This window comes from Hetaerina americana, unplaced genomic scaffold (assembly GCF_022747635.1).
Source record: "Hetaerina americana unplaced genomic scaffold, ioHetAmer1.1.p SCAF_3, whole genome shotgun sequence".
In the NCBI taxonomy this organism is placed as follows: domain Eukaryota; kingdom Metazoa; phylum Arthropoda; class Insecta; order Odonata; family Calopterygidae; genus Hetaerina; species Hetaerina americana.
In genome coordinates this window covers 64,832,366-65,120,723 of record NW_027286874.1, presented here as the reverse complement: position 1 = coordinate 65,120,723, position 288,358 = coordinate 64,832,366, and the positions used below count along the sequence as shown (strand labels likewise).

At 37.6% G+C, this 288,358-nt stretch overlaps 9 protein-coding genes across 11 annotated transcripts; 3 read left to right on the top strand and 6 right to left on the bottom strand.

Annotated features, from left to right (window-relative positions):
• Positions 1-65,041: 65,041 nt before the first annotated feature.
• On the bottom strand, positions 65,042-83,236 carry LOC139690416 (uncharacterized). Its single transcript, XM_071587865.1, has 7 exons — positions 83,002-83,236; positions 82,291-82,707; positions 81,382-81,675; positions 79,130-79,169; positions 78,882-79,036; positions 71,093-71,227; positions 65,042-65,557 (listed from the first exon to the last, which is right to left on the bottom strand). Exons 2-7 carry the CDS (start codon positions 82,480-82,482, stop codon positions 65,042-65,044), a joined length of 1,332 nt encoding a protein of 443 aa, XP_071443966.1. The 5' UTR covers positions 82,483-82,707; positions 83,002-83,236.
• Positions 83,237-83,364: 128 nt separating this feature from the next.
• Positions 83,365-91,689, top strand: Trmt61 (tRNA methyltransferase 61). Its single transcript, XM_071587987.1, has 5 exons — positions 83,365-83,734; positions 84,173-84,443; positions 85,098-85,379; positions 85,591-85,748; positions 91,326-91,689. Exons 1-5 carry the CDS (start codon positions 83,648-83,650, stop codon positions 91,539-91,541), a joined length of 1,014 nt encoding a protein of 337 aa, XP_071444088.1. The 5' UTR covers positions 83,365-83,647; the 3' UTR covers positions 91,542-91,689.
• Positions 91,690-97,008: 5,319 nt separating this feature from the next.
• Positions 97,009-103,084, bottom strand: LOC139690167 (guanylate kinase). Of its 2 annotated transcripts, none has more exons than XM_071587440.1 (4): positions 102,977-103,084; positions 102,107-102,523; positions 101,432-101,661; positions 97,009-97,521 (listed from the first exon to the last, which is right to left on the bottom strand). In XM_071587440.1, exons 2-4 carry the CDS (start codon positions 102,403-102,405, stop codon positions 97,379-97,381), a joined length of 672 nt encoding a protein of 223 aa, XP_071443541.1. In that variant the 5' UTR covers positions 102,406-102,523; positions 102,977-103,084; the 3' UTR covers positions 97,009-97,378. The 2 variants fall into 2 exon arrangements, with proteins under 2 accessions (XP_071443541.1, XP_071443540.1); XM_071587439.1 differs by lacking the exon at positions 102,977-103,084 and adding an exon at positions 102,611-102,741.
• Vps25 (vacuolar protein sorting 25) lies at positions 102,850-112,337 on the bottom strand. The gene is made up of 5 exons (XM_071587441.1): positions 112,129-112,337; positions 111,563-111,708; positions 111,382-111,469; positions 103,543-103,673; positions 102,850-103,302 (listed from the first exon to the last, which is right to left on the bottom strand). Exons 1-5 carry the CDS (start codon positions 112,176-112,178, stop codon positions 103,190-103,192), a joined length of 528 nt encoding a protein of 175 aa, XP_071443542.1. The 5' UTR covers positions 112,179-112,337; the 3' UTR covers positions 102,850-103,189.
• Positions 112,338-113,435: 1,098 nt separating this feature from the next.
• Positions 113,436-118,050, top strand: LOC139690141 (NEDD8-conjugating enzyme UBE2F-like). Its single transcript, XM_071587399.1, has 5 exons — positions 113,436-113,561; positions 113,656-113,777; positions 114,763-114,924; positions 116,222-116,383; positions 117,078-118,050. The coding sequence occupies exons 2-5, from the start codon at positions 113,664-113,666 to the stop codon at positions 117,192-117,194; spliced, it is 555 nt and encodes a 184-aa protein (XP_071443500.1). The 5' UTR covers positions 113,436-113,561; positions 113,656-113,663; the 3' UTR covers positions 117,195-118,050.
• Positions 118,051-121,202: 3,152 nt separating this feature from the next.
• Positions 121,203-221,356, bottom strand: LOC139690794 (uncharacterized). 2 transcript variants are annotated; one of them, XM_071588364.1, is made up of 10 exons: positions 221,212-221,356; positions 214,544-214,730; positions 172,990-173,066; positions 132,061-132,180; positions 128,977-129,185; positions 128,554-128,741; positions 127,070-127,333; positions 126,468-126,775; positions 124,437-124,825; positions 121,203-123,904 (listed from the first exon to the last, which is right to left on the bottom strand). In XM_071588364.1, the coding sequence occupies exons 4-10, from the start codon at positions 132,154-132,156 to the stop codon at positions 122,110-122,112; spliced, it is 3,249 nt and encodes a 1,082-aa protein (XP_071444465.1). In that variant the 5' UTR covers positions 132,157-132,180; positions 172,990-173,066; positions 214,544-214,730; positions 221,212-221,356; the 3' UTR covers positions 121,203-122,109. The 2 variants fall into 2 exon arrangements, with proteins under 2 accessions (XP_071444465.1, XP_071444464.1); XM_071588363.1 differs by lacking the exon at positions 214,544-214,730.
• A 905-nt stretch (positions 221,357-222,261) lies between these two features.
• On the top strand, positions 222,262-244,181 carry gudu (Armadillo repeat-containing protein gudu). The gene is made up of 11 exons (XM_071588100.1): positions 222,262-222,365; positions 223,664-223,850; positions 229,297-229,443; positions 229,607-229,816; positions 230,091-230,345; positions 230,691-230,801; positions 231,518-231,745; positions 233,195-233,494; positions 235,366-235,554; positions 241,668-241,889; positions 243,842-244,181. Exons 1-11 carry the CDS (start codon positions 222,271-222,273, stop codon positions 243,956-243,958), a joined length of 2,061 nt encoding a protein of 686 aa, XP_071444201.1. The 5' UTR covers positions 222,262-222,270; the 3' UTR covers positions 243,959-244,181.
• A 1,341-nt stretch (positions 244,182-245,522) lies between these two features.
• Positions 245,523-268,722, bottom strand: wech (tripartite motif containing 71 protein wech). The gene is made up of 8 exons (XM_071588144.1): positions 268,526-268,722; positions 260,208-260,761; positions 259,639-259,982; positions 258,080-258,644; positions 255,581-255,885; positions 253,310-253,450; positions 250,416-251,027; positions 245,523-249,744 (listed from the first exon to the last, which is right to left on the bottom strand). The coding sequence occupies exons 2-8, from the start codon at positions 260,758-260,760 to the stop codon at positions 249,532-249,534; spliced, it is 2,733 nt and encodes a 910-aa protein (XP_071444245.1). The 5' UTR covers position 260,761; positions 268,526-268,722; the 3' UTR covers positions 245,523-249,531.
• A 5,333-nt stretch (positions 268,723-274,055) lies between these two features.
• LOC139690352 (uncharacterized) lies at positions 274,056-282,476 on the bottom strand. The gene is made up of 6 exons (XM_071587758.1): positions 282,000-282,476; positions 281,475-281,693; positions 280,860-281,184; positions 277,494-277,672; positions 275,378-275,466; positions 274,056-275,276 (listed from the first exon to the last, which is right to left on the bottom strand). The coding sequence occupies exons 1-6, from the start codon at positions 282,309-282,311 to the stop codon at positions 275,075-275,077; spliced, it is 1,326 nt and encodes a 441-aa protein (XP_071443859.1). The 5' UTR covers positions 282,312-282,476; the 3' UTR covers positions 274,056-275,074.
• Between the last annotated feature and the right edge of the window lie 5,882 nt (positions 282,477-288,358).

Below are 288,358 nucleotides of genomic sequence, written 5' to 3'. Positions count from 1 at the left end.
TAACTCTTTCCCTCTCCACTCGCCATCGGAATGAGAATGAGAAGAAAGGGAGGATCGGGTTGTGGCGGTTGTAGGCAGTTCGGCAAATACGGTATAGCGAGGGGGGTTGGTGAGGGGGAGAGAAAGAGGTCCAAACGGTCCCGGTTTCGTTTCCTCCTCGCTAGAAGGGATTCGAGATGGAGGCGCTCTGAAGGGGGGGGGATGACGAATTCGGAAGCAAAAGGAGTTTTTTTTTATTTTTCCGGTCGTTTCCGCGATACGGTTGGAATGCCTTAGATGATGATGACTTTTTTACTCCGATGTTCCAGTTATTCGAGGTCACTCTGCGACACATACTCATTTGAATTCTGATCAGACGCAGGAGCTGAGATAAAATTTAAAGAAATAGATTTATTCAGTGATATTTTTAGCGGTTAATGAGGCGCCAAGGATTTCCTCCCAAGTAAAACTCATCTCTTTTCCCATTCCATCCCATACAATTCCGGAAGAGTATATTTTTTCAGTAAAAACTCCACATTCCAAACATTCAATTGAAAGCAGTCTCCTGATTTTTTGCCCAAATTCCGGTTGGATTTCCAGCCAAGTGTCTCTCGAGAAACCATGCTTACGGAAAGCTAAAAACCTTAGTTTTCATTTCATAATAAAAATACCTCTTTAGTCTAATGGAGTAGATTCGATTATACTGAATGATGGCTGAATGATAAATTCATTTTTTTCTTCTAGATAGGAAAAGAACGTTGTGCATGTATAATGAATAATAAGTTACTAGTTTTTGTCAGAGATCAATAAATTGCAGTATTACCTTTGGTATACCTAAAACAAACTATAATTCTCTTATAATAACATCTTGGTCGTTGATTTTTGCTGTGTAGCATTATTTGAGAACCCTTAGAATAAAAATAAGCACAAATGACAACTTTTGTGGATTTGATTGCGCCTCTTCCATAAAATTATATCTACTAATACAATATCGAGATGATTTATATGTAGCATCACTTTTTACGAAGGTGCTATCTCCTTAAGATTGCATGAATATAAAGCAAATTTTCCTGCTTTTTCATGATATCTAATTGCAAAACAGAAAAGCAATATGCAATCAAAACTATTTGACAAATAAGCAATATACAGCTTCAGTCAAATTTTTTCAGAAATTTTATGGTTTGAGGCTCTAATTTGTACAAATTAATGATCACTGAATAAATAAACTTGCTATTTTTTCACAAAAAAACCGTTTTTTTGTGTGAAAAAAATACGAAGTTTATTTATTCAGTAAAATTTCAATAATTTGCTCTCCGGACACCTTTGGTGGTCCATGCACCCCTTGGGATGCCGATAAATCTTTGACTCGTCATCAGGTTTAACAGTTCCATCAGAAGTTACCAGACCCATGCCCAAGATAGGATTTGGAATCGGGACCTTTAGATTAGCAGGTAAACGCGTTACCAACCTGACTAACTCTCCCGGCGTTATTCAGTTTTATATTTCCAAATTTGACGGACTCTGTTCCTAATACCACATCATATCTTCCATTATCGTCTTCCATTTTTAAACTAATGCCAAAATATTCAGCATGTACCTAAGGTGGTTATCCATGGAAACTAAATATATATATATATATATATATATATATATATATATATATATTTGCCGACAGGTATGTGTAATTCACGTTCCAATGCCATACTAGTGCTGCATACAAAGCATGAAGATGCAAGGAAACTCCATATGTAACCAGTCAGGTGGGTAAGGCGAAGATTTTCTACGCCGCCCAGTGTCCCTACGCCATAATCACTCGGGGCCCCGTTCTCATAGGTACAAGTTGATTTAAAAGTCCTCTGAATACAATGTTAAATGCAACATCAAATTTGCATATTCTGTGTTGTAGGCAGACTCCGTGTATGCAAATTACAAGTAAACTGATATGTTGTTTTGAGAAGTCTGCCCCAGAAGTATATCTTGCACAGAACCCGCTTAAAGTTTAGCGAAGAAGGCGTTTCACAATTTCCATGTCCCGCAGGCGGTCGAAGCTTATGCTGAAGAGAGTCCCACTCCTCGCAGAGCCTTGGAAGGACGGAGTCAATCGAGAGGGTGAAAGCCGCAATCGATGGGCGCTCTCCCCCACCTCAGGGCGCGAGGTGTATTTTCGGGGATGCAAATGGACCCCGTGGACACGGAATCGGCGAGACGCAGCACACCTCGAGAGTTTGCCTCCTACCTTTCCGCCCCCTTCCCTCCCTGTAACACCTTACCTTATTTCCTTGGAGTTTACCTTCAGCCGGCACTCGGGTGCAGTGCAATCGTGGCCGTCCATCTCACACGAGTTAACTCTCGCTCAACCCCGCCCACCAGCCATCTCTCGCTTCGATCAAACGCCCGGTCTCCCCCCAGCCCGCCATACCTCCCTCCCCCCCCCCCCAAAGAGTCGTTTTAACACCCGCATCGCGTTGGCCTGCTTATTTATTTATTTTTATTTATTTATTTATTTATTTGCCTGAGGATCTGGGTACATTCATGTTCCAAGATATACGGCACGTCAAAGATCTTAACATAAAATACAATACATTGTTACATATTCAGAAACTCATCAATAGTGTAGAATAAGTGTCGCATGAAAAATTCCCTCACTTTGAATTTAAAGGTTGACATTTTTTCTATGCTCTTTATAACCAGAGGAAGGTTATTATATAATAAGAGTCCCATGTTATGGGGGGAAAAAGTAGACTTGCAAGTTCTGATGAAGTTCACATGTAGATGACTGCAGGTCCTGGTGTAATGATTGTGAATACTATTGTTAGTGGTATATAATGAGATATGGCGTTTAGCATAAACAATAGCACTTAGCATGTACACACAGGGAAGAGGGAGAATACAAAGTTTTTTGAAAAGGGGGCGACATGGAGCTCTGAGGGGTTCATTGCACATTATTCTTAGTATCCTCTTTTGGATTTTAAATACAACATGAGCACAGGGTAATGGGCCCCAAAAAAGAATACTAAAAATTACGTGGGCATAAAACTCACCATAATAGATAGACATAAGCACTTCATTATTTACAGTTTGCCTGATAGAACGTACCAAATAGCACGCTGAACAGAGTTTTCGGCGTAATCTAGAAATATGGCTTTCCCAGTTTAGTCTACTATCCAGGGTAACACCAAGGAAGGAGGCATTATCACTCCTTGGAATAATCACATTGTCAAAAGAGACGGAAATATCTGTCAGAGGCTTATTTTTATTTACAAAGTATATTAAATTTGTTTTTTCCTTATTAATATGAAGAAAATTACGATCACACCACTCTTGCAAAAGGTGGATAATATTGTTAGCACTTGATACGAGGTCGTTGATTGAAGAGGCAGACACTAAGACATTTGTGTCATCGGCATACAGGATGGGAAGTGTATTAGGTACAGAATTAAGCATCCTTGGGAGGTCATTTATGTATATGAGAAAAAACACTGGGCCAAGAACAGATCCCTGGGGAACCCCGCAGGATATTGTTTTTGCAGGCGATACATGAGATAATCCATCTTTCGTAACACTTACACTCTGTTGTCTGTTGTTTAGATAAGATTTAATCCAATTATATGGAGTACCTCTTATGCCAGATTCTTGAAGTTTCAGCAATAACATATGGTGATTGACACAATCAAAGGCCTTGGAGAAATCAAATAATAAAACAAGAGATTCCAGTTTATTGTCTAGGTCAGACAATATTTTGTTTATACAATGGTAGGTAGCAGTGGTAGTAGACATGGATTTTCTAAATCCATGCTGGTAGGTTGATAACAGTTTGTGCGATTCCAGGTACGATATTAATTGAGAATAAAACACTAATTCAAAAATTTTACTGAATTGATTGAGTATAGATATTGGATGATAAGAACTCATGTGCTGTTTATTTCCTTTACCTTTATAAAGGGGGATGACTTTGGTGCTTTTAAGAGATGATGGAAACTGACCAAGCCTAAGAGATTCATTGACTAAGAATAATAGAGGGGGTTTAATGACATCAAAGGATTTTTTAATGATGATAAAAGGAATGCCATCTGGACCAGAGGTGTACTTATTTCCCATTTTGTTTAAGATATTAGTTAATTCAATGTCAGAGCATGAGCGGAGAAATAGGGAATTACATTGGCTTGATGTTTGTCTATGAAAGCTTTGTTTAGTCACGTTGGGTGACTGGTGAGAAGTGAAAAAGTCATTAAGAGCCATGGCAATAGCAGAACTGTCCTCAAGTTCGTTACCTTGAGAGTCCAGTAACCTGAGATTGGGGGTTAATGATATACGAAATTTTGACTCCTTGATAATTTTCCATATTTCTTTTGATCTATTTCCAGCATTAAATATTCTACGATCATTAAAAGTTCTTTTTGCATTACGGAGAAGACATTTGTAATTCTTTCTCATTGCCTTATATTCGAGAGGTTCTATAGGCATCGATCTGTTTTTGTAATGGAGAGCCATGTTTTTCATGACTCTGGATGCATACTGGATTTCATCAGTGACCCATGACTTTCTGCCCTTAGACAAAGACGAATTTTTAATTTTAACGGGTAATACAGGAAAACAAAAATCAAAATAGGATAAATATGTTGAGTAAAAACAATTAAAACCATCTTCAAAGGAGCTCATGGAGTAAACATTGGTCCAATCATGACACATAAGCAAATTGCAGAAAGCATTTACATTCTCATCAGAGAACTTTCTCCTGTAGCTTGTTATAACCTTGTCAGAGGCATTAATGCAGAATGTGGAGAGTAATGGATAGTGGTCAGAGATATGGGATATTATAACCTCGGTTTTCACGAATCGATAATCAATATTTGTAAAAATATTATCAATGGCCGATGCAGAAGTAGAGCTGACCCTGGTGGGTTTGTCAGTAGTAACATTTAAGTTATACAGGGAAAGAACATCTAATAGTTCAGATTTTTCTTTGGTGCCACGAAGGAGGTCACAATTAAAGTCACCAGTGACAACCAGGAGGGGTTTATCAACTGAGTTATAAACATTGTTCAGCATGCTGGAAAATTTATCAATAAACACATCGAAATTACCACAGGGAGAGCGATATATAGTTAAGATAAAAAAACTGATATCACAGAAGTGGACAATAGTCACACTGGATTCGAAAACCTGTTCAACATTGAGACAATTATATGGAAAGGTTACAGAGCTAAAGGTTAAGTTCACAGAAACAAGAATTAGGACTCCACCATTTTTGAGTGTGGACCGGCAGAAAGCGTCGGCCACAACATAGCCAGATAACTGGAAAGAAGCAAGTTCATTAGCCGTGAACCAATGCTCATTAATGCAAATTACATCAGGCTGGTGTTGAGAGATAAGCACTTCCATGTCTAGTTGTTTGTTCCGCAGACACTGAATGTTAACATGAAGGACATACAAAATTCGTGCTAACTCACTTGTAATTTTGGGCGAAGTTTGGGAAAAAAAAAGTTTCCCCAGTAAACATATTTAGGCCAGAAACCAGGCGTGAGTAGTTTAGCACCCAGATCATCACTTACGGTAATGCGAAACGAGGCATACTCCCCTCGTGTAACCACAAGTTGTTCAATATCGGGAGTAACATTTGCGGAGTCGGGCAATTCGTCTTTAATATACTGAAGTACACTTTCCTTCGTGGTATTTTTGGGAAGGTTCCAGATATGCACATGAGAGAGTTTGGAAATGCCCTTAAGCGAGGACTCCTTGATAGATGTGCCCATGCTCGGGGCTGGGCGACGTTTGCGTTTAGCTTTGACGATAGTGAAAGCGTCGTTGCTAGCTGATGCTGGAATCACATTATCACTATCACCACACAATTCATCACGTAAATGATTCGCACTTTGACTAGAAGGATCGGTGGTATAGGTGTTAGAAGCCTCAACGGAGGAATCAATTGACAATTCAGGAGGTTGTCGTTCACTTTTTCTACTTACTTGTCGAGTCACGGGTCGTTCGTAGGAAGTTGCTACAGGTAATGGTGTTTTAGACGACGGAAATGCCGATTTAGCGGCATCCGAGAATGAGACATTTTTACGTTGCTTCAGAATGGTGGGCTCATGAGAAGATATGAGGTTATTTAGTCCATCTTTCAGCATTTTAATATCGGCGGCCATGTTGCCAATATTAAAAGCCGATGCCCGGCAAGAAAAACATTTCCAGAAAATGTCACGGCACTCGGATAACGCTTTCAGAGCGAGGTCAGTGAGCCCTGAGCATTTAGAATGAAAATTGCGAGGGCAATAGATGCATTGAACGGATTTACTCGTAACATCGATCAAGCTATTACACACGCCACAAAGCGGAACACAACCAACGGCCGCCATATTGAGCTTGCTGTCCCTTTCCCTACCTCCGCCTTATTACCTGGCCTTTTGTCAAGGGGGATGAACGGGAGGAAACTTACTTCCACCCTCGCTTTGTTCCAGATAGAGTCTTTCCTTTTCCTTGAGGATTGTTTTCACAATTTCGCCTTGCGAAGAGAAATTTTATCTACTATCTACGACTATAATTTCCTAAATGGGAGGAAAGGAAATGGCTGAACAGTCACTGCTATCTTTAATATCGTCGTATGATATTTTTCTTGATGCATTCCTCATTCATTTAGCCTGCTTGAATGATAATCTTTTCCTCCGTCATTTTCGCACACCCTTCTTCATTGTGACGCATAAAGAATGTTGCTACTCCTCGTTGTTTATCCTGCAATGCTGTATTCTCTGTCAACTACCAACCATCTCTCTACCCCTATCAAATCCAACACTTTTTTATATGTTTGTTCTTTCCTAAAGCTCTCATTTTCCCCTACAATTCCACCAACAAAAATTCAGTAGAGGAGTATTCATCGGTTCACGTTTCCGAGCAGTGTTACTCGTCACTATAGTTCTGATTGATATATTCTGGACCTTATAACTCAGGTACTTGTGAATCTATTTTTACAAGAGAAATAACAAAGATTTTGGGTGAAAATAGCGGTTTTTTTATAAAATACGTTTAAAATAAGTAAGTAATTACGTACAGGACTTTTTATTTCTGCAACTTTTTTCTTATATTTGTTTCTCAAAGTTGCATATGAATCTTTATCATGGCTATAATGGATATTTACGCATGTGGAAAGAGGAAATTTACATACCCGAAGATGCGGTCACATATACGGTTCATAATGAATAGGTAATGTAACATCCATATCGTATGCCCTTCACATAAAACAAAGTGAGATATCTATGCTACTTCAAAAATCATAAAAATAGACTTTTTAAATGTCAAAGGCTTCAATTTTTTGGATCTCTTGGGTTTTGTGGATGCCGAGGCCTCGGCTTTATGACTGTTGTCCACCTTATCTGCCTCTATCCTCACCCAAAACATAAACTACTGATGGAGCCCAATATTAGATATAAAAAAATATACACTTCCAAAATGTGAAGGCTGGATACTTTGCCGATCGAGTCTTGAGCATTGCTTCGGGTTCCCACGATGGCAATCAGCTCTCTCACTCCTCACGTTTCTGAGGCCTTGCACGGTCACTACACGACCTCGAAACAGCGAAAAACCCGGAATGATGAAGTTAACGTCATATTTAGCGTTAATGATGCGTCATCATGCATTGATTCAAGTGGCGGAAAGAGTGTTTATGCATTAAATACAGTGCAGATACATACATTACCAAAACTCATTATGTACTTTTGGAGGTTTGAAAAACTTTGTTGAAGTATTTTCTAGAAACCGCGAGAGATAGAAAAATTCGTTAAGTTTTCCCATGATCTGCAAGATACGAGGTGCGTTCAAAAAGTTGCGGGAGTTTTGTAATTTCGCAAAGCCCACGGCATAGTGCACCACGAGTTCTTGTCACAAGGTCAAACCATCAATACGAGAGGGTGCTACTTATAAGTTAAACCCCGTTTGCGTGAAGTAATGCGTAAAAAAACGTCCGTTTTCGTGGAAAAATAATTCATGGCTTTTGCACTACGATAATGCACCGGCTCTCACTTCTCGTTCGTAAGACTTTGGTCAAAAACAGCTCTGTAATGATGTCCCAGCCTCCGTATTTTCCAGACATGGCGCCGTGTGACTTTTTTCTGCTTCCAAAAATAAAGAAAACCTTAAAGGGCCGTCATTTAACAAGGATAAATGAGATTAAAAACCCATTGTTGAGCCAGCTTAAGCTCTAGCATAGCTGTTTCAAACGTTTTTCGAGGATTGGAAAAAGCGCTGGCATAAGTGGTATAATATCTAATGGGAACTGCTTCGAAGGGGATAACATTGATATAGGCAAATAAATAAAATCCTATCCAAGCGACTCAAATTTTCGCTATTTATTGAACAAACCTCGTTTTTCAAAAACATTTCATAGACTCGTAAGAACTATGATCTAAGCTCAAAAGACTTCCCCGATGACACAGTGCGGATAGGTCCTCCAAACCTTATTACGCCTGTCCTTGGGAAAACCGTTCTACCCGTGTAAGTCCCCTTGTTTCTCTTCATTCGTCTACTAGAGTGTTACCTTCCTTGATAGCCACCAGACTATTTTATCTAAACGCATATCACTTCACGCATCCATTGAATTATTCCCCACTATTTTCGTTTTTCGTTTTACACCCAGACGTCTTAGTCAGACTCGTACTGTATTTGCTTCAATGAGACGGAATTTCATTAAAGTGCGCAGTAAAAGCTATATAGTTCCTCAAAACGTTTCACTTGCATGGCAGTGTGATCCGATATCAATAGAAACTTGGCCATCACGTTTGATGTGTGTAGATTACAACTGCGAAGGCTTCGGATGAAAAAGCCGGGACGATAAAAATAAACTATTGCAAGAAAAACACTTCTGCGGATGGAGTGAATTTTTCCAGACTTTTCCCTCGTGAGACCTCACATTTAGTTCGTTCCCAACTCCCCCTGAGTCCTCTTTCCACCATTGCGCCTCTCGGGTACAAGAAGTCGGGTGAAAGGAAGGGGAGAACAACTATCAGATTCTAACGAGGCTGCCGAACTACACTTCTGAATAAGGCGACCTCCTTAACTCTATGTGTAGCGAGGTCCGCAAAATTGCGTGTTACTAAGATAATAATGAATTAAGTAGACAACATTTGTGTGTAGTGTCATCGAATAATATTATTTATCTGTAATCTTTCAATGGCCTATACTACATCTTACATTGACTCTTTTTTTCGATGTTAATACCTTACTTATTCTCTTCATTGAATTGCATCACCTGATTCTAAATATCTGAAAATTTGAATTGCTATTTTGGTCTAGTTCCATTACTTATGCGACCATTTTGAGATTTTGAGATAAACTCGTGTATCCTGTCAAGAAAAATCTTTATCCCGATACTGCAAGATGCTATTACAACGTATGGGAAACAATATTCTTTCTCGGGTCATAACTAATAATCAAGGGCTGGCTCCATCTTCAATTCTAAATTATATCATGCATGAAATAAATATAGTTTCACGTAATTCTCGCAATTTTCTTCGAGAGTTACCTGTAAAGAAGGAATTGTGAATTGTTTTCGTAACATACCTCTTTTCTAATTATGAAAAGAGGTATCTTTCGAAAGAAATAGTTATGAATAGGGGTGTCTGGGCGACACTTCATTTCGTAAGATATTCCAAAGGCAATTCTGAAAGGCCCATGAAGCAAGAAGAAACATATGTATCAAACTTTTACTCTTCGCTGACGAGGATACCTTTCATGGAGCTCCGCGTCAATATTGAATTTATTATTAACATTTCCTTGGCCGCAGACTGTTGCAGCCTGATTCAAATGTTTCACTGAACGGAATATCAGTTGTCACATGACGTGAATTATCGGTCTCGATTGAAACTATTTGAATTTCCCTCAGTCCTACCCTATCTCCTCTTCTTATGAATTACGCTTGGCAGTGTTTCATCCTCATGACCCCCCTTCATAGGGGCGGTTGTGACCTGCGACATGCTCAGTAGCAGCTGACCACTCAAAATATCCTCATTGAACGGTTTTCACAGAAGTTACTGAGTTTAATATTAGGACCCGTCTCTCCAAGACATCGCTTTTTGCGTAGTTTTGCATTTAATTTCATACATTCCTCTTCCCAAATTCTCTCATTCCTTGACGCCAAGTCTTATATTTTGATCTGATTTTTTTGTTGACAGATCGTTTTCATACGGTGTTTCCTTAGCATTCGAGAGATTCGGTTCGTCGTCCCTTTTACGAATGGTAAGGAAGGTTTTTTATTGCGTCTCGCGCCAATTTCTTCCAATGGTAACTTCTTTAGTTTGTCTTTTTATGGTTCCGTCGATTTCCCTTGGCTGGTAGCCGTTATCTCGCAGGATTCTCCTTAAATTTCTCAGTTTTTTTTACTCAAAGCCCGTCATCGTCATAAAGGCCGTATATTTTTTTTTGAAAGATGAATCGTTGAAATTGGTTCCACCACGGAAGAGAATTTATTTTCGAATCTGAAGAGATTTGGGCACTGGAATTTGGATTTGTAACTGAAAATTCGATGAAAATAACCGGTTTTGACGCATTTTTTTTCTTCCTGGAGCCAAATATTCTCTGTGCGTGTTGTTTTTTGCGCGGTTGGCCATTTATGACAAACCACGAATTCTTTCGACCATATTTGTCCCCTTAAAATAGATTGATTATATAAATTCGTTTAAGGTTGGTGGGCGGTAGAGTCTCTCCGATCGCACTCCAAGCCTTGCGTGACTGACATAGAAAACCGAGACCCAACAATTAGATTCATCTTCTTTCCCGTGAGCTGAGACTTAACGGAGAGCGTTCGTGAGAGGGTAACGACACTGCTTAACACGGTTTACGAGTCGCGGTAAGAGAAGCAGTGTGGCCCACCTAGTCACTTGGGTTTGACTTTGTTGTTATAGCGTATCGTACAAGGGAAAAACAAGTAGTATAAACTGCCCGTGACGGCGTCTATCTCTATTATCATGTATCGGTGTTCGAATACCTCAACATTATTTGGGACCATAATGATTCTGTGTGACATGAAAACTCAGGTGTCCTTTACCTTTCTGAAAGTCTAAACTCAGGTGGCCTGCCCTATTCGCTAATCAAGGAACTCTCAACCTAATTCCTTTAGCATACCCATCACGCTAGCTCTCCTCTTGTGGCAATTTTGAACAAATCCGGCGGATTTTCTCCGGAGCTTTTCCAATTCCTTGAATATTATTTTCTTCCATTGATCCCAAATCCCAAATACTTACCGCGCAAACCGAATGTGGCCTTCTAAAGCGGAATTCACATGTTTCTTACCTATGCATTGCATTTCCCCACATCTCTCCGAGTGAATCCTTGCTCATATAAGGTTGACTCTTATATTTTTCTGAAATTTTGTATGCCTTGAAAGGTTTGACTTAACACCGTAAATTTGACGTGAGCGTAACACCGAAATTTGAGCCCAATTTGGAAAGTGCGGACCGAAAAATTCCTTAAAATTCAATCTAAGCGTGGAGCGGAAATTAATAATTCTTCCGAGTCAATACATTATTATTATCTAAACATATTCATAGGTGTAGCTGGTATCTGTACTGACCATAGTAATTTGACTGACACGCCTAAAAAAACAATAATGAGTTAAAAATTTGCAAGAATTGGGTAAAAATCAAAATGCAATCCAAATTACCTACATAAATTATTTTACCTTCAATGAAATAAAAATGTAAAAGATGTAATAAAAAAAATGTTTTATCAAAATATATGTATTTATTCACGTATTCGTGAAATAAACGTAATCCACTGCTCACCTGTTGTTCGTGCCTTTCAACTGAATATATAATTAGAAAGTGAAGAAATCACTGAAATTTTGAGGATGTCGTTGGATTAAAACCAGATAAATCCATAATAGTCAACCCAATCATTGGTTAGGTAGGTTAAGATAAGAATCATCCAATACTAAGTGAAATGTATGCATCGGGATTCCTTTCCATGCCCGTCTGCGTTTATCCTAGATAGATCTAGTATCCGAAAACCTGATAATAAACCGATATCCATGAATGCATTCTGAATGCCACCGTCGGCATTTTGTTGATTCAACCATCAATTTGCTGACGGAAGAAAGGTAGTGTAAAGATGAGACTCTGAATGCCTGACTTCACTTACCGCAAAACTTGAGGCAAGGCTTGACCTTTCAAACCCATGTCCAGCAAAGCAGAACTATGTAATTTTACATTTTAATATGATTTGTTAAAGAAGAAGAAACATTTACCCGTCAATTTAGATATAATAGTGAAGTTCGTCCTAGTAAAATATTTGTTATTTTTTCCGTTCTTGTGGTTCTTTCTTTGGCGCTTCACCAGGAAGTGCTTTGCTGTTGAAATGCATGCTCACTTTTTTGTGAAAGGTGTTTGTAATGAATTCACTATTAGCCTTATTTTTCTCTGTACCCATTTATTGATGCTTCATTATACTAAATATTATACCAACCCTTACTGTTATACATTTATTTGAATAGAACCAGTCTTCAGCATAGTTTACTTAATCAAGAGTGTGCTGTATTTATTAAAAACCATACGCGGAGTAATCAACCGGTCGGTATGGTAGGTGATGGTAGAGTTCAGCCAGTACTAGGCCCTATACGGCGTGTGAATATTCACACATCAGGGTAGGGGGGCCAGTTCCTTTCCCTGTGCCGGTTATGGTTTCCCAGGAAGATCTCATACCCGAGAAATCAAATAGCTTGGGTGGAGCTGCAGGTGCCCAGAGAGGCTTGCCCCAGAATCGAACCCGAGCCCTCCGATCCAACGCTCTACCTCTGGACTACCGCGACTCATACGAGCATATGAGCATAATTATAGTGCTTGATATTATTCACATATAAATAGTGTTCCGGTAAGTTATTGATAACACCAAACAACAGAAACCAAAAATCTTGCCAATTGGATGTGGAACTTCCCAAGACATGCTATTTTCGGGAAAGTCACGACTGTTTTTTATCTGGAGAGGGCCCCTTGATAACCTGTAGCTTTGACTATATGTTGACATTTTACTGGAATTAAGATGATAATTCTTTCAAATCAAACGTCTTTCCGTTAACTGAAGGAAAACGGTCGAATATCTATGGAATGCCTAAATTCTCGACGACTCAAATTTAAAGGTAATGGCCTGAAATTTCAAGGTTAATAGCCGGCATAGTGAATGCATTCAGGTATCATTGCAGCCTTCTCCGTTTACTGGCATTCTATTCACTTTCTGAGAAGTTGGTTGAATAAACTGGAAAATGCACCTAGTATTAAATTAGCACTGAATTTAATTGGAGACAAAGAATGATTTTCATTCCTCATCCCGACCAGAACCCCATCCATCTAGGTATCACGTGCATTTCCGTTAGGGTCATAATATGTATCAATCATGTCGTGGTTGATTTCATTCTTTTTCACCCCTGAGTCAAACCACAAGAGCTGTTACTGTCTCACATTTCACCCCTTCCTTTTCTTTTTACTCTCAACAAATCCTTCACCTACCTTCAACATGATTTCTTGAAAATGATACTTCCGTAACGATGTCATCTGCGAAAGACGAGTTTTCCACATTATATATGATATCAGAGGGATCGAAGAGATAGTCTCTGTACTCATTCGTAGTTATTTTATGAAAAACAATCACTCAAATGTCCTCCTATTACTCTAAAAATATGTAGTGTGACTGTGTGACTCCTTCCACAAGTTTTTTTCGAGGTTTTATTAAGAAATAGCTTCGACACAAAATATCTCCAAACTTTTCCGATCCATTTCAACCTTCTCTTGCCTGGCGTAGTCTTCATTGGGGAAACGATAATATCAGAAACAAAATAACGTGACATAATGCGTTTTGTATTGCCACGTGCATATCTGTACAAGGATAGATGAAAATAGCTCCCCTTAGCATAATTGAAGGAACATTCTCCAGATAGTTTAGAATGATAAAAAAGATTTCAAATCTAGTGCAATACCTTAACTATTCACATGACTAAATTTATAGGTTAAATCAGATTTAATATCAAGATACGATTCCATTATTAGTTACGTATAACGTTCATTATTTTTTCCTCTCTTTTTTTGCATATCTTCATTCGTTTCTTCTCAAATTGGCTTCCGCTTGTAACATCTGGAAATAAATTGCTCAGAAATATTTTTCCCCTCCGACTTAGTTGTCATATACTCCTTTTTGACTCCAAGATGTGTATACTCACACAACACTTTCAAAATTTCCACACAAATAAAATGATAACTATCATTGTAGTTCCACAGACTTAGTGAGACTACCCTGAGTCAAGATCTGAAGAGACTACCCGAGTATTGAAAGATAAGTGGGGTTACTCAATAAATAGGTCGCAAGACAAACGTAGGAGTTTTTTACGAGTATTTCATTGGAAACGTTTGGTACACCTACCGTACAGTTTTGCCTTAGCCTCCACTGATTTTTATCTGTTCAGGATCCTAAAACATCATTTGGGAGTAGTAGTAGTTTTGAGGGGAGGCGACCGACAGCTGAGGTCATTTGCGCCATAGGGGATGGATAGGAAAGGATGAAGAGTGGAGAGAAACCCGGCGTCGGCATTAGCCTACTCTTTACGAAAGGCGCCAAGGGGTCCGCAGCTTAACGTCCCATCCGACGGACGGCGTACTCACTCAAAGTGCCCTCCACAAAGCACCTCAAGTAGGGATCGAGATACCTCTGAAAAATATTCAACACCGCCGGGATTTGAACCCGGGCCCTCCGGGTGGGAAGCCAGTACGCTAGCCCCCGCACCATCTCGATCCCCAACATCATTTGGGTGGCTGACGTTTTGAAAATGATGATGCTGTAGTCCTAGAGGTTACTCTTAGGCTACGACCGCAAGCGAAATATTTCTTTGCTGTTGACTATCGAGGACTTGTAAAGAGACAGGATGAATGAATAAATACAGTACAGGGTAAATATGTACAAAAGTGAAATATATTTCAGGAAGTTAGATTGATTATTATTGCCTCTATTCAGTTTTGCGAGTTATTCATTGACTAACCTTAGTTTACACTAAATGTAACAGTTCTCGAAATACATTATTGCACCAAAAAGAGCAGGTTTCGTACATTTCAATAAAAAGGCACCTGTAGATTAAATATAAAAACAAAAGCGCACCCGTAGAGTAAGCGATTGAAATTTGCTTAAGTAGCCTTGCCTAGGCATAAAGAAACAATTTCCGCACTCGATGCTGTAATACTGGATCTTCAGTTGATATTTCTTCATTCGAAAAATGAATGTGTTCACTAATCCCTGAATATTATCAAAACGATCACTCATCCAAGAGAATAAAAAAGTTGGAATACATTGAAAGGTGCAGTAGCTCTACTATGCACCTAATATGCTTCGACTCCTGAATATAGGAACGTTCCCGCTCTTCATATTATAATGCTGCCTTCAAAGAAAACTTAATCAGCCCACCTCTCTTAATTTATTGAGAACATGAGCACAAAAATAATAAATTAGATGGGATCAATTGAAGTAAGAAAACGCCTCGAAGTGCAGCTGACTTACCTTCACTACGCCCTGGTGTGTATCTGACTTGCTAGACTTATGTCTTTAGGTTCCCACTTTGCATATTACAATGTTTCTTTGAAGACGACGATATAAACACCTCCTTTCGAGGCTTAATGAGGATTTGAACACTATGCGATGCGAGCAGAGGTGATCCTCAATCCTTGGTCTAATTGCATTCAATCGAATATCCATTATCTTAAGACACAGCCTCCACTTAAACCCCACCGCAGGAATATGTCATTACAGCCGTAGATCTTAAAAGAATATCTTTTTCGAGGCTTGTAAGGCTTGTAAATGATAACGCGTTACTTAAGGCATTTTTTAAGGGGCTCTAAAAGCTCATTTTAATCAGCCATTGGCCCCGGGGCAAAACGTTGAGCCGATTTATTGACGCGAGAGAGCCCCGAGGTTATGCCAACAGTGTGAGTGTACTACAAAGAGGGTTGCATACTTATCAACCGTCTAAGGAGCCAGAGAATGGCTTAATAAAAAAGAGCCGTCGGTCGTTAGGTAAACTACCTCGCGTAAATTGTCTTCCTTATGCTACACTATTGTTATCTCCTGTTCCAAGTATAATATACATACTACGCACACGATACCACAGTTCTCGATACTTCTAATGAAACGTCTACATGTGAACCAGATGGCATTACTTTTACTTACTTTGCATTAGTTCGAAAACAGCACTTCGAACTTTACATCGGACTTTGAACATTGATATAACAATTTGACAATTGCATGCACCCAAGCTCTAGGTGTGGAGGAAAAACCACCTAGGCGGGAATCGAACCCGTGACCTCTGGGTTTGGGTTGGCAGACCATCGGGGCCGTTACCGCCGCCACCGGGGCCGACAAGGGTACTTAGGTAGGGTAGGAACTCAATTGTACGTATGTGGAGACGGGGTGGTAAATTCTAAGCAGCACTTCGTGGAACAAACATTTAAGTTGATATTCTGGAAAATATGATTATTGATTGATGGGGTGAAATTATTTCTGAAGGCGTAGAGTAGAGGTGTCATGAAGTAGCCTTATTTTATTCTTTATACACCAAAAGTGTAGGCTGAGAAACGTTTTTATTTTTACTGTCTGCTTGCGTCAGTTATAATTGAGGTGAATTAGTATTTTTTTCCTTTCTCATATTTAATTAGAATTGGTTCAGAAAAATGTCATCATATTAAATTTTCAAGAAAAATATTGCTCATTTGTGATCCTTAAAATCTAGTTCCTCTTTATGAATAGTCCAATTTTCTTCAGCTCAATCAAAATGGCCAATAATCAAACCATCAAGCAACCAATTATTATGCCCTATGTGAAACTTTTGGGTGTTATTTTTTTATCTCCCTGAAGAAAAAGATGGATTATCGTAAAATAGTAAAAGAAAGGAAAAGAAAAGGACATTCTCACATCTCTGAGATCAGAGTTATTAGATAATATACCACGCAGTCGTTAAGAAAAATTTTATTTTGCAGTAACCTTGTTAAGTCACTTTTTTTTCTTCGATATTCAAATTTTGTGGATGGTTAATCATATAAATTAATGCTGTTGTCGTAGTATAAATTTCATAGTATGGCTCCGCGTTCGTTTCCTGGGAAAGTCTCTGGGCACCCCAGGCTATGTGATTTTTCGGGTACCAGATCTTCCAGGGAAACCATAACCGGCACAGGGAAAGGACCGGGCACCCCTACCCTTAATTGTGTGAATTTCACACGCCGTCGGGCTTGATACTGGATGAACTCTACCATCACCTATCAAACCGACCTCCGGGTTGATTACTGGGTTTATGGTTTTATTTATCGTGTAAGGCAAAACCGTGTCCGTCTGTCAGCCAGTACTTTACTCATAAACTATTCACCAGCCTTGCAAAATTTTCAGTTCCTTCGTTGATGAAAAATTGTATAATACGTATATGATTTTTTATTTGATTATTGAAAGAATCTTAAAAATGAAAATGTTAGTAGCAATTTCTTATTGAATAGCTTCTTTCTCCCTGTTACATATGACTCTTTAGAGTAGTCAAGAGTATATATATATATATATATATATATATATATATATATATATATATATATATATATATATATATATATATATATATATATATATACATATACATATATATATATATATATATATTATTACAAGGTAATCTACCGGTTAAGGTAGGTTTTTGGATAGACACAGCATATACAGGGTTCGTCCGGAAAATAAGTGTACTGATTTTTTCCCGCCGCTCCAGGCGCGCCCAGCACCGCTCTGACGGACTGCGATTGGAGGGGGGTATGTTGGCAAGCGACGCTGAAAAAGGCAGTCGGCTCTGAGCTGTGGTGTAGTGAGGAGCTCTGTTAACGCGAACCTCCACGCTCGACCCACGTCACGGAACGCGATGCCGAAGTTTTTGGAGCAGCGTTATTCCATCAAATTTGCGGTAAAGCTTGGGAAACCGTCTACCAAAACTGTCGGTATGATTAACCAGGCTTACGGGGAGTCAGTCATGTCCAGAAACATGATCTTTCGGTGGCACAAGATGTTCGTGGAGGGCAGAGAACAGGTCGACGACGAACCACGGCCTGGACGCCCATCAACGACACTCACCGACGAAAATGTGCGAAAAGTTCGCGATGTACTGAACTCTGATCGTCGTCTTAGTGTTCGGATGATAGCAGAGCAGTGTAATGTGCCAAAAACAATAGTGCACGAGATTATTAGGGAGCAATTACAGATGCGAAAAATTTGTGCAAAGTTGGTGCCGAAAGTGCTCAGTGATGATCAAAGACTCAATCGTATAGAAATCGCGACACAACTTGCGGATCACTGCAAAAATGATCCACATTTTTTAGAGAACGTTGTTTCGGGTGCGAGACGTGGATCTTTGAGTACGACCCGGAGTCGAAGAGACAAAGTGCTGAGTGGCACACCCCATCATCACCCCGTCAAAAGAAAGCTCGCATGAGCAAATCTCGGATCAAGGCGATGCTCATTGTCTTTTTTGACAAAAGGGGAGTCGTCCACTACGAATTTGTACCTGAACGGCAAACTGTAAATGCTGCATTTTACGTCCAAGTGCTCGACAGGCTTCGAAAACGAGTCGCCCGCGTCCGGCCAGCGATCAAAAACATCTGGCGGCTGCATCACGACACTGCGCCGTCTCACACCGCGCTTGTCGTGTCGGACTTCTTGGCCAAGCACGGCGTGGCAACGCTGCCGCACCCGCCCTACAGCCCGGACTTGGCACCACCAGACTTCTTTCTGTTCCCGAAGATAAAGAGGAGTTTGAAAGGAACGCTATACGGGACTTTGGACGCCGTCAAAGAGGCCGTGACGACGTGTCTTCGAGAGGTTCCCGATGATGCCTTCGCGGGAGCGTTCCAGGAATGGGAACGCCGCTGGAACAAGTGTATCGACTCACAAGGGTCCTATTTTGAGGAATATTAGCTTAATATATGTAAAAGTGTAATAAATTTTTTTTCCTGAGCTCAGTACACTTATTTTCCGGACGAACCCTGTATATATATATATATAAAACCATAAACACAGTAATCAACCCGAAGGTCGGTTTCGTAGGTGATGGTAGAGTTCACCCAGTACTAAGCCCTATACGGCGTGTGAAATTCACACATCAGGGTAGGGGGGCCAGTTCCTTTCCCTATGCCGGTTATGGTTTCCCAGGAAGATCTGGTACCCGAAATATCACTTAGCTTGGGTTGAGCTGCAGGTGCTTAGAGTGCTTCCCCCGAGAATCGAACCTGGGACCCTCCGGTCAGCAGTCCAACGCTCTACCTCCTGGACAACCGCGACCCACATATATATATATATATATATATATATATATATATATATATATATATATATATTGGAGCAAACGACAAGGTTTAACAACTTAATACCCCCAAAGCTTATTTCTCGGCAAGCATCGAAGTTCAAACTGTGAGCATGGGAGTTGCCCAAAGCCGCATGGTAGACAATCGGTGCTGTATAACTTGAAAATCTAGCACATTAACTCTGAATTATGAAGCGCCTGAAAGATCCTTTGAGTACAAAATGGCTCAAAATAATCATGAACGAGGAGCATATGGAATTAAAATACCGAAGGGAGGACAAATTTAGGGATTTATGTCAAGGCTAAGGTTATAGCGACAGAAAAATTAAAAGCGACAATTGAGTTACATATGTCAATTGACATTTTCTCAATCAATTCTTTCGAATTTGGTCGTAAATGTTGGCAACATGGGTAAAAATTCATCAGCATATTTCCTTTAGACAAAATTTAGACATGAGATAAAGTTGTAAGATAAACTGTGAAAAATGAAAACTTTGTAAGGTCAACTGAATTTTATTTAAAACGACCGGTTTCGTCGAACAGTCGACATCATCAGGCGCCCTGATTATGTTTTTATTGATTTTTATGCTTCGCCTTCATCGTGTAGTCCCATAAAATTGAGCCGAGTAGCAGAGAACTCAAGTTAAATGCTTAACTGTTAGTCACTGTCAGGCGGACTATGAGGCTGGAAAATTATATTGAGACCATTGAGAGATCCGCCCAACGAAAAATAAATTATCGTCCAAGAGGAAAGAATAGAGGATGAAAACCTTCGTCTGATATGAAAATTTACTGGCGGCTCACAGTCTTAAAGTTAAACGCCAGCTTACGGCATTGCTGCTGTGCATTGAAATGGAAGATATCATTTGCACACTTCCACCGCAAGCCTTCCGGGGGGGGGGGGGGCGTCGCCATCTCACCAAACCTAAATATTCCATGCTCAGTTGCAAGCCGAGTAAGAGTGATAAGGTTTCCAGAGCGAGCGGGGGATGGCAGAGGCGATGACGGTACCCGGTGCATAATGGCGGGGAGAGGCAAAAGTGGTGATGAGAAGACGTCGACTTCTCCCGCTCGGTGCGGGAGGTGTGGACGGAGATTTGAGCGAAGAGATACGACGGTGTGAGTGGTTGATTGATGGCGGATTGAGAGGGGGTCTTCCAAATGAGTGGAACGCTTCGAGTAGTATCGAGTGGCGTGCGACCGTGGCATTGGCGCCGTCTGATCTCGAAGGAGGTCACGTGATGGGATCTCACTAGCTGCCAATCAAGCTATAAATAGCCTAACGAAACGGTCCGTGGTGGTTAAAATGCGTCAATATTCGCGATGAAAAGGGGAAGGAAAATCGTCCCTATTTATAGCTTTCATTCCTTCCAATTCCATTTTGTGTTTTTTTTATTTTATTTTATGATCTTCGTCCTGAGTTTTAATTCATAATTTTATTTCTTAACATATACGGTAACGGTGATTTCTTTCGCTATAATCACCTAGTACTTAAGTAAATTGTATATATTATTTATTATATTTTTATATATGTGTGTGTGTCGCGGTAGTCCAGGGGGTAGAGCTTTGGACTGCTTACCAGAGGGGCCCGGGTTCGATTCCCGGACAAGACACTCTGGGCACCTGCAGCTCCACCGAGATTTTCCGGGTACCAGATCTTCCTGGGAAACCATAACCGGCACAGGGAAAGGAACTGGCCCCCCTACCCTGATGTGTAAATTTCACACGCCATCAAGCTTAGTACTGGGTGAACTCTACCATCACCTACCAAACCGACCTTCGGTTACTGTATTATGGTTCATATATATACATATATATTTATACATATATATACATAAACATATATACACACACACACACACACACATATATATATATATATATATATATATATATATATATATATATATATATATATATATATATATATATATATATAGAAGATTTAGTCGACGTAACACGGAAGTGTTGAATAACAAATTAGACAGCAACAAACAATCATTACTTCTATTTCTTCCGATGAAGACGGAGCAGAATTCCGTCTAAATGATCAAGAAACAACGTGTGAGTGATCTTTTTTATTTGTTCTTTTATTGTTTGAAAATTCCTCGTAGGTTTTCCAAGATCTTAATAAATGGTACTGAAAATATTTTTCACAACTAAATTGTCTAATTACGTAAAGACGCATTTTCAATGCATTTTGAATCCAACCCGTGTGTGATCTCTATGCTCAAACTTAAGTAAAACATTTTCGGTTTATTCATATCGATATTATTCCTAATATCTAAGTAATATTGGTTAATATTCACAAAGGTATTCGATGGTTTCTCGCTCAACTTTGTAGAAGCTCATGTTCATTAAATGATACACACTATGTATTTTTCCATTGTCCTTTATTTTGGTACAACTAGTTTAAACGCTTAGGCGTCATCATCGGGTACAAATTAATCAATTTGCTGTCCATTTATATACCATTCTTGTAAGGAAAGGGGTGGGCGAGAGAGGGGAAATGGGAGGGGAGAAGAGGGGGGAAAGAGGAGGTGTTGTCATCGGCATTGATGGGAAGGAGGAGAGGATTGTTAAGCGTCAGGAAAAGGGATTAGTGGGGTTAACAGTGGTGGGGGGGGAGGTAGTTAGATCTTTCTGTGAAGGAAAGGGATGCTTCCAGGATTTGGGAGAGGTGTTCTAACAAAAACTTGTGATAATTTTACAATGTGAGCAACTGATTTTACAATATATATTAAGCAACTAATTTTAAAATAACTTTGCAATGAGAACAACCTAAAATCATTCATGAATGCTACGAAAGACAAAGTGGAAAAACAAAATAAAAGTGGCATTTATAAGTTTGGTTCTCAATTAAAAGTCCTAAATCCAAAAGAATGTATGTGTACGCATTTAATAGACCGCCAGTCGACAAAGACAATACAATACTAGAATTTGATCTGCAAATCAAAGGTTTTTTTATCTCGACACAATGATCGCGACGTTGTAATCGGTGGAGATTTCCCATCTATTGACTGGTGCACATATAGTTTTAAAACGGGTGGTAAAGACAAAGATATCTGCGAATCGCTGGCGAATTCTTTTACGTCGAACTCATTGAATCAACGTGTCACTTCACCAACTAGCGGCGATAATATTCTTGATTTGTTAGCAACGAATATTCCCGAAAAATTCTTTCACTATTAAAAGGAATTAGTGATCACAGGGCAGTAAATGCTAAGTTTTCTCTTCCTGGGGTCCGAAATAAGAAGCCTAAAAGGAAAATTTACTTTTTCATAGAAGGGGACTACAATGGCCTAAAGTGTGTGCACCAGAATCAATTTGCTAGTTTTAAGAATGATAGTAATCACTGAAATACTGAGGATACGTGGAATCACTTCCTTGAGATCACGCGCTCAGCAGTCAACAAGTTCATTCCCAGTAAATTTATAAAAGATAATATACGGAATCTAGATGACAACGAGGATGTTACAAAGGCATTACGACATCAAAGGCTATGTCATGCCAAGATGAAAAATATCAGGGATGATATCTCTAGTGACATCTAGATATCTCCATAATAATTCAACGACAATAACTCTTCCCGAAATTAAAGTAACATATTTTAATAACTTTTTTAATGAAGAATATTTATCGGGCTGACTGACAAACTAAATCTCGTGCATTCAAATTATTTCACCCAATTCACTCTATCATACGCTCTCTCGAAATCTGCGTTCCGACAAATTCATCCTGAATATACCTGTATTCTGTGTCCCTCTTTATTAGTTACCTCTATACTTCTATGGCATCACGCGTGCTTCTTCAGTTCCTGAACCCAAACTGACATTCCTCTAAGTATTCATTTTCCCTACTCTCCATCCTCTAATTGATGATCCTAACACAATTTTCATTAAAATATTTGAGGTATATTTATATTTATATGCACATATATGTGCTCAAAAACCTTCGAAGTAGCTCCCTTGTACGTCCATGCAACGCTGTCAGCGTGTTTTCCACGCCTCGTACGCCTTCTGGAAGGCGGCGCCCAGAATGCTGCCAAGCTCCCTCGTCATGACCTGTTGTAACACTTCCACCGCGGTGACGTCCTTTCAACATGAATTTGAGGCAGGGGAAGAGGAAGAAGTCTGGTAGGACGTTGTCTAAAACATTTGGATCCTCATTCAGAAGGCCGAGAAGCTCTTGGCAGATCCGCTTGCGAGTTTCCTTTTGTTCGTCCGAGACATGACGAGATATTGTCATTCAATTATTGGATTATTTGAATGCTAATGACATTTTTTCTGAACCGTAATGTCATTAATAGTCGTAGCAAATTTTTAATTAGTAGATGTTCATCTAAATTTACTTACCATGATATAATAAACACAAGTTACCTCAATTAGCTCAATAGCCACCACAGTTACCAGAGTTTCTTGTACAGTACGTGATCGCAACTCTTTGCATATTGATTTAAATCCCCCTGCCACACACCATACCATTGGCTTGCTGGGTATCATGTAGCTGGTCTAAAATATGAAAACTCGCGGTACCAACTTCACCCACACATTTTCATGCCCATGTTTTCGCTCACAAGTCGACAAACATTACTTTTAGGGGTACCAAGTTCATCGGAAACCAATCAAACACTAAATCTGCGATTCCTATCCAACAAACCTTTCAGTCTAGCAAGATTTTTGTCACTTTTTGAGGTCCAAGGGCGTCCTGAACATACGGCGTTTTTAACATCTTTATTCTCCCGAAACAACTTATTCCATTTCATAAACACCCGATCTACCCATAACGCTATCACTATCAGTTACCTTGGGCATTTCATGACTCTCTATCCCAGTTTTGCCCAGTTTCACGCAAAATTTGATGGCGTAGCGCTGTTCCAATAACTGGATCATGACGGAGCATAACGAGGTCACGAAATAGAGGTTTCGCAAACGAACGATCCGCACTCCAAAAAGACTCGGAGGCAACTTCCACCGGCCTCCAGCTTTTCCTGAGACTGCCCTCCCTCGAACGCAGCTAAAGAAATCGCCGCCCGTCCGTCAGTCTATCTGGAAAAAAATAAGTCATACTAATTCTGGGATAGACCTTGTGTTTACAAATGTAAACACACGTCAGTATTCACGGGAAGAGCTGAAGAGAAAAATTAAAGAAGTGTGAGCGTAAAATCGCTTTCTGTAATGGCGTAAATTATTTCCCAATGGCGGGAAAGGAATCCGTCTTTGGCATGGTTTCAAGCCTTTTGGTGACCATTCGGAATTTCCAAAGTTATTTTTTCTCATGGAAGAAAAGCCAATTTATTCGAAAACCGTGCGAAAAACTTTATCTTTCAGGAAAATCTTATCTATTTAGGGAGAAAACATAGCAAAGGAAATCAATACGGCAAAGAAGACGTGCCAAGGTACAAGAACTACCTATGTAAATTTAAAAAAAACTAGTGATAAATAGAACTTTTTCGCTACTAGCCGCTTGCTTTTTAAGTTCTTTCCCTTTTTAGCAATCAACATTTTGTTTGTGGAAATAAATAATGTCGCGGAAAAGTCAGCGGAAAATTTTTCAAATACTTTGCATAGTTATTTGAAGGCCAAGTGTAAGTTATTTAAGCCACAATTCGCGGATCCTGGCAGTATGTGAAATATTAATAATATTTCATATTTGATATAATTATTTCACTCTGCCAGTGTTAAAAAAGAAATAAAAATCTACTAATCTTATTGGAAGTGCATTTTAAATTTAACTACCTCAGAGCTGTGTCAAATACTCCTCCTAGAGCTATGTATAGCCTCTGAAGAGCTATGTATAGAAATAAATAAACTCTACTCGAGACTAAATTATGAATTCAGAAAACTACTGCAAGTCAAATATGTAATTACCCTCCTTTATAAAATACCCTTGAATAAGTAACTTCTACCAGTCTTGATTTTGACTGCAAAATAATCCCTGTGTACCTGTCAATGCGGGGTCTTCAACTTCAATAACTGTTTGAAGAATAAATTACGAGTGAAAAAATCAGAAATTCGTTTCTGAGAGACCACCGTGCACATTGGTATTTTTGTTTGGCTAAAATCTAACAATATATTCTCCTTTTGGTTCAAGATGGATCGGACTTTATGAAAATACTTTTCGATTGTTTTACAGATCGTTACCTTAGAGAAATATTAATTTACCTATCTTAACTCACACCAGAATATTTAACCACCTTTGACTGTTGTAAATGGTGTTTTAGCCCAATCAGATCCTGTCAAAATCGTAACATGAGGATCTATAGTATCTATTGTCAGGTTATTCTCGAGGTCTTTCATAACTCACTGATCGCAGTGCCATATCTTTCCCAAAGCAGACCAATAAAGATACGGAAGCGGACCTGTCTGCCAGAAATGGAATCCGATTTTTATTTTTATTTCTTTTTTGATTCGCGGTACTAAAACTTGGTTAGTTTTTTGCATTCACGCGAATATCCCCTTCTTTCCCCGAAGCCTCTGCCATCCCGCGAAGTCACGCGACCTCCCGAGAGCGAACTCACGCGGAACCACCTTGAGGGGTAATGGGCAGGAGGGGGGCACACAGGGAAGGCGTCCCCCTGAACCCCCTTCCTCCCAACACTACCTCCGAAAAGATAGTAAAAATAAAAAGAAAACTGAATTGCAACGTCCCCAACCAAATCCGGAGACCAATTGAATAAATAACGGAAAAAAGGAATAACTCCCAGGAGGAACGGGACGCAGACCTGGCCCCTGACGTGCCTCGTAATGGGTTTGCACGGAGGGGAATGATGAGGTGGAGCGGGGAGGGAGGTAGGAGTAGGAGAAAGAGAGAGGAAACATGGTAATTAAGGAGGGCGATGGCGCCTCAAAAGATTTTCCCGGCACCATCTCCTCTTTCCCGCCGTCCCGAATGGAAAGGATGGGAAGGCTGCAAGGCGCGTGGGGTGGGAAGCGGATGTCACTCTGAGGAAGGGGGGGTAAGTTTTGGTAGGTTCCCGGAATCCATGCGTCCGCAAACGTTTCCGAACACTTCGGAGGAGCCTCTCCTAAACACTCAGGCCGTTGGTATGCTCGAATGGCGCGAAAGTGGTATGGACTGGCTTAAAATGATTTGCTTTCGTGAAACTGAGACATCCGGGTTTCCTCTTCCTTTGAACCCATAGCCTTCATTGCATTTTTTTCATGATTCTCATGCGACCGCATAAAGAAATAGATATTAATTTTATGATAATATTAAAAAATAATGGTTTTCATTGAGTTGGGCAATACCGGTGGTTATATAATGACAACGCTATCATCACTATTCAAAATAGCAAACGCATATTATTAAAGTTTCCGCGACGTTCTAACCCAAAAAAATAATTAATTAAAAAATTAAAAAAAAAACAAAAAATGAAATTTTGATACATTCGGTAATTGTTGATAAAATCATACTTATAATGCGACGTAGCTAATTTTTATATTGATCCATCACTCAGGCAAAGGAATACTTGAAAGATTTTTTTAAAAAGAATGCATAGACCACAACTTCTCAAGTTGCATGAAAAAGAATTCAAAATGGTTTGAAAGGCGGAAAAAATTTTGGATCTGAAATATGGAGGTTTTTCGTGACCATTAGCTGATATAGTCAAGATTTTTCTATCTATCACCATTTAACTTTATCCAGAGACAAAGCATTTTTTGGAAAATATATCAGTAGTACCATAGTGAAATGTGTATTAAAATAATAAAATATTAAGTTTCCAGTTTTAAGTCCAGCTCATTAACTGGGTATGATACAATATGTATCCCATTCACTTAATGATCGCAGGTCGGTGAAAATATTGCACCTAGTACGTGTGATAAATCAGGAAAATCCAGACTCATTATCTCAGCCCACGTACAAAATTCTCCAATATGAGTGTCATAAAAAAAGAACGTTAACCCTTACAGACGGATCAATCGAAATGTATTGCATCGAACCAAATTATTATTTTAGTGCGGTTTGTTTTAGCGTTGAGTGAATTTAATGGGTGGTATTTACTGGCAGAGAAAACTAAAGCGCAATCAACTGGAGAAGGAACTATATAATAATAAAACGAAATACAAAAGAAAGACGCAAAAACTATCAATAGTTATGTGAAGTAAATGTAGCAAAGAAGTTAAGATAAAAGGAGAAGCAAAAAGGGGTGATCAGACTTGTGATGCTTTAAGTTATCGATGAAATAGAGTTCTTTTCAGTAACTCGAAAAACAATTTTGGGAGAAGCATTCTCATCCTGTGGCGACTTTCTGGGGTATTTTTTCTTGAAGTCGGCGGGAGGAGTACAGGGTTCGTACAATAAGTATCGGGACTGGTTCCAAAAATCAAAATTTATCGCAGTTATCGTTACAATTACTTAATAATCTTCAAAATACATTTCTCCTGCATCGATACACTTATTCCGGCGCGTCCGCACGCCTGTAAGTGCTCGCATTCGGGGAGCGGAGTGACATAGGGGGGGAATGCCGGGGAAAGGAGGTGTACACAGTTTTGGATAACGGAAGGTGGAAGGGGAGGAGAGAGTTGGTGAGACGCTACCTTTTGGGCGCGATGTGGGCGGGGAAGATGGATTGAGGGCTGGGAAAGAAACAAGCGAAGGGGATAGCGGGGGAATAAGAAGAGAGCGAGGAAATCCATAGGTCAGAGTTTCGATATAGCCTCGGCCATCGGTCAATTCGTATGCGGGACTGCCGTCCGTTTAGATGGGGCGTTGATGGTACTTTTGCGGACTTGGAGGGAATGAATGAAGGGATGATGCCATTGCCGTACCCCGTGGGCCATCCGCCTCACTCCACCCACTTCTCTCCATCGCTCACTTTCTCACTACCGCTCCCCCCCCCCCCCGCTATCTCCTTTGCCTCCACACTCCTCTCTCGCTCTTCCAACCCCGTTCCACCGATCCCTCGCCTTCACAACATCCAAGGTATCCTCAGAGCTAGCCTTTCTTTCCCTCCCCACAGATGCCGGGCGTGACCAGAGTTCATCGTTCTGGTAAGTTGGAGCGTTGCGGGGTGGCGTGGGATCCTGACTCCGCAGGCTTCGATATATATTACGTATATGATTCCCCCGCCAGGATTTTTCAGTGAGGGTAGGGGAATGTGGAAGAGGGAAGTCTTTAAAATTTGTACTTATTTAATTTAGTTCCGATTGTTTGATTACGAAGGAGAAAACGATGGTCAATGTCTGTTCGAATGTACGAGTAGTAGATACCAGGTGGTAAGATTTATCCAGGGGAACCGGCGGCTTACCTCGCGGTTTCCTTTCGCAGTCGCACACATTTCCTGGAACGATAAGTAAGTCCATTCAAGAGAAGACGCATGCTTTTCGATGATAACGTGGAATCCCACAACTTTGGCATTTACTTTTAGATGAGAGAGAAAGAGATCCTACGGTGGAAAAATGATTAGATGCGAGCGGAATACGAGCACGTATCCTTCGATTTCCGGCCGAGGGGTTTAAACATTTAAGCTACGGAGATTCCCCTCGTCCTTTGTGAATTATTGATTCTTGGAAGGTTGGCTTTCCTCACGGGTTCGAATCGCGATCTAGGAGAATGATGTGTCTATTGCAAAATTTCCGAATTTGTGTGCACAGCTGCGAGCTACGAAATCTAAATACTTGGCAGCCAATGGCTGGATATAACAAACGTAGTAAAATACCTTCGGGTCAACTTCAAATAAAAAAGTTTCCCATCACAATGATTTCTGAGCAAAAAAATTTTTTTCGTTGAAACTTTGTTGCCAAATGGTTTTTTGTGCATATTGATTCAAAGCTGATTTTGGTCAAAAATGTTGCGGCATTTCCCACATTTCTTTGAATATTTATTTATATAGAACTAATATTTATCTTGTTTCCAAAGTGAGGCAAGTGAGTCAATATATTATGGGGTAAAAGTGATAGCAAAAATAAGAGGATTGATTAAAGATCTGCCCATGTTAACCTACACTATTTCATATTAATTAAATATTTTCTTTTTAACATATGTATTTCATATAATAAATTCACAATAATCGAATAGATAACGATAAAAATTAATATATATATATATATATAATTGAACAATAAATTGAGGCGGGCAACAAATAAAGCAAAAGAAGCATGGTGGAAGACGCAGTGCGAGGATATGGAAAGTCTGCAGAGGAAGGGTGAAATCGATGCGCTGTACAACAAAGTTAAATCTTTATCGGGAGGTAAGAAAGGGAGAGCTATGCTAACAGTTAGAGATAAGGCGGGTAAGGTAATAGTTGTCGCAGGAAAGATCCAAGAGAGATGGAAGGAGTATATAGAAGAACTGTATAGTAAAGAACTCAGACCAACAAAGTTAGACATTGAAAAAGAAAATGACGTAGAGGAAGACAGCTTAGGTCCAGGCATACTAGACAATGAGATAGAAAGGGCTTTAAGGGATATGAAACTAAATAAGGCCGTGGGGGTGGATAATATTCCCGCGGAACTTTTAAAATGCTTAGGAAAATGTGGGAGGAAGAGGCTATATGGGCTGATTCATAGTATTTATGAGGAAGGTATCTGGCCGGAAGACTTTGTGAGATCAGTTTTAGTTCCTATTCCGAAAAAGGTAAAGGCCACGTCATGTGAGGACTATAGGACAATTAGTTTGATATCCCACGCAGCTAAAGTTGTTCTCAGGATCATAAACAAAAGGATAGAGAGTAGGGCAAATGATTACTTAGGGGATGATCAGTTTGGGTTTAGGAAGGGGAGAGGTACGCGTGATGCCATTGCAGTAATGAGATTATTAATCGAGAGGAATATAGAACACAACCAGGAGGTATTTGCCTGTTTCGTAGATTTCGAAAAAGCGTTTGATAGAGTGAATTGGGAAAAACTAATGAGTATATTGCAGAAAATAGGAATAGATTGGAGGGAAAGGAGGCTAATCCGCAACCTGTACATGTCTCAGACTGCTCAGATGCGGGTGGGAAACGGGCGCGGAAACGTGGTCATTGAAGCAGGAGGATGGACGTAGATTGGAGGCTTTTGAAATGTGGGTCTGGAGAAGAATGAAGAAGGTGAAATGGACAGAGAAGAAAACAAATGAAGAAGTACTTGGCATGGTGGGCGAAGAGAAGGATTTTTTGGGAGCAATCCTATGGGGCCGGAAAAGTGGATGAAGGGGGTGTTGACCGGCAGTGGGATGTTGAAGACTGTGATAGAGGGGAGAATATTGGGCAAAAGAGGAAAGGGAAGGAACAGGATGGGGATGTTGGACGGGATGAAGGGAGGATGAAAGTACTCAGAGATGAAGAGGGACCTGATATAGAGTAGGATGATGTATTTTGTGTTTTGTTAGGAGTAATAAAATGTTGCTTTGGTAGTTGTATCCATCCAAAAACCTACCTTAAACGGTAGATTACCTTAAAAAAAAATATATATATATATATATATACTTTAATGTTATTTTTATATATTAAAGGTTATATTTTATTAGCAGAGGGTAGTGATTTTTTTGGTAGCTTGCGTCCATCCAAAACCTGCTTTACCCGTTAGATTACATATTATAATAATTATATATATATATATATATATATATATATATGTGTGTGTGTGTGTGTGTGTGTGTGTGGGTCGCGGTAGTCCAGTGGGTAGAGCGTTGAACTGCTGACCGTTGAACCGGAGGGTCCCGGGTTCGATTCCCGGGCAAGGCACTCTGGGCACAGCCAAGCTAAAGTGGTTTTTCGGGTACCAAGTCTTCCTGGGAAACCATAACCGGCACAGGGAAAGGAACTATATATATATATATATATTCAATTATTCAATTATTCAATTATTCAATTATTTATATATATTATATTCTATTCATTGGGCCTCCCACCCCTTCTTGTAGATCAACATGCCAAACTGGTTCATTGCGTCCCCCTATGACAGAAAAAGTTCATATTCAAGACCCATATATATATATATATATATATATATATATATATATATATATATATATATATATATATATATGGGTCTTGAATATGAACTTTTTCTGTCATAGGGGGACGCAATGAACCAGTTTGGCATGTTGATCTACAAGAAGGGGTGGGAGGCCCAATGAATAGACCGCTAGGCGACTGGCCCTAAAACCACGATTCAATTATCTGAGGATTCTCGGCTTTATACAAGCTGATACTCCTCATTGTGCAATTCTTTCGAGAACCAGATGTTCCTGGTAATCTACAGGTGGCACTGGTATAGGAACCTGAAACTCTCTGACTCAGTCAATTGCACACAAAGTAGAATTCAGTGCAAGATAAACCTCACCGTCACACATCACCAAACCAAGTATCCATTACTCGGTGGTTCTTCATTTATAAAGTAAAAAACGTTATCGAGTTTGAAAAAAGAACAAAAGTTGAAGTTTACCGTGCTTATGAATGTAGATCATCAAGCTTCATAACTCAAGGTAAAATACTAATCAATATCCACGTTATCGGAGGAAGCAGAATTTTTCCTTTTCCACAGAATTAATTCTTATATGCAAATAATTAAATAATATATACAATTCCCACGAATAGAAGCCTGAAATCATTGAGCTGACTAGTTTATGGTTAAAGAATGAGATACCTAATCGTATCGCGTGTTTTTCGGAATCTATCAGATAATTAATTCATAGTGAAAACACAACTTTTGACAAAATCAAAATCCTCGAAATATTCTTTCCAATGGAAAATTGTGGTAAGACTAACACTTATTTCAAGACAAAATTTTATATTTGTCCAGTAAACTCATTTCCTTGCAACGACACTAATAATCGATAGCATGTCGCGTAGAGTGATGAGAAGTCTTCAGATTGATCCGAAGACTTCTCACCAGCCTACAGAGATGGTACAACACCAATAGATATAGCACTCGTCATAATGACGAACATTGGACGGATATGAAAAAAGAGCCGACATCAAAGTATTCCATATTTTATTGAGTAATTTATTTATGCGTTTCGCCTTAGTCGAAGGAACCGAGTTTCACCGATCTGGGATTCCCACGCAGTGACAGCGAGGCATTACAGGCATCAGTGCCTCAGCGCCGGGACGTAAAGGCGGCGAGAGGTGAGGGATAACAGGTGATGGTAGCGGAGGAAAGGTTTAAGAAAGGGTATGAGGGAGACAAAACGTTTGGAATTAACAAATAGGCTGTGGGAACGGGACAGCGAGGAAGAGGAAGGCACTTGGTGTGAGTGTTTGTGAAGGAGGAGGGGAGGCGAATTTTGCGGGCACTGAAAAACATTTGGAATTCCTTTCTATCTCCTTAAGGATCAAGCAAAGGAGAAAAAAAATAAGGCTCAAGGTCAAACGCGCCTCGGAGTGGGGGACGCGTGGGCGGCCGAGATGACGCACTGAGGAATCGACAAGTAATGCCGATGGAAAAATTCGATTCCGTCAATCGCGGCCTCCAGGACTTCGAGCCGACAAATGACAGGAGAGGAGTATATAAGAACCAGGAGTCCTTGGCATGTGCCAAGAATGGATGACTAAATGCTGCAGCATATATGCATGTATGTGTGTGTGTGTTTATAAATAGTTCAAATAATAAATAATTGTACATATTTTCCCAGCATATTTAATCGACTTGTATTTAGCGTTTATAGTTTTTAAAGGAGATATTTACCTTTTTCCATAATAATTGGGAAGTAAACCAGCACAACATATTTCACCTGAAACCAAGCATTGACAAAATGTTTGCTTTCTGATACCCCATTGAGACAAATTTTATTAGACAGTTGGTGCCATGGATCATGAACTTTAATTCCTTAATGTTTCATCCGATTCATTTCTCGCTGTATGCTTGATTATGGGTGGGTTGTTTGCTCATTAATTCCTTTCCTACGTTCTATTGTTAATTCCACTCTTCTGAGGATAACCGACCGTTATATATATATATATATATATATATATATATATATATATATATATACTCATTTATATAGAAACATATAAGGAAAAGGGATAGGATTCCTTATATCTGTTTCTATATAAATGAGTATTTGTTCGCCGTTTGGCGGGATTTCGTGTTTGAATGTGTGTGTGTGTGTATATATATATATATATATATATATATATATATATATATATATATATATATATATGTATATATATACACACACATTAAGTAGCACACGTACTTAAATTTGTAAATAATGCAACAACTTCAGAGTGTAAAAATTATTCGCCTTGAACGGGAAAAAATCGAATGATTTCAGAGCATAAAAATCATTCGATTGCATTGAAATGTATATTAGCGGATAACTCTGTTAAAAGTTAATGCTACGGTTAAGTACCGTTTCACGTTTGTGACTGACAACAATTATAATTGTATTTACGAATTCCTTGGATATTACCTTAACTGAATTTATAATGACATTCATTTTCATCCAATTTTCATCAACCGACACTCCTAATACCTCACCCATTTATTAAAACGACCATATAATTAAATTCAAAATGACAATGCAATAATTAATCACAAAGTAAAACTTAGTTGTAAAATGCTGATTATGAATCCAGTACCGATCGAAATCCCTCGCTTGAAAAGCAAAAAACCTTGACCGTCATCATTTCATTTGTGTCATCAATTCATGTAAATTAAAATAGCCGATCAAACAAGTTAGAAACGGAGGTTTAAATATGTGAAAGATTATTTTTTTAACAATCAAAGTAAAACAACATATCGGTCGTTACCTGGTAGTAACTGTTTAGAACATAAGTAACTAACTACATAATAACTTTGGAATATTCCTCAACTTTAAACCTCACAAGTTAATCACATTGCAACGATTATGAGTAAATAGTACGAGCCGGTGCTGAAAGTAGATTTTCTTCTCACGAGGGAAATAAATTACTCGAGGAAAAGGAATCGTGGGAGCATAAAGGAATGACGAAATCCGCATGTAGCCTTGAGAGAGGAGTGGGCAAGGTCGCATGCGAGGACATCCTTAGCCTTTCCTAAGAGGTGAGCCAAGTTCACCGAGGAGATCTCGATATTCCCACGCCTCTCTCTCGTGGCGGCATACCTTTCCAAACCGGCACCGCTCCTGCCAATTCTTCATGTTCACCGCGCCCTGCAGACTATGAAAAATAAAGGACCGCGCGGAAGAATTCGAGATTGATTGAGTGATCATTACGACGAACCGTGGTATTAAGTTGGTGACCAGGGCCGCAGCTACCACAGGTGTGTTCGGGGACAAAGAACCCGTGACCCCACGATAGGGGGCCCCCAGTGAGTTTTCCAAAAAATCCAATGTTAATATTTGTTCAAAAAATTCAATAATTTCTGAGTGGTATCTGTTCAGAAAAGTTGCTGTAGAAGCTGCTACTCCATCTCATCTGACTCTCCAAACGGCTGTAAATCTGAACTGCCATTTCCCGTCCCTGTGATCTCTTTATGTGCGAAAATTTTCAGCACCTTGAGGTGAAATTCATATTGATCAGTTCGTGATTGATGGGTCCCTCTTCTATGATGGATGAACCAGAGTAGGGCTGCCACCCTTTTCGCTCCTCATGATTTTAAACCGGTGGACTCAGCGTACTTCTCTGGGATCCTTTGTATGTCGTGGGAGAGTTTATCTTTACCTTCATTAAAATTCGAGGCAGTAAATTGACTTTTTTCGCTCTAAATAAAGCCATACATTCATTTTCAGGGCTGGAGTTACTGGCGGTAGATAATTTCCATTCAATTGTCTCCCGTGGAGCTTGGTAATTTTAATGATATTTGACGTATTTTAAGATTTTTCACCTGTTTACAGCATGATAGGGTCGATTGCGACAGTGCATGTATTCCTGATGACGGTCTAACGTGCTCTTTTGGCACGATTCTTGCTTGACTTTCTTCATTAGTACGTAAGTACTCATGTAAGTAAAGTTTTCTTGACGAGCCGAGAGGTACGCAGAAGTTAATAAGAATAAATTCAATATTTTTTAATGTAATTTCTTTGTTCATCCCATCTCCTTCGATGGGGCGGCCGCCTCATTCCTTTGGAGTAGTTTTATAAACTATTTCATTACTCAGGAAAACATTCTCACGTGAACAGCCTTGGAGTTTCTCTGCATTAATATATTTTTCCACGGAGTATCCGTACACAATTTTCGATAGGAGTAGAATAGACTAGATAGGATAGACTTAACACGAATTAAGTTTTTATTTTGCTGTTTACCGATAAATTATGGGCCAAAAAGCATTTAGAGGAGATTTAAGCACTGTGTCTCTCTTCAAGTTACTCCTGCGCCCTTTGTCCCCTGATGACCCGTATACTTAGCAAATCCCTGATGGTACAGGTACCTGTTTTATCCGAGAAAATCATGCCTTGGGCTTCGAAAAAGACAACAGGAAATACGGAATTAGGGAGTGTCGAACAATTGTATGGAAAAAAAAAAGGTTTTTCCAAGCTCTTTTTCTCAGTCAAACATTTTAATCAAATCTTAGCGGAAGAAAATGAAATAGCGCATCGTTATATTATGGTAACATTTTGTGATGTATGGTCCCTTATAGTCTGAACATAAATCATGTAACACCAAAGAGAAATATTTTTCCTGAGAAAATGTTGTATACACTTATGCTATTTTAGTGCACTTTAGTTTTCGCAATTGATTAATCGCAGATGCTTATTTTTCTTACTCACTCATTCGTTTTCCAAATTGTCGGGGCCGGCGTGAAAGCAGCAGGATTCGGACTCTGAGTTTATAAACACGATTAAAATGAGTTTTCTGAACATTCTTCATCGCGAAACACATTACATCACTTTCCGCCGTTTACGTTGCTGCCTAGTAATCGATCGAGCCTCAGTATTCACATTTATTTTCATTCTGTTTAGTCACCTAACGGTTGATTTTTGCAGAAAGTTTAGATCGGTAATTCTCACACCAGCAGTAAAAATAATATTGTTAATAAATACCTATCATGGTAAATTAATTTTCCGAGCAAAAACTCTTTCATGCTGTTCCACAAACATAAGCTTGTGCAGAAATGAGGACTTAATAAATTCGGTGATTAATGTCATGTAACACAGTGAAGCGGTGTAATTATCATTCCAGATGTCATCTAAATCTAAGGCATTTTAGTTGAGTGATTGTTTTCCGCATCTAGAAAGACGTCGAGTTTCCACTGCAAGTTGCTTTCACTGAGCCATTTCATATTTTGAATAGATCTCTATCACGGACTGACATTAAAAAACTGCATTTTCTATTCTCTTTTTTTCTAAATATATATTTACTTTAACCTTTCGCCATTATGTTTCGCAATGTGGCCAATAAGTGTCCCTCTTTTTCTTCTGAGAATAGCTGCAGCATTCCTCATCGTTATTAAGGCGATATGCAAAGTATTCATTTGGGCTTATTAGAAAAGAGTAAATATTAGAGAAGGCCCAAAGAGGAAGGCCAAGGGATGATAACTGTAGGCCAAGTAAACAGGTATTTAGGATGGAAAAGCTATCTGAGTACTCGTGTTGGGAAAGGTCGTAAGGCTGCAGTCAGCCAGTCTTCTAATTGTAATACCGAAGATGATTGGGATTTTGATTCAAGGAATAACTGATTATCTGGCTTCCATTAGCGTGGAGAAATATTATCCAAATATGATCCAGTCTTCGTTTGAGTATAACATGGTCCCACACGAGTTGTGGAGGGCAGCGCCTGATGTAGGGAGAGGAATTGAGGGAGAGGAGTGGAGAGAAAAATTATGATGGCACATTTTTTAGCAAACTTTAAATTGAACTCACCAATGTCCGCTTAATGTCCCACTCGACGAACGAAACACCTTACTTGGGAGATACTGCCATGGTACTCAATAACGAACTGTAAAATAATTAAAAACTCCTGGCCTGTTTTTTCCTTGGTAATTGAAATCGGGAGCAAATCGTAATCTTAGCCGTTCGAATCCAGAAGGTCGGCCTCATCAACCAATTCTCCTTGCACAAGTCACAATTACCAAACCGAATCTGCATTGCATCTATTCCTTGCTCAGATAAATCAGTTCCTTTTCAGCTCGATAATCTAATATGAAAACCCTTAATTCCCTGTTGTGTCTTTTATTGCTTTGTGTACGGTCAGCATGTGCTTTTATTCGCAGGATGTCACAGCGGCAACGTGACGAGCACATTTGGGAGCAGTGTAATTTAAAAAAAACTTCCATGGCTTTTACTCATTCACCGAGCAGGTTTGACTCCCATGATCTGCACGCTCGATCGTTTTCTCATTTATTATCTTCTCCATAACTGAAGACAAAGGATTAGAGTCATGACCTTACCGCTTTCACTATTCTTGCATTTTCTTGCAGTCTGTGTATAACACTTTTATCATTACAAGACATTCCTTCCTTTAGAGTAAGAGAATGTTAAATCAGTGTTCAGTGTAAAAGAATTTAATTCTAGTGGGCATTGAAGTTTGCATATCATGGGTTTTGCTTTTGGGGTAAAGTGAGCCCTCAGTTAGGAATCAACCAACCTCACGCAGAACAGAAGCAAACCAACAAGTTCATGAAACGACGCACGCTGCATGGCTGTTTTTCGAAACAAATAAAAATAATTTATGTCCCGGGACCGCCATAATATTCAAGCCCATATCTTTGAGTGAGTGATAGCTATCGGGGTTATTTGAGGAACCCTTAAAAACAACTGCAATAAAAGGTGACAAGCACGCGAAGTGGTTCGCAGAGAACTTAATCCGCACCAGACTAACTTCCTCAACTCAACACAGGCACTCAAAAGTTTCCACGAAGTGGTTTATGATATGGCTATTTCAAAGCCCAGGGACAAGCTACCGGGAAACCAATCATATTAATGACGCTTAGGAAACCCAGAGGGAATCCAAACTGGTAGACAGTCTGAGTTCTTGAGTTGCGAAGGGAAAAAACACCGAAAATGAGGCAGGAATAAGTAGTAGGTAAGAGGTGATCTGAAAACGGGAGGCATAACATAACTAAAACAAAACCATATAATCAAGTACGAATGGAATGAAAGTCTGTGTGTACTTTCCCATTCCCTTCTATCGAAGTAGGTGTATAGAATCCCTCGTGTCCCTACGTTTTACCTCAATCCAAACTGGTCTTAGTGCATGAACTTCTATATTTAAGGTTACATCCCTCTGCAGAAGACTTTTCATTTCGAGTCGTGTGCTGTCAGAGCTGTTGCTCGAAAATTTTCACCCATGTCTTCCCTTTCCTTACGAGAAGAGGAAAAATTATATCCTTCTGGGAGTCATCGACACTTTTCCAGCTGAGTATACGTCACTGATGATATTGTAACGCTCCTTTAAAGTCTTCTCTCCCTCGTGTTTGATAAGATCAAAAGCTACATCATCAATTCTGTAGATTTTGTTTTTGTGCTGGTCATTAACTACTCCATTGTATTGCCACCTGAGGACAATCTCTCTCTTAAATCCATTAGCATCTTCTTCCTCTTAAAATATTCTTTGCATCTCTTCGCTCTAAAACGTTCCTCTTAATTCCAGATTTCCTCGCTCGTCTTTCGAATCTAATATAAATAAGGAACTTAATGTAATTAAAACGATAGCAGTCAACAATGGCTATCTAGAATATCTAATTAATATACTTTACCAAAAGAAACTTACGAAAATAACCTTAAGAAACAATTGCTACCCCGAATATTTAAAATATCCCACTGGCAAATGGCGACATATACTTTTATCTAGGGAATATTGCTCAAAAAACAATCAAACTTTTACCTAAATAAAAAATTAAATGTGTCTTTTTACAGTGGTTCATGCCACTTATGGACGTAAATCCGCCGACCACTCAATTGCTTGGGTATGCGTAAACGCCTTAACCCTTGCAAATCTCACTAACCCAAACATGCCTTCCGTGAAATCTCTTCCGACGTTAGTCCTGTAACTCGCACTTTGGGAAAGGTAAGGGAGATGCCCAGAAACTGACACAGTGTTTCGACTGCCAAGCAATCCTCTTCAGAGGAGGAATGATGAAGAAGGAGAGAAGGAATGATTTACTTTATTACGTGCGATTGGTAGGCCGCTGGCGCAGGGAGAAATCTCTCTAAAGTCATGAGTGTGCGGGTGCTTGATAAGGGCGAGGGTCAATACTATCTAGTACACCTTAGTAAGAGCGCTTTTGCTATCGTATTTTGTTTTAATCGTTTGTTCTGTTATAACCCCTCATATGATTTTATTTTTTAATTTGTTTTTATTTACTTCTTTATTTTTCCTCTCAAATATCCCTCACCATTTCACTCATCACTCACTATTAAGAGTACGGCTGGGATTGATTCTTCCCATAATATTCATAAGACCATGGTTACCGTTCCTTTAAATTTTATTAAGTCATTATCTATGTCAACATCTTCTCCTGCTCAGCGTTTGCAGTATGTAACCTTGTTGGAATTAGAATAGTTGGGTATTACATCTGCCATTAATTAGTACTCAATGTTCTATAAATATTATTTATTGTACAATCATTCAATTTCCGATATATGGTCCAATACATTGAATGTGGATTTGGGGCTTACCTATCATTACTATGTACCTTCCAGTCCGCCATTTCTTTCATTATAATATAAGAGGAATATATATCTATAGTACGAGTACTCTTATTTCAGTTACAAAAATATAAATTTCGACTTATTCTTAGAGAAAGCCATAGTTAAATACTTAATATGATAAGCTACCAACGAAAAGAATTTTAAACCTAAGTCTACATCTAACTCATCTTAGCGGGATACATGTAAAAATCCAATCTTGATATGATCAGTAGTTTCACTTTCAAAATTAGATGCAATATTTAATTGAATGTATTATAAACTTCTGATATGCGATTCTCTCACTAGTAATGCCAAATTTGAGGGTTATAATAATCGATGAACAATTGAGAGTAAGTAATACTGAATATTTGAGCGAATGGTGATGGTTGGAATCACTCGGTATTTATTAATATACCCTGGAAGCCACCGCCAGGGTGTGTTGCACGGGGTGAATACACACCAGAATAGTTTTACCCGCACATGGCCCTACTACGGTCGAACAATGTTATCATGATCCCCTATCGTTCGTGGAAAAAATGGCATCTTAAATCTATCCGTTCTAGACTTAATCTCTCTAATTTTACTAGCATGATCTCTCCTATTGAAGTACGATGGGGGTAATAATACATTTTCAACATCACTGCTACAGAGACCTCCATCCAATTTATGCAACAGCTTCAATCTGTAATTTAACCTTCGCTCCGTGAGTGATTCCCAGCCTAGCTGCTCTGATATTTTGGATACGATACTAAGGTTTATCATAACAATGTTTTACAAATCTAGCTCCTCTAAGCTGCAGGTAATTCAATTCGGCAATTAATCCCAAGTCGCGAGGATCCCATATACTTGCAGCATATTCTAAATGAGGCTTAACTAACGACAGATAACATTTCTTTTTGACCTTTTCATCGCATTTACCAAGTACTCTTATAATAAATCGTAATTTTTGTTATCTTGTCCACATATTCCCCGTATGTGTTTCACCCAGGAGATATCGTGAGTGAGGGTGATGCCTAGGTATGTAATTGAGTCTACCCATTCCATTTCTTGGTTTCCTATGCAGTAGGCGTTCGGGTGGGAATTGCTCTTTTTCCAAAAATTTATGACAGCGCACTTTTCAAGTTTAATTCTAATATGCCAAGTGTCGCATCAGCGTTGTATAGTATTAAGGTCATCTGACAAAGCTGCTGTGTCATCAGGATCACGGATAAACTGTGTTGGTTTTCTTCAGATCTATAATGTGTGAAGCTGAATTTCAATCATATTAATGAATTCTTGAAAGCCTTTAGTATAGATCATTTCTAGAGTAAAACCAATTAATTTTTTATACTATTAAAAATAGATTCAACGGTGGTTGAAAATGCTTGTCTAGAGCAATAAAATAACATCGATATGATATCGTTTTAGAGAAATCAGTGATTGACAAATTTATCGAAGCAGGGTTTACCACTCAATAGTTTTTAATTAGGCCCGGAGTATGAATTGTTCCTTCGATTTTATCGGTTAATTTTTCATTAATTTTTTATGAATTTACAGTTAAATTACCATTTACTTGTTTAATGCATTAAATTAAATTTGCAATGTAGTAAATTACTATTTTTCCTTTATTCTAATCACGTGCAAACACTCTTGCTTTCAGTTGATTAATTTTTAAGGTGGCCAACTTAAATATGTAAACCAGGGTATAGATCTGCATTCTCGTCTTTTCAACAAAATTCAGTCTTGGAGCTTCTCTTTTGAGGGCACCCTAGCCATGGGGGTTCCATGGGTGTACTAGTTTCACGCCAATCTCATTTGTGAGAGTATCTACTGATATTTTCACAAGGACTCTAAGGTACACATAAGGACTTGAAAAGAGCCTGTATGATGTGGTGGTGATGTAAAATAAGATAATTAAATAGTCAAGCCATTTATGATTCTCTCCCACGTCAGGAGTACAATTCGTCATTATTACTTCAATTATCGTCAGTTCACGCTTATTCTATTTTTTTCACTTGCTGCCAATTTTTTAATGCAGTGCGCAAAATATTTTTCAGGAACGACAATTTTTGTATCGCATGTAGACACGATGTAATGGCCACAAATGGTTCTGAATATCAGGGTATTTTTAGACGTTATTTTATCACACGGAACTAGTTAATGATTTCAAGTTTAAAAATGTCTAACACATTGAAAATAAATGGCAATACGGAAATACACTGTGGCATGCTAATAAGGAATTACTTCTGAGAAGCACTTTTAAAAATATTTTATTTTTTTGGTGATAGCCTCCTGCTAAAATGTCTTATATAATTCCTCTCCAAAATTAATACATTGGCTTTTCAAGATAAAGATATGCATTATTTTTCCGCATGGTTTACACATTATCTGCGTAATAAAGTCGCAATTCCATCCGCATCTTGGTCTTAAAACGTGACTGTTTTCCTGTTGGCATCCCACGTCACGGCCGTGTTGTGCTGTTCCCATATCAGCACTCTCCTCTTCTCATCGAACAAGTAAATCCTTATTTTTGGCACAAGAATACTGCTTCTCTATGTTCCACCCACCAGGTGTCCAGACCAGACCATTGGCCAACGTTTGGGCTGGAACAGGAGGGAGAGAGACAAAAACGCCTTATGCATTCAGATTGACGCTCAGGAAATGCTGCATTGTGATTGGGTATTAAAAAGCCAATGAAAAAGCATACTTTGCTTCCCAAAACGCATGTACATACCTTAACTGTACCCTACAAGAATCCGTAATGGTGTTTTCATCAAGATTATCGTTGAAATTCTAAAATCGCTCCCAACAAAAGCGTCGATGGGAGATATGGGTGATTACGGACAAAATGGGTCCGAAATTCTGCAGGGCGTTTTTTTTTATTTCTGTTCTTCCCCCAGTCGAACATAAATAAACGGACAGACTGACTAACTATGTACGGATAGAATTGAAAGACTGTCAGTTAACACTTCGAAGCATTGGATTGGGAAAACGCGACTTGATACGGGACGCACTTGTATTTAGTAGCGCTGATGTTGTTGGCTGACACTCGCCTTTTTTTATTTTTAGTTCAAAATAGCTACCTGCGAGTCACCACCAAGGTATGTGGCAGGGGAAATGCAAATCTTTCTTCTCCTCGCTACTTAGGGATTTTAGTACAAATCGTAATTATGTACCTCTCAACTCGTATGAGATAAACGGATTCTTAAGTATTAAGAGCAGTACGAGTTGGATAATTCAAAATGAAGGAAAATAAAACTTATCATTTTAAGAATCTATCCATACGCGAACTGAAAGATCTCATTGCCAAATAAATGAAAGGATTCACAATAACCTAATGAACCATATTTTGAGCTGATGTTTTTTCCGTCCTCATTTGTTCACACCTCAATTCAATTCAAAGTATTCTACCCATTAAAGGTAAGCTTTGGACGGCCCCAAGCGACTATTTACTTCTAATCGTCACGAACACTTCCTCTCGTATGACTTACATCATTTCTTCATTTCTTGTAACTTCTACTGCTGCTTCCTTTTGTCTAAAAACCTCACTCCCTTCCTTCCTCTACGCCGCTTACTCAGCCTTCTCCCTTCTATCATGATCTTTTACTTATTGTTCACTACCTTTCAATAAGTCCTGCATCCTCTTTCTGTATCATTTTAGATTTTCCCTGGAAAATACTTATTAACAACATGGCTAAATTAATGATGCTTAATCGTCCACAAACCTGACTTAATCATCTCACCGCCCCATGCTACTATTAACATTTCCTCAGCATATATGTTGAAAAGCACCGGCTTTAATGGGCAACCCTGCCTATCTCCTTCCCTACCGATTATTTCCCAAACCTATTGTCCCTCTGCTACCCTTTCCTTTGCCCATTGATTTATATACAAACTTTTAAGAAGTAGTCTCTCCCTCCAGTTTACTATGCCGCAATATTTCCATTAACTTTTCCCACTCGACACCATGAAACGCCTTCTCAAATCCACGAAGCACATCAAGACATCCTGATTACATACAATTCTATTTTCTACTAACCATCACTGCAATGGCTGTACGTGTTCCTCGACCCTTTTTAAACCCAATCTGATCTTTGCTTAGGTAATTATTTGCATCAGTTTTTAAAATTCTTTAGATGATTCTTGGAACTTCCTTCGCTGCATGTTAAATTGATCGTATCATCCTATAGTACTTATATGCAGCTCCTTTCCTAATAAGACTTTTTTATTTCCATAATTGACGATGAGGTCTGATCTCATTTCTCAATGTTCTATTTTAAGGCAATCGTGATCCTCATGAACACCGAATAAGAACGTCAAAAAGGCTCAGAATGGCTAATCTCCAAATGGACAAGTAAGGCAGGGACTGCAAGACAGAGGCAATGGTTTCCACATCGTAAGGATGAAAAGAATGCGTTTGATCTTACTTTTTCGCCATTCTTCGATCGATATGTCGATACGAACGAGAATCATTGCTGCGAACGCCATCACAGGCCATCAATTTTCAGATTTTCTTATCGTAGCTCTCCGCTCAGCTTCCATATCCGTCAATCTCTCTAATTCTACATATTTACTCACTTTGTAGTCGGTAATTATTTTTTTTCACTTTCCTCATCTCTGTCTTCCTCGATGGTTATTCCCGTTCGATCACCCCTCGACCACCCTCAGGTCATCCAACGTGTCTTATGAGGCCACCGATGAGATTGTCCCTCTTCCCATTCAGAGTTATCGTCAGTCTTCTTCCTCCTCAGACTCCTGTAGAGCTTCCTTAGGCGCTCGATCTGGCAATTCGATCTTCGTGATGGCACCACATGATGTATGCCATGATGATACCAAAGATTACAGTCGTCTCTTTTCAGCTGCTGTTGTTGTCCAGCCAGCTTTATTGCAGAGTAGCACGCTCTGGATATATGTTTCAATGGACTACCCTTCATTCCTTTTTCCTGCGTCCTTATGATCTCTCTCAACAATCCCCTCTCCCCCCAACATACTTACCACTTCCTTATTTGTATACCTCTCCATCCCTTTCACCTACTTCATAACAACATTTCAAAAGCCTTCTTTCTATGTCTACTGGAGTTGCTATTTATATTTTGAGCCTAATAATGAAAAGACTAATTTATTGTTGAAAATGGCTTTATTGTTTTTCGAAGTATTCTCCATAATAATCAATACACTTTTGCATGCGCTCGAATCAATTTTCGTAACTGTTTTTCCACTCCGATTGAAGTACCTCCAAAAATTGGTTTTTTGAATGCATCAACGGCTTCTTCAAAAACATTGGCCACCCAATTTTTTCTTGATGAACGGGAATAAAAAGAAGTCATTTGGTGCTAAATCAGGGCTTTACGGAGGATGACCCATCAACTCGACGTTTTGGCCAGTCGAATAGGTACTAGTTGTTTCAGCCGATCTGTGAGAGATTTCATCGTCATGATGAAGAATGATCCTTCGTTGCCGCTTCTTTTTCCGTATTTCACCAAGCACTTCTGGCAAACAAATGCTCATGTACCATTCAGAATTCACGTTTCTACGTTGCTCTAACGGTATGGTTGCCACATGTCCAGTTACTACGAATAAATAGGGGATCGTTTGCTTCGATGTGCTTCGTGTACGAATTACTTTTGTCGAATATGACTCGTCTTGGAAGACCCATACAGTGGGTTGCTGTTTTGTTTCGTACTCATACGCATAGATCCAAGATTCCACACATTTGTAGATGTTATACACAGCTTTTGATGCACCGCGATTTTATTTGTTGAGCATTTCTTAGCACCAATTGACACGAGTATATTTTTGAGCTTCAGTCAAATTATGCGGGATCCAACGCGAACAAATTTTTTTCACAGCTAAATGTTCATTCAATATCTTATTTATGCTCGTCCTACTAATCCCCAATAATGCAATACTTCAATCTCACGATAATTCACATGACGATCTTCCTTCACTAGCTCACTTAGACCATCAATGTTATCTGGCACAACTGATTTTGAACGACCTTCACGACTTTCGTCGCTGAGCAAACGGCGGCCATGATGGAATTTGTTATAACAGCGTTTCACAGCGGCAAAGGATGGAGCTTCATCGCCAAAAGTGGAAGTAACTTGATCAATGCACTCCTGTCTTGATAATCCACGTCAAAAGTCGTAAAAAAAATCATCGCACGAAAGTGTTCTCGAGTTAACTCCTTTTTTCGCTGAGACAAAATTTTCGAGTCACCGTAAACAACATAAGTTATGATCAAATGTCAAATTGTTTTGAAGAAACTTGGCATTAAAAGGGACAAACTTTTGGATGGAAACGTCAGATGGCACCTCAAGCACTTAGTATTGTCAAGGCTCAACATATAAGTAATAACTCTCGTACCATCCTACTTAAGTGACCAGGTCTCCATAACTACGATCCATATCAGAGTTTTGACGAGCCTTTTCTGACATCCCTACTGTTCCCTTCATCAATTCCCTCATCAAAATTAATGGCTTCTGGCGTAACTTTATGGAACCGATTCATTATAAATAAATGAAAGGACTAACTTTGTAGTTCCACACGAAATTTTCGTGTGGAACTACAAAGTTAGTCTTTTCATTTATTTATAATTCCCTCATCCTTGACCATCTTGTAAGTAATCATTTGCTATGCTTTCCATCCTTTTGTTGACGATCCTTAGAACCAATTCAGCTGCTTGGGAAATCAAAAATTGTTCTGTAGTCGTCACATCATATGGCCTTTACCTCTTTTCGAATAGGAACTAACACTGATCTCACTCAGTCTTAAGGCCAGATTCCTTCCTCTTAGACGCTACGAATTGATAAATATACATGTAGACTCTACCTCCCATATTTTCTCAACCTTTTAGTATTTCCGCAAGAATGTTGTGCACCCCCACAGCCTTATTTGATTTCACCTACCTTAATGCCCTTTCTCTCTCATCGGCGAGTATGCCTGGACCTAAGCTATCTTTCTCTTCATCATGTTCTTTTTCTGTGCCTGAACTTGATGGCCTAAGTTCATTACCATACAGTTCTTCTACGTACTCATTCCACCTCTCGTGGGTCGTTTTAACTATTATCTAGCCATACTTATCTCTAACTCTATCTAACACAGATCTTCCGTTCTTACTTCCCAATAGTGTTTTAACCGACTTGTATAGCGCACTAATTTCACCCTTCCTCTGCAAACTTTCCATATCCTGCACTGCGTCTTTCACCACGCTTATTTTGCTCTATTTCTTACCCATCTCAATTTCACTCTTCCTTTTGCCTCACTGTTTATATTGTTCCATTTCCTTCTCTCATTTATATTTCTAATCCTCATCCGCGATCCATAGTTACCTTCTTCTTTTGACATTAACGGCTCTTATAGTTTCTTTTGCAGCTTTCGATATCCCTTTCTTGATATATTTTCATTTTTCCTTGATGGTACTCAGCTCTTTTCCCTCACTCACGACTTTCTCTACAGCCTGCTGACACTCCTTCTTTGTCATTGCAGTTAATGCTTCTAAATTCCATTTTCTAACCCACAACCCCTGCCTTATCCTTTTGTAGCGAACGCTGCACTCCATAAAACTAAATTGCGGTCAGAGTCCGTTTCCGGTCCCGGAAGCTGTGAGAATTGATCACACTATTCTTTAAACTGTACCTAACCATAATATAATTTAACTGATACCTTTCTGAGGTACCTGGCTATTTCCATGCGTACCTACACCTTTTGTGGTGTATAACCCAAGGGTCAGCGATGACTATCCCCAGGTCCTTCAAATTCAATTGCTTTTTCCCTTCGTTCATTCCTCGTACCTTAACCGTAGTTCCCCACCTCATCACCATCTCTTCCTTCGCCTACCGACGCATTCCAATCCCCATCACTATCAAATGTTTTCCAGCAGGAACACACGCGATTATGTCCTCGTACTGATCGTATACCCTATCGAATTCTTCCTCCTTATATTTTCATGAACAATGGCAAAGTTCGTCGGTTCTGCTTTTATCTCTACTAGTTATATTCTATCCCTTGCCTGTTCTATGTTGACTAAGCTTTTTCCTGCCTTTTTTATTATTATGGCAACCCCTCGTTGGCTCTCTTCCCCTCCGCTGTTTATTACTCTATAAATCCAGTAATCCCCGCTAACCTTATATTTTACCTCGCATCGAACTAAAATAACTTTTCCCTCTTTCCATCTCTCGCTTTACATTCTCTAATTTTCTTGTCTTCGGCATTGTCCTGACATTTCAGGTTCCTCTTCCAACTAATTTGATCTTCTTCTTCTGCATATTCTGTCCTGCTGCTGTCGATTTTGCTTTGCAAGATTTTAGTGAGATGACGACCGCGGAACTCTCGCCTCACAGTGAGCCAAAGTCACAGGGAGCCAAATCAGGTGAATTCGGTGGCTGTTGGATGGTATTTGTTGCATTTTTCGTCAAAAAATTACGAATAATGATAGCACTGTGCGACGGTGCGTTATCATGGTGCAAAATCCACGAGTTTTCTGCCCACATTTCTGGTCTCTTTCGGCGAATTGCTTCACGCAAACGTCTCATAACGCCCAAATAATACTCTTTGTTTACTGTCTGGCCTTCTGGCAAAAATTCATGATGCACTACACCGTTGTAATCCATGAAAACCGTCAGCATTGCCTTCTTTTTTGACTGAAAACGACGTGGTTTTCTTGGTCTCGGCTCATTTGGTGAACGCCATTCACTTGCCTGATGTCTAGATTGCGTGTCGTACTCATAAACCCACGTCTCGTCTCCAGTAATGATCCTTTTGATGAATGTGGGATCGGATTCAGCCTCGCAAATCATGTCTTTTGCGACGTCAACACGGTCTCTTTTTTGCATGAAATTGAGGTCTTTTGGCACCAACTTTGCTGCTACACGACGGAAACCCAAATCATTAACCACAATGTCTTGGGCGGATTCATAGGCAATGTTCAAGTCCTCCGCTATTTCTCTGATGGTTAATTTGCGGTTATTGACCAACATTTCTTTTACTTTATCAATTTTTTCACCGACTTTCGATGTCGATGGTCTGCCACTGCGTTCATCATCTTCGATTGACTCACGACCACTTCTGAACCGCTCGTGCCACTGGTAAACGACCGTTTTTTTTAGAGAATCGTTGCCGAAACACTTTTCCAACATTTCCAACGTCCGTGCGCCACTAAATCCGTTTTTTACGCAAAATTTAATACAAGTTCGTTGTTGCAAATTTAAATCCATTTCTGCAATTGCAAAAAATCGCCAACACACACAGAGATAGATGTACTCTTGGCTACGTAACTTTTGCAAATGTCAAGTTATGACACTAAGATTTAAAGGGAATATCAACAACAGATGTACCAATTTAACAAAAAAACAGAACTCAAATCGGAACGATGGGAGCGCCACACGGTGGTTATTCCGGGAACTTTTTGATCAAGGTAGTATAACGTAGATAATGATAGCTTGTATCCAGATCTATTTCATGTTGACATAAAACGGCCATTACGGGAATATTAATTACTTGAAGGTTTATAAGAATGTGGGAAGAAGAGTTTTTATGGAGTAATTCGTAGCATTTAAGAGGGAGGATTTTGGCCGGAAGATTTTGTCTGATCAGTGTTACTTCCTATTCCAATTAAGGGAAAGGCAGCCAAATGCGAGTACTGGAGAGCAAGTTTTGATTTCGCACGCAGCTAAAGTGATACTCATTATCATTAATAAGAGGATGGACAGAAGGGCAAATGATTACTTAGGGGATGATCATAATGGGTTCAGAAAGGGTAGAGGCACGCTTGATGCCATAGTAGTAATTAGGTCATTAATACAGGAGGACATATACTGCATTTTACTCTATGCCTCTCCATCCGGAACATTAATCATTATAAAACGAAGGCATTGAGAATCTCACGATGCAGAAAGACTAGACAAACATTTAGGTTGCTAGTAGGAGTAGTTTTAGGGAAGGCGACTGACAGCTAAGGTAACTTGCACCATTAGGAATGGATGGGAAAGGAGGAAGGGTGGAGGGAAACCCGACGTCGGAATTAGATTACTCTTAACGAAAGGAGTCTAGGGGTCAGTTTAACGCCCCATCCGACGGACGGCGTACTCATCTTAAGTACTCTCCACAAAGCACCTCTCGTAGGGATCGGGATACCACTGAAAAATATCTACCGTCCCCAGGATTCGAACTGGGCCCTCTCGGTGGAAAGCCAGTGCGTTACCACTGCACCATCTCGATCCCCATTTCAGTTGGGGACATTAACTAGAAGAGTCTTTTGCCTATTTGCGAAGCGTTTTAGAACGCGGGAAACGTAGAAAGGTTTTCAAAGAAGAAATTGCTTAAGGAAAAAAGGTTTCACAAAGAAGCGGCGGTTGATGTCAGACATCTTAAGTGAAAATATAAAGAAAAGACTAGTGAAAACTTTACCATGGAACGTAGTTTGGAATGACTTTCGTCAATATGAATTTCGTTAGGTAAAACAGCATTTACTAAAAGATGGGCGATCATGACGGGCACCTAAAGTGAAGACGTAAGGAAAAATAGCAGCGAAAACCTAATAAAGAGCCTCCTGTGTAGCGCTAGGATCCACCAAAAACCTACCCTGCTCCGGTAAACTACTTAAACAAATAATGAAATTGTTCTCGAGCCCGCGCCAGGGTTAGTGCGAGTGTCAGGTCAGATCCACTTCTTCGCGGGAGCTCCACCACAAGATACCTATCTCTCTGAAGAGATACCGTACGAAGAAATCTGTTCAAACAGTAAAGGCTACGATCGCAATTTTAGGCGCTCTCAGCAATGGGAATTGATAAATTTGTCGGGGCATTTTAAAAATTGAAAACTAACGACATGGCATCGTGAATTCTCCGACAGATGGGATCTTCCACCTAACGGTCTACTAAAAGTATTATCTGCGTACGAGACAAGAGATTAACTTAGAAATGACTGGCAAAAGGTTATTTGGCCATTCAAGAGAGAAAATTTGCGTTTATTTCAGGGCAACTATAATTTCCTGTGCCATTTTAAATATTGCCTGTTTTCTCTAGTTTTTGCACGGTTCAATATTATTAAGACTTCTTTGTTTTCAGAACAACCAGCAATAAAATAGGATTGAAGATGACGATCTCATCACAGCGTTTAATTAATTACTATATAAAATGAGCTTATGATCTTAACATTACCCAAAACGGACAATTTTCAAGGAAAGTATACTAAAATATAGCCTGGAAACTTTACCTATGCTAAATAATTAGAACTCGTGTAGAAGATAATGCATGCACATGTACTATCAGGAACATGGTAAGTAGATAATACACAAATTTTTAGTTGTAATACATTAAATTTTATCTAATAATGATCAATTTTAATTGTTCTTATACCTTTGAAAAAATTAGGTCAAATGTTTGTAGAAGGAATCTTACACTGTACTTAAGACATGAAATTGTTTAAATGTGAATGGACACATCAAGAATGAAAAGAAAAAGTCAATATTTGCCAATTTTGAAAAACGTTAGTTTCTTCTCCAGGACACGAAATCGCCCATATATTTCAACTGTCTCTTACCAACATTTTCACCTATCCAAATTAACTTATGGACCAAAACTCGGGGGTCAAAAGTTTGCACTAACACCTTATTAATAAAGTCCCCTTAATGGGAAATTTTTTAAGTTGGCCACAAACACCTGAATTAGGAAGAACTAAGGACAACCGTGCAACTATAATTATCACGTAATTTTTGTTCTAGTTCACCACAAGACTGAATAAAAATGTTAGACAATTATTGGTAGGCAGGATTTGAATATTTAAGAAGCAAGAGGCAAATGCCTTGCAATTCATAAGAAATTTCATGATGAAAAATTTTGTCAGATCAAAAAGTATCAACAATCAAACCTGAAGGTACTTAAGTGTCACTGTACAGGGAAGAGTAATTCAAAGCTAAGTTCTTCTTAGTTTTCTACTTGGCCATACTTCCATAAATTAGAACACCTGCTCAAATTCTAAATGGGGATCCATAGTTACAGAGTAGCTCTAATACTAAGTTAAAAAAGCTACTTTTTGAATGGCAAACAAGACATACTTCTCTAAATACCACCTAAATAAATATTTGAAGCATTTAAATGTTATGTTACAAACAGATGGCCTAGGATAGGCTTTCCCTAACCCTAGGATACCCATCCTAGGATATTACATTTCCTTATACCTCTCCTGGAAACAATACCATGCATAAATACAAATTGATATTTATAACCCTTTTACATAATATATTCGGCCATTGTTTCTTTGGAGCAAATAAGAAATATTTTTGAAAATTAAGTGTAGTTAGCATGGCATGCAAGAATTACTTCAGCAAGAAACAAGATTAACCGCCACCATCAGCCTTGGTTGACTTTGCAGCTTGCGTGCAAATGATGCATAATGAGGTTCTAAGAAATGACATGAGTAGTTAAAATTTAAGTTGAATTGCTAAAATTAGAACAGGAGAAACATTACACTAATTGAAGAAATGTTTTAGATGAAATGGACATAATAGTAAGAAGAATTGCATTAGGTAATGAAGGTTTAACAGAGTGGGTTTATGACAGGGGTCTCAAGTCAAAATGTAATGAATAAAATATTTTAAAAAACAATAATAAGGGACATAGTTTTTCACAGCTACAATACTCAGTTGTAGAAGGAAGAGAAAAAGCAGACTAGCTTTCAAGGTATGGGAAGAATGTAAAATAAAATGGGTAGGAATAAATATAACTGAAGTTCCATGCACATTAAGAGAGGGAAAGATGAGATGCTAAACATGGTGTCCTGGGCCCATCAAATTATTAATAGTAAGTTGCTGCTGCTAGGCCTTGAAAAATTAATTATCTTCAATAGCTATACCTGCTTTGTCACTTAGCAAAAAATTCATATTGAGCGGTATATTCTTGCTTTGTACCATACAATGAGGTGATGTGATATACAAGGGGTGAAGGATACAAAAAGCTCCCATTTATTTTTAGAGGTGATTTCATTAAGTCACAAGATATATTTGTTGTCTCAGGCGTAACTTTGTGGAATTTGCATAACATATTGAAATGTAATGAAATAATTGACTTTGTAATTCCATAAATATCGCGGTTAAACAAGTTGTTTCCCAGGAGCTCCTTAAATTCTCACAACTTGGAGTAAAAAAGATGAAGTATTCTACCGAGTACGAGGCCTTAAAGTCCATTAAACATTCAGTGACAGAGAAAATTTTGATCATCCAGAAAGCAGACAAAGGCAGCGCAGTGGTTGTATTAGAACGAAATACCTACATCACGAAATGCGAAGACTTCATCAGGGACAATAACATTGAAGTACTTCGTTCAGACCCAACCCCCAAGTTTCAACAAGAAATTAAGAAAGTGATTAAATCTTGTAACACGTTATTCAAAAGTTGTGAAATGTTGAAACTAGTGCAAATGAATCCCTCAGCACCACGGTTTTTCGGGCTACCTAAAGTTCATAAAAATGGGATTCCGATCAGGCCTGTAGTATCAAATATGTCAGCTCCCAACCACATACTAGCGAAAAGGCTTAATGTACTCTTCAGGGAGGTTTCCAAATTTTCCACGGAATATGGTGTAGTGAATTCCTTGGACCTTGTGAACAAACTTATGAAAAAGGTCATCCCGAAAAAGTGCATGCTTGTTTCCTTTGATGTACGCAACCTTTTCACCAACGTGCCACCCATGGAAGCGGTGAACCTTGCCGAAGACATCCTCATCCGGAAATCCATCCCAGTGCCAGTTATAAGTGAACTTTGTGCATTACTTAAGACGTGTGTTTCCCAAAATTATTTCATTTTTAATGGTACCTATTTCCAACAACCCAATGGTTTAGCCATGGGCTCGCCCTTGTCCCCACTCCTGGCCGATATGTATATGGACAATTTTGAAAAAGTTTTGTTCTCCTCAGCCTACCCTCTCCTTAATAATGTATTTTGTTGGTTAAGATATGTAGACGATGTCTTCTGTGTGTGGACAGGTTCTGATAGGCAACTAGATAAGTTTCTAGCACATCTAAATTCTATCAATTCTAATGTACAATTCATGTGTGAAAAAGAGGAAAAAGGTTCCCTGAATTTCCTCGACCTATCCATTTCTAAAGACAAAGATGGGTTACAGTATTCCATTTTTAGGAAAGAAATGTATACAGACCAATTAATTAATTCCTCTTCAAGGCATTGCTTCACCCAAAAGCTTTCGGCATTTCATGCAATGATCCACCGTTTGACCGCTATCCCTATGTCAAAATTCAATGTAAATAAGGAACTTAATGTAATTAAAACGTTAGCAGTAAACAATGGGTATTCAGAAGATCTAATAAATAAACTTTACCGGAATAAACTTACAAAAATAGCCTTAAGCCACATTTACAACCCCGAACATGTAAAAGATCCCACTGCCAAATGGTGGAGAATACTATATCTTGGGACTATTTCTCAAAAAGTAATTAAAAGTTTACCTAAAGAAAAAATTAAATGTGCCTTTTACAGTCGTTCATGCCTTAAGAACCTGATCTCTCACACTAAAGACAAAGTCCCCGAAAACGAGAGGAGTGGAGTGTATGAGTTAAAGTGCTCGGATTGTAGCACAAAGTATATTGGACAAACAGGACGGAAATTTAAAGAAATGATTAAAGAACACCAAACATGTGTAAAAAATAAGAACATAACATCCCTCTTTGCAAAACACCTCATCGAAAGTGATCACAAAAGTGACTTTGTGACAAAAATTATTCATTTTGAAGAAAAAGGTCAAAGGCTCGATGCTTTGGAGCAGTTAGAAATTTTGAAATGTGTCCGTTGGAAAGATGATCTTGCCAACGAAATTTTGTATCCCTCCCACTCCCCACTCCTAGACCTACCACTCTTCTAAATCAAAAATGTAATTCTCTTTTCTTCCCAGCTACATTGTAACCTTTTTACCCCTCCGACCTCCCTCTCTGACCAACCCCCCCCCCTCCTATGATCAGAAGGTATATATAGCCAGCGTGCTTCTATGAGGACCACCTGATGATGACGTTCAACGTCGAAACCTGGGTCGTGTTTTTAAATAAAGTGTGTGGAATTACAAAGTCAATTATTTCATTACATTTCAACACAAGATATACGAGATATATCGTATGTTGGCAGGAATGGCATGTTTTTCTGTTATCAGACCTGGAAAAATAAGTTGTCGGGGAGCTGTTCAATCCAGCAATTTTTTGGTGAAAAAGTGAGGTAAAGTTGGTCTGTTGTTCATGCTAGGAAATCGAACTTACTACCTTGATCAAAAAGTTCCCGGAATAACCACCGTGTGGCGCTCCCATCGTTCCGATTTGAGTTCTGTTTTTTTTGTTAAATTGGTACATCTGTTGTTGATATTCCCTTTAAATCTTAGTGTCATAACTTGACATTTGCAAAAGTTACGTAGCCAAGAGTACATCTATCTCTGTGTGTGTTGGCGATTTTTTACAATTGCAGAAATGGATTTAAATTTGCAACAACGAACTTGTATTAAATTTTGCGTAAAAAACGGATTTAGTGGCGCACGGACGTTGGAAATGTTGGAAAACTGTTTCGGCAACGATTCTCTAAAAAAAACGGTCGTTTACCAGTGGCACGAGCGGTTCAGAAGTGGTCGTGAGTCAATCGAAGATGATGAACGCAGTGGCAGACCATCGACATCGAAAGTCGGTGAAAAAATTGATAAAGTAAAAGAAATGTTGGTCAATAACCGCAAATTAACCATCAGAGAAATAGCGGAGGACTTGAACATTGCCTATGAATCCGCCCAAGACATTGTGGTTAATGATTTGGGTTTCCGTCGTGTAGCAGCAAAGTTGGTGCCAAAAGACCTCAATTTCATGCAAAAAAGAGACCGTGTTGACGTCGCAAAAGACATGATTTGCGAGGCTGAATCCGATCCCACATTCATCAAAAGGATCATTACTGGAGACGAGACGTGGGTTTATGAGTACGACACGCAATCCAGACATCAGGCAAGTGAATGGCGTTCACCAAATGAGCCGAGACCAAGAAAACCACGTCGTTTTCAGTCAAAAAAGAAGGCAATGCTGACGGTTTTCATGGATTACAACGGTGTAGTGCATCATGAATTTTTGCCAGAAGGCCAGACAGTAAACAAAGAGTATTATTTGGGCGTTATGAGACGTTTGCGTGAAGCAATTCGCCGAAAGAGACCAGAAATGTGGGCAGAAAACTCGTGGATTTTGCACCATGATAACGCACCGTCGCACAGTGCTATCATTATTCGTAATTTTTTGACGAAAAATGCAACAAATACCATCCAACAGCCACCGAATTCACCTGATTTGGCTCCCTGTGACTTCTTTCTGTTCAATCGAGTTAAAAAACCATTACGGGGAACGCGTTTTAGCAGCCGAGAGGAAGTAATGGAAAAATCGCAGGAAGCACTGATGGACATACCGAAAATGACCGTAACTTTTGCAAATGTCAAGTTATGACACTAAGATTTAAAGGGAATATCAACAACAGATGTACCAATTTAACAAAAAAAACAGAACTCAAATCGGAACGATGGGAGCGGCACACGGTGGTTATTCCGGGAACTTTTTGATCAAGGTAGTATTGCTCTGCAGCCCTCATATGATGTAGCCTTTATCTTTTTCAGAATAAGAACTAGCACCCATCTCACCAAGTCTTCCGGCCAGATACCTTCCTCATAGATGCTACGAGTTGGTCCATCTACTTGTAGACTCTTCCTCCCAAATTTTCCTAAACCTTTTAGTATTTCCACAAGAATGTTTTCCACCCCCACGGCCTTATTTGAGTGCATCTCTCTTAATACCCTCTCTCATAGTGGAGTATGCCTGGACCTAAGCTATCTTCCTCTACATCACGTTCTTTTTCTATATCTAGGTTTGATGGCCTAAGTTCTTTACCATACAGTTCTTCTACATACTCATTCCACCTCTCGTGGGTCGTTTTAACTATTATCTAGCCATACTTATCTCTAACTCTATCTAACACAGATCTTCCGTTCTTACTTCCCAAGTGTTTTAACCGACTTGTATAGCACACAAATTTCACCCTTCCTCTGCAAACTTTCCATATCCTGCACTGCGTCTTTCACCACGCTTATTTTGCTCTATTTCTTGCCCATATCAATTTCACTCTTCCTTTTGCCTCACTGTGTTTATATTATTCCATTTCCTTCTCTCATTTATCTTTCTAATTCTCATCAGTGATCCATAGTTTCCTTCTTCTTTTGACATTAACGGCTCTTATAGTTTCTTTTGCAGCTTTCGATGTCCCTTTCTTGATATATTTTCATTTTTCCTTGATGGTACTCAGCTCTTTTCCCTCACTCACGACTTTCTCTACAGCCTGCTGACACTCCTTCCTTGCCATTGCAGTTAATGCTTCTAAATCCCAATTTCTAACCTGCCTTATCCTTTTGAAACAAACGCTACACTCCATAACAACTAAATTGTGTTCAGAGTCCATATATGCTCCAGGAAGTTGGGAGAATTGATCACACTATTCTTAAAACTGCACCTAACAATAATATAATCTAAATGATACCTTTATGAGCTACCTGGCATTTTCCATGCGTACCTACACCTTTTGAGGTGTCTAAATCCAATTTTTGGTGATGACTAACCCCAGTTCCTTCAGAATTCAATTGCTTTTTCCCTACGTTCATTCCTCGTACCTGAACCATAGTCCCCCACCTCATCTCCTTCTCTTCTTTCACCTATCATTGCATTCCAAACCCCATCACTACAAAATGTTTTCCTGCAGGAACACCTGTGATTATTTCCTCTAACTGAACAATGACCAAGTTCAGTTGGTTCTACTTTTTGTTTATTCTTTTATCATATGAATATTGGTAATTTGTTTTGCCAACCATGTTTTGGTGTTAGCCTACTAATCAATTTCCCACTACATAAGGGGTTTCATTTCACCCCATTATGCATTTAGAGTCAATATTAACCAAAATATTAACACTATTGCAAAAAATAAAAAACTCATTAATGATACTAAAACCACGACCTGAGATCAAATTAACGTCGACAAAAAAATTCTACCAAATAGCATTTTTTGATAGGATTATCCTCTTTTGAACTCTAAAACTATGACATCATCCCATTTTGAACATTAGAAATGTCATCTTTTTCTAGAGCTACACTATTTCTTCTCACCTTTTATTGTTTTCACATGAACCATAATCAGCATTTGCTAAAAATTACCTACTTTGATTCTTTTGCCTACGCAATCCTAGCTGATATCATAGTGTCATGTACCATAAAATACTGTAATAAAGTAAGCATTCCCCAATTAAAATATCACAGGAAGATTTTATCATAACAATTTCTTGAAAAGGATTCTTTCCAATGCTTGAATAAATTCAGGCCTTTGATGGTAATAACTGCCTGACTGCCACTAATTAAGATAAATAGTAATTTAAAAAAGAGCCTTTTAAGCTTTATATTTGGTTATTTGAAAAGTAAAACATTTATTCATGGGGAATAAAAATCCATACCTAATCATGATTACAAAATAACGGAATTTTGATTCTGTTAGCAGGATTCATAAAATGTTATGTGTATAAACCTTAATACACTTCATACATTCAACAGAATTGAAATAATCTAGAGAGGGGATCACAAAACGTCAAAATAATTTCAATAATGACTCAAAACAATTATTATGTAATAACTATCTTCACAATTGTGCAATCATTCATCTACATCAAAGTATCAAAATAACCTACAAGTCACAATAGTATATTATATACACTTGTGGAAGAAACCGAATCAGTCACAGTCACAAAATGGCATCTTTTTTTCAATCTGTTATTTGGTATTTGACATGCAATTTCAGTGTAATAATGGTTGAGGCTTGAACTAAACAAAATCTTCATCGTGTTGCAACTTCTGTAACCAAAATATAAACCCATGCTGAAGGCATATGGCCAAGGAACCAACTTTTAAGATTGAAAAAAGATGCCAAACTTCTCCCTAGAGATATCTTCCTATCAGATTTGAACTAATCCCTCCCATTCCCTCAAACACATTTCAACAAGACCTTACAGCTAAGTTGTTTATTTCAAGGATTGTCTGTTGTAAAAAGGTTTCTGCACTTAAAATTATGCTACATTAATAAATATCCTTTTCTTTCACAAGAATATCAAAAGGATTTTATATACAACCACCCCTCTCTACATTGGTAAAAATTGAAATCTGTTATCTTTGAAAAGACTTTGTTTTTCTATATTTTTTTTACATTTCAAGGAAAAGGAAAACATTGCCTTTTCAAAGAGCTCCTGAAAAAGGCAAAAATATATTTTTATAAACCTTAAAAATTAAAACAGTGGCTCTCAATGCAGTATACTTGTGCATAGAATAAGGAAATCCAACAATTCTCAACCTTGATTGCATCCACTCCAGGCTAACATGCAATTTTACAAACACACATACTTTGCATCACTGTTTGAGAGGTAAATATTGAAAGTTAGAAATGACAGAAGAAAGAAGAAACACTAGAATTGGGAAAGCAGTAGTAGTGTCTAAACAGAGGTTTTTTTGGATTGTTTGGTTCATTAAAGCCTCCAAAAATTACAGGTCAATACAAACACATTTACTGCATTTAAGTTAAATTTGAATCCCACAAAGAGAGCTGGCAGTGCAATGTTATAAAATTATTAGGCCTAATCAAAATTTTTCCAACATGTTACGGATTACACTATCTTTTTTGATGTATCATTTCTGCTTCGCTGATTGATGAAAGCATAAATGCCACTATTGACAGAATTTTCCCAATTTAAGTTTATCAAAAATGCCAAAATGAGTAATTGATCATTTGAAATATTCCTGATTAATCCAATCTGATATCACTATTAACATGTTTTCTTAAGTTAAAGCTTATTCATGGATTCACAAAGATAGCTGGCAGTGTAATTTTTATCAAATCATGTGGGTTAATTAAATTCGTCAACATTAAAAGTACAACCTCCACACTTACATTTTCTACACTTAAAACATCAACAAATACAAAACTGGTTTCATCACAATTTTTCACTGAAATATTTTTCACTTTTTGTGGGTAAGGAAGGAAGGCAATGGAGAAAACAGTTACATCAAAATAGAACGTTTCGAAACAATAAAAATGTTTTGGAAGTCAAACTTGTTCACATAATTCTCTCTCCCCCGCATCAGATGAATCCAGATAATATAGCACACACAAATAGGCATACTGTTCATGAGCTAAAATAATAGTGTTCTCAAACTCACACCCAAATAGAGGCACTCGTGCAAACTGTGCTTGACATTCACAAATATATATTAACATTCACAGGCTTTTCCCACACTGATTACATCAGTGCAGAACAGGAATTTATGTAACAGTAAAATAGCTATCCACAACTACAACCCACACCAATCACTCAAAAAAATATGTTCACACAAATAAAATATTATTTGTCACATATAACATACACCCTTATCATGCACTTTCTAAATGATCAACAGATTACTGCAGAGAGAGTCACAAGTTTCAGTGTTGACAGGAAGAGATTTCAGTGTTTGTGAGCTACTAAGTGGAAGGCTAACTTTAATGGCCTGAGATGGAGAAAGTTACAAAGGTCTATCATACCCCTGGACCGGGCAAAATAAGCAGATGAGCATTTAATCACAAAAACTTGCACTGCTATCAGCATCATTAATACAACTCTGTATCTCCCTTTTTTTGCAAAGGACTAAAACTCACTTGAATAATACATTTTTAAAATAATGGAATAATCAAAAATTGATTTCCCTCTAATACAAGTTGATCCTGTATTAATATTAACTGATTTCATTAAATTTTAAGCAAATAAGAATGCATAGAACTGGTACCAAAGAAAAATACTCCATAAGCAATAAATGTAGGAGAAATTTCAAATCCCCATTTCCTCAATTCTACAGATTATGAACTTCTATAACCTAAAACCAAGAGCATTGTATAATCAAATCACATATTTCCAAACTAACAATTTTAAAGCTGGCACAGTCCTTAAAACTTTTGACACATTTACACAGGTACATTAAGCAATAACAAACACATTTCATTATTATGAAATTCACCTGGCCTTCAAGCAAAATAAATTACACCAATCCTCACACTTCAATGAGACAAGGCACAAGAGCTAAACTAGCTTATAGTAAAAACTATGGTTAGGAAAAATGCCACTGATCCAAATGAAATCACTTTCAAAACTGGATAAGAGTGTGCAAAATGATTCAATGTCAATTATGCATTTCGTATGACTTCCTGATGAAATGTGATTCATGTGAGTGATTATTAAGGCAATATTTAAATTCAATATCAGTTCCAGAATAGTTAATTTCTCTATTACTACCTAAAAAGCCTTTTAGCCAGTCACAAACTTTTGATCACAGTCTCTAAAAATTTGCAAAAAATTTCAGTTCCCTAAAACTGAACCTATTATGTTTTGGCATTCAAAAAATGTTTTATGAAACCTACTACAAAGCACTCCAAAATGAAAACAGAAGCATTTCCCAACCATTTCCAAACAACCCCATGCCATTTTAAATTAGTCAAAACAACATTCAACATTTTCAACAACAGCCCACCTAAGTACAAGACCAGTATGCTGTTCATGTTCTAAGTTTGTAATGCTATTCTCTCCAAAATAATTCTCACAATTAAGCAACAGAAAGCATATGTGTGTATGTGTGTGTATATATACACACACATATTACTACAGGGTGGGGCAACATAGCTTCCTTTTTTGAAAGCATTTTGCATTTGAAAAAAAGGAAGTTACGTTGCCGCACCCTATACATACTCACACATACATACATACACACATACAACTAATTTCAATATATAGTGTATTAATTCTTTAAACAATAATATATATTCATCTTGGTTCTAGGTTATGTTCATCTTATAAGAGGAAAAATCAGGAATATGCAAAAAAAATTATCACTTACTGTGTCTATCTTGAAAGTACAGTGCTCCATCTGCAAGGCATGTGTCATGAGTCAGGAAATTTGAAGAGCTTCAGATCAAATACAGATTAATTTTAGAGAAATTTAAGGAAGACAACAATTTGAACAGATGAATTAACCCACAATACAGCAAGAGAAATATGAGTCCGGTGCCCTTGCCAACAACTCCAATGAACGTAAGAATAATATGCAGACATACATTATTTTGAGAACCAACACTTCACCATGTGCACTATCTGATAAGACAATTTCTCCCTCTTTCACACTGATTTTGTAACATTTAGTATGAGATATCTTAATTCTTCTCATTTGTACAACTTTAAAATGTACATTATGAAGGTAGTTATGGCTTTAACAACAACAGCAAGTTTTACTTTGGGGAGAGGACATACTACTAAAAAATATTTAAATCGGTTGAAGTCACATGGCCAAAATTAATAAAAAATAAATATAAATCACTTCAATTAAATTTCAATTTCTGGTCAAAAATGTTATTGCACCTTCATTAACACTACGAAAGTTGAGTTTAATTCATCCCATGTCCTTCTTTGTACTTGCACATCAGCGATTTTAATAGCTGAAAACACCAGGAAATGATAATGCAAAATTAAAGAGCCCAGCATTTGATTATAAAGTTAAGCAGTTTCAAGCCTTGAATTGTTACTTTTCAATAATAATAACCCTACAGTCTTGATGCTAATTATTTTTTAAGAATGAAAAGCAAATATTAATTTAGTTAAAAGCTGAAAGCAGCTTCCCAAAGTCTCCAAAATCTAATTGCAATAGCTTCACTAAAATTTAGGCAAGAATCCATATAAATTACTAGCTACTTGCAATGGCAAAAACCAAAATTATAACGGCATATAATGGATAAGACTGGAAGTTCTCTCACACCCACACACACTGTGTGTCACAAAAACAGTATTTCACTTTGAATGGAACGCTCATGTTTTTGGCAAGTTGGTAAAAATGTTCCACAATTCAAGCATCTAGAAAGCTATCATCCAAATCATGAAAATAAAATGGGAGAAAAAGAATTCATTTGAAATGAACCCACTACAAATGAAAATGACTAGCTCCACATAACTTCTTTTAAAAAAAATGTAACATTCGTAATTCAATAATGCCGGAGATGCATTGAACAAAAAAAATCGATCAAGTTCCATATGAGTATAGAGCCTGAACATTGCAAGATCCAAGTTGAATTATGCAGCAATAAAAATTCAAGATGACAAAGAAATGCGTATAGCAAATTGCTCCCTAGATGAAAATCCACACATGAAAATCCACACAATCTTTCAAGGGAATAAAATGAATAATTTCATAGCAATTTTTTTTACCAACATTAACTTTATCTCAAATGCTGAAATAAGTCCAGATTGAAAAAATCATTTGCACTAACGATGGCATGGGATATGTGAATGTAATTTCCACCACTGTATTACATATACAACACACTAATGTCTGAAGACTAGAAGAAGTAACATCTTCGGCTTATTTAGAAACAAAACTAAAGACATGCATGACATCCTTTTCATTTTAACTCTTTCAACTTGGATCATGAGGATCATTTATTGTAAAAAGTATGTGATCTATTTCTTTCAATATCTTTAATATTATTGTCAAGTTATTTTTTTACTAGGGCCATTGAAATACCTTCCAAATTAAAAAAATTATATAGATAAATTCTTTTTCTTTGAATACAAAAATAAATGATCCTCAACTTGCAATGCAAGCAAATTTTGATTTTTCCCCTCAGAAAGGCTGAGCCAGATTGACTAAGTACCTGAGATAAGGCCATCACTATTACAAGGTTAATATTAGAGATGGATTTTAAGCATTGTTAAAAGAATATCATGGTAACCTTTCAAGCATGGCTTTAAAATTGGCATGTTTCAACAAAGTCAAATCTTTTAAGGGGAAAACTAATAATAAAATGCAATTTTAGATAAACTTCCTCAGTAATTACACTGGTAAACTTGTTTCAGCTAATGATTCAAAAAATTGACCCATATTGTTGTACATTCATCAGATAAACCTATGCAAATTCTGCATAAATCACGTTAGAGGGGTTAATTTGATTTGCTTCCAAATTGAATGTTTATTTTTCAAAAGATTCAATTAGTTAAAACTCACATTTCAGCATACCTAATGAGTTAGACATACCATTAAGATCTGATTTCCATCCCTACTCATGTTTAAATACATAACACCATGCATTTAGTACCCTCAAGGATTGGGCTATTAATAAACATCAGTGAGCAAATAGTATCTCAATCCTATGAGATGGGCAGTAATGAAAGTACCATTGCTGATAACAATAGAGATCAAAATGGCTGAATAATGGGAGTCACAATTCATGCTGAACATGAAAAATATGAGTTAATCATGAAATAAAGTACAGATCCAAATGATTCATGAAAATATACAGTTCCTTACACAGTACATCAAATAATATATGATATTTTTTCAAATGATTAATTGTTAAGGAAACACTTTATAGTAAGTACAAAAATCCTAATGTTAAGTAATAAATTAGGTTTAAATAACCTCAAACATTTTAAAAATAATGCAGAGTATTCATAAACTCATTATGAGTATTGAGCAAATATAAAACATGGAATACAAAGCGAGGCTAAAATTATCAGTTCTTCAACTTAAAAAGAGTTGATGATTAAATAAATAAATAAAAATTTATAAAAGGCAAAATAATACTGATTGGTTGCATAATACACAAAAGGAATGTCAACATGACAAACATACATGAAAAAATTACAAAAAGCACCCTTTCGACTGAGACATTGCTGCCAGCTATTTAACCACAGACGGAGCAACACACAGACAACATAGCCATTAGTGTCCCAAGTTACATTACCGACATATGTTGACGACGCACATTTCCAACATAGTTAGCAGGTGGCCAGTATGATTCTTACCAACCAACTGCCATCACTACGTTCTGAAAATACAAGATTACTTTTATACCTCCAAAATTTTCCTTTAGAGCCAACACCACTGATATCATATCATCACGACAAATGCTGACCGCTTAACCGCCACTAAAGAGCAGCAGTGACACGGCCCAGTTACAGAAACATCATCAGTGGCCCTGATGCACTCTTAATTATTGCATAAGAGCCACAGGGCAAACCAATGACCCAAGACACCAATACAAAAGAACATCAGATGGAAATGACTTTTTATTTAATTCAATTTTTTTCCACAGTCCCACCAGAGACCTAGACACGATAAACTTGATCCTCCCCACAAGGCACCTCTCTCTCATTCTCACCGGTCTGTAGTCCCAACCTCATAGAGGGCTGCCTCGTCCGAGTGCTTGGACGACCCCGCCCTGGGCTCCCTGTCTGTCCAACGTGAGTGGGAGGGACCTGCCACGGGGGATTCCACTGAAACTGGTGTCTGAGAGGTCCTTCCACTCATCCCGCTCGAGTCCTCTTTCCGCCGCTTCCCTTTCCTGATGCCACCTCCCCCTCCGACTCCTCCACCTTGTCCAACACTGCCACCTCCACCCACACTCTCCTCGCCACCCACCATCCCCCCTCGTGGGCTCTTACCCCCCCTCTGCCCACCCACTCCCCCGACAATGCCCTCCACCTCTTTGTCGGCAGCTGCCTCCTCATCCTCCACGCCCACCACCACCTCCATCTCCTCCTCCTCTTCCTCCTCATGGCTGATCCCACGCAGTGCCGTCCTCTCCTCCTCGACTGGCGCATACCTCGGTTGATCACAACGAGAGAGCACGGCCAGTAACAGGGCTTCCAGTGCACAAACATAACCCAGAGCCTAAAAACGAAAATCATTCCGTTATGAAACCTATAAAGCTGCTTGTGAACTCACCCCACACCCGTGCAGTAACCGATGCAATGATCAAGTATGGTTTACAATATGTGATGTTAGTGCTAAACTCAAGCTTAACACTTAGTTGGGTAAAATTCTCACAGCCAGTGCATACGGTCAGGTCAGGTGGTCTGTACCCAAATGGTCCACCCAATAGGCCACCATGCAGCTTAGTGAGCAAATAAAATGATTTTTTTCTCGCGATGATAAACACTTTTATGTTGAGGAAATTACTTATCGTATATTTTTGGGTAGGGAAAGACAATGAAGTAAAAAATGCCATGCAAAATAAGACAATGTTGGCTATTACATCCAGAGTTCCAAAATCCATGCCACCTAATAACACTGGATGCATGATGACCAATTGCCGATGGACTGCAACAGCACCCCATTTCAATTTTGTTGAAATTTGATAGTTTATCATAGTTTAAAACAAGAGACATGGATGAGACAAGATATCATTCTGGTTGCTTCTAAGCATGAGTGATTTTCTGATCATAGCAAACTTCTACACACTGAAGTTAGGTGGTGGTCATGTGTAAAAATAACACAATTGCTTGATCTGAAATATGAAGGTGGGATATTTTTTCAGGATCACAATGACTGTCGAAATATTTCTTGAACAAATATGGTTAGCTAATATCAGTTATCCTGCAAATATTTTCAGAAAACCAGATGATCTACATAGTTTGAATTAAAAGTATTGGAAAAAGTATCTTCTTTGCACAAGCAAGCTTCTTTGATGGCATGTAGGGTCCATTGGTGGTGTCCTTGGAGAGAGGATTTCACTTTTGGGAATAGGAAATAGTTTGCTGGTGCCAAGTCTGGACTGTAAGGGAGTTGGGGAATCGTCACAATGCCGCTGCAGAAGGTCTTCACAAACAGACACTCGATTCTTCTTTTGGTTGTCTGTCAAGACCTTCAGGAGGAGTTTAGCCCAGAACTTTCATGTTGTCAAATTTTCAGTGATAATAATGTGCGCTGTCATTTTATCAATGCCAATACAATCTGCAATAATGCTCACACTTACCGACGGTCTGAATTCAGCACTTCACGCAAATGTCAGGAAAAAATTTTTACCGATACTTTTTATAAAAACATAATCAAACACCTGTCTCTGCATGAAAAGCTTGAGGCTACCTGATTATGCACCTACAGGTTTAGAGTGTTTAATTTACTAAATTTTAATGCTGCCTAATTTACTGCATGATTGGACGTTCAAGGTACATAGACATGATATACAATTCTTCACTTTCTTGCAGTATACTACCTTGATCAAAAAGTTCCCGGAATAACCACCGTGTGGCGCTCCCATCGTTCCGATTTGAGTTCTGTTTTTTTTGTTAAATTGGTACATCTGTTGTTGATATTCCCTTTAAATCTCAGTGTCATAACTTGACATTTGCAAAAGTTACGGTCGGTTTTCGGTATGTCCATCAGTGCTTCCTGCGATTTTTCCATTACTTCCTCTCGGCTGCTAAAACGCGTTCCCCGTAATGGTTTTTTAACTCGATTGAACAGAAAGAAGTCACAGGGAGCCAAATCAGGTGAATTCGGTGGCTGTTGGATGGTATTTGTTGCATTTTTCGTCAAAAAATTACGAATAATGATAGCACTGTGCGACGGTGCGTTATCATGGTGCAAAATCCACGAGTTTTCTGCCCACATTTCTGGTCTCTTTCGGCGAATTGCTTCACGCAAACGTCTCATAACGCCCAAATAATACTCTTTGTTTACTATCTGGCCTTCTGGCAAAAATTCATGATGCACTACACCGTTGTAATCCATGAAAACCGTCAGCATTGCCTTCTTTTTTGACTGAAAATGACGTGGTTTTTTTGGTCTCGGCTCATTTGGTGAACGCCATTCACTTGCCTGATGTCTGGATTGCGTGTCGTACTCATAAACCCACGTCTCGTCTCCAGTAATGATCCTTTTGATGAATGTGGGATCGGATTCAGCCTCGCAAATCATGTCTTTTGCGACGTCAACACGGTCTCTTTTTTGCATGAAATTGAGGTCTTTTGGAACCAACTTTGCTGCTACACGACGGAAACCCAAATCATTAACCACAATGTCTTGGGAGGATCCATAGGCAATGTTCAAGTCCTCCGCTATTTCTCTGATGGTTAATTTGCGGTTATTGACCAACATTTCTTTTACTTTATCAATTTTTTCACCGACTTTCGATGTCGATGGTCTGCCACTGCGTTCATCATCTTCGATTGACTCACGACCACTTCTGAACCGCTCGTGCCACTGGTAAACGACCGTTTTTTTTAGAGAATCGTTGCCGAAACACTTTTCCAACATTTCTAACGTCCGTGCGCCACTAAATCCGTTTTTTACGCAAAATTTAATACAAGTTCGTTGTTGCAAATTTAAATCCATTTCTGCAATTGTAAAAAATCGCCAACACACACAGAGATAGATGTACTCTTGGCTACGTAACGTTTGCAAATGTCAAGTTATGACACTAAGATTTAAAGGGAATATCAACAACAGATGTACCAATTTAACAAAAAAAACAGAACTCAAATCGGAACGATGGGAGCGCCACACGGTGGTTATTCCGGGAACTTTTTGATCAAGGTAGTACATAATACAGTGGAATCTCTTAATACGAGCTAAATCCATTCTGCGATCTTCCCCGTTAAGTGAAACACTCATTTAGTAACACAATTTTTCGCACATAAATTAATGTAAAATATGATAATGCATTCCATGACGAAAAAAATTAAATAATATATGAGGTTAATTTTCAAAAAAATTATACATACATTGTTTAGGATGGTGGATAACATTCACCTTTTCTTCCATCGCAACCCGGAATGAAAACTCAATTTGTAAAAATAAAAAAGGATTGAAATAAATTCATAATTACTTATGATATGTACCTCATTCCTTTTTACAAGAAAGCTGTCTAGAGGAATTTGATTTCGCTGATGCTTCAAAATTTGGTAAAAATGTGACTCAGAATGATCGTTAACTAAATTTATGGCACACATCGCCACTGCCTTATTAGGGAGATGCCTCACACGCATTGTACAATGCAAAAGTTTCCCGTGACCTCCACATCTCATTTCGCTTGCTGTTTTGGACTTAACACTTCTTGGAGGTACCAGGAGTTTCTGAATGGTAAACAAGCAGGGTTTGATTTTCAAATCGCCGCTCGAATGTGTGCATCGTTTGAGATGGCCTTTCATTGCCTTTTGGTCGGGCAATGCTTTCTCTTACCGTTACTTGCACAAATATAGGTTTGCTTTGGCATCTTCTTCCCAAAGAGAACAGTCTTGTCACAATTAAAAACATTTTGTGGATGGCAACCCTCAAAATCTACGAGCTTTTTTCTAAGTCACTGATGAAGTTCTCTGCTCCCTTTGACACTAAGATTGCTGCTTCACCACGCCTCATAATGCCATGGAGGACAGTTCTTCTCATTAACTTCTCAAGCCAAGCACGACTGCCCTTAAATACTTGTTTGGCCGTTGATAATCCTGACATCTCATAAAAAAGGTCGGCATAAATCACTTTCCCCTTCTCACACATTATATTCTCATTAATAGTGTCACATTGCAATTTTCTTTGTTTGTGCATATGTGAGACAAAACCTTTCGACGTTGTTGAAAATACGTAACCTTTGCATAGATCCTCTAGTCACTTTATTTGAAGCATAAATCTCATTAGTCTTGTCTGTGTTCGTCAAAAAAAGGCCAATCGTTGATGTTGCCCGACTGTTGATGTGTGCACTAGGTCAGCCACCCTCACCCCTTGCTCCCAGTTTTCAATAATTTTACTTTTCACATCTGCTATTTTTTATCTTTACTGTCTTATGGCTTTCTTCTTACGGATTTTTCTTTGAGGTCAATTTTAAAACTATACACAAAATATTATTAAACTTTGAACAAAAAAATCACTAATAATATGTTTGAACGCAAGTTTGGAAAAATGTGTGATCATAAGCAACACTAAGAAGATAGTGGAATGAGTGCTAGAGACAAACCACAGCCACAGGTAGGCAATGAATCTGGGAATTTCTCTCTCCTCTAAACTCTTCATGCAAAAATGTTCTCATTAAGCGAATCATTTTCGGCACCAATATTCTTGCTTGTCATGCAAAATACTCGCTGTGCTAGGTGCTCGTTAAGGGAGGTTCCACTGCACATTGAATGCTACTACCACAAAAAAATCACCAGGTCACTATTTATACAAAATTCAAAAGAAGAGAATACACAAGTTATTTTTCCTCTACTGTCCACCCCATGCATTTTCCCGATGAAATAACTAAAATTCTTCAAAATTCCAGGCTCTACAGCTCAATTTCAGGTTCTTTCCAGGATTTATACTAGCTTATTCCCATTCTCTGTTTTCAAGGATTTCTTTCCACTCTTGTTTTCCCACCTCTAACAAACCAGGCATTTTTACACACCCAGAAAAATGCTCACATACCTAATAATACTGACCATGCACTCTGTTTGGGGGATAATCCCTCCCCTCCTCCCATTCTTCCACCCAAGCCATTTAAGAGACAGATTTACACAACAATGGGAGAAGGAACTGCAGAGGAAATTAACTTGTAGCGATATACGAAGGCAGCTATCAAGCTCTCATTTTGGGTCAACTGATTCGATTAATAAGTACAAGATGAATACTGGGGCATGAAATGAAACTTTTCTCATCAGATTTTGCATCAATGCAGTATGCATTGAAATATGATATTTACAAAGCCTAACATGTGCTATCCCAACTTCTAAGATACTGATGAAGAATTTCCTTTTGTGCCCCAAGTTTCAATATTTTTTCCCAAATTATTGAAAAAAATAGATCTGGTGTAGCCTAATATGGAGAAGTTGCAATTGGAGTAACGAACAGAGCCTCCAGCAATGTCTTTTAGCAAGACACCTAATCTCCTTAATAATTTATACATATTTACTTTCACTATCTTGTTAAAAAATTGGCATTAATGATTAGCAATCATCTTCCTTCTTTTCAATCACTGAAGAATTACCTCAATATGACATTTGCATGATAATATGGATAAAATTAGGTTGTGATCATACAGAAATTTGAAGAGCATCAATACAATGACATAAATAGAAGGGAAAACTCCAGGGGTGCAAAAAGTTAAGTACTACTGACGTAGTGTGAGCAAAGCTCTTCCTTCCAAAGTTCTTTATTTTTCAATTTTCAATCAAAGTTAAGGATAAAATTTAATGGAATGATGGCCATAAATTAAACTATGCCCAAAATTAGTGATTTTTCATCAGCAAAAGAACAAATGAAATCACAGGGTTACGAATACAATTTAGTTCATTGTTTAACCACAGAGTCATTCACTTAATTCCATCACACCATTTAAGTTCAATTGATGATAAAAATTTAACCATAACACAGTTAACCAGAGTAAAAAAGGAATGATTTTGAAAATGCTTCTGTTCAGCAGTTCAAACTTAATTCATGCGTGAAACAACTAAAACTTACCCCAGTAACGATGAGTTGGTCGCGAGTATGTTTGGACACCCAACCATATGACACTAAGTAAATGTGAACCAGGTGTAGTAGCAAAGATGAGCTCACCAGGTATGCAACACTAACCAAGACGAAGAACCACCCATTCTGGAATCATCAAAAAGACAATACAATGAAATAACAATACAAATAGAAGGCCTATGCAAATCATTCCAATAGAACAATTGCAGAGAAAAATGGTTACCAGTATGGCATCCATTTCAATTATACTTAAAAACTATCCTCATATATTCTAGGGTTTCCCAAGGACAAAAGTCAATTTACAAGGCCCGTAAGAGATTTGGAATCATAAAACAAAACATTTTACATAAAATCCCGCGGAATGTAAACAAGTGGTTTGGGCTGTAGGAGGTCCACTGTAATTTCAAGGATCAAACAAAAATTGACTAATGTAGGGTTTAATACACTGAAATTTAGCTTTGATAAACATGCCCATGTTTTCCACCACCTGGGATGTTCAGAATTACAGCGATTTAAATTTAGCATTTCCATATTAAAACCATCTAGTTCCTAGGATGTAGGTGTTTTGTACCTAGCTTCAATGTGCAAAGAGGTGAGGCATTTAAGTTTATACCGGCAACTGGCTTTCCAAAAATCATTTTTTTCCATTTTCATAAAGTATATGATTTAAGGAATATTTCCTTTTAATTTCATGACAAAATCCATATAACTTCAGGAGGTGAAAGCGCATCAATCAGCTGCTTTCGAAGTTGGGTGCAGCACTACCTTTGTGTCAATATGATATGGCTCATCTCTTATTTTTGTATGAGGAGCTGGTTTTTATATTTATCAATGGTTCTTCTGCGCATTCTATTCATTGCACTGCAAGAGGATACCTGGAGTTAAACATTTGACACATCTCAACAAGTAGAACATTATCATTTTTAAGATTTTGAAGGAACAACACCATTTGAGTTTACGAACAATTTTTATAAAATGGGTAAAAAGTTTAAGCGAAAATCGAGTAGATAGCACAAAAAACAAAGTAGTAGAGGGCAGATGGGAGTAAACAAGGAAATTTCATGGATATCGTTTAACAGATGAAATAGGCAGAGAAAACGGCAGCAGCATGTACATCAACAAAAGAGTGGAGATAATAACTTTGATACACGTTGCGATCTGAGTTCAAGTTGTTGTTTTATACAATTTACTCCAATATTCAGCACATTGAAATGTTATTTGAAGCGCAAAACATGTGGCAGTGATGTTGTTTAGCCAATAGCAACTCATAGACTTGAGTTTAGACTCTGTGTTTCTTGTGCTTGTGGAGAAATATACATACTCATACCCAAAAATCAGCAATTCCTATGAAATAAATTGCCAATTAGTCATGACATGCATTTGATTGGTGTTGGTTACCATAGGTTACAAATGTTTTGTGCGCTTATGGAATAAGGGCAAGGATTATATTAGTGCTCATATTACACCATCATTGATAGTATTAACACTGCAGCAGCAGAATCTGTGTGGGCTATTGCCTAGGGCAAGGCTATAAATGAAGAAAAAATAATGACTGCACTAAAAGATATGCACAGTGTACTGGGCAACATTATTTCATAAAATGAAACAGACAACTCAACATTTGTATTGCCCTAAAAGCATACTCTCTTGGTGCCATTACCACCAAAATGAGGCTAGTGGTATGCTTGCTTCGTTTAAGCATCCACCAGGCTCCCAATCAGGAGGTGGCAGGAGTTTTAAAACCAATTTTGGAAGGTTTGTCATCTGAAGATTTACATCTAGATACTTTGGCTCCAATAACGAAAATTTTAATGCATATGTTTCGAATATGGTACCAAAACATGTTTTCATAGGATAAGCATTGGAAACAGCAATGTGACTTGCTACATGGTGTATTCAGTGAAGATTTTACTCCTATTTTAAAAATTACGGATATAAGGGGAGTAAATATAAGCACAGATACATTAAGCTTCATCCAGATGCACAACCATGATAGCCATGGCTGACAGACAAGCTACAACATTGTTGAAAGAGGCCAGAACATCTGAGCTGGTGAAGTTAGAGGTATCACAGGGTCTAGTGTATGATCATGAATGCCTGATTAGGTTTAAGTAAGTTTTTCTTTTGAATTTTTATTCAAAAAACTAAACAATTAATTCTCTAAATGCTATTTCTTCACATTGCAGGGAAGATTTTTCAACATATATCGGACCAATCGTTCTAAAATTATGCTGGAATTTCTGTACCTATGGCCCTAAATAGGACCAAGTAAAAAGTCTTAATTTAAAATTATTTTACACATGAAAAAATGATTTTAAAAATGTTTACATAAATTTGCACTATTTTCTTATTTTTCAACAAAAAGTTATAGTTGTATCATGGACCATAGCAATACTCACTCTTAAGAATTTTCTTGATTTTCATTATTTCAGAGCATCCTGAGAGCTAAAAGTGCCTGCTCAGCAAACCTACCTCTTTTTTTTCTGTGATGCCATATTGCATCTGATTTTTTATTTAGAAAAAACTGTAAAAACTCAAATGAAAAAAATTTTTTGTACACTTCCTGAATATATTAATACGGCATAAAAATGTTATACCTCCATTGATCACATTTCAATCATAAAAGAAGCTGAGAATTTTGCCCTATTTTCCTGAGGAGTTACTAGTATAGCCCCTTAAACCCCTTAATATTTTGAAAACAAAGGGAGATATATAAACAATTTTCAGACAAAGTTATAAAGGTTCTGGGGGAGAATGAATGTGGCTCCATGATATTTACAGTATTGCAATCAACAAATGTCAATTTATTTCCCCCCCTCCTTGTACCACACATGCACTCACTGATATTCCAGGTCCAATGCCAGTATGTTAATGCCACATTTCCTCCTCTAATAGGTCATATCAACTATGGCACCAAGCGGCAAGTATTTATTATCATAATTCTGTAATCATTAAACTTTGAGCATTGGTTCCTTGGTATTTTTTTACTCTTGACAAAATTTACCATTTTACCTTAACGGGTAGATTACCTAATAATAATAATAATATTAAAATGCAATATGCCACTGAAAAATTTCTTGACCTTCAACTGCCACTTGGTGACAAATATTCCGATAATACATTCCTTCCAATACCAACTTTTTTGTGGATCAATTTTCTACATCTTCCTTTGATTTCAAGATATTCATGTCATTCATATCCAGGCTGAATACTATGAATTAGTAACACTTAAAAATATTCTAAAACAATGATCAAATGAAAAAAAAATTGAATGATACTGAAAAATTTTGTAGTAATATCTAAGAATGTAAACGTAATTACTTTTTTGAGAACTTAGCAAATGCTACGGAAGTCAAATAATGAAAGAATTCATGGGATTTTACACAACAGTTAATTTTGTCTGTCCAATCATAAGTAGGCACAACGATGTATTTTTGTAAAAGATGGTATAGAATCAAAATAAGCTGAAGAACTTAAAAATTTTTAATGGGAACATTCATAATTATGAGGCAAGAATAAAATCCAACATGAAGAAGGGGCAGTCAAATGAAAACCAAACACCTGTCATAACACACTGTCCGTGCTAAAGGTGGCAACATTGTTGGTACATATTGATATTGCCATCGCTGTGGTAGAAGACCTGCATAGTGACAACTAACAGGCACACACAAGTGTTGGGTAATGTACTTGTTGGTATGTGGACTCACTGTTGCAGCGGGTGTTTGATTTTCATTTGACTGCTTTGTGAAAATTATACAACATGCCCTTTAAAAAACCATAGCATTTGATATAGGTAAAATGAAACAACTTTTCATTTGCTCTTTGTTTTGAAAAATTTAATTTAAAAAGTACCCATGCAAGCTTTCAATTACTAGGACTTTCACCTCAGGAGGGTTACTTTGTATTTCCAAATTTGAGGATGGTCATCATCAATCGGTCCTTATAAAAGGTATCATTGACATGGATATTAGAATACCTGGAGCTTACCCTATAAGGTAACAGGCAGTTCAATGTCATTCATAAATTCATGTTTCAGCATCCTCTGCACAACAGTTTCTCTCTAGTGCTAACATTGCAGCCGAAAAAACATAGTTTAGTTGGTATTTGAAAAATAACGACTTTTCAATGGTTTATACAAATTATACATTACTCGTTAAAAATGCCTGCACACAAGAGATTGCTTCAATTCTTATGATATGGGTTCAATTTCATCACATTGGTTGGATTGAATGAATCTCCTCACTGTGGTATTTGGTAACCGAGTGTAAGTGACTGAGATGAAGGACCTTGTTTATTAGTAGGCATTGTTTCAGAGTTTACTAATCATAAGTGAATCACTATAAGGATGATTAATAACAAAGTTATAAATGTGGTCATATTTCCTCTTCGTGCATTGAATTTATTTTTCACCTAAATTCAACCTCAGTTGATGTTGTCATTAATGCCTGTGAAAGTCATTTCCAGAGCAATTGGAGCTGTTGTGTAGCTTAAAGTTTTTATGAATTTGGTACCAAAATTTTATCGCTAGGTTCTGTTTTTAAATACTCATTTCACATGGCATGAAATGCAACACAAGGGATAATGCAGGATTCAATTGTGATATTTAACCAAATGTGATGCTACCAAAGGTACCAAAACATATTTTTTTCCTTTTAAGTCATTGACTTCATCCTTTGATCAACGTAGAAGTATACATTAATGACAATAAGTGCAGTTACAGAAAATTGTGAATTGATCATTACATGTGAAACCACCTACTTTGGCAATACGTATTTCTTACCACAACTTTGAATTACTTCCAACTTTTTCCACTGCAGGCATATATCCTTTATGATGAGTAAATTGACCCACTCCATCACATGCAACGCTACTGTGGCTTTAAGCAAAGAAATTCCACTCAAATGTCATGCATTGATCTTATTATAGCACTAATTGATAAAATATTGTCCTGCACTGTCAATGATGAAAAAAATTGCATGTTTCACTTAAGGTAGATCCTTTAATGCATCATGAATTGCTTCCCACTATAGAGTTTAAGTGATAGTAATCGTTAAATAAATACTAATGAGTTTAAATCAATAAATGGTGAAAGCCTCTGAATCGTTGAAAGAAACAGTATATTCTGTTTAACTCTTTATTTAGATTTGGCCCTAAAATTCACTGACTGAATACATATTATCATCTGACCTCAATAACAAACACACATGATTACGTGTAATATGATAGAGGGATGTAATTATCTTTATCCATGCTCATTATAGTGAGTCATTTTAATGGATGCAAACAATAATCAACAGGGATGCTTGAGTACTACAGAAAATTTAAAGCTAAGTGATTTAATGACCTCTTCCAGGTTTCTGGAGAAGATTGATGAAACAAAGGTCTTGACTTTGGCATTTTTATTTTTTTGCTGAATTGTGTCGGCAATTATCACATTTACTAATTATGAATGCACCATTTAATTTATTTTAACATATTTCTTTTCTGGGTTTTGTTTGACTTGCATAAGTTTGTGAAGGGTTCCTACCTGTATTTCCAAATCTTAAGTGCCTTTAACATACTTTGACTTCTAATGGTTTAAGTTACTGTCTTTGACAAGGGTTTTCCTACTTAAGTTTGAGTAAATTTATGTGTAGAAATGAAGAAAAACTATTTCCAAAATAATCATTGCAAAGCTTGAATATCATTGAATCTCTAATCAACTGATTAAGAGTAATTGGTTTGTACACAACTAGCATCAGTCGAAGCCTGATAAGTCTCTTTCTTTCCGAAATATCTCCGCATTGAAAAAGTGAATTGACACTGAATTATTTGATTGTATTACCCAAGTATAACTTATGAATAACACGTGCACAGAAAATGACTCGCGAAATAAATGACATGATTAAGCCATCCATAATTAAATGCTTGATCAAGGTCCCAATTCAGAGCAGAGAACTGAAGCCTAGTTGGTGTTACGATTGTGTTGTATTCAAAATATTAATTTTGTATTACCAAACTGTAGTGTTATAATCAAATTTCAGATGATTCTGGCTATTCTAGGTACATCACTTGATAGGATTGCATTACTTTCCTCCTTAATTCAAAGGTTTCTCTCATATAATCAAGACTGGTAGATTAAACTTAACAAAGTCTGTGTTTATATATTAAATTTAATTTAAGATTCAACTCAAATTTCATTATTTCATTTTTACTTACTTTTTGATTCAATGATCATAAAGTTTTTAAAAATTTGTCATCTCCAGCATAACTTTAGGGAATTTACATAACACATTGTATGAAATTACTGACTTTTAATTCCACACTTTTATATACACACATAAATGTATCATATTTCCCAGCCCATAAGAGGTACCCTTTTTTGCTCCTAAATGTGCTTTAAGTTCAGCCTGCATTTTATGGGCCAAGGGTATATGGGCATAACTTCAACCTCTAGGATGCAAGCAGATTAAGCAAAAAAAATGCTAAAAAGGATTTCTTCTTGCATCATGTATAGAAAATTACAAATTATGATAAAATAATAATACAAATTTTGATAGAACAACTGTTTTGAACCAGCAATAAGTAATAATTTTAATATTTCTTTGAAAGTACTTCCTAAAATAATTCCCAAATAATTCCTGGGAATGTCCGCTTCTCTGCTAATAAATTGTACCTCTCCAAATGAACTCAAGAGTAAAAAAATTTACGTTCATGTTCTCCTAAATGCTCAAAACTTGAGGAACATGTTAAGAACTGGATAATATACCACACTAAGAAGGAGTTACAGAAACAGAAGTTTCAACAGAAATTATTTTAACTGAAGCAAGAAAATTAGCAATAGATATTTTTACCGCCAATTTCTCTGGGAAAAGTTCAATGAGCAAATGGTTCACTATTAGCATTTTAACATTGCACTTAGCCATCTTCCAAGCTGGATTAGATTTCCATTATACGGCCATGTTATAAAGAAAATGTTCAATTGGTGGAACTATAGTGAATCAAACATTTAACTAGAGATATATGTAATCTTTATGTACATTATGAGTTTGAAATTATTATCGCAGCATCTAATAAAAAAATCAGTTGAACCTCAAATCCCTTTATTATTCCTGTGTTACTGATGATGCTTGAGATTTTAGTCATTAAACCATCACCATTGTGTCTACTCTTCCTTCATCTGGCGGCTAGAGGGGATGTAGAACATTATAAGGAAAGAGTAGATAGTATTTTTCATTTTCAAAAAGTGTGGCTGATAGTAGTTCGAGAAATATAGTAGTGAATTACGTGGAAAGATTATGGGACTGAGAAGATTTAAGCTGGCAGAGATAGGTAAGGAAAGGGATAGCTATGTAAGGTCCAATAAAGGATATAGTCTTACATTAAACAGTATGTATATGATATAAGCCATAAACTGTTAGCAGTCTTAAATATACTCGAGGAAAGTTCCATAAATTCATATATTCTCATGATGAAATTAAATCCTCAATTGTAAATTTTTTTCCTCGCCCAATATCATCAATGTCATACTCACATGAAAATAAGGAGTTAACTGTTCATTTTATCAGCGGATGGCTCTCTGTATAAATCAATAAACTTTTGACAACACAAAGTAACCTTCCTTGTTCACATCAACATAGTTTCTATAACCGTAGCTGCTGTTCACAGAAAATAAAGCAGCCATTTACTTAAGTATTAACATGCAATGACCAAGGCCATTAAGATTTCCTTTAAATTGAAAGGAGGAGACATTAAAGCTCAATTATCACTAATCAATTAAATTGATAAATTTTATACTCACGAGTCTTGACCAATTGAAAGGAAATAAGTAGACTAGATGGGAGATATCAAGGAAGAGCAGAAGGCATGTGGCAAGTATGCTGAACACAGTGACAAATAGCATGAGGCGTAATCTTCCAGGGAGAGGAAGTAGGAAGAGCCCCCCTGCTGCCGCGGCTGCGGCTCCCCCTCTTCCACCAGCAGCAGCTCCTGGCCCACCCCCACTAGCACCGGCAGCACCAGAAGCACCCCCTCCACCGCCCCCACCACCAGAGGAGCAGAGACATGCTAGGCATGCAACAGATGAGATCTGCAAAACAAATGTGAGGTTAAATCGGAAATAAGCATGGTTTTCAAAACACTCAAACATTATGAATAACTGCATACACATTAAATTCCCGACCAAAGATGCATGCAGTGCATTCAATCTTGTAAGCTGTCATTATCATCAGAGGGATTTTGTCAAGCTAGAGTAGATTTTGGACACAAATTGGAAAATACTACATATCAGTGCCAACTCTAGCTCAACAGGAAAACTGAAAACCCAAGACAATTTTCTTCATCCATTTACCTTTGAATTAACATTTGGAAAAATACTGGAGATATTACTTACATGGAGGTAACCCTAAGGGCAAGGAGTAATTAAATTTTTGCAAGGAAAAATGTCTCTGTGAACAGGTAAATGGATAAAAGTAAAAGTTGTGCGGTGATTCAAAAACTGCAAGAAATTTATAACAATATTTGGGAAAAATGATATTCATAGTAATAATTTTAATTTGCAAGCTCATTGAAACTGATTATCGATTAATCAATTTTAAATTGATTTTCAACACTTCTAATTTGCAATTCCTAAACTGCATACTGTCACACTGATGATTGATTAAGTGTAATAAAAGATTATTTTGATAAGAAGGCTCTGCAGGAGAAATCTTCAAAGACAGTTATTTTAAATATTGCTCATTTAGAGACATTAAGGGAAGGGGAGGTATTAAAATAGTAATATAATCTACCATCAGACCTAATCCACCAAAACAATATATTTTTAAGTATTTCAAATGCCTATTTTAAGGTAGAAATTTTTCATTTAACTTATTTACCTGACCACCTGTCATGTATTTACTGCACTTACATACATATTTCAATTGCTTTAATTTGGAGTTTTGTATGAATATTTTGGCTACTGCCGACAAACAGAAATGCCTTAACTTTTCAAGCAAATACTCCAGGACTTTTCCCAGTTTGTACACCCAATTGCTACATTGTCAATTTATGATGTTTTGTCAATGTCTTTTCATTCAAAATATTACCAAACTAAGTTTTTGTTCCTTTCATTCTTCAATCTCCAGGAGTGTTACCATTGCCTCAACAAAACAACTCAACACAAAAAACAAGTTGTCAGCAATACTCTCGTGTGCAATGAAATAGAATCAAATTCTCTTCCAGCAAGTAGTTTCATCTCATGCTAAACACTTTTGCTGATAAAGAGAATAGAAAGAGCCACACAAATTACCTAAACAGCAATTTTTAAAAGGGGTCTCTCCAGAATGCTCACAATTAAGACTATTCTTTAGTTGGTAGAAATTCCCAAACACCACAAACATTTGGTCCAAAAAGATTTATGAGCTCATGAGAAATAGTGCTTTCACCAAGTGGCCATTCTCACTCTCAACCCCTTTCATTTCCAGAGTGAACCATTTGGGGACATGAAGAAAATTGTTTAAACAATCAAATTTAGCAGACAAGAGATAAAGTAAAATATGTTTATATTTCCTGATATCACTGTACACTAAATATGCATTGTATTGTGACAATGAAAGCAAAAGGGTAAGTGATTGCTAAATATTTTCGGTCGAAACTTCATATTGAATGTGTATGGTTTTTACTAGTTATATATTTCTAGAGGTTTGTGGGCAAAAAGTTTAATGATAACAGTTGTAATTCAATTTGGTGAAGGACAAATTACAAATAAAACGGCTGGCTAAGAATACAGATGAATCGAAGCACCACCCTCCAATGGAATTTGGTTTAATACAATGGTCAAAAAAATGAAGGACAACTTATGTGGTGGCAAGACTACATGAAGATTTACAAATTTGCTCCATTAAAATATGTATTATATTAACTTTAGAGGTCTTCTGGTAACTCTGTCCATTTCGCATGATGAATGCCCATCAAAGCCAATTATCACATGAAAATACAAGACTCTCACTTTACGCTGGGTTTGAAGCTAGCCTTTGGAATACCCCAAAAACACAATTGTGAATATTTTCCAAAGTTAGCCGATTAACTACTGCATGCATGGCTGCATCAACTTCCTAATGGAGTTGAGAGGCTATCAGTGAACCTTAATGAACCCCAAATATCAATCCAAGTAATTTATAATTATGGAGCTGGTTCTTGTAACTATTCCTCAAAAATCACCTTTAACTCCTCAAAACAAATTACAGGCAATAAGAGTATCCTAAATCACAATTCATCCATTAGTTTGTACTCAAAATTTAAAGCACAGAATGAATACATACCACTAGCAAGACCCGTACGATTCCTGTTGGAGACTTGAGGTGGGATTCATCACAAAAGAGCACAACTCCAGGGAATGGGGCACCTCCACCATCCGATCCATCTTCTAAACCATAGACTTGCTGATAGTTTGTGTGTGAATCCCAAGAACCAATGGTACCAAGTGACTCACACCTATCCCCAGTATTTGCACCCATATCTCCATCTTCAACCCCTTGGTTAACACCGGATATCCCCTGCCCTCCTGTCCCAGCCTTCTCCACACCTCCACTGCGACTTCCATCAATCTCAAAATCCTGCAGGTATAAAGACAAAACTGGTATGTATGAATCTGACCTAGAAATAAAATTCTTTTGGCCTTACATTGCATTCATACCAAGGGTTGATTCCAAGCAGTTGCATCTTTTTAATATTGCCAGCAATGGCTAAGGAGCAGAGCAATTAAAATAACAGTATACAATAAGCAACTTTCTATGCATCTTAGCAGATTTCTAATTTGGTTTCAACATTTGGATTAAAACTAATCTATGAAATGATGCTCAGCATTTTATCTAGCCATAATATTTTAGGGATGAGGGTATTTAAATAGTTGTAAAATTATTTTTCTAACTTGAACACTGGTTATAGTAGCAAATAAAAAAACACAGTCCTACAAAGTGCAATGCATACTTTGACTAGTCCAAACCATAAAACGACTATCACGGTTGGGGTAACATAAAATGATTCCATTGATTATTGGGGTAAAACTGACAATGCAAAAAGTATGATGAAATTGATAAATGCATATATATTACAGGCTTTAACTGCTTTGGCTAACATTAAGAAAACAAAGGAGTGATTGAGCTTCCATTCTATTGCAAAGGAATAAAAAGCAAGGTTGAAAGTTGCCAGTTTTCTGTATGCATTTTCACCTGGAAGTCCTCAGCTGTGGAGGGGGGTTCCAGGTCTCGAATCTCTTCCAATAATACCTCTATCTCATCAGCGCCGTAGAGGTCAGATACTGAGTGGACGTATCTCCCAGCATTGGCCCTTGGAAGAGTGGCCCCACGCTCTCTGTTTCCCCCTCCGCCACCAATTCCAGCAACCCCTCCACTCCCCTGCATGGTCAACCGATCACCAAACTTTCAGCCCCCACACTCCAGCTCCTCTCAGCAAGATTTATTCCGAAAAAACAAATGGTAGAGGAAGAGCCACAATGAAACGGCTGACCACTCCAAGGTTAGAGAGTTTGAGGAATTAAAGGTTCTGTAGGGCAACAGAAGATAGGGATGGGGAATGGATGCCATAAATACTCCCGAACTCAACCAGTTCATTGTGGTAGCCGTGTCCTGATAACAAAAAGAAAACAAATTGTACACTTGTTGTAAAATTAATAAGTAACTTATGTTAATGGCTAACAATAGAGCTAATTTTTCATCTTCTATTTCCTACTATGGCAATAACATTGTGTTTAATACATCATTTCAAAGTTATAATAACTCTTAAAATGCCTCTGACAATAACGAAAAATTACTATTTTACGAGCAAATTAATTCAATAATAACTATATTTCCATCAATCCTAACGTCAGACTCGAAATAAATCCAACCATTACATGCACCGCACTCACACTAAGTACTTACAGTACGTAAGGCGTTGTTACAGGAACAAACCATCTTTGAAGACCTAGCCCATTTTTTTGAAGATGTGAGCTACGCCGAACAAGATGTGTTGAAAAAGTCACGAAGAAATGTCAAATTCATCTAAACTTATCTATTAAAAATCATTAAAAATATAGTATTACAAAAAATATAGATGTTTTCTTGACCTCCCGCCCTACTCAGTTCCCGAGCAGCTCATTTAGCGTTACACCGAGCGTTTGAGCATGACCGTTCGCCATGTTTACTAAATAACTGACTATTCTACTGGAGAATCGAAATCCCTTTTTTGAACAGTATAAAAAGACAAAATCGGTTTTAAGCATAAAAGCGAATTTATATTGATTCTCAATGAATTTAATTCAATAAAAATGCTTATTTGTATTATCGGTGCTGAGAAGTCGATAACACGTCCGATATTATTGAATTATTGCTAATATTACTACGGTAGTAAGTACACATGTGTTTAAGATTGAGGCGTCGTGTATATGGTTCCCATTACTCGTTACGGTCGATGAAAGGGGAAAGTTCATTCACATAATAAATATAAACGACAAGTACTGGGAAAACTCATACTATGCATTATTTTTAAAACTTGATATCACGTGTCGGCGTACTCAGTAACGACAGAATGAGTTTCTCAGGGTATAAAGAATTCATCGAGGAGGGAGACACAGTTATTCTCTTTCTCAGTGTCAACAATATGTATGCCATCAAGGTAATTAAATTTCAAACCACTGCTCATGACACGCAGGGTATAATATGTAAGTCCTGCGGAAACCCTATCTTGCGATATATGAACTGTCAAACATTAAAAAAAACATGAATGGTTTTAAATGCAATGGTTTTGATAACTTTGTCGTACTTGGTCTACGTCCGATTTCTCAATGGGGCAGAAATAACTTAAATATTATGAAAACCGATTACAATCTGAAGCTTGTTACGTCTAGTGAAGATGGTCGGCCCACTTAGCCAGAGAAGGCATAATATTAACTAATCATGTTACATGAGATTTTATCCTTTTGAAAACATGTAGCCTTACAGTCGGCAATGTAATCTCTTGCTTCTCTCTGTACAGTGCAGTCAACATATGTATGGTACTGGCAGGGCTCTGCAATCTTCATGTTTTGTGACTGACCCTCATTTAAATTTTCAGGCAGTGCCACTCATTGTTTCTCGAAAAGGAAATACAGTGGAAAATGTTATGCAGACTACTTGTGGAGCTTTGAATGTACGTTCATTAATTGGCCGCCGTTATGGCTGTCGAGCTCCTCTTTCCCGTGGGGGTTGGGCGATTCCTCTTCATCCAACTTCAGAGCTTTGGACTCGTACATTACCTCATCGTACACAAATAATATATACTCCAGATATCAGCCTCATATTGCTAAGTTTGGACTTGAAACCTGGGAGTGTGGTAATTGAGTCAGGTTAGTGCCTTACAGAATTACCATTAGAATAAAATTCTCATTCTCCGTCGTCAAAAAACAGAGAAATATAAGAAATTACGGCTTTGTATTCTATTTACATATCAATAAGAATATACTAACTCAAAATTTACCAATTATGGAATTAAATATTTTAGTAACATCAAATAGGTAAAATGTAAGAAATTGAGCTCTACGGCCTGGTAAATTAATAAAATAAAAACCTCTACAGCTGTAATAAGTTACTTACTTATTAGGGCTATAGGAGTTTTTATTTTATTAATCAAATAGGTACACATAATATAACAGGACTCCTGGTTTTTGTTCAAATTATGCCTGTAGTAAGTACTTCAGACAAACTTTAAATTGGGCAGCAACACTTAAATTACCACTTATTTCCTTTATCATGCTCACCAGCTCCTGGGTTCAAAATGAAATATTCCTTTTCATTACACCAGCTGACGGCTGCGGGGTAATACCTATTTATAAATACACCTTATTTTTTAATTTATTCAGTATTCTGTACCTTATCTGAAAAATTAGTTTCTTTCATAGAAAATCATAAACAATAGATACTTTCCTAATTATTCAAATTGCATATTCCATTGAGTATGTAATCAAAGCCTCTTGTAGATTTATTTGAATTCATTTTTCTAGGAACTGGAAGTGGATCACTAACTCATGCACTAGACCGCTGTGTATCTCCTGGTGGACGCATTTTTTCTTTTGATTTTCACTCATTGCGAGTTGAAACAGCCAGGAAAGAGTTCAGTGATCATGGTATACTTTACAATGGAAAAGAAGGTACTATAAGTGTGGATGTAAGGGATGTGTGTAAGGAAGGCTTTGGTCTAGAGAATATGGCAGATGCAGTTTTCTTAGATCTTCCCTGCCCATGGGATGCTATTTCACATGCTGTAACTTCATTGAAAGATTCAGGTATTTATTCAAATGGGAACTTTAAATTTGGTTATGCTTCTTGGGCTTTCAGTAATGCAATCTGCTAAACTATTTTTTTGCATTGTAACTGAAATTAATGGAGACACTGAGTTTTCTCATGGATGTTGAATGCCCATCATGTTTCTACCATATAGGTAATATTGAGCAGCCCACAAGTTCATTATCATATTTGCATCTTTATTTTATTCAGGCGGACGAGTATGTTCTTTTTCCCCATGTGTGGAGCAAGTGCAGAGGACAGCTAGTACCATGATGAGTGAAGGTTTGGTTGATATTTCTACTCAGGAGTGTATTCAAACAGAACTTCATGTAACCAGTAAAATGATGCCTGACATTATGACTGCGCCGGTAAGTGTTAATGCTGTATAATTTAGCTCATATTAATAATTACATGATTTTTAAGTTTCAGATTGTATTCTTTTTATTCCATGTATCAAGTATTACTTTATTTACGACTTAACGTTAGGCTATGGCTCACATCATATGTCAAGACGTGGATTCTTCAAGATAGTACAACCCTGATTTTCAAGTCACTTTCGTTCACTCTGAAGCAGTTTGATCAAAAAAATGATGTAAAACCTATTTGCATTTCATGTAACATGGTTAAAATGAGTGCCCACAATTAGTTTTTAATCTTATTTTTATTAGATTTAAATGATTTCTCAATAGTAATTGATCAGTGCTTGCAGTAGTATTAAATAATGCATAACAGACTCCTAACAATTCAATTTCTCTGTAAACTTAACAGGAAATACACTAACTTCCTGTCCCAAACAAAAGTTAGTAGAAATAGTTTTAAAAATTGTACTGTATGAGCCTGCAGATATCAGTATTTAATTGTCAGACCTGCCTATACAAGTAACCATAGAGTAATTGTGCCTAGTTTTGTGTTTTAAAACCTCTTTTTCATCTATGCTATTATTCATATCTACATATTATTCATCCACGCAAGCTCAAAATTACATATCCTTGATCCTTCAATTACATTATCATCATCATCAAATTTTTGTTTTATATTTGATTTCATGGGGAAGTTTATTGAATAACCTCAAGCCAATTGCTTTCAGCCCATGAGCAGCATTGTGTGTTCTGACAAATCCCTGGTGGAGGTCTTGCAGGTCCTTGTATAGTGACTATGGTAATCGCGGTTCGAACAGTACTGAGAAAAATTGCTCTTTGCATACAAGATGACATTAGAGATATATATATATATATATATATATATATATATATATATATATATATATATATATATATATATATATATATATATATATATATATATTTGTGTATGTGTATATATATGTATGTATATATAAATATACATGTATACATATTTTATATATATATATATATATATATATATATATATATATATATACATAAAACATAAACACAGTAATCAACCGGAAGGTCGGTTTAGTAGGTGATGGCAGAGTTCACCCAGTACCAAGCCCGACGGGAGTGTGAAATTCACACATCAGGGTAGGGGGGCCAGTTCCTTTCCCTGGGCCGGTTATGGTTTCCCAGGAAGACCTGGTACCCGAAAAACCACATAGCTTGGGTTATATATATATATATATATATATATATATATATATATATATATATATATATATATATATATATATATATATATATATATATATATATACTATCTGAATACCCGGCTTTGCACGGGTTAGGGAGAAACAATAATATAAATATACTACATAAATAAAAACAACAAATTATAAAGTACAATAATACACTACTTCATACAAAGTTAAGAATCTTTTTTATTTAACACCTGTCTATAAACTACATTTTTTGTTTCATATCCAGGAGAAAGAATATATAAATTTTTAGGCGAACCTACTCTGGAGCAAGCAACATAAAGTTGCCCGTGGCTAAAACATGGCGATCTTAGATCAACACCACAAAACTTTAAAGACTGTCCCTGTGATTTATTAATGGTAATTGAAAAAGCTAGCTGGACTGGAAACTGTAATCTTTTAAAGTTGAAGGGAAGATCAGTTGGGATTAGAGGTGTCCGTGGAATAAAAATTATTTCACCTTTTCCTTGTCCATTTAAAATGACTGCCTGGATTATATTTTTCATTAATTTTGTCACACACAATCGTGTCCCATTGCAGAGTTTTGGTGGATCTAAATTTCGCAATAAAATGATTGGAGATCCTACTTTAAGTATAAGGCATTGTTGTGGCAATCCAGCTGCATCAAGTGAATTTAGGAATTCCGTTGGATAATTGACGGCTTCGTCAGCATCCACTACGGTATCAACCGATTTATATTCAATCACGTCTCCTGGCAGCATGGCTAGTATCTCCTTGCTAATTTCATTAACATCATCGTTCTTAGGAGCAAGAATGGCTCTTCCTCGCAACCATTCTAAATTTTTATAATTTTGATTAACGTTAGGATAGACTGCTTGTATCATATCGCGGACAGTTTTCACCGATACACATAAATCTGATGACAATTTTATCATACCAGATGCTTCAATAACTTATCTATCTTCTCCAATCTCCAAAAGTTTATTTGCAAAATTTTGAACATTCCCATCTCTTGAGAGGATTCGCATGTTTTGTTTAAGGCTAATTTCTTGGACATGATTCCATAGAGCAGAATGTTTTAAACAGGCACAAATTTCTTCGGCTGGAGTCGATTTTGGAATGACAGGCAGAGTTTGACGGAAGTCTCCACACAGGAGTACCAGAGCTCCTCCCATTAAACTGCAGTTTCCTCTCTTCCTCCTTCCATTAATGTCGCTGCAATACCTGAAGATGCAACGGCTAGAGCAATTTCTCCATGAACCCTGATTTCAGCGAGAACTAAATTAATTAAAAATGTTTTTCCCGTGCCACCAGCAGCATCAAGAAAAATGATACCTCCTTCTTGTTTATCTACTTGATCCATTATTGTTTCGTACGCGAATTTCTGATCTTCATTTAGAAGTGGCTTTTTATCCGCGATGTATGCTTCTAAGTCTTAGACATTGTAGCTAGTTTCACGTATATAATCTGGATAAGATACACCCTTTTGATCTTGTACAGGTGCAAAATGACCGAGTTCCACTAAAGTCTTGTTAACCATGGTGATACACTTTTCCTCCAAAATAATCAAAGTTTTATTAAAAATGTCAGAGTTAAACGTAATATCCAATGTAGGATTTTCACTTCGAACTTTAGCCAGTATATCCTCACTCATTGATTCTTTATATTTTTCTCATAATGTTTTTGGGTTAGATGGATTACCGGAGGTTATTATGATGGCAAACAAAATTCGGATTTGTCCTGGAAGAGAAATCAAACTGGCCTCTCGCAATGAGTCATCCCAGTGTTGATCTCCTTCTAGCAACCCTAAATTCTGGCAAGCTTCTCTGAATGTCTCACATATTTCTCCGTTTACCGTTCTTAATTCTGCAAATGAGCGAGGTCCTCTAATGATATGTAGAAGCATTCTTAAAAAATAACATTCGGCGTTGTTACGACGGACTGTGTAGACTCGGCCCAATGCGTCACATGAATAAATATTATTCTCAGGATCAAAGTTGCCCATTTTTCTTCTACAAAAGACTTTCCTTGATGTATTCCACGTATAATATCTCGGCAATTCTGAATGCAATAGTGTTCTTGTAAAAGTATCCTGCTGGCATAGTTGGAAAAATGCTGTTTCTATGACAGCAAAAAAGTAAACAAATTACATACATACAAACAAACACTCTCCTTTATATATATATATATATATATATATATATATATATATATATATATATATATATATACACACACATATACATACACATATACATATATATATATATATATATATATATATATATATGGGTCGCGGTAGTCCAGTGGGTAGAGCGTTGGACTGCTGACCAGAGGGTTCCGGGTTCGATTCCTGGGCAAGGCACTCTGGGCACCTGCAGCTCTACCCAAGCTGAAGTGATTTTTCGGGTACCAGGTCTTCCTGGGAAACCATAACCGGCACAGGGAAAGGAACTGGCCCCCCTACCCTGATGTGTGAATTTTCACACGCCGTATAGGGCTTAGTACTGGGTGATCTCTACCATCACCTACTAAACCGACCTTCGGGTTGATTACTGTGTTTATGGTTTATATATATATATATATATAAACCATATATATATATATATATTATGTATATAATATATTTATTATATATTATATATATGTATAATATATTTTATATATATTATATATATATTATATATATATTATATATATAATATATTATATATTTATTATATATTATATATATTATATAATGATATATTATATATATATGTATAATATATTATATATATATATTATTTATATATATATATATATATATATATATATATGTGCAGGGCAGTGGTAATGAACCCAGGTCTTTGGAAGAGAGGTTTGCATGGTGCATCACAAGGAACATAGCTTATAATATGCATAATCCTCTTCAGGATTTTGAAGATCATGCCCGCCTGGGGAGAGGAACCCCAGAAGAGGATACTAAAAGTAACACGAGAATAAACTTCACCATAATAAATTAATAGAAGGACCTCTAAATTTACAGAATGTCTAATATTTGTTATGAGGAAGCATAGGAAACTTAACTTTCTACGTAATTTGAAAATGTGTTCCCCCCAAGACATGTTTCTATGCCGGATAACTCCCAGGAATTGGGCAGTGGAATTTTGGGGAATGCTTACTCCTGCTGCATCTACTGAGATTACTGTGGAAACTTCGTTTTTATTAGTGAAATAAATCCGGCCGGACTTGTTTCAATAGGGTGTTACGAAGTTAAGACTAGCAACATGACACCGTTAAACTGGCCAGAAAGATAGGCAGCCACAGCAATAATGCTTCTGTAATCATTTTGGAAGGTGGATACTTTAGAAAATAGATTATATAAAGTTAGGATACAGTCATTTTGTGCCTAATGTCACTAGTTGCCTTTTAGTCTAATTACAGTCAGTTGTTATTTTGATGGAGTATAAAAATATTGGTGTACTTTTTAAAATTTAGATTAAAAATAAGCAATTATAGAAAAGGCAACAAAATCAAATGGCAATTTAATAAAAAAATAACAACAGCTTCTGTTTAATGGACCTGCCTTTTTGTGGCAGGTCCATTAAAAATATACCACTGCACAACAGTTAATATTTCAAAAATTAAGTGCATTTTTGATCAAAGAAACTTAAAAATTTATTGTAATGAGACAACAGTTTCCTCCCTTCCGCAAACAATTAAATATCATAGAGATCAGTAACACATGAAAAAAACAGATCTTGGCAGACGTACCAGATGTGAAAGGTAGATAAAATACTTAAATATTTGTTCAAATGAATGAAGTGGCCACCTTTTCTTTGATGGCTGCCTTTACTCCACTTAATAATACCTTTTATTGAGCTCCCTTTGCATGGCTTGGATTACAGTACATCTTAAGCTTCAAGAATTGTCATGTATGTTCTGTGACCTTCTATTTTAAATAATTGCAATCATTGTTGAAGATAATTTATTAATCACGTTCTCCACTACTGAAAAATATAAGAGTTTGTCATTTATAAATTATCTCATACATAAATGGTTTCCTTATCCATTGTCATTACCACAGATTTTCTCTCACAGTACTAATGAAAACCTTTATTTTGAAGTTCATAATATGTATGCTATAATAATGAATTGAATATGAAACTTCTTCTTCTATGTCAATCTATTTCAGAAGATGTTTTATGATGTTTTGTTAAGTTTATGTTTTGTTAAATAAACAATGGAAAGAATTGTTAAATAAATATGTCAGATTGCAGTGTAAAATGGCAGCATAATAGCAAATTTTGCTTAGAAATTGTAGGAAACTTATGGTTTCAATGCACCATGTTTAAGTGATTTTAACTTTTTTTTCAATCCCCTATAGGACTGTAAAAAGGGAAAGCAGAGGTCAAGTGCATTTAAAGAAAAACCACAGGATCCCACTTGTGACCCAAACACATATTTCCTTACTGGGACTACTCCTGCCACTCAGCCAGGTCATACTGGTTACCTCACATTTGCTACTTTGCCACCCAAGAGGCTACAAATGAAACGCAAAAAAGCAAGAAAATCTGAGGTTAATGATTGTATTGACGATTAGCTGGAGAAGCCTAAATTATGAGGGATCTTATAATAAGATACCTTTTTATTTTTGACTGTTTTGTTATACTTTTATATTTGCTAGACCATGAATGACTGGTGTCAAGTTTATTGTATGCCTATAAAAAAATTAAACCATTTTTATGCAGTATATGTGTGTGATTTACTTCCTGCTTAGTATGGCTTCTGTTGAAGATAATATGCAATTGGAAAAGTATTTACCCATAGCCTTTAAAAAATGGGCTTATATGATAAGAGGTTTTGCAATTTTTTTTTGAACAGCCTGATGTTGAGATGGGCTGCTTACACCTGTAATTAACTCCCCTAAGTAACAAAAGTGGAATTGTACCATAAATGTATGGGGATATTAGCCAACACCTGGCAGAATGATGCAGGCTAGTGGAGGTGAACAAGGTAAACACAAGAAATACATCAATGTGCATTTCTTACATTTGTTTGCCACTCCTAAGATGAAGAGAAGAATGAATAATGGCTCACCGAGAGAACAGGCCATTGTCTACATAAGAGGCAAGTAAAATCAATGACTGATGGAGATGAGTGAACAGAAAAGAATGAGAAAATCGACTTTTCCCTGGAGAAAGAAAGGAAAAATAAACTTAAGGTAAAATTTGAAGAGAAAAATATGTTTTGAATACATTTCTAATGCCTTAATCATTCTCTTTCCTTCACTTCCTAGCATAAATCTTTTTTTCAACTTGCAAGTGTTTCATTAGAGGCAGGGTCCCCTCCTTTGAAAAACTCCTGCCTTCTCAGCCTTCACCACTTCTTCCCAGTCTCTCATTCACTACTATGACTACCTTACATTGACTCAGCTAATCCCAAGTATCTCTTCATCTCACCTCATACATGCAAAGCATGCCAATATTTTCTCTCATCTCTAGCTTGTCATTTTCCAATTTCCCTGTTCTCAACATAATCTTTCTCCAATTCCCTATTTCCATGGTGGTGGAATTCTTCCGTGGAACAGCAGCCAATCTAAGACAATTAATGTATCATTTTGTCTTGATAAATTTATCAACTGTATATATCAAATACATATATATTCATATGCATTTACTAATTCTATTTAATTTTATTACTATTTTTAGAAATATACCCCACATTATGTTGGAAGAATGTACTCATAAGTGCTAATAGTATGTAATTTTAATAGAAATTATGAAAACATTAGTAGTGCCTAATTCAGATCAAACTTTTTCAAATCTGTTGTAGCTGATTTTTCAATCCACACTGGAGTTTTCTGTGATGAAAAATCTAAGGAATTGATATTGGAAATCTTAAAGTAATTTGGAATGCCCTGCACATTTGATGGTCAAAAAGGAAAAGTGACCGAGATAAATAAGGTAGGGAATGATGAGGAGCATCAAGATGAGAAATAATAGGACAAAACCGCTACCCTACTATTTTAACCCACATTTACTTTTTCTAATAATACCACATTTATTAATACCCTGTTCTCCACCTGTGGTTCTTAATCCCAAACTTCCCACACATAGCTAGCTGTCTATAGAATTCATTAGTGTCATATCAAAAATTTAAATTGGAAAAAAAACAATTTATCTGAATTCCAAAACTTTTCAATGCCTTAAACCAGAGTGATCCACTGAGAGGTTGGTTTTAACTGACAAGAATAGACTACTCTTGAATTAAGACGTATCTGTGAGTGAATTGTAAAATTTTAGGGTAAGAGGGTTGTTCCCATTCTCCAAGTTGCTTAGTATCCAATTAGGTTCTGTCCACACCACTTCAATTTCAGACAAGATTATCAACTGGTATTTGAACCTGGGACACTACAGTTAATAACAGGATAATATATCTATTATACTTTCACACTTGCCATCCAAATACAAGTTAGGGTTCAAAATCTTTTTCACCACACAGGTCTGTTTCCTGATTTCTACTGTGTGAATCCAGCAAGTAGGTTATTTCCCTGAAGATCATTCCTCAAGTATGCACTACTGGTAACATTGCTTTACAATACAATAATTTCAGAGTGTAAAAATCATTCCCCTTGACAGGGATTTAAACCCGGATCCCTCGATGTCCGGCCGAGTGCTTTAGCCAGTTAAGCTATCGAGGCATTCTCTTATATTCTGAAATTTTGGGGGCTTTAAAGAAACAAGATGCTGTGACGAAATACCGTACATAGGCATTCGTAGTTATGTGCAATGCACCACAGTCCATGAGGTTAAAGCCAACTTTAAACTCAGAGGGTGTTTCACCTTTGACAAATTACAAGAAGCTGCAGGAGATGCCGCGACAGTAACTTCTTAATGAGAGTCATCAGCAATATGCGTATTACAATGCAACAATTCCGTACATCAAGGGATCCGGGTTTGAATCCCAGTCAAGGCAAATGATTTTTACACTCTGAAATTGTTTGTTGCATTGTAATGTGCATTTTGTGGATGCCCTGTTAAAAGGCTACTGTCGCAGCATCTGCCACATTTCTTGTAATCACTGCTTTAGTTGGTCCTAATTTACAATTATGGCTTTTGATAGGCCTTGCATGAAAAATGGTTAACATAATAATTGATCCCAGAGCTAAAATAAAAATTGTTTTCATTGGGAATTCCTGATTCCTATGGCATTCCAAATTCAATGTCAAATTCACAATTTCCTCAATAAATTCAGTTTTTTTCCATATATCTTCCAGACTTTTTGCAGATATTGAGGAAGTGCCACCTTCTTCCGGACTGATTATCCACCCTGCATTGCCAACATATACTATAAAAAAATTTCAAATGATTGAAGAATGAATTGGTAAAAACTAGGCAAATTTTAATTATACGTGACAACAAACTTATGAACAGTTGCAGCCATTAGAAATGGAACCAAATGCTGTATTCGAAAGAAATGTAACCTAATGTGTTAAAAGAAAAAATAGAAATAAAAACTTAGTGGGAAAAAATATTGCAACAGAATTTGAATTTTTTTAAGTATTAAAAAGTGACAACCATCAAAAATTGGGCTTGCGTTTTTACTCAAGTTGAATGCAAGGCCATAGTTAGTAGGCTCAAAATTAGAGCCACATTTCAACTGTTGCAAGTGCCTAAAAATATATTATTAAGGTACAACTGAGCATAGCGAAAACGTACACCTTTGGTAAGTTTAAACTTGCAGGAGTGATGATGAAGCAGATCTTCAAGTTTTTTCGTGAAGAACATAAAAATGAGTGGCTTCTTAATTGTAAAGGTGCTTATCGCACTCAAGTAGTGTATACTCTTCATAAAAACAAAGTGAAAATTCTACATATTCCTTTATACTACTTTGTTTCTAAGGGGATTCTTTTCTTACCAAAACATTCTCCCTAATGTCCAAATTAAAATCATCCCAATACTTATTGCATCCAATTTTTCTATTCTTTTATACTTCTCATTTTCCAGAAATGGTACCCTTATTTGTCCTTTCTCTCATTTTCTTCATCCTAGTCCAAATCATCATTCTAAAATCCTCCTCCAGAAGCTGACAGGACTGGACCGATGGGCAGAAGTAATATTTCAGAAGACCAGATGAATAAAAATATATACCTTATGGAAAGCACGCGTGGCATTGTAACTTACGTAAGCCCTTTGACAAAGGACTATCAATTTCATTGTGTCAATTAATGGTTGTGTTCCTGGTGACAACACTAGACAAAAAGGGAATGGTCAGCTGCATCTGAAGGCTCATTTTGAATTTCTTCAGTCAGCATGTGATGAATGATAAGAAGTTTTGATCTTCTTGATGCACTGTAGTTCATATCTCACAGATGCATATGACTTAGCTATGTTTCAGTCTTTTGAAAATGCTCTGCCTTAAAACCTGTGTTAAGCATAATTTGATGGAAACATTGCATAGTCCGAAGTTAGTTTCAACAATCACCCAGCAATTTCCACAGATAATTTTTATTCTACATGACCCTGGTTTCACAGGGGCAAAACATCATCAGGTGTCTTTTCTCAGCTCAGCATTAAATTTCTCCATTTACCCCCATGCTTTTCTAAGAGGGATTGAAACTTTTTCCTGAGTTCACCCTCATCCGCTTCTCTTAAATTTTCAATCATGTTGTAGCAGCTGTACAACAGTACACCTGCTGTATGTCATTTCCAATTCATATATCATTTCATGATGGAAGTGTAGATCTACATTTTAAAAAGATGCAAAGTAACAAAATCTTTCGGTTAAGAAAGTATATCATGGGAATGGGATCGTATATATTCTAGGAAAAAACATAAAATTTTGAATCATTAAAAATCCTAGAAATAGAAAGAGTGAATATATTGATCAGTCTTTTACAATACAAATGCAGTATTATAAATTTCTTTTATAGTGCTGATACTAGAAATTTGCAAATGGAAGGGGAAGAGTTTCAATGCTAGGATTTAGGAGAGAAAATTAATATTGGCATCTTAATTTTTAAAAACAGCCACTAAAGCACAACTTGGTATTACCCGACTCCAACAAAAAATTTACCTTACTATATAAATAACAAAAATCAATTAAGGTCCAAATTTAATATATTTTAACAAGAAACATTTACATTTGAAAACATATTACGGTATTGCAATTAATCTTCTCCTTAAAAATGCTTTATTGCATTGGCATGGTTTGTTTGATATCTCCAAATCATATGCAAAATAACAGGAAATCGACACAGAAATGCTTAAATGAAATGCTTCCATAGAATGGATAAAAACGTCAGATCTGACATGACACTAATTAGTCAATTTTACAGTTTTTTTCCTAAAATAAAAATTAAACAACACCATTTAACCTATTTAACAAATAAGTGAAAGAAAAATAAACACTTTACATAAATGAAATAATACAATTTTTATCAGATTGGACAATGTCAGAGAAAATATAAAAATTCATTCTTAAATTCATATCACATCCAAGGCATGGTTTATTGAACTCTTTGGGTATCTACTGTTAACAGCAAAAATAATCAACAGCTAAAATATTGTGATCCATTGCATCAATATACATATACTTTTCAATGGTGGCAGCCACTTAAGTACCAAATACTGATATGTTTATGTACACTGAAGGATTTAGCATCATTAAATTCACCTAGCCACCTTCATTAATTAAGAAATTACATCAAATAATACAATCTGATTTTAACAGAAATGAAAGGATAGGACCACTTTGAAACCTTGAAAAATAACCAAGGATTTCATTTTAATAACAATTACATTATAGATAAAATTAAGAGGAGTGCGTAGCTATGCCATGTCATTGAAATAGCATCAACTTAATTAACTGGCTACAAGGAGTTAGTTATGCTTTCTACATCCATTTCCAATAAGAAAAACCAATATTGAACATGGAATTACATATAAAGAGGATTTTTAGAGTGTGTTAGTAATGTGAAAATTCATTTCCTAACTAAATGCAAGAATACCTTCCCATAGCATAATGAATCTGTAAATAGGCTAACTACCTCCTGCATCAGTACTTGAGGAAATAATAATTCATTAGACACGGCATTACATCTACTAATCAAAATATTCCACTTACACCTGTATGACTTAACTCCACTAAGACAAATGCTAGCAGACTAATTGTTCTATTATTTTCCATCCATGATTACATAAGTACAGTGATAAGATTTTCCAGAGCATCACAAGCAGTCCACAATAAACCTAACCTCAAAAAAACTTTGAAAAAATAAATAGCTAAAATTGCAAAACTATCCATAACCTAAAAGTGAAATGTCACTCTAATTTCAACTGTGACAGAATTGTTTCCTAAATCAAAAATAGGAATGTCAACGTTTGATACCCAGCTAATTTCATTTTACACATACACGCAAAGCAATTTAAAAGAGATCTAATTTCCCAAATCATCCATCTGATCTGAGTATCCTTCCCTCAGCTTTGTTATTTCAGGCAGGATAAACTCTTTGAGCTCTTCATAAGCTTTGTCAATCACGTCATTGACTACAACTAAATCAAAGTTGCCAGGGCTCTCACCTGAAATAAAAATAAATCAATATATAAACAGCTTTAAGATTAGCAAATCAAGATAAATAAGGGTGCATCAGAAAGTAAATTCCACAGGTTGGTACAAAATATCAAGTCGATGAATTAAAATTTAAAGGTAAAATTTCTCGAACATGTAAAGCTTTAGGCTATTTTTTGGCTTAGTCTCCTAATTTTCACCCAAGAGGATGGCATAGAAAAAATTCAGGGGTGTACAGTAGCCCAGGGGTCGAGCGTTCGACTACTGACCAGAGGGCCTGGGTTCGATTCCCGAGCAAGCCTCTCTGGGCGCCTGCAGCTCCACCCAAGCTATGTGATTTTTCAGGTACCAGATCTTCCTTGGAAACCATAACCGGCACAGGGAAAGGAACTGGCCCCCCTACCCTGATGTGTGAATTTCACACACCATCGGGCTTAGTACTGGATGACGATGGGTACCAAAACCTACCAAACCGACCTTCGGGTTGATTACTGTGTTCATGATTATAAAAACATTCATGGCGACACATCATAGGGCACATGAAATAGGGAGCTGATAATTTTTAGCTTGACAATGAACTTAATTTTTCCCTTTTCAAAACTTTGTTTTATCAAAATCAAAGTTCCCATGATATTTAAATCGGCGGGTAATAATTTTGGGATCAATAATTCAAAATATACTCTTAAATGCTATTTTCATACGCCTACTACTGTCTCACAATGAATTGCCAACTCTGCCTTCATCTTTTTCAGTTGAACCCCATCAAAAGGAGTCCACTTTTAAAAACCAAGAGCTATTCATTGCGCCAAATGGTTGGTGGTCACCATCTACAGAATACAAATCTAGACCTTTAGAGGGTGTTGTTTCATCTGACAGTGCAAGAAGATGTGCATTTTTACAATTAGCAGGTACATAAATCTAAGGTTCTCAGCTCCAATTTTCCCTGATGCTAAGCAGAATGATATTTTCTTCAATATCAGTTTCATTTAGCATAAAGTAGTTGACCTGCCTGTGGCAATAGAAAATTGCAAAAAATTTAGCAAACTTTTGTGGTACTGTGGGTTAATAAATGATTTAGATAGTTTAATCGACAAAGGTATGTCAAGAAAAAACAATACACTCAATAAAAGTCTGACAAACACTGCAAGTAAAACTAAAACACAAAATGCTGTTGCTGAAAGCAAAACAAAATTTTTCCCATCTGATAATCAGAAGTAAGGTGAATTCTTTTATTCTTCAGGATTGTTTAAGAAACTTTCTAGACATACCACCATTGAGTTGGGATGAGGGGGAGGATCTCCTTCCGGGTATATTTGGGATAGTGCAGTGGCTAAAATACTGGCATCCCACCAAGAAGGCCCAGGTTCGAATCATGGAGAAGGCAGATAAATTTCAGTGGTATCCTGACTTGAAATGTTTTGTGGAGAGCAGTTTGAGTGAGAATGCCATCCGTCAGATTGGATGTTAAACTGGGGACCCCTTGCTGCCTTTTGTTAAGAGTAGGCTAATGCCAACACCAGGTTTCTCTCCATCCTTCCTCCTTTCCCATCTATCCCTATTGGCACAAATGACCTCAGATGTTTGTCGTCTGCCCTAAAACTACTACTCCCTCAGGATCTGGTTCTAATACGCGAATTAAAGAGAGTCAATAATTATCGCACTGAGAGAGATATTGCACTGATCAAAGAATATTTGAAAAAAAATGGAGAAATTTCCAAGAGTAAAAATCAATCACCTAGATGGCATTTTAATTCATATTGGCAGATGACTCCGTTAAAAGTTACTGTCATGGCATCTCCCATAGTTCTTTGAACATATGAGTGACCAAAAAGGAGAATTAGCTGCAGTTTCTTTAAGAGAATGTCACTGAGCATCGTCAATTCATCATGCCTTACACAAAAAAGGACCTGGTTTAAGTTTATGGAAAATCAGAAGTATCACAGGAGACTATTCTAATTTGTGTGTAGCTGAATTACTATACAATTTTTTTCGAAATATATTGTGGTCCCAAGATCTTACATCTTCAGCTGTGACTGACAAAAATGTTTCATCCCACCCTTTGTTGATTTTGGAGGAATTTTTGAAAAATGTATTTTCACCAAATCTATTATATTTTATTATATTAATTGAAAGACAAACTTCTGACAAAAATGAAAGTGATAACACATGAAAAAAATTATTTATGATTTCCAAATAGTATCTTCAGGAAGTCTTATATTAGGTGTTAGCCAAATTAATATTTCCTATGGCAAGAAATCACAAAACTTCATGACATCAAACAATTCTGCCCCTATAAAAATCATTACTGTTGTCTTTTTCAGTAAATAACATTAAAAAAGAGATACCAAAAGTTGGCAGTACGATATATGGAAAGAAAGCTCATAGATAGTGAGACAAATATCAATGACCAAACACAATGAAGAAGGAAGAGAAAAGCATGAGAAAAGTTTTGAGAAATAGTCAGCTGTACCACATCCAAACATACCACACACATGTGACGTTTTCGCTCCCTACTAATGCCATAGAAATGACTGACTTAAATAATATTTAACCTCACACTTCAACTGTTAACAATAGCACACCATCATCTCTATCCAAGAAGGCTGCTGGCTTTATGGAAAACCTTAATTCGTTTCACAACTCAGATTTCAGTCTCAACTAAGTTTTGCTTCAATCATTCTTCCACATGCATAACACTAGGAAAAATTGTTCCTATTTGTATGAATGGATTGAGATCAAATCCAAATAAATAGCCAACCCTGAATAATAGCATCTTGTGTGAATTTTAGGCCAAAAACAACGCACTATTGATGCCGCAGCCACCGTATTCCCCAGATCTGGCCCCCATGACTCTTTCTTGTTCCCAAAACTGAAGAGGCCCACGAAAGGACAATGCTACGCTACGATTGACAAGATAAAGACTGCATCCAAGGAGGAGCTGAACAAGATCACAAAAAAATGATTTTTTGAAGTGTTTCGAGGATTGAAAAAACATTGGCACAAGTGTATAATGTCTGATGGGGATTACTTTGAAGGGGACAAAATAGATATTCATGAATAAATAAATAATTTTTGAAAAAACGCAAAAGTTGCGATACTTTTTGAACAGACCTCGTACACTAGTTGCTCTGAACTGGTCCAGAGCAAGTAGACGCATGCCAGCTAATTTTAAATATTTGTGGAAAATCGTTAGATAGCATTACACCATTTGATGCTCTTAAAATGCCAATAGTGCTTACAATTAAAACTGCTTAACAAAGTTAATTTTTTAAACTTTCATTTTCAATTCAAAATTTTTAAAGCATGAAGTACCACCAGTAATATGGTAACTAAATATTTGGAATAGTTGTATAGACCCCTTTGTGAAACTTAGAAACTTCATACCAGTTACATTGTAACCAATGAAATAAGTACAAACTGCTATGAAAAACACCATAACTAATTAATCTCAAAAGCTGATTTTAAATTATAGTGACAAGTATAGAAGGACTATTGATTTTAAAATCTTAAACAATATCCCGAAAGAGGTATAAGTACAGAACCTCCAAGGTACAAAGAAAGTTTCCCAATCAAAAAGTGCCTACTAAATTCATACATAGGCTCAGCTCTGGGAGTCTCATAAGTTGAAAGTTCATAGCAATTACTCTTATGAAACTCCTACAAGACTTCCAGAGCTGGAGGTTAATTATTGATCAGGACCTATATGGTGTGCATACATTCAACCTGAACCAAAAGAGTTATGAAGGTGAGAGTAGTCAACAAATTTTTCAAATATTTTGAAAAAGGCATCTCTCAATGCATTAGAGATTTTTATCTTAGAAACAAACACGACAAAATAAAATTATCTTATCATTTTATAAGGCATCACATTAGTCAAAAATTGACAGTCAATTGAAAAATCAAAATTTATACTGGATTTACCGTATTCCAGCTCTGAACGAGCTGTTTCCAAACGACGTAAGAGACTATCTTCAGTTTCAGTTGCACGAAGACGTAGTCTTTCTTCCAAAACTTCAAGTGAGGGTGGACGAATGAATACCAAGAGAGGTGGTGGATCAAGGTTTTGCTGGCGAACTTGTTGAACACCTTGTACATCAATGTCCAGCACGCAGATCTTACCCTTGGAACATACAGCTTGTACAGCAGATTTGCTATTAACAAAGGCAGCAGATATGATATAACAAGTTATAAAGGAAAGTACCAACACATAATTATGAGCACAATGGAAACTTACATTTTCTTAGCAACACAACATACAAGGATGTAATACCAACATTGAGATAGTGAGATATCAAGAGCGTGGAAGTATTACATGAATAATGTTTAACTAACTATTAACTGGTAGATACAATATACTGTTTCACTTGCAACTATCACCCCTACAGTACATTATAATAGTAACAAATTGCATTTCACTAAATAAAAATGCCTCACTGAATATGACTCTGCGACCACATTTTCACGGGAAATCAATCTGACTGACAATAAAAAAGAGGCTACGAGTACCATTAATAGCAAATGACTTTGAGCGACATTTTTATAGATTAGGCATATTCCAGTTTAATGAATAAACGTTCATACATCAAATTGGCATACCTTGTACCGTACATGTTCCCCGAGAAAATTGCGGATTCCAAGAATTCTCCACGGGAAACGGCAGCTTTCATATCCTCAGGATCACTCACAAAATGATAATCACGGCCATCTACTTCACCTTCCCTTGGTTTTCTAGTGGTATGTGATACCGAGAATCCGAATGCCGAGTCAAACTCCGACAATAAGCGTTTCAGCAAAGTTGACTTTCCAGATCCAGAAGGACCACATAGAATAAGTGGCCGCGGAACTTTACCAGGATCAAATTGAGACGTATCTGATCCTTCTCCAGTAGTAGTCATGATTCTTAAATTTCTCAACTGATGAAATGAGTACCCAAGTGATTTTTGACAGAGAAAAATCAAAGGAACCGTGGTGAAGGATACCACCGAACCGCCTTCCCTGCAGAATCGGCAGACACTGTTGAAAATCAAGAAGACACGGAGATTCGAGACGATTTCAATCTTCTTGAAAGGAACACCACGAAACAAATACTAATCCTATTACTGGATGTATCGCGTGATACTTCTAACAGCAGGCTTTCACAATTTACGGCAGGAGGTTTGTGTTTTTAGCTTTATTTCAGGGATTGATATGTTAGCAATGTTTTCCCTTGTGGCCGAAAACGTGACGCAAGCTCACTCAATCAAATTACTAAAATAACAACGTAAGTAATGAATAGCGTAAACTTAACGTGTGTACCAAATGTTACGCTTCATCATTAATTATAAAATAGGACGAGAAAATTGGTTTAAAAGGAAAATCACTTTTATTTAACACGTATATTTTAATGACATTAGTTCACTACCGAGTAGTGGACCAAACCACACAACGAAAAGCGCAACAACAGTTAGGGTAAAAGCTTTTACTCACGTGCAACTCGCTATTCTTGCATCACCACTAATGGTCAGGCACAATATCACTTAGTTTAACAGTTGTGTTCATTTAATGATGCATCTGAGATCACATCATACGTGGAAAAACCAACAACGACCAACATTCCCAGCATGAAACTACGGGCGCCAACATTAACAAAACAAGCACACAGCCGCACACCACAATTTCACTGTCACCACAATCGCTGGCTCACATAAACTTTACACCTTCGTTCTCGTCGAACATGATGATTTCGGCCTTTTTCTGTTGCTCCAGGGTTCTCAACGCCTTTAATAGTATACCCGTTTCTAGTCCATAAAACTCTGTAAAGAAAGAGTACTTCAGCATACAGATAATAATATAAACTATCACTAATTAAGCAAAACCATGGGTACCGAAATCGCCTAGTAAATTCGACTATACCACTCTTACATCTTACTTTACGTCCTGCATACAATGTATCATACATGACATAAATATTTGTATTTACAGTAATTTTTTTGGGAAGGGGCACAAAATTTCTAAGGACTACACCCAGAATAGAAAATTTGGATATATAGTACCTTCGTTGACCGTATTGTCTCCAGAGACTAGTTCGTATAACGTGCATACTGTGTTGATCATTCCATTATTTTGGGCCCAATCATAAATCAATGATGCCCACTCCTCTGGTGTATGCCAATAAATGAACCACCTAGAAGGCAAGGATTTCCTTTCATTAGCTACATGATCTTTAAGTAATTTCTCTTGTATGGCAATAGATTGCCATGAATTCCATCTCATCAGCAAAGTTCCTTCTATATTACATTGAAAGTATTCCTCACAACTATACATACATCTTTTATCCTTAAGAGTAGCTGGCACCACAAACAGAATTGCCCCATCCTGTTTATACGATGGTGTTAACTTACTTACAACAGCCTTTTACTATTAAAAATTGTCAGTGGGAGGAGGCCATGTCTATTCTTCCCAACCCTCTTAACAGTATTTGTGCCATGCTGATGTAGAGTGCCCATCTTAAATATGTAAAACATGGAGAGGGACAAATATATTTGTTCCTCTTGGAGTGGCGCTATGTAGGTGAGATGAATTGTCATTTTAATTGACGATGGCCAATTCCCAGCATTGATAATAATATTGAGAACACAATTTGAACATTTTACTGCTTATGTATGCATTTTTTAAGTCGTCATATCCACTTTTACTGAAATCAAAAAAATCGTTTACAGTTACGCTAACATTGAAGTCATTTTCAAACAATATTTTGACCGTGATTAAATTTATCATTATTTTTTTAAATTTCAAGTTTGGCCCAGAAATTCAAGGAGATATTAAAAGAAATTATATACAAGCATACATTTCAATTGCAATCCATACATACTAAATGACATTTATCAACCACTGTCAGCTGCACTCAGGTTTGTTGTCTGAACAATAGTTTTCCATTTATTTATAACAGAGTGATGTGAAGATTATCTTTTAAGAAAATCTGTGATTAAGATGCCATATTTCATAGTTACCAAAAGGATAATTTTAAGATATTTATTAATAAAAAATATTTGGTGGGGATACATTTAAGCATAATATTGTAAAAGTTTGTCTCAGAGTGGTTTTAGAAATATTAATTGAATTTATATGAAAAAGCATGCCACTAATTCAATACAATTAACATAGGTCTGTTGTACATTTCATTATGGCATAGCATAAACAAAAAATGTATCAAAATGATCTAGGATTGTGATAAGGCAGTCAAGATTGAACTAAAAACAAGAAGGTTAGGACATTTGAATAATTTATTCCTTATTTGAAAAGCTATTTCCAATTTAGAATAAATTACGGTCTTGAATGATTCTTCAGCAATGGAAAGTGTCTAATTTTCGGTCAATAAGTAGACAGCACTGTCAAAGATGTAAAATTTTACTTAAGTCATGAAATCAACTAATGAAAAAACACCAGATATTTACCCTCAGCCTGTGAAATCTAACATTCTGGACCAATAACAGTTGGACAGTTTATTACCTAGACTGCCATACATTAAAAATCTAGCAATTTTAAAATCTACTACTGACAACAAAGAGCCTATATTTAACTATCTCTACAGAAACTTTATATGCATCATATGAACTATGCTTAATTGTTTTTTTTAAATGTTTTCAGGAACTATTATTGAAATCGTTTGGTATAGTATTATTTGCTTTCAATTATGGTAGTAAATCATATCAAGCACAAAATTACTTCTATCATTTGATCAAATGGACCCAAAAGAACAAATCATTGTCCCTGATAACATCATAAATATTATCCAACATTTGAGGAAAAAGTATCTGAGTGTAATTGAAATAAACCAATTCAATTATTGCAACATTGCTCAGAAAGATCAGTTTTTCAGGATAAAAATACACTCCAACAAATAAGATCACGCAGCATAGCCATAATGCTTTGCTATAGATATACAGTTTGAATCTCAAGAGATTAGATTCAATTAGACTCAGCCACCAACACACCATGACAAATCTTGTCAATGGTATATGAGATGTCCTTTCAATAGATATTGAAATAATCTAATCTGCCAAGCTCAACCGAGTTAATGTTTTTATTCAGCCTAGTTTCATAAAAGCCAATCACAACACGGTTGAGCAGAAGTACTGATAAGCAAATATATGACAATTTAGTTTTAAATCCATTTTTGCAACAAAGCCTAGGTGGTTGCGAGTTGACCCTTTTTTTGTATTCTTTGAGATCATGGAAAGGCAGCCATTAATATACTTAATTATAACATTCAATTGTCCATGACCAATCTTAGCCTTAAGTCTGGGGCAAGTTGGCAAGATAATTATGAATAAGGATGAAAAACACCTCCATTTCTAATAAATGAAAAAGAAAAACTTTGTTCCAATCCACCTCTTTATTTCAGGTACAACTAGTTTCCACGCTACGGCATCATCCAAACTAGCCGTACCTGAAATAAAGTGGTGGATTGGAACAAAGTTTTTCTTTTTCATTTATTAAAATGAACTTCCACAAAGTTGAGGCTGAAACTATTGAGATGACCTACATTTCTCTTCATTAATACATCCCTCACAGCACTTACACTATGAAAATGGATTTTAAGGGTCTGTTGCTGTCTTCGCATATTGCCAACCCTAATCACTCAAAAGTTATCCATGGGAATGCTAATCACATGGTAGTGATTTCACCTGCTCATGGCCTCCGGCAATACAAGCCTATAACATTGCAGCATTGGATTCGGTAACACAATCCAAAATGAATTTCCAATCTTTTCATAAGTGTTCGCGGACTTCCATGTCAATCATTAAGACAGAATTATCAATCCTGAAGACAAGAGAAGATTGACACTCATCATCAGGGTCTCGAGCATTTTCAGCCATTATTTAAGGTCCAAGGTAATGCTCTTTAATCCTGTTATTTCATTCTATAAAATTACCGAAAAGTACATTACAATCTCATGTCTTGATGGCCAGGAACATAATTAATGAATGCAATTCACACCCATAATAAGAATTTCCTGATGATTCAATTCTTCATTGCATCCTTTGCAAAGCTTTCCATTTAATAGACCGATCTTGAATTAATGCAGGTTTTAGGTATCATTTAACATGATGATGTGCACTCAAATGGTTAGACCAATTATAATGAAGTCCGAAGGAAAAGTTAACAATTGCAATGATAGTTCTTCAGTTTTCAAACATCAACTTGTTCCATAAAACATAGAGATCTTCACAGAAGTCATATTAAATGTAAGTACGAAAACCGCACGAAATAATTGCAGTATTATGCATCCTGGTAGAATTTTAATTTTTTACTCAACAAAGTATATTTTCTGTAAAGCATTGCTTACAATTGGTTAGCAAATACTGAGTTATTCCATTTTTGACATGGGTCACTCAGTGTATACCAATGCTTTTTAATGGCCAGCCAACTTTAAAGCATTAGTATGGCCAAGAAGTATCTTATAGAGGCACACCTCCTATATCACCAATACACTACCAGTGTGGGTATAGAAAATGACATTATTGAAACACACCATTTTCTTTGGCTGGAATGCAATGACAATTACAGTTCAGGCCATGGATACAAATGATAAAATCTTTAGCCAAATATATATAGATTTTATTATAGAAAATAGCTCTACTTTCAACACAGAAATGAAGAAAACAAACTGCTGGGAGAAACCATGGATTGAAAACATATTTCTCTAATAAATTGTTTGAATATAACCGAGTTGTAACATGCCAGTGGCACAAATCGATAAGTGATTCATTTATTGTATTAGATGTAACCATGCTTTGGACTCACAATAGCCAAAGTATTCTAATTTCCAACATTTCCCATTTCATATTCAGTAAAGATGCATTGCTTCATTTTGGTAAAAATTTATAATGTTTTAAAGAGTAGCAACATTTCAGAAAATATCTACAAGAAATTAGTTGGTTATTTTCTAACAAATACAGTTGAATGGTTACAATGCATGTAATGTGAAATAAAAATTCCTCATATTGACAAATACAATAGGGGTCCATCCAAAAAATAAGTTAAGTGATGCTCATTATCTTTTTCAACTCAAGAGTATTATTCACAGAGATTTTGTGTCCCAGGCATAAACAGTGAACAGAAAGTTTAATGTGGAAGTTATTTAAAGGCTGTGGAAAGGAGTGCAATGCATCAGGAAGATCTTTGCCACCTGGAGGCTGCACTACAACCATGCACCGATATGGCACTGCCAGACTTCTTTTTGTATCCAAGAATAAAAAGGAGCTTGAAAGGCAACGATTTTGGAATTCTGGATAACATCATTAAGCTGTAATGAGGTGCCAAAATGAGGTTCCCATTGATGCCTTCCAGGAAGCATACCACGACTGGCAGAGGTACAGGCACTTGATCCACAACGATGTTATTTTGAAGAATTTTAGCATTTGTACCTTAATCTCAATACTGTTTTTAACTCATTCCCTTTCTGCCAAATTAACTTTATCATCAGTAACTATAAGGAGTGATGAGACAAAACAAATAATCTAATTTAATCAATAAAAATTAATGCCCAACTTTGCTAAATGGGTGCATATCATTCTGAATAACGTATGCAGCACTTTTCCATAATTATTTTTGATGTGCAATAAAAATTATATCACATTCATGAGATAGGAGAAAATCCTAAATCCAACCTTTTCAATACATAGAAATGTGATGAGGGATCCAGGAGGGATTTTTTTAAGAAAACAGGAAAAGAGGGGGTAATACAGTCGGATTGGTTTCAAGGAGGGGGTTTGTGCAACATGAGAGATGGGCACAGGGAGGGATGAGGCAATGGGTATAGGATTTTTTGGGGTTGTATGGAGAGGATCAGAAGTGGACAGGACTATTGCAACAGGTGTTTACATGGAAGAGGTGGAGAAGGAATTGGGAAGGGGGTGGAGGAGTTTGGAATAGTAGGACATTGGGAAAGACCAGAAGTTGAGACATAGGTTAGTGAATCACCAGAGATTAAGTTGGGGAGAGAAAGGGCTAACTGTAAGGTTGACTACAAATTAGATGAGAGTGTGGGGGGCAGGGGGTTGTTGGTTTGGAAAAACTGAAAAATACGTGGAACCAAAAAAGCTATATGGAACCAGAGTTTGCAAAATTGGCTCTGCACACAGTAAGGACCATATTGGGTAAGATGGAAGAAAGGGAAAAGAAAGAAGTAGGAGATATGCGAGTGAAATGGGAAGTCATGTGAAGTAATTACATAAACACAAAATCATCAGCAGCTGTTCAAAACAATCAGTAATAACTGGCAAATTTCCATTTCTTCCCAAGCATACATTTTTTTTAGATCTTCAGGAAGAATATGCGAAGTGATAAGTTCAAATTTACTATGGAGAGTTTACCGAAACAAGCGAAAATAGTGTCATTCCTTGACATTATAAAATCTTGGAAAAAGTCAAGGAAATATTATTAATTTCAAAGTGGTAGTTAATTCAAGAAATTGGTTTCCAAGATGTATGGCCATTGTGATAACAGGCTTAACATAATACTGACTTTTATTCTTTCCATCATAAAAACTAACAATTAAAGATCAAATTATTTTGATGATTACAAAATGATTTGATTATTCAAATCCATTATCACCACCCTGCAATAACTTTCACTTGACTACTAGTACTTAAAATGTAATATGTCAGTGCTGATTTTAGAGCACAATGCACAACTACACTCCGAAATTAAAAAACCATAAACACAGTAATCAACCCAAAGGTTGGTTGGGTAGGTGATGCCAGAGTTCACCCAGTACTAAGCCCGATGGCATGTGAAATTCGCACAACAGGGTAGGGGGGGTAGTTCCTTTCCCTGTGCCAGTTATGGTTTCCCAGGAAGACCTGGTACCCAAAAAATCATATAGATTGGGTGGAGCTGCAGGTGCCCAGAGGCTTGCCCGGGAATCGAACCCGGGCCCTTCGGTCAATAGTCCAACGTGCCTGGACCATTCAGACCCACAGTCGGACATTACCTAAGTAAAATAAAAATATTCCCCAGAAGAACCAAATACTGGCATTTGTTGTCCTTCTGGGGGAGTTCAAGATTTTTAAGGTCCCTGGAACTGATGTGTAGTTTAATGTAGTATAATGGCCTCAACTACCATACACCTTCTATCCTACACAGTGGCTTCCTCTAGCTCTCAAAAATATCATCTCAGATGGCCCAAAACACCTATGCATAAGTACATGGACATTTTTATCCATATTCCATCCAAAAAAGATGCAAATTAATATTTCATGAACTAACACTAGAATAAGGGAATTAAGAGTGCTCAGTCAACTCCAAGACCATACACATATTCCCTGAAAAAAGATCGGTCTTTTCTTCTAAAGGCTTGTTCTTCTTGCAAAATTAAATCACTTCCATGGGTATCTCCAAAGCCACTCCCTAACAAAAATTCTATTGGCCAATAATCCTTATCTACACTTCATTCGGAACCAACTAATAGCATCACACATGACATTGTTTCCGATGATGTGACAGTCAGCTTCTTAATGAGAAAAAAACTATTAATAGAATGCCTTTTTCCATGGCCACTTAAGCGAATCATGCAAGTAAATGATTTGCCGTATTTGATTGAATTTCAATCTCTCATGTGATGGTGACCATGGAAGCCATTCCTCCCAGACGGCTACGAACAATTTTCAGTCCAGTCCCATAGCTACCAGGACTCATTTCCATATTTGGTTCCATCATATTTTCTCAGGATACATATTTGAGGAGGCTTCCTGCTGCCTTCCTCTATGTATAGTGTTTGTTATGGGACAAAATCACCGACATGGCCGCCCCACTAGAGTCAGATGCCTTTGCAGATGCTTCACCGGTGAACAGAAACTGCAGAGACTTCCTTTCATCTGACTCCTATCCTTCAACATATCCAGAATGGATGACCCTACAAGGAGCAATTATCATTGCTAGAACCAGCACAGTTCTAGACATCATCGGAACACAAACCACTTCACCACATCAAGGTTGTATCCATGGAGGAAATATCTGGTAGGTGGTGCCCAAAAAACCATACAGCTCAAGTGAAGCCAAAGATGTCCAGAAGCATCACGAGGGATAAAACCTGAGCCCTTAAGTTATTTGCTCATCGCTCTACCCATTAAAAAAAAAGTTCATTTCTAAAGCCATGCATAAAAAACCTCAAAAGTCCTCCTGTAAGTTTTAGAGATGAGTACACATTTTAGCTAACTCAAGCACTGATTATCAAGTAAAAGAAGAGAAGAATTGAAAAACATCAAACATCTGGAGTATAGTGAGCATTTTTCATGATAAATTGAAAGTAACGCACAGTAATATTTATAAGAGAATGTACCTTATTAGCAGGGGTGCTTATGTTTTAAATATCACATACAAGAAAAACAGCCAGCCATATTTTTCTTTAAACAATCAGTGAGATTGAACTTTGTGATATGAATTTAGAAGCAATGAATTTTATAATTAACTTCAAGAATGAAATTAAAATATACTCAGACAATTAAATGACATGCCATGCCATTCTTAAATGGCCCTCAAACTACAGGCAAATAGGCAAGTCTGTAGATCAAAGCTGGTCAAATTTGATCTGCATTGAATGAATTTGGAGTTAATGCCATTTAAAACCCAGGCATAATGCTCACTGTATCAAAATAGAAAATATCCTATAATACCAACAACAAACATGGAAATCCAAGAATGATCGGCGCATCTTAAGTAAACACGTACATGGTAAAATAGTCATAAAAATTATTGGAACTGTATAGGCTGTTACATGCTTCTCAAACTGTTAAAGTTAACAGTGAATATCGCTGCAGATTTTCTCCCTCAAATCTCCAGCAATTCACACTTACCGGTGAAATTTTGCAGTTTATTATAATACATACCTGTTCCTCGATTTATCACAGGGTTCTGCATGGCCCGACTTTGCTAGATGTTCCATAACTTTTAAAATTCCATCTTGAGGTAGTTTTCCTAAGAGTACTATTAAGGAAAACCGATTTTAGAGCAAAAAATCTAACATAGTAAGACGATTCAAGGATAATTGGCAACATAATGAAAGGATACTGTTTATTTTTGAGTTATTAAACAGCGGCGTGTTTTGTGATTCTCTCACATCAAGGATGTAGCTTTTAGTATTTTTGAAGTATCCTAAGATTAGACTTTGCCACGCCGCGATTTGCTTGCTCCTGGTTTCTAGATGAGGCTGTATCCTGTAAACAAATGAAGTCATTATGGTCATAGTGAAAGATACATATATTTCTTATTTGGATTGTGTGCGCCGGTGACCTGGATGTGCGAAAGATTGCGGCGAAATTATAACAGAAAACGTAGGGGTTGAGTTGCTTTATCAAAAGTAAAGACGAATCGAAGCGTTTATCAAATATCAACTGAATAAAGATAGCCAATGGACCCTCAAGCACAATAAATATCTCTCAAATTAAATTCTTTCTAGAACGATACAAATTTTATTGAATTCGATCGCTGAATGAGCGGGTCCACAGCCTACTTTGCATGATATGCGTCGTAACGGTAGTAACTATGTGGAGCAGGCATCCTGGTTATTTTGACATTCGTTACCGTGTTGAACTGCACATAATTTTATTTATAAAGTGATATAAGAGTATGCTTACGTAAAAAACGGAGGAAAGTCGTATTGCCAAGGCCATTCAACATCTGCCATTCCGCTCACTTGAGATAACACCTACTACGGAAATTTTCAAATTTTACAACTTCGAATCTTCAGCACGAATCATCCACAGTCATTCACGAGATCATATCATTGACGTTATTAATTATGTAGACACACCAACAGCCTCACAATGAAACTCACCGTTGTGCGACATCTATCTTTCACCAAGGGAACTATAATGATGAGTCATTTTGTTTACATGTGAGCGCGTTGTGAATGTTTCTGATTCACAACTGATAATTTGATAATTCATTAGGGTTTAGCATGTTTTTGTTAGCCAAAATTGATGCACTGCCTGCATATAATGTGTTGACTTTGGTTATTTCTCAATACCTATTTTGGCAAATGAAGATGTTAAATTTATAGATTGTATCTCAGTAAATATAATGCGTTACTTTTTTATATTTAGACAGTACCTATGATGACAAAATCGAAGTCTTATGTTACTAATCTAGCAAATAGGCGGAAATGATATCTCTGTTTCCTCACATTTTCTCAAAGTGTAAAGCGTAAACAGTAAAATATGGGTGGGTGACAATGAAAATTCCTCCACTCAACGTCCATTATTGTTTTCAAATTTTGTTGACGAATTAATTCATGGAGTCAAGTTTACATTCCAATGCTGTTTCTTATGCAGGAAATCCAACTATGTATCAGGTGAATTGCTATTAGGGATCCGCTTAACTTTCAAATATTAATTACTGTCCAGTCTCACTTTTTCATTTTATTCTGCTACTTTATCATATATTCCATCCAATATGAATTCATTGGTAAGACATTTTCCAAGCTTAAGTTACTCTAAGTCATTTAAGAATACCAAAATATTGTTCCTAAGAGAAGCAGCACTTAAGTGAAAACACAAAAAACCTTGTACTATTTGGATAAAGGGTTTATTATTAAGAATCACTAATTCTTATGAGCAAAGAATTCTTCCATGTGTATCATCCTCAAGACTGGGTCTTCTAATCAATGAAAATAGGGAACATATGATAATTTTTAATATTATAATAAATAGACAAACAAAATGATAAAATGCACATTTAATCATTTACCATTAATACGATGCTGAATCAAATGATTTATTGCTTGCGTCGCTCGTATCGTTACCATTTATTTTCCCGCTTTCACCTACAGATTGTCCAGGTAGTTTTACCACCCTCCGTCAGATATCGTATCAATGTTATGAACAATAATAAAAAGGAAAGGGTTAAAAAAAATGTTAAACAAGTGAATAACGTAGTGCGATGAAATGTTTCTCTGAAACATCTGTAAAATGCAGATAATATTAAGTCACAGATTATAACTGGTTTCCTACGGCATTACATAAAATCGACATGCCAGATATTTCATAGAGTATCGTTAGCTAAAGAAGAGGTATAATGTTCAATAATTTTCCTTATTTTAATGGGAAATATCAACTGAAATCGTATCAACATAACCATTTTCATTTATTCTGTGAATACTATAGGTTCGAAGATGATCACACTGACAAGAAAGCTGAAAAAAGATGAAAACGACCAGCATAGTTCATCTAACCTAGGGGTTACTGTGAAAAGAATTTCTATACGTGATAAACTCTTAATAAGAGAGGTATTAATTTCTTTAATGCTATTGCTTGGTAATGTTAGAATGGAAGTCCAGTTTGATGGTTCTTGTAATGCAAGTACTTGTTAAAATTCAGTTGCGTCTTTGATCCGAATGATAGTTTTATTACGTGTTCATTATGTTTGTGGTGCCTGAGCAATTACCATTGTCAAAAAATCATTAAATTTATCTCTGAAACTGGTTTTGATGTGTTAGAGAATGAAGGAGTAGAAAATTGCATTCATCACATCACCATCCAATTCAACAATCTCTAAGCATTAAGAAGTGAACAAGTTGGAATAGTCACTGAGAAGTAATTTATGATTTCCTTAAGTCATATTTACATTTTATTACATTTTGCATAAGGCATTAATATATTTTGCCGTCGCTTTTGGGAATGATGAAGCAGATGAAACATTTTTAGAGTTATTCCATAGCAATTAACTGATTTTTTAAATGAAGTGTAATTTTATTTCTCTGTTAATGAAATTTACTTCCAATGGCTAAACTTCAAGGGACTGGTAATCCTGGTAGGCATTCACTTCTTATTTACTCCTTTAGTTTCAATTTATCTTTTATACCTTGCCATTTCATCAGTCCCTTGGTACATTTAAATAGCTAGTATCTTCTCTAAATTGTTTTTATTGTACATTAATGTCATGCCAGTGCGTTGGTGTTAGTCACCTCTGCTACTATTGTGGAAACGTATCATATTTTTGAAACGGATTGCAGTGAGCATTATTCAATGGGAATTGACAAGTTGTAAATTAAATGTGGGATTCTATGCCTTCTCCCTTTTACCCATCCTCAAACTAAGGTGAATTATTGGAGAGATAATATCGTGGCTATGTGAAATATTTGTTTTTAGACGTTAGGATCTGTAAGATAGTCGGAAGAAATGCTATTTTGACTGTTTAAAGTTGTACTTGTGATGTGTTCTCTCAGTTGTGTGTATAGATTAAGCCTTTCGGCCTTTTTGTAATGACCATAGGTGCAAGAAATGGAAGCCACTCTACCTCCAACATGCCAGACCCATTTTCTTGACCCTCACACGCTGTATGACTTCCATTTGTATGTGACACCAGATGAAGGGCATTGGCATGGAGGGAGGTTCCAGTTCCACATTTATGTCACTGAAGAGTATAACATGGCTGTATGTATAATGTGTCCTACAAACTGAAGTTTATTGATCAAAGTAGCTTATATATTAAGGAGAAGCTCCAGTTTGATTGCAATTATCTCATTTATCTCAAAGTTTTCCTTTTTCTAAACCATCTTATTATTGTCATTTTTCATATATATTTTTGTTGATAAAATATACATTCTAATATTACAAATGTTAATGCAATAATGAATTGATGAGGAGTAAGTGCTGTGATTTTAAGACCAAAGTCTATGCCACTGTTTTTTACTTGTCCAGATCTGTTCAGTATTATGCTAGCACAATTAATTGCTCAAAAGAATTATGATGTGTCTGGTTTATATGTACTCGTGTTTTGAGGTATGGGTATGTGAAGTTTAAGTAAAAATCCCTTATTTGATGCAATTACTGCCGCAGCACATTTTCTATTTAATTCATGAATAATATTTATAGAATGAAAAATTCCAAAACTTTTCCATAATAATGTAATGATTGTACAGCTTAGAACTTTCTTTCATTCATCTCATGATTGTTATTACCACAGCAATAATTTAATTTGTGTGAAACTTCCAGAAATGTATGGTTCAGTTGACAGCATATACTGAAAGAGGTAATGGTGGTTAAAACTTGAAATTTTGCTTTTAATGATCCTTAATACTATGTACAGTGCTGACCTGAAGGTGCTCTTTCAGGGACACTTCTCCTCTATCTATCCCTTATGGGCTTTTGTGGATCACTGTACCTCTTAATTGTAAGATTTTAGTGCAAACCATCAACATGGTAAAGTCAAATGTGCAATATTATCAAACTGAATATTTTAACTGGAGTTTTAAATGATACCAGGGAATAAAATATGAAAGTTATTGCTATCCATTCTTTTGACTTGCATGAAATTCAGGAAAATCTGTGATGTGAGTATTCAATGAGGCCATGAGATTCCCCAAATATTCCATGGTAAAGCATATTTATCATAATATGCATCCATCATTAAGCAGTGGCCCACCATAATAACATTGTTATTACTGCCCAATATCTATGTGCTATTCATCAGAAATCCAAGTTATCTACAAACCTGACCAGCAGAAAATAGCCCTGAGCATTCTCAGGGCTATTTTTTGTCCATGAATAAGGGACCACCTGAAAACTATATCACACTATGTGAACAGTTGGCTGGAAAAATTAACATTGCTACATTCTATGGAGTGGACAAAGTCAAACTAGTGTACAGACAGGGGTTTTCACAGTGGTCCCCTAGCATATCTTTAATTCATTCATTAGCTAACGGCATAAAATTTATATTTTTTTGCAGCCACCTCAAGTGCGCTGTATGACAAAATTGTGGCACCCAAATATCAGTGTAGATGGTGATGTATGTTTGAGTCTTCTACGTGCCTCATCTGTAGATGGCATGGGATGGGCACCAACACGGAGGTTGAAAGATGTTGTCTGGGGTCTTAATTCACTCTTTACTGTAAGTACAGATCCTTATGTTGGAATACAATGAGTTCGTGTGTGTTGTGGAAGTAAAATCATCTTAATAGATTATTATTATTAATTTCTTTTTTATAAAAGATGTATACAATGTTCCAGGTTCATTTTATTTTTCTACTCTATGGACTTACTGTACTCTTTCTGTAGGTCCAACTTTTCCAGCAATATGAAAAGCAAAAAGCTCATTTAAAAATATACTGGTGAATTCTGTTTTAACCCTACTCACTATGGATTTTGAGTATTAAGTTTTAAATTGTGTAGTAAAGAATTTTATGTGCTGGATGCGTAATCAAATATAAGTTTTTTTATTTGGTGTTCAGGCAAGGCCAGTGCTTTTACAGGATGACACAGTTCACAATAATCTTATAATCAGAAAAAATAAACTGTGGAGTGAATTCAGGATGTGAGCACTCACATTTGATCAGTAATTGGTAATGTTAGACTCTTCTAACATTAACTGTTTCTGTAGGCTAAAAAACATCTCCACCATGTATATTATTCAGAGCAATAATGCAGTAATGGAAATTTTCCATCTTAGAAAGTGGCTTTCAACTACACTTCAGATTCCTTTCTACCCATGTGAATTTTGACTGCTCATTTCATAATGATAATAGTGTGTTAGCAGGTATAATGTCCCTTTTTCCTTAACTGATATTTTAATTCATGTCTTCCAGGATCTTCTAAATTTTGATGACCCACTTAACATAGAAGCAGCTGAAATGTATCAGAGAGATAGAGATGCCTTTTGCAGTCGTGTTCGTGATTATGTTTTTCTTTATGCAAAGAGGTGATCAATGATATACAGTCGAAAGAGAAATTTTATATGGAAGGCTTTATTGGCTATTCCAATGGTGATTATAATGCAGTAGGCTATTTATACAAAATGAAAGAATATGTGGTTCAAAGGTTTAATTTCATCTGAAGAAAAAGGCTGGCTTTCTTTTGAGCAGGCCTCTTTGTACAGAGAAGTAAAAAATGGAAGCTGGGAATGCATTTTGTTTAGGATTGCCTTTTAAAAGTGCATTCAAAATTATCAAACTATGTAGGTACTTTTTTAACAAGGCATTCGAGTACCCATGTACTATATTTATGCATAAATGAGATTGTCTTTGCATGCTGAGTGGGGTATTCAAAGGTTTCTTGGACATTGAATACTTATACTTATGTTTTTATAAATATTGTACCATATTGTATGACTGTATAAGTTATTGATTTCCAATATATCCATACAAAACCATTTTAAAATATGCTTGTGCATGTTGCTTCACTTGACAGGTAAAATAGTGAAGCCATGTTTATATGCTATATTGTTCAAAAGATGACATTAACAGTTAACTATTATGTAAATGCATTGGTGAACTATTTAAATCCCAGCTTCCGGCATGTCATTTGATTTGCAATGAGATTAGTGATTAATTTGCCGTATTTGAAATTTTTTGTTGTTTTTTTATCAAATCCCATATTTTGCCAAACTGAAATGAATGCTAAATAATCGTGAATATCGGTTAAAAATTGTGTTATAAATAAACTCCAAAAGGATTTTTATTTTGAAAATATGTAATACATTTAAAAGTTGTGCATCTATCAATAAGTTGTAATGATTTGTCATGGTTTCATATCATTTGATGTAAATAAAAATTGTTGAAAGAGAGGTATATCTTCAAAGCATAGCATTATTCAATCTAATATCCATATTGCAGCATGAAATGTTTTTGAAGAGTATTGGAAAACATTTTTGAAGCATAGGTATTGATCACCTGCCAAGCATTCCATTGATGCCTCATCCTCCCAAGTGTATGAACATCTTTGGATGACCTCTCTCTTCCTTAGAATAGCATTGAAAAAGTGCTTTAAGACTCAAAATGTGAATGAAATTAAACTAAATCTTCTTAGCACCACTTATTCAGTTGAATTCATGTGTGCTCTCCATAAAAATGGTGCAAATTATATTTTGATTTCTCACCAATCCAAGAGAAAATAAGAAACCCCTAGAATATTTGGTCCCATTTTAGGTTTAATTATTAGGAATATGTAGGTTAAATTGCCATGGGAGGAATTGGAAATATAAACTTCTTCATAAAGTCTGGGAAATCCATAAAATCAGGTTTGCAAATTATTGTTTAGTTAGCCAGTAAGCATTCCCAGGGTTACAGCCATTGCTGAACACATCAGAAAAAAAGTATGATGGGTTTTGGGTTAGAATTTACTGTAAGCAAAACAAAGATAATGAGATTTTCAAGAAAGAGGAAATGTATGAAAGTTAAATGTTAGGGCAAAAACTAAAGCAGGTGGAACAGTTGTGGAATCTTGGAAGTTTTTGGATGAAGATGGTCTCAGTGGTAGGGATTTGCATTAGGCAAAGAAACTTTCACCGGAAGAAAAGAATTGATATCAGGGATGTTAAATAGGGAGGTAGAGAAGACTTGTAAAAACTTTGGTATGGACCATGGTTTTGTATGGTGCAGAAACAGGGTCGTCGAAGCAAGATGATAAGCATAGATTCGAGGTTTTTGAGATGTGGTGTTGGGGAAAGATGAAGAGGATAAAATGGATGGCTATGGGTAGGAATTCAAAGGAAGCAGAAGGTAGGGTGGGAAGTGATGGAGCTTTGTTTAGAGAAATCCAAAGGAGGCAGGAAAGATTGAAACAGCATTTTTTTTTTTGTTAAAGATTAGGCATGTGAGGTAGAGTTGGTAAAGGATGGTCATGTTGGATGGAATGAGGGGATATATGTACCATTAAAGAACAGTTTATTGTAGTGTGGAGTTTCAGGAAGTCTTGCAAGGAGGCCAAGAAATGGAAGCGGGCACAGTTATGCCTATGTGAAACCTATAATTTAAGCAATATACTACCAAATTTTGTTGATTTTCCATTTGGCCAAGTGTGGGCAGCAATCGATAATGACAATATCATATCTGAAAAACATTCACCTCCAGAATGAGAATAATTATTTTATATGCATCAGGGTTAATCCATTTACCTCACCTTTGAAACACCCTTCCCTCTCCTTATCCTTTCCACCTGGTGCTTGCACCCCCTGCAGCACCTTTTTGTTGGTTCAAGTATTTATTATTTAGACGTAAATGGGGTTGAAATGTGAGGGTAAATATGATGTAAAACCCTTAATATTTAAGGACCGAGGCCAGTTCATTTCCCTGTTTATCTGATAATTTCTCAATATCACCTGGTACTACCTTGGGTATAGTGGGAGGTGTCCAGTAGGATGATAAAGAATCCATGTAACTCCCCCACTATCAATTTTGACTTGATAGACAATGAAAAAAAACTGTTTAAATTATTTAAAATCTTTTCTCTGGAACTTAAAATACTGTCTTTCACGGTACATCCAAGAGGAATTGAGTTTAGGTGTAAGATCGCAAGCTGCTCTCCCAATTAAATTAAATTATAGGTAACAATAATACTACATATGCACAAAAAACTCTTCCCTTAGATTTGAAATCAGTTCTGTCCATTTTGCATTAATCTGGCTGATTTCGGTTTGGGTGATTATTTTAAGTTTAGAATTGTACCCATCGCAGGGAGTGCATTTCATGGTCACTTTCACGCAGGTGTAAAACGTGCTTGCCTACTCCAGGAGAGGAAATCAGCCTACCCCATTTCCTCCTTCACTTTTTCCCATCAGAATCGCTGTTTGTGCATGCCTCCCCTCTTACCTAAAATGGACTAGAATCACCTGTGCATTTAGCTTTTAAGTGTTGGCCAGTTGTCCTAAACATACTCTAATACTTGTAATAATCAAATCCGTTGCCCAATAGCTACTATACCACTCTAATCAAATATAGCTAAACTAAGTAATGAAATAATTTCAAGCAAGCTATGTTTACTATTAAGTAAATTATGTGGAGGTATGGGTATGGGTCAAACTTAATCTGTAGCTCTCAGTACAGGTGGAAAAATTACTAACAATTGTATACAAATTATTGGAATCATCGAAAATAAAAATCTTACATACAGGAAGTAACATTGCATGAATCCTTTAACACCTTTACATTTCTTATTTCAGATTCTATTTCTTCATTGATGGTGCTGTCAAGGTTTCAGAGATTTTCCTGAGAAATTGTAAGTTGTCTGGAGGAATGAAGGGAAATGGCTGAGTATATATCCTAATACACAAGTTCTATCTAAATGAAAACTGGTTAATGATAGCATCCATACAAAATAGACCTTGGATATATCTTCGAAGAATCACTTCAACACAATGAGCTAGGCATGGCGTAGCCATTTCTTAAAATCTCATGCTTACAAATTCATAGCCATTGCTATAAGAGAAGAGAATACATATCTATTCCAGAAATTTTGAACTCAATCTCTTGTTTTCATCATCTTTCTGAACTGAATTCTTGAACTTATGACATGCTTGACTTTGTCTTTAAGTTGTACAACAGAGGAGAATATGATGCACTCCATTTTACACAGGCATATTTTCAATCACTTATGGCTGTAAATCTTTTATGTACAAAATATTTTAATCAAGACCACACCATCAGGAGGGAAGTTCCTGGTGTTGGGTTGTCTACAGAAGAAGCTGTGTTGAAATTCCCAATGAATTATCTACACTTAGGATCAACTGTATTAAATAATCCACTTGAAAAAAATATGGATCTACAGAAGTACAGTAGTGCTATGCAGCATGATTTGGCCATCTGTCTCACATTTTTATTTTGCACTCTGTAATCTTACTTCCAGTAAGCTTTATACTTGGTTGAAAATAGGAAGGCCCTATGGTATGAACATTATAAATAATTTGTTCAAGTTTGTGATAAATCTCATACAGAACTATTTTTATTTTAATTCATTAATCAAAAAGTTTGTATAAATTATATAGTTGACCTGATAATGGTCAGGAATTTCAGGTGAACATTGTCTTCTTACCATCCAAATCCAATCACATGTATAAAAATTTGTGAACAGATTGTCGAATATACACACATCATTACAACAATATAACAACTGCAATTACATTTTTCATTTCCATTCACGAGTGAAAAATTATTCTATCTGTAGCTTCTTAAGTTGCTTCTATCCATAAGGTAACTGATTTTGACAAGTCTTGTGCTCTTATGATTTGGCTAGACTCCTGTTTAATTTTATTCCTTTTTTGGTTAGCTACACAGCTAGTTAACATTTTATTCACAAGAAATTATGGTTAGAAATTACCACAGAATCAACGTATATAGATAGAACTCACAATGCTCAATCACAAAACCTTTTTCATTTAAAAATATTTTCAATACCTCAAACTTCCAAGAAGAGATGCAAATGTTCTGAATATTCTCTACAGCTACATAACATATTATCACACTTGAAATGGAAGGGAATCATTATATTTGGAAGCTTGAAAAGCAATTTTAGAATAATTTATAAGAATCGCACAATTATACAAAATAGTTGAGTCATGCAAAAGAGATCCAATCTTGGAGATGTATAATAAGAGTGTTTTTATCAACATTCATTGTGTGGAATTTAGCAAAGAGCATAATTAGACTCTTAGCATTCAAACCTTATCAAAATTCCTTTTGCACTGTAAACATATATTTGTAATTTATACATGCTGATGCAGCATAGTTAATTCAGTTTTGGAGCCCATTATTATTAAAAAGATAACATGGCAATCCCAAAAACAAAGTCAGGAGGAAGGTACTCAGTGCTTTGGTAATTCATTTTCAACAAATAATGGGCAACCTTTCATCTTTGCGCTAGCTCTTCCAGAGCAGACTTCCTACCATCCATTGGCATATAAATATCTCCATCACCTGGTAGCATCCTTGGGCTCGAAGGGCTCTCTCTCTTGAGGTGGGAATCATTTTTGTCATAATTTTCCTTGGGTATCTCTTGCTTGGATAAACTTCCCCCATCCATGGACATATACAGATCTTCTTCTGGTACAACACTCACTCTTTTATATGCCCGCCCGACATATTCTGCTTTATCAGAAGAAAGAAATGACGTTTGATTGTTGATGCCCTTATTTGCCAAGGGTTGCATAGGAATGTAATCGGGTTCGTCCAAGTCTTTAGGCAAGCAAAACCTTTCACAGATCATTTCTTGCTTTGCTAGTCTCTCTATATCTTCTAAAGTGTGACCACTCACTTCACCTGATTCTTGCAGGCAAGACTTGTGATAATCACAGATGGCACTGTCTTTCAACATTCTGGTACTCTCCATAAATTCTTCAAACTGCGTGCCATACTTCTCATCTGTCTCCCTTACCCAAATATCATCACTTACTGAGTTTATTGGTGATTTCCTCCTCACCTTTCGTCTCCCCAAAGTTGATGTTTCATAGCTCCTTGAGTACCTATCACTATTAACAAGCTGGCCTAAAGGTGAACTTTCATAACTTTTACTATACCTGTCGCTATCAATTTGCATCGCCCCCGTTCCTCGCATCAGAGCATTATTTCTATCAGTTTCCATTTCTGCTCCTGTGCATGTGGCACTGCGATAGAAACTACTCCCACCAACTGTCAAATTTTCATCATCATTGATATCATCTGGCTGTGTGGGTGAGAAGCTCAACCTACTCAAGGTTTCCAATGAGCGATTAATTGCTTGCCTTGTTCTATCCTTCAAACTAGGAGAATCCTGCTGCTTGTTTGGCTCTTTTGAGAGTAATCTCAACAAAGCATTTCCAGGTTTCATCCAAGGAAGTCGTTTGGTTATCGAGATTGGGCTTTTTGGTGATTGGGAATTTCTATCAAGAGAATCACTTTTGTCAGACTGGAAAGACTTATCCGAAAAGCTTGATATGGAATTGCACCTTTCCATGTCATCAGTGTTGTTTGACATCAGATTTTCATCTAATTTGTTAAATTTAGTGGATGGGGAAGCAGAAAGAGGTGGTTTGGTATACGACCCTTCTTTTTCATATATTCTCTCTGGAGAATCTACTCCGATTGCAGTGCTCTCCTTTCCTTGAAAACTTGTTGCCTTTGATTCAAATAAGGTCTTGTCATTTTCAATGACTACAAATGGCACATCCTGGTTTTTAGCTAGCAATACCTCTGATGACATTTTAGGTAATATTTTGGTGTTTCTAGTGAACATTGAATCAGAACTACTGCATCTTTTGGCTTCTTTGAACACAAAAAAATTATTCTTCGATCCCGCAGAATCAGTGTATGTTCTTCCTCTAATGTGATGATTTTGTGTCCTTTCTGAACTATCCTTTTCTACCTTTCCCTTAGAATTCACATCAAGAGCTCCCAAGGACTTGTTCAAAATATTAAGTCCTGGCTTACTTGTCTCTTTGGATCTGGAACCAAAGTCTAAAATCCCCAAAAACGATTCTAAATTTTTCCTCTTAGAGCTGTAACCTGTTGATGTCACACTATCTTCTGAGTTTGGTTGGATTCCAAATGGCTCCGAAATCTTCCTTTGTAGTTTCCTTATTGTTACTCCACCTTGGAAACCTGAGGGACTGCTCTCTCTGCTGCCATCATCATCTTCATCATCAGAGGCAGGACAACTGTTGCTATTCCTTCAAATATACAATATTTTTCATTAGTGGTGAGAAATACTTCCATGTAGTGTTTCTGTCAATATTATAACTGAAATCATTCAATATATAAACGATTGCATAATAAAAACCATGAGCCAATGCTATGGAATAGTGACTATCTTCCAAACAGACTCGGACATTGGCTATTAATATGATTAATGTTGCATTTAGCGATAGCTGAGTAAACTGCCAGAGACTGAAGGCTCATCTGGTTATGGTTTAATCCCATTTATTTTGCAAAGCTTTATTTTTCTCAATTAAAAGATTCAATATTTTGCCTCAAACAAAATTTTCCTTTGATAATTTAGCATGTCATTGCATAAATTTTTAATTAAATTATCCATTTATTACTTGAGCATTTTTCATTTATCTAATTTTTTATAGAAATATGTCATCATTATAAATGTATTAAAACAAATTATTGAGAATTTGTAGTCTTTTAACTCCCGTTATCAAGTTTAAATGTCACAACTTGATTGATAACCTTATACCTACATGTATATGTACATACCTGTGGACGCCCAAAAGCCAAGCCAAATTCCTTTGCTTCCCATTGTACAAAGGGATGAACTGGGATGGACTTCGGGGGGGAAGAGGTGGTGGCAACTGGCATGCTTCATTCACATGGCACTCATCCAGTCCCTGAGTTTCATCTTCTGCATTTGAAGCATTTGTCAGCAGATTGTCTTCTTGAATTTCCTCATATATTCCAGATGCAATAGATTCTCGCCTGTCTATTTCCACTTCCTGTTCATTATGGCATGATTCTTTCACCGTCTCACCATCCCTTTCTGCTTCCTTCCCTTTACCAGGTATGCATGCCAAGTCTGGAACTCCTTCCAAAGGAACTGGAGTGGATAGCATCAATCCTATGCCTGCTGTTATCAGGCTGCTGGCAACCTGCATGGATGGTTTCTGTTATTAGTATTGAATGTTTCCAACCAATGTATTAGACCTAATACACATAAGACAGCACTGAAAATTAGTTTGGGAATTCAGGTTAATTCATGGGGAAATAATTTAGTGCACATCATGGGGAAACTAGAATTAACATTCAGAATTTTCCCCATGGAACTCTGAAATTAATTTTCCTTTGAAATAAATACCCTACGATTGTCTCATTCAATAAGTTAAATTCACGTTTCAAAAGATTTTTGCACTTATTGGACGTTGACAGTAAACAATATGGAAATGTATGTTCCAAGTCAAGTTTGTGCTACATCAGTCATCATTCTATATTGGCTTGCGCTTCAAACACTATTTTTTTTAGAGTTTTCTCTAAAGTTCAGTTAACTACACAATTACTGATCTACAAAAACAGCCTGCACTTTTGTCCAGTTTGTACTTTGCAATTTTCTTAGAGACCAAAAGGAAGATAATTTGCACAGTTTTATTTTTTTACTCCATTTATTTCACATTAATCCAAAAACAGAACTTTGGCCTTCACATCGGACTTTTAAGAATGATAAAACAACCGAAAAAATTATGAACACCCAAGCCCTAGATGGAGAAAAAAAACCCACCTAGGCGGGACCCACGACCTCTGGGTTGGCAGGCTAGGACTTTACCCCACCACCACAAGGGGCCAGCAACCTTTCATATAGGTCATGGGAAAAATTCCTTACAAAGTGTAGTAAACCTTACAAATTTGTTTTGTAAGGTTTACCGTCTCACCTATCTTCAAAACCCATAATCACACTTCTTTTTAGTGAATACTATTAATCTGTGCGGTCATAATTCAGCAGAAGGCATAGAGTAAAATTTTAGAATTTATTTTTTCCTTTACTTCTAATGCAAAGAACTAGGTTTCAACTCTTTTCATGCATTCATAATTTTTTCCAGCAAAAGTAACAATATAGTAATACAGACACAAAACTTAGCAATTTGTAAATGCTTGAATAAATGAACTAGAGTTAAATAAAACTTTTCAACTATTAATACCAAAATATAGGATAATTATTATTTCTCTCAATTTAAAATTATATTTAAAAAATAACCATTAGCCAGCCAACTAAAATCTTACATAGGTAGGATGTGTAATTGTTCAGAAAAGTAATTTTTTGGCTGATACACCTATTATATTGAATGATAGTAATGCATACACAAACTGTTAAAGCAAAGTTTGCTATTGTTCAGCTTGAAAAAGCCATTACTATATGCTTGAATATGATACTACAAGGTAATATTTTAAGTATTTTAAAATTCAATGAGGTTTTCAAAATTAGATACCATCGTAATTTTTAAGTTATTTTTCATCTATCCAAAAGAAGAAAAAAATAAATCAATTCTAATTCAATTTAGTTAACTATGGTAAAATTTTAAGTGCACTTCATATTCTGCAATATTCACACCACATTAATACACAGAATGATCAATTTATTTTTCCTAAGTTAAGTTTCCATCATCTTCAACTCATGAAAAAATTCTAAACAAATTAAATAAAATTGTGAACTCTAGCTAGGTTACTTATTTCTTGAGAATTCAAAATTCTTATAACTTATGTCAGAACTACATGATTAATGAACATCTCTTTTGTAATCACCTTTCCACCAATAGTAGATGGTTCTTCCTCTTTGTTTTCTAATGATTCATTCAAGCATGAGCCATTAGCAGGATAATGATTACTATTTAACCTCAAATAAGACTTGAAGCCACCATCCGATGCCGTTGTATAAGCATATAATCCAGATGATGAGGAACATGAAGATGAAGAGGATGATGATAGGTAACTCCTTGAGTCATTGGACAAGGAAGAACAAACCCCCGAGTCTGCAATTCCTGCATATATATGCTGGGAATCATAGTCTTCAGTAATTGACGTTTCTATTTTGGATGATTGTGGATCCAGAGCTTAAAAGAAAAAGAAATGTATATCAGCATTTTACCATGGGTTTAATTGAATTATGCAATAAGGCTTATTAATTTCACTCTTCATAGAAAAATGAAGTCCTAATTTTATAAAAATAAGGAAAATATGGACAATACATTAGAGCAGACAAAATTATCAATCCTGATGTATAAGTATGTGATCATAAGATTGACAGTAAAAGTATCCATGAGAAAATTACATTAGCCTTTATTCATTATGAATGTTTATTCTCTCACATCCATCTATTCAGTCAACTGTACAAAAAATACACTAACCAATAATATGCCGTTGACATTTTCGATGTCTATGATGGTGCTCCGAACCAGATGCGGTTATTTCACTGTCACTTAAACTACGTCGTCTATCCATCAAAGTACTGGGAATATCTAATGATTCCACAGATGAACGTCTGCGAAAACGACAGTGAGAGGGTAGTGGTGGCAGTGGAGGAAAACAGATGTGTGGATACTTGGTTGACAAGCAGCTGTTCTTACAAATTTCTGGTGATGATGATGATGGTGAACCCTGTTGAGGTATCACTGAAGGAACAAGAAAATAAATGTGTTTGTTACATAAATGTATGTGGTCTCGAAGGCATGATCTAGGAGAATAACTCTGTGGAATGACAAACTTGAAGGCACTCTTTCATCCGTAAGAGATTGAGTCAATTTTGAGAATTGATGAGAAAATATCATACGTTATAATGAAATTAGTCCTTACTTTTCCCTGTACATTTGGATATCAATTCTTTCCCATCAGTCACCAAAAATGCATTTCTGACAGAGGTCAGAGAAAAGCAGAGGGTAATGAGTAGACTTTTCACCCTAAAGGTTTGTATTAGAGTCATATATACCTCTTATGCTACCCTCTAAGTGGCCTTCATGGCATGTAATAGGATTAACATTGTTCATCAGAGGAAATAAAAAGAGTAAGAAAATTCATTTTTGTTAAAGGTTGTTGTAGTAGTATTCTAATACATAAATACAAGTATTTCATGCTGCAAATGTATTAGTGTGTGCACACAATTAGCTGGGTACGGCATGATACACTTTTGGTTATACATAGTATGCTGCTGTCAAAAGTGGGTTACTTGCTACTGACAAGTTGTACCCACAATACAAACCCCCTCTTCCAATTATAGATGATACAATGACCTATGACACCATTGGACTTCCCACAATAATTGAGAGCCTCAACACAATAATCATTAGTTCATTTATGCCATGGTTGCATTTACTTCTTTTTCAAAGTCCCCAGGATGTCACTTAATGGCAATCCCTAGTTCCATTCAACTCTCCTTGAGTTTGAAAACTGACACAAACCAATGCTGTATACTATGCTTTTATTACATGGAATCCAAAGCATAACAGCAGTGCCTTACATCTTTTGCAGTTATTGTATCTACATTCTAAATCACTAAATACTTTCAATAAAGTCCAACTAATAGCTGATCAGTATGATATAAAATAAAAACTCTTTGCAATAAATGTTCATAAAGCAACAATCAATGCAGACTTCTGGAGAGGATATAGATCTTTTGCTGTATTTCCTAAGGTACTTCCTAGGAAGAAATAGTAAGACTTGGAATAGTACTAGATTATATCAGACATTTGATATGATCTATTACCATTAATCATGTATAAGATTTCATTTCAATACCTTCCACTGTCAATTTAATTTTATTTGATCGTGAAAAAAGGAACTATGAAGGTATGGAGGATCATCATGTAACAAAGTAAATTATAGAAGTTATACTTACTCTCTACATCATCACTGCTATTATTTGAATGAGATGACAACCTATATAATACTGGTCTGAAAGGTGGCACAAGAAGAGAACGGATACTAGCAAGCCACTTCCGGGATTCCTCGGCAGAGCGCCCAGATAGGAAAATAATGGGCTCACAACCAGGTTGTGGGAAAAGGCCAAAAGCAAATGGATGAGACCTAGTCAAGAGAAACATTACAAATAAGCCAACGAACAGATGATCAATATCACATTTGAAAACTTAATTTCATTCACCACTTGGTGAAAATTTTTGACCGCATAAATTCACATTTTTAAAAATTTTTTCAGCTTTGTTTTGACTCTGATAACATTAATATTCTTTCATAGAGATTAGTACGTAGAGATATAAAATTCAAATCATGGATGTTTTTCCAGAAAGTTCTGATAATTCACCTGGACTGTGTGGGACAGACCAGTGCATCTTCTTGCCACTCCTCAACAACAACTACAGGGCAAGGGGCCAAGATATGGCTTGGGCTGCTATCTCCTGTGAGCCTCACTTCAAGCCTTCGACCCAGGATGGCTGTTCCTTCACCATTTACCAAGGTGGGGTCAGATGAGACTAAAAATCTCCGAACAACCAGCCATTGTCTCCTCCATGCCTTAAAATGAAGTACCAGATAAGAACATTGGTGAAGACTGGTAATAATTGGTATGTACCTAGCACAATGCAATAATAACCGGTATGTACCTAGCAAATAATTAAATGAAAGGCCTTGAATATTAGATTGAACAGAAAGGTAAATTATCAATTCATTCGAATTTTACAGTGGCATACAAAGTCTTAAACATTTTGAAATGAATTATGAAAAATTGGAAACATATCCATATATTTCAATGATGCCATTAATGAACTGCCTCGTGTCTTTTTCTTAATTTCCAGGAATAAATCAATGGGTTTAAAAAGTCCTTCAATAGCTTATTAAGGCGAACTTTCTGATTTATAGCAATGAAATAGGCTTTACAGGGCACCTTTGGCTAGTATTTCATTCAACAAAAAATGCATACTGCTCTCTTCGGCAAAAATTGGAATTTTCAAATGGCTCTTTAGAGAGGCATGACATCCTTTCATTGATTAAAAATATTTTGGTTAAGGCTAGGATGAAGATGGTTAATTTTGTTTATAAATTTGGTCCCAATGGATTTGAGTGTTATTGTCTGTAGCTAGTCACTGGCGAGGAAGTAACATTCCCACAAACTACTGCAGAAGAGTGTTCTAATTGAGAGGTTGTGGTTGGTCACAGTCATGGAATTTCTTTTCCCATGGACAATCACAACGAAATTTGTTTTCATTGCACTAGGAGTGGTGCTAACTTATTATTGATATAGGAATTTTCATTTTATTTTGTTTATTTTGGTTATGACAAAGTTTGGGGAACATAATGAAAGGCAACATCCATGCCTCAATACAGGTCAACTCACTACGAAATTTAAGAAACGATAAGCACAATGTGTTGCATAAAAGTGTTGTTTTTCATTTTGTACATACATTGTTTGGAATAGAGAAAAGTTTCCAGCCAGGCAAAAATATGAGGAAAGCCAGTTATGAATTTTGCTACATTGATAAATGAGTTATGCACAAAAATAATGTATTTCAAATGTAGATGTTTATTACATTCATTAGGTATTATATATGATACACTTTGGTTTACTAATGGCCAAAGCTGTGTTGCAAAATCAACCCTGAAAAGCTATTGAATTTGAAATGAAACCACTTGGCTTTTCCACAAAGAAAAAAATTTTCTTTATTTACTACCTAGGTTTTGTTTTGGTATAACATCATCAGGTAAAAATACAAGTCACACACAGTATATATAGCTCTGGACGTAGGGGAAGAGGAGGGAGGGAGGAAAGCAAGGATTGGTTGAGGTAGGAAGAGGGGGGAGGAGGATGATTGGTAATATTGATAAATTAGCAGGCTGGGAGAAGGAATTGCCTGCCTGCTAATTTATCAATATTACCAGTCCTCCTCTTCCTTCATCAACCAATCCTTGCTTTCTTCCCTCCCTCCTCTTCCCCTCTGTCCAGGGATATATACACTGTGTTTGACTTGTATTTTTACCTGATGATGTTATACCATTACGAAACCTAGGTAGTAAATAATAAAAAAAATTTCTATGTGGAAAAGCCAATTGGTTTCATTTCAAATTCAATATGAAGATTATTCACCAAGTGATGCCAGAAACTGTATTATTTATCCTGAAAAGCTAGTTATTTAATACAAAAAAGTGGGATTAGAGCTCACAATGTTTTGATAAACCAGCATGCTAATACCCTTATTACTATGGTCGGCATGAAAAGTGACCAGACTATAATGTTTGCTTAAAGTTGATGCTAATGCAGACAATCAACTCCTTTATGTGGGCACGAGTAATCTGTGGAGGCTGGATAGTAAGAAGTGACAATAGGAGGATTTGAGAGTCACAGGAGAGATAAACATCTCCACAACACAAAATCTTATGAGGGTTCAAGTGGATTTTGCCAATTGACACCTCCAACAAACATGGCTTTCAATGACCTGAACTCATCATCATCTCATTGCACAGCATCTCTATTTCATGAAGTTGAAGGTGGAGATCAGAAGGTACAACTACACTCATTCAACTTTAGGCATGGTTGAAGTTAGTTTGATTTTAATAACTATGTCATTATACCGTGGATGCGGCGGATATACTACAGCTCATTTAATTTCTAGAATTGACATTTCACTTAAAATATGTGATGGAACCCACAGGTTAAACACTCAAAATTCCAAGAGGAGACAACTCAAGAGAGCACATCAATAAGGCGTGGGAAAAATTTTAGGGATGACACAAAGAGGTACAAAAGTAGAAGAATAAAATGGAGAAGCTATGCCAAAGCAATAATGGGGCCGCTGATAATTCATGATACAGATTGAAGCTGAATTTTAATATTCAAACCATGTCTTACAATCATGCACCTGTTAATTCTGTAATTCAATTATATTCACCAAAAATAGTGCATTATTTTCACTTAATATTTTTCAAAGCAGGTCCTACATTGAGGATTTATTAAATTAGATCCAGGACTCAATAGGCTGACTTTGAAACTTGAGGAACCAACAAAGTCCACAGTTCTCTTCTGTTACCGGCATGAAGCGCAGAAGCACTCCCTAGTTCACTTATTATTCAAAAATTACATATAAACATACTCCTTAGTCAAAATTAAGTAGTGGATTTCCAGATCATGCTATCTTATATAGAAAGATAGCAGTAAAATAATGTTGTGTAGGAGAAAAAGTGGATACGGTAAAAAAATTAATCATGCACTTATCCATCAAAACTAATTTCTGATGTCATTATTGCACTGCATTATCTTTTCCAAAACTAGATGAATTTATGTAGTAACATCAAAAGAAAACATGCTTTTGATGGTTTGACACTGGTTCCACATTTTAGACGGCCAGTTTAAGGATCAAAACAGATTCATACATTAAGAAAATTTTCAAATTCTTACCTTCCATTGTATGAGAAGGCCTTTTTTCCGTGCAGCTGAAGGCACCTTTACATCCAAATATCCCCTCAGTTCATCACATGAATGCATTCCAAACATTGTGGGATCAATGACTAGATTTCACTGAAAATAATTTTTAAGATGATTAACACATTGTTTATCAATGACATTGCAAATATATTGCTAAATTTGTCTTTTTAGAACTCAATAACTATTGATATGAATACCAATACTTTTATGAATTATTAAAATCTGATTAATCAATGCATTGAAAATACAACAGAACAGTCCACTAGTTACGATAATATTTATGTATCGGATTTTATATTCATTAAAAATTGTATTTATCTTGTTTTTCACAAATGCAAAGTGGATACCCAGATTATTTTTTTGCCACCACAGATTTCTCTCAGTGGAGCATATTAATGTGCAATAGTTGACAAATTTCAAATGAAACTACAGTAGCCTCCAACCCTCTCCAACACATCCATCATCTATACAAATGCCCGATTGATCAAAGAATACCTTCCAAGTACCATTCCAGGACCATAAATTGAATAAAAATTATTTACTGCACTGAGTATTCTTTATTATTATCAAAGTAGAAAGGACACTCAATTACTGATTATTCATTAAAACTATTAAAAACTTGTACATCTACATTCTGATTGATAATCTTACATAATTGGTATTATTCACTCTCTGTAGAAACCAAGACTGGATAAAGAATTGGCAAGTTGAAGCAACAGTAGATTAGAGGAACCCTACAGTAATTAAGAGTATGAGAGGAAGATTCAATATATTGCAAGATTAAGTGTCAAATGGAGAATTATTAGATGTTTATTAAGAATGACACGTACATCTCTTTCATAGCTTATTTTCTAGGAGATTTTGTATTTCCTTGTTTTCTTTTACAGGATGATACCTTTCAAATGATGAATCACCATCATATTTACTTAATTTTCCCCACAAAGTCTATGGATTCTGCAAAACACTGATGACGAAAACATTATTAGAGTAATGACCTTGTGACCCATGCGATTTGGCTGTGCTCCTTACTGGGTTTTTAAGGAAGTCAATTTGATCAATTAACTGTGATAATAAGGACATGGCTCACACCATGATTAAAACCAGTGTTTTCGCAGTATTCTTGTAAGAGTTAACTTAAGAGGTTGTCTGATAGAGGATATAGGCATTTGGAACATCATCCCCAAATGCATGAAATAACTGCAATTGTGATTCCCTTCTGACTCTCTACAATTAACTTTTCTCACGACGCATAATATATTTTTTGAATCGGTACTTAATTTGGTTGGACCGAGAAAGAATTCCATGCCCACCAACGAGGCTCACCGCGGAATCTATTCTTAGTGACCCTACCCTCAACTTCCATAGTTTGTAGAAGAGCTATTACATACTTTTGGGTGCAGTACGTGATGGTAGACTGAGGGAAGGAGGAAGAAGTGAGAAAGTAAATTTAAATAGATACGCAGTAATGGAAAACGCAGCGACATGGCGAACGATCTCCCGCTGATGCAAGTCAGAATTGCCAATCAATGTTCTTGATTAACGTGATACATGTTGTACCGCCACTGAGGACGGGACAATAGACGACGCGAGGATTCATCACATGTAAATTTCGACACATGAATTTCTCACTTCGCTTCCTCGCCTCAGTCCCCTTTTTCCCTCCGTGCTCATGGGTGTCAACGACCTACGAACTCCCTGCACACCCCTCACGGGAAAAACAAATTGCCAACCACCGCTGACGTTCATCGAAAAACTCCCGACTATTTTCCTACGCCAATCACGCCCAAAATGCTCGGAGTGCGCAAACGTAAGTACGTACGGGCAACTAGTCTTCCAATTTGAAACACAAACTGTGATAAACATTTTTCAAACATAATTTTTCTGAAGTACCGTTGAACATATTTTGAATGAATGGATTAGCCTAGCATTCACTCGAAGAGGGATATAGGAAATGATTATAAGAACTACTCTCACCGCAGATATTCAGAAGAGGAATTAACTGCTTCAGCCGAACATGTTTGGCATAGGCGAAAAGAATGTTTCTCCATTGTTTGAATAGATGAAAAAATAACGGCAGAGACGTCCTTCGCGGTGAACTTTACAAATACCGGCATCAGAAAAAGAGTTCAAGAGAAAGCACTTGTCCTTGTTCCTTAAACATCATTCAGACGAAATGAAAATGCTGCAATTCCGCAAATTAATTTTTATTTTCCACCACCATGGTTTCACTATTGGGCAGCATCAGCAGGTGAATATACACGGACAATGTTATGTACGTCGTATATTCACCTGACGATGACACTAAATTGTGAGATCATGATCGCGAAAAGCGGAAAATAAATATTGACTTTTGGAATTACACTTATCATTTTGTCTATGCGATGAAAAATTTCTAAGTAACGGGGCCCAAACAATTTCATCCTTCGATTGAAGTAACTGTATTCAATTGATCACTTTAAAGTGTTGTTATTCATGATATCATCGGAAATCAGGAATTCCCAATAGCTAATGATGTTTCGATACGAAACTGGATTGCGATAGTTTTCCTAGCAATGAAAGAGAATGGCTTCTTAGATATCACCGTGATTGTGATGGTTTTCTGCGTAGTCAGCGTTTGGGTGGAGCGCGATGCCAAAAGGCAGAGGCGGATACCCGGAGGTTGCCTAGTCAGACACAATTCGGGTCTGGATTTAATTAAAACACATTTTGCACGCCTGTTTTCCTTGCTTCCTTAAGAACTCAGACAAAAAACGATGCGTAGGCTTGAAAAAGAAATTAACCACCTACGAGGTGTGTCCTTAAATTCCATCAATTACATTTTTCCGTGGTAGCTTGCGCCACATGTTGCCATTTTCTAATATTTAGCCACGTTTAAAATGCAAAAACCAAGAGCTGAGGCACTACATTAATTCGAGACAATAGCCTCATTTTCCATATTAAGCGCTCAGTAAGACCTTGAACAATTCTCATCGACGCGCTTGTCTCGCGTCCCGAGTGTGTAAGGTCAGGTGTTTCACTGAGAAGTCTGATTCATTGTTACGTAGGCAAAGGATGTGCAGGAATCGGGGGAAGGGAGACTTAAATCATAAGGTGGAAGAAATACAGGCAGATCATCCGTGAGGCAGTGCGAATGACAATTATAAGTGGGAAGCGAAAATTGAGAGGCGAAAACGGATGTCTCTTATTTTCGAAAACACTTAAATATGTCAATGATACATTCTCGGAACATTTGGGATACTGCGTCCTTGGATTCGATTCGCGTTAGTAGATGGAATAGTGTCTCGAGCATCACTATATGGAAATACTTAATACGATGACAAAGTGAGGAACTCTCTCATTTCCACACTGGTTTATTACACGACCCATGGTTTCAGCGCAAGGGTGCAATTTCTCAACGTGGTCGGCCAAACTGTGGGTCAGAAAGACATCGAAACAGTTTCTCTAATCACGTTAGTAGAAGGATTTTGCCAGGACGCATCTTAGCTCCCACTTCTGCGCAGTGTGAAACACGTTTTAACTAATGACTTTCAGCGGACTGAGTTTCTAACTTGATCAAACCCCGCCTAAAATGAAGCTAATGCCGAATGCAAGGTCCTTTTTTGCACTGCCATTGTCTGTATTACTCAACCGCCCGTAATTGCATCCATGCCCTAAGTTGGCGCACACCTCCCACAGTATTGACGTGGTTGCTATTATTGGAGGTAGGAACCCAGCTGCTGAGGTTATTTGCGCAAATTAGAGAATGCGAGCAATGCGCGCCAAGACGGAAAATTGGAAATGATAACACAAAAACGGAGGAAACCCGGTGTTGGCTCCGGTTCACTCTTCGCGCAAGACCCCCAGTGGTTCTCTCAGATCCAAAGAGCACTCGTCTAATTAGTGAGCAGCGCCCGCGAGGACTCCAAACGTACTTCTACACGGTACCTTGAATGCCACCGTTTGGGCGTGGGACGGGGGTGACTCAACATCAAGCATGAAACGTCAAATATTTTTCAAGTTTTGTTCAATTGCTATTTTCCAATAAATATGTAAAATATTTTTTTTTTAAATAGAGATAATGCCAACTGTATGGGCACTACGGTAGCTAAGGGTGAAATACTTATTCATGCACGTGAGACGAGTTGCTAATAATACGAAAAACAATTACAAATGGCAAATGAAATAATGACTGCACGATAGGGTACTTCGAATGAAAAAAAAATACTTTTTTTCCACTTGAGCGGTCATTTGCAGTATTTCCGATCCCTAATCTTTCGCGAGAAGTTACATTTAAACCTGTCGATTCTAAATTTCATCTCTCTAACCTAATTTTCATACTTCTCCTATTGTAGTACGATGGGACTAGCAATATATTTTCATAATCATCGCTAAAGAGAATTGCTCCCAATATATGCAAAATATCTTATCTTGCAATTTAACCTCTGCTTCGTGAGTGATTCCTAATATAGCTCCTCTAACAATGTAGATACTCGAATGAGTTAGTAATTATCATTTAGTTTTCCTCGTTCGTTAAAGAAATCTTCAGAGTCTTTCCGTAAGCGGGGGGCAAGGGATGCACAGAGTTTTTTTTAGAGAATGCAAAACTCGAACGAGAAGACGCGAGCGCAACTAGAATAATGAGAAGGCACGCAATTACTTCCCTCCTTCCAACTCGAACCGGCTGAGCACTTGGAACGCCAAAGAAAAATTCACCGCTTGGCGAGGAAGGAACACGATCGTGATAGGAGGCGAGGTGGTGCGCGAGTACCGCCAATCAAAGCATCAAACTGTCCCTGACGAAATCATTATCAGAATCAAGGTTTCATGCCTGGGAAAATTACGGCCTAAACTCCCGGGGGGTCTCGGTTTCTCGGACTTAAGTGCCAAATTATAAGTCCTTGTAATTCGAAAATACGCCGAATCTTCTGATGAAAATGATTCATTACATCACGCCTAAAGTGCAGAAAATGTTCATTAAAATGCGATTTCTTTTTATTTTGAAAATTAAACAGTTCCCTGAAAACTTTTGAAGTAACTCGTAACTTTCAGAAATGGGTCCTTGATCTTCAAACGAATGAGTGTGAGGTGGAAGGTGATGGGGAAGGGTGAAAATTTGGGATTGGATTGGAATACTGACCTCGGGAATGTTAACAACTCTTCCTAATAACACGATCAACCAATGGCTAAAGCTCAAGTCTTTTAAACCGCGTGAAGTTTTTATCAAACGCCGCGCTAAAGTTTGCAAGGTAATTCCGATTCACCGAGGTAATCATGGATACGAATCCCTTCCATACGATAAGGTGACATGTAAGTCACTTCATTCTGTAAAGTACTCGTTAAACAGAAGCGAAGAGAAGAGTTTTGGCAACAATTATAAATCATGAAACGTGTACACTGCGGCACATCTGAGAAAGAGCAAGCAGTCTGCTTTTTTCATCGAAAAAGACGAAACTACTTTAAAATATTAAAAAATTCTCCATAATTTCAAAATTTCAAGTCTTCCATTTAATACGACGTGATATTCTTTCGATGGTACGTCGTCCTATGTCACAAAAACTAAAGTTCCACGCGAGTTGACCGTAATCCGCGGAGACAAGAGCCCTCACATTTGCGGCCAAATCTTACAGAAGAAACGCTCGTCATACACGCTTCCAAGTATCCGCACGCGAGAGCTGCCTACGCCTTGCTTCGCGGAGATATTATTTTCCTTCTCCCTCTTCTGCGTGAACCGAAGTCAAGGTTACTTGAAACTCAGGGAGAAAGATGTAATGGCTTCTCGGAAAACTTTTTTGTGAAGCTTCAGGTAGGGGTCATCACCTTGGGGAAGAATTGAAATGCAAAGACGGCTCGTACCGCCATTGTCAACGATTAGCGGCGAGCAGGCAACGTAAAAAAACCGCTTAAAGAGCCCGACAGGCGCCTTATTCAAGACTTAATACCTCGCGCTCCTCACTCTAACAAGATTGTTCCCCTCGCAGGAAGTAAGAAATTTATGAATTATCCTACTCGTCAAATGATTACCTGCCAGGCGTTCAACGAAAATGCTGCGGCAGCGTTGGAAGTCGCTCTTTAATTCTATTGATGTCTGTGATGTCGACTAATAAGCAGCCGGCAAAGGGTTCTGGTACATGCGTCTAAAGAAGGCAAGTTAGAAATTGCCGCCTATCCCTTTCCTTTTAATCTTGGATATGATATTTTTACCGTCTTCTCATCTCCCAAGCTTGGTGCTAATTGGAAGGTAGTTACGGGAATCATTGCCCACGACAAGATGCTTCCCTAATTAATAATTTATATTCATAATCACAAGTTCAGTTTGTCGATAAAAACATTATGAGTCAACCAACCATCTCTTTTATTTCCCTGACAAAAGGCTCCCCGGATTTCTACCTCCATCTGTTTAGATTCAATACATTTTCTATGTGCTTGAAACCGCTGAGCTTGCAAGAGTATCTTAAAATATAGATGAAGTTTATGGGAAAATACAATTGAAGAGAAAAAATTATTTACTTGAAGAATTTTTGTGTTGTGATAGGTCAACTACTGAACTGACAATGAGTCTGTCTTTAAAAGAACAAAATATGCAAGTCACTTAAATTAACAAGGATCAATTTTTTTTTAATTTTGAAAATGACTTCACAGTCGATGAAGCAAAATTAACTTCAAGTTTCGGTAGGCTTTGAAAATTCTTAGAAAATGAGACTACATTACAGAAATGCTTCCAATCCCGTAAAATCAATAGAAACAATAATTTCATGATATTAACTCGCAATCTTAAGGTTGGAAATTTATCGTTTTTGACGCGGAGGCATACGGAATTCCAATATAAAATTGAAGCGATGGAAACTATCTCGGCTTCAAATCGTGACTAGTACGGCTTGGAACGAAGGAGAAGTGACTATACTGTTCTATGGAAACACGGACGAAGTAAATGGCAGACTATGGAAAATGTATGGATCGAAGTATATTACACTTCCACGGACTTCCACACACGCCCTCGAGGACTTTTTTCTAAGGGAAAACCTCGAGCCGAGGAATTCTGAGTTTCCATCTTCATGGCGTTTGGTGAGCAAGAGATTTGCATTACAGCCCCGTAAATCTTCCGAATGTCACCACAACTCATCCCAACCTTCCCCTTTTCGTTGATAGTTTTAGGGAGATCGGGGAATAACTACGAATGATACACTTACTCTCGTCAATCTGATACTGTACTAGTTTTCAGTTACTTCAACAATCAATTTAACTTTCCTGATAGATGAGAGCTATTTCTAGTCCCCTTCGACCCGATTAACTACTATTACTACTACTTGGGTATGCAATGATGACGATGGAAATGGTTTCCTATTGTGCAACTTGATAAAATATCGGATTTGATAATTCTTAAGATAAAATCAGGATGGACTATCATGTTATTTATTTTAATGATCACATTTCGACGACGATCAAACGTAATCCTGTTTTTTCGCAGAAATGATTATACTGTTATTATTATTTTTTATCCAAAAATACCACAATCTAGAAGATAAACACAATCTGTCTTTTCCTTGACTCATCGGCGAGATCATGATTAAGATTTGGCCGCAGGAATGCGCCGAAAATTCCAAGTGTTCAAGAGGCAATGCTCCTTTATTTACCTATAAAGATATTTTTAATATCAGAAAATATATACTTGGTTATTCCATTGGTATTTATTTTCGGAAATGAATCGCTTTCACAAAGTGACCCCTGAAACCATTCCATTCATATTTTTAATACTAAATTAATGGATATACTAATGAACTTCGATCAATTCAAGGATTCTCTCGTGCATCAACTAGGAAAATATTAAAGCCTCTTAATTCCGCCAAAATGAACCCCCAGAGAAAATCTTGGCCATCGAGGAAGGCCTTTTTCCTCGTTGGTTGCAGGATTAAAACTATCCTCAAGCAGGTAGCGGTGCGAATTCAAAATACACCTAAAATCACTCTCCCCCCCTCCGATCCCGACTCATTCCGGCGCTTGGGGCTGACTTGAGGTCGTCGAGGTTAAGGTTGGGAAAACTACGCCATGTGGTTGAGTGATTGCTCAACCACGGTTGAGCTCGCGAGTCCCATATCCGTAAATCTCGACGCCTCTAAGTGGACACCTTTCCCCAACCTCCTACACTAAATGCTTTCCCTTCTCCTCAACGGGTTAGGGCATTTGGGAGCAGCAACGAAGCTGTTCGAAGAGAGTACGAACATGCTCATCAAACGCGGTCGACCACGAATGATCTTGCATTATAACAGTCCAACTTGGATCTTCACGAGATTCACTGTCCTTTCCGAACGGCTGATCATTCGTAAATGAAATTTTACAAGGAAATTTAATGATCGAACGAATATACATATTTCTCAATTCATGAGGATATAACCCATTACTTAACTCTTACGTTCTTTGAATCGTTGAGATGTACACAAAATTATTGATGCCTTATCGTTCGCGGGAAACATGACATCATAAATCTGTCGATCAGTCGGGTGTTTGTAAATGTGACATTGTTATCGTTGTTAATAGTTCGATGTAAAGGCCTAAATGTGCTGTTTTCGGACTTATACTGAATAAATAAATAAAAATAAAGATTCTACACTTGCTCTCTCTAATCTTATTTTCATGATCGCTCTCTCTCTCTCTGTCTTTCTCGAATCACGATTCGTGTGTCTGCGGTAGTAATTTTACCATTATTCCGAGAAACTTAGCGTTGAACCAAGACAATTCAATACGATAAGAAATTCCAATGTGCTTGGAAGTAAATGGTAGAGATCGGAACTTTAATACTCGATCCCATCACATAAACCTGGGTTACCACTTTTAGAAAGCACATTTACATATATATGAAACAATATATGCATCGTTTATATACTATTTTTAGTTTACATGGGGTTTAACTTCGTTATATACGTATCATGTAAAAAAACTGCAGAAAAAGTGTAAGTCGATAGAGCGAGAAGGGATGAGCCATGTGTGCCATCATTACCATGATGAAGACAAACTCATCAGTACATGCTTGGTGGTTTCTACCGAGAATCGCGTTATGAATGAATACAAAATTTAATGTCTGTAACCATGTAAAGAATTCCTCAACTGCTGAACTTCATGATTCCCGATGAGAATTTTACGGTGATCGATTGAGTGAGCCAGCTCCATTACCGAAGGTTTCAAGCTTATTCACTGGTATTAGTCTCAACCATAATGCCGCGTGAAAATAAGGGGAAATGTTTCCAATGAGATGAAACGTCTTATTTCGGAGCGCCCGTACAATTCCATTGATAGTGTTTCCAGTGCCGACGTCTGTTTCCCCTCACCATCATTTCAATATCCCAACTTAAGGTCAAAACACTTCTCCCGTGGAGATACTTAGACATATGCTACGCTAGATTTTCACATGAAAACCTTATACAAATGGCCAGCAAAAATTACACGCAATCAAATGTAAACTAAGTGATATAATAGATTGTGATGAGAAAGAAAGTGGTCATTGATGGCATGAGCTCAAAAAAGTAAAACGGACGCTATCTAATACTCATCAACAAAATATCCACGCAAATATAAGCAGCAGCATTGAATTATTTGTCCCCAAAACACGCAATATGCAGTAAATAAGTCCGGGAGGTTACTTTCACACGATTTAAGTAATAATATGTACTTTGGTAAAGAAATAGGGGTTAGGATTAAATGTTAAGAAATTCAGTGTAATGGCAATTTAGATTTAAATGATTGGGAAACATGTCATTACCCTTTAACTAGATAAATATTAGCTATATTTGCTAGCATTAAAACAAAATAAGTTGGAGTAATTGTTTCCTTAAGCCTATCACTGTCGCTGTACTCGCCACCGAAGTTTTCGGAATGAAAGAGGAAAGCAACGAGACGTCAATTATGAAATATATGGGGCCGAATTAAGCATTTTAAGACTGGTAAAGTGTTTTTGTGCTACACTGACAACAAACCTTTATTGAGGTACACACATCTGGAGAACATGCGGGTCGGCCTTAAAGAAGCTAGGTTTCATTCGACGGGTTACAGGATAATGTTAATTCAGGAATTGGAAAATATTCAGAGAAAATTCACCATATTTGTTAAAATTTTCCACGAGGAAAGAGTAAGTGAGACAGTTCGTGTTGTAAGAGTTGGGTATACGAGAATGAGCCCAGGGTAGAGCCCCTTGATCCGCGAAGAGAGCAGGCGAGACAGACGTGCGAATGCGCACGAGTGTAAAAATACTAACAAGTGAAAAGGACAAGTGTTGAATTGCAGTATTTAGGCCAGATATGGAATTAGTGTCAAGTTGATATTATCCATCGGAGGAAGTGTAGATTAATAAACTGAATCAACGTCAAAGAAGAACCGTTAGATTTGTGAAAAACTGTTATGACAAGAATGTAAAAATGACGGAACTCATGGAGCTACTGGGTACTAATGGATATTACTTGGGTGCTAGGATGCTAGGCCAAACACGGAAGGGAGAAAATAAGACGCATTTAGACACCTGTAGCAACAGCGCACACGAGATTACTCGTGACAGCAGTGTTATTATTAGGACACCGCACAATATCGGCAGCTTAGTTCACTCGTTCAAAATAAGACAAATGGACCCAACGCTGCATGATCCTCATCATTTCGCCCCCACAAATCACGATAACAACAAAACCTTGCACCACAGCAATTTTGATCGCATGACCTAGTTGTTATCTGCCATTCCTTTTGCGTACACTTCACCCACCAACTCCCGCAATTAACTGGTGCCCTGACACTCCCCATACCGCACGGCATGAAGAAGATTTTCAATGTTCAACATTAAACTTTTGCGAGGGACAATATGCAAAGAAGCATCGGCAAAAGGAAGAGAACGACGAGTGATCTCGCCAGTGGCGCTGCATTAAACCTCGAACGATCTTAAAGAAGACACGAACGCCCAAGTGACCGCGGAGGAGGATTTTGGGCGTGGGGGGTCGCTGGAAACGCTGGAAGGCAGGCACTTTTGCCGCCACATTTAGTTAAGTCTGTCGTAGGAGGGGAAATGATGGTGATCGAGCGGAGGGAGAAAGGACGGAGGGAGTCTAGTGCGTGAGGAAATTGATGGTGGTAGGGCGAATAAAGAAACGAGGGCCGAGAGTTGTGCCTTCGAATCGTTTCGAGGTGAAGGCAATCCAGTAATCACTCCCGCCCCTGCTTTCCTTCAAACCCCTCCCCCGCCCGATTCCAACGTCTACCCGCTCGCTCGTCCCCACGGAGCGAACCACGTGAGCCACACCCCCATCCCACCCTCCGGCCGGGAGCCAGGGTGGGGGGGGCGCGCGGAATCGGCGGGGTGAGGTGGACGATGTTGAGTCGTGCAAAATGGTCGGGTTGCACGGGGCAATCAGCCCTGAGCATGTCAACGCACCCCCCACCTGCCTGTCTGGTGGCGTTGCTGAGGTTTCTGATCTCTCCTTCGTAATGGGATTCCGTTTACGGAAGGAGAAAGCTCGGACTTTCCAGCACTTCAATGGACACACGATCCAGGTTCCGACAAAATAACAAAATGTGTCCCATCCATTTTTTTCGAGATTCCGCATCGGGGAGACATCCCCAATTCTAGTTGGGGAAATTCTCGAGGATGAATACGACTCTTCCGGGGGGCTGCTCATTTGAAATGTTTGATTCCAGGATAGATAGGTACAAATACTCATTCTTTCCCCGAACAATCAGAAATCATAACAGTAAGAAATCGAAGTCACTTTAGAAATATTGAAAACATTGAATTTATAAGTCGGAGCAAAGTTAAACACTGCAAAGCTGTTAGGTATACTTTCAGGTGCATGTGTATGTTAGTTGGTAGTTTGAGTGTATGCATGTGTGTGGGGTGTAAGTGTTCATGCATGAATGTATGCCATGTTTTTTTGTGGATATATGAATTTGTGGTTTTGGCATGCGGTTTTTTTTTCTTTTCTAAATTACGGGTGGTGTCCTAACACCCCCCACCACACGCCCTTGCGGCGGCTTGCGGGGTATTAAGTAGATGTAGAATGTTCTAGCGTCCTTACTTTCTGGTTGAGTACAATGATATGATATCATGTTCTAATGAATGAGAGCATTCATGAGACTTGATATGCCTGTAAATATTGCTTACTGAGCGCAATACTGAGAGATCACTCTACGCAATCTCTTGGAAAAAGGAAAAAAGAGGGTTGACAAAGGCAAAGGTTTTACCTCTTGGGTCTTAATCTTTTTGGAATATTCGCCATTGTAATTTATCCCACTCTTATCAACATACAATATAGCTCATGCAAACATGGACAACAATGTGGCCCTTCGGAGCTGTTAGGTGGAAATGACTATTTCGCCAGAAAATTACTGGCCGCTTCTTTTCGAGTTTTTATGCAAGAGAGTGCTTGTTGATTCGCGATTACGAAACCATTCGATGCCTCATAGTTTTTTTTTAAGAAAAGGGTGCCGTATTTACTCCCGTATTCCTAACGTCCAATGGGTTTCGAAATCGACATAAATACCACGCGATCCACCAAACAGATGTGTGGCAGGGGATTCAAGCACCAGGTGGGTAGGGTGAGTGATAAGGGAGGATATGGGAGAGGATGGGAAAAAGGGAAAAATGAAGGTTTTCCCTCAGCATGCAGGTTTTTTTAGATCAATGTTTCATTTTCTGCTCTTTTCAGATGTTTAATGCAGTCCACACCTCGCGCCGTAAATTGAAAGGTTTCCGAAAGGTCGCCTACATACGAGGGTCATCCGGAAAGTAGTACCCGTTCGTGCCGCATGAAGTGCTGACGACGCGAGTAGCCGCTGGACGAGGTCAGATAGCTTCAGTGGCTTGTCTGCCTTCTCTGAGCCAAGTTGCGTGACGCTAGCATTGCCTGTGTTGTTTCTGTGATCGTTTACAATGTTTAAAAAAATTGAGAACGCCGCCAGTTGTGAAGTGAGGGCAGTGATTAAATTCCTCAATGCAAGAAACGTTCGCCCATGTGATATTCATCGCCAATTATAGGAGGTGTATGGAGACAATGTAATGGACGAGTCGTCTGTTCGGCGGTGGTGTCGCAACTTCAACATGGGGAGGGGGAACACACACGACGATGAGCGTTCGGGGAGACCGTCTGTCATTACAGACCAACTGGTGAGCTCAGTTGACGAATTCGTGAGGAACGATCGGCGCGTCACAATTGATGACATCTGTGAGCATTTTCCCAATGTTTCTCGAACAATTGTTCATGAAATTGTTAAACACCATCTGCATTATGCAAAAATTTGTGCAAGATGGGTCCCTCGCGTATCTCAATGAGCTGGCGGCGAAGGACTATGCAGCAGGAATACAGAAACTTGTCACACGTTATGACAAATGCCTTAATTTGCTTGGAGATTATGTTGAGAAGTAGTTTAAAGTATCCTCTTTCAAATAAAATTTTTTATGTTTGTTAATATTTACTTTTGTGTCTTTATTTCACGAACGGGTACTACTTTCCGGATGACCCTCTTAGTTATTCAAAGACCTCGCAACTAAGCCGCAATTTTTCCCCATGCCAGGAAGGAGTCCTCCCTAAAAGTCTACACATATCTATGACAAAACCAATTAACCAGAGGAGGGCACGGGTGAGAGTTCTCAATGGCATGATTTCTCAGATTATTCTACAGATCACGGTTGGTAATTCTACTGTGCTTTCTCATTACTTGTCGATTGGAATGTCTGAAATGCCCCCCCCCCCAATTTCCCTGCCCCTCAACAGGACAAACCGAAGGTTTTAGTGGACCTTGGGTCACACTCAGTGAAAATTCAGAAACGTGCGCAAGAGGGAATTAGAAAGACGGTCCAGTTTTATGCCATTGTACGTTAAGACCTTTCCCAAATGCCAAGTCGCGAGCGAAAATTAACGACCGCTCCTGAAAAAAATGTACGCCGGGGGACGATGTCCCTCATACGGACTTCACGCGCGTGTATATACAGCATGCGAGGTCTGTTCAAAAAGTATCGCGAATTTTGAAGCTTCGTGGGTTACGAATATTTGATTTCCGATTTTTTGTGGCGTTATGTTGGTACTTATGTCTCTCCCGGCCAGAATGGCCGGAAAAGTTCGGCCATTTTGAATGTTCAGTTAATTGTTGACAGCTGTTTTGCTTGGACGTTTTTTGGCTTGTCTTCGATTTTTGCATGTTCCAAAAAATGGATCAAAGAATCTGTATCAAATTTTGTGTGAAAAACGAAATTAAGTGCGCGGACGCATTCCGAATGTCGACTATGGCATATGGAGAAGCTACCTTGGACCGAAGTAACGTTTATCGGTGGTTCGAAAAGTTCTCAGAGCGCCGAAAATATGTGAACGGCGAAGAGCGTGCCGGACGCCCGAGCTCGTCAAAAACAGACGAAAACATTGATGAGGTGAAGAAAATAGCATTGACCAATCGTCGAATCGCCGTTAGAGAAGTTGCCGAGGACCTAAACATATCGATTGGCTCGTGCCATTCGATTTTTACCACTGATTTGGGCATGACACGGGTCGCCGCGAAATTCGACCCAAAATTGCTCAATTTCGCCCAAAAACAGCAGCGCATTAACATTGCTAATGAGGCGTTCGACTCTATCCGCGACGACCCAAATTTCCTCCAAAGGGCCATAACTGGTGACTAATTATGAGTTTATGGTTATGACGTAAAAACTAAAGCTCAATCATCCCAATGGAAGCTGCAGCACGAGCCTAGACCGAAAAAAGCGCGCCAAGTTCGGTTGAATGTGAAAGTTTTAATTACAGTTTTCTTCGATTCCAGGGGTGTGGTGCATCATGAGTTCTTGTCACGGGGTAGAACGGTAAATTAGGAATATTACCTGCATTTTATGCTCGATTTGCGTGAAGCGATCCGCCACAAACGCCCGGATTAGTGGAAGAACAAAAATTGACTTTTGCACTATGACAACGCCCCTGATCACACATCGTTCCTTGTGCGCGAATTTTGGCCCAAAATAACACACTAATGATGCCGCAGCCACCGCATTCCCCAGATATGGCCCCCAGTGACTTTTTCTTGTTCCCGAAACTGAAGAGGCCCATGAAGGGACGACGCTACGCTACGACAGACGAGATAAAAACAGCATCGAAGGAGGAGCTGAACAAGATCACATACAATGATTTTTGAAGTGCTTCAAGGATTGGAAAAAACGTTGGCACAAGTGTATAATATCTATTGGGGTTTACTTTGAAGGGGGCAAAATAGATATTCATGAATAAATATATATTTTTTGAAAAAAACACAAAATTCGTGATACTTTTTGAACAGACATCGTACATCTTGTACATCTCGTCACGGAACGACTGTGCTTAGGATATTCTGAGGGAATCTACAAGACTGCATCCATATTGCCATCTTCTGAAATTTCCTCATGGGATAATGCACCTACATCCCACCAAGCGAACCACAATATCCGTTCGTTTATAACTCAGGATTCGTGAACACGGGAAAATAAATCTAAATCATGTTATTTGATGTTAATATACTAGGGAACTTGGGTTCGTTATCGTTATGACTGAGTATCGTGCGAAGGAAGAACGAATACTTGACTCTGTCAGTGACTGTGTCTATATCTCTTGCCTTTTCCCAATGGTCGACTCCAAAAATATAATTTGACGCCATCATGTTTAAATCCTTTTGCTTCGCAAGAAAACTCAGGTTCCCTTTACCTTCCCAAAAGTACCTCAGGTTCCCCAAGCCTTTCCAAAAGCCTCTCGATTCTAGAAGAGCAGGGTTGGATGAATAAGGTTGTTAGCCTCTTCTAGAATCAAGAGGCTAACAACCTTATTCATCCAACACACTCGCACCGCTTACGCTTCTCGTAGTAATTTCTAACAAACCTAGCAGTTTTTATCAGAATCTAACCTAATTCCTTAGTTAATATTTTCTCCCTATGATTCCAGATTTTTGCTACGGATTCTAAATGTGGCCTAACAAAAGCTAAGTAACACCTCTCTTTTACTTATCCATTAATTTTTCTACGACCCTTCCAATGAAGCTTAGCTTCTTTAGTTTAGTTTATCCAGCTGAATTGAAGAAGCTTGGTTTCCTTGGAAGTTTCATTTCACAAACTTCAACTGAGACCCGCATAATTTCTGATGTGTTTACCCTAGGAAACGTTTTATGTCAGAGTAACACCAAGGTACTTGGATCTGTTCTGAATTAGTCAACTATATCCAATATATTAAAACATTTACATCTTTTTTGTCGTTTATTTGATCCCAAAACTTCAGTTCTGTCCACGTAATGATACCCTGAATTCCATAAGAAGGAATGAAGGAATATAAATCAAATACGGGGTTCCATTTAAACATATTTGAATTATGAAATAGATATCTTTCGTTTAATAAAAACTACATACAAATTAAGTAATTTGTCGCATCTATCAATGAAAAAAGGAGTGCTCTTGTGCGGATTCAGGTGACTGCGAGATGCGTTTAAGTGTCTTCATTGTTCACACCGTTTGATCACAGACGCACACCTTGGTACCCGCCGCGCGACGCACTTTGAGAGGCAGACAGTAAAAAGTTGTCCCGTCAGGAGTAGTTCCTGTGGGATAATTGTACCAACTGGCGTCCACACATCAACTTCCGCACTCATTCTTGGTGCCTCTCGGAGTACGACGTAAATGACGATGTGGTTCAAAAGGTCCTCGGTGTCGACGACCCTTTCAGGAATTTGAGCTATCTGGAGATTATCTACGATTATCTATCTCGTATTTCACCCAAACCTGCCGGTGTGGACAGTGAGCTCCCTTACACAGCGGTCGCTGGCCTCTGGGCCCATACGTTCTAAAAGAACCGGTGCAACACCCATAAGCCTTTAATATCCATATGTATATAGACAGAGCGTGACGCCATTCTTCAAAGAGGCAAACTTCAGGAACTTTTGGGTATCACCATGGTTCACTAGTGCTCTGCTTACGGATGTAAAGAGATATTTCTGTACGGATGCTTGCAAGCAACACGTAGAAAATAGTAAACTATATGGATTCATGTATCTTAATGCCACTACATTAACGGTATACGATTTCCTGTTTATAAAAACATGACGGATTCGCAATTGACGTACGGAATGATATACTTAAATTAAAAGTTTACGTAATAATAACAATATTAATTATTATCGACTGAATAGTTTAATTTCCGCAAGGAGTAACCTTAAGGTGTTCAATCGTAGGGAGCATTTTACCCGGGATTTAATTGTTTTACACCTTATTACAAATTTAAACATGCGACTCCGCATACCGTAAATGTTTGTCTCGAATCTTAATTCAACCATTACACGGGATCGAATGAAACGACCGAAACGGCTTTCGCCCGCGGACATTTATGGCACACTGAGGGGGGGGACAACAAAGGTTGTCAAATAAGGCTGCCCACAAAGCTGCGCAACCGCCCCCTCCCAACTCAAACCCTAAGGTGTGTAGCATGTTATAATATATTTGTAGCAATTTTGAACTTTTGTATTAATATTCTATCATAATTATTTCATCCTAATATGGTAAAAAATTAATATACTATTAATATGCTGGGAGGTCTGTTAAAATATTTATTACCATAGTTGAGTTGCCCATATTTCAATGTCGGACTCTCTCCACAACGCCAGCGATGTCAAAACTTTCATCATCTACTTAAAACATCAAAATGTTGCGGAGTGGTAGATATATGAGGGCAGCTCGTCCTCATTCTAACTAAGGTTTGCAGGTTTGAATTCCGGGTAATTGTAGAGTTGCCACCTTCTTCCTTTACCCTTGATAATAATACTAAATGACCTAATATGTAGAACTACTTCAAAATACATTGATACTGCCCTTGCTGATGATACCTAAACAATTTTATCCAATGGTAAAACCGTTTGATTAATAGTATACAAAAATGGCTAGCTTCTTGAACTTTGAGATTCAAAAGTGAAAACATTTCCAGAACATAACCTACAAATACTAAATACCCGCAAGTTGCCGGCGTACGGTGGGGGAGGGCACCATCCATCAACACCCATGGAAAAATTAGGTCACGCAGACATTCGAATATACGTTTGTCTATTCACACAAAAACCCGTACATAGCCATGCCAATATAGAAAACAACAATAGTGGGTGCGTTTTTGACATAATTAGTGAATTTCGCTTTTAAATACAAATATTCGGGCTCTAGAGTTCGATTTTATACAAAATTAATCGCCCGATGAAAGAACGAGTTCCTAAGCCTGTCAAAGACACACTCTCGCTCTTGTTTCATCCCTGTGGTCGAATCTACCAATACACTTTAGTGCCATGATAATTCCCACTGTGCCACAAGAAACTCAGGTGCCCTGACCCTTTCCATCCTGCCCGCATCACGATTACTACCTTCTCGTAGCATCTTTTAAAATACCTGCTGGATTTTCTTGAAATATTTTCCAATTCCGGAAAAAAACTTTCTCTCTCATTGATCCCACAGACTTGATTAAAAACGGCTTCTTATATTACGCTAAAAAAACTAGGTTACAAATCTGCCTATATTTTTATTTTCTTATTTTATTTCTAACAGCGCATTAATTTGCTAATGTTTACGTCACGTGACTTCTAACCACGCTTTGCAATAAGTGGACGGTAATCCCAGAATCTCTGACCGAATCTTATGGCGATCCCCTTTTCCCCCGAAAAAATGAACCCCGAAGGTGAAGGCTGGAAGCCTGCGATAGCGTGCGAGGGTAAGGTCGCCGGGGAAAGGGTATTAGGGTCCTCTCATGCGATGGACTTTGAGGAATCCAGGACTTCCCTGGCCCTCCTGTTAAAAGTCAAAACGGCCACTTAGCGCTGCCACATTCGCCACCTGCTGTGTGGTCGGGGCACAATGGAATGCTTTAAATGGGTAAATGGACGCAATAGACTGGGGTAGTCACAATGCGCGTCCACTGCTGGCCGGGTTGCCGTAACTGGACGAGTTTCCAAAATAGCACGGACTCCGCGCCTCACGCCTACAGACCTCGCGCCTGGTTGACGGCGGCCGGCCGGAGTAGCCTTACCCACGAAAATACTCATAGTGATTGACGTTTATAGAGCCGGTCTTCATGAGCACGTGTCTCCCTGTCCTCCCATCTCCCTCCCCCCTCAAAGAGGACTTGTTTCGTCCCACGATGCTCTTTGAGCGAGTGATTCACGGTCATGCATTCGCCTCGTCGCCGTCATTCGGGAGACGAGGGGATCGCTACATGTAGTCTCCCGGAGGACCGCTGTCGCTTCTCAGAGACGGATGTTCTTCCTCCTCCCCCCCCCCCCGACGCGACATCTTTGGAGGGAATTGAGGGGAGATGGTTGTGGGGGAGTCGGACGGACCTACGCCACTGCGAAAAATGGTCGATTTTTGGGTCAGAGTTTCGCTGTGTGCTCTTGAAACAAGTTGATTTTCTGGGGTCAAATCGTAATTCCGTTCATCATCGCATGAGGAGTTTTATCGCGAATGCCCGCCGTAAAACGAAACGTTGTTGTTTCGAAGTCCAACCTTGTCCACGCTATCGACCGCGTCATTCGTGATTGGATCCCACGAAAAACGCGATACCGTAAATGGAAAGTTTTTGTTGAAATATCGAGAAGGATCCGTGAAATTTTATCTTCCGTAGCCATTCAGTTGAAGGGACACATCGAGCCACCGCTTGATCGGTGAACCGATTTCACCAGAGCGTGTCTGCTGCATTCACATCTGCCCAATACAGCCCACAATACGCAGTCATAACAATATCAAACCCAACCACCGAATATTTACTTCTACATCCACAGAAAATACCCGCGATCCACCGAAATAATGTGTGGCAGCGGGTGCAAGCACCAGGTGGGAAGGATGGGTGATAAGGAAGGATATGGGAGAGGAAGGGAAAAATATTCGTTAGAAAACCATCAAATAACGTACAAATTTATATACATGCTGGAGGAAGACTTAGTTCAAAACAAGGGTTAATTCACCTAATACATTAGTTATTTGTTACGCGAAAAATTCGATTTACTTTACTAATGCTGTTATGACTTTCATTTCTTACTATTATGACTCCTGATTATCCAGCGTTGGAACGAGTATATATATTGGATCTGGGTCTCCCTTATCTTATCTTTGTGGTATTAACTACATAAACAGTGTGAGGCCGTAATCATTCCATTTATGTCATGGCTGAAACAGTACATCTATTAAAATTAATTGCAAATAATGAAAAACAACAATTTGTGTTTTATGCCTAAAGGCATATTCATGTTCGGGAGTATGTCTCTGATCTAACATTTTCAAGTATTTGTTAATAATTCTGCAAGTATGGCTTGTGCCGCGATACTTCCCCTTGTGGGGCACAGTATTGATATATATGTAGACGAATACTACGCAAGCCGCCGCATGGTCCTATGGCCCGGGGGGAGGGAGGGGGTTAGGGTCATCAGCACGTAGCCCCATAAAGAAGCGTGCCCAAGGTTAAATATCCCCCCCCCAAATACAACAAATTATGATTGACAAAAATTTGAATGCTCGGAGGGGGATTGAAGATAATTTTTACAGCTTTCGTCCGACGGAGTGTACCGAGCGGCTTCCTTCCACGTACACGTGACGTTTGTTGATCTTTGACCCAAGCGCCAAGCCGGAATGCTAGGAGAGAGCACGCGGCTGGTCGGCGGTTCTCACGCCTTACCAGCAAACATTTTTCTTTGGCCACCTTCCGTCCGTTCGCTCGTACCCCGGTTGTTACGCTACATTCCAGTTACACGCGCGCAACGAGCGTGGAAGCGCAATAAAGACAGCATAAGATTTCACCGTCGTAATTGCCATACCGCGAGAGACCGAAAACGGCTAAGCGTCAGACCTTAACGTTGTTCCGAGATATTATTTCCGCAAATCAACTACGCACTCGTGTCGGGTATGAATTCTGTGGAATTAACTGAAATTGGAATTGGACTTCATAAATACTCTCTTTACGGTCGAGGAATCCGCAAACTTGGAAGCAAAGAAAGTAGTTAAATCATCTCCCTATTGATGGCAACGGTGGACCGCATCACCAATTTAACGATCGATTTGAAGACATGAGAAACTTAGGGTTATCCGATACGAAATAAATACGAACATTTTTCAAATTCGTGCACACCTTAAAATCCTCTGCCGAGATTCGAGTGGTGATGTCGGGCGCCCTATTTGCTTGCTATAGCAGTCAATTCAAATAATGATGGATTGATAATCGTCCTGCCTCCGCCCATTGTGTCAAGAACCTTACATCTGAATCTACTCATTACCCCGCAAGCCGCCGCAAGGGCATGTGGCAGGGGTGTTGGGCACCAGCTATACCTTGTACATTCAGGCTGTTCTTGCATGTATTTGAATATGTATTAACTAATATACAAAACAATTGACCACACACAAAAATACATTCCTCTTAACATCATGCAATTATTGATGTGTTCAACTAAATCATTAAATGTCTTCAAGTAAACATATTCGGGTGCTTTGGTTCAATTTCGAGTAAGCTAGGATTTTCTCTCGTGCGAGGAAACAACGAGCAATTGAATCTACCAGTAATTGTTTCTGGCCCAGTTATTTTATTTCGGTGAACAAATCTACCAATATACACTTTCAGGCTACACTTCGTGGAATCGTTTGATGCTCACATTAAACGAGTTGGTCATTTTCCACACACTTAAAGTCTTTGTAAAATTGCAAACTCATTTAATATGGAAGTCTACCAATATAATTTGATGTCGCAATAATACCCTAGGAGCCAGGAGAAAACTCGGGTGTCCTGGACCTGTCCAGAAGTCTGTCTGTGCCTGCTTTCCCAATGAATCAAGGGGCTCTTAATCTACTGGTAATTACCCTAACATATCCGTAACCTCTCTTCTCCAGGATTTTTTTTACACATATGGCAATAATACACTGGACAAGGAGGTATCTCAGCCCGATTACTAAATAGTCGGCATCGGAAACTGTCCTTTTTCTAGAGAGCACAGGTGATAAATTATAAACAGAAGGAGACGTGCCTTAACACTAAAATTTTACCAATTTCGCCCTTATTTATGAAAGTGGAAATAAACAGGGCCACGGTAGTTGCAGTAAGACGTCACTCATATTTCTCATATCTACATCTACATACTACCCCGCAAGGGCGTGTGGCGGGGGGTGTTAGAAAATTCATGCCAATCTACACCTACAAAGTTGCATATGTATATTCATGCGCAAACTTTATAATTTACACGCCAAGGGAATCGTGATCGCCCTCTTCTTTTTCTCAGGCACATCGATGACATTTATTGCAATGTAACCAGTAAAGTCATACTTTTCGTCAGAGATAAGGGCTACTACCCTGAGATAAATAACGATATCAAATACTTTACAGCATTTATAATAGCGAGCTAACTAATGCAGAATCTACAAAATATCCAGGCAACACTCATACCCACGATTCAATGGGGTAAGCATATTATAACGGTATGTGGAGGAGCTTACCGAAAATTAGCATTCGTCGAAGGGTTATTGGGGAAACGTGATGAGAAAGTGAAAGAGTGATGTCACTTCTCTCTTGTTAGACCTCACCTGTAATATGCAGCCAGTATCCGAGATCCTCACGAGGCAGGTTTAATGAAAGAGATAGAGTGTAGCGTAGGGCAGCGAGATTTACCAAAGGAGTTTATGACAAAGACAGCAGTGCGACAAAATTGCTGAAAGATTTGGGTTGGGACCCTTTCGAAAAACGAAGACTCATTTTTTTTGATAATCTATTAGGTAAATTTGACTCAGACCAATTTTCCCAAATATTAAGAAGGGACATAACTCGGAGATAGCTCAGATAGTGATCAATAAGAACCACCAGATCGGTGAAAAATTCGTACGAAAGAACACGAATCGTCACACATGATAAGACTTGGGATGGGAACATTTAGATATACGAAGATTCAAAAGAGCTACACTTAACCTAATACGTACCAAGATGCCAATCGTGTGGTTCTGCATCAAGCGTGGAAGATATTATTCAGCCCTCCAATTTAAAAAGGGGGACTGACAATCGTTACAAAATATGAGATATTTGTACACTGCCGAAGGGACAGGTTCAAGTATCAAGATTGTGGGGTGTAAGGGTTTTTGCATGAATATACTACCTTGAACAAAAAGTTCCCGGAATAACCACCGTGTGGCGCTCCCATCGTTCCGATTTGAGTTCTGTTTTTTTTTTGTTAAATTGGTACATCTGTTGTTGATATTCCCTTTAAATCTTAGTGTCATAACTTGACATTTGCAAAAGTTACGTAGCCAAGAGTACATCTATCTCTGTGTGTGTTAGCGATTTTTTACAATTGCAGAAATGGATTTAAATTTGCAACAACGAACTTGTATTAAATTTTGCGTAAAAAACGGATTTAGTGGCACACGGACGTTGGACCTGACCTGACCTGAGGGGGTTGGAGACCTGACCTGAAGTGATTGGAGAGCGGACCTGGACAATTGAATAGGAAATGGTTGGAGGTTGGGACCTGGGAGACCTGGTTGGAGACCTGGTGTGACCTGACATCACCTGGATTCGGAACGTTGGAGACGGAGGATAGACCATCAGACCTGGATATACCTACAGAAATTTCGACGTACGCCTCCCTTGGAATATTCTACTGGATACTTCTAACCCTGGTTGCTGACATCATTAAATAATCGAGGGACAGCGAAGCAAGGCGCCGGTGGCGCCCAATATGGACATCGTGCCGCTGCCAGCGGACACTATAAGGACTCCTCTCGACCAGCAGCTGGAAAATACTTCTTCAAACCCTGTTCATACTGCCGGCGCTCTAAATATGGACGTTTCCATGCATCAGAACGGGCCGTCTGCCCCTGCCGCGAAATTCAACGACGACTGGCGACACGTCAAGGATCCCAGAGGAGCCGGGAAGCGTAGCGCACCATTCCTTTCCATTGAAGAAGCAACTAATAAGCGCCCGGTAAGTACGAGTAATAAATTCTCACCGCTCGTCACGGATCCGGACACGGACAACTCTTCTGCTCCCGTGGCGATGGAGGCTGAAAATTCATCTGCACCATCTGGATCCCCGGCAAGCCGAAAAAAGGAACCACGTCCCCCGGCACTCATCATATACGATGTATTAGACCACGCGGCCTTGCTGAAACTTGTCCGATCCAAGGCAACGGACAAGTCCTTTACTGCAATCCATACAACCGACTCGACGAGACTTCAACTAAAGACTGCGGCTGATTATGCGGCCATAAAGCAGCTGTTGGTGCAGTCAAATGCACAATTCTCGACCTGGGGCCCGAAATCCCTACGAGCCAATTTCTACGCGGTTCGTGGACTTCCGTGCACCTACCCAGTTGAGCTACTGAAAGAAGATATGGACGCCATGGGGATTCCGGTGGAACGAGTGCATCTAGTGCGGCAGGGAACCTTCTTCCTTGTCGTTGTCAAGGAAAACCCTGAATGGCAAACAAAAGAAATGCTTGCCATAAGATACATCGGCAATTCCCGTGTCAGGGTGGCAAAATATCAGCACAGGGAGCCACAAATGTGTTACCGGTGCACCCGATTCGGACACGCATCTTCCAACTGCACGGCAGCCCCGCGATGCTACAAGTGTGCTGGTGCACATGAAGGCATCCAATGTCCGGATACGGAAAGGAAGAAGACTTGTTGCTGTAACTGCGGAGGAAACCATCCTGCATTTTTCAGGACCTGCCCTGTCTACGCCAAACAGAAGGAGATGAAGATGGCTAGCCTCCGGAGGAAAGGCGCACCAACCCAGGGGGCAAAGAACACCGCCGCTGAAACAGAGCTGCCTTCTCCTCAACAGAAGACGCTTGGTACCTTCAACGCGTCGAAGCCGGGAGACCCAACCAACGCAACCCAACGTCTGACCATGTGCAAGCATCTTGACTTTCCTCCACTCTCGACGCCGGCTCCGGTCGCCAGGGAGACAGCAGAAGAAATAAAAATTCCTCTTCTCCAGAAGAGGCGGGCTGCAGACTCGCAGATGCCGACTCCAACTTTGGCTACATCCCTCTCTTCCATCCTGGAAGCATTGACGTCCTCTGCTGCGCTATTGCAACAACAGCTGCAAGCTTTAACTGTCGCCCTTACCACTATTTTCCCAAACCAAAATGGACCATAGGCGAGAATTAAATAAATCTATCATCCTAGCCACATGGAATGTCGGCGGCGCATTGAAGCGAAAGACCCCTGAATTGCTTGCCTTTCTACGGAAGGCAAGAATCTCAATCGTCTGTCTGCAAGAGACTCATCTCCGTCCTGGAACTTCATACGGCGTTCCAGGCTATGCAGTTTACCGAGATGACCGGCAAACAAGAGGAGGGGGCACGGCGGTCCTCGTTTCGCTTGACCTGGCTGCGAGAAAAATTGACCTACCAGCTCGACTGCATCTAGAGGCGACAGCCATTGAAGTAGATACTTCGATCGGCTCTCTCACAGTGGGGTCACTCTATCTCCCCCCAAAACGACCTCTAGCCACACAGGATTTCGAAGTCATCTTCTCCGGGTCACGGCCGTCGCTTTTTCTCGGGGATCTAAATGCAAAGAATGCTGCATGGCATTCAATTACACCGAACCCTCGGGGTGAAGCGCTGCTCACATGGGCTCAGAACAACGGAGTACGCGTCGCGGGTCCACATGGGCCAACGCATCAGCATCACGGCAGGAGCGAAGACGTCTTAGATATTGCGCTGCACCGTAGGCTCACGAGTTCGCTTTCTCTCGTGGCGACACCGACGTTGGACAGCGACCACTACCCAGTCTGCGCCTATCTGGGATGCTGCCCAACGTTACTTCCCCCACGGCAGGTGCGATGCCTGGATAAAACAGACTGGACAGGGTACAGGCAGATCCTGTCCGACATTTTACCGGAACAGCCGCCATCACTGACGTCACAAGCTATGCTGGACGAATATGCTTCTGTCATAACAGCTGGCGTGGACCAAGCATTACAGAACACCGTGCCAATAAAACTGATCCGCCCTTCTGGACATCTGACGCTGCCTCATTCCATCCTTCGCCGCATCCGCGAAAGAAATCGGCTTCGACGACGATTTCAAAGAACCAAATGTCCCGCGGATGGGGCACGGTTTAGAAGAAAACGAGCCGAAGTGAGGCAGCTCATCCAGGACCACAGGCAGAAGACGTGGGAAAGGAAGGTTGCTTCCCTCCGAACCGAAGATGGGAGCATCTGGAGAATGGCAGCTTCTCTTCGCCACAGCATTCGGATCGGCCCACCGATCGACTCACCTGGTGGCCCTCTTATCACGGAAGACGAAAAGGCTGAATTTGCAGCAACTACGCTGGAGGCCACTTTCACGTCGACTCCGGATCCACTGGTACCGGATGATCCTAGCGACTTTCCTGAAGAGGATGAAACAACGGAGGAGGGCACCATGACGGTAACGAAGGTTACCGAAAACGACCTGAGAGCAGCCCTTGGACGACTACGCTGCAAGAAAGCACCAGGAGAGGACAACATCCCGAACGAGACCCTTCGACAGATGCCTGTCTCGCTCGCAACTCACCTGATTACGCTCTTTACGGCCTGCTTCTCCATGGGACATTTTCCGGCCATCTGGAAATCGGCAAAAGTCATCCTATTGCCGAAGCCGCCGAAGTCCGCTAGGAACGTAGAGAACTACCGCCCGATCGCCCTGCTAGCGACCCTGGGAAAGCTGCTTGAGAGGGTACTGCTGCCACATCTCCTGAAGCACATCGCGGCCTACTCAATCTTGCCGGCATCACAGTACGGTTTTCGAGAGGAACACTCCACCACACACCAGCTCGTCCGTCTCGTGGAACAGGTGACGGCCGGATTCAATCGGCGATGCTGCTCAACGGCGGCGTTCTTTGACATCAGGAAAGCCTTCGACCGGGTATGGCACGCTGGTCTCAGGCGAAAACTTGCAATACAGCGGTTTCCAAATTGGCAGCGCCGCTTGCTAACATCATACCTGACAGGAAGGACTTTCCGTGTCGCCTGGGGACGCGCGCTGTCACAGCCGAAACAGGTCCACGCAGGCGTGCCGCAAGGATCGGTGCTCGGACCGATACTTTTTAATCTATATACGGCGGACCTCCCGGTAGACCTTGGACGACATACCATGGTTGCCCTGTATGCGGATGACGCAGCAATAGTGACCACTTCGCGGAGAGCACACATGGCGGCAACATACCTACAGCGAGCAGTAGACAAACTGCTGGAGTGGTACGCCCTGTGGCGAATCAGCGTCAACAGCGCAAAGACACAGACGATTCTTTTTTCACCTGGAGGACTGCGAGAACCAGGAGAAATCCTCGTGGGCACCGAGGAGGCGCCATGGAAGGAAGAGGTGACCTATCTAGGCGTGATACTGGATAAAAGACTGACATTCAAAAGTCACGCCCTCGCTGCCACCAGGAAGGCAAGAGGAAGACGACTACAACTCTCGCCGCTGCTGCGTTCACCGTCCCTCTCTATCAAGACAAAGACGTATCTGTACGTGGCGGCAATTCGCCCAATCTTGATGTACGCTTCACCGGCATGGAGTGGCAGAATGACTCAGACGGCCTTCCACCACTTGGAGGTAACGGAAAGAGGGGCACTCAACAGTGTACTTGGGCTTGGCTGGAACTATGCCGCAGAAATTCTCCACGCCTTAACTGAAACTGCGCCCATTGGAGATGTCATCAAGACTCGCGCGACGGCCTTTTACGAGGAGCTTGAAGGCAAAAAAGAAGAGCACTTGCGGTCGATCGGCGGCTTAAAACCTGTCTCCTGGGAAAGGCACAAACGCCCAAGAGCAGCAACGGGACGGGACGACGACCAACCACCATTGAAAAGGAAAAGGAGTTGATTGGACCTTCCTTCATCGACGGGCTAAGAAGCCGCAAACACAGCAGCTGAATGATTAAATCATCGGGCAGCTGCAAGCCAAGCGTCAAGAGGGAACGTTTTGGCAAAAAAAAAGAAGACGAGGACGGACGTTGGAAATGTTGGAAAAGTGTTTCGGCAACGATTCTCTAAAAAAAACGGTCGTTTACCAGTGGCACGAGCGGTTCAGAAGTGGTCGTGAGTCAATCGAAGATGATGAACGCAGTGGCAGACCATCGACATCGAAAGTCGGTGAAAAAATTGATAAAGTAAAAGAAATGTTGGTCAATAACCGCAAATTAACCATCAGAGAAATAGCGGAGGACTTGAACATTGCCTATGGATCCGCCCAAGACATTGTGGTTAATGATTTGGGTTTCCGTCGTGTAGCAGCAAAGTTGGTGCCAAAAGACCTCAATTTCATGCAAAAAAGAGACCGTGTTGACGTCGCAAAAGACATGATTTGCGAGGCTGAATCCGATCCCACATTCATCAATAGGATCATTACTGGAGACGAGACGTGGGTTTATGAGTACGACACGCAATCCAGACATCAGGCAAGTGAATGGCGTTCACCAAATGAGCCGAGACCAAAAAAACCACGTCGTTTTCAGTCAAAAAAGAAGGCAATGCTGACGGTTTTCATGGATTACAACGGTGTAGTGCATCATGAATTTTTGCCAGAAGGCCAGACAGTAAACAAAGAGTATTATTTGGGCGTTATGAGACGTTTGCGTGAAGCAATTCGCCGAAAGAGACCAGAAATGTGGGCAGAAAACTCGTGGATTTTGCACCATGATAACGCACCGTCGCACAGTGCTATCATTATTCGTAATTTTTTGACGAAAAATGCAACAAATACCATCCAACAGCCACCGAATTCACCTGATTTGGCTCCCTGTGACTTCTTTCTGTTCAATCGAGTTAAAAAACCATTACGGGGAACGCGTTTTAGCAGCCGAGAGGAAGTAATGGAAAAATCGCAGGAAGCACTGATGGACATACCGAAAACCGACCGTAACTTTTGCAAATGTCAAGTTATGACACTAAGATTTAAAGGGAATATCAACAACAGATGTACCAATTTAACAAAAAAAACAGAACTCAAATCGGAACGATGGGAGCGCCACACGGTGGTTATGCCGGGAACTTTTTGATCAAGGTAGTATACCATGTTTTGTTCGCGGACTGCATAAATCTGTGACTTTTACATGCGTTTTTTTTCTGAATTACGGGTGGTGCCCTAACACATCCCTCCCCCCCCGCCACACGCCCTTGCGGCGGCTTGCGGGGTGTTAAGTAGGTGTCGAAGTATTCGTTTTTCCCGCCCACTATTCGCGACAACACAAGTTTAAGCACTTGAGAAAATACGCATTTAGGAACATACATTCCGCCTCAACTTAATTGTAATGACAAATGGGACTTGTTTTCAATTCTTCCAGGAGTCCACATCCGTGGAGATGTGAATCACGGCTCCCTTAGCATGAGTGACAAGTTCTCCGTAATCCACTGTCCCCAGGGCATGACTCAAAGAGACAGACAGACTTGGTCGATTAAAAAAAAAGATACGATCTTCACGGCCATTAAGCAACCCCGTCTCCGGGGATGATACATATTAGACACTTGATATCTTTAAAAAACGGAGTAAAAACTCTGCTGACGCCCCGCTTAAGGTTAGCATGAGCAACTCGCGATCTACATGACTCCTCCAACCAGGGTCAGTTATCACATAATCTTATCTCCTCGCTGCATGCACTTAACCCGAATCTCACTTTTCTTCACGGAGATGATGTCCAAAGCGAGAGACAAACCTGGTTGGTTATCATTCATCTGAACGCGCTTTGTACGCGGTGCGGCAAGGGTTAAAGGTGACTTGTGTCCGGGGCGAGGTATATTTTCCGGCACCAATGCAATTATGGTTTTCACCGCTCATAAAACGGGGCGTAAAATAACTCATTTTTACGACCGCTTTCAACTGTGACGGCGATCCGAGGTGACGCAATTACCCACGGATACTCTATCGCACGAAGTTAATTCCTCCGAATGAACATCATTTATCGGCCAATTCCGGCATGCGTGAATACAACACGAAAACGAAAATATTTTTCAAGATCGCAAAGTAGATAATACATCATCTGAGAAAAAAGTTTTCATCTGCGGATCAAGTGATTATTTCTATAACGATGTCGACCGCTTCAGGCCACTCGAAAGGGTGAAAATGAGTTGTTCGACGATTTTGTCGAAGGGCACTGCCGAGGACGAATTGTTGTTGTCTTTTGAGATAGGACCGAAGAGATAAGGTGACAGGGCATAAGGAAAACTCGGACCACCGTACACTTCCGTGTATTCCGCCCAACAAGACCATGTGAATAATATCGGGCCAATGCAACGGACTTTCCACGAATTGAAAATAATTCACTGCCACCAAGTCCCTCGAGGCGCAAGATATTATTGTCAAAAATCTGACTTACCGAAAACACTCGCCCAAAAGGCACGATGCATAATGCAAGTGCAGAAATATAGATTTATATGTAATTTTTCCCACAAGCGATAAGGGATTAGAATTACTGAATCCGACCGCGCCAGGGGAAGGAAAGAAGTATTCTTCTTTTTTCATCCCAAGTAGTCTAGCATTATCTCATCTAAGCTTAGTTATTTCCCTCTTTGTTACCTGCACCTCCTACCGTCACTTAGAGAAATATATCTTCCTTAGATATCATAGTGCATGTATCAATAGCTGTCCACAGGCTCTACATTACTTAAACTACACATATTGTAAATAAAAACAAGAAACACTTGATTTTTTATTATGTAGTTCGGGAGTTGAATCAGTACCCTGCTCCAAGCCCAAGCGGTGGCTTGCAGGGTGTACAATCCGAAGGGTAGAAGTAAATTCGAGCAAGCTTAACGCTGCTAACGGAAAGGCAACTGCTTCCAATTCAAGCCACAAAACATTATTGAATACACAGCAGATGAGCGCTTATTATAACTGGCTTTTGCCTCTCATAAGTTCGTATTCGTGAAATGAGTCATCGGGACCAAGAGAGACTAACACGAAGAAAAGTTAATTTTATTCAAAATATGTGACTGGTATTTGCTCCCCCTGCCACATACATTTTTGGTGAATAGCGGGGCATTTACGTGTAAACCATAAACATAGTAATCAAACCGAAGGTCGGTTTGGCAGCTCGAGTTCATCCAGTAATAAGCCCAATACAATAAGTGAAATTCGCACACGAACCCGAAAAATCATATGGCTTGGGTGGAGCTGCAAATGCCCAGAGAGGCTTGCCCGGGAATCGAACCTGGGCCCTCCAGGTAGTAGTCCAAAGCTCTACCCCTAGGCTGCCGCGACCCTATACTTATGCATGCATAAATATAATGAAGTAATCAGGATTTGGGAACATAATTTGTCTGCAGTTAATGAGAACGTTTATAAATATGCCATTCTGATTCGAATTGATTTTACGAAGGCCAAATAACCTAAACAAGCTCATACCATATGTAGAATTGGGAAGCAACGCTTTCCTAAGTTGAAGTTAAACTTTTGGTCAACTTTAACTTTGGTTTACTTTTAACTTAAAACGTTAGTTCCATTTTTGTTTACTTTTCTAATCTAATTCGTTGGTTTAGTTCTTAATGATCAATGTCAATCTAAATCTACATAATACCCCGCAAGGACGTGTGGCGGGGGGGTGTTAGATCACCAACTGTAAAAAGGGACAACACCACGTGCAAAACAACAACATGGAAAATTACACCCACAGCAGCGCACACACTCATGCAAAAATCCCGTCATCCAACACTCATGCAAACACATATACCATAAACCAACAAACAACTGCACCCCAGGATGGGGTGCAGTTGTTTGTTGGTTTATGGTATTAATAGGGGTAGATATTTTCTGGAATGGCCTAGGCTCCAGATCCCTGAGGGTAAATATTTTAAGCCTATGAGTAATTCAGAATAAGCATTCAAATTCGAAAGAATTTGTTTGAAAGCATTATGCAAGAAGTTTTTAATCCTCGCTGAGAACTTTAAACAGCTAATATCGTAATATTTAAGCTTTACATTAGCAAACGTTAAGGTTAGTAACTGCATGAGCGAGTCGAATTCGAAATATGTAATAGCGCACAAAAAGCTTGGGTGTGAGCTTACGACTTAACGAGATGATAGATAGTTTTATTAATAATTTGGGATAATGATTTCTTAAATTAACTTCTAACCGAACTTCAAGTTATTTTGAAAAGTGAATTATTCAAAACTTATTCAATATAGTTTTGTATTTGATCAACATTTACCTTCAACTCGGTTAAAAGTGATTTTTGGTTAACCAGCATTCCAATTGCTCCACCCATCTTAAAAATTAGCAACACTAATGGCCTCTTCCAATCCGCACCTCACACTATTTCTTACTTCTCTCTGGACGTCGAAGCAACTTATCCTGTTTCTGCATTGGGACAAACCTACCCAGCTTATCCTGCCTAGTTGACTTATTATTTGATGCCACAAGGTCTCAAACATTTGAAAAAATAAGGGAACTTAAAAATTTGGCAAGAGGAAATATATAACGGATCGTCTCGAAGCATGAACAACACCACCCTCTGAGAAAGTGAAGGCAAAGCAAGAGAAAAACAACACGTTCACGGAACTGGGAGCAAGCAAACACCCTCGGCGCCCTTCCCCCCTGCTGCGACACCATCTCCCCCTTTCGCGACCACTGGGATGTTGCCATGTGTACGGCAGTATGTTTGGGGGTTGGATAATGAGCGGGGGACGGCTGTGGGGTGGAGGAGGAAATCCAAATAGGAGGAAACGAGGAGGGCGTTGGTCAACGGTAACAGGATTAGAGGGGGGAAGGGTTAAAGAAGGGGCCACGAAGTCCAAGGGGATGGAAAAGGACGCTAGAGACATTTTCCAGGCGACCCCAACTCAATCACGTCGCATGGAACGCAACATATTCATGGTCACAACCATGCAGAGAGGATTCCTCGCTTTATATAATCCCAATTCCAAACAAGAAACAACCAATTTTTAAAAAAATTCCCATGGACCTATGGAGTAGCCCAAACAATTTCTGTTACAGACATGTGACAATTTGTTCGCCCTGATGGCCCCATGCTTATATTCTAAGGCTACTTGAGGGGGCGCTACCGAAACTCTAGCTAGTTTAGAAAATCGCGTACGGTGAATCAGCAATTTGCATCGATATTTAGGATTTGCATCGATATTTAGGCGGAATTCGCAAAAATCTACCTCAAGGCTATAACCTTAGATTTGCATCAACTATGAAAACCGCCATATACTTCTGAAGCTACGTGAGGCGAGTGGGACAGGCATTTTAGAGGAATTAGGTTGGGCGCCGCTTGAGATGCGAATAGAACAAGCGAGACTTAGATACTAAGAGCAAGGTGCAATACACACATCAACATAATACCACATAAAAAATCAAACACATTCATGCCAATATACACTCACAGAGACGTCACACGTGTTTAAGTATGGCACAAAGGGAATTATTATGGCCCCAAACTATTTCGGTAGTCTCTACCACAAAGATAAGATATGGTAGATCCAGTACAGTAAGATGTAAATTTTCTCTCTTGCCTCGAACAATCAGGAACCACAAGATTAAGAAATGGAAGTAATTATAGAAAAAGTAAAGGCACTCTAATTGCAAGCGAGGACAAGATTAAACGCTGCGTAGACATCCGGTACATTTTAAGGTGCTTGTGTATGTTAGTTGCCAATATATATATATATATATATATATATATATATATATATATATATATATATATATATATATATATATATATATATATCTATCTATATATATATATATATATATATATATATATATATATATATATATATGTTGTCAAGTGTGTAAGTTAAAATGAGATTTGCATGAATACATTCGTAGAAGTCGGTGTGAACAGGCATGCTTTTGTTTGTTTTGTAGGTGGTTGCATTCAGTGTCACGGTTAATGTCCTAACACCCCCGTCACACGTCCTAGCGGCGGCTTGCGGGGCATTGAGTAGATGTATCCTTCAAAATATTTGACTTGTTTATTGGTAACTACACATAGTATAGCTGGTGACCCAAGCCCCACTGCCACAAGTCCTAGCGACGGCTTGCAAAGTAGATAGATGAAACAAATACCTAATTTTTATGTTGGTTGCCTGGTATTGATACACCCTTTGCCTCACGCCCTAGTAGTGGCCCGCAGGGCGTTATGTAGAATCAGACGTAATGGTAAACGCAGAGTAATTAAAATTGGACACTTGGCATCATTCAAGCTCGAAATTGGCACCATACAAGCTGAAAATACGATCAAAAGCCAAATATAGATTCACGAGCGGGTGTCATATACTAAAAACAATCACCACGGCAACAGGCAGTTGGGTTACTAATCTTCCAATTTGAAATTATCACATTCAAATGTTTTGCCAAAAACTTCGATACGCAAAATCAGCCCTGATCTGCCAATACCACTCCTGAATCTGCGGAAAATGAAAAGATGTACGAAATAATTTTCATCCTCGCCCTTACGAGCATATCTTAGAAATTATTTTTCTAAGGGGGGGGGGGGGAAGAAGCAAAGATTAATCTAAAAGACATCCTCAGCGCTGTCGAGGAATGACGCGAATATTTGAAGAACGAAGGAAAATCTTCCTGGACTACTGGTATATCACTATCGCGGCTCTAAAAAAAATTCAAAAGAAAGTTGAGGAAATCGAAGAGGCCCGTGAAAGAGAAATCCACAGAGAAAACGTAGCCGGCTCATCCCGGTCGAATTTCGTATGACATCCGTATCCCCACACTAAGCTACAGGCGCTAATAGCAAATCTCGTCAATTTCCTCTCTTCGCTCAAAAATGTTCACCTTTCACCCAAGTCCCATTTCCTCACGGAGAAGCGAAACAGAGGTACCTATCAGATAAAAGGTCGAAGGTCCCTGATCGAGGTCCGATCTGGGACGTTCTGATCATGATCAGATGACATAAATAATACTGCAAAAAAGAGGTCACTGTAGCTTCTGCCGTGAATAATCGCTTGAAGTTGTACAACATTCGTCTTCACCCGTGATCATTTCATCTACACCCACAGGATTCCCCACAAACAGTCGCAACGGCGCGTGGTATGGAGTGTTGGGGTACCAGACATTTTAAAAAAATATATGCCCTTGCATATAAATATCAATTAAGATTTTTATATGAAAATAAACATCTATCAACACAATTACCCGCAAGGGCGTGTGGTCATGGGTGTTACCTGCACGTTAAACGGCAGGCATGTAACGGTATGTAGCTGTCAATTACTTCTCAAAGGGTACAAGACGAGCTGTTGGTAAGAACAGTGAAGTAAGGGTAAATAAAATAATAGCAAAGCATTAGGATGCTTAAAATTTACATTTAAAATGTCATTTTTTCCTCGTATCATTAGAGATCAAAATAAACATGGCCGCAGGCGCGAAGGAGATAATTAGCGTTTGCATTGAATATATTTTGTCGATATCCTGCATGAATTTTATGCTCGACTAATCTACACATAACTAACATATGTACATAAAACCCCAAAAAGGGTGTGTGGCGGGGGTACACATAGATGCAACGTCGTACGATGCAATAACTATAAATACCATCGCTAAAGAGACCTTCCAATTCATGCAAAGAGATTTAACCTAATTTAAATTTCGACCCGTCATGCCAAAACAATCTTGATAAGCTAATTAGTTTCTTATAAAAAAAGAAATATTGACAAATCGAGCAAACTCTTCGCAAAAAATGATCTAATTCAGCAATCGACTGCGAGGCGTCTATTATACTAACATCATACTCTTAATAGAGAACTCTAGCGAAAGAAAGTCTTGCTCTTTCACTCTTTCGTAAAATTAACTGTACTGTTTTAATAAATTCTATGTTACTGCCAGCTTATCCATATGTTCCCCTTATTTGTTTCTCCCTAATGAGGTCGCGAGTCCCAGCCGCGAGGTAACAGCCAGGTAATTTTTCGAGTCGATACTTGCTATTCTGATTTTTAAAAATTATCATTTGTTCAGGGGAGAAACTTTCTTGTTGCAATAATTAATCACTCCACTTTTCTTTAACATTAAATTCTAACTTCCAGGTGTCATAACAGTGCCATATTTCATTCAGCTCATCTCCTATTACTACTACATCCTCGGGACAACGAATATTTCTCGCTAACGGTTAAGATAACTTGTTTCATTTCCCCCCTCGATACAGCTGAGAGGTTAGGAAAGCGTTAAAAAGATTAGCAATGCTACATACTTATTCTACTAATAATAATTTTAATAGTTATGAAAAATTGAAGAAAAGCCCAAAAGAAAATAAAGAGAGCGTACAAAAAATCAGTCAAAAACCCAGCCATTATTACTCGTATCTCGATATCGTTCAGAATAAGCTGACTTTGCTGGTCTCTTCAAATTAATGTCATTGGTTTAAGTGAAAAAAACGAAAGGCACCCATCACGATTCCCTGAGGGACTTCAAAGGCACGCATCTGAAGTACGCAGGTATGACTTAACGACTTGGCGTTAACCCTTAACCGCTGACATCCAAAATTCTTTGAGTTATTCATCAAGCTACTCCAAGAATTTTTCTCACCTTTGCCCAAGTGATATTCCTAAGTAATTCACGCCAGAATATTGGCAGTCTATAACGCTTCCCACTTACCATCTAAAATAATGGCAACATGGAAGATCCGTATCTAGCAAAATCTGGCAAGATATCATGGCTCGTGATGTGGGTTTTTTCGAAAATGAAAGTTTTCACACTTCAACTACAACGTTTTAAAACTTTTAGAAAAAGGGCACCATACGGTAGTATCGCTATATCTCGCGCGTACAACGCGGAACAACAATAAATCTACCACTAAGTTGTTCATTTACCATCGCTTCATTGGAGATTTGAAAGTTACCACTAGCCCCGAAGGAGGATATCTAACTATCATCAAAAGCATTAGCTGTTTCTCAGAATATACCAACACCGTAAAGTTAAGGAATCCTTTATTGAAAAACAATCGATGTTAGGCAGGAGTAATTGCGCATTAAACCCTTCATTCCCATTCCCCCAAACGGGACTCCACTGACTCACTGACTGCCTCGTTCGCTCGCGACCTGTGATCCAAGTTCACATTCACTAAGAGCTGTAGCTCAGTAATCCACAAAGTAATAATTTATATATTTACTATAATTTTTCATTGCATAAAGCAACCTAAAAACCCGTATTTTGAAAAATATACTTCTTAATAATACTGATACGCGACTAAAAATACATCATGAGAATGAAATTATATCACTTTAACATATCGGATCACGTTCTCATCTTTCCTGGATACCCTTCAAACGTCGTCCTGCATAGGAACATTGCGAGCAAAGGCTTAAAATGAGCACAGCCCCAACCCTGACTGTTAGGATCTCCAGAAAGCGCAGGCCTCTCCCCCCTCCCCCCATCCAAAAATTGACCACTTTTCCCGAGTCCCTCCCTACGCTTCTCAATCCTCCCGGAAGTCAACCCGACGCATGAAGAGGAACAGGTCGCCAGGCGTCATCTCCCTTTCTTCCTCGTTAACGTTGAGCCCCTCAAATGACTTTCCCCTCGAGATTCGGAAAGAGGAAACAACTGCTGGACTATAGCACCCAGGTTACTTCACATCACACACAAAACACATGCATTCACCAAAAAGCAACAGTGCTTGATGTGTGGGAAACATTAACTTAACCTTAACAGAAAATATCTTCAAAAACGATAAAAAGTTCAAGAATATGTGCGTTTAAGGAAAAGCGATTTTTAATAAATTCCTAATCCATCGTGTTTTTACTAATTGTCGGTATAAAAAATCCATTACTTTCAGCAAACAGCGTTCACAATTAACGTTCCACACCGCGGCATAGCGCACCTTTTGAAAAAACAAGATTTACCGAAAAATATTTCTAGATCTCAATACATTTACTTCTCACGTAGACAAAACTTTATCATCAGGAACAATATTAAATGTAGGAAGTTCAAAATTAGACACTCGTTTCCGAGTAAATCCCGGTCAATTGAATTGATATTAGAAGCAATATGCCGTGGAATGATACTTTTTAGGCTTGGAAGAAAATGTAGAATATCCATTCACGACACACTCATCGAAAAACATCCTAGTGCACAATTTCCATTTTGGACAAAAAATAAACCAATTTATTGCGACTATTTCATGCAAAATATGCCTAACATTACCCATTGGATCATAGACAATAGAACAAAAATGTGATTAAAAACACAATACAATTAATGATGGAAGATAAGATGCCCAATTACTACTATCTTTACCATTTATCTCTCATACGTTGAGTACAGCAGCACTTTGGTATGGGCACGCAGGTAGGCTATGGTCATTTTATTCACGCTGATTTAATTAATATTTAATGAACATTCTATTCTGACATTGCATGCTTTGCATGGAATAACTCCCTTGCGCACCCCCTAGCGGTGGCTCGAAGGGTACCACGAAGATGTAATTTTTCGAGGGCTACTCTCGAAGAATGTTTATGATGGGTCCCTCTCACCACGGGGTGAGCTATAGAATGTTATAACATGTTCATCTCACGAGACAACGGTAAAAGAAAGTCACTTCCTCCTCAAAGCAGTCACGCTCCTATTCACACGTAGTTACGGTGCGCTGCTACCTTTAATTTTTTCCGCAACAAGTCTTTTGTTTCCTAGGAGGACGCGTTGATTGAAATCTGAACCAGGAGTGCATATTTATACCTCGTTAATAGGAATGCATACTAAGCGCACGCCTGAAGTAGTCTTGGAACGAAACACAGGACATTCCAGGAGTTTAAACAGGCAAGAAATGCAGTCTAAAACCAAGAAAAGTGGGAGAGAAATGCATGAAAATTTGCTCATTTAAATGCAAAGTAACCTGCCCGAGGGGGGAAGTTAAAACAGTTTAATGGATCTGAAATTAACCACAGTAAATAACATCAAGCAAAATGCGTCCTATTTGAAAGATTATGGACGATGTGATTGGAAACGAAAAAATTAAAGGGGTGTAAGAAATACGGGGTTTACAGGGAATCACTGACCCGTTGCAAAAAATGGGAAAGCAATAACTCATGCTAGTTCTTCTGTGATACTTAGCATACTAATAAAGGGTGCCAATGGAGGATAAAATTCTACGAACGAATGCCGTTCATTTCTAAGAAGGATAGACAATGCATAAAAAAGAGTGGGTAAAGGAGTAGCAAGATCGCCTGAATTCACATAGTATATAATTATACGGTGAGCAGTAACTCATCACTTAGGGAAGTGGTAGAAGCTGATTCCACGCCAGACATGCAACATCAAAATTAAATGTCTCTTAAATATAAGTGACCAATGAATATGCTTCAAAGATAATTAAAGGTTAAACACACATCTAATATGGGAGAAGCACAATAATGAGAAGAAAAATAAAGCGAGGATTGCATAAAAAAATAACAGCTAATTAGAATATTTTTTTACGGGTTTATCATCTATCAGTTATTCAAAACCCTTACTTTTCGCGGACAAATTACATTTTATATCTCATTTGCGGGGTTTATTTTTTCAATGATAGGGTTTGCCAATGAAATATTAAAATCCTACTGGCCTTGTTTTGGCAAAAATTTTTCCTAAGTCGTCGAACGAGATACACTGAGAATATTAGATGGCACAAGATTATTCCAAATCGATTCTATATTCTAATCAATTATATTTTTTGAAAACTTGAAAATAATTGCAAAATCTTTCGTGATGAGACATCGATAGTCATAAAAATGTATTCAAAATAGAATCAATTTAAACTGAAAAGCTCAAGAGGTAATGAAAAATCGCTAGAAGGTGGAAGAACCCCAATAAGAGAAGACAATTTAGCCTTTCAATGGATGCCAGATGGTTTGGAAAGTGAAAATAGCAAGGGATCAACTAAGGATGGACGGCAATAAAAAACTTTATGGAAAATAAATAAAAAGCTGGCATTTGCTAGAGAGAGAGTGGTAAAAGGTTTAGTGATGAAAGGTGCTATCTAACAGAGAAATACAAAGATGAAGAACCATGGGCGAACAACTTCACTACCTTTCATTTAAAAAGGTAGCCAAGACTAGGCTCATAGGGAATGAATATGAAGTCATTGAAAATTTAACGTATATCCCATTAGATAAATGTGTTCAATTGTCAAAAAGGTGGTAATGTATTGGCACACTTTCCAGATGTAATACTGTATGGACTGGCGCATACTTCTCAAAATTTATAATCAAATTATTTTAATAAACCACTACTTTTATTTTACTAACTACTAGCTTTTATTACGTTATAAATAACACGCTTATTTAATACCGTTAAATTATATTTCATCCGCCATGATTCATCGTCAATATAATATGCACAATTTCTACGGGGGATGGTTTTTTTTGTGGTGGTTTCACGAGTGTATATTTGAAGTGACAGATTCGAAGCTAAAATGTTCGTTCGTTATACTATTTGTTCGTTTTTCATCAAAGACATCCGACTGCAATCACCAAGTTCATCCCACGTGCGTATGAGTATAGTTTGCATTTATATTCAATTGCTAAATGCTGATTTTAGTTTTCTACCACTATTACAAACAACTGAAATATTAAATATTCTCTGAGCTGACGAGGAGTTATTCCACCTTAATCTCGTCAGAGAAGGGCATAGTTTTTTTTGCAGATGATAACCCTCTGTCCGCAAGACAGGTTAACATATTCGTTGGATTTATACAGAGACCAATGAAAAAAGCACGTAATCATATTGCATTAACTGTCTTAAAGAGTTATTGTTTTTACTATATAATAATTTCCTTGAACACCTCACGCATAAATATTCTTGCCCAATTTTAAGTTCATCAACCTCCGATGACGTCATAGAACAAAATGTAATATTTAGGCATCTTATTAAGGTTTCCACCTGGATGGAGGAATGCCACCTAAAAGTTACAATTCAATTTTGGACGTCATTGAGAAACTTGGGACACTAAAGTTTTCGGATATATATGTGATTTCAGATATTCTTACCTTCGTTCCTTTGCGATTTATAATATCATGCTACGTCCACAAGTACGCCGTTTTTCAGCTTCCAAAGGTGATTTTTCCTGCAAATAAATTAAAGAAAGAATGAAAACTCCACGTCACTAATGACAGAACCAAAAATGTCACATGCTTAAAATATACTAGAGCGATAATGACCTAACTATGCATTCAGGAATCGAAGTGGGAGAGCCTCATAAATTGCGCTATTGAAAATTGCCACATTGCGGTTTCCTCTAGGTGTGGGCAGATTAAGGGTTATTTTTCCCACGAGAGTTGAGGCAACCGTTCACTTCCTCGTGCCAAGATGGAAGTTTCTGCTGAGAATTCGTCGCATTTACCAAAACATGCACGTCATTGCAAAGGGTGAGCGTAACCTTCAGACGCTCTTCTTTAGTTTTTGAGGACCGACGTCAAGAAAAGAGCTTAAAATACCTACCAAAAGCAACGTTAGATTAAGGATTCCTAAATATATTTTATTGCGCAGGACATGGGCCTAACTCCCATTTACAACCTCACATCGCCGAACGGACCGTAAATCTAATGCCCTATCGGCTAAGAATCTTTGAAAGGGCATTCTGGCATTATGCGTCTTATCACCGTTTCCGAAGCGAATGGCAAGCCCTTTGTCCAGTTAATTAGCTCCGAGATCCATTTCGTTATCTTTCCGCGTTTGCTTTTGCTCTTATTAAGGGCTGTGGTGGGACTATTAAATCCAATATAGGCAGCAATTGATATAAACGATCTGGTAATTATTTTATTTTAGGCTCGGTTTCTTTTACCGAACATTTTCAAGACGGCGATAACAAAAGGGAAACTATACTATTTGGTGGAGCATATTTGTAAATGAGACGGCAATGAAATTATATTGATTCCTCGGATAGTTATCGAAAAACACTCGGACATTTCACGAAAGAATAGTACTAACAATTTTAAAATTACTAGAGAACTTGGAAATGGCAAGGGAAGAATACAGAATAACGGGGAGTGCGGAAAATCATACCATTATGACATGAATTAAATGTAATTATGGAGTTACATGCGATGTCCAAGGATGGTTATAGGGTTATATAATTTACTGATATGAAAGGAATATGTAGCAGTGCAGGAAGAGGTCTTCATGGTGAGAATTCTAATTGAGAGAACTAGAAAGGGAAAAATTTTCCTCTTTCTCGTGCTTCCTGGACGTAATTTACTGATGAAAGTTTCATGCAACCGAAAGGGGAGAGATTTTAAAGAATCGTAATGAATTTAGCTTGTATTTGCAGTCGTGTTCTCATTAACTATCATTTTATGGCCGAAAATAAATCCAAGTCATACGTTACAAAAGTTCGCAATTCGTGATGAGAGCTGCTTCAGAAGTTTCCATCAAACAGAAAATCGCGGAAAGGCTTAAAAGGCAGAGTTGAAGAAAAGCACTGCTAATCAAAACAGCAGATATAGATCATAAATAGCATAAATCTAGCCACCTCAAATTCTGCCGCCATATCCTTCCTTAAAAAAAGAATAGAGCACTGACCGATGCGGAACGCTTTGGTAACGTTCCTATCCCATTATGCGCGACCGCCATTCAAATTTGGCAAACGGCCCGTCTAAAAATAAATGGACCTCAACATTTCACGACTCCTCTCCGGTGGAAAATTCTATTTAATTATATCCCAGCCCATATTTCCATCAACTCCGCTTTCTCATCGTCCATCACGAGGCCGTCAATTTTGAGAAGCATATTGAAATGCGAGAGCAGCTCCGCGGGCGGTGTTTAATGTTAACGATGCGTAGACGAAACCTTGCTTCGGGCCATAAGCATTCGGTTACAATTAGAGCCTCTTTATTGCGTCACAAATCATACGGACGAATCTTAAATAATTACAGAATTACTAGGGATCGGGATGGCGTGGTGGCTAACGTACTGCTTACCACCCAGATGGACCGGGTTCAAATCCCGGCGGCGGTAGATATTTTTCAGTGGTATCCTGTTCCCTACTTGAGGTACTTTGTGAAGGGCACTGAGTGAGTACGCCGCCCGTTGGATGGGACGTTAAGCTGCGGACCCCTTGGCGCCTTTCGTTAAGAGTAGGCTAATGCCGACGCCGGGTTTCTCTCTACCCTTCAACCTTTCCTGTCCTTCCTTAATGGCGTAAATTATCTCAGCTGTCGGTCGCCTCCCCTAATACTACTTCTACTACAGAATTATTAACACTTGCATTAGTTATATTATAATTTGTTATATGCTTTTAGAAACTCCGATGAATAAAACATATGATACATTTTGGTAACCGGAAGAATCACTCAAAAACAATACATCGCCCCCTTTTCCAGAAGGATTCTAACGCAGAAATTACGGCTTACATCCGACCAACGTACAGATGTTCTGGTTGGTAAAGGAACTCACTCCATGGGATCGAGGGCAATCTTCGGTAAATGATTGCAAACCTTCTCAAAATTGAACAGGGTGTCCATGGCCGGATGTTACATCGACCGTGCGCAAACCCAAAGTTCAAACGTTACATTTAAATAAAATCCCATCCCACGAGCGTCTGCAAGGGCGTGTGGGCGGAGGTTTTAGGTCACCAGCCATGCATGCACAATCATCTCTGCACAGATATTAGTTCGATCATGCACTCGAACAGAGTCAGCCATCACGAAAGAAGCTATTCCATAATTCTTTAAGTGCTTCTTATCTAGGCACAACCAAAATCCCGCCAGTCAAAAGGAAGTGCGAGAGGCTACGTGGGCATCCAGGTGTTACCAATCACAAATAATATTACGGGCTTCTCACGATATAAAGCGTTTGCTTTCTCATATATAAATATACAGTTTTATGAGGCACCGTCGACTTAAGTTGCCTCAGGTTGGCACCTTCATTATTTCAGAGCTATTCTTTATCGGAGAACAATCAAGGCTATCACTTACTGTGTTCAGAAGAAATCTTTATCCATCACATAAAAAGGTTAAACAAAGAAAGTAGATGCGCTTATTCAGCGATTGTCAAAAATGTAACCAGAAACTAACTAAAAACGGCCCCTAAAGCCAGAAGAAATCATTTTCAGATCCTTAGGGAGCTAAAAGAGAATGTTTTGCTTACAGCTCCGGCATTCACATCTGTTATTAACCCTGTGTAGAAAGTAGTGTATAGGAGTGATTTTATGGCATGCATATACATTATTGGTGCTAAATTAGTTCTTTTATTAATTGTTTTGCCAAGCTACTAATTAAGTTCTTCGTAATTTTAGTTTTCATTGTGACACTCCTAACAATAGTGCGACCATGTTGAACCAATGCTTACACCATGCTATCAATAAATTTACAAGAAAATTGACAGAAAAAACAAGCGACCGAATACTTCTTTGTCCTTGTACATACTTCAATATCAGTACACGCAAATCTCCCTTTAAAAAATCGTGAGCCACTTCGTGTCAAGAGTTGATCTAACAACTCACAAACCGAAATCGACCTTCATTCAGCAGATTCTCATTAATCACTCTTCACTACATTATGACTAGTCAACTATTTGACCTAAATACAGCTTAAGTTTACGCTTGCAAAACACTGGAATGCAAGAAGGATAGCGGCGACCTCAATAACTCCGCTTACGGAGGTGCAGTCAAATAGATGGATACAGGTTACCGGATTGTAGTAGCGGCTAACATAATAATATACTTACCGTCTACTCAAAGGGGAGTCAAAATTTTCGCAAAGGGTGGCTTTTGTAGCTGAGCGCGAGAAGCGAAGTATTGGACTTCGACCACGCTGTTTCTCGACCTCTTCTGACGAATGACTCGGTTGAGTCATTTGTTAACCAAGACGCTAGCTACGGCGTGTATCTCCTCATCATTCCTTGACCTTTTAATCACCAGATGGTTTTTTTTATGCTGTTAGCCACGTAATTATCCTAGGATACCTACGACTACTATCTTCCCGTCGATGAAAGAACGCATGCTGTACTTGATATATGAATATGATAAAAATCATTCTCCGGCATTTCATCTTGGAAATAAACATCGCCGAGTAGCTTACATATGAAGGCATGCCAGCGCAGTCACATATGAGATTTAAGATTTCCCAAAATCAACAGGTCAACAGCAGGCCAGATGAGAGATTGAAATGGCTCCATTCGGGCGTGCTAACTAATTGGATAGTCTCTCGCCAGCTTCACGAGAACACTACTACTCTCGAGTTCTGATTCTGATAAATTCTGCTCCCTTTTATCTCCACTCAAATCATGCCTTAAGAGGAAAATAAATGTTTATTCGCTTAAAATTTTGCACACTTAAGTTTGAACTACAACAGTCAGAATATTTCACGGTTTCGCAAAACAGAACCCTTGAGCGAAATAAGAATCGTTGTCATTTCAAACCGTTACAATACGTATTCAATATCCAGTAACGCTTCGTGGTGACCTCATCATTAATACAAGAGCTTAAATGTGAAATCAAAATCTTAGCAAAAATAGCATGCTACGAATAATCACATCTTTCGAACGAACTTCGAGTAGACGGTGTAAACAAACAAGGATTTGGTCAAAAGACTAATATGGAAACTTGTTGACCTCCCGCGCTTGTTTGTGACTCCCAACCGACTGCATTTCCTTATAGAAATCCGACATCCAGGTATCTCTCCGTCTGGTGGCATTCGCAATAGTAGCGCGTTTGCAAGTGCATTGCCTTTGTGGCAATTGCGTAAGTTAAGGCCAAAATATTTTCCCCGTAACTAGCCTTCGCTTTGTTTACGACCGAGCCTCGGTGCTTGTTTCCTGGTATGGAATTCGAGTGCGAATAGCATGCAGAAGCAGGCAAGGTAGTTCAAAACTATTTAAGAAGCCAGGTTACGCATACCACACGCATATTGGCATTTGCGGCTTCCATTGCATATGAAATAAATATATAAGTTCCTTCGAACCTGCGGGGGTGAAGAACGGAAACCTCATAGCCAGTAAAAGTGAGCAAGAGGTTCCATTTTCGTTCAGAAGAAAATTAAAGTTTCTAAGTAATAATGGTGAGTGGAAGCACACGGGAGTTTCGTGAAAATAAGCCCCCGAATGAATGAAAAATACAGTAAACTTCACTAACGCGGCATTGCGCTAACGTTACAGTTTACGCGACACAAAGTGAAGTTACGCACACAAGAAAAAAAATGAGTAACTAACTACGTTAACATTTCGGTGTTCCCAACGAGCTTCAGAGAAAGAGGATTCCTCCTACTCCGATAAATGTGTCCGAGACCACTCAAATATCAACTGTGTAATTTTTTTCTCTTTCGTATTCCTTTACTGTGTGCGTATTTTTTCTGGGTAACGTGTGTATGTGTATGTGCGAGTGTATCCATTTTTATATTAGACTTCCACTTAGTATGAGAAAATTGGAGTCCAACAACGTACATTACTTTAAAAAATTTATTGGGACAAACCTCAAGCGAATACATTTACACTGGTTCAACGGAATATCAATTATACCATTGGAAATAGACAGAAAATATGTCATCAACTCAAATTTATTTGTCCCGACAAAGTTTCAGCCAGCCAAAGTGTGTGCGTGAGTTATTCAGAGTAAAGCCCGGAGGCCTTTAAGAATGAAGATGAAACTTCAAAAAACAATAATGAACCTAATTAGAGCCTTTGAAAAGGAAAACCACTACGTCACCCAACAAATCATCTCAGTAATCGTAGTTATGCTAACTCCATTGAGCAACTTCCTCCAAACTACTGCACAAAATTGATAACTTCTAAAAACTTTTTCAGAAATTAAACACCTTTTACCCGACGCGAATTTCTTCTTCAGCTCTTTCTAGCCCCTGCATGCGGCACAAAATTCTTATTATTTCACCTCTATTACCCAACTCCCTCCGACAGTCTCAGCATTTAACTATCAGTATTTCACCATCAACTTTCTCTATCTTCCTAGGATTCCTCTCTTCCCCCAACATGCTTGACTCGTTGGATCGCCTTCCTCCCCGCTCATTTTCATCTCCCAACCCACGCTTTAATCCTCCTCCCCCATACATCCAATTCACGCACATTTTTCCTCCACTCCACAACTCTAACTTTCTCAACCACATTACGATAGGATGTGGGTGTATATATATATATATATATATATATATATATATATATATATATATATATATATATATAATATATATAATATATATATATATTATATATATGTGTGTGTGTATACATATGTATATATATTATATATACTATATATATATATATATATATATATATATATATATATATATATATAGTTTTAGCTCACTAAATTTCCCTCTCGCCAATTCCGTCCTTGTTAAATCAAAATGCTGCTTCTAATAAATGCTACCATCTATATCCCGGTCCAAATATATCCTCTTGATGCCTCTTTGTGAATTCTCTTTACCAGTGTTCTTTTCAACGTTCTTATTCATCATGGCTATTTTCGTAAGTAGGAAGACCCACATAGGCACAGGGGTACTATTTTTACTTTTTTATGGTTAACTTCCCTTTCATTAATGGGTAAATAAGTCTTCAAAATTCTTGAGAAATTTCATTACTTAGCCGTATAAGCTATCCTCATCACATACCTTTGATTTTAAAATGCGCCTAGCAGTGACTACAATCCCTTGTTGACTTGCTAACGGCATCTACATACATCCTACCCCGTGAGCCAGCAGGGGTGTCAAATCACTATTCACTAAAGTAATTATTTATTTATTTGTCGTAAACCCCATCTCTCACTGTTGTGGTCTCGAAGTACCAAAAATAAAAAAAAACTACAGCTTTATCATCCGCAAATCAGACACGACTTCTGAGGTACGCCCATTCCTACCCAGAGACCATCCCGTAACTCTGCTTGTCATTCTTTGGCATCTTAGTTGCATATATGATACAAATAGCAAAAATATTACACAATCATTTCAAATTTTAATGACTTTACGCGTAGTTTACCCCTGAATACAGTTTTGCGGAGGCACTGAATTAAACAAGAGTTCAAAAATATCTATATATGGTATAGTCATTTAGGTTTGGTGCCTGGTTCGAATTACCAGTGCATAAGTCTAGAATTTCAGGGATTTACTTCATTATTATTGAATGAAGAATCGATTAGCATAAAGCATGAATTTAATTAAATTCAATTCATTAGTTATAACGCGGAATATGGCGGTACATAAAAACAAACAAGAACCTAGGTAAAATCCCGGTAAAACTCTGGTAAGTGAAGACCTTGCCATTCTACAATACATTGCAAATATTAAGTCGAACAAAATACTGGAAATAGTACCGAGACAAGCACTACACGACCAAGGCGAAACTATTTGGCAGTCGAGGAAGGGTAAAAGAATCCCGCCGCAGGCATTGCCGGCGAATCGAACAGCAATTTATCCCCTGAGACGCGCCGAGAGAGTCCCCGGGTCGATCGCGCGAAACCACTGTGAATCGAATAGAAATTGGGTCGCGGAGTAAATATGTGCGGCGGGAGGGAAGAGAGAGAGGGGAGGGGAGTTGGCCTCGGCCCGGGGGGGACCGGGTTTGACCGAAACAGATTGCCTCCACTTTCGAGAAGGGTTCCTCCGCCGGCGGGATGACGTGTTCGCATGCTGGCACGGAGCCCAGCTTTTTAAAGGGGTGGCTCCACCGTTTCCATGTGACGCAGCGCGGTAAGGGGAGTCGATGGGCGGCCACCGATTACGTCCCGGGAGGGCGGTGTTTAAGGGGGAAAAAATGGACCAAGATACGCGAAGCAGGTGTGAGTGAAAGTACCGCGGGTGAATTCCGGGCGACGAAAAGCGCCGCGTCCCGAAGAGGGACTCGGAGTGGTTCAATTTACGGTGGCCACCGCAGCCTGACCCCCATTCGCCCGGCGGTGAAACATTGTGAGATGCAAGCTGGGCATCTCTCGTTCCCGTCGACATAGGTATATCGCATCCCCGTGATAAAAATTTACCATACCTTGGACTGCTACTCTATTTAACTCCTATTTCATTGAAAATTGGCATACTGATCTACTTTCAATAGACGCGCGAATCGGGGCGATCCCAATACGTCCTTGATGTCCACTTTCACTTTTAGACCTCATGAATGATTTCATATGTCGCCATTTGATATTGTTCCTTATATAACGGTATACTATAACTTGAAAGACCCTCAAGAGGCAATGGAAATCTCCGCTGAATACAACTAGGGAAGTTAATCTAGAGTTACGAATAATGAGATGACTACAATTTTAGTACAATACTCGTTTGGCTTTATTTGCCATGGAATATGTTTATTCTTATTAATGATCGGTAATATATCACGAAAGTGTAATGCCATAACTTAGTGACAATTAGGTTTCCGAACTGTCATTGGACGGACACTTGCCCGGCTCTCCCAATATAAATGACATTTTTCCAACAGCAGTCGGAGACCACAGTTAAGAGGAATTTTGCTGTCAAAAAGGGTTCCAGTTATATCTTTATTCTGAAGGTATCGGTTACCTCTTGTTTGAAAAGAAAATCAGTGATCTCTCAATCCTGGTAAATCAGAGAACCCAATACAGTTTCCTTTGCCTAATATAGTGCCATGTACGCAATTGCATAATTGTTTTCAATACTGTACCGCGAAGTATACTGTATAGTTTGAAGATGTTTCAGTTTCATTAAAAGATGGTTACTTCACATTGGGATTGCATAACTTCTATGTCACAGTCAATCAGTTCTAACTATTGTGTATCAAAGTCAACTATTGTGTGCTTCGCATGCATAGCTGAGAATTGCCGCATGCCAACCAACCGGTCCTGGGTTGAGGACTGCTCATATTCAGGTGAACGATATAAGTAGTTAGTCCCACGAATCACACATTCATCGATAACTGAATTAGCACTTCGTACACAAACCAAATTAAAATTATTGAACGCGGTATCCAAAAATTGTGCACCTAATGGGGAAAATCTCTCCAAGGTTTACATAAATACCCCATGTATACATAAGTGCCACCGCAGGAGAGTGAAAGTGGGTATATTTCATTCCCATACATTTTCTAGGGTAAAATTATTTCATAGTATGGAAAAATGATCACCCCCTACATTTTACGTGCATCATGAACTGTTCGAGATGCTTATTTTTTGGCATCGAACATTCGACCAAGTTCGATAGCTAACCTAGAAAGTTACCTACCTAGAAAAGTTAAATACCACAAAAGGTCATAATAACTCCACTGGTTACCGTTTGCCTGTATCTCAAGATACTACCAAATGATCGAGAAAGTCCTCAATCCCTATAAATATGTACATAAATTACAAGTACGATCCCCGAGAATTTTTTGTTTTCGGGACAGATCGAAAATATTCGTAGACGACTGGCCATAAGCTGTTGACACTCGGCTCGATTGCCACAAATTAATAAAAATTGACTGCAGCCCTCGAGAATATTTTTACTTCGCAAGAGTAATCCATCGCCTACCTACCTCCAATATAAATGCCACTTAAACCTCTCTCGAGCAAAGCGAAAATGAGGCGGGATCGATGCTAGGAAGATAGCCATGTCTTGTTTACGGGCAGTTACACAGGGGTAGATAAGACGGGAGAGTCAACATGAGAAAATACGAGTTAACTACGGGAAGTGCGAAAAAGTAGAATTTTTGGCTGGCACTTGGTCCAATTGTATATTTCCTGACACAGAGGAGATCTTTTAGTGAAGAAAGCAGGGAGGGTGGGCGATCAAGGGGATAATTCCTTCCGCATGAGTTGGCAATATTGATCCTTGAGATTTTACACGATTATTATCATTTTTATTTACCATCTAGTTACCTATCGGGAGGATTATTGCAGCAGAAAAGAAAACAATACGACAGCCGCTCAAGTGGTGTAGATGTCTTTCCAATTGTAACGTCCCCCTCCCAATAGTACTCACATGTCACCATTGTACCGATACTCAAGTCGTCTTCTGTATATTGTGTGGAGATTGAAGTACGTGGGTACGGGGAATTCACTTGGAACAGTTCCTACCATTTTCTCTTGATATCTGTATATAATTATATACATTTTAAACAATGTTGATAAGGCTAACCGAAAAACGTACCTGACCTTTCGTAAGCTGAGGGTGCCCACAGAGGCTTCCCCAGGAATCGAAACCAGGTCCTACGGTTAGTAGTCGAACGCTCTACCCCTGGACTACTAATAATGATATAACATACTATTATAAGAGGATGAAGTGCAGGTCCAATGATTACTTAGGGGATGATCAGTTTGGTTTATTTTTTTATAAGAGGTTATTGTCACCGATAGCTAAGGTCATTTGCGCCATTAGGGATGGATGGGAAAGGAAGGGTGGAGAGAAACCCGGCGCCAGCATTAGCCTACTCAACGAAAGGCGCCAAAGGAGTGCGAACAGCAGCTCCACCCAAGCTATGTGATTATTCGGGTACCAGGTCTTCCTGGGAAACCATAACCGGTACAGGGAAAGGAACTGGCACCCCTACCCTGATGTGTGAATTTCACACGCCGTCGGGCTTAGTACTGGGTGAACTTTACCATCACCTACCAAACCGACCTTCGGGTTGATTACTGTGTTTATGGTTTATATTATATATATATATATATATATATATATATATTTAATGTTCAAAAACCATAAACACACAACCGTCGAAGGTGGGTGTGACAGGTGATGGTAGAGTTCACCCAGTACTAAGCCCGACGGCGTGTGAAATTCACACATCAGGGTATGGGGGCCAGTTCCTTTCCCTTTATCGGTTATAGTTTCCTAGGAAGATCTGATACTCGAAGAATTACATAGCTTGGGTGCCCGGAGAGGCTTACCCGGAAATAGAACGCGGGCCCTCGGGTCAGCTGTCCAATATATTATTTATATCATATATATTTATAGATTACTTATATTATACATAGAATTATATAAGGGACTATATGGTGACACATAAATTACGTCAATAGCAGTTGGCGAGTTATAATCTCGCTATTTAGATAAAATTTTGGATGGTGTTATGAATAGAGATTAAAAATACTCTTTGACAACGGTAATTAAACAAAATACTGGGGGAAATAAATTCAAATACAACATTTCATAAAAAAAAGACGGAATTGAATAAAGGAACTGGGAAGTGGGTACTTGGACGTCGCAGCTACCTGCAATGTAACATAGGGGCTATACGGAAAGAGAACATTCGAGACCGCCTTAAAGAGATTTACTTCATTAGGGGAGTCTGGAAAATTCAATGAAAGAGTAAGGGAGAGGCATTTTTTTCGTATCAGTAAAGACAGATTTAGAAGTTGCGGAAGTTATTTGGGAACCGTCCCAAGCATTTCATTAAGAAATAAGGTCATGCTCGACGAAGACCTATTGTTAGGAGAAGAAGAGAATTGCGATTGAGCTGCTGGAAAATTAGGATGGGAGTCCCTCCAGACTCGAAGATTCAGACTATAGTATGATATGAAGAAAGTAAAGGGGCTCACACAGCTTAACTTTCCCCGAGAAAATAATTAGAATCCCACACTATTCGGAAAAATATAACAGACTTATCAAATAAGGTGAAATCAAGCACATGTAGCTTGAAATGCTCGGCTGTCCTTCGTAAATTTCGACAAATCAAGAAAGAATAAGGGTTAATCAATTGGAATAGGAAAAACCCTGTAGTCACGAACCGTTCCATTGACGAAAACTTCAGATCTACTCACGATGATGAAATTGAATGATTCTTAAAACCCCTGCCACACTCCCTCCTTACGACTTGCATGATGTGCACAATTGGTTTGGATATGTTGCATGGTTTATCGTTGACAACTAAAAACAGGAGTTTTATTTCATATTTTATTATTAAATATTCATAAACAATATTCCATGTACTCCCACCACCAAGGAGAATTTTCACCGGTTCCCGCCCCCCTTTGTGGGGTATTCCGTATGATTTCGCCCCTCTCTTACTTCTTTTTCATGCGCAGCTTTATTGCAACTCATTTATTCTATTTACTTAACCCATACCTATACTCTTTTTCTTAAGTTTATAATTTAACTTACCTACATTACATATATTCCTTACATACATTATCCCTCTGTAGAATAATAAGAAACGGAGAACCCTGATCTTTAATCGAGTGTCCTGTACCTTAATAATAGCCTTAGTCACGCTATCTCCATTTGTGCTTAGATAAACTCTCATATTTCTCTCGTCCCTCTATAACCCGGTTTAAGCTGGCTATCTTATCGCACTATTCTTCAAACACCAATCGGACATTCATTGCGCCTTTTCTAACTCCTTAACTACTTCCCTAACGGGTCCAAAACACTTTCCACATGCTTCAAGTGCGGCCTCACTTGGGGAAAGTTACACAACTCTTTATTTTCTGACTAAATTATTCCACAACTCATTCCAATGAATCCCGATTTCACTTCATGACGGGTCCATATACCTTTTTAACGTGCTCGTTCCATGGTGATACCTCATGGAAGAAATGGCGAGTTTAACTAGATTGTTAAATGTTGGTTTTTACGTAAATTTATTCAAGTGCTTGGGTTTGATTGTGTAATGACTGCGTCTCACGCAAGGGAATAACGACTACTTGAATCTCTCGATGACGGTGTCTACCTCTCTTATTTTACACCGATGGTAGAATCTATATATACCATTATTAATTGGGGCTACGAGTATAGTAATCCTTCGGTGAGAAAAGAAATCTCAGGTGTCTTGTATTTTTATACAAGCCTTGCGCGCTCTCTTCGTGAATCAAGGGGCTTCCCAACCTAACCTCTCAAACATACCCTCTCTTCTATGAGCATCTATCGGATTTTCTCTGAACCATTTCTAATTCCTTACCAACCCTCGGTAAGTAACCCAATCTTCCATAGATTCCATATAATTCCAACGTACACCGAATTGGGACTAACTAACGCGGAGTAGCACCTCTGCCGTATCTTTTCATTAAAATTCCCTACAATCCGTCAAACGCTAAGCTCCATTAAGGCTGACACTCATATTCATTTAAAGAGTCCATGAAAGGTTTTTTCAAGTGCAAAGTATTTTACTGGTTCTGTATTTCTCCATTCAATTCCATCTGCGCATGCATTTTATGACTTGTCGTGTTCGTCTTTCCTTTTATTCCAAAATTTCAGTGGGGAGAATTTTTTAAATACTAAATTCTAGCCAGCATTCTTTACTCCACCTGATATAAATCAGTGAAGTAGCCTGCATTTTGCTGGCGTTCTCATTTCTCTGAACGTTACTGTGACATAAAAAAGGGGAACGGCATGGTGCGGTGGCTGACGTACTGGCTTCCCGCCCAGAGGGTCTGCGTTCAAATCCCGGCGGTGTTGAATATTTTTCAGTGGTATCCCGTTCCCTACTTGAGGTGCTTTGTGAAGGGCACTTCGAGTGAGTACGCCGTCCGTCGGATGGGACGTCAAGCTGCGGACCCCTTGGCGCCTTTCGTAAAGAGTAGGCTAATGCCGACGCCGGGTTTCTCTCTACCCTTCATCCTTTCCTGCTCATACTCAATTGCGAAAATGGCCTCAGCTGTCGGTCGCCTCTCCTAAAACTACTACTGACACAAAATAATCTAGTTTGCTGCTAACGTTGAAACTTAGATCGCTGTACAACGAAGATTACGGGCCCTATGACACTTCTCTGCAAAACTCCTGATCTTACATCCGCCTCTATTGAACTCAGCCGAACGACGACCACTGATTTCTGCTACGGCTAGATTAGAAGTCCCTAATCCAGTTGATCACTTTTTTATCAATACTCCCTTGATTTATGTATTAATATCTTGCGAATATCCTAGTCATGTAATATAAAAATCAGCACCCACTTCTAAATGCGGTCTAATTATTAATTTAGTGTACTCGTATCTGGGACAGTTAATCCCCTAAGTGATTTAATCATTAGTCACGTTGGCTATGATGCGAATAGATTTGTTTTGAATAACGTGAAGCCATGCCACCTCTCGTTCATGGTAATACAAGAGTGCAAATTGCAAAAACAATTATCATTTTTGGGAGTAAATTTTAAGACACCATTGTAAAAAGGTGTTGCATCGACGAATTTCTGACCAAATACTGACATAATTATAGCTGACCAATTATTGACAACATTCTTCCCAGATGCAAAAGACTAACCTTTACGAATTTTGCTTCTTTATAGTTTAAAAATAATGTTCTCCCTTTCGAATATCTTCTGTAGTCCTAAAGCCGCTGTGATGCCGAATAGCCAACGGAAAATTCTCTAAAACTAAGTGATAACTTGCGTAATGAATTGCATCGTTCGTCGGCTTTATATCGAACCCAATTACCGAACATCAGTTAATTATTTATTTTATTTAAATGTCTCCAGCGATTAAACTCTAAGGTTATGGAAAATGCATGGACCATTAGAAGGAAACCCAACCTTAAAGTTAAATAAATATGGTGCAGCAATTAGGAACACGCTCTAAGCTGTTAACGAGTTTTAAAACCATAAAAAATTAAATACTTGAATTAAAAAGTAAATCTCCCATTAATCAATTTTGATTGTCCCATACGTCAATGTATTCTTACGATTTAATACGCTGTTAGCATTAACCCTTCGGTCCTAAAATGTCGCAACTCTCACGCTTGCTCCCAAATCCCGCCAGAACCATGGCCCCTAAGTAAATAATCAGTCGATAGAATCCACTTCACCCTGAACACATGAGCGCGGTAGTCGCGATTCGAATCAGGATTCCCGTTACGCAACGTCCTGCTGCGAGTGATTCATTCGCTCACGCACGAGGGTGTCAGGGAGAGGTGGGGGGGGTGGAAGGGAACCCGGCGTGAAAGCCGCCTCTCCCCTATTTAAACCCCTCACCCCTCTACAGCTCCGCCCTTTTCGAACGCTCATAAGGGTCCGTGGGTAGTTAGGTCACTGCCGCTGGCCTCCTGCACGAGTGGACGGCTTTCGATACCTCACGAAAGCTCACCACCTCTCGACCCCGGTGCTTGTGTCGTTGACCTCCGCGCGTGTCACGGACAACGGAAATTGACGGAAGACCTCGATCGATCATCGTCAAAACGCGGCTCCGGAGCGTGTTCCACTATATTGAGGGGACGGGTGGTGGGCCATTGAGGGATGTTTACTCCTTTCTGAATTCAAAATCCAAATCATCACGTTAATTATATTCAGCCTCCCAGCTTGGGAGAGTATAGGACGACCTGTTTGTTGCGGATTTCAACGAAATAAACCAAAGTGCAAATGCCTGTTTGTAAAGTGCCCGACGGACGGCAATCAGTATCCACGTGTAATGACCACAATGTCACCCTTGAATGCCACTGGTGTCGAACTCCTGTCCTTGGCGTAGTCAAGAGGCATGAATGCAGTTTCAAATCTTCATCTCTCTCCGCATTGCTGCATTTTTAGCCCTGTCTATTTTGGGGAGAAAATTACACCAGCACAGGTTATGCCATTTATTAAATGTACATTACGTAGCAGGAAAAATATCTGATTTATCGCAAATTTCTAGTCCCAGAGTCACTCGTTACTACTCATCTGCTTGGACGTAAAATTTAAGCCGTATAACATCCGGGAGATAATTTTCGGGGGATAGCGGGGTGAAGGACGAGAATTTAGTTTTTTTTTAACTCAAGAATATAGCTCACGAGATTTTGGGTTACTCGTCAATAGCAACCGTGCGTCAATTACTAACTTGAGAGAGTCGTCACCTATGCAATCACATCCACGCTGACGTCAGTCAAACCTCCAAAAAAAAAAATGGAGACATTAGAATGAGGAGTAAATTAGTTACCGACTCCACCGACAACAAAGGAGACACGCACGACTAGCGTACCCCTTGACAATACAGACGAGTTCCGCAAACACAACCATCATCGTGTGTACAATAGCGAAGATCCTCGTAAAAAGCGGATCTCTGAACGCAAGGAAGAAGGGCGTTAGGTGTCGAGATTCTCTCGCGCTCCTGCGTCATTCCACACAAATAACGCACACACCAATGCAAACAAAAAACCGCAGTCGAGCTTAGCGGAGTTGAACTGGCAAAAAAAATTATCGCAGAGAAGATGTCCGGCGCACCTGGAATCGACAACTGTTCACATAAAACTTTAGTCAGAAATGTGTTTAATTTTAAGCTTTGCACATATGAGAAGGTAAAGATGTACAGGGAAACGTAAAGTAATTTCTTTTGAAGGGAGATGCACACTAATTGTAAATGACAGCAATGAACTGCGCTAATCTGGCTTCAAATAACAAATCATAAGCTCAATTTCCCACCCAAACATTCAAACAGCTTTGAATCACATAATATACATATATAGTAAATATTCATGAGGAAGTTCGCAAACGCATTTAAAATGGCTCCTTGCAATGTCCATCATTAAATCTTCATTGAAACTACCACCGTAAAACCAAAAATAGTGTATTAAGCACTAAATAAGATCTATTTCAATTATCTCTGATCCATTAATACTATTACAATAAAATTTCAATGAGGAGTGGTTGGGCTTCTTGGATACAACATAGATTGAAGCCCGGCTAACGGGCTTCACATGACGGTTTATCAGACAGCTGTACAGGACAAACACATAATTTTAACCCAACAACGGACGGAAAAGATGCTGAATGGTATGGCCACGCTCTGAAAGGAACGCGAGTGAGTTGTTTTCTCCCTGAAAAAGGGGTAAGACCGCGACGAAGAGAACGCATTGGCGGGCGCATTCCCTTCCATAGGAGATAAAAATTTAATCTCTAGTTAGCAACCGCAATGCTGAGGAGAACCCTTCCGAACCCTAATAGCCAACAAATAAAGCCACCGAAGATCATCACAACTCTCTGGGCGATCTGTTGGGAAAGATTCCTCGGGATATTCGAGGCCGCATGATCGAATTACAAACATCGATGAGAACACGATAAGTAACTCGTCAAGATATGATTCAGATGCTGTCCGGAGTTCAGCAGCATATCGGAAGCTAATAATAACATGCATGGCCATTCGTATCACCATTAATTTTATTATCTCCTCAGTTGTGGTAGAACCACGACTATGGAATCAAACACAAACAACAACAACAACAAACAGGCTAAATAGTTCCACAACAACATGATGGCTCATCTACTAAGAATGCCGAAAATCATGGAAATGAAATGAACAGTTGTATTTGGCACACTGGCCTCGAAGCGAACCAGTGAGACAAATAGTGAACCACAACAAGCGAATTAACTGGGAAATATTTTGTGTCAAATGTAGCAATGTATTCTATATGTCTATTGAGTGATTTTTTTTCTTGAATTGTTCATCATTAGTTTAACTCCTAACATATATAAGCACCTGTAGATGTTAAAATTTTAGAATAACTTTCCTTATGTCTGATTATTTTTGTCTTTTTGTCTGTTTTGTTATGTCTGTTGTTTCCTTATGTCTCATTATTGTTTGTAAAAATGGGAACTAAGATTCAAAGGAATCCCCAACTAACTATGAAGTAAAATAAAAGTGGACCCAGGAAACCATTGGTCAAATGGGTCCAAAAATTAAAATTTAATTATTACTTCGAACAGATCTAGATAGGACTCTGCATCTTCATATTCTGTCTCTCGTTATGCTTTCGTAAAAATCCTTGCGTGCTTGCTATGAAAATTAGAATTCCAAGCTTTGCATGACACTTCAATGAAATGCACAGGACATATGCATTGCATTGAGGTGTCAAAGAATCCTTGCTTAACATCATCACATCACTCGTTTACAATGAAAAATAATGTATTGAAAAGTATCTAAATTTTGCATTCTTGGCAGAGAAGAAATGAACCAATATTATTACCAACGGTGAGCCCGAAGGTCAACTAGCCCTTTATTTAACAAGCCATTAGAGTAAGTTTACTGGGAGATTAATTGGTCGCTGATTAGCACTAGCAGGACGTCCTGAGACGAAGAACACGATTCATTCACTACAAACATTTTCCAATAAAAAATATATGTGACATATCATATTTAAGCAATATTTACTTATTATCCAAATAATAATTAATATAACTAAACACGAAGAACAAATAAGAAAATAAATTACAAATCTTCAAGGTATAGATAGCATGAAATATTTGTTTACAATCCCCAGGATAATTGACTTTAATTTAATTATGCTCTCGTAGGCTTTGGAAGTTTTCATTAGTCTTCCCTCGGTGTAGCGACTGCTAATCTCCAAGGTGGCTAATCCATTACATCGCTTGGGCTAATCCATTACATGGACGTCAGACGAACAGCCTAGAGGACATGCGTCTCGGACGCCAGGACTTAATTAACTATATAGTACGTACAGAAGAGAATCAAGAAGCGAAGGTTGAAAAATCCCTGAAGAAACTAAGTCTTAGCATCATAAATGCTCGGATGTTTGACAATTAATTGTATGATGTAATTTGTAACTGTCCGAGAGTAATTCTTTTAAATGTTTCAATCATTAAACCAAGTTGACTATTTTAAACAACAATAATTTCCGTTTTCTAACCAAAATAAAAATCACAATAAAAGAAAATAACATGCAAAAAGATGAAAACTGCACGAACGCAGAAATATTGCATCCGAATTTCTGCTGACGGCATTTGCAGAGTCCAAATACATCAAGATTTCCCATCGTTGGCCTGTCGTTCTAAAGATGACGTTTCATAACCCGTAGCGGGAGAAACCTTAAGATACTGCAGCCAGGCGGCACAGTTCCAGATCCATTAAGATTTCTTTGTTATCGGAAGAAGCTTACGCGCTTATACAAATCCTCCGAGCCAAAAGTGCAAATGGCGTATGAGTGTTAACGAACACGCATATTAGCTTCCTTCGTCTCTCGACACGCGCATGTATTGACGCGAATTCCACAATTTCATCTAATACTAATATTATTCGTATTCTAAATGTGGTCGAAATAATTCAAAATAATACCTTTCCTTTAGCTTTTACTTAAATCTATCTTTTAATGTTTACTGAAATTTTATGAGAAGTGTTTTTTTTATATTAAGCCGTATATCACAGCAAACATTCTGCAAAAGTATGATCAAAAAACACAAACCTCGAACAGAAAAAGGACTTATGTAGGGGAAACTAACGGGGAGTAGGATATATACTCCTATTTGTGTGTGCGTGGGTGTGTGTGTGTGTGTGTATATGTATATGTATATATATATATATATATATATATATATATATATATATATATATATATATGTACAGACACACACTACATATACGGAGCATATATATGTGTATATATGTGTGGGGGTATATATACATACATACATATTTTATATATATATATATATATATATATATATATATATATACATACATACATACATACATACATACATACACACACACCTACTCTAGGGAAACCTCGCAAATATTTACGCAATGTTTGAATTGGGAAGATATCGTATATTTGCGCGTTATCACTATCGCTAGCCGTAACGCGATTTTCCTTCGAGGCACCATTTGTGACCACGGATCTTGCGAGTGATATCAAAAAGATTCACAAAAGCAAGAGCAGAGTAACGCGGTAGTACCACGCCGAGTTACCTGCGGGATATATGAAAACTGGTAAAACAGTTTTTGCTATCCACATCTTACAACGATAACGCATGAGCGTAGTGATTAACCTACTACCACCTCTCTAGGTATAATATATTCACCACATTCCAAGATTGCAGTGCACAAGAAAGGAAGGGTTTGTGGGCGTGATTATATTCTATATCTTTCCTAAATACCTTATGGCGGAACTTCTGTACAACATTGAGAATTGAATAAAGCATCGAAAGTGTACATAATCTGACAGTTCGCAGAATTTCAGTATCTTCTGAAATCTATGGGATCGGATAAAATAGCGCCAGGGTAACTTGAATCTCTAATTATGAGCGCCAAAAAGGGCACATTTCAAAAAGTATTATTAGTTTGAACTTAATTTCAATATACATCGGTACAAATTTTAACCATTGATTATATACGAACATAACGATTATTACTTTTTGAGATCCGATACCTACAACGTTTCTAACAAAATCCGACCCATCTTATGCTTTCAGTAAAGTACTATCACAAAATGTCCAGGTTACGAGTAATCTCGAAAGTCTCGTTCCGATGCTTTCCTCAGCATTCGCAATTTTCTGTGATTGGTACCACACACGACAGTTTTCAAAAATTATATGAGGTATAGGAAGGTGTCTTTTACGTGAACGGAACCTTAGGAAGTCACGTGACCCGTTTAAAATATACCTGGAAAAAACGTAATCTGAGCTGCAATCCTCTCCCTCGGCCGATTCCAAAATCCCCCACCAGTCACACAACAGATTTTTTTCAGGCCATGAGTAGATTACGCATTCGGCACAAATAGTGTGCTACTAGCGACAAATTGTCGGACAAGAGTATCCGTTTCGGTCCCTCTTGATGTTACTCCCCGCTATGTTATAAATACGACTACTCAAATGGCCATATATTACACACATTGGGGTTTTAAAACTTGTTAACGGTAACAGCATGGAATTTAACGGCGTGAGCAAAAAATATTCCTCATCAGCTTTCAAAAATCATGATATTTCAATCAAAGTTTCTAATCCGGAGCAATTTATAACTTTCATTTCCCTTCACACACTTGCAGTGGAACTCGGTTCATGAAAGCGTGAGAAGAAACCATTTATAACAGCAAACAATGAAAGACGGAGATTCCTGCAAGATATTAAAAATGTAGTTGTAGAGTGATCCCTATTCCATCTTTACAATCTCGCTTTTTCGGTGGTTACATATGTGAGAAGAAACTCTCAGACACGTATCAAAACCTGGCACAAAGACACCAATCCACCGAACTAATTTGCAACACTCTCGCGCCAACTCTGGAGGTAATAAATAAAATCGATTGCTTTTTATCAACTAGTTCAAAAGGCCGGGAAAGCCCACGGCAATTGCTCACAATATTCATTGGTCTATTGATTGCAAAAAAATTAGCTGGTGAGTAATGGCAGCAAAACGAGTTTGGGCTCCGTGACCAACCAAGCGGAATCGACCGAAGGTGATCTTGTTTCGAGTTGCACAATTTATTACGGAGGCGGTAGTCGACGGAAAGCACCGTACCTTTACCGGCTCGCGACACATACTATGTAAGTATGGGCAGTGTTGGAGAGGAAAAGAGCGATCCAAAATTTCGCGTGCTTGTTCGATCTGGTGCTAACTATCATGGAATCACAAGAGGCCCGAGCTAAGCGAATCCTAAGAGGTCACCGACCTTTCGTATACTCATACTCAAACTGTTTTTTTTTCATTTTGGGAAAGACCCCCGGAGACATGGACCTATTTTATCATATTGTGTAGTGATGGCCATTCGATCTGCCGTGAGAATACGTGTGAATTCGTGATTTACCCTATTGAAGCATACGGGTGGTTTGAAATTCACGGACGCCACCACGATACTTTACATATAAAATTTACACAATAATTTACGATCTAATTACGGCCAACTATTGGGTACACCATAAAACGTTATTTTATTCCTATTGGCAACTGCAGCTTCAACCAAAATCCATAATAATAAGGTGAGGGCCTCAGAGCAACAACTCACAATCCAGCTTACTTAAATATGATTATACCGTAAAGCATTACATAATATCATTAATCTAAAATTCAATTTTTTTAAAATTATTTACTGTTTAATCAGGCAGGTCGGAGAAATCTGAACAATGTGAGCAGGTAATAACCTAATAGAACAAAAATCCCCCCCCCTCCCTGATACAACCACAGCACAATGAGCAGGAAACAAAACAGTACTACAGTGCATCTGAATTTAAAAACACGCACTTCCTTTTCGATTCCGCGTCCTCACACTTCCTGCCACGGGCATCAGACCACTCGTGGAGCATGGCATGTGTATAATATTGACAGAAATATTTCTTATGCGTATATTTTCATTTTGTGACATTTGGATACCCGCCCGAAATAAGAACTTTTAACGCTCCAACAATGACTTCCGCGGGAATCCTGATCCTAATGGGGGGGAGGTGACAGAGAAGGGCTACAACAAACAAGACCCCGAGCGTATATCTTTGATAATTTTATATGTGCCATGCAACACATCGCACAGTGACAAAGAGAACAAGGACAAAAGAGTAAAGTGGCCGGCGTCAATGGATCGCGTGAATGATAAGGAGACTAAGCCGACCACCCATTAATCTACAAGATACCCTCCAACCTAGCGGTTTGGCGCCGAGTGAGATATCGTACCGAGCGAAGAGGAGCAAATTCGTAAAAGTTTCTCATAATGAGTGACTAGATAGAGGATCAGGCGAGGAGCGAAGGGAAACTTATTAAATCCTTGCATAAATTGGCAGCTGGTCTCCCCAGCAATGAAACAGCAAATGTATCATTAGCCCCATCGTACTAGAGTAGGAGAGATCATAAAAGTAAAATTAGAGAGATCAAGTAAAAAAACCGATAGATTTAAGTTATTTTTCTCGTAAACATTAATATCTCCGTGTAACTGCATTCGACCCCACTGGTAGAAAGAATTTTTTGAACATGATAAGTATGCCCAGTGTGTTGTCATTAATTCATCTAACATTTTTACTGTCGCTCTTGTCACTAACAGCTTGAATCTCAGGCGTGAAGAAGTATTTCACACTTAGATACGCATGTATGCAATTATACTGAGTACATTTAGTGTAGATTTTTTAGCGCAGCCCAATTAATTATATCTCAAGTATCATTTTCGTTTCCCTGCCTTAGGTGAGCGTTAAATACATCGAATTTCGAGTGGAAGGCGATGCATTCATGTAAAGAAATACTCTTCAAGCTGTCGGCTACATTGAATTGAATCCCTACATGTAACTATTTACCGCACATGGTCAAGCCGAGAGATAGTCGGCAATAAAATTCAATCCCCACGCTTACCGAGGATTTAACTTTTTGTAACTGGGATCATCAGTAAATGCTTCATAAGTAATTAAAGATAAATCTACCAGAAACATCATGAAACAATTCAGTAAACTTACATTCAGCTAAGCAGACTAACACAGTGCGGATTACAAATTCCCATTACACACGGCATTGAGAAAAAAATTAGAAAGAAAACATCTTCATAAACAATTGAACATTTATTCGTATTGCAACTCTTCGCCATTATAGAAAGAACTGCGTGAGATGGCGCGACAGTAACTTTTAACGGAGTCGTCCGCTAACAAGCATTAAAATTCCGGTCAAGGCGAATGATTTTTACAATTTGAAATTTCTGCAGCCTTGGCCATTAGTTTGCATATTAGTGGAATAACATAAAAACTATTCGATCAGCCTACCCCGACAGAGCACACTAATGCGAATACAACATTTTGGTTCAGGGTTCTTCAAATATAATGAAGAAATCTAAGTGCGAAGGTCTTGTTAGTCATCATACCCACTGTCACAAGAAGCTTGAGGTGATTTTTATCCTATCCAAGATATTTCACAACCAACTCTATATTTATAACTTTCGATGCGGAAATGCCAGCGTCAAAACACTTGAATTGCTTGCAAATTTACGTTCTCCTGGGAAAATGAAATTTACTCCGTGAGTCACCGAAAAACCTATGAAAGTACGGATAGCAGCACCAAACGTAACACTTGCGTAAACGCGCACCCGGAAAATTCCGCCTTTATTGTCGTTTTTGGAAAAACATTACACCACTTTTAACTATTATAAAACTCAAATACATGATAAGCGAAAAAAGAGGACGTCACTACGACTGTGAAATCAACGACGGGGATGATTTCCCTAGGCGGCAATAAATCCAAAATAGCATCCAAAGTTCGCGGTCTAAGGCAATCGTTCTAATCATTCAAAGACGAACAATTGTAAATTTCAAATATGCGATGAATTGATTCACGCCATAAATGTTTCTCACATACAGCTCAATCAAATTTCAACAAATGTCAAATTCATTTGACGAATCGCAGGCAAAGCAATTGTAGGGCAATTCCTGGATGCATTGAGTGAATTCAGGCATGCTCCTAACCCTGGCTCCATTAACTCCCTCCGTAACCCGGGTAGTTTCGCTTGGTGTTAAGAATTAATCCAATCGGCGAACGGACCTCGAGGCTACAAATAAAATTTCTCACGGTAAAAAATTAAATACATACTCGTAGCTATACTTATACTCGTGGAGCACTTTAACCGTAACTTAAGATAATATAATAAAATATTTCCTATTGGTCATACGCCTTCTACTGCTCAATTCCTTCAGATTCTTTGAGACCTTGTAATGAAGGCGATCAAGAAGAGGGATAGGGCAAACAATGTAAAGTACTGCTTATACGTGTATGTTCAACATTCGAATGCAAGAAATGAAAATGCTACACCTTTCAAAAACAGATTCCTAATTCGAGGACCGGAGTTCCTCAACCAATGCGAGAAATTAAAAAAAATAATTTCAAAAAATTTAACACTTCAAATTATGTTTCCCAATGAATGTAGACCATTGATCACGTTGACTCCCCGCTCAGACTCGAACAGTTCGCCGGGCTGAGGTGTGTCGCGCATGGCTGCGTGGTTCACCTGGTGTGTCGGGAGCGGGAAAGGGTGCGGGGATGGGCGGAGACAATACAAAAGTAATGATAGTGCGCGACCGAAAGAGATTGCATGCGGCAGGATGGACTTCATTTCATCAAATTACGTGTTCTCGACTGTGGAAAACGCAGCCAAATGAAATAGTCAACATCGATGACTACAAAATGTCTCCCCTTGACCTGGTGAGGTGTATAATGCAACGTGATGGAGATGGGCACGGTCCAGGTCAGTGGCTAAGACCCAAATCTCAAATAAAAGAGAGAAAAATTCTACGTGTAGGTCCACGCCAGATTTAAACAATATTATCACCTACGAACTCTTGTAGACGTTTCCAGTAATTCAACTTGCTTTGAGGTATATTCAAATATACTACATCCATTATGCGACCTGTACATTTTAATGTGACTTGGCGATGGAAATATTGGGAATAAATAAATTGGAATGCGTCCAAATAAAAAGGATTATTAAAAAAAAGGATACTTTCTTTTGCTAGGAGAAACCACGAAGCATATAATTAGTAAACATGAAAGGTTTCGTCAGCTACGCATACCCTTAATGTTTTGCTAAATAATGAAAATCTTAAGACTTTATGGTACACTAAATTTTACTATCAGGCGCTTATGGATCAATACTGATATGCAGTTTCTAATAATACACTTTAGCGGAGAGTAAAATAGCCTTCATTTGTCAGGGGATTTACCAAAAGGAAATACGCAAGAATCTGCGATAGGAATGTTTTCTATGTAATTTCTAATCCTTCCCGGAACCTACAACATCTCTGGACAGACATCGACTTAGAGAACCTATCAATCTTATGGCATTAAACCTCATGATCAACCTGAATCAACTTCCGTAAATGTACCGTCAACGGGGTCGCCATCACATCCTTTGTTTCGTAGGTAATTAGACAATTACCCCACTCACTGGGACAAATTAAAATCGAATGAATTTAGCAGAGCGCGTGATGATCACGGACGGCATGAAAGCAAGCTGCAGGATACCGAAACTAAAGTTTAAATGACCCTGTTGTGGCAGAAAAAATGACTATTGAGACTGTTAACAAGCAATGCTAATAGATTTGAGCCGAGTCCTTTGCGTTTATTTCAGGAGAAATCACTCAGATCGCACCTAATTACCCCCAATGAACAAAAACTTTAGCAGTTCATTGAAATCAACCGCAACATCAATCTCTCCAGCACCAGATGCGCGGTAAAAACCCTGCGTTTCGGATGCGAAAATGAATGCAAACGTATTTAGGAAACACGCCTTCCGAGTGCTAGAGGCGATATGCCTAAATGAGCGGCAGAGAGACAGTTCGGTAGGGGGGATGGGGAGGGGACGATAAGGGGGAGGAAGTGAATGGAGATTATATGGGAAGCACGCTCGGGCAAATGAATTTGGTGTGCGAAATTAAATGCGCTCGTCTTCGCCGAAATTTGTGGATGAACAAAAAAAACACGGCAAAACGCTCGATCTCGCGCCCGGAAGAAAAGAAAGTCAAATAAGGTTGAATCAGCAGGGCTAAACACAGAACTTCCACGCTACCGCGGCACTCACCAGAGGGAAGCATACTTGCATTCCATGAACCCATTCATAAGCCCACGTATACGCTCGCAACCTCCCTTCTCTTAAATGGCCTTTGCTATCGACCATTGATACACTCCAGTATGCTGGTGACAGTCATACGAATCATTGTGAATTAATTAAAACTGATGATACGGCCAAGTTTTAACCTACGTACCTAGCGGATGGGCGAACGTCCTACACGTGCAATTACCTATCAGCAGACATTGCCGCGCCTCAATAATCAAGGCCCACCTCTGCGTTAATGCCACTCAAACTCAGCCGAACTGCAGACGGTCCAGACCCAGAATAATCCACCCAACTCCTCTCTTGCGCTCTTGTTCGTTGGCGCAGGCCGTCAGACCGCAGACGGGGTCTCCATTACCGCAGAGGAAAGGGAAGTATAACCTGAATTATGCATTTGTGCGGCTTGGATAGCAGGTTGTCTATTTCAACCAGGCCGCGGTATACCAATACTTTGAGGTGCAGGAAGTTTGACTGTGCTGCGAGAGGTGAAATTGGAAGAGAGTACCGATATGCAAACAGGGTCTGGAAGCAATTCTGATATCGTCAGAAAGGCCATTCGGCGGTCTCCCTCCCCAGGAATGGCGAATGAAATGTACGATCACGGCAAAGCTTATTAACCTACTGTTCTGACCAAGGTAGGAACTAATTTGATCTATGGGGAGCGCGACCTCCATCTAATAACCAATCAGCCCCAAGTTGGATAGAGTGACACACCTACCAACTTAAGACGTCATCATGGAGGCTTCACTAATATTTCAAGTTACATCCAATATTACCGATTTTAGCCCCGAACTCAATAATCAGGTATCTATGATACGGGAAAGAAATGCAGTTGCCCCCGCAGGATAAATTCATAGTAGTAGTTTTCAAGGGAGGCGACCGACAGCTAAGGTCATTTGCGCCATTAGGGATGGCTGGGTACGGAGGAAGAAATCCGGCGTCGTCATTAGCCTACTCTTAACGAAAGTCGTCAAGGGGCCCCCAGTTTAACGCCCAATCCGACGGACGTCATACTCACTCAAAGTGCTCTCTACAAAGCACCTCCAGTACGGATCGGGATACCACTGAAAAATATCCGCAATCTCCAGGACTCGAACCCGGGCCCTCTCGATGGTAAGCCAATACGTTAGCCACCGCACCATCCCGACTCCCCATAAATTTGGGTTTAGGAAGGGGAGAAGGACGCGCGATGTCCGTTCAAATTCTACCATATTTATTAGAATATCAATAAGAAAGGAAATTATGCAATCCCTTTGTCCCGGAACTCGTTTAAAACATGGTACACGGGAAACCCACAAAACCCTCCAATAAGATATTCCCTCGTCCCATATGCGTAACACATAGAACACCTCAGTGTGAGCCTCAATTTACAGAACAACGAGGGTGGAAAACTCACTCGACATAGAAACATTTGAGGTTTATCGTTTTCACTCCAACTTTGTCATATATTCACGAGAATTAGCACACCCTAATTATATTCAACCTCATTTAGTTTCATCAAGTCATACTCTCTTAATATCCCCGGAGACAACTTGTTCCACTTACTCTCTTTTTGCATTTCCTCTTTCACTCATCGCGTGGAAAACAAGTTAACAGCACGGAACGCAAACTGCACCGCACCGAAACCACACCAAATCGCATCAGTTGTCGATTAGTCCTAGAATGGCAAAATTCCCAAGCATTCGTCCGTCCGTCCGTCCCACGACTCCTGGCCGCGGACCAAAACTGACGTAACGCAGCATCTTTGGCCTCTCGACGACGTCAAGGAATTCACCCGGCAAATGATTGAGTGAAATTTGAGTGAATCATTCTCGGTGCACTTTCCCTCGCGCGTCTAGTGGCTTATTCGTCGCGGTTGATGTTCGAGCCCAACGCTGAATAAGGTTATTGTGGCGGCTGAAAGACAATTGCGGAGTTATGCCACCCATCCGGAAGTGAATCTAGGCAATCGATGGTCGAATATCTCATTAGGGCGTCAATGGTACGTAAAATAATTGGTAACGAAAGTTCACCATCCATCCAAAGAGCTACGAACAAATAAAAGAACATTTCACTACCAAAAGCCCGTCTCCTCCAGTAATAATTGATACATCCTACATTTCTCCATCTAATCCATTTAATATGTACGTAGTTATAAATCCAGTGCGTTATAATTAACGTCGTTGAACACACTTCTTTTGAACACCTTGATGTAAATAACATTTATAACTAATAATAACGAATATAAAATAATCTATAACGAGTGTATATATACACACACAAAACAAAGTTAAGTCAAATAAATTAAGATGAATAAAGTAGTAACCGTCTCCAATCAGCTTCCGCGGACAATGAATCTAACACCCATTGGAGCCCAGCCATCAAAAAGGGGAGAAAAAAGATTATGTAGGGATATAAAATTCGCTCTCCGCTGCCATAAGATACAATACCAAATAATTTAAACGGCCAAACAAAACCCGCATATCATAATGCAAACCTGAATCGTGTCATACTGAGCTGAATGGAACCATGCAGAATCCATTCCGAATAGAAAGCCCCCATGGTTCTTGACGGTGCGGACAGTCAATATTTAAGTGAAAATAAAGGAAATATAGAGGAGCGCTGTAGACGCCTAAATAGGCAGCATGAAAAGTAAACGGGCGCAACATTTTCCCAGAAACATTCAACAGGCCAACTTTCCAAAGGATTGAGGAAATCTGGAGAGCTCACTACGAAATACTTTTATCTCAACCGCTTCCTCCGCATCCCATCCTCCCGTTTCCAGGGGGCTAAAAGAGTGACGAGTCATGGAACAAACGTGAATCACCCGAATAAAGATATGGGGGCATCCAATGACATCTCAAGAAACGAGTTTTCAAGAGCATAGGAAGTGTCGGGGGAACGAGTTTTGATCGGACGACGTCAATAACCAGCGACGAGTTATGCATGAATGGTAGCAAATTCCCTCCTCGCGCACCACTTTAAAACCTTCAAATAGTCGCACGTGGAGCTCTCATGTTAATCACGGTCTACTGAATTTAGCCTCAAGAATTCATTCCAGGGGCAAAAGCGAGAATGAGACGAGGTATGTCATCAAAAACGCGCCGCGTTAAATTACTTGAATGCAGAAACCAAGGAGCTAAAGTTAGATGACGATAAATCAATCTCGGCGTTCCACTTTCGTTTCAACCTGGGTTAAATTTCGCCAAAAACTAAGGCCCAGTGTCGGAATTATGTTACCTCCCCAGGAACCTAATATACCTCGGACGAAAAAGATAAGGAAAGGGAGGTTGGAGTGAATTATTTCAGGACACTAATTTTGAAGAAAGATAAGCAGTCTCGAATAATTTATGTCCACTCTGGTCTCACACTAAACTTATATTTTTAACTCCTAATACGATCGACCTACGATGAAGTTTCGTCGTCTTTAAACTGCTGAGCAATTTGAGGTCCGCATGTTTGTGTACAAGTAATATGTACTAGTTAATAGCAAAAATGTATTAGATGAAGACAGCTCGTTCAACAGGAAATAACTTGTTTCAAGTAACAATCTGGTATTTATCACAGCGATTCAAGTCTCTATCATTCTTAAGTCCCATATTTGCCATGGATTTACCCTCGATCGAGAATGAAATTAAGTTTATAGAGTTGAATTAAAGACAACTGGCAGCTAACCTTTCTCAAGGTGTGAAAAACCTTTTACATTGCTGCTATGTAATTGCGGATGGCGTTTGGAACTTCTTCAAGATGAGAAGAAAACGAAGTACTATGCTCTTCTGCAAAATATAAAATCATTTACGACCGGCTTCGATTCAGAGCTGCTTCTGGCAATTCACAGCACCGGTGGCGGGTTGGATACTTGCGCCATGGTATTAAAGCATTAAAAAACTTGCATGATGATATTGTGTCGAAACCGGTCAAAAATAAATGTACACTAGGTGGAATTGCATAACATATTCTTTCCTACTCGTCATATTGCTTGCAGTCGTAAAATACAACTCGTATATTATACCAAGCCACTTCTGTACAAGCCCTCAACAAATAAAAAAGAAACACAACGCCATGAACCGAAAAACGTAGTAGGTTTAAATTTTTCTTTCATCACCCGCATCCACATTCGAATGAAAATTCAAATATCGGTGCTTAATTTACCTTTCCGAAACTTAAATCAAGCAGAAAAAAATCGCAAGTAAACGAATATTAATCTTCGTAATGGCAATGCCTGAGGCACTGGTTTTTAGCTGCTCTGTAAGTTTAAATGGTGAAACAAAAAAGTACAACTCGGTCTGAGCGTGTACCTATCTCAGGAATTCACGTTTGATATGAATTGAGTGAAATACTCCTACATTATTACCAAATTTTTACCGCAAACACTAATCTACTCCTCGAATGATGGCTGGAAATTCCGTAAAAAATGCATGTATGTCTTTCTACCTGAAACTTATGAATCGATAGGTTTCGTTTCATAACTACTCACCTTTCTCCAAATCTTAGCTCATCACATACCAAAACAAGTTGTATGTGAGCAAAGTTGTTTTACGTTAGCACTTTCATCTAAAGATATGATACGATCTATATATATGATACAACCCAATCAGTCATTTCTCAACATTCATCAAGAGACAACCCACGTATTTGGTCAAAACGTAACCATCTGTTCCCACATTAATTTTCCCAGTAGCCGTCAGAACTTGCCGCTCATGAGGGAGTCGCGGTGCACGGACCAGGCGCCTGAGCCCCGAGGTCCACGGCTACGCATCGCGGATATCATTCCCACAAGCGCGGAAGACATTCAAAGGATAACGCGAACCTCGAACAGAGAATATGCGAAAGAGAAGAGTGGAGAGAAATATATTTCACTATGCCGCTCCTATCGCATTAAGTGCGATCCCCGCCCGCTTTTAAAACACCCCAACTTCAAATACGCGTCTCCCACCTAGGGCACCTAAATTAGTCTCGGTTTTTGCAAAGGCTTGCATATTTGCTTTTACCCATGAGATATTATTAGGTACCGACATTTCACAGGTATTCGGTTTGGTTTCTGTTCAACGATGGGTTTTTTTAAGAGCAACAATGAGTAACTTGTGTGTCTGATCATGCATAATTAAAAATGATAACGATCAACAATAACTAATAATAATAATCAGAAATACTTATAATTTCTCATGCATGATTAAATAGAGCCATTGAAACCGAATGAATAGAAAAAAAACATTGCTTGCCTCATTAAGTAATAGGGCAAGAGATAGATGACTATTCAAACACCAACATGGGTTTAGAACGGGATACTCGTGTGAAACGCAGCTTTTGGGATTAAGTCAATACATCGGCGACGCAATAGACGAAGGAAAGGAAGTGGATTAACTGTTGGGACGAAGGAAAGGAAGTGGCAGTAACTGTTGATTTTTCGGCAGCTTTTGACCGAGTGCCTCACGAGAGATTATTATTAAAGTTGGATTCGTTACCATTGGACTTGAGGGTAAAACAATGGATAAAAAATTTTCTCAGAGGCAGAACTCAAAAAGTAAAATTAGGGGATACATTTTCAAATGAGGCGAGCGTATTAGTAGGAGTTCCACAAGGCAGTGTTCTAGGTCCATTACTCTTCCTAATTTACGTAAACGATCTACCATACAATTTACATTCCCAAATAAGACTCTTTGCTGATGACTGCATTATATACAGACGAATAGAGCATGTAATTTTGGCCCAGAGTCGCTCGGTAGCGCCGCCACCCTTGGGCCCTCCCACAAGAAGCAGGGTAAACCAGAAGGTTAGGATTTCACCCCACAAGTCTTTCGAGTCGCCAGTGGAGTGCAGGTACTGAATAAGTGCGTAGCCTTCTCCAAAGAGAGAGCCGGTCCTTTTTGTTTTCACAATTTCCTGCATCCAGCACAATGGGTCTTCCGCCGTTGCACCCTCGCGCATGCTCATCCTTGCTCTGCGGAGTGGAAGACATTTCGAGGCTCTTCGTTAGCATTCTCGGAACCCGTCATACAATGCGGACAAATGACTGAGGCGGATGTTCCCCCCCGAGATAGCCTCGTATGTGCAATGTGTGTGTGTGCTCGCGCGCGCGCGAGTGTCCGTGTTTTTTCTCCCTTCGCCTCCTCTGCCGGCCGTAATCGAGCCGAGCATTCGAGTTTGGCGCACTCCTATTTTGCAATTTCATCAGACCCTGAGATGATCAGGCGGTGCATTGGTGCATTACGAAACTCGAAAAGGAAGAGAATGTCTCAGAAACGAGGGTTGAAAACGTCACCCATCTGACTCTGATGCACACCCGTGTGTACAACAGCTCGGTGCATTTATTACCATTGTTATTTTTTTAATAGTGCTCATGAGTACGGCTGCGCGGCACCACAACATAGCTCGTGCACGCTGAATGAGTCTGTGAAGATGACACCCTCTGCGATTACTTTAAGCACGCCTACTGTCGAATTGCATCATCAGTCAAATATATTTTCCTAAGAAGATAATCCACCATAATTAAGAGACTGAATAATTTCCTTCCTACTGGCCCACTCTTAAAAATCTTACTCCCAAGATCCTTAGATCATTTTTTAATTATATATTTACGTATTAGCGTGCGGGCATCATCCGTGCAACATCCCCCGTAAGGCTAACTTGACACACGTCAGGTTAGCACAGCTCTATAGCAATCGAGGGGAATTCCTCATCAAGGTCATCAGAACACCCCATTTGGAGCTGTATGTTAGAGGAGAATGGAGACTACCAGGATTAAATACGCCTTTATGTCTGAAAAAAACCGAGCAGAGAATATAACGCGGCAAGTTAAGATACATCCAAATAATTCCGCGGAATGGCAACACCGATAGGACAGGCGCCGGGCTATATTGCTTGAAAGACGATCGAATGAAGGCCAGCCGATGATGGAAGTCTATGATGACAATTGACGAACGTCGGATAAACAGCTGAAAGGCTTCCTTTGATTGCAGGCGAGCATTTGAGTAAACAAGTCGCCTTATATTCTACTTCAACCCAAGTTCTGATCAAGTTTACGACGAGTCAGAGAACGAAAACGGATAAAATTGTTGGCGGGAACCTGGGCTTAACTCTGACGATTCAATTTATTTTCATCTGATACACTTATGTCAACATAATAAGGTTGATCACAATGATACTATGCGCCATCAGAATATCCCACTCATACAATAATCCCAAAAAAATGACGCACTCCAACTCATTGCCCTCAAACCCGCTATTGTGGGGGCGGGGGAATTAAGTATAAATTATCAGCAATTCAAATGTAGAGCACTAAATTATTAATAGCATTTAAATTATGCCGAGTGAAATCACGACCGTTAAAATTACTATTAACTAATCAATCATCAGCAGCATAAAAACTAAATTTTAAACTTAAAAAAAATTAAAATTGTAACAATCGAATACGCCGTAATATAACTATGAATATTACTTCAGTGGCACCAATACGAAAAGGAGAGCACTGGCAAGTACACTCTCGACCACATTTTTAGAGTAAAACTGCGCAGTTGAGGGCTTACCTTCGTTCTCCAAAAACACTGTGACAACTTCCACTTGTTTATCGCAATTTTTAACGACCAGCGAGCCGACTTCTTCGCATTTTGTCACACCCGTGACACAGCAAATGGAGTTAAGAACATCACGCGGCTATGCTCAGATTCACCACATACGTAATATATTCTTTCGCCAGGACACACACGCAAGTTTACGATACCTATGGCGACAATAAAGACTTTACAAAACCAATTTTAAGTGACTCAATTTTCCAAGCGCGAAATTGAAATTTCAAAACGCAAGTTAAAGTCATGCAAACTCGATCTTTCTGACACGAAATATCCGGTTTTATACAGGTAGGCAACACACCGTATGAAAATCGCAATCGCCGAAATACCGGTGTTTAGAGCCAATGCCTAACACATCGACCCTTATGGAATTATTACACGACAAACCAAAAGAAACACGACGGAATTGCAATTCGAGGAAAATGTATGTGCAAAGAAAACAATGGAGCAGCGTCTGGCTGAAGGAATCGGCCGTGGCCGTTCAAGGCGGGTGCATCGGTTCTTGCGAAAGCGGAGAGAGAAATGAGGTGGGGCGGGCTCGGGAAGGGTTGGGGACAAGGACGAAGCTGGAATTTCGTGCCGCTGAACTTGACAGCCCGTACCAAGCTGCCGCGAATGCGCAGGGGCGGAAAAAGAGTCGAGAGATCTCTCTCACGAGAAAGAGAAGGCAAATACTTGGCTCGTGTAGTCCAATACCACCGATTTTTCCACCCCAATCACCTTCCCTAAATTTTTTTTCATCGGATCGTTCAAAGCGCCGAAATGATTTACAATTGATAATGATCTATAAAGAAAAAATATCAATACATTTTTATCGATACATCGAGAAAGTAACGATTTTATCGAATACCGAAGATATATCGCCAACAAAATGCTAGTGAGACGAAAATCCATCTATTGATCACGGTGGAAGGTGCATCTTTATCAACGAGTGTGCACTAGATGTAAAATGTTCCAAACATGAATGATACTGCATTCCACCTCGGGGACTCATAGGAGACGAAGTCCAACGTAACTTGAGTTACAGAATTAATTTAAGACGACATGAAAAGAAAGAGTGAGCCAAAGGACAAATAAAACCCTAATTCACACACTAAACTTAAACAAAATAATAAGAGAATCACTTTGTGCACTAGATATAATAAACTACGTCGACAGAAGAGAGAGTTTTGGCAGACTTTAATTTAAGAGTAATCACTGAAGGTCAATTTAAGCAAAATCCCGTGCAATTCTCCCAACTGAGTTGGGCATTTGAATGATTTCGCCGATCATACACGTACTTGAAAAAAAAAATTCTTCAAAAACAATTTTCGCAAAACGCAAATCCGCCTCCGGTAAATATTTACAGTTATTTCATAATTTCAAAAAACATTTTCAGGCTATAAGCTTCTTTGGGTGCAAGATTGTCAATAAAAGCAAGGGCAGCAGCAAAGGGCGTAAGGTGCCCCCTTACCAGGTACGTGGGTTTTAAAAAACGAATGGGGCAAGTACGTGGTTAGTTCTGCCCTCACTTATCCAATCAACCTTTAAGGACAACACTATGGTATTTCAAAACTTAACTTCCACTGTAATATTGACTCCGTAACTCTCGTAAATCACCCTCGGATTATGGCCTCATTTTGTGTCCTTTATGCCTGTCGGCTTACCCTTCCTCATCTTGTACTCATTCAAGCATAAAATCGACACTACAAACAACTTATGGACATGATATCTGATCCTAATCTTCTACATAGAAGAATTATTGAGCCAAGACTTAAAATTAAATCTTAAAGGGTAAACCTGTGATAATTCAAATAGCAATAGACTAGAGCAAGAGAGTGTTATCAAGGCTTACAAATTAGCTTAAAAAAAGAGGCATACACACAAGGCATCATCAATTCTCACTGTCTTCAAACAAAACAAATAAATATTCGCATTAACTTTATTAAAAATTATTAAAAACTGACTCAATTGAAAAGAATCATTTAAACAATCATACAGACCTCGGCAGAAGTTCGGCATTAAAAAAAAATTTGTAAACGCAACACCGAGTGGTTAATATTCTATTAAAATTTACTAGGTTTTTCAGAGAGCATACAAGCATTCTATTTTAAATTATTTTACTTGGTACTTCGGACATGGGTTGGTCCTATTTTCTAATTCTCCTGCACGAAAAATCAAAACCGACCTCCTCGCAATCACTACCCCACAGCAGGCATTCATTGCCAACAAACGAAAGCTGAAATACCACTTAAGCAAAGAGAAAAAAATTGGTATTTCACAACATACCCATGTTGCAACTGAAGTCTTCATTCTCAATCAGTGTCATAATTTGTACCCCTCCTATTTGCAACCATACCATAAATCATCCCATTTCCATTTTTTCCACCACGCCTTCCGACAAACCCGTCTTTTAACGTTGGAGTAATGGGGCCAATAGAATGGGAGTCTACATCACCCGTGTCGATCTTAGCCTTGCACAAAAAGCAGACTGGAAAAGTGAAACCAATTGAGTTACTTTTTTAATAGTTAAAATGATAAGCAGGCAGGCGATGTTACGCTCACTCTCATTTAGCTTGTAAAGGGTAAACTCTCTCTTGGAAATGACACGCGCCACATACGAAAACAAAAATATTAGAAAACCGTTGTCTTGGAATCTCCGACCGAAATATATGTTAATCAATAGATGTGAGCAAAATGCGAACTTAGCATGCCCAAAATAACGAAGCCACAGGCCACTTCGGGAAGGAAGAGATGGCTCGAGTTTATACATTTTGACTAAAATGGAAGATGCGCAAGATGAGAAGAAATAAAAGAAAACACTTCCCAGCCAGTAACTGAATATATATATATATATATATATATATATATATATATATATATATATATATATATATATATATATATATATATATATAATATATATAACCATAAACACAGTAATCAACCCGAAGGATATATATATATATATATATATATATACTAGCTGAATACCCGGCTTTGCACGGGTTAGGGAGAAACAATGATATAAATATACTACATAAATAAAAACAACAAATTTTAAAGTACAATAATACACTACTTCATACAAATTTAAGAATCTTTTTTAGTTAACACCTGTTTATAAACCACATTTTTTGTTTCATATCCAGGAGAAAGAAAGTTGCCCGTGGCTAAAACATGGCGATCCTTGATCAACACCACAAAACTTTAAAGACTGTCCCTGTGATTTATTAATGGTAATTGAAAAAGCTAGCCAGACTGGAAACTGTAATCTTTTAAAGTTGAAGGGAAGATCAGTTGGGATTAGAGGTATCCTTGGAATAAAAATTATTTCACCTTTTCCTTTTCCAGTTAAAATGACTGCCTGTATTATATTTTTCATTAATTTTGTCGCACACAATCGTGTCCCATTGCAGAGTATTGGTGGATCTAAATTTCGCAATAAAATGATTGGAGATCCTACTTTAAGTATAAGGCGATGTTGTGGCAATCCAGCTGGATCAAGTGAATTTAGGAATTCCGTTGGATAATTGACGGCTTCGTCAGCATCCACTATGGTATCAACCGATTTATATTCAATCACGTCTCCTGGCAGCATGGCTAGTATCTCCTTGTTAATTTCATTAACATCATCGTTCTTAGGAGCAAGAATGGCTCTTTCTCGCAACCATTCTAAATGTTTATAATTTTGATTAACGTTAGGATAGACTGCTTGTATCATATCGCGGACAGTTTTCACCGATACACATAAATCTGATGACAATTTTATCATACCAGATACTTCAATAACTAATCTATCTTCTCCAATCTCCAAATGTTTATTTGCAAAATTTTGAGCATTCCCATCTCTTAAGAGGATTCGCATGTTTTGTTTAAGGCTAATTTCTTGGACATGATTCCATAGAACAGAATGTTTTAAACAGGCATAAATTTGCATCGGCTGGAGTCGATTTTGGAACGACAGGCAGAGTTTGACGGAAGTCTCCACACAGGAGTACCAGAGCTCCTCTTATTAAACTGCAGTTTCCTCTAAGATCGTAAGTGTTGCGTTGAGGGCCTCAAGAGATTTTTTATGAGCCATCGTACACTCATCCCATACTATCAATTTACATTCTATAAGAACTTGTGCCTGGCCGCTTGTTTTAGTTATATGACATGTGGGATTTTCTTGTCGGGAAATATTAAGTGGCAACTTAAGGGCAGAGTGGGCTGTTCTTCCTCCTTCCATTAATGTCGCTGCAATACCTGAAGATGCAACGGCTAGAGCAATTTCTCCATGAACCCTGATTTCAGCGAGAACTAAATTAATTAAAAATGTTTTTCCCGTGCCACCAGCAGCATCAAGAAAAATGATACCTCCTTCTTGTTTATCTACTTGATCCATTATTGTTTCGTACGCGAATTCCTTATCTTCATTAAGAAGTGGCTTTTTATCCGCGATGTATGCTTCTAAGTCTAAGACATTGTAGCTAGTTTCACGTATATAATCTGGATAAAATACACCCTGTTTATCTTGTACAGGTGCAAAAAGACCGAGTTCCACTAAAGTCTTGTTAACCATGTTGATAAACTTGAGCGAGGTCCTCTAATGGTATGTAGAAGCATTCTTAAAAAATAACATTCGGCGTTGTTAGGATGGACTGTGTAGACTCGGCCCAATGCGTCACATGAATAAATATTATTCTCAGGATCAAAGTTGCCCATTTTTCTTCTACAAAAGACTTTCCTTGATGTATTCCACGTATAATATCTCGGCAATTCTGAATACAATAGTGTTCTTGCAAAAGTATCCTGCTAGCATAGTTGGAAAAATGCTGTTTCTATGACAGCAAAAAAGTAAACAAATTACATACATACAAACAAACACTCTCCTTTATATATATAGATATATATATACATATATATAAATATATATATACATATATATATACATATATATAAATATATATATACATATATATATACATATATATACAAATATATATAAATATATATACAAATATATATAAATATATATATACATATATATATACATATATAAACAAATATATATAAATATATATATACATATATATACAAATATATATAAATATATATATACATATATATATACATATATAAATACATTTATACATATATATATATATATATACATATATATAAATATATATATACATATATATATATATACATATATATACAAATATATATAAATATATATATACATATATATATACATATATAAATACATTTATACATAAAATATTTATATTTTAATACATATTTATATATCAGTCGCATAGGGTAAATATTTGTACAAAACAATGGCTTTAGCGTCGCGTTAAAGACAGTTTCGCAAAGAATGACCAACTTTCACAGGCCTTTTACGAATAGTCTCTCCAAATACACTCCTCCCGGAAGGAATTCCCGTACACTTCACCCACATTGTCTGACACTGAGGTAAGAGACCTATATCTCCGAATGGAATAAACCGTCGAAACCTCCAGAAAATGCGTAAACAATATTTTCCAAATCCGGCGGACACGGAGTCAAACGCTAGGAAACGCGAGTACGGTTCCACGTGGGCTCAACCGATGCCACCTAAATGGCAAGGCCATCCAAGTGGGGGACGAAAAATCATGAAGAATTACTCACGACGCAGAGGGCGAGTTCGCGAAGCTTAAAACACAAAAAAAAACGAAGAAAAACTTTCCACAAATACTACGCCCTATCTCCTCCACCCGGTGAAGAACTGGAAGGAGCAGTTAACTATTGCATCTCATTGGTACAGTCGAGGTTGCAGTTCAAAAAGGTTTTGAACCCAGTCGACCAGAATTTACCAATAGGATTCCGTGCCCTTTTCCGACACGAAAATACAATTACCTATTCACTCCGTTCCACGTGCGTCTGCCGTGACGTGAGTGACCTACCCGACACAATATCTAAAAGATGGCCATCCGTAATGAATCTTCCGGGAAGGAAGGACGAGCCATCAAGCTACGAAATCAAGAGGATTGATTGCCTCGAGCACTAGAACAAACATCAGCACGTGTCCCGAGATTCCTTGTAAAAATCAATATACTCCACGCAACATCCAATGTACAAGATTCATGCCCGAAGCGAACGCAGTGGCAGTTGCTAGTGATCAATGCATTTCATCAAAGTGCGTGTGATTTCTGTCACAATCCTATAACTAGATAGAGCAGTTTCAACCTCTTTCCTCACGTACAATGGCGAAAAACCAGACGATTTCCAAATAGCAATACAACCGAACCATCCGATTGTCCAAAGACCTCAAAAACTCGCGATCGACTTCCGCAAGTCCCATTTTGGAATAGTTCCTTGCCAAACGCACTCATCGAGCTTTTTTGGTGCGACCATCTCAATACAAGGGACTTTTCTATTGCTTGTTTCTTTTTCGAAGGAAAATACTCGCCCGAAACCGTTACTTAATGGATTACTAACCATGGATCATGTTTACTCTAACACCTCCAGCAAATGTTTGAATTGTACTTCCATTGCTAATGCAGAAAAGTAAACGCACGGGTAATAACATTTCCTTTGGCCTCATATGCAACTCCAAAATAATTATCCCCGAGAAAAATTGATTCACGACTGGCTAGTCCTAGTTGAACTAATGGCGGAGAAATTATGTTACTTATCCATGTGTCGGTACAAGTGATTCACAATATACTTTTTAAGAATTTTTCATTTCTGTATTTCAGCTCAGTATTATTCATTCAGTTTATTCATTTCATCATAGAGATCCAGAAGTTAGTGATTTCTGGAACTTAAGTCCATCGGTTATCCTGCTACTAATTAGTCCTCTCCTTATGAGAACTAAAAACAGATATAATCCCAATGGATTGACTCCATACCGCGCGGAGTTTACAGACTTCAGCGCAGTGGACGGGTTCATTATACGAAATGTTGCTAAAAAAAACTTATTTGGCATAAATTGGAATAAATGGATCACCGGTGACCCAATTTTGCATTTGTAAAGCGCTATTCTTCTGGGGAAAATTAATCACCAACAAGAAACATGGACCTAGTCACACTTGCTTTCAAGGTTAATGACGCGGAAATGAATGTGAACGGATTACTGGCACAATCAAAAAAGAATCAAGAAGAATTCGGGTTGGTAAGACTTCCTTTGGGTTTGCAATTCAATAGAATCACTTATGACGAGAAAATATGAAACTTCCCTTCACCCTATCACGGATTACTGACCGTAAAAATTTATCAGATGCTCAAACGACGTTTCATTTGCTATAATTTTTACATCAGGCCAACCGTTACAGCGAATCTAATCGTAGTAGAAATAAAATGGACGGGTAATTTAAATTAATAATAAATTAGTAATAATAATAATAACAACACCAAATTTCTCAATTAACACCACGGCAACCGCTTTCCACAATTTTCCGTCTCCTGTGACAGCATGCACTGAGATGAGTTAGTTGATCAAAAATCAAGATGATGCTTCGCTTAGATCTGGATTTAATCACAACTCGTTGACCTTTATTTAGATCGATTTAAATTGGTATACCGCTAAAGGACTTGTTGAGAAAGAGAGTGACTGGAATAGTGGTTTGATTTGCGTAATAACGCTATAGGCGCGAGCACGAGAGCTAACCTTGCAAGGCCCTTGAAAGGAATGAGGTGAGTGGCATATTTGTTCGCTTCAAGATTCAGGAACATTCAATAAGCCACATCAACATGCGCCTGTAATCTTCAGTAAAGCGCGATAGCCGCCGTTTGCCACAAACGTACTGAATGTAGCAAGAAATTCAAGCTTGGATAAACGCGCTTTTAAAAAGATGTTTCTCCTCCTCGCCTACTCAGAAGTCCACCCTCTCTCTAAGCACAAAACAAAATCAATAACTCTCGTGCCTGCAATCAAAGTGAGTGCCTTATATGAAGGCGCTTTTACTTACGTAAACTACTGCACTGATATAAAATATGAGCTTAATGGGGGACCTGGTCCAAGCTTTCCCCGGAACTAGGAGCACGGCGGGCAGGTTTCCTTCCTTAAGTTGACAAGCCTCTAATCAACAGGAATCCAAACGACGACCCAAAGATTACGCCCGTCGGTGTCAAAAAAAGTTAACAGACTTTCGTCACCTATAACGAAAACAATACTTTTTGTAGTCGGTGGCTAAACAAAATAGACGCTCGTCAATCACTAAAAAATAATGCGAAGGCACTAATTGATTTTATCTCCAATTTTAATCGGCCAAAGTCTCTCCATAAGGTTCTCCTTGGCGATGTTTCAATCCATGACAAAAATAAACAATGCGTGCCTCGCCTTGATAACACTCGAACACATTTTGTTGAGTGCGTCACTATCGTGACGTTAAAGGCGAAGACATTTTTTCCTTACAATTCTAAAGACCATTCATGAGATAGACGCGTCCTAAGGTAACGGGCATGGTGCAAAAAGGGACCCGATATAATTCGCATGAAAGCATTTTCATTACGTTCCATGTGGAGCAGAAAAACGTCCGTCGCGCCACTGAATTTCGAGGAGACTTACCTACCTCCGTGGGGTGCCTGCGACGTACTGACGGTCAACCAACCCGGACGAAAAATGAAACTATGTTGGTGCCTCTTTTGGCGCCTCGACACGAATTAAGTCTATTTCCAGAGTGCCAATTAATTATTGCACTGATCTTAAATAGGTTCACGACCAAAGGAGCAACATAAACTGTGAAAAAGTGACAGCCATATATGTCCAAGAACTCTTAACACCTCCAGTAAGCATGTGGACTAGTTGGATGAATGAGACAACTTTGATGCAGGAGCTTGTCAAAGAATCACCATACGCTTTTTAAAAAGACATCGCTTCCTTCTTTCTAGGATTCTTTAAAAATTCCACCTATAACCATATTGCAAGTAATCCACGGAGAGAAAAGCAATGCCAAATTCTCCAGATAAGTCACCCTTTTCTTTTGCTTCGGTGTATAAAACAAGAAACAGGATGTGGGTGCGAGGGCAAGCATTTCCTTATGAACCGCACTCATGATTTCGAAAGGGACGCTCATCTTAAAAATTATTTTGTATGGACCGGAGGATCGATGAATACTCCCAAGAATCCATTATTTTGACAACTACACGTCCTGTGAGCCGATGTGTGGCAGGGGGATCCAGTCACCAAAAATTAGAGTAACTGGTACGAATAAGTGATAAATAGCATCCGGGAAGCTTCTCAAGTTTCCGTATGGACCACCTCTAAAATTTGGTCGTCCATTTGCAAACAATCCATGCTTGATCAGTCTAACCCATACATACATGCCGAGTCCACCGGGAAAATTAGCAAATTAGAAATGGCCAAAATAATTATCTGAAGAGAAAGCTGCCGCTCACAAAAGACTCGCAGCGCTATCGGTAGTGGTTCCCCGAGTGGTCACTTTACTACCCATTGAGGGCACCTAGCGAGGAATGCAGCTTTCAGGTTAAAAGCTACTTGGATAGAACGATCGTCCATACTTGAAACGGCACGATTTCGACGTGTGCAACAAGGAGCGACGCGAATGATATGCTGAAATTGACCAAGTAAACCAGGTTAAAACCCTATTTCGAGAAGCCGCTCCAAAGGGACTACCGGCAAAGAGCAAGATAGAATTAGCAATATTTCATATCGTCCCACACCTTCTATTACTTTTCAACGACGTCGCCATACGCATAAATTATATCCAGCCATACGGACGAAGTTGACGGTTCTCATCTATTTTTTAAGAAACTGTGGCACAAACAATGCAGTTGCCACCCTTGCCAAAGGAACGCGATAGCTAATAGTGAAAAATATCGAAGAGTAGAGCTCGCGGTTTTCGAATAAACAATATAAAAGAAAAAAAACTATAAATCCTGAAATTCAGAGAATAAAAGAATTAAGACTAGTTTCGGAAAAAATCTACGAGGTCGGTCAAAAATTGCCACGAAGCGCGAGTAAACGTGACGGGCATGATGGAGAAATGAAACTGGGGTCTTGTTGATTCTAGAAGAGATCAGACACGACTTGACTCAATGCAAGAAACTACGGATGATGCCGCAACAGTAACAAAATTTCAAAGTTTAAGAGGGGGCCTCGCTATCTTAATTGGCTAAAGCACTCGGCCAGATCCGATTTCGAATCCCGGTCAAGGCGAATAATTTTTACACTCTGAAATTGTTGCATTGAAATGACTGGACTTATATAAAGGTACACAACATCTGAATTTTCTAATAAGAGACAGGAATTATCATGGCGAAAAATTATACTTGGAGACTCGACCATCAAGATAAAATGAGAGCGACAGTTATCGAGAGGTTCAATTAATCATTCCTCCCTCGCTCTGTACGAAATTATAAATAAATCGAACCCAGGCACCTGAATACATTTACTTATAGACGATCATTTAGTGATTTAGTAAATTATTGCCTGATGCTCACAGGAATGTGATAGATATGTGCACTAGTATTTTTGTAAAGCTAATATCTATCGATATGCATTCATGAACTAATAGTTGTGTATGTCCCCCACATTCACCTCCCTCCATACGCCCCTACGACAGATTGCGGGGTGTTGGGTAAATGCACCCGCATACGCCAGGTTAGGCGTAAAAGCAAGTAGGAATGCTGTGCACTTTTTCCTTACATTTCCTCATGATAAACAGTCTTATTTCTTTCTTTTGACCGTAGGGATTTATTCCCCACCATTTTAGGTTTCAACAACACCTTGAGGCCATTAAGTATTTCGTTCACTTCATACTCCCGAGTGTTGGTATTACTTTGCTGTGGTACCTAAGTTAGTGAGTGTATTATTCCTCCGAAGTAGGCCCCCCTAGAGTCTGGGATTTTTTCGCAACGGAGGAATTTTTTCGCAACCCTATTCGGTCTCCAGAGCCGGTCCCTGGCGAAAACCTCCCCCGTAAACCACTTTCGGTTTACCACTGTGACTGTGTGTGTATTTGTAAGTTCCCGAATGTGGTCCCTGGCAATAGGATTAATTTCCTTGATAACGAACAAGGGAAATACCCCCATGTTAATGTAATCGTTGTAACATTTTGAATGTGTGTCAGATCACTGGCGAGGGATTAACTTTCCCCGAAAATCACCACAAATCTTTATTCCCCCTTTTTACTTTCACAGTGTGGTAAAAAACCTTTTGCGGCTTAAATAAGTAAAATTTAAAATAATGAGCCTAAGAAGAGGCCGTAAGAACCTCATTTTATCTTTCCCAATACGGCCTTATCTTTTAAAGACATTTACTTAAAAGGGTAATTACCGAAGCCACCACTGCGCAGAGCCTAACACACACAGTCTACGTGGGTATTTAAATTGTCTATTTAAACTCGACGTAGAGTAAACTGCAATGAGGTAATGTGTACACATACGGTAATTACTTTCACTAATCGATCCCGTGTGTGAAACTTAACAGCAATACTTCATTTTTCATCCAGCATATTGGTCGAGTATTTGGAAAATAATAGGAAAATTGAACTTTATATGAGCGTCCTCTTCCATGAATGGTGAGGATTGACTGGAACGTTTCGTTTAACTAACTGTGAAGCAACACTAATACATTTTTAAATGTTAATCCGGAATAACCAGGGAGTATACACGGATGGTACGTATTGTGTAAGGATGTTATCGATTAGGAACCCAAAGAACTTAATAAAAGACTAGCCATCTCTCCCATTCTTATGCTAACTAATATATACCTAATATGCAAATTAGGTGATGTTCTGAGGTGAGAGGAAGCGCCACTCCTATCCCCAGAGGTGGTAAGTGAAAAATCAATGATACCGAAGGGCATAGTTGAAAGGTTAACGTTCGGTTCGGTAATGTTTAATGGGGGATTTTGTGAGGGCTCGTTGAAATATGCAGTAACATATCGCTCCAAAAATCCACTTGTAAACTGGTTAGCCGTTTACTGAGAAAGAAAATTTATTTCCAGCCGAAACCAATTGCAAAATTACATTCGCCTGGATCAGCAGCAGTTTACCGCGAAGATTTGCAGCAGGGGCAATCTTTTCTTGTAGGGTCCCAAGCCCCATCTAACACCAACCTTGTCTAGACAGTTAGTGGAGGAAAGGGAGTAGGAAGAAAATCCAAGTAGCCAAAGTACCATTCGTTCGGCTAACCATTGACAACCTATCAAAGTCCGCTTATCTAAAACTGGGCGAGTTCGCGGAGAAAAGCCGCGTTCTTTTGATAGGCTAGAAGAATAATAACCAGGTGACTCAATCCAGGCTTTGCGAAACCCGTGATAAAAACTAGACTCCTGAAGATGTCTAGGGTTAACTGGCAAGCAAGGGTATGACTGAACTGATGGTATGGCAAAGCCCATCCATCACCAGCATAATCTCACAAATCAAATGAACCACGAGATCGGGCAACCCAGACGGCAAGTAGTAAATGCAAATGAACTACCTATACTACCTATCAAATCTGTCTCAGCAGGCACCTTGGCTTACAACACCGCTTGTCATTTTCAATATTTATCGGATGCCATGCGGGGGGGGACGCGAATTCGCATGGGTGGATGATACTGTATCATACGGTTACACACAGAACCTCGATGATATCCAGTCCGGATTGTGGATTAGCGAGAGGGGAATCTTTCACGGCGAGTTATAATAAAATTTTACAATCGCTGTAAATACTCTTGCGGAAAAATTATGTACACGTATCTGAGTGGAGCAACAGTGATCCCTGGATCACCAAAATCAGCTTCATCCGATCAGAAGCTATAGCTTATTTCCATGATACAATGTAAAACGGTTTTGGCAGCACCTAGATGCGTGATGGTCGTATTCTGCTAATTATATCATGACACTAGATAAAGAGATATGACTAGACGAATCTATGTACACAACCAAATTTATCGGTTCCGACTTCAGGTTCAGGTGACAAAGTGGAAAGCAGTCTGTACACATATCCTAATCATGCCTTTCGACCGCCAATGAGACCTACTGGTTCACGCAGAACATAGAACCTCAGGGGTTTGAACAACCTAGTTAATTTTATCAGGCCAGTTATACACCTCATGGTTATACTACGGGTATCATTGATAGAGGACACCCGGGTCCACAAGACATCTTGAACGAGTATCGATCAATAGCTTAACAAGGCATAACATTTCAAAACGGTACCAAGGTTTCATCATACAAATATTTTTCCCAAAGAGATTACAATAATCAAGTCCTGCCGGTCTGCACGATTTATAAAATAAAGGTATGTCAAAATGACTGCAAAACTACAATTAACAGCATACTACAATTAAAGCCTTTTAAATTTAGGATGTCCACGAGAAATAAATACCATAAATCGCAGGTTGCCTTGTTAGTTACCTGCATAATACTACTAATAATTGGAGCGAGCGCCTTTACAAGGTGTTTACGCGGCTTGAAAGTTCACGAACAAGTTTCACTGAAGGTCGCGCCCTCGATATCACCGCCACGGGCGAAATGAAATAAAGGAAAATTGAATAATCATTCAAACCAATAGAAGTCCTTAAAAAAAAGCACATCATGCCTTACGGGGTGCAAGAGGCCTACGTCTTTCCATGAATTTCACAAAAACGTGATCATTTGGACCCATTCTCATAACGCCCTGACTCCCCGAAGGCGAGGATACATAACTTCGAATGACCGATGATTACAAAACGCCATTCCCATTTAACGCTCAACCATAGATAGGAATAATATAGTGGTAATATCACTCATTTCACTAGTGTTTATAATTAGTTTGCATCGAGAGACTTTGTAACAAAGCGGCCGCAGGATCGTTTCGCCACGATTGACCCTTTTCAGCATATCAGTGTAAGGCCAGATAACAGGGAGGAGAGAAATCGCTGAAATCCTAATTTCACACGCGTGAAAACGATGACATAGGAAACATGATAATTTTGCGTTTGAACCATCCATATAAATTGGCCGAACCGAAAACATTGAAGAACCCTTGTCATACTAAAGGTCTACCGGTATGAATAAATTCAACTTGGACACCTCCTGACGTGCATTTCATTATGTCATACTATTCCGGTTTTGATTAATCAAGCACTACTTATTTTTTTTAAATCGCATTTATTTAATCGTAGGTAATTGATCCAGGGTCGTTCAACCATATATCTTTCGAAAACACGCTAATTAGAAACATGTCACTCCCAAAAATCTTCCCATCACAAAACACAAGAAGAAAACTACAATGCTCAATGCAAAAAAACAATGATAGATGATGGATGGTCAATTGTAGGTTAGTTCTTAACGAACCTACATCATATAAATTACTGTAATATAGTAAATGGGCATAAAATGGAAAGGCTTCCAACGAGGTAACTAAAACTATGATTGGTAGGGGTTCACGTTCAATGCACACAAATAAAACCAAATAAATACGTGGAAGAAAACTGCGCTAAGAACAATAGATTTTCATTGTCTCCCTCGAGCCAAAATGGAATAAATACAACCTAAATACTACAAAATAATGTCAGGGACTAAACGATATGGAAAGGCTATCAATTTCTTGCGTTAAGAAATTAACTTAGAGCTTAACATCGCGCAAAATTAAAAAATAATACAGTAAATTCAAAGATTTAGAGACACTGTATTTTAATACTTACCTCAGATAATCCGTTTGAATTTCCTATATGAGATCCATTCGCTATCAACAAACACTTCAGACAAAACCACACCAACGGCTCAAACTACACCGCGAAATGTCAACTAGCCCGCGCCCTCCAAGGAAACATGAACAACTGTTTTCACTCGAACGTGATTCGACGCTTCCTCAACATTTGTGACAGAGCCATGGAGCCACTGTGGCCAGTTTTGGAATAATCACAAACTGACACGATGAAAATGAGCCGCACTAGCGTTATCTATTGATCGACCATTTTACTAAATTTATCACCATGTTCACGTTTGTTTAATGAACTAAATATTAGTTATGTTGGATATAAATATTTGTATGGCAATTACTGTGTACACTTTTGAAAGTATTTTTTCTTCCCAATAGTTGCAAACCCATTTGAAATATCCTTTAATGTGTGTTACCCATTCGCAATAGAAACAACTAACCCGCGAAATAGCAAATTTCAACTCTACACAGGAGCCAATTGTTTCATCGTGAAAAGTTAAATGATATGTTCACTTCTCCCAATCACCTTAAACGTATTTTCTTAACCTGATGAATTATCTTCTTAAAAACTTATGTTTGTGGTGAAACGTTTTGAAAGTAACAGAAAGCATAGGAAGGTTGACTTACACGCTGATTGTTTGATCAATATCGTCTTAAATTTCCGATTGCGAGGTGAAAGAGGATATTTGCCTCAAAGCCTGCCATAAGTTACCATCATTTGAGCCCATTTTCCAAGAAGTAAAAGTTGTATTGTCATTAACCTGATGAGAATATATGTATATATTTAATTTTTGTAAACAAGTAAGTAGTACGCCACTCTTTTTTAGCCTGAGTATGGCATTGCCAATGAACACATCATCCTAAAATTACAGAATTAGTACAATATTTGCATCTGGGAAGATTTATAAGAAACTGACTCTTATTTCGTAAGGTCGATGGCTTTCTTTCATATTAAGGCATGGAATAAAATGTTCATTTTGGGTTTTCAGATTTAACGATTTTCCTGTACTAATTTGAGAAATGGCAAAAAAAATTGGCTGAGATGAATGGCAAAAGAAAAATCAAAAAGGCAACATTTAAAAGTAATGGCATTAGAAAAGTCCCTGGAGAAGATAAAAAAGTTTTTCTAAAAACAAGGTGAATTTGATAGCAAGAAAAACTTGCCGGATTGTAAAAGTATTATATAGGCACCTGTTTATGTTGGAAGAAGATCATTTGAACGTAAATATGAAAAAACATTGCAATTTTGAGAAACAGGAATATTAAGTAAGATCCTATTGCATCTTTGGAGAGAATAATTATAAACTGAAAGTTACCATATTTTTGTGTGATTCAGCTAGTTATTAACTTTGTCTGTTTTCAAACACCGTGGTCAGTGAATTATCAATTATTTTAACCTCTCTGTAAAAGTGAAGTTTGTGTTAGTTTATATTTCTAATTTTTGCTTACTTAAAGTGACAGCTGAATTACAAAATAAACTGAAAATCATAAATATCTGCCACTACTAAGACCCCCATACACCATGAAATATACCCTTAAAACAACAGTATTGGCTGGACATTAAGCTTTCAAAGATATTTGGAGAATATAAATTATCAGTAAGTGAAAGGAATCTCTCCAAACCAATTAGGAAGGGAAGTCCATTTTGGGAACTAGGGTGGAAGAATTTCTTTCAAGGATCAGATGTGATAGTGGATGGTGGAGAATATTTTATGAAAGTGAGCATTTTCAACAGAGTAGGTTGAATAAATGAAAAACTCCAATAGACGTAAACAGTTTACATTTCTAAACAAAGCACAAATGAGATTAGTTGGCTAATGCCACAAGTCAGGAAGGGATAAAACGTGAAAAGGAAAGGGATAAGAAAGGTCACAGAGTAGGTGGTTAATTCAGAGGGTTCCCCAGAAAAGTTATAGAATCTTCCATGAGTTTCAGTGGGATATATTCAAACTTGGCAATAAACAGTTCTGAAAATTACTATAAGTTAAAAATTTGTATGCCAAGTCATTCTGCCAAACTATTTTTCAACTAATTTACATGAAAAGTGGTGGGTACCTGCTTTTACCCCACTTTGAACTTTGAGTTCCTAGGTAAGTAGTAATCTACCTTCAAGCTTTAAAACTAATAGATCTTCTAGAAAGTTATTATCTCTCATATCTATATTTTTATTATAAAGGAGATATATATAAATATATATATATATATATATATATATATATATATATATATATATATATATATATATATATATATATATATATATATATATATATATATATATATATATATATATATATATATATATATATATATGTATGTATATATATATCCCTGCCAGACTGACTGGAAAACTAATAAGTAAAAAGAACTTGGCAGAGTGGTTCTTAAGTTTTCATATCTTACCCCAATGCTTATTTTCTTTTACAATTTTCCAGCGACAATGATGAAATTAGAAGGCAATCTGAAGAGTCCTCTTCGGAATCGTCATCTGACAGTAATGATGGTGAGGATTCACAAGAAGAAGAAAAAGAGGAGGGTGAAGCAGAAGCTCCACCATCAACAAGGCCTACAGAAGTCTCATCAGAATATTGGAATATTCAAAAACTAGTAAAATATGCTAAGGTATGCACAGATATAACTGGTACTAAATCATGGGAGATGATTTGTTCATATTACTATAGTTAAAGCAGGTTCTTATAATTCTTGATTGAGGCTAGATGAGAATGAATGGCAGAAAAGCTGTTTTCTTTTCATTCATTCTCCTCATAATCCGACAGCTACAGAAAAGGACACATGATGATAGCAACTATTATAAAATATATATGAAATGTTAAAAAATTATTTGTAGATGGGAATTTGAAAAGCATCACAGAAGAAATATTGTAAGGAACTAGGTATATGTTACTTAAAATGTACCTAAAGGTAGAAAAAGCGCTGACTTTCAACACATACATACAATGCGCCTCGTTATTTTAGATTAATGGCATCTTGGGCAGGCACCTAGGAAAGGCAGTATTTAGCATCTCTAAGGCGCCTTTGTCCTGAGATTTTGAAATTGTCTTTAAGGAAACTATATATGAGGGAGGAATAAGGATGGAGAATAAATGGAGGATAATATATAGCTTTCGACATGGCAGCAATAATAGTAATACATTTTATTTGTCCAGCGATCATGTTGTTACAACTGTTACACTTAATATACACCTGTAGGGCACGTCAGGGTAAAGTAACAAAATACCTACAATTGATACAAGACACATATCTTGCATTATAAAGAAATTCATTACTTGAGTAAAACATTTTTAATTTTAAGAACCTAAGCAGATTGACTTTAAATGCAGCCATGCTTTTTTGGGTCTCAATCTTAGTTGGGAGTTTATTATAAAGTTGAAGGCACGTAAAATTTGAACCAGCACCTGCATTTTTTGTGCGTACTTATAAAACGTGCAACTGCCATTCTGCCTTTTAGAATATCTTTGGATATTGCAATTTTTCACATACTCAGATAGATTTCTTTTGTATGTATCATACTACTACATGAAAAATATAAATACATGGCACTGGAAATACATCCAATTTTTTAAACAAGGGACGGCAAAGGGAATTGTGTTTAGCAAAAGCCATGAACCGAATGGATCTTTTTTGGACCTTAAAAATGGCTAAGGCCTTTGATGACAAATCGCAGTAAATGATACTATAGCCTGTGTGAGCATAAAATTCTCTGTAGGAGAGTGCACAGAGAATAACTTTTGAAACAGTGGATCTAATCGGCCTCATTAAGAAGCAGGCTGAGCTTAACTTACTAGTTAAAGTGTTTATGTGTTCATCCCAAGAGATTTGAAAATTGACATAGAAACCCAAAAATTTTTTATTTTGTACTTGTGGGATCACCTTCCCATCAACTTCAATAGAAAGTACTTTGCTTGCTTTATTTTTATTTGCAAAGTATATTAGGTGAGACTTTTCTATATTCAAATCTAGGAAATTATTATGACATTATGAAAATTAAGTGTGACTAACCTGTTTTCGCTTTATGTAAATTCATCAAAATTAGGCGGTATAAGGATAATAATGATGTCAACAGCATATAACAAGGTGGTAGCGCCATTTATGTGTTGAAAACTATCAGCAAGGTCATTTATTTAAGAAAGAAACAACACAGGCCCTAGAACAGAGCCTTGAGGAACACCCCGATTAAGGGCCTTACTTGGGGAAACAAAAGATGCACCATTTTTAGAAATAACCATGGGTTCTATTCTATCAAATAGGTAGGATTTAATTCAAGCATTACTTATGCCACGAATACCCACCCTGTTGAGTTTCTTGAGAAGTAATTGGTGGTCAACCCAGTCAAAAGCTTTTGAGAAATCAAAAAACATTGCAGCAACTTCCATTTTTTTATCTAGAGCATTTAAAGTCTGGGTTATTAACTGATAGGTAGCAGAAGATGTAGATTTATGTTCCTTAAAACCAGACTGAGATGGTGAAAGGAGATAAGAAACCTCTAGGTAAGAAATTAACCTAACATAGAATGCCCTCTCAAATATTTTGCTTAGTTGGTTAAGCAGAGCAATTGGACAGTAGGATTTAACATCGTGTCTATCACCCTTGCTTTTACAAAGTGGAATGACTTTTGACACCTTCAGAGGGGATGAAAACACTCCTAATCGGAAAGATTCATTTATGAGAAAATGAAGAGGTTGCATAATGAAGTCGATAGATTGTTTTCCAAGATTATTCGGGTCTCCCACCGGGTCCACGTTCGTAGGTTTGCCGACGTTTTGATGGCCGAGTCATCCATCGGCCTCGGACATCGGACGGCTCGGCCATCGAAACGTCGGCAAACCTACGAACGTGGACCAGGTGGGAGACCCGAATAATCTTGGAAAACATTATTCGCCGGGAAAGTACCAGATCATTCTTCAAGTCAATAGATTGCTTAATAATGTACCTGGGAATTCTATTGAAACCAGAGCTTCGTTTTGTACCTAGATTTGGCACTTTATTTTTCAGTTCAGATTTTGTGAGGGGATAGAGAAATAGAGACTTTAAGAGGGTAGCGGCAATGGTTTCTAATTAGGAGAGTTGCTTTGCTTAGCAATAGAAGAAGGTTGAAAGTGATTCACAAAGTTACAGGCAAGTTCGGAAGTCCGATATAATAATTCCTGATGAATCATTAATCTGAATTTGAGACTGCTTCCTGGGTTTGTTTCTGGAGATTTTAATAATTTTCCAGATTTCTCTAGATTTATTGTCAGAGTTAATGATCCTATGGTCATTATAACAACATTTAGCTGACTGTAACATTTGATGGTGATGCTTTTTCCTTTCTACATATTCAGACTTAGGTTTGCTCTTAGTTTTACTGGAAAGGGCCAGCTCTTTAACACATTGAGCCATGAAATGTATTTCATTACTTATCCAAGGTGTACACTCAGGAAACTTGGTCCTTTTTTTGCCCTGAACAGGATATGGCACATTAAAGTAGTGCAGAAATTTAGTATAAAAATTATCAAAGTTTCATCAAAAGAGGCAGTGTTATACACATCGTGCCACTCACTCCTTAAGCCACAAGAGACTCATAAAATGATTAATATTAGAGCTAGTATTGAAAGATAGAGTGGCATAAACACCCAAAGGAGTGTTAGCATTAAATGGGGTAGTGGTCTGAAAGATGTAAGGGTATTGTCCGAGTTGTTACTTCATTATCATCAAAATTAGAAATGAAAGCATCAAGTGAGGCAGAAGAATGTGTAGTTATGCAAGTGGGTACCTTATTATGTACGCACAAGTTATAAGATTGAAGAATATTAAAAAATTCAGTTTTATTGGTTGTGTTAGCCAACATGTCTATGTTAAGATCACCAGGAATAATTATCATCCCATTGGGCTACTTAAAAACTATAGCTTCTAAAATACTGACAAATTTATCCAAAAACAAAGGGAAGTTTCCCATGGGTGACCTGTATAAAGAAAAATGGGTCACAGAAAATTTGTTAATAATTAAAGTCATCACAGAGCATTCAAAACTGTGCTCATCTAAGAAATGTTTGTAGGGAACAACATTAATGGGATACTCATATATTTCCTTTGAAAGCAATATGACACTACCATTTTTACAGTTGGATCGGCAGAACACATCAAGAACCCTGTAACCTGAGAATTTAAAGGATGGCAATTCCTGGTTTAACAGCCAATTTTCGGATAAACACAGAAAATCGGGTTGATTGTCGACTACTAGTATTTCTAATTCAGAAATTTTGTTTCTAGCATATTGAATATTTATATGCAAGATCTTGAAAGGGGCAATCCTCCCTCATCACCCTTGAACTTATCTACACTTTGATAACACTTGATAAATAGCAGCTTCTTAAGTTGAGTTTTAAACCTATCTGCCGTGTTTTTATTTTTAGATTTATTGACAGTATGTTAAAAATAAGTGAATGTGAATGATGATGGATAAATTCCTCAGATAAAGCACAAGGCTGCAGAAATTTATGTATGTATATTTTGTCTCCCAAGAGTGAAGGAACAATGTACAGGTGAGTTAGACAAAAATAAAGCTGGCTTTGTTTCACCAAGTAACACAGTAAAAAATACATATGCATGGTAATGTCATTATTTTTAATTCGAGAAGTGGTGATTTTTTTAGATTTATGTAGCTGTGCAGCATAGACTGGATTGTGAAATAAAGGAAGGTAGGAGAGGATTCTACAGCATGGGTAACATTTAGGATTAAAAAATAAAAAAAATATAATTGAAGGTGCAGTTTAGGGAAAGGGTATTATGTACACCTAAAAAGATAGCATAGACTTCAGAATGGCGAAGTGAGAAGAGTTAGATCCTTTTGAGGGGTGGAGTAGAAATGCATATTAGGAATTTCTTCAGGAAAGAGATGCCCCACAAGACAGATGTGGTGGAATGAGAAGCTACAAGAAGTCATGCAAATTAAAAAGCAAGCAAAGAAAAGGTCAGAAAGGATGAAAGAAGAAATTGACAGCGGTTCTCAGGGGAGAATGAATAAAGATGGCAAGAAAGTAGAGCAAGGACGCAGGAAGTGAGGGAGACATAGGATGGGCTAGAATCTTATGGAGGTGAGAAAAAGTCTTTGGAATTTTGAAAGCCTTGAAAGACTTGATGCAGATGAAATAGATCAAAATTTTTCAGAGAAACACCCTCAGTTACAGGGAGTGGCCCATCCTGATTCTGCTCATTCTACCTTTATATGCAGAAGTTCAAATAGAATTTTCGAATAAAATACCTCTCTCTCTCTAGTTTATACCAGTACTCAAACCTCAACCCGAACCAATTGTTCTCTTAACACTATTCTTATCTTCCCTGTTCTCAAGACTGTAACCCTCCATCTCATCACCTCTTCTTATCCTTTCTCTATGGCATACTTCTCTATCTTAGCCGGCCCTCGTGGCAGTGGGGTAACCTCCTCGCCTACCAACCCAGAGGTTGCGGGTTCGATTCCTGCCTAAGAGGATTTTCCTCCATCTAAAGCTTGGTTGTATGTAATTGTCTTAAATGTAATGTCTGTAATGTAAGGGTTAGGTGAAAGAAGGGACTAAAAGTCAAAACCTTGCCCAATTAAGTCGATAAATAAATATGACACTTCCAGTCCCTCAAATCACAACTCTCACCTTCCCGTTACTCTTATGTTCATACGCGCAGAAATTCTGTTGATAGACTAAATTGACTCTGTCATCCTGTGCATCTGATGTGGGAAGGTACCTTAGTGGCTTAGGTTAGATGGTAGAGAGTTCAGTTGCTGTACTGTCTTGCGTTCATATCGCAGTGATTCCCCTGGATTTCCCAGCTAAAACCCAAGTAATGTTTGCTGAAAACAAGGACTTTGTGGGATCTATCCTTGAATGTTCAAATAATTGTTAAGCAATGTGAGATATTATGAAGTTCAATAAATTTATATTCTAATACATGTCCCTTGCAATAATAAATCATAATTATTGGCACACATATACCTGTAGGAAATAAACTGTCCAACCCACAGGTTGGTCTCTGTGATTTTGGTTGATTCATTTCATTGTATTCTATTATTTTTCAGGCTGGCAATCAAACTGCAACAATCATTGCCCTCTGTTGTCTCAAACAGCATGATTTGACTCAGCAAGCAAATATTTCTGCCATTATTGATATAGGTGGTTTAGAAGTTCTTATCAATCTCCTGGAGACGAAGGACTTGAAATGCAAGGTAAATATCTCTTCTCCTCATGCAAAGGATTACTCATGTAAAATATGGGTAATTTTTAATGTTTTTAACATGAAGCAGAAGACTTAGAATATATCAGTGGAGAGAATTTTAATTAGTAGCATTCGCATTAATGTCATTTTATTTTGAACTCTGAATTTCCCAGATTGCTGCACTGAAAGTTCTTAAAGACATATCTGGCCATGTAGATGTGAGAAGGAATTTAACAGATTTAGGAATTGTCCCTCTGCTGGTGGTGACGCTTGCCCAGCCTTATAAGGAATTGCAAATTCTAGCTGCTGAGACTCTGGCAAATGTAGGGAGGGTGAAGAAAGCTTGTAGACTTGTCCGCCAATCTTATGGTATTCCAAGACTGGTGTGTATGATATTTTAGCTAAAAACATCAATTATTTCAGAATGAATAAACCACACTATGATTCTAACATTTGTTGTACCATTAGCATTAATGCATTGCCTAATTTATGGCCTCCCAAAATAAGTTTTGCTATTAGCCAACCCTTAGAAAACTGAACATATTCATTCATGCCTTTGTTATGGAAAATATTTTGTTTTCCAATTTATAAAATTTAATATCATTAGAAGTAATATGAGGTTGAGTTGAGGAATATGCCGAAATTATTTTTACTTAGGTCGATCTACTTGATACTGCCTCTGCCTCCATACTGGCTAAGGATCCAAAAGACCTATGCCCCTCTGAACTTGATTCTCTGGCTGTCTCAAGAGCTGGAGCAAGGGCTCTCTGGTCTCTATCCCGCACAGGTCGTAATCAAGAAGCTATGAGGCAAGCTGGTGTTGTTAGGTTACTGGCAAGACTATTGAAAGCTAAACTTCACCCAGATGTTGTCGTACCAATTGTCGCGATTGTCCAACAGTGTGCTTCACAGGTTAGTATACAAACCATTCCCTTAAGATTGGTGAGAATTTTTGATTAATCACTCTGAAATAGTAATTCCCAACTACTTAAAGTATCGAATGGCCAAAAGATATCCTAAATACTTGAATATTATTGTATTAATAGACTTTCATGCTAGGCTCGAGACAAAATGTTTTGACCCATCAATAGGGCATATCTGTGAAACAGATGTTTCCATGATACATTTTTAACTGTCCCTGGTTCCAGAAATGATGAACATCTCTGGAATATTTTGATTGTAATGAAGAGTTATTACTTTGTAAAATTGATAAGAATACTATAGAGTGTTAAAATTCAATTGCAATTATGTTTTCAGAAAAGCTACCAACTCGCAATCCAAACAGAAGGCATGATTGAAGGTCTTGTGGAATATCTTGCTGATGGAACTACGGAGTTAAAAAGACACTGTGCCTCTGCTATATTTAAAGTGAGTGATATAGTGACAGTCATACACTTTAGAAATTTCACACATCCGTGACAGTATTGCTTATCAGTTGCACTCCTTAAATTGAAATATGCATGTCACTTCTATCATAATTTTTTTCATTTATACTTTATATAGCTCCTATTCATTTCATCGTGTAGATTATGATATGTGCATACATTATTTATGCAACTTCTATTGTATTGCCACCCAAAGCTATTCATTGACTTTTAAGAGTATTAACATTATGTTTGTTATATTGTGTCGTAGGTGTCTCATATTGAATGCAGTCCATATATTTATAATCTGTCAATCACAAGTAGGTTGATGAAATTAAATAATGTTGTTGGACATGCAGTTTTATGCTAAACTGTGTATTGTTGCAAATTTGTGCTGGATATGTTGACTAATCAACCAATTGGAGAGGACAGTCCTTAGGGAATTGGTGGGGGTAAGGGTAAAATGAAGGATAGGAAGTAATGGTTGGGTTACAGGAATAAGGTGTTAACCATGATTCAACCATGTTAGTGAAACATGCATTTAAACAAAATCTGCCGCTAATGGTCTGCTTATAGTCAGTCATAAAAATATTGCTGATACATAAACATCCAATTTGTAAACTATATGCATCATGTGCAGGTATAGATAATAATCATTGGCGATGATTGCATGCTCTGTGCCTTTTGAGCCCTCCATATTTGTTTTCTTTTGCATCGCAGTGTGCAGAAGATGAGGTGACAAGAGATCTTGTTCGTCATCATGGAGGCCTTGAACCACTCATAAAGATAGCAAGCGATTCATCCTTTCGAGGATTAAAATCATTGTTGGCTGCTGTAACGGGTGCAATATGGAAATGTGCAATATCCCCAGAAAATGTTCGTCAGTTTGAAGAACTTCAAGTTATTGACACAATGGTTGACCTCCTAATGGTGGAAGAAAATGAGGATGTAAGTAAATATATATGTACCATAATGCTATCAATTTTTGAAGAAAAGGACATGATTGTGAGCCGCAATAGTGTAAAATGAGTTTCCCCTTCTATTATTATGTTTTTTCATGGCCGCAAAAACATGAAGAAGGTCAGAGAATTAAAAAAATTCAAATTGTGATATCCAGATTTTCCATAATTAATATTCATGTAAATAAATTTTTTTTTAATTATTTTTGTTGAACTCAGAAAATAATTGAACCATGTTAATCACTTTTCGTCTACCTTATTGTTTATTAAATTTATGCAGAAAATATTTGTGCAGGCCTCATTTCCAAAAACTACCAGAAAAAGCTGTGAAATACCTTAAAGTGAATAGATTATCTTTGAGTATAAATCAAGAAATGTCTTGCCTTTTATTATGAATTAAAGCTTAAGTTTTGTGTATAGTAGTATCACACAATAAGGTGACTTTCTCAAAATCATTGGTGCAATATACCAGCCAGCAGCATTGAAAGACTCTATATACCCCATAGGATATTGAGAATGTAGTGAGAAGGGAGCTGTATGTTTTATAGAATTAAATATTTTCATTTATTCAATTGTCAGTTATTTTTGCATTTTTTTCCGATAAATTTGCAAAATGACTTTCTTGTATCCCACTTATAAACAAGTCAAATATTATTATATTTTAGCCTTGAAATAGTTTATAGAAATAATTATGTGGGTTGAAGGTACTTCATACTGAAGAGAGTATTTCAACTATGCTTGGCCTGCTTTAATCTCAGAGATACATACAGTATATGGTAGACAATACAACAGTATATGGTAGACAAGAGGAGGATGACTGCTATACTTAGTGTAAAAAATATATATATAATCGAGCATTTCTTTCCTCAACCCCATGCTTACCAATTTAATTAGCTCATATCACCAGTATTTCATGGAAATTCAGATGTTCCAGGAATTCTTCAATGGAAAATATATAATGATTGTTAGCATTCGTTTATAGAGTTCACGTTTGACATAAGCATCCACAATACAATGCTAAATTCATACATTAACACACATACATCTGAAAGCAACATAAAAGGGGGAGCTTTAGTTTGGGCAGCTTACTCTTTAAAGTGCCTGGCCACCGTTTCAAATAGCAATGAATTTTTATTTTTATTTTTTGCTTTAAGCTGAATTCAACTTGCCCTAGAAAATAAACCTTTGCAAAAAAATTTTAGTGACTTTGTGAAACGTTTGTATGAATGTGTGTAAGAGGCTGTGAAAGTTGTAACTTCAATGGAGAAAAATTATTTCAATCACAATCTTCTTTCGATCTCCACGTGGAAGTCTCAACTATTTTCCTGAACATTTGGAAGTTCTCCATAAAAATTTCAGCTCCAGTTGTGCACTGTATATTTATGGCTGTGCCATGACGTGCTATTCCCTCAGAAACTTGTTTCAATTTCCCTGACAGGTCCTCACGAATGTGGTAGGTGCTGTGGCAGAGTGTGCTCGGTTTCCTTCAAATAGAGCTGCCCTGAGAGCCGCAGGTGGGATACCACCTCTTGTTTCTCTCCTTTCCGGTGGGACAAATGCGGCTCTACTCGAGAATGCAGCTATGGCATTGGGTGAAGCAGCCAGAGAATTGGAGTCCATGGAGATAATAGAAGAGCTTGATGGTGTACGCATGGTTTGGTCAATGCTCAAGAGACCATACCCTGCTGTTCAAGCTGCTGCTGCAGCTGCCCTCTGTCCTTGTATCCAGAATGCAAAGGCAAGAGTGTTGATTAAGAATTCATCAAGGCTTGAGAACAATTCCTTCTTCATATTCAGTTCCATTGATGTACTAATTAGACAGGATATTGTTTACTGAAGGATGATATTTCTAATGGAAAGATCTGAGTGACAGGCAGAGACCAATTTCAAATATCTATGTAATAATGATAGTATTTTTATTGGTCATTAAGTAGGCATAAAATGGAACCCGTCAAACAAAACTTATTGGACATATCATGCATATCAGCACATACAACACAAAATAGCAGATCAGAAAATCATATCCGTTTTTCTATGAATAAAAAATTAATTCACTGAGTAAAGAGCTTTAGAAGCTAGCCATGCGTCATATCATTGCTATTCTTATGATTATGTAATGAAGAATAAGACAACCTAACTCTGTTATTCTCACTGTCAAAACCAATCATTCCTTTGTTTTATACCATAATTTATCAGTCATTATCAGCTGAGAAAATTATCTATATTTCTTTATGTTGTCCAATGCATATTATCTCTACGATTCCCTCAGTTATTGTCTTTAATTAAATGCTCCTAAATTAAAAAAATAGATTAATGCTAGGAGGAAGTATGGGAAGAGAACAAATATTTAAGACACTGCCATGACAAAGTGGTTAAAATTGTTATTGTTTAGTCAATTAATTTAAATTTGTCTGAGGACTAAACAAGAAATTTCTTTCTCTTCAAATTCTGCATTGAATTATTTTCCCTCCCTTTCTTCGAGGGAAGGGCAAGCTCTCCATGTGCTCTTTCACCTACATCCATCCATCCCTGAATTCAGACATGAATTATAGTTGGAGTAGTCTGGGCACAATTTTTGGGCACTCTTTCCCATTTTCAAACTGAAAAGGTTTCATTTGATAAATGAAATCTTGGGAAATTATTTACCTATAGTTACTACCGTGACTATAGGTAAAATAGTAGTACTTAGGGTCGCGGTAGTCCAGGGGGTAGAGCATTGGACTGCTGACCGCAGGGTCCCGGGTTTGATTCCCAGGCAAGGCACTCTGGGCACCTGCAGCTCCACCCAAGATGTGATTTTTTGGGTACCAGGTCCTCCTGGGAAACCATAACCAGCACAGGGAAAGGAACTGGCCCCCCTACCCTGAAGTGTGAATTTCACACGCCATCGGGCTTAGTGCTGGGTGAACTCTACCATCACCTACAAACCAACCTTTGGGTTAATAACTGTGTTTATGGTTTTTTTATATGGAATTACAAAAGGAAGTTCTACTTTAATCTACTTTTTAACAAAATATGGAATTATCCTTTGTGTTTAGATACTTCTTCAGGGGTCGCTATCTCTAATCCTGCCAACTGACTCCTGCTATAGGGAATGACAGTTATCAATGAATTTAATGATTGTATTCTTGTGTTAGTTACTAAAATTTGAATGCCTCCATTTATAATCATCTATTAACTTTCTGTGAATATATCATATGGAATATTCACTCTCAAGAGTAAGAGATGTGATGATGAGAATATAGAGAAATAGCATTTTTTTCTATTGCTATCCTAAATCCCTAAGATTGATCACATCTAACTTGAATAATAATTGACTGAAAGTATTAGTTCTAAATTTTTTATTCCTTTACATTCATTTTTTGATGGTGGCATTCACTGGCATTTATTTTTCATGAAGTATTTTCAATGTATGGAGTATAATAAGTATTTTTTAAACCGTTTGTAAAATTTTTTAAATCACCATTAGATCATTTGAATCAAAAGTTGATCCAACTAAGCCATTGCATTATGTCTATTTAAGGCCCATACGTATCTGGTTTGTCAACAACTCATATCATTGAATTTGAGCATTCTTACTGATTAAGACTCGTTTTTAAAAATACACAGGACTCAGGAGAAATGGTGCGCAGTTTTGTTGGTGGTTTGGAGCTAATAGTTGGGCTGCTACGATCGCCTGATAACAGAGTACTGGCATCTGTTTGTGCTGCTTTGTCAATTATTGCTCTTGACCGTGAAAACTTAGCAGTGATCACAGATCATGGAGTCGTTCCCCTTTTGTCTGAGCTCGTTTTATCTGTAAGTAACTACTTAACATGATAACTTATAACTAGATGTAAGTCCAATACGATTCTGTCTACCTGTTCAATCTCTGATTAAAATGATGAAAACATTTTTTTTAATTGAAAAGTACGCTATAAATTATAGGGCCTCATACAGGGTGCGTTCCGAAAGTAATGCAATTATTTTTTTTATTAATTTATTGAACAGATTTGCACAAACACTTAAAATTCTTCAAAGTACTGTCCTTGGGCCTCTACACATTTTTTCCAGCGACTATACCATGACCGGTATGTGCCCTGGATGGCATCTTCGGGGACCTCTCGCAAGGTCTTCGTCACGGCTGATTGGATCTCTTCTAGATATAAAAAATGGGTTCCTTTCAAGGCGCGTTGTTGTGATGGAAATGTCAGGTACCAGAGATGTCTTTTCTCATCCTGATGACTATTTTTCACAGTGTCTCCAGCAGATCCACGTTGTGGGCAGCGTTAACTGTCTGTCCTTGAGGAACAAAATCCTTATGGACCATTCCTTTACTATCGAAAAAGACAATGAGCATTATTTTTACTTTTGATTTGCTCAATCTTTTGGCTTTTGCCTTTTTGGGCTTGGGGGACTGGTCGGTGTGCCACTTAGAGCTTTGACGTTTTGTTTCTGGGTCATATTCAAAAACTCAGGTTTCATCACCAGTGATGACTTTGTCCAAATAATCAGGTTCATTTTCAATCAATTGCCAAAGTTCATTTGAAATTTCCACTCGGTTGGTCTTTTGTGACATGGTCGGCACGTAGAGGTTTACAATAACTGGCATCCTGCCACTTCTACAGCTTGGAGAGCACTGAGACTGGTTTTGCGGCAAAGCTTAGCATCGCTTTCCACCTATTCCGAGTAATTTGAATCCACTCCGACCAATAGGAGCGGTGCTGGAAATGCAATTGCATTACTTTGGAACACATCCTGTAAAATAAGGATTATTTATGTTAGTAATAACCACATGGAATAAGCCATTTTTGTCTTGATTTTAGAAGACACAGTACACAAGATTAAAAACTAGCAAAAATTATTTTATCTTATCATATTTATGGACAACATTAAATTAGCAGAGCGTTACATTTTACACTCTGTTAAAATTTCCCCATGTATTCCATGCAATTTCCATGAGGAAATATCCCGAAAGCAACATACTCCAAACCTAAGAGGAACTGAGGGGAACATAAATGGAGATGAATAGATTTTAAAAATCCATTGTATTATACATGGACACTGCGAGGAGCACAAATGAAGTTAATAAATTGAATTGTTCCTCGCAAGGGAATAATTTGGGACACATTTCATGGGTCAGTGGAATTTGCAGAGATATGGCATGAGTTCCCAGATTTTCCTTTCCCCGAAATCTGGAACAGTATTTGGGGTTCATTAAGTTCGGAAAATGACTATGTGTTTGTTGATATAGTGCATTTTTTAATGCAATGAAACAGCTGGCACATGGGTGATTGTAATTGCCATGATTGATTAATATTTTTTTAGTTCTGAAAGAATTATTAGCTACTTATCTGACCTATATTTCTTCCTAGCAGTGTTTTTTAGAGCTTATATAAAGGAGAGAATAATTACTCCACTTATACCATACAAAAGTCTCCATTAGTTATGGTAAAAATACATCCTAAAATAAAAATCTTCTTTCCTTGAACACTGCCTGATTTCTGAGAAAATTCAAATTCTCAAGTACCTATGCCAAATGAGTGTTTGAGATATATGATGAATAGGCAATCACTACTATTTTCACTATATGTTTAGATACATAATGTTTGCTGGTTTGAAAATTATGTTTGAGCACATTTAAGTTCAGTTAGTTTATTATTTTCTTTAGAAATACCTCTAAAAGGTATGGTAACCATTTTACCATATGAAAACCCCTGTGATGAAGTAATATTGTAGGTATTTGGGTAAATATTGTCATTTGTATTATAAAGTACTCAAATTAGGAATATTTAAAAAGTTGCAGTAACAGCAAATTTAGGTACTCACTCATGAATTATGGAAGCATTTGCTGCTAAAGGGCAAATGTATAGTGCTAAGAATGTATAAGAGTTGGTATACTGTGATGTATCTATTTATAGTTTTAACTACATGGAGGTTTGTTTACCGTTATCCTTGTTTAGCGACATAAAGTGTTGCCTCAGCAACCTCTTGTATATAAAGAATCTTACTTGGTAACCACCATAACTACATATATTGTATATTATTGAGGAGTGTAATTAAATAGTCAGTATGTAATTTCATTTTAATATTTCATCAATAAAGAGAGCTATGTTTTTCTCTAGATATTTATAGGTGAAATAAGTAGCGTTTCCTAAAATATTGCTTAAATAATGAATTCTTGATTGAATCATTATTCTCTCCATGGTTTTTCTCACATGAAAGAAGGTAAGTCTATATGGTCCTGAAATTAGATAATTAAAAAATAGATTATTTCTTTTGATGCAGTTATTAATTTTTCTCAGGTTCTTTTTCACTCATAATGTCATGATGAATTGTTTTCTTTCAACAGTTTCATTATATTTATGCATTAATTTTTGAAAATCTGCCATATTTTCCTCCTTAGGAGGAACAGTTACTCCACTTGGATTCATCAGTCATAGTGCCTTTTTGATGTGAGAATTCTTACCTAAGGATTTACTTCTTTCTGTTTTATGTTTTCCAGACCTAACTAAGCTCCCCAAATTTTATTCTGCTTATAAAGTTATAAAACATTGTTTTCACTTGCAAAAATGTGGCTTTACTGCAGTCAAAATTTGCATGGGTAAATATTAAATGAATTACTTGGACCGTTTCTTTGCCTCAAGTATTTGGATTGCGTGATTCACATTCCAATGTGGTCACAACTATTTGGAATGTTTTTTCATTATCTGCCCACTGTGGCAGTTTGTAGCTATCAGGAAAAGTTATTGTAAGGCTGAAGACCAATTGTGGGAATCACACCAGGAAACTGGGAATCCATTAAGAAGGAGAGTATCCTGGGAATCTTAAATGTTCACTTTCCTTCAGCTCTTCAAAAGGAAATCTGTAAGTTGGGAATAACTGAATACTTATTGTTTGAGTCTACTCAGAGAAGTTCATTTTCCTTGAACTGATCCCTTCTCACTCAAAGTGCTGTTAGTCTAATTCTGATGTGCAATTGGCTTACATGAACTAAGTGATTTTTAAGAATGAAGACTCTTACTGGGATGTCCTCGTTATAATCCTTTTCTTTTATCAATCCTCCTGTCAACCGGTACATTGTGGAAATAATTTATGTTAACTTGCTTCCCTCATCTCACACTAGGTTTATTATATATCGACCCAATGTATCTTTTTAATCTTTCCTCTGTGTGCATTGAAGTGCATCTTGTTTTCTATTTCAATCTGTCATTCACAGTGGTAATATCAAATAAATGTTCTATGGTGAAAATGGTAAGTAAATGGGAAACTTTATTTTAAGTTTTATTAGCGATTAAAATTTGGGGTATTTTTGTCATAAAATTGTGTTATGTTGAATAGCATGTGAAATTAGATGAGTTACAAACCACAGTCGTGATACACCTTGGGGTGTCCAGAGTCATCCCCTGAATTTGTATCTGAGACTCTCTGATTCATAGTCAAGGCCTTAATCCATGAAGCTATTGAATGCACTACAGGACACGTTTCAAACATGTATAATCCTAAGGGGAGAGAAAATATGGTCTGTCAAGTCAACATTTCCAGTGCTTGAATTATGCTTATTATTTCTATAAAAATAATGAAAAATCTCTTAAAATGGTTCTTTCATAGCTAATGTTATTCAAGAGGTCTAAGATGAGCCTTTCAATGAGCATCCACCTCGTAGTGCTCTTCAATTTTCTTCATACAATATTTTCTATGCAGAGACATCATCTGGTCTTAGCTCATTGAAAAAATAAATACTGCTGATAAATTCATTCAGGAACTAACTATTTGCTCACTGTAGGTGTCAAGTAGAATGGAAAAGGATCCAAAGAAAAGCAGAAGAAAAAGAGAACAGGTTGATAAGAAGAGGGATGACCAAGGCTCCCGGGAGGTGACAGGGAACTTCTCCAATCCTAATTACTAATATTGATTGGCCTATTTCTTTTTTTGACATCCTCTAATGAATTTTTCTGTCAATTTATGCACAATAACTTCGCATGTACATACATAATAGCTTATTTATATAACTTACCTTGATTAGCTTATTTGATAATATAACCTTTCTGGCTTTATATTACTTATGTGGAACCCTGTTGCAATGTTTTGTTGGAGTAAAATTAATGAAGATATGCAAAAGAATAACATTGAAAGCAAAATGATTTTAAAATATAAAATTCAAATTTCAAAATTCTAGAGTTTTTTTATCATTGTCGACCCAATTGTAAGGTTGTGAATCAGGAAAAAATACCTACATGACAATATCAGGAGAAGCAAAAGATGATTGGTGTATGAAAACTGTGATTATATGTAAAACAAGGTATTCAATAATGACTTTGAATCTGATGAAGGAACCTACTTGGTGATATATGAGCCTAACTGCACTTAAACTATGTCAGATTATCCAAGGGTGACCCAAGTTTTGACAATATTATGTGTTTCACAACTTGAGTATTGGATCGATATTATTTGTTCAAACATCATAACAGGGTTTTATTGGGTGTGATAATCTATAAGTTGGTTTAACAGTCCTTTCCATTAATCCTTAATGATATTATACATAAAAACTAAAGCTTGCCTTGCAGCATTTTTTTTATATATAACTGCTTTAAAATTAAACACTTTTTCAAGATAAAATGCTTCCTCAATCAAGATAAAAATTATCAAAAGCTGTGCTCAAAGTTTATGTGCTTTAAGAATATAAGAACTTTTATTTACATTATTGAGATGTTACGTCATTTGAAATTAAATTTTATGTATTTATATTTTCAAAATCATTTTATTGGACTCATGCAAATCACTAGTAAGTTAGCAACATTTGTTCCTAAACCATGAGCAATGGTGTCATAGCATGGGCAATGATGTCTAGTTCACATGGAAATATTTTCATGAAGCAACCTTGAAAATCATACCATGTTAATATGCCCTTCCTACGACAATTATACTGGAAAATGCCAACTAATGAATTGCAACTATTCAACTACATGAATAGCTGAATTTCATAGGTATGATTGGATATTTTGTTAATGCTTTCTCAAAGACTAACAGCCATAAAATTATTCAGGTAATACTATTTTACTAAATACAGCACACACGCTTGGAGCACAGTAAATAACTTTAAAGAGAAATATTTTATTCGGAATAGGTTAGGTTTTACCTCACTTCCTGCCCCTCTGCTTCTTTGCCAGCTTGTCTACAATCTATTTCAAATATTCATATTACGATAACTCTTATAAATGCAGCGCTTTTCCTTGGAATTTGGTTAAAAATTTGTATATAGCATTTCCAAATTCACAAATATATTGTCCTCTTCTGAATCTACACATAAAAGCACATTTACATATACTTCTTGCCTGTGCACAATCAAGTAATTTCATTCAATTGATCATTTTCACTACAAGTTTTCAATTAAAATTAGTGCTGTGCAGAGCTGGTTAACATTCTTTGCAATGACATTAGTCTGCATTGAACTTTATGAGGAGTATGATGTTTGAGTTTCTGCAATAGAAAGCTGAAATTCATCAGAATAATTGAAAAAAAATGAGTAACCTCTTTCACCATTATAATTTGAGGTTTATGAAATTAAGATTTACAAGTTTGAAGTTGAATGGGTCAATCATGAAAACCTAGAGTGATAAAAAACCTTAATTTAAAAAAAAATGGAAATGCTTTCAGGTGCTTAAATTAGGTGCAGAATAGTTTGAATGCTCTGCTTATTGATCAAGAGATCGTTGCAATGAAAAATGTTACATCAAATGCTCTACCCTCTCTCCAAATTATTTAAATAATGCATCATTTGAATTCATTATATCTGGTAAAAAGCATGTACAAAAATGAAGTAGGAAATTGAAATCTTTCATTCTTAGTCATTTGGAAGATTTGATTGGTGCACAGTGAGTGCATACACCAGAAAAAATAGGTTTCATCAAGTGCCATATAATTTTGAACAGACTGATGACCTTCTGCGTCAACACCTTGCTGAAGCTATAGCTAACTGCTGCCAATGGGGAAATAACTGTAGAGATTTTGGACGACTTGGTGCAATTACTCCATTGGTTGGATACATGGCTTCATCTGATCCTTTGGTTCACCGTTCTACGGCGCATGCTTTGAATAGCCTCTCCGGCGATGCATTCAACTGTGTGACAATGCATCAAAGTGGTGTTGTCCAGGTAAATATGAATAAAAACTGTGTATTGGTCTGAATGATTCTAGTGTAATTTAAAACTTTTAAGCTTTAGCAAAATAGTCTGTTCACTAGATACTACTGAAAGTACAAATGCGTCACAGTAATGCTTTCATCTAACACAAAGAATAATCCAACATTTAACTCAGTGTCATTCTAAAATGACAGAAAGCAGGAAAATAAAATTTGATCATTATAGGGAGGTGGCCCACGGTGAGCAGGGAGAGTTGCGGATACTTAAAAATTTTATAAATTCATAAATTGGTTTAATGTCACAGTGCAATTGTAGATTGGCTTTTTATAAACATAGATGTGAATGGAAACAAAATACATATTAATCATTTTTCCTCAAGTCATTTATAGTCTTGTACCATTTAATTGCTGTTTTCTTTGCCTAAGTTTATTTTCATTTCCCTAAATAATTTAAGGCTGTCTTCATCATTCTGCACAAATACTTATTACATAGGGACTAATTGGAGGACATCTTCATCCTTACTTCCATTATCGACAAGTCTCAATATCTTCATCTTTGATAATAATTTTGGCATTAAAGCCAGCAGTCTTTTGGCATTGATCAGCATGTCATTCACTTTACCCTCTGACTAACCACTAATGGGAAGTACATATTGGGTAAATGGGGAGAATGGCCATGGCCACTATGGAGAATTGCCATTAGAAAGAAATGTATTTATTAATGTTCCTAAATGGCTCCATTCAGAGAATCCACTTCTTATTCACATGATAGAGGTGCCTCCTAGTGAGTGCTCATTATTATAGGTTCCACTCCATTCAGTGGGTATATGTATGCGGGTAATTTGAAAAGTTCTCGGAACGGAATACAAAAAATGACTTACCTCAGTGAAACTATTTTATTTTTAAATGTAGTCTCCCTGTACACAAATTTGCTTGGTCCAGCGATGTTCCAAAGTTTTCATCCCATCTCAAAAATTAGATTCCTTCAGGTCTACAAAATACTAGTCTACTTCAGATGTTAGTTTCATTTGAAGAGAATCTCCACCCATCAAGGAAAATTTTGACCTTGGGGAAGAGATGGAAATCTGATGGAGCCACTTAAGGCGGGTGTAGCAACAATTGGCATCTTAATTCATGTAATTTTGTCATGGCAATGACACTTGTGGGTGGGCATGCATCGTCTTGATGAATTATGACTTTCTTCCTTGCCAAACCTGGCCTTTTTTCGTGTATCTGTTGCAGTCCACAGTTAAAATGTGATATGCCCATTCAAAAGACATTCCTACTGCTTCAATGATTTCTCACACTTTCAGTCGGCAATCCTCAATGACTATTTTATGCACTTGAGCAATAATTTATGGGGTAATGGCACATTATGACCGACCACTATGTGGATCATCATCTAAGATGTCCCATCCAAACTTTAACTCATTTGTCCACGAGGCAACAGTTGAATATGAAAGAGCCGGGTCTCTCAGAGTGTTCTGAAAGTCAACATGGATTTAATTTGCTTTCATACCTTTCTTTACGAAGTGTTTAATCACTGCTCAAATAAAATTTTTTTCCATCTACACAAATCTCTACGAACAACAAGAGAGGTGTCCACACTACAGATCTCTTCCCAGAGCACTGATGCATTGTGTGTTTACTCACAAAGATATACCTATTACTTAGTGGGAAACTCGATGTGCCAGTGGTGATACGAGAACCTTTCAAACTACCCTCGCATGTATGAACTTATTCAGGCATGCATCTTCAGCAGAACTGAAAAACTAAAGAAAATAAATCCATTTCCTAAATTTTGTTTCTGTACATGTCATTCTCTTATCATATAATAAATATTGATGAAGAGCAAACACCAAAACCATATACTACCAATAAATTTATAATCAACAAAATAAGTTAGTGTTATTTGCAAATTCAGTTAATGAATTTAAAATTTATGTTTTCTCCATCTATCACTAGTATTTACTGGAGACAATTGGATCAGAAGATGAGAAGTTGCAAGAATCATCAGCTGGGTGTCTCAGCAATATACGAAAGCTTGCTTTGTCAGCGGAAAAATATAAATATGCACACTGACTGCTCTTATAGTTTAAATAAGCTGCCAATGCTAGTAACATATACCAAATGAGTATTATATTCAGATCGTTAAAAAAATAATGCCCTTGTTACCTATGTAGAATGACCAGATTAAAATTCTAATTGGACAGTTGAAAAGTAGCTCTGTTGTTATATCTGTATTGAACTTGAAAGAGAACTGGTTCAAATGCTTTATTTGAATGTTAAATTAATATTTATAGTATTTTAGACAATGTTTCACTCCAACAATATATACTGTTCATATATAAATTATTTATTGTCATCTATTACTCCAATAATTTATGTATGAATATTCAAATGATTATTAAACAATTTTCAACGTTTAAAATACTGTGGAGTACAATTATTTATATTCTAAAGCATCTAGTTTTCAATAATAAATCATATTTCGCACCCTGATTTTTTCAGGTCGGCATTAGCAAAAATATGTACTTGGATCAGACAAAAAAGAAAATATTTTGATGTTAACATGTAATACGAATAAAATTGAATTGTCACATAAAAAATTAGCTACTACACATGCATTAATATCAATTTATTGCAGAATCCTGGAAATTCATCATCACTGGGCCAAAATGCCTTACAGCTGCCTAATTTCCATGTTCTGAAGCATAATTCATGAATTCCAGTTCAAATGCAATCATCATCATCAGTATTTCAATCATAGGATTGGTTTACTGCAGCCCTCCATTCTAATCTAGTTAATGTCAATTCCAAGAAATAATGAGCTCTACGGCCTCTCAATTAAATAAGAATGGGGAAAGAAAATTCCAATGGCCGTAATAATTAGTTGCAAATCTCTCGTCAGACCAATTGTTGTGTTGGTTTCACGGGAACCACGTCAGGGACCATAATATTTATCATGTGCAACTTTTTATCTAATTTTGTGTGGATCTTCAAAATGAAGGACTAAAACCATATCTTACTTCAAGATGATCTGTGACAGAAGAATTGCCTATGCACAACTTCTAATCCCAAAAGCTAGGAGAGAATTTCCAAGGGGCACAGGCTGATAGAGGCATTGTTTTAAACTATGGCCCATCAATGGATCATAAACCGCTACTCTGCTACACTTTTACATAGGCCACTACACCATATCATACAAACTACGACCATTAAGATTTTTCATATTTCCTTCTAAGCTTAGCCTAGAATTCATTTCACAGTACCTTAATGTAAAAAGCCTTATTCTACATTGAAAAGAGTTAGTTTTAGAGCATGATGATACGAGAATGGGGCATGAAAATTAGCTATTCATTTTAATGCAAAGATGGCTGACATTTTAAAATAAAAGGAGATCATTATGAAACAACAGATTGCAATCCATAGTGACAATGTGAAGTAATTGGTTCCCTCCATGAGGAAGGAAGGTTATGGGTTCATGGAATTTGTCTCACCTCTGACCTAAGGGCACCTCACACTCAAGAACATATTCCTTTGGACTACTATTGTCCAATAGTAGAATGTTCCACTCTATTTTGGTATTATTTATCTGCTTAAACATTTCTGAATTGGGCATTTAAACACAATTAATGACAACACATTTTTTTAATCTGATACTTAAGTTTATTGCATCATACAATGACATTGTGGGTATATGACATAAATACAGAAACAACTGAACATTCTAGGGTATCTCCTCACAAATATTAACATTTCCTTTGAGGTAATATCCTATTTTTGAGCATACAAACTATCCAACGAATAATTTTTTTTCATCAACTTGGAACACCACAAATTATCATGAAAATAATATTACTTGTTACTTCACCAAAAGTGTAGGTAAATGATATTATATTAGATATGCCAACTCTCTTCAGACTGTGAAGTATCACAAAATGATTATTTGACCACTCAATCCATTAGCAAAAAATTAAATGCAAATAAGAGGCACAAAAAGACACATGGTATTACCACAGCTACACACACTTGTACGATCAAATATCCTTTTTTTAAAATTTCATATTAGTAACAGACATATTCAATGATTTTTGGAATTTCTGATGCTCCACAATAGTAGAAAATATTATTAGTCAATAACTCTCATCAAATGAAATTTGACAACAATTCTAAATGAATGCCACATATATCTTGGAACCAAATGCAAACTCATTAGTAGAAATTCTCACAAGAATTTTTTTTACTATGGTTCAAATATTAACCAATCAGAACTATATGATTTTGTTTTAATCAGATACCTCACCAATGATTGCTGTCAATCACTATTGCTTTCAGCCAGAGAGCTATATTTTTACAGCCACAAGACATAGGTATTGGATATAAAATTTTGCTAATATTTTTTTATGAAGATCTGAGCACACCACAAAACTCTATTCCACATAATGAAAATGATACTTTAATAATAATACAAATCCTGTTTTGTGTGTCTACAGCAGTTTTCTATAAAAATACTAAAATAGAAATTACTGCATTGGTTTTATTTTCTAGGCCCTATTGACAAGCACTGATGCCTAAGAGGAAAGTAATAGGAACTGGCATCTTCTGTAATGTATAAACCAACTAGGAAATGATACAAAAATAAATCCTTTAAACAAAGATTTGCAATGTCTATTATAAATGCATTCACTTCAGAATTACTCGTATGCTTTAAACTGAATTATTTATGTACTTAGGCAAAATTTCAATGGTAATTATAAAATAACAATACCTTGATTTGGTATTTGGTATCCTGGCAGCTCTACAAAACTTGAGCTTGTTACAAATTTAAAAATATCATTTAATTTACAGAAAATATGGTTCTAATTTTACTTAACAATTCTTTGCATCCATTTTTCAGAACAGAAAGGCACCTATATCAATTATTATATTTCATCAAGAATACTTGAAAGAAATACAAGTGGTTCTATAAACATTGAGCTTTTAAAGTCATTGAAAAATAAATGACTTATGTATTCAGTCTTACGGCTCTTTTAAGTCTTACAATGTTACTTCATTCACCCTTGGACAAGAGTGATTCAGGGATTAGAATCATAAAAACATTAGAAAATGCCAAACAATAGCAGATCAGTCTTAAGGTCAACATTTACAGTCTATACCCGTATACTTATTTGTTAAAACACAAGTTTAGAGACATTATCAATGCTATATGTAAAGCAACACCTCAAATGAAAAATGATATTTTAAAATTTCATTCCTGATTAAACCAGGGAGAATAGCAACATTTTCAGCGTATATTGCCTGGCCTAAGTTCATTTAAGTTTTATCCTTTCATATTACTAGGAAATTAAGCTTTGATCAGGCACAGGAACTTAATATAATATCTTTTTATGTTTCACAAAAAGACAGGAACAAAATATAGTTGCCTCATCAATATGGTAACGACAATGATTCAATAATATCATAGACATAAAGTGCTACCATACAATTAACAAAAATAAAAATTACCAATGATTTTTAATATAACCTCATAAACACAAAAATGTTTTTTTAAAAATATCATTTGAAAATACAAAATTTATGATTGATACTAAGGCGTTGCAATGTTACACAGGCAAAATTCACCTTTGAAATTGGAATTTTGAAAAAAAAAAAAAACATCAATCAACGGAAAACATAACACTTTAAGAACATAAACTATCGCACAATTAAAAAAGAGAATCATCAGAAAATTTATGAATACAAAAAGGTATAGTTATTGTTCCAACAAAATTCATCACACTAATATTTAACAGAGCCAAAGGAAAGACACTACCAATTTTTATCTTCTCATTTTATACAACTGCTGCCTTGAGGGCCCACCATTACTCAATAAAACTCCCTGAGTTAATAGTATCAACAATAGGGCAGAGGTAGCAGCTTAAAGCAATTCAGAAACCTTTGGCTTCTGAACATTCCTATTCTCTTAATCACCCCTTATTACACAATATGGCAACTATGCAAGGAACTTTAAATTCACATAACCTCCTATCCTTTATCATCACCTATTCTATTTAAAAAAAAAAAAGACAGCTAAATTCATATTGCACATCATGGTGCAGAAAATTTTAGTTGATAATCACAATAGAATAAAATCATTTAGAACATGAACATAAGCAGTTCTCCCCTCTGAATAATTCATAAATATTTCATCCTACGAAGGATTTTTAAAAAGTAAACAATAATTCCTGAGATATGAGCAGCTATTAAAAGCTGCCACATAAAATCAATTTGCACAACATACTGTTAAGGGAATTGAAAATTGTAAAGTATCAAGTTCTACAATTATTTTCCAATGAAGTTGAGGTGTTATCTTAAATTATATAGTAATTTTCAAATAAAAGTATTTTCATGGAATAATTAATTAACCACAACAGAGTCTCCACCTTCACATTCGCATCAGTTTATAACTGTGAAAGCCTTTACATAAATTTTAATGGGAGCACCAAAAACTCTGTTATCCTGCTTGACTGAAAGGCAAATAAATACTGCCCTGGAGGACTAATTCCAGCCAATTAAACAGAGAGGTTAAAGAGTTATGAAATGACAGAAGACATAAGACCTACAACAATAATATTCTTACTGCTTAAATTTTCTATATTCATCATTTAATCATGTAGGTAACTGTATGGATTTGCAATCGATGATTACGTAGAATGAAATACTTTCATCAAACCCCATTGCAAGTTCATTATAGAAACTGATTCACGTGGTTCACCCGAAAAATTAATAAAATAGGTCATCAGATAATAATCCACTAATTTATAAGAAATCATAATTAAATATATGAAAATATTTTAAAAATATAAGAAACTTGAATATTTAAAAATAAATGTTTCATGGAAGACAATTATCTATAATTATAAAAATGAACTCTGGCAAAACTAGTGTGGACATGTTTCTGTTAAGATTGCAACACGTGTTGCTAATGTTTCTTTTTCATTTTAGAAACAGAGGGTAATTCAATTATTATGTTGCTCAATCATGGATACCTTTTCAGTTACTCTAGTAGCACTATTAACCATTCACATCATTAACAACAACCGAAGTGATATTATTATTCTGTGAATGATTTGCACTATTCCTTGAAATTCTCCAAGCTGAAATAATGTCACATGACAAGACATCAAATCAATGAATAAGAAATAGTTCCTTATAAAGATCTTTGATTCACCATAAGTGAAAAGTGTGGATCAAAATGACAATTTTTTTTATAATTTGAAGAAAAAATTAAGTGTGATCATAATGGGACATAAAAGGATTCAATACAAAAATAAAGAGTAATTGATAACCCCACAGGAAAGAGATTTTCCTCTCTTGTAGGATCACCTAGCCATGAGATCTTTGGATGAGAATAAAAAGTCAACACAAAAACATGGTTAAGTACCAAAAATATCAGAGCTGAAAACTTACAAGCATAAAGAGATGGATCGCAATCATGCCACTGCTACAAAAATGGGCTGTCTATTGAAATATCAACACAACATATTTTATCTTGTTCAATTGGATATCAATTTTGCTCGAGATTCGATTAAGGCATGATTCAATTTTCAACATTTGATGCGAATAAAGAGTTATATGATATAAACAGGCCTTAAAATATTAACCATATTCTTTTAAAAAACCTGTACTCTATTGTTGCCGAAGTCTACCACCACCACCCGACCGTTTGGAGTCACGCAAATTCCCGATGGGCGGTCTATTTCCCCCGGCTTCGTCCCAAAAGTTCCCCACTGAGTCAGGAAAGTACCATCCGGCTCAAACACCTGAATTCGATTATTCCTTGAATCTGCAACAATGATGCGCCCCTCTTCATCTACTGTTACTCCCTACGAAAAAAAAGGACTTAAGTAAGGACACAGCGACTGAGGAAGCATAGTGACAGGAATTAAAACAGCAAAACCCCTCCGCTTTAGCATGTTATGAAGTTTAAAATGGCAGAATTATATTGAATGAATTTTCAGATTAATTCCCAATGAAACAATCATTAATACAAATCATCTTCAATAATATGGTAGTGAGTTTTATTTCTGATTTTATTTCAATACCATTTTCAAGTCCGTAAAATATTTCATTGAGTCCCTCAAACCAGAAGTATCCCTAACCAAACATGGAATTTGAATATATTAAGATGAAGTCATTTGGAAATACCCAATAGCATAAATATTTATGAATACAAGAAAAAATGTATATTATTATGCAATATATTTTAATCTATTACACTAAATTTAAGAATTATATTTCCTCAATGTCCATCCACTCAATGGAATGACACCTATCCCTTAATGCCTGCTAATAGTGTATCAGGGGTTACTTTGAATTATGATATCACAGCTGTTACCAATTCAAGATAAATATTACCTTAAGATGAAACCTTGAATTGCATAACCTTAAAAGACTTATAAGAAAACCCTCAATTTCAGGGTTATTAGAAAACACACTGCTTTGAAACGAAATAATAAGCGGAAATAAAATTAGAATTTTATGATTTTTTTCTTACCTGAGGTCTCATGAATTGTCCTTCGCCATTTCCAGACCCCCCAAGTGATCTTGCATTTAGAAAGTCTGGATCAATTACGACAAGTATGTGATTGTTGAAATCCGTTACGACGACATGATGAGTGGTCCAGATAGTATTGTTTGGGCTGGCATCACTGCCACTGGCACAGCCATTCCCATCCGATGTCATTGGTGGCAAAGACACACCAACAGGTTGATCTTCAGAAGACAAACACTGCTTTCCTTTGAGAGCAAAATTATCATGATGAACAGCTGACTTGTCATTAATTTTGATTTTCCTGCCATCCATCTGAGCAAATGGAAGCGAAGCAGAATTAAGAGAATTTGGGGAGCCGTGCCTGAAGAAACAAACTCCCCTGGGTGAATCAAAGTGCTTCCACATGCCTGGTGCGCTTGAACCTTCAAACCCAAACTTTTGGATAAATATTCCAGCTGGAGTAAAGAGCTGGACTCGATGGTTTCGGGTATCTGACACCACGATGGCACCAGAATCTGGTGCACAATCTACATCCCAAGGATAGTGAAATTGGCCAACTCTGCTTCCTCGTTCACCAAACATCAAGAGGAAAGATGTATCAGCAGCCGAAAATACCTGATGGAGGAAAACAACGGCCATTTTATCAAATTTTGCCATTCACAGCCAAATTCTCTAATATTCTTAAAATTTCTATGAGACCACAGCAATGGTAGCAATCACTTAAATTATCATCAATGAACAAATGACTCAATAATAAATCAACTAAAAGTTGCAAACAAATAATTAGGGGATTTCAGTAACCTTTTGTTTTGAATCATTAACCAATTAACAAAACTAAAATGTATAAACCTCAAGAGCGCTAAGAAATATGAAAAAATCAGTTAGGAATCGATTGAGTCTTTCCTGCCAAATGTGAGAATATTTAGCAAAATAATAATGTCTGTAAACCATAATACATACCACTGGCTAATGTCTAATACTTCATTTAGTACCCTAAAAATGTTTTAATATACACAATGACTGGAGATTATACTTACTGCATATGAGTAAGCTTATATCAATACATTCTTGTCTTTTCAGAATGATGAAAACCTAAATTTGAATACAAATAAATGAAATGATCAAAGAATAAAATACAGGAACACCTATTCGGTTTCCATACACTTTCATGAATGGGCTTTTCTACTCAGTAAAAGGATTACCTTCTCAGCATGAGATTTACCGATGGTGCATAACAAAGAGGGAAGGGTAGTAATACAAATCAGGTAAAAGACGGATTGAAAAAATAATTCAAACATAGAGGTCAGAATATGGAAAGTATGACATTGTGTGACTTCATGGTACTGATTCCCATTGCTCTTCTACCAAGAATCAAGTATTGCCTTTGCCATAGATGTACAGTATGGTAAAGTACATTCCTTGTGATCAAACATGGATATTTTGCCTTGAGAACAAATCTAAGGACCAATGCAATTGCAAATTGCATTAATGCAATATCTTCAGTACCCACCTAATTATTTAAACACTGAGAAGCAGGAATAGTAAATGATCTCATGACCTGATGAAAGAAAGGCGCAAGTAAGTAACTACTACTTCTGCAGAGGCAGTGAAGACTGTAAGAATTTTCTGATCGTGGTGCTCTCAGTATGAAATGCTGAAGATCTCCAGAAATATCAAAGTAGCCCTGGACCAAATCCTGAATACCTACACTTTCCATCCCAAGACAAATCAAGTTCTGAAAAAGTGACCATATTGATAATTGCTGCCTCAAACATTGTGTATAATGACCTCCCTTAAAGTCATAATACCTAACCAGTTGGAGGAAAAAAATTGAATAATTAGTAAATATTACCAAGTCATGTTAACCTTTTATATAATTGTGTACCCCAAAAATGCCCAGTAACATTATTGGAATGGGCTGTTTTTATCACAAAGTGTTATAAAATCCTGTATCCTGCCATGCCACATTATTGAGGCAACATTCTATTTGAGAGGTATGTTACATTATAGAGGGGCATAGCATTCAAAGGATATTGAACCAGGGTACTGCCCAGCTTAACAGAGGATCTAGGTCCGATGGGTGCCTTCTGTTATCCTAAGCAGTGTGATTCATTGGCAGCCAGATCTTCCCAGGAAACTGCAGATAGTTCAGGGAAAGGAACTGGCCACCCTACTTGGATGTGGATATTTCACACTCAGTTTAAGGCTTTTTATGCACAAGGTGAGCTCTACCCTTACTATCACACCAACCTATGGGTTGACATTTGTGGTTCACCACATGAAGCCACGTAAAAAGTAAATTTATGAAATTATAACAAATTGCTTGAAGTGCATAACTTTCAAGATTAACTTGTTTTATTTTGTCATTACGCTGAAATTATGGATGCCACTAAATACAAATTGGAATTGATTTGAAATAAAGGGATGTGTCATTAAATGAGGGAGAGAAAATTATGGATAATTAAAAAAGTAAACTCAACCTAAGTCTAATTTAGAGGGTAAAATTAACCAAGGTTTTAATTTTTGATAACCATCCCCATTTGATCCCCATCGTAAACAAATATGGGCAGAAATCAGAGGATGTAGGTTTGAAATGGTTTGAAAGAAAAAGGATGTAAAGAAGAAATCATAAGTAGTACAAGAGGAGAATCATCTCTCAATTAGGAACTAATAAGGGATAACATACTTTGCAGACTTTGGAATGCCAAGCATAGTCACTACCATGGACTCAAAATTGTACTTATTCATATACAATACCAGCCATAAAAATAACTTTCACCACTTTCATTGTCAAATAGCACCACTTCTATGGCATATCAAAGTCTACTAGAAGAACATGCAATCCAGGGTACACTGCATACCCTTTACAACAAATTATGATGTGGTTCAATAGTTACCTGTATTCTGTGATTGTCCTTATCTGCAACAACTATGCGACCCAAGCAGTCGCAAGCAACCCCAGCAGGACGCTCAAATTCCCCTCGTCCAGAGCCCTGCTTTCCAAAAGCTCGAAGGAAACGCCCTTCTGAAGAAAATATCTGAAAGAAAGAAGTAAACATGATGCTTGAAATGCTATTATCATTAAAAATTGGGGAAAATGCAGGCAAAAAGATTTCCTAAAATGGACTAATTGATTTGAATCCAAGATCAAAAGTGCCCAACCACATGGCTAACAGTTGAACTTAATAAACTCTATAAAGCACACGACAAAACATTAATCTACAGATTTAATATTAAATCATTTTATCACCAATATAGTTCATTAAAATAAACCTTGATGCAAGTTGATTGTAGCAATTAGATTAACCCATTACTTAACATCACTTTATAAGTGGCTTTGCAATTATTTAAAGCATTAACTAGATTATTAACATATTAAAATGGATGGATTAAGACCTTTGATGATACCCACAGATTTTCGTTTCTCCTAGGTTATATTTTTTTTATTTAACAAGAAGTGCTGAATCATTACCAATGCGATTTTATCTTATTACATACTCATACTTTTAGAATTTCAACTTCCTCAAAATTTATGAAGATTTTTCAATAATTGTATACTACTTAATGGCAGCTAATGAAGAGGACTCAAATCACAAATAATCTTAAAGATATATATATATGCAATGTTTACATGATGATGGACAAAACATTTCATAGTTTGATGATAATAAATTATATCACTAATGTTGTCACACAACATGTTGAATATCATGTTTGGATATCTTGGATACTTTCCTAAATATTTTTGAATGGTTTTATTTGGATGTAAATGTTAGCACTTTCGAAAAACACTTTCAATCCGATCTTAGCCACGAATATTCTTTGCAGTCAATGGCTTGGTTTGGTTCAATAAGTTAAAATTGCAACCGATTTCCCCACTCTTATGTGGGTTGTTCAATAACTCCTTAGAACATCCAAGATACGTATGGTATTTAAAAAGGTTTGCTATGAGTATGCATCATCTTTCACCAGACTGCTATTAAAGTTTCAGCTAAATCCATCAGGTGGTTTCGTCTTCAAAGTCAATTGAAGCAACAAAACTTTTGTTTATGTAGAAAAATTAAAAAAATTAGTTCCTTGCAGTGATTAAACACACATTTAAAAAGCTACACCAAAAGAGATCAAAGCAAAGTTGGATGACGTTCATGGCACGTGTTCCCATGTTTGCATCTCTTTAATATTGGATATAGGAGTTTAAATGTGACTGTACATCAACAAATGATGAATATCTTTTTGTATCAATATTAAGTGTACACAACAAAAAATGATGGCATGCACCCAAAACTGATAAGAGATCAGCATATTTTTTTTATTAAAATTTAAAAAAAATTCAGTTCTTATCATGTTAGTTAAGAGTACTGAATGGATTAAAAATGCTACTTTCAGGATAAATATGTAAAATGTCAAGTAATTTTGTTGACTAAAAATTAATTTCAGCAGCAATAAATACAGGAAAACCCAAGTACAGGGATTAAACTGGAGGCTTTTAAAATGTGGGTGTGGAGAAGAATGGAGAAGTTGAAATGGAATGAAAAGAAAACAAATGAGGAAGTACTAGAGGGGTTTATTGGGGGAAATCCTAAGGAGGCAGGAAAAATGGACAAAGGACTTATTGATTGGCAGTGGAATGCGGAAGAGTGTAATAGAGGGGAGAATGTTAGGCAAACGAGGAAAGGGCAAGAACAGGATAGGGATGTTAGATGGGATGAAGGGAGGAAAGAAGTACACTGAGATAAAGAAGGACTTGATGCAGAGTAGGTTGCTGGATTGTTTGTTAGGAGTCATAAAATATGTATTTGGTAGTAATGCCAACCTAAAACCTATCTTAACCAGTAGATTACCTGATAAATGCTTAAAATTCAAATAGCTTAATCATGACATGCCGGCTGAAAGCATTTGCATGTCAGAGATGTTGTTTCAACCAAGAAATATTACTTAATTTAGAAAAAATTAGATTTCAAAGATGAACCTTGCCACACAATAGATACCACAAAGATAGCCTCTCGTCTTTTAAGACTTTTCAATTCCAAATCATAACACTTAATTTGCAATCCCTTCATATACATTTTCCAGTAATTTACTCTTTGCCCCTTTGTTGCTAACATACGTATTAAAGACAGGTTTCACTGTAAACTGCCTGAAAAATTGGGTATTCAAACAAAACTTACCTGAATGCGATTATTGCTTCTGTCAGCAACCACAATATTGCCACGTTTATCAACTGCTACTCCCCAAGGCCGGCAAAGTCTTCCCTCTTCTTCACCTTCCCCTCCCAGCACCAATACTGGATTCCGTACATTGGTATAGTCTCGAATTCTGAAAGCTTGCACGATGAAAGGACTCCCTCTGATATGCTTTCCTCTCAACAGAACATTGATGGAATGCGTCCCCTCCTGTGATGGCATCCAAGATGCATTGATAGTTCCACTCACGTCCTGCTTAAACTTTTCCACACTCCCATTTGTCCAAGAACCTTATATTTTTGCAGAAAAATAAAATTTTTGATGAGTTAACATCATTTACTTATTTCACATCATGAGACACATTATTAGTATATCAAAAAAACTGGTAAAAACACTTTTTATCCTAAGAAGCCATTAACTTAGCCTCATAATAACTATCCTCCTTTCTGATATTATCAATAATATGCATGTTACTGATAATATCAACAAATATTTTAGGGGTAAGGAAAGATTAGGTACCAATATGCAAGTCAAAATGATATTACGTAATATTAAGTTAATTTGGAAGATTTTTAAATTTTCACATTTATTGGCTCAACATTATGCAATGTTTGCCAAACTGATAGAACATATTACTGTTCGCTGAATTCATGAAGCATGCCCTCTTAACACCAAATTGTAAGTCATAGATTATATCCTATGCCTCCGAGACCTTAACTGTCAGTTACAGTTTCCTCTTTGGGTATTATTACAGTTATATTCTTTTATAGTTTAATCAAAACATGAGCATGTTAAAAAATCTAAAGAAACAAGGAATTTGCCGTTGAGTCTAAGTACGGGATGAGCTATAAATTTTAACACTTACATTGAGAATGCTAATGAATGTTTATTTAATAAACTGTACTTAATAGCATGCACATGTAAGACACACCATCATCTCATAAGAGCATACCCAAGAAACAGTTGTAACAGTCCGCACAATAGCAAAAGTAATTTATTGGAGTGATTAAAAAAAAATAATTCCACACAGTAGAGTAGAGTAACACCTGTTTTGTTATGATCAATTGAGATAAAATATGAAGCTTGTCAAATATATGGCTTGCACTTCTTTTGACATAACACAAGCAAGCAATATGCTTAATGAGCTTAATAATAACAATGCCCACTGCAACACTCACCACTTGAATACTAAATATCATATATAAGTAAACACCCTAACTATCTAAATATAATGGAGTCAAATAGGTAGTACTGAGCATCTGGGGTAAAAACAACATTTAGCATCGCATGTTAACCCATTGAGTTTGAACCTTCACAGATAAAATGTGGGTGATTTTTAAAGCCATAATTTAGGAAAAAAGGTGCATCTTATATGCCATCAAAAATGTTAGTTCACATTGCCAAACTCTTAGGTATCTTGATTCTTACTTGGCTACCATGTGGAGTATGCCACCAATTAGAGGGAGACAAACTGTGAACTCCTTGTCCTCATTAAGAGTACGCTCATATTGATACCATGTTTTATTCCATTGTTCCCCAGTCCCCAGACACTTACATAAAATTATCAACCTAACCCAAAGAGATATGACAAACTGTTTGGTTGCCTCCACTAATAACTATGAGTACGTTTCATCCTTGCATCCAAGTTTAAAAATGACCACAGAAAAGATTGAAGGTGCTATCAAAATAAATAATCAACTTGATTTTTTTTCATTGTTTCTCATGCCTTTTCAATGAACCCTTGATAATTTTTGGGCAACTTATCCCATGAAAAAATGACAGCTTAAATGCAAAAACAAAATTATGCAAGTCACCAGAAAACACATCTATAAAGGTTGAAAATATATTGGGTAATGAATGTAATTGTTGAAGATAATCTCTTGAATATCTGTGTGTGTGGATTATTTGTGATACTATCTCATCCTAGCACCTCAAAATTTCAATTAAATGACAATCATAAAGATGAAAAAATGCTCGGAAACTTTGATATACTTAAAAAATAAAAGTTTGAAATACCTCAGCTTTTTATAAGTTTTCAATTTTTATCACAAAATTAAATTGCTTAGACCTTATTAATGTGGCCCTTTATAGCTATAATTAATTACCATTCATTATAATTAATAACCAGATCAAGAACTACAAAAATGTAACTGAGTGTTAAAGTTATTGAAATGTGCCATTGGATATAGTAACTTTCCAAATAACTTAATGATAAAGTTGAGGGAGTGATATGATCAAATCAGTGACCAACTTCTACCAGGGCTTAAATCCCAGGGGGCAATTACCTAACAACCTTATAATTAGGACTATAACCGATTACTATTGAAAAGGGACTATAAACCAAAACTGACTGATATTACTCTTACAAAGACAAAACGTAGAATGTTTTAACTCAACCAGCTTTAATTATTTTATCAGATTACCAGTTTATTTTTATTTAGCACCATGAAAATGAAGATTAGTATAAGTTATAAGTATTCTCACCATCTGGATTTTGAACCTTGATTGTGAAGGCATCACATGGGATGTCGGACAACTGGCCCAAATGGTCACGCATACGAACTTCAAAAGATGCAGAATGACCTACTAGGGCATGTTGAAGGCCTTTTCCAGATGCCACGGTGAACATGGAAAAGGCAGATGAGACCACCCGACCAGCTGTTGTTAGAGCATGAAGAATGACAGAACTATCCACTGGTGACTGGAATGCAACATAATCATCTTCACATGGCTTCAAGATTTCTTCAACTGAAACGAATGCTCTCTGCTGAGGTGACATAGCATTTGTTGCTCTTGACTGAGAACCAACATGAGATGAAGAAGGATTCAGTATGAAGTTTAAGATGACATGGGCATCAGGGGTGGAGAGTGGAGATCCAGGTGAGGATGGGGGAGGAAGAGCTATGAGGCGATTGAGAGCCTGCTGAAGTTGATTGGCACGTTCGGACAAGGACCCTTCTTTCAAGGTTCTCACTTTTTCCACAGATGCAATCAAGTCATTCTCATGTTTAACAACAGCTTCGGAAAGACAACGGGCAAATGTGCGAATCTGCAAAAAAAATTTATCCAAATCAATTATAGTAAAAAAGAAGGCATAAAACTTAACAGTGAATATGAGCTACTAAATTAGATACAAAAACTACTTGGCAATCTTAAGCAGGGAGTAACCAATCAAAAGCTAAAGATGTGTGCCATATCCTCATGCATCCACCGTAGAAAATACTGGCACAGAATTAGTCATCAGGATTAATTTACAGTTTATGCCATGTGAGCATAATATAAATAACAAAATAATCAGTAATTGGCAAAGAGATTTAACATAAAATCTGGGTTTTAGGATGCAAATTTGAGGTTTGGATTTCATGGACAGCTGTCTGGACCATGAAAAAATTACATAAACTCAACGGTTTACAAAACTTGGGAAGTGTGCAAATCAAAGGCTTCACCAAACAAGCAAAAATTGAAGGAGTGATTGTTGTCATTAAGAGGTAATTTGTTTTCAATAAGAAAGACAAGAGTAAGTTCTGTTATTTCAAAGTAGTCTCATGTAAGTACTACATGTGCGCAGTAAAGTGAAATGTAGTTGGCAACATTTTACAAACATCTGCCAATGCTAAAATTGTTCATTAACTTGAAAACTATAATAGTAAAAAAAGTACTTCTATTTGTTCATCATTACACTTTTCAAACAGTTTTATTTTCACGTAGGTAGGCAATTGGGAGGTGCCCATTTCATTTCAGTTACAGAAGTAACTGTGAGGATTAATAAAACTACTACATGGTTCAATTACTTTGCAGAACTTGGTAAAAGTGAAATTCATACATCCAATGAGCATACTGCAAAATAATAAGGCACTGACTTATGAAATATCAAAAATGTAGCCATTGGGGAACTATTTGCAAGATAAAAACTATATTTTTCTTGAAATTAGGGAAATGAAAGTTTTGCCATGCATAATTATCAACAAGCCTTCAAATAAGGTAGTCTAACCTCTGTACCTGTGCAGACAAAAAATGTTACATATAATCATGCATCTATTTACCTGCACAGTTGCCAATGCAGCTCGAGCTGAGACACGTTCTGAGGTTGCTCTAGTAGCTGCAATTGCTTCCTCAATTGCAGCTATGGCAACATTCCTGGATTCTGAAAATATGCTTCCCTGTTTACTGTGATAACCAGGTAAACTGTCAGTGGAGGTAGGGAATCCACGATGATTTATACTTGAGTGTCCTACTGGTATAGATCTTGATTCTTTGATAGAAGATCCAGAGGGTGAAAGAAGGAGATGTAATTTGGCTCCTATGTCAGATATTGGACTGGAGAACAATGACCCAATTGATGTTACATCGACTGGAGGTTGGATGTCTGTAAATTTCCCCCCTTGGTCTAAAAACAAGGAAAAAAATAATTTAAAAATTCAGTAAGATTTACAATTGAACTGCATCCCAGAGCAATGTAATATAATTTTCTGGACACAAGAATTGCAAAGACGTAATGCTTGATTTCATTTGCAGCACAAAAATAAACTCATTTGATAATTACAAAAAACATTTGTGCATTCACACAAAAAATGGTCCACTCACAATGATGATGATGAGAACCTATACTCACCAGAACGATGAAGGCCAGATATTTGCTCTTTGCATAAACACACCCTCTGATGTGCTATTAAACAGCTTTCACAAAGGGCTTCATCTCCACAACCCCTGCACTTGTCAATAAACAATGTGCTCTCGCTGCAAACTGAGCAGGTGTGCATGGAAGTTCTTGAAGGAGAATTTCCTCGATCAATTGAGAGACTGCTAAATGATGCCATTGAGGATTCAGGGAAGCTGGGAGGTGACTGACCATGAAAGGAATGTACTGGTGTCATAGACCTCCCGTTGTCATTCAGGTGTGTGCCCAAGGAAGGAACAGGACTTGGGGGAGATGACTGTTGGAGTAGGCTGTGGAGATGATGGTGATGGATGAGGGTGGAGCCATTGCTGCCATAGGATGAGGATGCAGTGGAGGAAGATGAAGAGAGAGGAGGGTGAGGAGGAGAGACCGGTGAAGAGGAAGGTCGTAAAGATGATGGTATAGGCTCAAAAGGACTGATGGAGCACCCCATGCCAGCAGTTGACTGAGCCATTGATTTGGGGTGATCACGATAAGTGGTGGTCATCCTGGAAATTAAAATGAAAATCTGTATTTAAGTTCACGCCACAAGGTCTCTTCAAGATAATTTACAATTAGAAATTACTTAAACAAATATGCTTCCATCCTATTTTATTATCACAGTAATTCTTGGAGAATGTGGGATTAAAAAAATGTACAATTATTCAACTACACTGAAAAAATATAAAATTACTCTTCTGATACTTTTCAATCACTAGTATGGCAATAAGAACCATTAAAGGGTAAGATTGTGTATTCCATATTACATTTCATCATTGGTAGAAAAATGTCCACCATATGCAGATGCATTTAATACATGAACTTTAAGGAATATGATGCTAAATCTTTCAAATCCTTAGTTATTTCAATTCTTCAAAAATTTTTGAACATTTAACTGGACAAAAATGCTGGAAAAATGTTTCAATATTTCTTGAACAACACACCATCAAGGTATTTAATTTATATTTATTTAAGTACCAAAAAAGAATATATCCGCAGATATATTCTGTACACAATTTAAGAGAAAATATTATCAACGGTTTGTGTAATTTTGAATAGTAAACTGATAATCTTATCATTCAAACCATCTCAACTAGAACTTGAGAGATTGTCTCAATATTGAATGAGTCATTGATCAGAATTGATGCACTGCTAGGCTGATTAACATACATATCAACATAAAACATGATAGTCTACCCTGGAAATAGGATACTGAGAATTGAAACCTGTTAGCTAAATAGGTTATTGATGAGATCAAAGGGGAAGAGAGTAGGTTTTTGAAGTCAGGAAAGTGAACCGAGGGGCAAAAGAAGTAGGGTTGTCAGGTCTCTCATATTTCATAAATCTGACATATTTAAGCCGAAGTGAAAAAATCTCCTTGCAAACATTTTTACAAAATTGTCTCCCATATACCCTTTTCAAGTACATATACAATAGCAAATTGCCTGGATTGGGCAAAGATGTTTTCAAAACAGAGAATTAGAAGTAAAATTCACTACTTCCTCAAAGATTGATAACTAATGAATCTCGCCTTCTCTGAATACTAAATCTAACCTGCTGCTGGTTTAAACTGAATAAACTGATGCTTAACTTCTCGGAACATAGACACATCCCTTTTGGAATTCTGTAGATGAGAATGTGATTTTGTGCTAAAAGGTATAGGAAATCAAAAGTTATATATTTCTGAAATATCAAGGAAAAAGTTAAAAATACAAGTGAGAATTAACAAGAAACTAAACCAGAACCAAAAGATTCCATTTAAGTTTGTCTACCTTCCAAAATGGGAAGAGTCATACCTTTCGTTGATTCTTATTCAGTCAAACATTCTCTCTGCAAAATCAAATTTTCATCGCTCATGAGGCAAAAATGATTTTCCTCAGCATGCTTCATTAGCAGATAACAGAGCAATATATGAATTAGAAGACATTAAGGAAGATAACATTTAGGCCCAGTTTTATAAGGCCTTGTGAAATCCAATCATTACTCAATGTGAATGTTAACTTAACTTGGATATAACAGACAAATCAGAGTTTATACACAAATAAGATTGCTCCCTAATGAATGTTAACATTTTAACTGCAGTAACATCATTTGTCAGTTATAAAGCTGTTTAACCGTCAATTTTGAGCTTTAGAGAGGTTTGGCTTTAAACGGGAGATTAAATTAACCTTCAGTTTGATGAGGCATTAAAAAACTTGGCTTTAGCCCAAAGAGTGCCACTTATGTCCTTCCAATTACTAATCCTCATCCATTTCATTTTATTTACTCATTAAAATAATTCATTGTCACTTTAGCATTTAAGGGAGATTTAAAATGGACATACGAGAACAATATATTGCTTCCCTCATCCTAAAAAAACAGCCTGATACTTAACGCGGCAATAAAACCTTCCGTTTCACATTTTTATTTCCTCCCTTCATTCTGTCCAACATACGTGGGTGGTCCCAAAAGTACCCGGCCTGACCAAGAGATGGTGGAAGTTGTTTGAAAAATATCACTGTTTTAGAAAGAATGCAATCTGTAAAGCATATGTTTCAAGTTTGAGGACGCCACGTTGATTAGTATTTATGTTTGGCAGCCATCAACAGTGAACGTTTTCAGCAAATTTGCTAAAATGGAGAATATTGGTCATTGCTATGTGATACAATACTTTTATTTGAAAGGTCTCAGCCCAACCAATATAAAATCTGAACCAGATTCTACTCTGGTTGAGTCTCCTACAGTAAAATATTAGGTAGCAGAGTTTAAATGAGGCTGTACCAGCTGTCAAGACGACCATCGCATTGGTCTACCAAATGAGGTGATGACTCCTAGAAACGGTGAAGAAAATCTACCCAGTGATACTGAATGATCGTCGACTGAAAGTGCACAAGCTAGAGCATATAGTAGGCATTTCAAAAAGTTTACTACATCGCATATTGACTGAAATTTTGGACATGAGAAATCTGTGTGCAAGATGGGTGCTGTGCTTGCTCACACTCAAGCAAAACCAGTGTCATGAAAATGTTGCAAATGAGTGTTTAGCAAAGTTTCACAACAACAAAGCAGAATTTTTGTGCCGTTTAATTTCCATGGATGAAACATGGGTCCATTACTTCACACCCGAGACAAAAGAACAATCAAAATAATGGATTCAAAAGGGAGAACCAGCGCCAAAGAAGGCGAAGACTGTGTTATCTGCTGGCAAGGTGATGGCGTCGGTTTTTGGGATGCGCGTGGGATAATTTTCATTGACTTTCTTGAAAATGTTAGAACTATTATCAACAACGAGTATTAGGCGAACACTTATTGCAAAGTTTGAGCAAACAAATTCAGCAAAAGTGGCTACATTTGGCTAAGAAGAAAGAGTTGTTTCATCAAGATAATGTACCAGCTCACAAATCCGTTATTGAAATGGCCAAAATTCATGAATTAAAGTTTATATTGCTACCTCATGCACCCTATTTGCCAGACTTAGCCCCCTTGGATTATTTTCTAGTCGCAAAATTGAAAAAATGGCTCGGTGGTCAAAGATTTTCCAACCGTGAAGAAGTGATGTCGGCAGTTAATGGCTATTTTGAGGAGCAGGACAGTTCTTAGAGTAAATAGGGTATCGAACTTATTGAACATCACTGGGAAAAGTGTATAGACCTGAAAGGAGATTCCAAAGAAACTGCGGGAGATGCCGCAACAGTAACTTTTAATGGAGTCATCCGCTAATGTGCATTTCAATGCAACAATTTCAGAGTGTAAAAATCCCAAAATTTCAGAGTTTAAGAGGACGCCTCGGTAGCTTAAGTGGCTAAAGCACTCGACCAGATATTGAGGGATCTGGATTCGAATCCCAGTCAAGGCGAATGATTTTTACACTGAAATTGTTGCACTGAAAGGAGATGTTGAAAAATTAATAAATTTTTTCCATAATTTTTGTGTTTTCTTTGTTGGGTCAGGTACTTCTGGGACCACCCTCTTACATTTAGCTTTACCAAACTGAAAAAGAATGATTTTAGGAAGAGCATTTTATTGCTTAAAGTAACAAAATCAAAGATATCACGCGAAACATAAACGGACAGTCAATACTTCTCAATATTTTTATATTACACCAGAACTTCTCTTTCCCAAGATGGTTCAGCATGCCTAATAGTACTCAAATCATGAAAATATTATTAAATATATTAGTACATATGTAATTGTTGTTTCTGTTGAGTTTGTATTTACATCTTCTCTATAATCCTATCCTTAATTCAAAGAAGTGAGACACATACTTTTCCACAGGTTTTATTTATACAAAACCAGTTTCCCCATTAATAAGGCATCTCCTGACAACTTTCTGAAACCTGCATCTCAATTTCCAAGGCTAAATGTTACAGAAAGAGAAAAACAAATTGATAAGAGTCATTTGGTGGTTTCAAAACTATCCCTTATTTTCAATGTAAATCTCCTCCTTTTTCGACAAAATTCTGGCAATCATTGGCAGAGGGGGGAATGCTGGCAAAGCACTGTTGAGGGAGAAATGGAATTGAAATGTTTGACTGCATTAAGGGAGGTAGGATGTACTGTAATTATCATTTGTGATCTACTGGTTAAGGTAGGTTTTGGATGGACACAAGCTAACGGTAGTGTTAATTTCCTAGTCTCTCCTTAGTTGGATGAATTTGAGGGGCAAAATGGTTTATTCCAATGGAAAACATTAATATCATGTCGATAGGGTGGGGCCTAGAATTGTTACATTGCCTGAAAAACACAGCCAATAGAAAAAGAAAAACAAAAGAATGGTACTTCGGAAGGACTGAAAGCTAGTCTAATGGACTGATAATATTTGAGCATTTAGATGAGCAAAATTTTTAACTTCAATAAAAAGTTGGAATTCAACTGCAGGAAAATTCAAATTAACGACCAAAACCAATTCTAACATTTTGTACAGATTAAATTCATTATTTTACAGAACTAAAACCTATCATTGCATTATGAATTCTATGGTTATTCAAGAGATCATCAATAATTTCAGTGACCAAAAATTAGGGTATCTTGGATATTAGGAATATTGTAACTGCTTAGATGATTCTCCAGCTGAACCCTTTGCTATTTCTTTCCAACATATGCCTTCAAGATAAAGGCTAGTTTTATACTTAGCACTCATAAAATATAAAGCCTTCCTCTCACTTTTGTAAAACTATTCCAAGACAGGTATCAAACAACGTTGCTGAAAGATCTGAAATCTCCAACGATCTGAAAATCAAATATCTTTACTGAGACTGGAAGTGTGCTGGAAATTGATCCGATGAAAATCAATACAAGACACTGGCATATGGTAGAATACTCGAGCCACTAAAAGACAATGTCACCTAGTGTATTGCCTTATAATGGTTATTTGATTGCACTACCTCGCGACTGAGTACTTGGCTCAGCAAACAACTCCAGGTGAGAAAGGGCAGAGGTTAAGGTCTTGAACCAGGGCTCTCATGGATGTTTTTAAGTATCCCAGCCAAATATTGGAATCTTACATTTATAGTCCTGACACTAAAATGGAGTTTATTACTCTCAAGCTACAGTTTTGTAACAAGCAACATAATTTTGAATTTATTCAATGCCAAAGGCTAATTCCTAGGTTGCCATACTTGCCATTACAGCTCTGATACTCTGCCTAAATTAAATAATCAAAAGCAGAAGTTCAACTCTTCTTTGCCTTCCTTAAGAAATGGCTATAAACTAGTATTAACTTATGCTCTCACTATCCAAGTCAACCTTTGAACTCAAGGAACAGGTAAAACAGAGGGTCAAAGAAATAGGTGTAGAAATGAAGAGGGGAAATGACTGTTTATTTAATTATGTTCTAACATGGCAATAATCTGAGCTAAGAGCCTAGCCTCAGTTTAAAAGTGAGAACACGAAACTATAGAAACTTAATGAGATGCTGGTCGTGGAGAGTCATGCAAAACTTCAAATTATGAGTCCTACAAGAATCATGAAACCCTATTTCTTAGCTAACCACACTGTGATAAAAAAACCCATAAACACAGTAATTAACCTGATGGTTGGTTAGGTTAGATGGCAGTTCACCCAGTAATGAGCCCAACAGTGTGTGCAATTCATACATCAAGGTAGGTGGGCTGGTTTCTTTCCCTGGGCCAGCTATTGTTTCCCAGGGAGATCTGGTACCCAAGAAATCACATGGCTTGGGTGGAGCTGCAATTGCCCAGAGAGTACCCGGGAATCGAACCCATCCATCAGTAATCAAACGGTCTACCCCGGGACTACCGTGACCCATACACTGAGATATGGACTTTAAATCAAATGGACATGCCATCCTGTTTCCAACAGGAAATCAGCTGTGGGAAATGGAATTTATATTGAAACATAAGTATTTTTTGGATCCTATATTATAAAAATGACCTTTAGATGTTCATGCAACCCACTAAACCTTTCTCCAGGGTTTGTTACTTGTGCTTGCCATGACTTTAAGCCCAAACAAAACAGTCAATGAAAAGCATTAGCAACCTCCTCTAACAAGGAACTCTTAATTCTTAATACTAAAATTAGAGGCTTCTATGTTAATAAACGATGAAAACAGCTTACCAACAACATTCCACCGATTAAATTTATCACGTACTTTATGTCAATTACTTCTGAGTTAGGACAAAACATTGGAGGCAATGGCCAGTATTTTACATTATGACCTGACTGTAGATGTAATAGAGTAGATGCCAGCTGTCCACTCAACATATCCAAAGTGAATGTTGATGAAATACCTAAATGAAATATTGCAGACTAAAAGATATAACACGCACGGGGCGTATTTTATTCGACTTAATTTCCCAAAACGCACATGGTTTTTCCCAATTAAATTTCTTGAGTGCACGTTTCGTTTCTTCCAGTTGCCAAAAAACATTCCGGTGTTGTTCGTGCGTTTAGACGCATTGCTGCTCAATTTTCTCATTTATTTAAATTGAATGTTTAACTTATTAGTCTGAAACTGGCTCTTAAACTTAAATAAATTGTAACGTGGAAGTGTCAGGTCTATGAACCGTAAAAATCCTCTCAAGTATCTTGCTCTATCATTGGCACGCCATTCAAAGTTATGTTTAAACCGCTGGTGGAATTTTCCACCATCTTCGGACGTTACCTCAATAAACAGAGAGAACATAAGGGCATGCACATAAAAGTTATCAGTCGACACTCCATGAGTTTCAGGTATTAGGTGCAAAATATATTTTAGGAGAAAGATGGAAAATTGAATGTTATTTCAAGAATGATTAGCAAAGCAATTGATACGGCCGATAATCGTAGGAAGAAACGAATACTAAGGAATTCTACGGAACAGAAATTTTTCAATACATTTCGAATAGCAAACGGAAATAATTACGACAGCGAGATTATCTCAATAAAACTCATATTCATGAAATGACAAATAAGAGGACTTTCACTTCTCCCGAAGCAAGATCCGTCGTGGTCTTCATTCGTCTTCGCGACAATTTTTAAAATATCCCAATTATACATCACATGGTATTATCTTTATATTGCCAAATCGGCCATTAAGTTAATATTTTATAAGAAACATCACATCATGCCATAAGTTCTGGTGATTTAAGCCAATATACGATAAAATGCTGGGGGTGGCATTAAGCACGTTTACTAACTCTGCGAATAACAGAGTGGATTAAATTTTGCATATTCTACGTTCAATGGTTTCAAAATTAATAAGCTAATTTTGATCATTAGTCGTTCACTTCCTTTACAGGCATTTCTTTTCAGTGGCAACAGTCACATGAATCAGCGAACGCGACACTACTGCAAACCTTGCGCATTTCAAGCTAATCAATAATGGCTACCCTGTCAATCATAAAAAATAGGACGCTGCCTTAGTGACGAAGTCGGTGAGATTAGAAGAAATACTCCAATTTCCGAAAAAATTATTCAGTCAGAAAGACCTTTTGATAATTTAGTTAAAATTACGATTAAACATTACCAAAATGTAAAATAAATTCAAACCATAATTTACTAAATTCATTTGAGGATTGAGGGCAAAATCAGCTATCATTTCAGAATAACTAAACAATTTCACTGAATAACTTGAACATATATTTCAATAATATGCATGGATGTCGGGAAAAAATATGGCAGACCGCAAATTGGCTTCATTCTAGTTTGGGATAGTTGCGTAAGGTCAAGGACCGCGAAGCGTCAAAAGAGGATGAGTATAAAACCATTCAGTGATTTTATTACAATAGTGATGAAATCCTAAAAATAAAATAAACATCATTAACTTTAAAATAAATCTAATCCTAGATATATACCTTCAAATGGTCCTTTTAAAATATGTCTTCATTTCATTAGTTTGCAAATGTTTGTGGTTCTTTCTTCGGCAGTATTGACTTCTCTGCATAACTTTTGAGTGGCTCAGAATAAATTTATTTCTAGGAACATTAACTGTAAATAAAACTCTTCATACAAACAACCAAACACCGATACATAGGAACAGCTATTTAGCTACCATGTCCTGGGTCAACAAGTTTACCATTACGCCATATGCTGATTTTTTTTCTCTGACGTATGTGAGAAAAGTGCATGTGACCAGGCACAGCCAATTGTAGGGCGTTTAAAAATATTTGGTAGTAACCAATGACTGATTTTGTTTCAAATTTTGGATTAGGAAGGCGGGAAAGGCCAAATCCAAAAATAAATATGGGAGATGGAATTACATTGATGTGTTTAATGTATATCTTATGGTGAAAATCGTGACGGAGAATCGTTCAATTGAACTAAATATTTTTGGGAGCCAACATTTTGACTTGGTAGGTAAACTCTTGAAGTATTTTAAACTAATATTCAAATGGTATCTTCGGTACATTTTTCACCGCAGAATTCTGGCAGTAAAATCTACCGTGGACAATTTAATAATTACGGCAAATCAATATTTAATACAAAGAGTTAATTATTCATTAATGGCGGGATAAATTATATCAAAATAATTTAGGAGAACACTTGAATTCATCGCGGAAAAATTGATAATTGCAATCAGTATATTCAAATGAGGAAGCATTCAATGAGTGGACTTGTTGTGCAAATAATGTAAACTATAATTTTTCAGAAGGATTAAACTAATTAAGAGGAAATGCATGCAATTATCTACTATTACATTAATTTGATGTTTTTCTTAGCATGATTGACTTTACTGTTTGTAAGAGAAGTAAATACGCATTTTGATCTTGAATATTTGTAAGTTCACGTGGATATCTTGTCCATTGATTTGATGATACTAATAAGAAAAATGTCAGCATTTTAAATGCAAGTTGGTTAAGTTTAAAAATATAAATATATCAGAAAAACCTTTTTCTATTAAGTGTGATTAAATTTATTTTAGAAATAATATTTAAAGAACCCAGGGAATGCACTTTGGGAAGGTATTTTGGAAATACATTAACATTTTGGAACAAAGAGGTGCTCATAAAAGATGCATTGGTCAGGCAGAGATGACAAAAGAAATAAAGTGCTTTTTACAAGCCAGATAATGAAACAGAATGATAAATGTTAATAGTAGTCATCTACATCAGAAAACGAAATTTACCCAATCGGCATTAGAAGCGAGTTTTCAAGATATACACAGAGCAAAACATGTATGAAAAATTAAGCATACTTAAGTTTCAGGAATTTTTTATTACATTTTTTAAGCAAAATTGTAAAATAGCAATTTGATCAATATTATCTTAGCTGTTGGCATCTCTCATAATCTGACTTAAAGGTGAGTAAGTGAAATTTTTTGCATGATATCTAATAATAATAATATACTTTATTCATCTTATAATCATATTCACATATGGTAGATGTCGTCATTAAGGAACATACAGTTGTTCCTAGATAATATAGTATACAGCACAATATACAATCACATAAAATACTTATTTGAAAATATTTGCATACATACACCTAGTATTCTACTCACGCTAGACCTTATAATTTTAGGCTAGTAAAGTCAAGCTCATAATACTCCTGTATTGAGTATAAAGGATTGGAGGTAAGCCAATCACGCAGCACCCTGCGGAACACTACATTGCGGGCTGACTTTACAGATTTTGGAAGCATATTAAACAATTTGATAGGTAGACCTTCAACTTTGTAAGTCCTATCTAGCCTACAGTATGGAAAATCCATATTAGACTTTGCTCTGGTGTTATGGCTGTGAACGTCAGCCCTAGTGGAGTACATACTCGTATTTTCTTTTACATGAACTAATGAATAGAATATATATAAATTATAGACAGTCATAATTTTTAAATTTATAAAGAGAGGTCTACAGTGTTCAAGTGGACATGAATTAGATAAGGTACGGACTGCCTTTTTCTGCATCACAAAGATTAGCTTAATATCAGATGCATGCCCCCAAAGCCTAATGCCATAAGTAATATGTGAGTGAAAGAATGCATAGTAGGCATTAATTAAGTAGTCCTTACTAACATATAATTTCAATTTCCTGAGCAGAAATAAGGCTTGGGCAAGTTTCTTCCTAATGTATAGAATATGAGTACTCCATGTTAACTTGGAGTCTATATAAAATCCCAGCAGTTTCACAGGGACAGTATCCGGTGTAGCACATTTTAGAGTACATATAAGATGCTGAGTTTTATTGGGATTCATATGGAGATTGTTGGCAGAAAACCAGTCCACTGCCTTTTTAAGTATAATAGGAACTCTGTTCATCGCATCAGAATGATGGGGGGAACTATGTAGGAAAGTAGTATCATCCGCATAGAGGACACAGTCAGTAATCATATTGGGGCACAAGTCATTAATCATGACTAGAAATAAAAGAGGTCCAAGCACAGAGCCCTGAGGCACACCATATTTAATATTTAATGGTTTTGACTGTTTACCATTTACATAAACTGACTGCTAACGATCAGATAAGTAGGAAGAAATAAATTTTAGTTCAGTATCCTTAAAACCATTATATTTCAACCAACGAGTGCTTCATACCTTGTGTTATCAGGTGGTACTCCAAAAGATGTCGCGCATAGGAGTTCCAAGGAATAAACCATACTATGCAGTAAAAGGAAAGGAAAGTTATGTTTTTTATTTCCCGAATTTTATGCAAAAAGGGAAAGCTAAGTATAATTAATGATTCATGATAACTAAAGGAATAACTGAGAAAATTGAATTTAAAACCAATTTCGTGCACAATTCTTCTTTGCATTGTATGGATAGCTAGGTGACAAGAATATAGAATAATATTCAAAGAGTTACCTTACAAATGAGTTGAAAAGAACTAAAAACGGCTCTTAACGAGTAGATTTTTTATAATATTGGAGGATAAATCCAAGTGATTTCGGGCCCCAGCGGCGTGACATCTTCGTCTGACAACCAGAGGTCTTGGTTCAATTCCTGCCTAGGAAAGTTTCCCTCCACTTAGGGTTTGGGTGTTTGTAATTGTGTCTATTGCAATATATCATTGTTGAAAGTCCGGTGTAAAGGCAGAAAAGTGCTGTTTTCGGTTTAATGCTGAATAAATAAATGATATGCAAGAGTTGGATTGAATTATAGTTATAATGCTGATGAAATGTTCATTGCGAGTTGAATATAACTCTTAGATCTTTTCCACTTGTTAATGCAGCCATAGGATAATTGCCTAGTCTATATTAATAAAGTTGTGAGTACTTTTTCCTGCTGAATGCTAGGGAATAACATTTTTTATTATGAAAATTAGATTGCTCACATCAGGTTTTGAGCCAATCAAGACAATTTTGCTGAGTTGGTTTGATTGAATTGTTAAGTCATCTTCATCAATAAGGAAAGGTATTGTGTCTAAGGTCATTAAAGTGCCAGTTATAAGTAAGTTAAATAATAATGATTCAAGATGGAATCCTTGAGAGTGCCTGATGATGCATTGAAATATTTACTTTTAGATGCATTAATTTTTACTACAGAACACCCCTGTTGGTCAAATAACTTTTCATCAAGTGAAGTAAGACACTAATCATTCCCAATGAGTGTAACTTTCTAAGAAGAAGCTCTTGACTAACAGTATCAAAATCCTTATTGAAGTAGCTGTGTACGACATCAGTTTGTAAGCTTCTTTCCATACCATCTATTTCTGAAAAACTAAAAGATTGTTGAGTAATTACCTTCCTTTGGGGAAACCATGCTACAAGAACATTATTAGTAGGGATTAGTTTATCAAATGACCAATGAGTCTAAGATTTTTGCTATTTTCGTAAGATTGGCAAATGGACGATAGTTTAGATATATTATGCATTTCTATTACCGTTTATGTATTGGGACTATACATGTAGATCTGAGTATGCCAGGAAAATTTACACAATACTAAGAACAATTCTCTAACCTTGGGAAATTCTTTGATTTTTCACTTGGGAACAAGCAAAATTTCAAAGACTCAGGCTCCTATTAGTTAAAATCTTGAACATGGACAATAAACACATGATTGCCTCTTAATTTCTTGTCGAAGGTTTTAAAGTAATTAATTAAAAAATATATTCCACAAATAATGTGCTTACTTGTAACACCATAGATAAATGTATGAAGAATAGATATAAAAATGTGCAATAAGTATCACAATAGTTTACATGGAATATAAATTCCACAGTCAATATGCATGCATTCATTCCAACAAACACTACAGTATTGATTATTCAAAACAGTTTCAAAGTGCTGACATAGGTTTGATATTAATTCTGAGGGTCCACATAATTTCAAATAGATGATTGCAATAATAATAATTTTTATCATTATATTTCATAAATATTCTCCATGCAAGCATAGTGATGGTCATCATCTAATTTTATTGGAAGGGATTGGAAGGAACTATTTTATTTTTGGTTTCCTTAATTGCTTCAAGATTGTCCTTGAACATACATGATATTTTTTCTGGTAACAAATGGCACTTCTATCCCAATTATCAACAGTTTCATTAATTCGATAGGATTTAATCACCATTATCTAAAGTGGCCAGAGAGGGAGTAGATGTTTGGAAAACTGCGGGCCACTCTAAATGGACACCCTGTAATCATGGGCAACTAACCCAAAAGAAGGCTCTACTATTATAGGAGAAAGGTCAAGAGTAACCTTTAAACTGATTCGAGTATATACCAAAAAATTTTTGTATCTATTTTGTTTATGTTTATAAATGGCTTTGAACTGATCATTGCATTCTGTCATTTTCAGCTTTAACTCACATTTTGATGCCTAAATTTGATGAAGAAATCCACTTCAAAATTAAAGGGAACTAAAATAATATTTTTAACACTGCAAGAGAAATCAGTTTATTGACAGAGTGCTATATTAGTGACAGCCCCAATTTATGATGAAAAATCAAACTTCACGGAAGTGCCAACACAAGGGGGGGAGGCTAAATGCTCTATGCTGCCTATTGGAAAAACCTGCATAAGTAACGACACAGATGGCTGAAGGTGATGCAACCTGAGAAGCTAACTCTATAGGCTATGTATGAACCATAGGCAGCTATCAGTTAGGTACTTGTTCTCGGGATTTGTGCGTGTACATTGCCAATCTTTGCACATTCCCATGTAACGACACACCAGAAATAAATTGGCAATCATTAAGATTTGGATAAAGAGGAAGCTACAACAAAGTTTACCATTCTGCTTTACTTACTAATTTTGACTTCCATTTTCCATAAAGAAAGAAGCTTTGAAAGAACAGCACTCCTTCATTTGTAATACGAAGTCAGTATTAACCCAAACTTAGTATAAGCAGCCAGAAGACTTCAATCATATTATCTGCCATGCAGGCAGGGAGACTAAATTGAAAAATGTTTAGCTGAGGTAGTCCTTTATTTCTATTCCATTCCGAGAACTTTCCAAATTGCCCTCGTACATATGAGGGGCTGTGGTAGTAGCTACCAGGAGTAGATTATTTGACTACTGACCAGATGGTTCAGGTTTATTTTCATGGCTCACCTCTCAGGGTATTCCTGGACAACCACAGCTTCACTTAAGCTGTGTGATTTTTCTTGCACCAGAACTTCCTGGGAAACCATAGGCAGCCTAGGTCACCCATCTACCCTGGTTAAATGTCAACACTACCATCACCTAACAAACTATCCTTCTAATTGATAATGTGTTTATGGTTTATACATATAAACCATGTGGCTACACATACAGACAACCACGTACACAATTTACATTGCTTTTATTTCTGATAATTTTCAGGGTAATTTCCTTTGAATGTTGACATTTACAACAATGAGCACATAGAACACAAGGATCCATTTATGCAATTAAAATGAGCCCTTTTTTTAATATCAGTCATATATTCCCAAAGTGAGTAAATTTTGATTTCCTCCTTTTCTTCTTTGTCATCACATAGATTACAAAGGAAACTACTACCAATGAGTAGAAGAAATATCGGGAAGGGATTACACTAAAATTACAACGCCAATTGTATTCCAAAATAGGCTTTCATTTATACAAAAATTTTCAGACAGAAATTGAACAAGGGCAACAAAAATTATAATCGTAATATTTTAAAATAATAATAATAAATATAAGCGCATCATTATAGTTCATCTCTAAGAAGTTATCTAATTAATGCTGTAAAATAATTTTATACAATAAATTAACAACTTACTATTGAAAAAGCTGACTAAACACCTACACTTATTCATTGGAAGACAAATTCACCCATAATCATATTAAGGATAAACTTAAGGAAGCAAATGCACAAACATATGCATATTAACAAATGAAACCTTCAGGTAATCATTGTTCCTAAATATTCTTTGCACATTGATAATCACATACTTACAGGAGCTCTTCTATGAATTACTTCAAAAATAAAAATGCAAAACTTAATCCTAAAAAACACAAAAACATTTACAACAATTGCCAATGCATATATAATCTTTTCAACAGTTTGGTATCTCCAAAAATACCAATAACTGTGGATGATGGGGTTTTCACATCACGATAGTGAGAACACTTTCCGACGTAAGAGAGGACACCAGCATTCATCATGCTCTTATGTACAGTATTTAAGTAATCACTATCAGTTCCTTTGTACATGGACATTTTGTTCCTGAAATTATAGAATCATTATTACTTATATAAATGCAGTTATAGAGGGAATATACATAATTGCAGTGAATAAAATAAATGTGTAGTCATTTTCAAGCTTACCCATCTCTGATCCATTCATCAAACATTTTTTTTGATTCTTCAGAGCCATTTCTCAGTTGATTTGTGAGGTTTGCTACAACTTTTCCAACCTGAAAAGGAATCATTAGGTAAAAAAGAGAAAGTCAAGCCCTGTTTATGACTACCACCACATATTTCCCAATTATATGAATGGTATCTAATTATATGAATAAAAATTATTTGAAATAATCAAATTTTTCATATTCGATAATGATCTTAGATTGTACTAGCCCTATGTATGTCAGGAAATATTAGAGAATGCGCATGCCCTAAGACATAACTGGCCGAAATCTCGACCATGATCAATTAGGTAGGGTTTTTAAAATATCTGGCTTATAACATTTTTAAAAACACTTGCTAATATGCAGGTGACACATTAGGCTGTGGACAGTAGGAGTGTTCATGGCAATTACTCCGGAATCCCCAGCTCTAACTATGTCGTACAATATTCTGGGCAACATCTCTCCAAGGGACCACAGGAGGCACTCGGAAAGATGTGATTTTCATATTCAAGGGGTAGTCAAACTCTCACCATTCAGCTCACTTTATAAGTTGCCATTGCTGCCACTTTAAACTAAGCAAATTGTACTCATCAGACCACAAGTGCTAAGAAGCTGAAGAACTTGTACATTGAAAAGAGCCAAGTTTGACCAATATTTCAAACTAGCTGACAATTTTTATGAATTTCTCTGACTTTTCATTATTTTGAAGCAAGTTTAAATCTCCCAGATGAAAATTTCTACAAGACACCTTTTTGAATTGGCACTCAAATCCTTGAACCACAAGACTAATACCACAGTTACACTGCAGGAATTGCTTGAGTTTGGCGCAAAAGGCAACCGGCAGATTTATGACCCTGAAGTTTTTCAATAACCACTTTGGAATTATTGCAAAAATGATTTTATTTCTGGGGAATTGGGTCAAAAACTTTCCATAGTTCTGGGTATTACACAGAATTTTCACTCTTAACTTGGACCAAAAGTAAAAATAATTTGACAAGTTAGGTTAGACCTCACCTTGCACCGAGTACTTTTCACTGTGCTTGAAATTCAAATGTGAGGATGGGGTCAATTCCTTTCCATGAGCTGGCTGTTAATTCCCAGATATTTTTAATTAAGGAAATCACACAGCATGGTTTTAGCTGGCAGTATCCAGAGGTATCACCAAGCTTTAAACCTTTCATCACTAGCCACACACTAGGTTACGCTACGGCCAAAAACATACTAATACATCCCTATTTGGGTGATATGAAGTGGCATATTCAGTTTTTGAAATCCCCATAACTTTGAATTTTGTAAAAAAAACTAATGGTATACACAAGGAAAGTCCAGTTTTTTGGTGCCTAATGCAGTCTTAGGAAGCCCTTAGTTGATATCTAAGGCACACAAAAAGGCTTTACTATAATTGCATAATTTCATTAAAGCCAAGCTTTTGAATTTTTTTATTTTTTTATTCATTAATTATGAAACCCACTCACCCACTGAAAAATTATGGACAAAATTTGTTTTAAGACCACTCCTGTATCATTTCACCTTCATTTGTATAAATGACATGACTTCGGCAAGGTTGTATTATGTTATGCAAATAATGAATATATTTTTTAAATTACAATTTTTTGTATTCAGCTGTTTACTCACAAGCAAGTCTAATTGCATCTCTCCAAAATAAATTTGTTAATTTTTCCAATAATTGGTTTCTTTTGTGAACATATCATTATCAATATTTTGGTACAAAAATAAAATAAGGAAATGTATAAAACAGGGAAGCAACCTGATTTTACTTTATTTGCATGATAAGACATACCCCCCTTACAATTTACCCTTCTCAAAATACATTTACCTAAGTATTAACTCAACATAAACTTGATAAATACAGTTAAACTTGGGGTGCAGGAAGATCTTGCCACTCAAAATACTATTTTTGCAAATATATATTTTATTCAATTATGGCAATAAAATTTTGAGGAAACTACCCTATTCATACTTGGGCATGAAGTCTCATGAATTCAAATGGTGACATAATTAAAACAGTCAGCATAATCAGGTGTTTGCATTAAGTCACTTAAGTAATCATTTTAGGATTAATAAATAAAACTAACCTCCAATGAGAGTGTGATGGCATCCATTAATAACTGTGCATTTACCATGAAAATCATTTTATACTCTGGTGTTTTTTCCTTCACAAAAAGTGGTGGCTGCGGTATTACAGGTGTAGAAGTAGTCGGAAATGATTTCACTTCTCCGTCATAGTTCCTTTTAACGCCCCTTCTACATGTTTCTGAAATATATTGGCATAAAAAGTAATAAAAATAATATACACATAAAGTAATAAACAAACTTTGGAATATATTTCTATTTTCATAGCCATATATTTATAGTCCATATTAATTCATCCCAGAGGGTAATGCGCAGGCTGTACAAAGATAATAGATTCAAGTAACAAGTGAGTACTTCAATTTGGAAAATTGCTGCAATCACTACTAAATGCAAGTAAAAACATGAAAATCCCAATTTTTAATAAGTTGGATAGGACATGAAATTGAGGACCGCATTGTATCTTTCACCAAAAATAAGCTGATGGAGATGTCGAGTGTCTTTCGCCCTTCCTTCATTACCTGAATATCCTATCCCTAATGGTGCAATGATCTCAGCTGCTGGTTGAACAGCCAACTAGTAACTACTACCACCACTACAATAAGTGTGGTTCCTATGGTATGAACGAAGAAAGTGGAAATGAAACAATGCAACTTTTACGAGCATGTATAGTAGTAATACCAGGAATGAAACCCTTTCCAAAATTGGAATTCTTTGTAGTACCTAATAATATTATCATGTCTTCAATACCATCATTATTCTATTAATTAGAGGCAGGTTTTAGATTAATCCCTGAAAATTATTAAATTTTTAAAGTTCTAATTCACTCCTTCACAACCCGAGCTTCTTCATCCTCCCATTATTTCCTTCTTCTATTCTTCATACCTTTGACAATCCTCCATCCTAAGAAAAACTCCATGTACAATTGCTAGTGCGGGCAGTACAACTTTTGGTTTTAATTCACAAGATGCTGTTCCTCCAAATCTCCCCTAGCAAATTTGAGCTCGTTAAAAAAAAACTTAATCTACCCTCCCTCTTATTCTCGGCATATTCTCTTCCTTATGCGTTTTGCATAGCCTTCAACATTACACCACATATCAATAATTCATCTTTCACTTATGCCCAGTTCACACAGTATATTTTTCACTGATGGTACCTAATGATATTTCTTTCTTGCTTCTCACTGCTGAGATTGTTTTGCAGAGGGTTGCTCATTCACACAAAGCTAGGGGAGGCAGCTCATGAGCAAAGATAATTAGGAATTTTGCCATGCCCAGATGGTAAATCATTGAGGATTTTGATTGTCAGCTGACCAGCATGGTATACAGTAAAAACATGAGTTTTTAAGGCTTAGTAGTGGATCGTTTGTAAATATTAGAAATATTTACAAATAAAAGGAAAATAAAGAAGATATGTGGTCCAGGTTATTTGAAGAAAGCACCCAGCCATTATTACAGCAGTTCTAAGGATTTCGGAAGCAAAGAGAAAGGAACCAAGACCAAAAAAAGATATGGAGGGACTGCTAATTAAAAATTTAGGAAGAGACTTCCTAAGCATGTCAATTGACATGTGTAAATACTTCATATTTATGGTGTGCAAATATTCCAACCTGAAAATCTGAAGTAAAGATCCAACAACCTTTACTTGACATAAATTTTATCCTTTTTCATTAAAGCATAATAAATTACAGCCAGTAAGATCTAAATTCCTTTAACAACCACACCAGCAAGGACAAATATGTTTTGGAGAAACTTCTGCGGTGCAAAAACATTTCATGATTTCTCATATTCTAATAGGACTGCAAAAAAAAAACTTTTTTAGGGTTGGTGCTCCATATTTTAAACTCAAGTGCCTTGGCTCATTTGAATGGAAAGCTGTGTCAGAACAATTTTATACTTTTTTCCAAACCCCATAGCATCAGTGTTCTTAATCAGGACCAAGAATTGCACATAAACAACAGCTCCCTCCCCATATGGTTCAACTAATATAGCCACCCGTTCCCTCGTCCATGGATTTGCACCCATATTTTAATAAATCTTGAAAGAACACAAATGAGGTAAGAACTGATCAAACAATGTGCTGCTGATGAATGGTGACTACCGTCAGGAATTAGCAAAGTATGAAGGAAAAATAGCACAGGGGAAATCCTCAAAATTCAGTAGGACAACCACCAGAGTATCTAGCAACATTTGCAGCAAGCAAGCATGTACAGTAGCCAGCAGCAATAGACTCAAGGAAGCCATCCACCGCACCACATGGACCCCGACTTTGTTATGCCTTTTTCGAATATCCCCCAACTATATTTAAGGAACTTCAAAAGTTGCAGGTCACCAATGCCCTCACCATTTAAAGCGGGTATAGGTATTAGGACAACTTTGAGAGAAGTGAAGATTAGAAAAGTAAATAAGTGAAGAATGTTATGTTTTTGATTATTGCATTCAATTTTGTATCATAAAATTAAGATTTGTTTTCATATACAAATTACTTATTAAAAACTCAATTTGTATTTTTATACAAAATTCCAACCATATATTAAGTATTGGGTAGGTTTAACAACTAAAGGTGGAAATGGTTTGGTGTTAACCTAATTGAAAAATACTTCAGGCAACATGGAAATTGTTTCAAAAGAAATAACTGAGGATTTAGAAAGACAACTTCACTAAATGCATTCCTGGCAAATTCAGGTTCTGCTAAACAACTAATCAGTTTCATAGATCAGGCTCCACTAGCACTTGGACCATTGCAGTTTCTTAGATCACATACTCATTTGCAATTTTGAAGGGAATCCTTACAACTATGGAATCTCATCAAATATATTATATACAACATTTATAATTCCAGGAAATCTGAAATTGTCTCACCATATTATTGTTTTCTTACTAGTAATGTGCAGCCAAAAAAATCTTTTATACACTCTCACTAATTACTTAGTTTATTATTGTGAGGAAATCCTTGTGATATGTAACATTCATTACTTTTTATTTTTTTTCATTTTCACTTTTATTCATAATTTTAGGATCTTCTGTTGAAGAATTAAAGAGGGAATCTTTACTTTTGTCATTGTGATTAGCTGAAGAGATGAATTATACAGCAAATGGATACCACATTGCTCCCTCATAATGAAATTCTATCTCTAAGAAGAATGACTAAAGGGTGCAGTTTCACTGTATTTCAATTATTTATTCAATTTCACTCAATTTCAAGTATTTATGTAGTATGATAAAATATGTTATTCAATGAAAATTAGTTTTCTAGCTATTGGTGACACTTAAACAGAATAATGCATGGAGTTTAATGAAATTTGCATGGAAAGTGGATTGACATTTTTTGCTGTGATATTTTTTTTACTATCAATGCATGCATTAAATTACCTTCAAGCATGAGAACATTATCAATATCCTCAAAAGGCACTTCTTTGGGTTCATCCCTAATTTCTTGAGAAGAATCATCGCCCGTCGTTATACCAGTTGAACAGTCATCATCATCTAATGCCTGGCTTGCCTGTTCTATTTCCATTTCACCCTCTTTTGTCTGTTTAGTTGGCTCATGTCTATGGGGTTTTGCAGGTCTAATTCTTTTTAAAACTTCCTCCCCAGCAGCCATAACTTCTTCTTTTGTCAGTTCTGTAGGGTTTGGATTTTTTTTAAGGTACTCCAATGCTTCTGCAACTGATGTATTATCTGTGTAGAAGAGTGCCTGTAAGAGAGCAAGAAATTGACAATATCAACTTTAAGACTTAATTATAATTAATACAATTCTCTGATTACTAAGGACAAAATAATACCTAGATTATTTAAAATCTAAAATATGGGGTAATTAAGATTGGGTTAGAATTATTGAGAGGTGGAAAGAGACCTATTAAATTGACATTAAGGCAACTGTAAGAAAAGGGGTTAAATTTACTAGGTACATGAAATACACCTTACTGTTGTATTGGATCAAAACATTTTACTTTACGTAAAGAATTACACTATGAAACAAGATACCTTATCAATAGCTATCTTTGAATACCCCTTATTCCTGAGATGGAGGGCATAGAGCGGATCTGGTTTCCAATAATAGTCTCGAGTACGATATTCCTTCTGAAGCTTGGCATATTTTTCATACTCAGCTCGTGCCAATCTTCTACTGATTTCTTTCCTCTCTTCTTTTTCACGTTGGATTTGTTCAAGTCTTTGGCACCACGCTTCATACCTTTCCCTATTCTAGGATAAAATGAGAGCAAATTGGTCACGAACTATTTGGATGACTGCTATTTCAGTGCGTTCCGTCAAAAATGATTGATTTAGGGTATTATCTTAGGATTTTCCAAAAATAAATAAATAAAGCATTAAGTCTGATGTTATGTTATCATAAACCGTGTGCGTGCATGGTACACATCAGTACAATACATCTTATATAAATTGGCGAGTGAAAATGTATCTAGTACTAAAAACTTTAGGGGAATCAAATTTAATAATAGTAAATAAATTGAAACGCTATAGCAAGATAAATATACATTATCAACCTACTAATTCTTCTTCTTTAACTGGATCAGGTTTGACTCGAACCTTTGGAACATAATCATCAGGGATCATGATAATTTCCCTTGCTTTGGCTTTACGAATTAGCTCTTGTTCCTTCTCTTCCGCCAACCTAATGCGTTCTTCAATTGGTATATAAGGCACAGGTTCTTCATCTTCATCACTCAAATATGCTGCCCATTTTGGATTGGTACGAAAGTCATCATCGTCAAACTTGAAAGCCTGACTGCCACAATCCACACTACTACTGTCTGAATCAACAAGTTCGGAGTCATCAACCATGGGCGAATTTTGACTCATGGTTATTATCCTATTATCGGCACTGGTTCTCGTTTATATGAAGTGGAAACGGCTTATTACATTGTCAATAGTTATCCAACGGTTAAAACAGAAAACAACAATTTCCAGGGTTTCCAGCGAACGACACTTGCTTAGTTTCAACAGTTCCAAGTGTTTCAGATTCAAAACAGGAGTAGACAGAGACACCATCGACCGAAAACAGAACACAAAATAAACAAAAAACAACATTATTGAATTAGTGAAATTTCGCGGTAGTGATGAATATGCCCGGAGATCTACACTCCTCGAATATTTCCATGATCACGCCATATTTTAATCAAGAGAATGCTCACAAGAGGAAATAGAATTTTGGGCCGTACTGATTTAACTTTGAATAAATACGGCACACAAAGAAGTGATAAAAATGCGCTTGTGAACAAAGCGCTAAGCAATTATCCGTTTGTGTTACTCTTTCTTGTATTACTGTAATTATCCAATGGAATTATTTCTAGAAATCGAGGGGGAAATACCTCATAGCAGCGGTCGTCAAGTATTTGGGCTTCAAGGAGCACAGAACTCAAAATTGAATAATGCTACTTCCCAGAAACATATACGAATTTTCGATGATTTAGGAAATTGTGAAAGGAAGGATTTTTGTGTCTCATTCGTAGCATCTATGAGATATTAACTTGGCCGGTAGGCTTTGATATGTCAGTATTAATTCCCCTTCCAAAAAAGGTTCAGCAGGCGAACAGACAGTAAGTTCGATTTCGCACGCAGCTAACACCGTTGACACAAGGATGGAGAAATGGATAAATCATTACTTATTGTTGGGAGATGTTCTCTGTTTGAGTTAAAAAAGGGTAAACTTGTAGGTAAGCGCTATGCATTAATTAGCATTAGCATTGATAGGCCACCGATAGAAATAAATATATAATATAGCCAGCACTCAGATTTCGAGAAGGCGTTGGACAGAATAAATTGGGTGGAATTAAGGAATCTGTTGCAGAAGATATGAGAACACTGAAAGGATAGGTGACATCAGGAACCTGCAAATGTCTCGGGCCAAGCTGCACTGGTGTATGTAGCGGTTAGAAAATTTGAATGGGCGTTGTTATGCAGGAGGGTTAAGGCATGATTGCTCATTATCATACAGGCTATTTTTAACGCTGACAAAATGGTGAAGAGGCTTGGAATAAGATATTGATAGGAATAGTATCAGGCGGGAAATTCATTAGATCAATTTGGTATACCGATGATCAAACTCTAATTAGCAAGCTAGCCGAAGGATTACAATAATTTCTGAGCATATTACAGAAGGAGGATGAGAATGTGAATAAAACTATGGTAATGAGGTTCTCACGAAATTGCCATAATTAGGGACGCAGAAAAAAGGTTTGCGTTGGAGAAGCAATTTACAATTAGGAGGGAGTTGATGGCAAGGACATTGGGAAAGATGTAAAGAAAAGATTACTGATAACTTTAATATCGAGTTTTTAATACAAAAACTTGAAGGAGGAGGATAACCTCTAGCTTTTCAGATTTGGATGCGGAGAAGAATGGCATAAATAAAAATTGACGGAAAGGAAAGAAAACGAAGAAGTAATATAAATCATAACGGAGGATAGAGGACAGTTGAGAGAAATTCAAAGGAAACAAGTAGAGCCATCGCCATTCAAAACGCTCTGCGTTTGGCGATGGAATGTTGAGTGCTGTGACAGAGATAAGGCGTAAGTTGGCAGGTGGATGAATCTTTGGTAAGGGAGATGGGGGAAGGAAAATCATTAACATGATGGAATGAATGAAAGGAGGAAAGTATTAGAAATCGAAGAATTTATTGTTGTGTGGGGTACGAGTATAATGTTGTATTGTGTCACGTGATGCTTAGAAATTTATCGGTGGCTATTCTGTGTGTCTATCCAAAACCTGTTTTAACTTAGACTGCCATTAATAATTATGCAAGCAAAGCTCCCGCTGTGATTTGAAGATACTTTGTTGGTTTTCGGGTTCCTCTCGCGCAGGGCATCGTGATACGATCTCATGCACAACAGTTTCAACTGCGCTGCCTAAAGATTTTCAGAACAGATAATGCCGACAGGGACGACTGCATAGGATCACCCAAGATCCACCAAGATGATCTTAAGCGGGAGGAACATGAAAACCATAAAATTAATAATCACGAATATTCACAAGGTACTTTTGTGGTTAAGAAGAGTCAGGCCTTGGGCAGGAATCTTCTTAACCACTTAAGAGTTGTGATTAGGGCCATCGATTAACTGATATTCTTGCTGTATGAATGTGTCAATAAATCTTGTATCTACAAAAAATTGAAGATGAGGATTGGATGGCGAGGCAATAGCTAGTCGAAGAGTAAGTAATGGCAAACTTTGGCGTTATGGGGACGTCATAACGACTATAGGAAACGTGGAAGACGTTGATAAGCCACGGCCTGGAGAATCGAAAGTATACGTGTAAATTCTGTAATTATTTACGTAACCTAAACGCATGGGAACAAGAAGAGGAAAATAGCAGTTTTACAGTCGTTAATGCTCTCCAAAAGCGCCAGCTGAGAAGACTTACGACGAATGTTGCTGTTGAGATCTCACTTCTGGAACTGTATCCGAAGGTCAAGAATCTTCTGTCATCAGATGGTAGTATACTTTGGCCCTTGCAAAGGAATAATTTTGATGCCCGATTCGTCTGAATACATTTTTGAACCCTTTCTGGGTCATCAAGTGTCATCAAACAAGGAAACACTCATGGAATTCTATGTACGGATCATGGATACCGCAATTCAAACTTCACGCTGTTCAAATTGGCACGTGCAATCATTACAGGAGTCATAAGTTACACTTGTAGGGGGAGAGGATTGAAATCAGGTCAGACCATAAATCGCTACAGGGTCGACTGGGAAGTGGCCGGTCAACACTCCCGTGCATCATTAAGGCCAAATCCATAAATTCATTCGGTTATACATTCAATAGAATTCATTCGATAGAATCACTTACGAATCGGGCAATTTGATTGTAAATGGCCATGGCTTTAGTAGGATACCCGTCATTCCAACCAAGGAGGGATGTGTACTATTATGCACCATTTCCCAAGGAAGTACATTCTTTTGGATGTTTTTCACTGACCGCCAATATCGAAAGAAGAAATTGAAATGACAGATAACAGAGATTCTTGTATTTCTATTGTAATGAGCTGCATACTGAGAGGATGGCCAGTGGGAAGATGGCGATAGAAACACATTTTTTCAGGAGAAGATAGAGTTAACAGTTCACAAGGGGTGCTTATTTTCGAGTTGCCTTGTAATAATTACAAAGAATGCTCGAAATTGAGGGATGCAGTGGCCAGCGTCCTGGCTTCCAACTCAGAGAGCCCTGGTGCGAGTCCAGGCAGTAGTAGAATTTTCCTGAGGTATCTTGAAGATTACTCGGTGCTATGTGGAGAGCACTTCGATTGGAGTATGCCATCTGTCGGATAGGATATTGAATTGAAGACTCTTGGTATCTTTCCATAAAAGTAGGCTGATGCCGACGTCGGATTTCTCTCCACCCTTATCCGTTCCTTGAAAATCCTACCTCTACAGAATCATCCCCCTATGCCTACTTGGTGCTAATGACCTCATCTGTCGTTCATCTTTCTGAATAACTACTATTACCAATCTAAATTGTGAAAGTTCCAACAATTGCAATGAAATGGAAAAATTACCGACCGTCCTGATCTCGCATTTTTCGTATATATGGGTGAAATGGAAGAAGGGACCATTTGGTCTCAATTTCGCCCAAATAAAGACCTCTATCTATGTATCTATCCATATGAGGTTGTTCGAAAAGTATCGCGAATTTTGAATTTTCGCGGGTTACGTATATTTGATTTTCGATTTTTTTGTGGCGTTATCTTTGTACGTATGCCGAAAATTTCGGCCATTTTGAATGTTCGTTTAATTATTGACAGCTGTTTTGCTTGGGCGTGTTTTGGCTTGTATTCGATTTTTGCCTGTTCCAAAAACTTGATCAAAGAGTCTGTATCAAATTTTGTGTTAAAAACGAAATTAAATGCGCGTACGCATTCCGAATGTTGACTGTGGCATATGTAGAAGCTAACTTGGACCGAAGCAACGTTAATCGGTGGTGCAAAATGTTCTCAGAGGCCCGAGAAGATGTGAAGGACGAAGAGCGTGCCGGACGCCCGAGCACGTTAACAAAAGACGAAAACATTGATGAAGTGAAGAAAATAGCATTGACCAATCGTCGAATCACCGTTAGAGAAGTTGCTGAGGACCTAAACATATCGATTGGCTCGTGCCATTCGATTTTTACCAATGAGTTGAGCATGACACGGGTCGCCGCAAAATTCGTACCAAAATTACTCAATTTCGACCAAAAACAGCATCGCATTAACATTACTAATGAGGTGTTGGACTCTCTCCCCGACGACCCAAATTTGCTCCCAAGGGTCATAACTGGTGACGAATTATGAGTTTATGGTTATGCCGTAGAAGCTAAAGCTCAATCATCCCAATGGAAGCTGCAGCACGAGCCTAGACCGAAAAAAGCGCGCCAAGTTCGGTCGAATGTGAAAGTTTTGCTTTCAGTTTTCATCGATTGCAGGGCCTGTTGCATCATGAGTTCTTGCCACAGGGAAAAACGGTAAATAAGGAATATTGCATGCAAGTGATGTGCAATTCGCGCGAAGCAATCCGCCACAAACGCCCGGATTTGTGGAAGAACAAAAATTGGCTTTTGCATCATGACAACGCCCCTCCTCACACTTCGTTACTTGTGCGCGAATTTTGGGCCAAAAATAACACACTAATGATGCCGCAGCCACCGCATTCCCCAGATCTGGCCCCCAGTGACTTTTTCATGTTCACGAAACTGAAGAGGCCCATGTAAGGACAACGCTACGCTACGATAGACGAAATAAAAACTGCATCGAAGGAGGAGCTGAACGAGATCACATACAATGATTTTTTGAAGTGCTTCGAGGATTGGAAAAAACGTTGGCACAATTGTACAATGTCTAATGGGGTTTACTTTGAAGGGGGCAAAATAGATATTCATGAATAAATAAATAATTTTTGAAATAACACGAAAGTCGTTATACTTTTTGAACATTCGTCTTATAGCTGAAATATCAAAGTCTAATAATTCTATTTTAAGTATGAAAATTCTTATTAAAGTATTAGAGAGACATATTTTTACTGTTTTGGTTATTTTACTGTCTCCACCAGTCAAAACTGTGGTTCTTCATCTCTCAAACAGAGATGTATGTTAATATTTGTTAAACGGCAAAAGTTCGAGAAATACCCCGTTAGGCTAGGGTTGATAGTCGAATTCACCAGCGCCGTTTAAATTGAATCACACATAAAGAGTTCATAAAAGCACCAACCGGTCGATGAAAATCTGTTTTGAATTTTCAAAAATGTCCGTAAAGAATATTTCACGAACTTTCCTTGTATCGACAGAAAAATTACATGCGATATTTAAGTTTAAAATATTCGTAATCATTATTTAAACGTAAAAATAACAACCGGCTAATTGCAAGTTGCGTTAACTTTTTTAAATTTGCATTTTCCACCCTGCGAGATCTCACACAATTTCCACTACGATGAAATGGAAATGTAATTAAGTACGTACCTACAATCGCCACGTTTATGGCACGTAATCCCAAAGTGCAACTTTCTCTTACGTCGAGGGCTGGGAGCTTACGTATACCTTGAGCCGATTAGGTATCAATAGTTCTTCCTTCATGGGGAAAGAGCCACTGGTCAAAAGAGACGGATCCAAATGTGAAAAATTTAATGGGAATCAATTTTGATGGTCGTAAATGTTATGAAAACGTTATAATTCTGTGGTAGCGGAAGCTTTTCAAAGGGAGGGTACGGTGGGGAAACCCACGCCAATTCCTTTCCGCTTATTTAGCGTTATCTTTTGGAGTAGTGTGTGCTCTTTGGTAAACAGATAATAGTCCCGGGGCGTAGTCCCCTTCCTCCTCCCTAAGTTCTCGTCGACCATCGCCGAAACACCAGAATTGTCTTTCGACATGTACGTACGAGGGTC

Bases quoted from the DNA above. Each gene is read 5' to 3' on its own strand.
- LOC139690416 (XM_071587865.1), bottom strand. From the start codon at position 82,482: ATGCAGGGGAGTGGAGGGGTTGCTGGAATTGGTGGCGGAGGGGGAAAC. The intron at 81,676-82,290 runs GTGAAAATGCAT...TTATACCTGCAG, and splicing joins CCACAGCTGAGGACTTCCAG to GATTTTGAGATTGATGGAAG. The intron at 79,170-81,381 runs GTATGTATTCAT...TTTGTTTTGCAG, and splicing joins TCGTACGGGTCTTGCTAGTG to ATCTCATCTGTTGCATGCCT.
- LOC139690794 (XM_071588364.1), bottom strand. From the start codon at position 132,156: ATGTTTGGAATGCATTCATGTGATGAACTGAGGGGATATTTGGATGTA. The intron at 129,186-132,060 runs GTAAGAATTTGA...CTTCATTTTAAG, and splicing joins GCCTTCTCATACAATGGAAG to GCATGGAGGAGACAATGGCT. The intron at 127,334-128,553 runs GTAAGTATAACT...TTGTTCCTTCAG, and splicing joins TAGCAGTGATGATGTAGAGA to TGATACCTCAACAGGGTTCA.
- Trmt61 (XM_071587987.1), top strand. From the start codon at position 83,648: ATGAGTTTCTCAGGGTATAAAGAATTCATCGAGGAGGGAGACACAGTT. The intron at 85,380-85,590 runs GTATTTATTCAA...TATTTTATTCAG, and splicing joins AACTTCATTGAAAGATTCAG to GCGGACGAGTATGTTCTTTT. The intron at 85,749-91,325 runs GTAAGTGTTAAT...AATCCCCTATAG, and splicing joins CTGACATTATGACTGCGCCG to GACTGTAAAAAGGGAAAGCA.
- gudu (XM_071588100.1), top strand. From the start codon at position 222,271: ATGAATGGCAAAAGAAAAATCAAAAAGGCAACATTTAAAAGTAATGGC. The intron at 229,444-229,606 runs GTAAATATCTCT...TGAATTTCCCAG, and splicing joins CGAAGGACTTGAAATGCAAG to ATTGCTGCACTGAAAGTTCT. The intron at 230,802-231,517 runs GTGAGTGATATA...TTTGCATCGCAG, and splicing joins GTGCCTCTGCTATATTTAAA to TGTGCAGAAGATGAGGTGAC.
- LOC139690141 (XM_071587399.1), top strand. From the start codon at position 113,664: ATGATCACACTGACAAGAAAGCTGAAAAAAGATGAAAACGACCAGCAT. The intron at 114,925-116,221 runs GTATGTATAATG...ATTTTTTTGCAG, and splicing joins CTGAAGAGTATAACATGGCT to CCACCTCAAGTGCGCTGTAT. The intron at 116,384-117,077 runs GTAAGTACAGAT...CATGTCTTCCAG, and splicing joins GTCTTAATTCACTCTTTACT to GATCTTCTAAATTTTGATGA.
- Vps25 (XM_071587441.1), bottom strand. From the start codon at position 112,178: ATGGCAGATGTTGAATGGCCTTGGCAATACGACTTTCCTCCGTTTTTT. The intron at 111,470-111,562 runs GTATCCTTTCAT...TAGTACTCTTAG, and splicing joins TAATAACTCAAAAATAAACA to GAAAACTACCTCAAGATGGA. The intron at 103,674-111,381 runs GTATGTATTATA...CTTGCCTTCTAG, and splicing joins TGTGATAAATCGAGGAACAG to GTGGTTCATTTATTGGCATA.
- LOC139690352 (XM_071587758.1), bottom strand. From the start codon at position 282,311: ATGAGTCAAAATTCGCCCATGGTTGATGACTCCGAACTTGTTGATTCA. The intron at 281,185-281,474 runs GTATCTTGTTTC...GCTCTCTTACAG, and splicing joins CAAAGATAGCTATTGATAAG to GCACTCTTCTACACAGATAA. The intron at 277,673-280,859 runs GTAATTTAATGC...AATATATTTCAG, and splicing joins TAATGTTCTCATGCTTGAAG to AAACATGTAGAAGGGGCGTT.
- LOC139690167 (XM_071587440.1), bottom strand. From the start codon at position 102,405: ATGACTACTACTGGAGAAGGATCAGATACGTCTCAATTTGATCCTGGT. The intron at 101,662-102,106 runs GTATGCCAATTT...CTTTGTTAATAG, and splicing joins GGGAACATGTACGGTACAAG to CAAATCTGCTGTACAAGCTG. The intron at 97,522-101,431 runs GTAAATCCAGTA...TTTTTATTTCAG, and splicing joins TCGTTCAGAGCTGGAATACG to GTGAGAGCCCTGGCAACTTT.
- wech (XM_071588144.1), bottom strand. From the start codon at position 260,760: ATGACCACCACTTATCGTGATCACCCCAAATCAATGGCTCAGTCAACT. The intron at 253,451-255,580 runs GTAAGTTTTGTT...TCTTTCTTTCAG, and splicing joins GAAGCAATAATCGCATTCAG to ATATTTTCTTCAGAAGGGCG. The intron at 251,028-253,309 runs GTAACTATTGAA...TTCCTCCATCAG, and splicing joins AGGACAATCACAGAATACAG to GTATTTTCGGCTGCTGATAC.